The sequence below is a fragment of the Saccopteryx bilineata genome, chromosome 7 (assembly GCF_036850765.1).
Source record: "Saccopteryx bilineata isolate mSacBil1 chromosome 7, mSacBil1_pri_phased_curated, whole genome shotgun sequence".
Taxonomy (NCBI): domain Eukaryota; kingdom Metazoa; phylum Chordata; class Mammalia; order Chiroptera; family Emballonuridae; genus Saccopteryx; species Saccopteryx bilineata.
In genome coordinates this window covers 90,019,380-90,304,157 of record NC_089496.1, presented here as the reverse complement: position 1 = coordinate 90,304,157, position 284,778 = coordinate 90,019,380, and the positions used below count along the sequence as shown (strand labels likewise).

The following is a 284,778-nucleotide window of genomic DNA, read 5'->3' as shown; positions in this document are numbered from 1 at the left end:
CTCTCCCTTCCTGTCAGTCAGGAAAAAAAAAATCCACAGTTCTGCCTCTATCTTGATTCTGCTTTCCTAAGTACTGCAAAAGGTGACAAGGTCTATTGCAATCTCAGTTCCTTGGAAACTCATCCACCCCACAATCAAACTTCCTAGGGGATAAAACTGAGTCTAAGAGCCTAATTATTTTCATACATAGGGTCTTAATCCTGGCATCAGAGTTATAAAGGCCATACAAAGGCCAGGTATCATCCTCATCATTAGGAAACCCCAGTGGTTTCAATTTAGCAAACACAGAGGATTTTGTCCCAACTTCCCTTTCTCACTTTACCCAGACAGGACAAACACATAACCTTGCACAGCCTGGATTAGCACTTCGCACACCAAGGCATTTTAGTCACTAACCAACTTTGTTCCACATCCCCCGGAGCCAAGTGAAAGAAAGAAGAGGCCTTAATGTTAGAAAATGGAGCTGAGAGCAGTTTGAGAGAATTTTTAAAAATTCCTCTGAACTGTAGCCACTACATACTTCAGACTTTTCCAAAGAGTAATTGTTTATGAAGAGAGGATGGAAGCCAGGAGGCTTAAGGAACTGGGAAGGGAAGGAAAAGGTTGGTTTTTGAAACATCAGTGTCAAACCAGTGCTGAGGTCCGGTAAGGTTTTTCTGATTTGCATTTGGAAATGGGCAAAGCTGAAGCCAAATCTCCAAAGAAAACTAACTCAAAGACAAGACCTTTCTGTTCAGACATCAACTAAAATCAAATTGTACAAGTTATAACATGAATGAAGTTTGAAAACATTATGCTAGGCCCTGGCCATTTTGCTCAGTGGATAGAGTATCCGCCAGCGGATGAATGACCCGGGTTTGACTCCCAGTCAGGGCACACAAGAGAAGAAACCATCTGCTTCTCTCTCCTTCCTTCTCCCCCTTCTCTCCCTCTTTCCCACCTAGCCAGTGGCTTGATTGGCCTGGGTGTCAGCCTCAGGTGCTAAAAATAGCTCGACTGATTCAAACATCAACCCCAAACAGGGGTTGCCGGGTGGATCCCATTCAGGGAGTCTGTCTCACTACCTCCCATCCTCTCACTTAAAAAAACCCAAAGAATGGCCTGACCTCTGGTGGCACAGTGGGTAAAGCGTCAACCTGGAAACGCTGAGGTTGCCGGTTCAAAGCTCTGGGCTTGCCTGGTCAAGGCACATATGGGAGTTGATGCTTCCAGCTCCTCCCCCTTCTCTCTGTCTCTCTATCCTCTCTAAAAATAAATAAAAAATAAAATAAAATAAAAAAAAACCCAAAGAACCCTGGCCGGTTGGCTCAGTGGTAGAGCGTCGGCCTGGCATGCAGGAGTCCCAGGTTCAATTCCCGGCCAGGGCACACAGGAGAAGTGCCCATCTGCTTCTCCACCCCTCCCCCTCTCCTTCCTCTCTGTCTCTCTCTTCCCCTCTCACAGCCAAGGCTCCATTGGAGCAAAGTGGGCCCAGGCGCTGAGGATGGCTCCATGGCCTCTGCCTCAGGCGCTAGAATGGCTCTGGTTGCAACAGAGCGACGCCCCAGATGGGCAGAGCATCGCCCCCTGGTGGGCATGCCGGGTGGATCCCGGTCGGGCGCATGCGGGAGTCTGTCTGACTGCCTCCCCGTTTCCAACTTCAGAAAAATACAAAATAAAAAAAACAAGAAACAAAAAATGAAAACATTATGATAAGCAAATAAAGCCACACACAAAAGGCTACATACTATGTGATTCCATTTATATGGTATGTCCAGAATAGGCAAAATTATAGAGACAAAAAGTACATAGATTAAGGATTGTGAGGGGCTGGAACTGAGGAATGAGAGGAATGACTGCTATTGAGCAATTTGGGGCGGGGGGTAATGAGATCATTCTTGGATTAGCCCTGGCTAGATAGAGCATTGACCCAAAACAGAGGTTACAGGTATGATCCCTAGTCAGGGTGTGTGCAGAAAGAGATGTGTTCCTCTCTCTCTCTCTCTCTCTCCAATCATTACATAAATTTTTTTTTCATTTTCTGGGATTAGATAGTGATGAGTGCACAACTTTGTTGAGTATACTAAAACCACTAAATTGTACACTTTAGAAAAATAAAATAAATAATAAATGGATGAATTTGTTATTTGAATTAAATTTTAATTTCTAGTAATAGGGGAACATGAAGTTGCAGCCAGTACTTTTACTGCAGGAAGGAGGCCCTTTCTCATCAGAGCAGTGGTCCTTCATGTGTGGTAATGTAGAATCATCATCACTGGAAAATTACCAGAAATGTCCATTCTCAGGTTCTGTCCCAGACCCACAGAATTAGAAATTCTGCGGGAGGGGGCCCTATAATGTCTGTGTGTGTGTATGTGTTTGAATTGATTTTAGAGAGGATGGTAGAGAGAGACAGAAACATCGATTTATTCCTGAATATGTCCTGACCGGGGATCAAACCGCAACCTTTGGGTACTGGGGTGACACTCTGAGCTATCCAGCCAGATGTTTTAACTAGCCCTCCGGATGATCCTGATGGGTGCTTTATTAGAGCTATTACTCCAGAGTAGAGGAAATTTCTTGTGTAAAGGGCCAGAGTAAATATTTTATGTTTTGCATACTACAAACACTGGGTCTATGTCACATACTGTTTTTTTCCCCTTTTTATAACCCTTTAAAAGTGTAAAAACTATTCTTAGTTTCCAGGCACATAAAAACAGCAGACTTGGGCCCTTGAGCCACAGTTTGCCAACTCCTGCTGGGGGCAACACAGCTCCCATTCTGGGAGACCTCTGGCACAGACAGGTGGATACTTCCTTTGTAATAAGGGAAATGAACAGTGGGCTCTGGGCTTCAGACAGATAGGTTCCCCTTAAAATTAGAATACCCTCCTCCGTGCCAAGGCCAAAGTAAGTCCAGATCCTAATTTCCATCCAAGGGTTATTAACTCAGCCTGCAGACAGTTCATTGTGCTCTTTTAAGAAATTTATTCAATTCACAGTGGTACCCTTGAAATGGTCAGAAAATTCTACTAGACAAAACTCATACAGACACTGACCCCAGGTGTGCCACAACCGTCCTCCAGGGTGGTGAGAAGTCACCTGCAGCAGCCAGGCTGGGAAGGGCAAGTGGCTGTGCTTCGCTGTGTGTCCTTTAAGGATCTTTGGTGCTGGCTGATTTTCTCTTACAGGCGTCCAAATAAAACTTCCCTTTCCTAGCCAATACACACCAGTCTTTCTTTGCTGTTTAACCAAATGGCCGAGGCAGGGAGGCAGCCAGGAAATTATACCCCTCATAATGTGTGGTTAATGCTTACATACGTGTTTTTACTCCCAGTTAGTGGAATTATCTTTTAAACACAGAAGTAAACTCAGACATGATTTTCGAGGAGAACAGAGTGTCAACAGACAGGACTTGCAGCACCACGGAACTCTGCTGGCTCATACAATGGGTTTTCCTAGCACCTAGAACTCCCAGGTGCCTGATAAACTCCAGGTCAGCAGCAGATAAGTCCCCTGCTTCCTGTGGGTAAAGGTTCCCTAGCTTGAGAGCCAGCGCGGAGGGAAGAGGAAAGAGGAAAAGGCGTTTCTCTTTGTCCCAGGGGCTCTTCCTCACTCCTGGCCAGATCCAGAATCCCAAAGTTTTCCTAATTTTTCCAATTGGTTTGCTGAGTGCTTCCCACAGGTCCCAGCAACTGCTCCCTGAGGGGGACTCACTTCCTAGTCTTCAGAGAATGGGAGTTAGGGGGAGCAGATAGAAGATTTGGTCTTTTTCTCCTTATTCAGTTTCATTCCCTGGAGCCCAATAAACCAAGTGTCTGGTAGAAGCATAAGACCTCCTTGCGTCCCCACCCCCCAAATCCACCCTGGCCTCAGGCCCTGTTGGCAAAGAGGAATGAGGGCACAGGCAGCTAAGGAGGAGCTGGTGATTACGGGTATCAGCTTGTCCTCGCTGGGGGGAGGGCAGTTAGAGACCTTTATTGAAACAGACGTAAGGCACAAGTTCTCCATACTTGGCCTTGATGGTGTCCTGGAGCTCTGGTTCCAGACAGGAAACTGGCAGTTCACTGAGAACAGAGAAGGGGGTTAGGAGTTGCCACCTGGACAGCAGCAAATGACCTTCAGATGAAGTCCAACTCCCATGCCACCTCTCTACGAAGCCCTTCCTGATTTCTCCTTCAGAATTAGTAATAGCCCCTGTATACCACACTATGTTGTTTTTACCTCTACTCAGGCCTGACTTCTTTCTCCCTGGTGCTCAACTTCCATCTTCTCCACAAGATTACAACACAGTACTGGGAACACAGATGTCTAACAGATGACTACTGAGCTAAGAGTACCAAGGGGAGATCGGCAACTTCTCAGTATATATTCCAGCTGCACCTGGTCTCCTAGAACTAGTCCTTCACAGCACCTGATGCTCCCCTTCCCTGACAGGCAAGGACAGTGAAGAGCTTCCGGTCATCTACCCTCTGGCAAACACGAGCCAGACTAAGTATCTGTTCCCTTGTTCAGTTTCAAAGACCAGATCCAGCAGGGGGGAGTTATCTAACAATCACATCAGCAGGACAGTCTCTCGTTCCCCCTCTTCCCACCAAGGCAGCCCTTGCTCCACGGGGAGGGAGCAATTCATCCCCTTGGAGCTGTGTTCTGGTTTACCATTCATGTGGGGTAAAGAGGCCCAGATTTAGGCTGGTAGGCACTCATCCCTGGACAAATGCTGCCCTGCCTGCCCCTCCCTCTCTCCTTTGGGACAGAAAGCAGGTCAGAGAGAGCAGGGACAGGACAGGTGGTAAAATAAAGAATGAATAGCTGATACCATGTCTGTGGGAAGAGCGCACACGCCACCGGCACCATGAAGATGAGGCTGGAGAAAAGAAGAAATGATGGTGTTAGAGACATTTCCCCACAGGACCTCCCACAGGCCATTTCTGAGCCCCCAAGATGGGGAGAGATGTCCCTTTACCTGGCCTACCTTCCCGGCTGGACCCCAGCTCCTCTCCCTCCTATCCCTCTCGTGGTCTCCTGATGCCAGGACAGTCATTCTGGCACGGAATAAAATAAGCCCTCCTCCACTCCCAACCCCTTCCCCCTATGACCCCCGTTGTTCAAGCACATGAAGTCACTGGAGTGCAAGCAGCAACCCTAAAGCCCACATGCACTGCGGATGTGTAGGGAAAGCAGTGAGGGCGTGAAGCCAAAGGCCTAATCCTTTATTCTGAACATCTGGACTGCTGAAGAACAGGAAAGGGCAGGGTTTCTCAAACTTCAACGCACATACAAATAACTCCAGGGGCTTACAGAAACGCAATGGTGACTCAGTGGGTCTGGGGAAGGACTTGCGAGTCTATTTCTGACAAGGTTTCGGATGGTGCAGGTCCAGGACCATGTCTTACAGGATCTGAGAGTCTAACAGACCTGGGTTCATATCACAGCTTTGACACGTAAAAGTTGTGCAATCGGGGGCATGTTACTCCTGAGCCCACAGAAGGGACAAGAGTGCCTACCTCGCAGGGTTGCTGTGAGCATTCAGTGCGGGAACCTGGCAGCCAGCCTGTGGGAACTGCCCACTCAGGAATAACTCAATAGCAGAAGTATAGCACATCTGCCTGGGACCAATCTCAGCTCCAACATGATCAGCTAGACACTCTCAGTGGACTGCCATCATCCAAGCCTCAGTTTCTTTTGTAAAAGATGACCGACAGTATCTATACTTCCAGGGCAGGGGGAATTACCGTATTTCCCATGTATAAGACGCACCTTTCCCCCCAAAATTTGTGGTCTAAAACTGGGTGCATCTTTTTTTGTGTGTGACAGGGACAGAGAGAGGGTCAGATAGGAACAGACAGACAGGAACAGACAGAGAAGCATCAGTTCTTTGTTGCAGCACTTTAGTTGTTCATTGATTGCTTTCTCATATGTGCCTTAACCATGAGGTTACAGCAGACCGAGTAACCCCTTGCTCGAGCCAGCAACCTTGGGTCCAAGCTGGTGAGCCTTGCTCAAACCAGATGAGCCCGCGTTCAAGCTGGCGACCTTGGGGTTTTGAACCTGGGTCCTCCGCATCCCAGTCCGACACTCTATACACTGCGCCACTGCCTGGTCAGGAAAACTGGATGCATCTTATACAGCGGTTGCGGCATTTTAAATGCCATAGATGGAGCTGAGGACAAGGCAATGTATGAAGACAGTGATGCGTCATCAGACACAGATGAGGACAAGCTAATGGATGAGAGTTTTGACAGTGCTGAGGGGTTATATGAATTTTATGATGAATAAAACTTGAGTTCAATAACTTTATGTAATACGTTATTTTTCAAATATCGGCCCCAAATTAAGGTGCGCCTTATACATGGGGAAATACGGTAAGTGAATTATAGCTGTGAAGCATCAGCACAGAGGGCACACACGCAATTCATGTCAGTTATTGTTGCTGTCATTAGCCCTGGAGCCCTGAGAAGCATGATTAATGGCAGGACATGTCCAGTCAGTGGCAGGCACCAAACAACGCTGCCATGACATGTGGTGGTTTCCTCCTGTGCATGGCTGGGACACCTGACAGCCCAAGGCTATCTTGTCATTTTTGTCTCTTTGTTTATTTTATCTATTTATTTATTTTTCATTGATTGCTTTCTCATATGTGCCTTGACCGCGGGCCTTCAGCAGACTGAGTAACCCACTGCTTGAGCCAGTGACCTTGGGTCCAACCTGGTGAGCTTTTTGATCAAGCCAGATGAGCCCGCGCTCAAGCTGGCAACCTCAGGGTCTCGAACCTGGGTCCTCTGCATCCCAGTCCGATGCTCTATCCACTGCGCCACCATCTGGTCTATTTATTTATTTTTATTGAGATATACTGACATATAACAATGTACAAGTTTGTGTCACATAGTTATCATTATCATTTCTTTTTCATGGTGGGACTGTCTCATGATTTTTGCCTCTTCTCCAGACTTAAGGTTGAGGGAAGACCCTGGGACACAAGCACTCTGCTTCCCATATGGACATGTGCACAGAGCCTAGGTAGCCTGTCCCTTCAAAAAGATGAGGAGAGAGTTCTCCAGATGGGTCGCTGGCACTTTGGAAGTCAGGTGAAGGACTTTATGTTCTCCAACACAGGTGACACGGGAAGGCAGACCTTGGGTGCCTCAGCCACCCCAAAACCCAAACCAAGAAAACACATTACTCACAAGCACCCACACAGCATAACCTGCAATGGCGCATGCAGGACCTTGACTTTCTGCACAAAAACACACAAAAGAAAGACTCACATGGGGCTCACATACCTTAAAGTGAACCCCACGCCTCCGCCACCACTCCGCCGGCTAGAGACCCACGGGCACGACCTGCTGGCCCTGGGGAGAGGAGGGGCTCTCTCTGTCCCTGTGGACAAGGCCAAGCCGCCGGGCACAGTGTCAAAAGCGGCGGCCAGTGGGGACAGGTATGGCTCTACTTGAGAGAGATGAAGCTTGGTAGCTGGCGGGAAGGATGAGAGAATCAGGAGCTCCCAGGCGCAGATGCGGTCGGAGGACTGTGGGCAGGGAAGAGACAGAGGGAACCCCACTCACCTGCATGAAACGCAGTTTCTCCAGCTGTTCCATGATGACCGGCAGGAAGACTGAAAGAAACCAGGGAGAAGCTGGGGACCTGCGAGGCTCCCCCTAAGACCCCTTCCCGAAGTCGGACCAGGCACTGAGTGGTTTCCCCTCCTTCTCCAGAAGTTCCAGAAAACACTTTTCACTTGGGAGAAGAATGGAAGACTGTGGGAATCTTTGAAGACCGAGGGCAACAGGTTTTCATGCGATTGTGCAGCATGTCCTGGTTCCCTGCTGGAAGTAACCAGGCAGGGTTGTTTCCTTCCCACCGTCCCCGGCACCCGCACTGTATCCACACCTGGAAGGTACTTAAGGAATGTGTGCTGAATGAAAAGAACTTGAAATGTCTGTTTCATTGATGTTCCAGGTAGTACAGTGTGGTTCTCCCATGGCTTTCAGCACTCAAACAAACCAGTAGGAGAAGCTCCCGCCTCCCGCCCAAAAGCTGAGTGGCGCCGAGGCCCCCATCATGTGTTCCAGGGACCCCCAGGAAGGGAAGGCTTTCCCATCTTACGCATGCCAGGGGCTGCCATGGTGATCCGAGAAATAACCACTTGGGTGATGCCTATCGCTGCAGCTCTCTGAGGGCAGAAAAGAGCAAGTAGTCAGGAATGACTTTATCCAGTATTCACGGCTGGGTCAGGGTCAGGGCCAAGGTCATAAGCAAGTCTGAACTAGTAAAGGGGTAGGGATGGACCCTCCAGGGGCTAAGTGACTTCACCCAATTCTCACCCACTCAGCCAGACTTTTATGGCTTCAAGACCAAAAACGATGGAGAAAGAACATGAGAAATATACTAAAGAGAAATAGAGGGAAAACTGAGGGGAATGAGAGTGGGGTCAGGGAGACCTTATATGGAGCCCAGGCCCACTGTGAGCACTAAGGACAGGACAGGATATGAAAGGGGTCCCCTCCTCCCATGCAAAGGGAGGTCTCTGCTCACCCGGGAATGTCCAATCTCATTGTGATTCTCGTCCTTCACACAGATGCCCTCGATGAGTTCCCTAAACACAGACAGAAGTTGCTGGTCTCGGGAAAGGGGTGCTGGAAGTCTGCCAGCAATGTGACACACCAGGGACCAAGGCTAGGGCACTCTAGCTCTAAGAAGCCCCCCTGCAGCCTGGCCCTGTGACCTTCCTTCTGTACTCCAGTGAGTGGTATCTCTGAAGTGATCTAGGGCAGTGACTAAGAGAGCTAGTCCTGAGCCTAGACTGCCTAGGTTGAATCCTGAAACCACAGAGTAAGTGTCTGATCATGAGCAACTTCTCTAATCCTTCTAAACTCAGTTATCCTCATCTGCAAAGTGAGGTGAGACTAAAACAGGACAATGCCTGCAAAGTGCTTAGTCCAGTGCCTGACAGAGTGACCACACCACAAACAGTAGCTGCTCTGACTCTTATTCTCAGGCCAGTTCTTGACAGCATTCAATGGGCAAGGGAAAGAGGAGAGAAATAATGTGTGTGCACAACTACTCAGGCAGTACGCTCTTTCAGCAAGGGGAATGTGATACATTTCCATTTACTAGTGGTTCCAAGAGAATGTGGCTTGCAGAAATTGGTGATGATGATGAAGGTGATGACAAGAGTAGCAGTAACAGCTAACACTTATTTAGCATTTGTTACACTCTAGGTGCTATTTTTGAGGGCTTGATGTACATTACATCACTCAATTTTATAACAGAGGAACATCTATGCTTTCTCTAGTCAAAAAGTAAGAACTATGAGACACACAGGTTTCTCCTTTTACCTTTCTGGCTGCAAAGCTTAGAGCCGGGTGCCTGGAAAACATCTATCTACTCCTCTGGCTTCCTTCAAAGCTTCTTGGCTCTGTTCTATCTTTGGACACCTCGCTCTGCTACATTTCATTCTGTAAGCCATCCCCCGGGCTTTGGAAGTAAGCAGAGTTCACAGCTTAAATACAGTTGCAGTTGAAAGGACATGATTGAGTATAAAACCCCACAGGCTCACCCCATTCCCTCATCCCACACCGTCCAAAACCTGACTGCTACACACTCATCACAGACTAAGCCTAAGTCACCCACCACTCCTGTGGCCATCACTGTCGGAGCAGTCAATCCTCAGGGGCCCTCAGAGGCACAGCCCAGCAGCCCCGCCACACCCACCCCGGCCCCAAGAAGCCACCCATCGCCTTGGTTTCTTGCCTTGGGTCCCCTGCTGACCTCATGGCTTGTAAGGGGGGGGAGGGACCCCTGTACTCACTGCTGTCGCATCATTGGGATGTTGACACAGTTAGCAGCAGCCACAGCAGCAAAGGGCACCCAGCGGCTCACCAAGGGTGGAGCTTTCTGTTGGGAGAAGGAACAATCGGAGCTGTTCAGGTTCACTACAAGATGGCAATGGAATTTGAAGAACTATAAAACAAGAAATCAGATCTCGCTATTGCCACACATCCAGACATCCATCTGGGAACCCAAACTCCTTCAAAGGCCAAAGAAAGACCAACCTGGGAACAGCCATGCTAAATTTCCCACTACTTGGCTGGGCTCTGGTTATATCTGAATTCACCCAGACTGGGGAAATGCCTACTTCTCCCTAGGACTCTGCTGCCCCCTAGTGGCCACCATGCCCACAGCAGCCCCAGACAGTACCTTTGTCAACATGTTCATGCTCACAGCAGTAGCCACGGCAGTGGTTGTGGCTGAGATGTAGGAAAGGGCCATCTGCCTAGTGGAGGAGAGAGATGCTTGGGAGTGGGGGAGTCCTTTGGGCTGAGGGCCAGACCATGGCTTGAGTGAGAAAGTCTGGAAATGAGATTTCATGCCTGAGAAGCTCATGGGATCTGTCCCCAGTGTCATCTTGAGATTGCTCCCCAATTCACCATGCTCCAGCCCCCTGGACCTCCTTTCTGTACTTTTTTTTTAATTCAACAAATATTTATTGAGTGCCTATTATGTGCTAGATATTGTTCCAGGTAGGTACTTCCTTTCTGTACTTTAAATATGGCAAGTTTTTTCCTACTTCAGGACCTCTGCACACTGCTGTCCCTCTCAGGGTCTTCTTCCCTGGGGTTTCATAGCTAAATCCTTATCCTCAGAGCTCAGCTGAACTGTCAGCTCTACAGGACTCTCCTGACCAGTGTATCTACAGACACCTCTCTGTTGTTCTCTATCTTGTCACCTGTGTATTTCCTTACCGGCAACAGTCACAATCTGAGACTGTTTTCTTTTTTTTTTTTTTTTTTTACAGAGGCAGAGATAGACAGGGACAGACAGACAGGAACGGAGAGAGATGAGAAGCATCAATCATCAGTTTCTCGTTGTGCGCGTTGTGACTTCTTAGTTGTCCATTGATTGCTTTCTCACATGTGCCTTGACCGTGGGCCTTCAGCAGACCGAGTAACCCCCTGCTGGAGCCAGCGACCTTGGGTCCAAGCTGGTGAGCTCTTTGCTCAAGCCAGATGAGCCCGCGCTCAAGCTGGCGACCTCGGGGTCTCGAACCTGGGTCCTTCCGCATCCCAGTCTGACACTCTATCCACTGCGCCACCACCTGGTCAGGCTGAGACTGTTTTCTTAGAGGACCTTAAGTTCCACAAGAAGAGGGACTACCCGTCTTACTTAAACATATATCCCCAGCACCTAGAACCATGCCAGGCATACAATACACACCCAAGAACGATTTTTAGAATGAATGTAGAAGAAATATATTTATTTTAATTATTATTATTATTATTTTTTTGTATTTTTCTGAAGCTGGAAACCGGGAGGCAGTCAGACAGACTCCCGCATGCGCCCCACCGGGATCCACCCGGCACGCCCACCAGAGGGCGACGCTCCGCCCATCGGGGAATCGCTCTGCGGCAACCAGAGCCATTCTAGTGCCTGAGGCAGAGGACACAGAGCCATCCCCAGCGCCTGGGCCATCTTTGCTCCAATGGAGCCCTGGCTGCAGGAGGGGAAGAGAGAGACAAGAGAGGAAGGAGAGGGGAAGGGGTGCAGAAGCAGATGGGCGCCTCTCCTGTGTGCCCTGGCCAGGAATCGAACCCGGGACTCCCGCACGCCAGGCCAACGCTCTACTATTTTAATTATTTTTATTGATTGATTTTAGAGAGAGAAACTAAGCAAGACTATTATTCTCAGGCCAGTTCTTGACAGCATTTAATGGGCAAGGGGGAGAAAGATGAAGGGGGAGGGGAGAGAGAAAGAAAGAAAAACATCGACCCATTGTTCTACCATCCATGCATTCACTGGCTAACCCTTGTATGTGCCCTGACCGGGGATCGAACCCACAACCTTGGCATATCAGGACAATGCTTCAACCAACTGGGCTACCCGGCCAGGGCTCTTTATTTTTATTTTAAAATTTTTTATTTATTGATTTGAGAGAAAGAGTGAGAGAAACACTGATTTGTTGTTCCACTTATTTTTGCATTCATTGGTTGACTCTTGTATGTGCCCTGACCAGAGATTGAACCGACAGCCTTGGCCTTTAAGGATGACACTGGAACCTACTGAGCTACCCAGCTAGGGCAGAAGAAATATCTCTAAAATGAACAAATTTTCAGCTGGTCGAGGAAGAAGACACTCTACTAATCAGCCTAAGAAAACACTTCCCAACCCTGAAAAGGGAGCGTTGGTCACCTGTCCAGTGTGAGCCCTGCCCAGGGAGGAATGACAGTATGAGAACCCTTTCAAAGGTAAAACCCTGGAGGCAAAAGGACAGCTCGCTCCTCCAGACCCGCGTGGACAGCCCGGGGTTCGGGTCTCCTACCTGACCGACATGGGGGAAGCCGCATTCCTGTTGGTGTAGTTGACTAAGGCATTGAAGGACTGGTTCACCCACTGCCAGAAGACGACCGCTCGCATGGTCCTACCAGTAAACAAGGCCCGGAGAGGAGAGCAGAGTGGATGCTAGGGTTCGGTACACACAGGTCAAACCACATTCCCAGCCGACCCCCCCTTTCCCATGTTTTATGCATCCTGGCTTTTGCAGTATCACCCCTCCTCCTGAAATACGAACACATACACACACACACACACACTCACACTCACACTCTGTTCCCTGTATGGCTAAATCCTGCCCTGTTGAAAAGTCACTTCCTCCTCGGAACCTTTTTGACCCTTCCTTTGCCTTCCTGAGATAGTCATTCCACGCTCCCAGCTCCTACAACCCCGCATTCTCTCCTCAACCAACACTTAGCAAGCTGGACTGCCAATGTTTTTTTCTTGGTCTCTTCAACAAAACTGGGAGCTCTTTGAGGGGAGGGACTAAAGTCTTTATATTTCTAACAGCTGGGGCCCAAGGCGCAGCTCAATAACTGGACGAAGAATGCATGGGGGGTGTGGGGAGAGGGAAGAGGAAAGAGAGGAGGAGCCATACACCCAGCGGCTACCAAGTTTATTCTCTCCTCAACCGAGCTGAAACGGTCTTCCTATTTGTTTTTCCTAGGACATTACATTATAAAAATGCATTAAATTATTATTGAACATAAGCACTTAAAATTTTTTTTTTATTCATTGATTTGAGAGAGAAAAAAAACACTGATTTGTTATTCCACTTATTTATGCACTCATTGGGGTTTTTTTTGTTGTTTTTTTGGTATTTTTCTGAAGTTGGAAACGGGGAGAGACAGTCAGACAGACTTCCGCATGCGCCTGACTGGGATCCACCCGGCACGCCCACCAGGGGGCGATGCTCTGCCCATCTGGGCTGTTGCTCTGTTGCAACCAGAGTCATTCTAGCACCTGAGGCAGAGGCCACAGAGCCATCCTCAGTGCCCGGGGCCAACTTTGCTCCAATGGAGCCTTGGCTGCGGGAGGGGAAGAGAGAGACAGAGAGGAAGGAGAGGGGGAGGGGTGGAGAAGCAGATGGGCGCTTCTCCTGTGTGCCCTGGCCGGGAATTGAACCCGGGACTCCTGCACGCCAGGCCAACGCTCTATCACTGAGCCAACCAGCCAGGGCCTCATTGGTTAATTCTTGTATGTGCCCTGACCATGATCAAACTGCAACACTGGTGCACTGGGCCAATGCTCTAACCAACTGAGCTACTCAGCCAGGCTATAAGCACTTTTTACTTATATATTTATTTACTTTTAATTAATTAGTTAATTTTAGAGAGAGTAGAAGGGAGAAAGAGACAGAAACATTGATCTGTTTCTGTATGTACCCTGACCGGGGATCGAACCTGTAACCCTTGCATATCAGGATGATGCTCCAACCAATGAAGCAAGCCATCCGGCCAGGGCTAGATGCACTTTTTAAAGAGGACATCAGGATATTTATCATTGAGAGCTCTAGAGAGACTGCCTCAGTTAAAATCCAGGTACCAATACTTCCTGGCTGTATGAACTTGGACAAGTTATATAACCTCTCTAGAACCTCAGTTCATGTATAAAATGGAGATGGTAATAGTGCCTCTCAGTAGGTCTGCTGAGAAAATTAAATGAGATAACATATAGAAAGAATTTAGCACATTGCCTAGTTTCAATAAAGATGGTTATTATTATTACAACATGGGTCCCTGCTTAACAGACCCGAATGGCTACCCCTCCCATTGCCTAGTTCCCGGGTCCCACCTGTAGAACTGGAGCATGAAGCCTGTGATGATCATGCCGCCAGGAACCTGGAAGGACATCCGTCCAATGACATTCATCTTCTCTCCAGTGTCAGGGTGGAAGGCTGAATCATACAGCTTCTTAGCATACAGCAGCTGCTCCACATGGGTGCCTGGGGGCACGACCCCCATCCTGTCACCCAGACAACAGGCAGAGTTACCTCCCTGGCGCCCCACCCCAAGTCATCCTGCTCTAATTTCTCCCTCCTTCCTGAGATCTCTGCCTATCCCCTCATCTTCAGTGTCCACCTCCTCCCTAGGGGACTCGTCGCTGTTGCCCCAGGGCCTCCAGCCACTTCCCCTAGCCCCTCACCTGCTCTTCTCCACCATCACTTTGGCCCAGTCCAGCTCCTGCTCCGATACCAGGATGGTGCGGGGGTCCGTGATATTAAAGAAGTGCTTCACCCGCCCCAGGAAAGTACTCTGGTCCCAACGAGGGGCATCTATGTCAAAGCCAGACTGGCCAGCCTCCATCTTGCTCACACACAAAACTGTGGACTTAAGGAATACAGGAAAAATGAGGACTCTCCCCCAAATCAAAGCTTGCCCCGAGGTCCTGAGCACCTCCCACTGTGGTAGAATGCCTGCCTTCACCAGCCACCACCATCATCTAACTCGGGAAGGCCTCAGAGAATAGTCACTAGACTGAGCAGCTGGGCACCAACACATGTTGGCCAGCCCCGTTCTTTTTCTTTTCTTTTTATTTATTGATTTTAATTTATTATGTTTACATAGATTCTAGTGTTGCCCCATGGCCAGCCCAGTTCTTGATCATGCTGCGGGGAGACTGGGAAAAGGGACAACACAGTGGCTGTTCCTGGGAAACTGAGTCTCACTGGGGCACAAGAGCCCACCGCTGGAAGGGTATATATAACATGCACGACAACAGTAACACAGGAGCTGATCAAAGGGGCTCCCCAGAACGGGTGGAAGGTGAGTGAGTCGATAGGTTTATCTGAAGGAGGCAGAAGGCACGGGATCACATTAAAGGCAGAAACTATTACAGATAGAAGTGGACATGAAGGTGTCCCGACCACTTCCATCATTTCAGAGTCTCTGTGTAGGCACGGGATCACATTAAAGGCAGAAACTATTACAGATAGAAGTGGACATGAAGGTGTCCCGACCACTTCCATCATTTCAGAGTCTCTGTGTGTGTGCACGTCGGCCCGGTGAGATTCTGGGCTGCAGCTGTGAGTGAGGCGCCATGCCTGCCCTCAAGGAATTTCAGAATAGGAGGAAACAGACAAGTAAATCAGCAAGGACAGCAGAGTGAACAATGCGGTTGACAGACCTGGGCGCAGTGGAAAGCCAGAGAAGAGGCCCCGAAGACTGAGATGACCATATTTCCCAGTTTGCCTGCGGCTGCTGGCCTGAGGTCATTATTAATAGCAGCCCCTTTAATCCCAAATATCCCAATTTGGGTGACAAATTATAGTCATCTTATCTAAAACAGATGAGGGATTCTGAACACACTTTGTTAGTATGAGAAATACACAATGTTTTGAAGGATGTGTAGAAGTTAAGATAGATGGGAGAGCAGTATTCCAGGCAAAAAGAAGAGCCAGCCTGACCTATGGTGGCGTAGTGGATAAAGTGTCAACCTGGAAATGCTGAGGTTGCCGGTTCAAAACCCTGGGCTTGCCTGGTCAAGGCACATGTGGGAGTTGATGCTTTCTGCTCCTCCCCCCTTCTCTCTCTCTCTCTCTCCCCTCTCTATAATGAATAAATAAAATCTTATAAAAAAAAAAAAAAAAAAAGAAGAGCCAGTATTCAGAGCACACGGTGTGTGTGTGTGTGTGTGTGTGGTGATGCTAACAGCTCATACTTACTGAGATCCTACTCTAGGCTAGACTCTTCGCTTAGTGCCTGACATGCATTTTCTGAATTCATCTTCACCATAACCTTGTAAGATAGATCCCCATTTTATGGATGAGAAAGCCAAGGCATAGATAAGTAACTTTACCAAGTCACATAAGCATTAGACAGTAGCAGAGTCAGGATTTTAATTCAGTTTGATTTACTCCAGAACTCTCGTCTATAAGGTTCTGTAATCCATGCCTTGAAATGCTCAGGCAGGTTTGAGATGTAAGGAGCTTGGACATTGTCGCTCCTGTGCTCACAACAAGGAAAAAAGCTGAACAAACTAAAAATCAACAACTCTCCTTAGACCCATCAAAGAATTGAGGTCACAGGGCAAACCACCCCCCACACACACCTGAAGAGACAAGCAGAAACAGAGAAACACCATTCATTGGGAGCAGAAGCCTACTGCTGGGGCAACTGCCATTGGAAAACCTAAACTATAATTGACAAACAGCTAGAAGCTCAGTGTGGACAAGTGTGGACTCACTCTTGGGAGGTGCGGGGTACACTTTTGTGAGTTTTACCTCCAAGAGCCCACTAGGTTCTAAAGGTGAACATCAAAAATATCCTCTAGTCCTTCTGGCAGGGACAGGGGAAAATAGCCACTTTTATTTATTTTATTTTTAATTTTTTCCCATTGATTTGAGAGCTGGGAAAGAAAAGAAAGAGAGTAATATCAACTCATTGTTCCACCCAATTGTTCCATCTAGTTGTGTACTCATTGATTGCCTCTTGTACATGCCCTGACTGGGGATTGAACTCTCAACGTCAGTGCACTGGAAGTTTTGTCCGCTGAGCCAACCAACCAGGGCAAAAATAGCCATTTTAAAGCACATCCAGAGCCCCTCTGTTTCCCTCTCCTTCCTTCCTTCCCTTCCTTCCCTTCCCTTCCCTCCTTCCCTCCTTCCTTCCTTCCTTCCTTTCTCCCTTCCTCCCTCCCTCCCTCCCTCCCTCCCTCCCTCCTTCCCTCCCTCGTTTCTTCCTTCCTTCCTTTCTCTCTCTCTTTCTCTTTTACCATCTTTCTTTATATTTTAGAGAAGGAGGGGACAGACAGGGACAGACAGACAGGAAGGGCAAGAGATGAGAAGCATCAACTCATAGTTGTGGCACCTTAGTTCTTCATTGATTGCTTTCTTATACGTGTCTTGACTGGGGGTTTGGAGGGTGCTACAGCTGAGCCAGTGACCCCTTGCTCAAGCCAGGGACCTTGGGTTCAAGCCAGCAACTTTGGGCTTCAAGCCAGCAACCTTTGGGCTTAAGCCAGTGATCATGGGTTCATGTCTATGATCCCATACTCAAGCCGGAGACAATGCGCTCAAGCTGGTGAACCACGCTCAAGCCGGATGAGCCCGCAACTCAAGCCGGCTACCTCAGAGTAGTTTCAAACCAGAGTCCTCAGCATCCCAAGACGATGCCCTATCCTACTACACCACCACCTGGTCAAGCCTTCTTTATTTATTTCTATTGATTGATTTTTAGAGAGAGAGAGGAAAGGACAGAGAAACACTGATTTGTTGTTCCATTTATCTATGTATTCATCGGCTGCTGCCTGTATGTGCCCTGACCAGAGATTGAACCCATAACCTAGGGACATCAGGTCGATGCTCCAAACAACTGAACCACCTGGCCAGAGTGCTCTGTTTTTCTTAACAAAGTTTGCCCTCAAAGGAAACTGTTCTACCAGAACCTAAGTGACTTGGGAGAAGGAAAATATCCAACCCCGGCCCCTTCTGGCCTTCCTAGCTCAACTTAAGGGAGTGAGGGGAGACTAAGAAGCACTTGTGAAGGCCCAGGGCTGCAGGCACACTCAGACGGAGACCCAAGCTTAGGTCTACAGAACTGCAAGTCTCAGACCTTGTTAAAGAAGACCTTCTAGAAACCCAAAAACAACAGGGGAGACTAAACCAAGGACTCCAGAGGAAATTGTAGCCTTTGACACCTCCAGCTTCAGGAGATAGGAAACACAACATAACTGCTTGCCGGATAAACACAAAACCTCATAAACCTCATAATGGCTTTCAGCAAAAAAAACTACAAAGCATATTAAAAGACACCCCTCCCCCCAAATAAAAACATAGTCTGTAAAAAACAGAACAAGCATCAGAAGCAGATGACAAAAGTTTGGGGAATTATTAGACTGGGAACTTCAAATAACTACAATTCATACGCTAAGGATTCTAATAGGGAAGTGGACTACATGCAGAAACAGATGGATAATGTAAGCAGAAGCATGGAAACTAAGAAAGAATCAAAAGGAAATGTTAAAAATCAAAAATACTGTAACAGAAATTAAGAATGCCTTTGATGTAGACTGGACATGGCTGAGAAAAGAATCAGTGAACTTGAAAAAGTGTCAGTAGCCTGACCAGGCGGTGGTGCAGTGGATGGAGCGTCGGACTGGGACGCAGAAGACCTGGGTTCGAGACCCCAAGGTCGCCAGCTTGAGCGTGGGCTCATCTGGTTTGAGCAAAAATTACCAGCTTGAGCCCAAGGTCGCTAGCCCAAGCAAGGGGTTGCTCGGTCTGCTGAAGGCCCATGGTCAAGGCACATATGAGAGAGCAATCAATGAACAACTAAGGTGTTGCAATGCACGACGAAAAACTAATGATTGATGCTTCTCGTCTCTCCGTTCCTGTCTGTCTGTCCCTGTCTATCCCTCACTCTGACTCTCTCTGTCTCTGTAAAAAAAAAAAAAAAAAAAGTGTCAGTAGAAAATTCCCAAACTGAAAACTAAAGAGAAATTTTTAAAAAGAATAGAATAGCCTGACCAGGCAGTGGCGCAGTGGATAGAACGTCGGCCTGGGATGCTGAGGACCCACGTTCAAAACCCCAAGGTTGCTGGCTTGAGCACAGGCTCACTAGCTTGAGCACAGTGTCACTGGCTTGAGCATGGGATACATGACCCCATGGTCGCTGGCTTGAGCAAGGGGTCTCTGGCTCGGTTGGAGCTCCAGGTCAAGGCATATATAAGAAAGCAATCAGTGAACAACTAAGGTGCTGAAGAACTGATGCTTCTCATCTCTCTCCCTTCCTGTCTGTGTCTATCCGTATCTGTCCCCACTCGCTAAATAAATAAAAGCAAATGCATTTCTAAGCCCTTAAAACTTCTTAAAAAAGGGAGAGAGAGAGAAATAAAGACTTTTGTGTGTGTGTGAGAGAGAGAGAGAGAGATAGATAGGGACAGACAGACAGGAAGGGAGAGAGATGGGAAGCATCAATTCTCTGTGCGTCACCTCAGTTCATTGATTGCTTTCTCATATGTGCCTTGACCGGGGGCTATAGCAGACCGAGTACCTTGCTAAAGCCAGCGACCTCGGGTTCAAGCTGGTGAGCTGTGCTCAAACCAGATGAGCCCATGCTCAAGCCAGCGACCTTGGGGTTTCAAATCTAGGTCCTCTGCGTCCCAGTCTGATGCTCCATCCACTGGGCCACCGCCTGGTCAGTCAGAAATAAACACTTTTTAAGACAAAATTGAAAGAATTTGTCACCAACACACCTGAGTTGCAAGATGTTAGTAGTTCAGAGAGAAAGAAAATGATATAGGAAATAAACTCTGACTTACATAAAGAGTGTCAGAGAAAGAATAAATAAAATCTTTATTTTTCTTATTCTCATTTTTTTTGTGACAGAGACAGAGAGAGGGGGACAGATAGGGACAGACAGACAGGAAGGGAGATGAGAAGAATCAGTTCTTTATTGTGGCACCTCAGTTATTCATTGATTGCTTCCTCATATGTGCTTTGATCAGAGGCCTTCAGCAGACCAAGTGACCCCTTGCTCAAGTTGGTGAGCCTTATTCAAACCAGATAAGCCTGTGCTCAAGCCAGCGACCTCTGGATTTCGAACCTGGGTCCTCCGCGTCCCAGTCCAATGCTCTATTTACTGCACCACTGCCTAGTCAGGCTTATTCTCATTCTTTTTTTTTTTTCTTATTCTCATTCTTAACAGTTAACAGATAACAGTTTATTCAAAATAATAATAGCAACAATATATTCCATGACTACAGCTGTGGATACCTGAAATGAATGATAGCAGTGATAAAATGGATGGAATGGAGGATCTGGAAATGCTCTGTTGTAAGGCACTTGCACTACCAGTGCAGTGGTATAAAGCTATTTGAAAATAGACTTGGATTAGTTGTAAATGCATATTGCATATTCTAGGGCAAGCACTTCAAAAGAAGTATAATCAATACCCTAAGAAAGGAAAGAGATTGGAATCATACAAAAAACTAAGGCTTTGGAACTTTTGCCTAAAAATTTCAGGAAGCCATTAAAAGATTTATAGGTGGCCCTGGCCGGTTGGCTCAGCGGTAGAGCGTTGGCCTGGCGTACTGGGGACCCGGGTTCGATTCCCAGCCAGGGCACATAGGAGAGGCGCCCATTTGCTTCTCCACTCCCCTCCCCTCCTTCCTCTCTGTCTTTCTCTTCCCCTCCCGCAGCCAAGGCTCCATTGGAGCAAGGATGGCCGGGGCGCTAGAGTGGCTCTAGTCACGGCAGAGCGAGGCCCAGGAGGGGCAGAGCATCACCCCCTGGTGGGCAGAGCGTAGCCCCTGGTGGGCGTGTCGGGTAGATCCCGGTCGGGCGCATGCGGGAGTCTGTCTGACTGTCTCTCCCCGTTTCCAGCTTCAAAAAAAAAAAAAAAAAAAAGATTTATAGGTGAGTGACAAGATCAGATGTGTAGTTTATAAAGATTGCTCTGGGCAATTATGTGAGATCAATATGGTGTAGGAGGGCCTCATGGGGGGCAAAGAAACCAACTAACTGCAAGGGAACCTGAATAACCCAGGCAAGAAGTGGGGCTCAAATGAATCCAGATACACTGAACAGGCAGGAGGGCCCAACAGGAGAGAACCTTTTAAAGCAGCAGAATCCAAGGATTTGCTAAGTGATTGGGTAAAGCAGAAATACTGTGAGTTGGGGGTAAACCAGAGAAGCAGAATCAGCAAGACATATATATAACATGGCATTGATAAAAAATTGACTTAGGTCCTGGCTGGTTGGCTCAGTGGTAGAGCGTCGGCCTGGTGTGCAGGAGTCCTGGGTTCGATTGCCGGCCAGGGCACACAGGAGAAGCGCCCATCTGCTTCTCCATCCCTCCCCCTCTCCTTCCTCTCTGTCTTTCTCTTCCCCTCCCGCAGCCGAGGCTCTATTGGAGCAAAAAGATGGCCCGGGCGCTGGGGATGGCTCCTTGGCCTCTGCCTCAGGCGCTAGAGTGGCTCTGGTCGCGACAGAGCGATGCCCCGGATGGGCAGCGCATCGCCCCCTGGTGGGCGTGCCAGGTGGATCCCGGTCGGGTGCATGCAGAAGTCTGTCTGACTGCCTCCCCGTTTCCAGCTTCAGAAAAAAAAAAAAAATTTTTGACTTAGTACAAGGAATTAACTAATTGGTTTATGTAATTGTGGGCGTTGACCAAGTAAGCATGAGGCCAACAGAGGAGGCAGACAGGAAGAGGAAAAGGGGAATAATGCAGGCCCAGCTGTGCCTAGCCCCCTTTTGAAAACCTATGTATGTATGTATGTATGTATTTTAAAGAAAGGGGAAGACAGAAGCATCAATTCGTTGTTCCATGTAGTTGTGCATCCACTGATTACTTCTCATCCATGCCTTGACCAGGGATTGAACCTGCAACCCTGGACTGGAGCCAGCAACCCCATCACTCCAGGTCAATGCTCTATCCACTGTACCACAACCAGTCAGACCCTCACCCTTTTTAAAAGGGATTCCATCTGATTAAGTCAGGCCACCCAGGATAATCTCCCTTTTGATTAACTCAAAGCCATTAGGGGCTTTAATTACATTTGCAAAATCCCTTCACCACAGTCCCTAAATTAGTGTCCCTGGAATAACTGGGAGGTGTGTGGCTGCTACAAAAAGGCTGCTTCTCCCTCATGGCCCACTGCAAACATGCCAGAGAGAGTGCGGGTCCTGGGGAGTTTTCTTTGGCTGAGTCAAGGTGCCTCATCACAAATATCTAGAGCAGGGGTTCCCAAACTACGGCCCACAGGGCTGCATGAGGCCCACTGAGGCCATATATCCGGCCCCCGCCACACTTCCAGAAGGGGCACCTCTTTCACTGGTGGTCAGTGAGAGGAGCAGAGTTCCCATTGAAATACAGGCCAGTTTGTTGATTTAAATTTACTTGTTCTTTATTTTAAATATTGTTTTTGTTCCTGTTTTGTTTTTTTACTTTAAAATAAGATGTGCAGTGTGCATAGGGATTTGTTCATAGTTTTTTTTATAGTCCGGCCCTCCAACGGTTTGAGGGACAGTGAACTGGCCCCCTGTGTAAAAAGTTTGGGGATCCCTGATCTAGAGTGACATCTAGAGTTTCTAATTCAAGCAATAATGTGCTGAGACAGAGAATATAGAAAAACATTGGAAAGTCCTCTGCCTGTCACAACAGAAGCTCTTCTACCATGAAGGGGTAATCATTTGCTAAATTATGCAAGGAGTTTTGCCTTCATTACTGAAGTCAGGATAGTAACTGGCCGGTCCTTGTCTTTTGTAAAAAATAAAGCTACCGCCCCCCAAAGTCTATGTCCAGAACATCTCCCTCACATCAATGCCCCCACAATGGGCACAGTTCTGTGACTACTTCAAGGCAAACTCAGCCCTTCTGTTCCATACTCCTATAGTATAATAAATATATAAACCAACACCATAGTCACCTATTATCAAGTATTATGTACTGTACATAATTGTATGGGCTATACGTTTTTTAAAGATTTTATTTATTTTAGAGAGAGAGAAGTGAAGGAGGAGCGGGAAGTATCAATTTATAGTAGTTGCTTCTCGTATGTACCTTGACTGGGCAAGCCCAGGGCTTCAAACCAGCGACCTCAGCATTCCAGATGGACGCTTTGTCCACTGTGCCACCACAGGTCAGGCATGTACATGCTATACTGTGTGTGTGTGTGTGTGTGTGTGTGTGTGTGTGTGTGTGTGTGACAGAGAGAGATACAGACAGACTGGAAGGGAAAGAAATGAGAAGCATCAGTTCTTTGTTGCAGCACCTTAGTTGTTCACTGATTGATTTCTCGTATGTGCCTTCACTGGGGGGCTACAGCAGACCGAGTGACCCCTTGCTCAAGCCAGAGACCTTGGGTCCAAGCCGATGAGCCTTGCTCAAACCAGATGAGCCCACACTCAAGCTGGCAACCTCAAGGTTTAGAACCTGGGTCCTCCGCGTTCCAGTACTACGCTCTATCCACTGCGCCACCGCCTAGTCAGGCTACATGCTATACTTTTACATGACTGGCAGCACAGTAGATTTGTTTACACCAGCATCACCACAAACATGAGAGTAATATTCTATGTTAGGACAGCTACAAGGTCACTAGGCAGTAGACATTTTTCAGCTTCATTATATATATATATTTTTTGGAGAGAGAGAGAGGACGGGAGAGAGAAGCATTCATTTGCTGTTCCACTTAGTTATGTAGTCATTAGTCGCTTCCCATATGTGCCCTGACCAGGAATCAAACCTGCAACCTTGGTGTTTTGAGGAACAACACTCGAATTGATTGAGCTAACCAGCCAGGGCCAACTTCATTATGTTTTTATGGGATCATTATCATGTATATGTTGAGTGATACTTAACATGACTACAATAACTGAGCCCTATATAGCACTTCCTAGGTGACAGGCTATGTTCTATAAACCTGACATATAATAATTCATATAATACTCACATTATAAGTCATATAATCCTTATCTAACCAGTGAGGTTGGTAAGAGGCACACACGCATGTGCAATCCAGGGGTACCAGCTCTGCCCACACCTATCAGCTCTTTAAAAGTTCTGGGTTTATATTGCAAATAAAGACCACGCTGTTCTCCCTACCTGGACAAAACAGTAATGTTTAAAAGCACTTACTAAAGAATCAGACAGAACTTGGTTCAAGTCCCCACTCTATATTGCCTAAAATAAATTTCTAGGGTTATGAGAATGAAATGAAGTCTTGTACAAAAAGCATTTCATTAGGAAAAATATGAATTCCAAGAGGGCATATTTTGTGCACTGCTGTGTCTCCAGAGTCTAGAATAGGACCTGGCTCCTTGTAGTAATAACTATTCTTTCTGTCCTCTGCAGGTGGAGGGGGTGGGAGGTAACATGTTCCAACTCACCCAGAATCCCTCTCGCTCTTACTTGCCTGTAAGTGCAGGGCCGTTTTTTGCCTCCTTGGTCAGAAGCCGTACCTCCCAGTCCAACGTAATTTACCAAAACCCTGCCATCCCAGAATGCCTTTCACCAGCGCTGTTCAGGACTCAGGGCTCAGAGCAAGCGCCTGGGCTGCTTCTTAACTGGGACAGGCAGCCTCCCTCCACTTGGACTCCTACATCCCAGATTTTATTTTACTTTATTTTATTTGTTGACTGATTTAAGAGAGAGAGAGAGAGAGAGAGAGAGAGAGGAAGGGAAAGAGGGAGGGGGAGCGTGAGAAAGAGGGAGAGATAAATTTGTTGTCTCATTTATGCCTCCATTGTTTGACTCTTGTATGTGCCCTGCCTGACCCGGGATCAAACCCGCAACATTGGCAAATCAGACCGATGCTCTACCAACTGAACCACCCGCCAGGGTTTCCATCCTGGGCGAGCCCCCATCCCTCAGACTTACAGAGGAGAGGTCCAGAGGCAGACCCTGGCCACTCCTCTCGCAACTTGGCTTCAACAGGTGGAAGCCCAGTCCGCGGCGCAGCCTTGGGCAGAGTCAGCACAGACATACAAGCTCCAACGGCCCCAGAGGGGCAGAGCATCGCCCCACAGGGGGCTTGCCAGGTGGATCCCAGTCGGGGCGCATGCGGGAGTCTGTCTCTCTGCCTCCTTGCCTCTCAATATAAAAAAAAAGAAAAGAAAGAAATACAAGCTCGATCCCAGAGCGTTAGAATTGGAGGTAGATGTGCCGGGCGGCTTCCTCCTAAGACCACTTACCTGGTCCTGGGAAGAGTGCACAGAGAAAAAAGCCAGGAGATGCAGCCCACGCTGAAAGCCTGGCCCGCTAGCACAGCAGGACTCCGCCCGGAACCTCCCCTCGCCCCGCCTCGACGCCCTCCTTTATGGCCAATCACAGGCTCAGTGGCCCGGCAGCCACGTGGGCGAGTCTTCATTCTTGATTCTCAACCTGCCAGCAGCTGCCCCCAGCGGCTCTAGCCTGCTGCCTGCGCAGTGGGCGGATACCTTGGCGCGCTTGCGCATTTGGGGGAAAGCGGAGCTGGTCCCCGCCCCGTTCTGCGGCTTAGCTCCTCCGCGGTGCGTGCCAGGAACGTCAGGGGCGGTGCCGCAGAAGTTGCCCCTGGTAACGGGGGGTGACAGAAGGAGGAGGAGTAAGAGGAGGAGGAGGGACTCGTTGGGAGGATGGTGAGTGTGGGGACCTTGAGCCCCTTCTGAGCCGGTCGGTTACCCCTCGGCTTGTCCCAAACCTAGGGCGGGGCACTGCGCTTAAAGCCAAAGAGGGAATGGGATGGTGCTCAACTTGCTGTCTGGATCCTGGATTGGTTTCGGGGGGCGTCGAGGAGCCCCGAGGGTGTGGGCCCTGGAGGGAGACCTGGGCCTTAGGAGGAAGGCGGAGCTCGCATTGGGTCCCGAGCAAGGGGAAGGGGCTGGAAGGGTGCGTGGATGTCTCCGGTGGGTGCCGGGGCTCCATTACTCTGGGGACAGGGATGAGGGCGGACCCGAGGCGCTGCGAGTAATAGTCTCCGCATGAAGGTTTAGATCTCCCCAGGAAATCGGCCTCCCCACGCCGCAAGAAAGTGGGGTCCGTCTTGGTCGGGGCGGAATCGGGTAGCAGGGCCAGCGTTACTGAGTTTGAGGTCGCCCTAGCGGTACGGCAGGAGATGGTAGCGCTCCTCTTCTTAGAGTTGTGTACGGGCGTCTGGGGGGGGGGGGGGATGTAAATCCCAGGATACAAAAGAGATGCCGCTTGAAATATATGCCTAGTGAATTTTACGCATCCTGAATGTGTGCGTGGAGAGCATGCTTCTGCAGTCCTGGGTTCTTTATTTGCAGAGTTTTATGCAAGGTGTGGTTGTAGGTGATGACCGATCTTCCATTCATTACTTAATCCATGTTAATGGAGGCAAACTTGCTGCCCGGTTCCTGGTGTTTTCTTCAGAACCTGTTGCAGCCTTCTTTTGCGTATGACTACAACAGAACCAAAAAGTCTTAATCTCAGTTTAGAGGCTCCAAACTAAAAATAATGGGAAATTAAAACTAGAAAGTGGGCATCCATTTCAGACAGTGCTTTTTCTCTGTCAGACCTAATTAAATCTTTCCAGAACTGTAAATTATGTGTGACAGATTTGATCGTTGACATTCTTTTCCTTTCCATTGACATTGATTTCTGTGAAGTTAATGGGAGACTAATAAAATGAAATTGAGTCGTTTTAGAGCGAGCAAAGAAAAATTGATTTTGAAGTGTTTAGAACAGGTTGGCTTACAACTGTAAAAGAACGAGCACTCAAACTTAGAGTTACTTCCCTACCCCAACCCCAGTCCCTTTTTGACTTTTAGAAGTATTGAACCACTTCTGTTAATTTAGAGGGAAAAGCTAGATGTCCACACGGAAAAAATATGTACCTTTGGTAAGATTATCCAATGAGAGTCAATTTTGATAGAAAAAAATCTCAATTGATTTTACATTGTCAGGTTGTTAAAGTAGAATTGTTTGATCTGAAGTTGCCAGTCACATTTCACACTTGCTGCATTGCTGTTTTATTAATCTCGGGCTAAACAGATTTTTACATGTTTTCTTTTTATTGTTTATGTATGAACTGTCCATTCAAAGGCTAAGTTTTTCTCAACAAATGAATATAAACATAAATACACAGAAAATAACAATAGAATTGAAATGAAAAAAGCAAGCCAAACCAATAGAGAATGAGATGTCATCATAAATGAGACATACATGAGAGGAGCCTAACTTTTCCCACTTTATCAATTAAGTGGATTATGTCATTTAATGATCATTTAATTTATAATTACAGGCCACAACAGATAACCACAGCTCATGTTTCCAGGTGCAAATTGACACTGTATACAACAAATTTACAGGGTATACAGCACTGGTATATATATACATAATGGTTCTATTCAGTGATCAAGACAGATTTCATTATTCTTTCTTTTTTCCTAAAATGAACAATAAGAAATTAGAACAAATTATTCTGGATTCTTTATCTATTTTCCAAAATACATTTTTTTCTATCTCCAAAACTGTGAGCTATTCTTAGAACTGAAAGTGGAACATGGAATTTAAGCGGTCAGTGGTGTGATTAAGTGTGTCACATTTATCCCATGGGCCCCCGTGTAACTGTACAACTGAACACTAAGTCCCAGGTTGTTGGGGGTTTTTTTAACCTTCAGCTATGACTAATACATACGTACTCTTTCTCTTTTTCTTTTTTTTTTAATTTGGAGAATACTGCCACAAAAACCTATTGGGGTTTCTCTGAACATTTAAGGTCAGCTCTTTTAACCCTGCCTTATGATTATAAGTTTTTGGTGAAATAGTAAGTTAGCAATAACTTTAGGGCATAACTATTGTTATTTAATAGATGACTCCTTCATTCAGGAATTACTTAGGGGCTACTTTCTATATATATGAAGATGGTTCCCAAAATTATGTTTTCTGGTCAGAAATGGTCAGTGAACAGTAAAAATAAATAATAATAATAATAATAAACAACACAACAATTGTTTTGAGTGTCTACTATGTGTCATGCTTTACACACATTACCTTATTTAATTTTCCTAACATTTTTCTTGTGATAGAAATATTGTTCTCGTTTTCTAGATCTAACTGTGCCTGGAGTTGCACATATAGAGACTAGAAAGCCCGGCGGTCATACGAAATGACCGCTGTTCTAGATATTATAAATTGTAATTAAAATGATTTGTGCAAAGGTGTCTGCTAATTCAAACTGAATTACCCAGGGCAGGCGCAAGGACGCCCCTTTGCTTACTGCCCCACGGGATTTCCCCCTTCTACTTGCTTAATTGCTTAAAGTAGAGTGCAATGAAGGAAACCACTGGCAGTACATTTCTTAAGAGCCACTGCTAGCTCAATAAATAAAGGTGATTTAAATAAAAAATGTTAATTCACATGTCAAAGATCTCTTTGTACACAACATTTCTTGTGTAGATCTTTCCATCATTTTTAAGCTCGCCTTGCAGAGGACCATCAATTATTTTTAATTTTACATCCGTTCTTTCACGAACTCTTGAACAGGCAACCTAAAGTTGACCGTGTCTAAATGCAGGCTCAGGTAAAAAAATGCCAACACGCTTAAGCGTTTGGCCCTGAGACTTATTGATGGTCATAGCAAAGGCAAGTTTTACAGGAAATTGTCTATGTCTCAATTGAAACTGCAACCCTGTTTGAGATGGAGCCAAATCAATTCTTGGAATGACATGTATTTCACCTTTAGAGGAGCCAGTCAAAGACTTAGCTATTATGACATTATTTTTCAATTGGAGAACCTCTAGTCTTGTACCATTGCAAAGACCCCTTCTGGTGTTAAGATTTCTTAACAGCATAATAATTGCTCCAATCTTTAACCTCAATTTGTGAGGTGGCATGCCAGAAGGTGGGACTATTTGAATGCCGTGGCAACTTCACCCCATTGGCTAGTACAGTTACGCAAGCAACCAATAAGCTATCGGCGACAAACAGACACTTAAGCCGCATATAATAAAGAAGTTGAACGCCAATTAATGAAACTCTAAAGCCTATAACGTTCTTTTCATGAGGACTCTGGTGAAGTGGGAACCCACAGCCTTTCTGAGGAAGTGGCCATATTTTGTTCCTCAAGAAACATGGTATTTATTTAGTAGAGAAGACAAAATTTGAGTGAGGTTCTCCCTATCAAGGCTATAGGAATTCCTGGGAATTAATAAGGTCTTACTGGGCAGCACCAGTTTTTTTTGTTAGTTTCAAAAAGAGGTGAGAATAAATTGAAGTCAGTTCCATTTAAGCTAGTTATGGGGAGTTCGTGTACTTGACAGTTGGCTTACTAATTTGAATATTTAAATTTTTAGCTGACCTCATAGCCACATATATTTTTCATATACCAGCAGATTCCTCTTTCCCCCTCCACCACACTAGTTTCTTTGAATGACCTAGTTTGTATCATTTTAGGTCAGTGCGCCATACCTCTGCCAGTAGTTGAGTTGAAGCCAATTTTGAGGCAGGAGAAATGTCTATAGTGAGTAGCACATCCATTCATGATTTGCCTGTAGAAAAGTTTGTTTAAATATTTTGTGGCCAAGTCAGACTGCTTTTGTCCACCAGGGTGCATAGAACTTGTATACATGCATGGTAGTAACACAATCTACAGTTAACTAAAGTTCTTGTTTCTCAAATTGCCTTTATTCAATGTCATGGGAGTACAAATCCTACATAGAGATCATATCTGTTTTGCTCACTATTGTACTTGGGGCACATTGTGGGTATTTAATGATGAATGAATGAATAAATGAATATTTTGACCAAAAATACACCTTGAAAATCTACTCCCATGTATTTATACTGCAAAACTTAGCTCCATAATAAAATTAACTTCTAATGGCAGCCTCCCTTCATTTGACATTTAAACTAAAGGATGGCCTGACCAGGCAGTGGCGCAGTGGATAGAACATCAGACTGGAATGTGGAGGACCCAGGGTTGAAACCCCAAGGTCGCCAGCTTGAGCACAGCTCATCTGGTTTGAGCAAGGCTCACCAGCTTGAGCCCAAGGTCACTGGCTCCATCAAGGGGTCACTCGGTCTGCTGTAGCAGTGAACAACTAAGGAACCGCAACAAAGAATTGATGTTTCTCATCTCTCTCCCTTCCTGTCTGTCTGTCCCTCTCTTCTACTCTCCCTGTCTCTGCCAATAAATAAATAAATAAATAAATAAATAAATAAACTAAAGGATGGGCATATCTGGACAGAAGCATGGAATAGAGTTATTCTGCTCTCTTTCCTCCAGCCTCTTTCTTTTTTTTTTTTTTTTTTTTACAGAGACAGAGAGAGAGAGAGGGACAGTCAGGGACAGACAGAGAGGAACAGAGAGATGAGAAGCATCAACCATCAGTTTTTCGTTGTGCATTGCAACACCTTAATTGTTCATTGATTGCCTTCTCATATGTGCCTTGACCGCAGGCTTTCAGCAGACCAAGTAACCCCTTGCTCGAGCCAGCGACCTTGAGCTCAAGCTGGTGAGCTTTTGCTCAAACCAGATGAGCCCTCACTCCACCGACTGGTCAGGCTCCTCCAGCCTCTTAAATCGGCTTACTTTGTACCTTTCAGGCAGAACCCTGATACCTATAAATATCTTCTTCCCTACTTAGCAACCCTGGTAATCCTGTGATCCCCTGTCTTCAGTAGTTGGGTTAACATGATGCTGTATTGTATTTGCATTTGTCTCATCTAGACCATGCTTGAGATATCATGTATCATTTTGCTAGAAGAAAATATTAGCTGAACTTTACATGTCTCTGTAATTTTGCTTAAAGGTAAAGCATGTGAAGTCATTGTTCCTTGATGAGGAAAATTAGCCATTAGAAATGTAGAAGTCTTGTTTTTTTCATACCATTAGGTTAATGAAGTTTAGTCTTAGTTAGAATGGTTTGTCATGTGTACTTTGCTTCTCTCCTTTGAAAATGAATAGAAATGAGTTTTCTTTTAATTATTCAATTACAAATACTATAGAATAAGTGTGTGTAAAAGGTCTCAGCCTGCACAATGCAGTATTTTTTTACATTTTTCAAAAAAAAGAGACAAACGCCTGACCTATGGTGGCATAGTGGGTAAAACATCAACCTGAAATGCTGAGGTTGCTGGTTTGAAGTCCTGGGCTTGCCCAGTCAAGGCACATATAAAAAGCAACTACTATGAGGTGATGCTTCCTGTTCCTCCCTGGCTTCTCTCTCTCCCTCTCCCCCCCCCTAAAATCAATAAATAAAATCTAAAAAAAAAATCTTTTTTAAAGAGACACATGAGGAAAAACCTAAAACATTCATTTTGAACCTTGAAAATATTTGAGAGAAAACATCTCCTTTCACAATTTCTACACTAGTAGATAATGCATAGGAAGACCTGTACCTGTACTGTTGTTTAATGTACTAAGGGGATAAACTCCAGTAGTTTTAGAATTTTATTGAAAAGGTAATGGGGATATCTAATCAGGAACTCAGAAGTAGTACAAGGTGTTTTCCCTGTTCTTAGCCTTTTTATATCACCAGTCCCCTGGGGATCTCAGAATTCTAATTTTAACTGTTCTGAAAGGTGGTATTATAAATGAGTGATTGCAATGTAGCTAAGAGAAGCCAGGGAGACTTCTCATAAATACAGTTTCAAAAGGGAATGGTGTTAAAGTATTCAAGCCAGAAAAGATGAAAATGAAAGAAATGTCATGCCTTTCAAAATAAAAAAGACCTGCCTATCTTTCTCGGTGTTTATTGGTTTCAGATCTATTCAGCCTTTCTCAAATCATTTTTTTCCTTCTTTTTTTTTTCTTTTTTTGTATTTTTCTGAAGTTGGAAACCGGGAGGCAGTCAGACAGACTCCCGCATGCGCCCAACTGGGATCCACCCGGCATGCCCACCAGGTGGCGATGCTCTGCCCATCTGGGGTCTGGGGTGTCGCTCTGTTGCAACCAGAGCCATTCTAGTGCCTGAGGCAGAGGCTACAGAGCCATCCTCAGCGCCCGGGCCAACTTTGCTCCAATGGAGCCTTGGCTGCAAGAGAGGAAGAGAGAGACAGAGAGGAAGGAGAAGGGGAGGGGTGGAGAAGCAGATGGGCGCTTCTCTGTGTGCCCTGGCCGAGAATCGAACCCGGGACTCCTGCACGCCAGGCCGATGCTCTACCACTAAGCCAACTGGCCAGGGCCTCTTTCTCAAATCTTTTGGTATGGAATTTGTCTTTTTGTCTTTAATCAAACCTTCCATTTTACATTTTATTGCCGGAAACATTTGAGGCATAGAGAGGTTAAAGTGATCCTTAGCAACATACTGCAAATACGGTACTAGAAGTGGGAAACAGAGTTTCTGGAGAGAAAGGCATTCTTAATAATTATACATATTTGCATATCATTATCCAAAGACTCGGTTGTTGAGAATTATTTTACAGAATTAGTTGATCTTAGTGAACAGACTGGTTGGAATTATTGCCTGGCGCAATGCAGATAAAAAATACAACCATTTTATATAATTCTAAGACTCAGTTTGAAGGAATTTCTGCTTGAGCTGGGGGATTATATGCCCTTTAAACTCTGGGATTCTTTGATTCTTGTTGTAACCATGCCTCATTGGAACAAGATTATCAGTTGCAGGACAAAACAAGTGACTATCTTCTAAGACTTTTCTTAATGTTCTTAGATAAAAAGCAACATGGTTTATTTTCACCCATAAAAATGAATAATAATAGCCTGACCAGGCGGTAGCGCAGTGGATAGAGCATCGGACTGGCATACAGAGGACCCAGGTTCAAAACCCCGAGCTCACCAGCTTGAGTCAGGGTTGCTGGCTTGAGCATGAGATCATAGACATGACCCCATGGTTGGCTGGCTTGAGCCCAAAGGTTGCTGCCTTGAAGCCCAAGGTTGCTGGCTTGAGCAAGGGGTCACTCGGTCTGCTGTAGCCCCCCAGTCAAGGCCTATATGAAAAAGCAGTCAATGAACAACTAAGGTGCTACAATGAAGGATTGATGCTTCTCATCTCTCCCTTCCTGTCTATCTGTCCCTATCTGTCCTTCTCTCTGACTCTGTCAAAAAAAAAATTAATAATACTAAAAAGAAGAAACAAATACTAGGTAGGTAACTAGTCAAAAATACTGTGGTTAAATTTTGTTTTTTTTTGTTTGTTTTTTTCATAAATGGCTTTTTTTTTTTTAAAGAGAGAAAGAGAGTTAGACCAGGACAGAGGCAGGAAGGGAGAGAGATGAGAAGTATCAACTTATAGTTGTGGTACCTTAATTGTTCATTAATTGCTTTCTCATATGTGCTTTGACCACCAGTGAGTGACCCCTTGCTGCCTTTAAGCCAGTGACCTTTGGGCTCAAGCCAGTGACCATGGGGTCATGTCTATAATTCCATGCTCAAGCCAGCGACCTGCACTCAAGCTAGGGAGCTCACACTGAAGCCTGATGAGCCCACGCTCAAGCCAGCACCCTCGAGGTCTCGAACCTGAGCCTCTGTGTCTGAGTCCGATGCTCTATCCACTGTGCCACCACCTGGTCAGGCCTGAAATAAAATCTTAAACAGAGAGCCCAGATACAATTTTATACAACATTTTTGCATTTTTTTAAAAAAAATTATTGATTGATTAATTTTAGAAAGAGAGGAAGGAGAGAGAGAAAAACATAAATTTGTTGTTCCACTTATTCATTCATTCATTGGTTGATTCTTGTATGTGTCGTGACTGGCGATTGAACCCACAACCTTGGTATATTGGGGCAACACTAACCAACTGAGCTATACCCGGCCTGGGCTGTATTTTTTTTGTATAGCACCTTTGCAAGTTTTTGTTTGTTTGTTTTGTGACAGAGACAGAGAGAAGGACAGATAGGGACAGGCGACAGGAAGGGAGAGAGATGAGAAGCATCAATTCTTTGTTGAGGCACCTTGACCATGGGGCTACAGCAGACTGAGTAACCCCTTGCTCAAGCCAGCGACCTTGGGCTCAAGCTGGTGAGCCTTGCTCAAACCAGATGAGTCCTCAAGCTGACGACCTCGGGGTTTCAAACTGGGTCCTTCGCATCCCAGTCTGATGCTCTATCCACTGCTCCACCACCTGTCAGGCTGCATAGCAACTTTAAATCTTGTGTTAACTTGGGTGGATAATTCTATTTAGTTTAACAACTATTATCTAGTATCTATCTAACAAGTGCCAGGCATGTGTAAAACAAGTTATATAGTCCTTACCCACAAGAAATTTCACTCTAGTCAAGAAAAATACAAAAGTCAGTTACCTATAGCCTGATATGATGAATGCAATACTCTAAGTTTCTATAAAGGGCTTTAGGAACACCAGCTGGATAGTAGTTCATACTTCTGGGAGTTTGGTGTGACTGCTAAGCTGGATTAATAGGAGCAGGAATAGCCATGCTCTTTATTAAGTTGCTGAATTTACTAACCTACTTCTGCCAAAACTTAGAAGGGGGAAGCAAATGAAATAAATGACATTAAAGTGGAAAATAATAATTAAGCGCTCCATTACCAATAACTTTTTTCAAGGAGGAGAAGATAGTCTTTTTGTTTTTGTTTTAGTGAGAGAGAGAGGAACAGAGAAAGAGAGAGAGAAAGAAAGGAAGGGAGATGAGAAGCATCAACCTTGACTTGGGGGGGCTCCAGCCGAGCCAGTGACCCCTTGCTCAAGCCAGCGACCTTGGGCTTCAAGCCAGTGACCTCTGGGCCAAGCCAGCGACCTTGGACTTCAATCCAGTGACCTTCGGGCTCAAGCCAGCAACCATGGCATTATGTCAATGATCCCACGCTCAAGCCAGTGACCTCACACTCAAGCTGATGAGCCTGCGCTCAAGCCAGTGACCGTGGGATTTCAAACCCGGACCTCAGTTGTCCCAGGTGGACACTCTAGCCACAGCACCACTACTGGTCAGGCTTTTTAAATATATTTTTAAGATCTTATTTATTGATTTTAGAGAGCTGGGGAGAGAGAGGAGGAGTGGGAAGCTCAACTTGTATTAGTTGCTTTTCATATGTTCCTTGATCAGGCAAGCCTGGGGTTTTGAACCAGCTACCTCAGCACTTTAACCACTGTACCACCACAGGTAAGGCTAAGGAGAAGAAGATATTCTGATGTTCAATAATATCAAAAGTAATCTTTCTTATGGTTGTTTAAGGGCTTACTCTCAATTTTGCGTAAATTGAAAAGTGCACCAGACCAGGAGGTGAGACTCCTTCTCCTGGGCTTGGATAATGCTGGCAAGACTACTCTTCTGAAGCAGCTTGCGTCTGAAGACATCAGCCACATCACACCTACACAGGTGAGCATTGCCTTGGCCCCAGATGCTGTGGGACACATGGAAGGTGATAATAGCAATATGAAAGACAAAATGGGAAATAAAGTTTTGTCTTCTTCTAAAAGTCTTGTTACTGATAAAAGTCTATACTGTTTAAAAATAATCTTAAGATTTCAAAAATATATATCAAGAGATTCCATTTGCCTGACCAGGCGGTGGCGCAGTGGATGGAGCATTGGACTGGGATGCGGAAGACCCAGGTTCGAGACCCCGAGGTCGCCAGCTTGAGTGTGGGCTCATCTGGTTTGAGCAAAAGCTCACCAGCTTGGACCCAAGGTTGCTGGCTTGAGCAAGGGGTTACTCGGCCTGCTGAAGGCCCGCGGTCAAGGCACATGTGAGAAAGCAATTAATGAACAACTAAGAGTCGCAACACGCAACGAAAACCTAATGATTGATGCTTCTCATCTCTCCGTTCCTGTCTGTCTGTCCCTGTCTGTCCCTCTCTCTGACTCTCTCTCTGTCTCTGAAAAAAAAAAGAGATTCCATTCATATGAGATACTTAAAGTATTCAAATACATAGAGACAGAAAGTAGAATAATGGTTACCAGAGGCTGAAGAGAGAGGGGGGAATTAGGAGTTGTTTAATGAGCACAGAGAGTGTTGTAAGATGAAATACATTCTGTAGACGGATGATGGAGATGGTTGCACAACAGTGTATAGGTACTTAATGCCACTGTACTGTACACTTTAAAAAGGTTAAAATGGTCACTTTTATTTTATATATACCTAATAATTTTTAAATAAATAATTCAAATATATATGTATACCTATGTCAAGACACAATCCCCTCAAAACTGTGATTCCTTTTTAAAAATAGCTTTACCTTCTGATTATGAAATTAATTAATGTAGAAGATACAGAGAAAGTATAAAGGAGAAAACCAAAGAGTACTGTGAAAAAAGCCACTGTTAATATATATTTTAATGTGAAGGCCTGACCTGTGGTGGCGCAATGGATAAAGTGTCGACCTTGGAACGCTGAGCTGAGGTCGCCAGTTCGAATCCCTGAGCTTGCCCAGTCAAGGCACATACAGGAAGCAACTACTATGAATAGATGTTTCCCGCTTCTCCCCCCCTCTTTCTCACTCTCCTTCTCTTTCTCTCACCTCTCTCCAAAAATCAATAAATCTAAAATATATGTATATATCTTAGTGTGTATTTTTCAGACTTAATAAATACAAATATGTATCAATTTTTAAAACAACTATAATTACCTATCTTTTTTTTTTTTTTTTGTATTTTTTCTGAAGCTGGAAACGGGGAGAGACAGTCAGGCTCCCGCATGCGCCTGACCGGGATCCACCTGGCACGCCCACCAGGGGGCGAGGCTCTGCCCCTGGGTGGGGGGGCGTCACTCTGCCTCAACCAGAGCCACTCTAGCGCCTAGGGCAGAGGCCAAGGAGCCATCCCCAGCTCCAGGGCCATCTTTGCTCCAATGGAGCCTTGGCTGCGGGAGGGGAAGAGAGAGACAGAGAGGAAGGAGGGGGTGGGTAGAGAAGCAAATGGGCGCTTCTCCTATGTACCCTGGCCGGGAATCGAACCCGGGTCCCCCGCACGCCAGGCCGATGCTCTACCGCTGAGCCAACCGCCCAGGGCCTAATTACCTATCTTTTTAATCCAGGCTCATCAACCCTCCTCCTTCCTAAGGCTAAGCCAGCAAAACACAAAGGATAAGGCACCGGTGGTGCTTGCTGAACTGAAGTTGAAAGACAAGCCCTGATTAGAAGAACTGAGTCAGCTTCTTTAAACCTCCTTTTCTGTAGGAAATTCTGAGAAAGCTTGACCTTTGGCCAAGCCTTCACGTTTTCTAACTAGGGACAGCCGTGTTGATCCTAGTCACTTTAAAGTGTTTGAGCAGTAGAGGAGTTAGGAAACCAGGGTTATGGAGCACATTGTGTCACCGTACTGTGAGAGAGCTTGGTGTCAGGTTTGAATGGCTGTGCTGGTGTGTGGACTTCAGGACCTGTGGTCTTACCAATTCAAAATACTAAGCAGAAAAGTAATTTCGACTGTTACCAAATGAGCAGTTTTATAGCTTCTGAACAAATATAACATACAGCCTAAGGAGGAGCAAATTACAGTAGTCTAGCCTAGAAGGGCTGAAAACATATATTAGTGTATGAGAATTTCTGCCAGAAAAAGAAGGGCTAAATGTTTTGGGGTAATTTTGTTTTTTATTCCTTTTTTTTTAACGTTTATTTATTGATTTTAGCAAGAGGAGAAGAGAGCGAGAGAGACAGGAACATTCATCTGCTCCTGTATGCGCCCCAGCCAGGGATCAAACCAGCAACCTCTGCGCTCCAGGACAGTGCACTAACCAACCAAGCTATCCAGCCAGAGCTTGCTTTATTTTTGTTTGTTTGGGTTTTTTTTTTTTTTAATTTTTTGTTGATTTATTTTAGCAAAAAAAGAAGGGAGAGAGAGAGAGAGAAACATGGATCTGTTCCTGTATGTGCCCTGAGCAGGGCTTGAACCTGGCAACCTCTGCACTTTTAGACAATTTCTGTCCAGTCAAGGCCAGGGCCATTCAAGGCCAGGGCTTGGTTTTGACTCCTTTTTTTTTTTTTCTTTTCAGAGAGAGGGACAGATAGAGACAGACATACAGGAAGGGAGAGAGATGAGAAACATCAATTCTTTGTTGCGGCCCCCTAGTTGTTCATTGATTGCTTTCTCATCTGTGCCTTGACGGGGGTAGGGGGTGGGGGTGGGGCTACAGCAGACCAAGTGACCCCTTGCTCGGGCCAGCAACCTTGGGCTCAAGCTGGTGAGCCTTGCTAAAACCAGATGAGCCTGCGCTCAAGCTAGTGACCGCGGGGAACTTGTGTCTTCCACATCTTAGTCCGATGCTCCATCCATTGCGCCACCGCCTGGTCAGGCTTGTTTTTGATTCTTAATAGGCTGTATCTCTTCAGAGCACTACTAAAATAGAATTTCCATGCTGCAAACATAGAAATGAATTCAAAGTTATGGACCCAAAGTTCCAATTCTAACTTTCTGGCTTTGTTTGATGTGTTGTAGATAACTTATTTTACAGGGGGGCAAAAGGAAGTTTACAGTTGTTCATATGGAAAATAATACAATAATTAGTACATAATAATACAAGGATAAATTGTTTCACATATTCACCACAGTAAACCTATTTTTGCCCCACCCTGAATTATGTCAAGGTTTCATATTTATTCCTTTTTTTTATTTTAAGATTTTATTTATTGAGCCTGACCTGTGGTGGCACAATGGATAAAATGTCAACTTAGAACACTGAAGTCGCGGGTCCAAAGCCCGGGCTTGCTGGTCAAGGCATGTATGGGAGTGGATGCTTCCTGCTCCTCCCCTTCTCTCTCTCTCTCCCTCTCTTTTCTCTGTCTCTGTCTCTCTCTTTCTCTCTCTCTCTCTCCTCTCTCTAAAATGAATAAAATCTTTAAAAGAGAGAGAAGAGAGAGGGAGGAGAGGGAGAGGGAAGAAGAACAGGAAGCATCCACTCTCATATGTGCCTTGACTGGGCAAGCCCAGCGTTTTTTTTTGTTTTGTTTTGTTTTGTATTTTTCTGAAGCTGGAAACGGGGAGAGACAGTCAGACAGACTCCCGCATGCGCCCGACTGGGATCCACCCGGCACGCCCACCAGGGGCGAAGCTCTGCCCACCAGGGGGCGATGCTCTGCCCCTCCGGGGCGTCGCTCTACCGAGACCAGAGCCACTCTAGCGCCTGGGGCTGAGGCCAAGGAGCCATCCCCAGCGCCCGGGCCATCTTTGCTCCAATGGAGGGGAAGAGAGAGACAGAGAGGAAGGGGGGGGTGGAGAAGCAAATCAGCGCTTCTCCTATGTGCCCTGGCTGGGAATTGAACCCAGGTCCCCCGCACGCCAGGCCGACGCTCTACCGCTGAGCCAACTGGCCAGGGCCAAGCCCAGCGTTTTAAATCAGCGACTTCAGCATTCCAGGGTGATGCTTTAGCCACTGCACCACCACAGGTCAGGTCATATTTATTCTTTTAAAGCAAAATTTGATTGTGTTTTTATATTATAAAAAGTAATAGATACTCATTATGGTAAATTTAGAAAGCATAAATAAGTAAAATTGAGAAACTAGAAATCACCTATAATGTTCATTCACACATAACCACTCTTAACATTTAGTGATATTCAGAAAAAAACAAGAACTGCAGGATTCCATACATTGGTGGGACATAAAAGCGAGACTAAGAGACATGGACAGGAGTGTGGTGGTTACGGGGGGTGGGGGGAGGGAGTGAGGGAGAGGGGGAGGGGTACAAAGAAAACTGGATAGAGGGTGATGGAGGACGATCTCTCTTTGGGTGATGGGTATGCAACAGAACTAAATGACAAGATAACCTGGAAATGTTTTCTTTGAATATATGTACGCTGATTTATTGATGTCACCCCATTAAAATAAAAATTTATTTATTAAAAAAAAACATTTAGTGATATAGTCATTCAGTTTTATTTCTATGCATATATATGATGGGTATATTTAAAATAAAAAGGCTTATAGAGAATATGCTATTTTGTATCATCTTATTTACTTAATATGTATGTTGAACATCTTTCTATGTTGTAAGTACTAATGCAATATACATCTCTAAATGTTTATACCCACTCATTATTTCCTTAGAATAATTTCTTAGTAGATTTATTGGATCTGATGGCTTAATAGAATTTTAAGGCAGTTGATACATATAGTTGAATTTCCAGGATTTACTCTTTATTTATTCTCTGCTTCATTTTAGAAGGATTTGCTGTTATTGGACTTGACATTTAATATTGTAGTTATGTATAGAATTTTTAAGCTCACAAAAATGGTTTTGTCAATGAGTCAGAATGAAGCAGCCTTTTATAATAGGCTTAAGCCACTTCCCTTTAGAGTTCTTAAACTTCTAATTTATTCAGTGGTCGGCGTTTTAAAGAAGCTGCAATCAGCACCGTCCCAGTTATTCGCTAGCGACTGTTTATCCTCAGGGGAAACTGGGTGGCAGTGTTCATGTACCCTCGCATTGTGCCTCCTCCTTCTGCGCTAAGCAGTAGTGTTGGCAAGCTGCCAGATGCAGGAGATGTTTATAGAGGCTTCCCCAGACACACTTAATTCCAGGTATTCTGGATGAAATCACACTTCAGTAGTAGCATACTGTAGATTGGGTTTTTCAAATCCCGATTTCACTATATCATTTTTTTTTTTTTTACAGGGACAGAGAGAGAGTCAGAGAGAGGGATAGACAGGGACAGACAGACAGGAACGGAGAGAGACAAGAAGCATCAATCATTAGTTTTTCGTTGCAACACCTTAGTTGTTCATTGATTGCTTTCTCATATGTGCCTTGTGCCTTGACTGCGGGCCTTCAGCAGACCAAGCAACCCCTTGCTGGATCCAGTGACCTTGGATCCCAGCTGGTGAGCTTTTTGCTCAAGCCAGATGAGCTCGCGCTCAAGCTGGCGACCTCGGGGTCTCGAACCTGGGTCCTCTGCATCCCAGTTCAACACTCTATCCACTGCGCCACCACCTAGTCAGGCACTATATCATTTTTGCAAGAAGATTTTAAAAAATATTTACAGTTGATTTTAGAGCGAGAGGAAGGGAGAGATAGAAACATCGATTTTTTTTTTTTTTTTTTTTTTTTTTTTTTTGCCTGACCAGGTGGTGGCATAGTGGATAGAGCGTCGGACTGGGTCGCTGAGGACCCAGGTTCAAAACCCCGAGGTCACCAGCTTGAGCGCGGGCTCATCTGATTTGAGCAAGGCTCACCAGCTTGAGCCCAAGGTCACTGGCTCGAGCAAGGGGTCACTTGGTGTGCTGTAGCATCCCGGTCAAGGCACTTACGAGAAAGCAATCAGTGAACAACTAAGGTGCCGCAACAAGGAATTGATGCTTCTCATCTCTCTCCCTTCCAGTCTGTCTGTCCCTATCTGTCCCTCTCTCTGTCTCTGTCACACACACAAAAAAACCCCACAAGAAATACCAATATTTTATTCTACTTATTTAGGCATTCATTGGTTGATTCTTGTATGTGCCCTGACCAGGGATTAAACCTGCAACCTTGGCTAATAGGGACAATATTCTAACCAACTGAGCTACTTGGCCAGGGCAAGTTTCTTTTTTTTTTAATTCTTGCTCATGAAATGCCTTTTCGCCAAACCCCAAAGTTCCTGTTGATTTGTTTCTCTGAATACTAATACCCAGCTCACAATTCTTTTTTTTTTTTTTTTTTTTTTTTGTGACAGAGACAGAGAGAGTCAGAGAGAGGGACAGATAGGGACAGACAGGAAGGGAGAGAGATGAGAAGCATCAGTTCTTCACTGCGGTAATTAGTTGTACATTGATTGTTTTCTCATATGTGCCTTGACTGAGGGGCTACAGCAGAGCGAGTGACCCCTTGCTCAAGCCAACGACGTTGGCCCCAAGCCAGCGACCTTGTGGTCAAGCTGGTGAGCTATGCTCAAACGAGATGAGCCCGCACTCAAGCCGGCGACCTTGGGGTTTCAAACCTGGGTCCTCCGCGTCCCAGTTCGACTCTCTATGCACTGCACCACTGCCTGGTCAGGCTCCCAAGTCTATCTACTTCTGATTTGCTCACCTTCCTCACGGTTCCACCTTGAGTAACTGTCCTGAAAACAAATGCTTGCTTTTCAAGTTCATCAGAGATACCCATTAAGGAACAGTTTCAAATGCCTGCTTATTGGTTTGTTTGTTTGTTTGTTTTCATCTGCCTGTAATTGAAGGCTCCACTCCAGAGTTTGAACATGCTTTTCCAGCACACCCTACCTTCCTCACTGAGCACATGTCCAGTTACTAACCAACCTCCCTCGTAGTGTCCTGAGTTCAGCTCCTTTTCAGCTGCTCCTAAAGAATTCCAGATTGCAGCTTTTGCCTCTTTATTTTTTATTTATTTTTTATTTATTTATTTTTTAGAGAGGAGAGGGAGAGAGAGAGAGAGAGAGAGAGAGGAGAGACAGAGAGAGAGAAGGGGGAGGAGCTGGAAGCATCAACTCCCATATGTGCCTTGACCAGGCAAGCCCAGGGTTTCGAACCGGCGACCTCAGCATTTCCAGGTCAACGCTTTATCCACTGCACCACCACAGGTCAGGCTATTTTTTATTTTTTAATTTTATTTTTTTTTTTTAAAATATGGAACGCTTCACGAATTTGCGTGTCATCCTTGCGCAGGGGCCATGCTAATCTTCTCTGTATCGTTCCAATTTTAGTATATGTGCTGCCGAAGTGAGCACGCTTTTGCCTCTTTAAATGTAGCGTTTTTCCTGGCCAATGATGGTGCAGTGGATAAAGTGTTGACCTTGAATGCTGAGGTTGCCAGTTCAAAATTCCAGACTTGGCCTGGCCTGCGGTGGCGCAGTGGATAAAGCACCAACTTGGAATGCTGAGGTTGTCAGTTCGAACCCTGGGCTTGCCTGGTCAAGGCACATATGGGAGTTGATGCTTCCTGCTCCTCCCCCTCCCTTCTTTCTCTCGCTCTTTCTCTCTCCTCTCTAAAATAAATAAAATGGTTTTTTTTCTTTTTTAATTTTTTTTTTAATTTATTCATTTTAGAGAGGAGAGAGAGAGAGAGAGAAACAGAGAGAGAGGAGAGAGAGAGACAGGGGAGAGGAGCTGGAAGCATCAACTCCCATATGTGCCTTGACCAGGCAAGCCCAGGGTTTCGAACCGGCGACCTCAGCATTTCCAGGTCGATGCTTTGTCCACTGTGCCACCACAGGTCAGGCCTAAATAAAATCTTTAGAACAAACAAAAAAAACCCAGACTTGTCTGGTCAAGGAATATATGAGAAGCAATTACTAATATTTGATGCTTCCCACTCCTCCCTCCTTCTTGCTCTCTCTCCCCTCTCTCTAAAATCAGTTTTTAAAAAAAGAAAAAACTTTTTAAAAATGTAGCATTTGTTCTGTTCTATTGAGTCTTCAAATTCAGCCTCAGGCCCTGGCCGGTTGGCTCAGCGGTAGAGCGTCGGCCTAGCGTGCGGAAGACCCAGGTTCGATTCCCGGCCAGGGCACACAGGAGAAGCGCCCATTTGCTTCTCCACCCCTCCGCCGCACTTTCCTCTCTGTCTCTCTCTTCCCCTCCCGCAGCCAAGGCTCCATTGGAGCAAAGATGGCCTGGGCGCTGGGGATGGCTCTGTGGCCTCTGCCTCAGGCGCTAGAGTGGCTCTGGTCGCAACATGGCGACGCCCAGGATGGGCAGAGCATCGCCCCCTGGTGGGCAGAGCGTCGCCCCTGGTGGGCGTGCCGGGTGGATCCCGGTCGGGCGCATGCGGGAGTCTGTCTGACTGTCTCTCCCTGTTTCCAGCTTCAGAAAAATGAAAAAATGAAAAAAAAAAAAAAATTCAGCCTCAGTGTTTTGTTAGTTACATGTAATGTCTTACATGTAATGTCCTGTTAAATTTTTCCATCCTGAGGGCTCATCAAGGGTGTGGTCTGTGTTTTCAAAACTATTCCCATACCAAGTTGTCCTCTGCAGTTGTGTGTGTGTGTGTACTCATTACAGGAAGCACATCATGTTATCCATGACATTAATCACAGACTCCACAACCTGAATGAAGTAAGCCTGTATAAATATATCTCTTTCTTCCCTATCACAGCAAACCGTTTTCAGTGTTACTAGTGTCAGATTTGCAGAACACCTCAGAGTTAGTCAAATGTAACTTTGTCAGAATCGTGATCTCAAAGCTTAATAAAACTTGATGTGTTTACCTTCCTCTATTACAGGGTTTTAACATCAAAAGTGTACAGTCACAAGGTTTTAAACTGAATGTATGGGACATTGGTGGACAGAGAAAAATCAGACCATATTGGAGGAATTATTTTGAAAACACTGATATTCTTGTAAGTACTCCTTCTGATGCATTAATTCATAGTCTCTTCTGCTATATTAGGAAGAACACTGTAATGTTCTTTCTTGTCAATAATTCTATTGCCATAACATTAATCATTGTGGATTTAGGGTTAGCAGAAGGCTCTAGATTGTGAGGTATAGAGCCTTTATGTAGCTTGTATAAGATGTTTTGCTATCGCTCAGTAACAATGTTGTACTTAGACCCACCTTGTCAAAAAGTATCTATTAATTAACCCTAGTGATTTGAACAGCAAAAGGGAAGTAAGAAGATTGTGCCACTAATCTGTTATCTCAAGGATATCAACAAATCAAGTGTATCCCAAACTGAGCAATCAAGACAGCCAGAGTCCTGGAAACAATGATGTATAAGGAGTGATTGAAAAACCTGATGATGCCCTTCCTGGAAAAGAAAACACTTGGAACTGCCTTCAGTTGCTTTAAGAACTACCTTAGGTCAGGGAGATTAGCCTCATTGTGACTATTTCTAAAGGACAAGGAGCAGTTTGGCGAGTATTAAGTGGTAGAGTTTAACTCAGAATAACGAAGAAGTTTCCTATAATTGTAACTGTCCAGAATTAGAAGAAGCTGCCTCATGCACTGGGGATTTCCTGGTTCAGGTGGCCTTTGTTTAGGCAGAGGCTGGGGTGAGCCCCCATCTCACTGTCACATTCTCTAGGACTGCTGTTTCAGAATTCTTAGAGAGATTTCACTAGCCACAAATACGATTTCTCCAGTTCCTGCTCCTCCCCTTTCAGTTCCTGCTCCTCTCCTCCAATGATCTTGTCATTCATCCTATTTTAACTACTCACTCTTGATCATACTCTAACACAGGGGATCTCATGAACTTGGATAGAAAAAAATTGCATATTATTTTTATTAACCTCTAACTGAAACTTTGCGTTAACTTCAGTTATGACCTTAGACAATAAACTGCAATAATATCAGCCATGTTGATGTCAGTGTCATTACCGGCAGGACTCACCTTGCATCTCAAATAGCTTCAGTCTGCTGCTGCTTCCTATGCGTCTCTTGCTACTGGATCATTCCTGTCAGCATACACACATTCTGTAGTTTCTCTTGTTTAAAAACAAAAAACAGCTTGACTGGGCAGTGGCGCACTGGATAGAGCATCAGACTGGGATGCGGAAAACCCAGGTTCGAGACTCCGAGGCCTCAGCTTGAGCAAAGGCTCATCTGGTTTGAGCAAAAAGCTCACCAGCTTGAGCCCAAGCTCACTGGCTTGAGCAAGGGGTTACTCGATCTGCTGAAGGCCTGCGGTCAAGGCACGTATGAGAAAGCAATCAATGAACAATTAAGGTGTTGCAACGTGCAACGAAAAACTAATGATTGATGCTCCTCATCTCTCCATTCCTGTCTGTCCGTCCCTGTCTATCCCTCTCTGACTTTCTCTCTCTGTAAAAAAAACAACAACAACAACACAAACCACAAAAATAAACACTCTTTTTTTTTTTTTTTCATTTTTTCGAAGCTGGAACTGGGAGTCAGTCAGACAGACTCCTGCATGCACCCGGCATGCCCACCAGGGGGCGATGTTCTGCCCCTCTGGGGCGTCACTGTTGCATCCAGAGCCATTCTAGCGCCTGAGGCAGAGGCCACAGAGCCATCCCCAGCGCCCGGGCCATCTTTGCTCCAATGGAGCCTTGGCTGCGGGAGGGGAAGAGAGAGACAGAGAGGAAGGAGAGGGGGAGGGGTGGAGAAGCAGATGGGCGCTTCTCCTGTGTGCCCTGGCCAGGAGTTGAACCCGAGACTCCTGCACGCCAGGCCGACGCTCTACCGCTGAGCCAACGGGCCAGGGCCAAAAATAAACACTCTTGTCTCAACTCTTTATTCCCCTCTAGATACTGTCCTATTCCTCAGTCTCTCTTTACAACAAAACTTCCTACAAGAATCTTTTTTACTCTGTCTTCACTTCCTCTCCTCCCAGTCACGTGGAACCTTCTATTCTGACTTGCGAGGAATTCCACGTTGTTAAGTCCCGTGTTCAGTTTTCAGTGCTCAGTGCTCATCTTACTTGACCTGTCAGCACATTTAACAAAATTGGTCATGCTGTCTCTGAAGCACTGTCTTTCCCTGGCTTCAACAATACCATTCTCTGTTGGTTTTTCTCCATCTCACTGGTTACTCCCCTTGGTTTCCATTGCTATATTTTTTCTTGTCTTCTAACCTCTGTATGTTGGAGTGCCCCAGAGTTCAGGCCTGTGCTTTTCTTCTCTAAGTCACTGTTTAGGTGACTGCATCCAGTTTCAAGGTGTTAATCACCACCTACACGCTGGTGAATCCCAAAACGTTAGCTCCAACCTGGAACTCAGTCTCATATAGCCAGCTACCTGTTTGACATCGCCATTTCAGTGGCCAATAAGTCCCTTCAACCTCAACATGTCCAAAACCAAATTCCTGTCTTCTTCCACCCTGCCCAAAATGACTCCTCCAGTCTTCTCAGTTAATGATAGAGCTATTCATCCAAGAGCATGAGAGTCATTCTTGGCTCCTTTTCCTCTCATTCCCCTCCTCTGACCCATCAGTCAATCCTATCAACTCTACCTTCACAGTATTTCCAGCATCTGACTTCTTCCCACCTCCACTGTTACCGTGCCCTGATTATTGCAGCAGCATCCTATCCAGTCTCCTTACTTCCGCCCTGCCACCCTAAACGCTTCTCAACATAGTAGCTATGGTGACCCTGTTAGGACATATGCTTCCTACCTCAGAATAAAGCCAAGGTCCTCAGAGAGGCCTACAAGGCCTCCTACCTTCTGGCTTTTCCTACCTGTCTGACTCAGCTTTCCCCAGTCTAACTCGAGGCCAGCCACACTGGCCTCCTTGCTGTTCCTGGAACACTGGCCTGCTCCCACAGTGGGATCTTTGTCATAGCCACTTCCAGTGTTAGAATTCTTTTTCCTTAGATAACCTCGTGGTTATTCCCTCACCTCCTTCATGTCTTTGCTCACGTGTCACCTTACCATGAGACCTTCCTTCTCTGATTACTATATTTAAAATTGGGAGATGAGGCCCTGGCCGGTTGGCTCAGCGGTAGAGCATCGGCCCGGCGTGCAGGAGTCCCGGGTTCGATTCCCGGCCAGGGCACACAGGAGAAGCGCCCATCTGCTTCTCCACCCCTCCCCCTCTCCTTCCTCTCTGTCTCTCTCTTCCCCTCCCGCAGCGAGACTCCATTGGAGCAAAGATGGCCCGGGCGCTGGGGATGGCTCTGTGGCCTCTGCCTCAGGCGCTAGAATGGCTCTGGATGCAACAGAGCGACGCCCCAGAGGGGCAAAGCATCGCCCCCTGGTGGGCATGCCGCGTGGATCCCGGTTGGGCGCATGCAGGAGTCTGTCTGACTGCCTCCCCGTTTCCAGCTTTGGAAAAATGAAAAAAAATAAATAAATAAATAAATAAATTGGGAGGTGAGGGGGAGGGGAGTAAAGAGGGAGAAATATACAGTGACAGAAAATGATTTGACTTTGGGTGATGGCCACACAACACAGTCAATAGTTCAGATACAATAGAGATGTTCACCTGAAACCTATGTACTCTTATTGATATCACCCCATTAAATTTAATTTCTAAATAAAAAAAATTATGACTCCATCTCCCTCTCTGTCACTATGACTTTGCTCTTTTTCTTTCTCCATCAGACTTATTAGTACCTATCACCTCAGACATATTTGTATTTACTACTTTCTCCCCCACTAGACTGTAAGCTCCATGAAGAGAGAGCTTTGCTTTTTGTTTTTAAAGATTTTATTTATTGCCAGCCCTGGCCGGTTGGCTCAGCGGTAGAGCGTCGGCCTAGCGTGCGGAGGACCCGGGTTCGATTCCCGGCCAGGGCACACAGGAGAAGCGCCCATTTGCTTCTCCACCCCTCCGCCGCGCTTTCCTCTCTGTCTCTCTCTTCTCCTCCCGCAGCCAAGGCTCCATAGGAGCAAAGATGGCCCGGGCGCTGGGGATGGCTCTGTGGCCTCTGCCCCAGGCGCTAGAGTGGCTCTGGTCGCAACATGGCGACGCCCAGGATGGGCAGAGCATCGCACCCTGGTGGGCAGAGCTTCGCCCCTGGTGGGCGTGCCGGGTGGATCCCGGTCGGGCGCATGCGGGAGTCTGTCTGACTGTCTCTCCCTATTTCCAGCTTCAGAAAAATGAAAAGAAAAAAAAAAAATTTTATTTATTGCCTGACCAGGCTGTGGCGCAGTGGATAGAGCGTCAGACTGGGATGTCGACGACCCAGGTTTGAGACCCCGAGGTCGCCAGCTTGAGTGCGGGCTCATCTGGTTTGAGCAAAAAGCTCACCAGCTTGGGCCCAAGGTCACTAGCTTGAGCAAGGGGTTACTCGGTTTGCTGAAGGCCCACGGTCAAGGCACATATGAGAAAGCAATCAATGAACAACAACCCAGGGGTGTCACAACGCGCAACGAGAAACTAATGATTGATGCTTCTCATCTCTCCATTCCTGTCTGTCTGTCCTTGTCTATGCCTCTCTCTGACTCTCTGTCCCTGTAAAAAAAAAAAAAAGAAAAGTCTTTCAAATCCTTCCCGACTAGTGGTGGCACAGTAGCTAGAGTGTTGACCTGGGATGTTGAGGTCCCAGGTTTGAAACCCCAAGGTCACCAGCTTGAGCACGGGCTCATCGGCTTGAGCACAGGATTACCAGCTTGAGTACAGGGTCGCCAGCTTGAGCATGGGATCCTAGACATGATCACATGGTCACTGGCTTGAGCCCAAAGATCACTGGCTTGAAGACCAAGGTTGCTGGCTTGAGCTAGAAGTCACTGGTTTGACTAGAGGCGCCCCTACCCCAAATTTGGCACATATGAGAAGTAATCAATGAACAACTCAAGTGACGTAACTACAAGTTGATGTTTCTCATCTCTCTCCCTTCCTCTCTCTCTCTCTCTCATGCTAAAATATATACATACATATAAATATATAAAAATATACATATAAATATATATAAATAAAAATATATATAAATATATATGAAAAAGGTTGAAAATCGCTACTATAGAACTTTAAAACATAACAGAATGAACCTACTGTGTCAATATGGGTTCGTTAATTGTAACAAATGTACCACACTAATGTAAAATATTACTAGGGGAAACTGGGGGTAGGAGTGAAGGTGGGTATATGGAACTCCCTGTGATATCTCTCCAACAATTCTATAAATCAAAAACTGCTGCCTGACCCGTGGTGGTGCAGTGGATAAAGCGTCGACCTGGAAATGCTGAGGTCGCCGGTTGGAAACCCTGGGCTTGCCTGGTCAAGGCACATATGGGAGTTGATGCTTCCTGCTCCTCTCCCCTGTCTCTCTCTCTCCTCTCTCTCTGTTTCTCTCTCTCTCTCTCTCTCCCTCTCTCTCTCCTCTCTAAAATTAATTAAAAAAATAAAATTAAATTTAAAAACTGCTAAAAAATTAGAGTAAATTAATTTTTAAAAAGCTACAAATTCAAGTTAAATCATATGGTTATACCTTACACAGTGCTATTGCCAGTTATATCTCAATAAAATTTGGGAGGGCTTTCAATTCTCTTTTGCTTTTTGAGTCAAGAGGAGGGGAAAAAGCAGGTGGTTCAGAGAAATAATTCTATCTGTTCATCCCCTGGATTAAGGTATTTGGAAAGAAATACTCAAATAAGAGCAGTTTATAAGGACATAAATGACTCTCGGGCTTTATAAGGAGGTCTTGGAAACTTTCTGGTTTACAGGTCAGGATAGTTTTAAATCATAAACTCTAGCACCTTGAGGGTAGACTGCAAGGTAGTTATAATCTGACCCTGGATTTCACACTTCTCATTTGCTTGGAGTGCCCAGGAATTATCGAGTAGTCCAGCAAAAATCAGTTTGGAGCCTGACCAGGCGGTTGCGCAGTGGATAGAGCATCAGACTGGGAGGTGGAGGACCCAGGTTGAAGACCCCGAGGTCGCCAGCTTGAGCGCGGGCTCATCTGGTTTGAGCAAAAGCTCACCAGCTTGAGCCCAAGGTCGCTGGCTCGAGCAAGGGGACACTCGGTCTGCTATAGCCCCCTAGTCAAGGCACATATGAGAAATCAATCAATGAACAACTAAAGCCACAATGAAGAATTGATGTTTCTCATCTCTCTCCCTTCCTGTCTGTCTGTCCCTGTCTGACTCTCTCTGTCACCAAAATAAATAAATAAATAAATAAATAAATCAGTTTGGAGCAATCCTACAGTAACCTTTACCAGCTACATTATGCTACCAGTACCAGACAATATTTTGGATTTGGTGTCCACATTCCATTATTTTCCTGTGCCATTTGAGATTAAACAAGGCTTGGGGAGCAGCTGAGTTCCCAGAGTTAGATTTTAAGGCTTTATGACTCTTAGTCCTCTCTGCCAGTTTTGTAGCAGCTTGGAGTGGCAGTGGTTGATGGGTTACATTAGTTTGTATTTCATAGTTTTCCATTGTTGGTTGAAAAGACCTATTACAGGAGACTCCACAGCAGTACTGAGGCTAACACAATTGCCCAGTTAACTCTTTTTAATTATCTCTAGAGTGCTGTAATAAATTTTTGCTTTAGAGCAGGTGTCAGCAAACCGATCCAGCCTGCCTCCTGTTCTTCTATAACCTGTGAGCTAAGAGTGGTTTATATATTTGGGGGGGGGAGGAGAAGGGAGAGAGAGACAGAGAGAAAGAAACATCAACTTGTTGTTCCACATAGTTGTGCACCACTGATTGCCTTTCATATGTGCCCCGATTGGGGCTTAAACCAGTGATCTCAGGGCCAACCCAGCACCCTTGGGATCAAGCCAGTAACCTTGGAATGGAGCCCTGATTGGGGCTCGAACCAGCAACCTTAGGAACAAGCTGGCAACCCGGCGACCTCGGTGCTCCAGGATGATGCTCTATCCACTGCACCACTGGCCAGGGCTAGTTTATATATTTTTTAAATGGTTGGGGAAAATCAAAAGAATAAAATTTCATCACATGAAAATGAAGTGAAATTCACATTTCAGTTTCCATAAGTAGTGTTCTTTTGTAACACAGACATATCCACTTGTTTATGTACAAAGGTGGGCAAAAGTAGGTTCACAGTGCTGAGTATGTGAAGCACAGTTTATTCTTATGTTATTGTTTATTAATTATTGTATTTTTTTGTATTACAACTGGATTTTGCAGAGGTGGCTAAGAAATAAAAATCTGAGGTATGATAGAAAGGAGGGGATAAAGTGTCTTCCCTTTCTTTTAGGCCAGGAAATACAGTAACAACCTTTTGATAGATAAAAATACATCATTTTCTTCAAAGTATATTCATATTATTACTAAACTCCACTTTACATTATTATCAGTTTTGTGTTTAAATGCAACATAATTTAAACAAAGTAACTTTGTCATCATTTCCATATCCAAAGTGTAGGACATCAAGTAAGATCTCAAGCAATTGTCCAGAGTATTATTTCTGTAATGTCACTCACACTTGAATATCGATACTACTAGAGCACACATAATTGAAAACCACAAGTTATCCAGAAACCGGATTTAATGAATTTCAACCTCCTTTTAGACTTTTGCTCAAACTATCAATAAAAAGCCGCGCATTTAAGTGTCATTTCTTCTTGTCTCTGCCTACCCCTCTGGGAGAGAGACACTTAGGAGCAATAAAATGGCCAAAAGGTGGCAGCAGGACGACCAGAAGCCAGGGGAGAAACAAAGAGCCCTCCATTCACACCCTGGATACTCAGTCTCCTGAGAATCCAGATGGGCTGAACTTCCATCCAAAAAAAACCCCAGAACCCTCCTCCTCTAGGTCTTCCAATTTCAAAGCGTTTTCCAAGGAAGATGTGAATTAGCTGTGCTTAAAGCATGATTCTGCCCTGGCCGGTTGGCTCAGCGGTAGAGCGTCGGCCTAGCGTGCGGAGGACCCGGGTTCGATTCCTGGCCAGGGCACACAGGAGAAGCGCCCATTTGCTTCTCCACCCCTCCGCCGCACTTTCCTCTCTGTCTCTCTCTTCCCCTCCCACAGCCAAGGCTCCATTGGAGCAAAGATGGCCCGGGCGCTGGGGATGGCTCTGTGGCCTCTGCCTCAGGCGCTAGAGTGGCTCTGGTCGCAACATGGCGACGCCCAGGATGGGCAGAGCATCGCCCCCTGGTGGGCAGAGCGTCGCCCCTGGTGGGCGTGCCGGGTGGATCCCGGTCAGGCGCATGCGGGAGTCTGTCTGACTGTCTCTCCCTGTTTCCAGCTTCAGAAAAATGGAAAAAAAAAAAAAAAAAAAGCATGATTCTGAGTGCCATGGATAACTTTATTTTAAAATAGGTTTATGAAACTTGATTTGGGGGGGGTTAGGTGAGAGGAGGGGAGATAGTGAAGTAGACTCCCACATGAACCCCACCAGGATCCACCCTGTAACCCTGTCTGGGGCCGATGCTTGAGTACCAAGCTATTTTTAGCACCTGAGGCTGATGCGCTCCAATGGAGCTGCCCTAAGTGCCTGGGGCTGACACTTGAACCAATCAAACCACTGGCTGCAGGAAGGGAAGAGGGAGAAAAGGGGAAGAGGGAGGGGGGAGAAGCAGATGGTCACTTCTCCTGTGTGCCCTGACCAGGAATTGAACATGGGACATCCATACTCCAGGCCGACGCTCTATCCACTGAGTCACTGGCCAGGGCCTCATTATGTTCAAAGATCAGTCAGAAGCACTGTAAATGTTTAACTTAATCTGATACTTTCTGAGTATTTTTATTGATTTTTAATTAATTTTGGATTAAAAAAATTTTTATGACTAGCTTAACAGCTATATTATTAAAAAAAAAAAAAGACAAGAGGTTATCCTTACCTTTGTCTGTTGACCAGAAGAAAACAGATACTGAGCACCACTGCAGGGGGAGCAACCAAGAGAAGCATATACCACTGCAGGAAAACAAACCAGTGTGTCACCAGACTAGCTTGTGCTTATGACTTTCATTTGGCTCATAATATAAATGGGGCAGTTGTTTTATAGACTTCTTCCTGGAACATTGTGTAGTAATTGTCAAATTTTATAAAAATGGTGCTAAATGATAGGAAGAATATATGTAGAGGTTAGGGAAAACCCTTTTTTTGAGTCTTTTAATGGAAGTATTTCCTGTGAAATTTTAGGTCCAAGCAGTAAGTAGCAAGTAATTATAAGTAAAAGGTGAGACTTTCTCATTGGTCTTCAGTCTCTGGGTTCTCTGGTATCATCTCTTTTGTCTTTAAAAATCTTTCTACTCTTATTATGCTTTCCTGACTGTCTATTTTTCATCATATCAAACAAAGATTTCTTTTTTTTTTTAATTTTTATTTATTTATTTTTTACAGGGACAGAGAGAGAGAGAGTCAGAGAGAGGGATAGATAGAGACAGACAGACAGGAACGGAGAGAGATGAGAATCATCAATCATCAGTTTCATTGCGACACCTTCGTTGTTCATTGATTGCTTTCCTATATGTGCCTTGACCGTGGGCCTTCAGCAGACTGAGTAACCCCTTGCTCAAGCTGGCAACCTCAGGGTCTCGAACCTGGGTCTTCCGCGTCCCAGTCCGACACTCTATCCACTGCGCCACCGCCTGCTCAGGCCAAACATAGATTTCTTAACTGTATGTTTGTGTTTTCAGCTTTGTATCAGCCTCCTCTTTCCCCCCCCTTAACTCGTTACTCATAGCCCTTGCTCCCAAGCACATTTTTTCCTGCTTTGTAATTCCTTCCTTGCCCAGTGACCTGCACACAGCCTCAGGAAGCCCTCCAAGCCCAAACCACCCTCCCAGTGATCACCTGACCCTCTTCCCTCCCACACAGTTTGGACTATTGCCTAAGTGAAGATAATCCTAATCCACTGTAGACTCCCAAATAATTCTAATTAGGTCTTTTATATTGAGGTCCACTCTCCCTTTACTTTCCTTCTTTCTACATCTATGTTTACACTGTATCTGCTACTTTAAAAATGTGAGCCTCACTGGTGGAAAACAGTATGGAATTTGGGTATCTGTGGCGTGCAGAACCCATTAATGTGTGTGCTGACATTGAGTCAAGAGTAACATTAATGACAACAATAATAATAAGGCTGCAAAAAAAAAAATACCTATACCAAATACATCCATTCTTGTTCCATTACAGTTCTCCACAAAAGAAACACAGGTAGAAACATAGGGTATTCCTCACAGGAAAGGCTGAACTGGGTCCCTGGTGTATTTAGCACCAGTGATTCTAAATGAGAGTGCATTAAACAAAAGGATTTTAGCTTTTTTCTTTCAAAAGAGAGCAAGTCCAGTAGCTCAGAATTTAAGCTGCATACAGAGATGTCTGTGTGCGTTATATCAGTTTATCTAATTTAAGGCATGTAAAAGTTGGTTGCTTTTTATTGTTTTTAAATGAATACAGCAGGTCCTCGAATAATGTCATTTTGTTCAACAGTGATTCATTAAGACATTGAGATGCTGTGGTCCCTCGTTCAAACCTTAAGTCCCCGGCTTGAGTGTAGGATCATCAACATGGTCCCAAGGTCACTGGCTTAAGCCCAAAGGTCGCTGGATTGAAGCCCAAGGTCACTGGCTTGAGCCCAAGGTCACTGGCTTGAGCCCAAGGTCTCTGGCTTGGTCAAAGGGTCACTGGCTCTGCTGGAGCCCCTGGTCAAGGCACATCTGAGAAGCAATCAATAAACAACTGAAGTGACGCAACTATGATTTAATGCTTCTCATCTCTCTCTCTTCCTGCCTCTCTAAAAAAATAAAATAAGTTCTGCAAAATTATATCTAATTTCCTCTTTAAATTTTCACATGAAGAATTAAAAGAGAATAGGCCCTAGCCGGTTGGCTCAGTGGATAGAGTGCATAAAGTGCCAGCCCAGCATGAAGACATCCCAGGTTCAATCCCTGCTCTGGGCACACAAAAGAAGTGACCATCTGCTTCTCTCCCCCTTCTCTCCCTCTTCCCCTCCTGCAGCCAGTGGCTCAGTTGGTTCAAACATCAGCCCCAGGTGCTGAGGATAGTTTGGTTGATTCAAACATTGGCCCTAGACGAGGATTGCCAGGTGGATCCCAGTCGAGGCACATGTCTCTCTATCTTCCCTCATCTTGCTTAAAAAAAAAAAAGAAATTAAAATAATATGTTTGGGTTCTATAACTGTAGGTGATTTTCTTTTTTGGTCTTTCTTTAGTTTCTTTATTGTTACAGGATGTTATTTATGCAATAAATAAAATTCAGTGATGGGATGCCTGACCTGTGGTGGTGCAGTGGACAAAGCGTTAACCTGGAATGCTGAGGTTGCCGGTTTGAAACCCTGGGCTTGCCCGGTCAAGGCACATATGAGAAGCAACTATGAGATAATGCTTCTCATTCATTCCCCCTGTTTCTCTCTCTTTCTCCTCATTCTAAAAATCAATAAAACCTTTAAAAATAATAAAAAATAAATAAAATGCACTGATGGAAGAGAAAGCTTGAGATTTGTAATTTACAGTGAATCTCAAGACTTTTCTTACTCTGGCAAAATATGTCCCTTGATGTTTCCAGTGTTTCCTTATAACCTTCGAGCATTCATGAAAATAGGAATGGGATGGAGATCACTGGGTCTCCTGCCTCAATATGAAGTCAGCGCATAGTTACTACTGTAAATGATACTTTCAGAGTGATGTTGTTCGAAGACTAGAATTTGTAGACATCTCAAAACACCATCCCTTCCAGACAATTTGAAATGCAGTAATAGCAATGTTTAAGAGCAACTCTGGGCTTTACTGTCAGGTATTCTTGAGTTTGAATCTCAATTTTGTCAAGTACCTGATGTAACTTGAGTTTATGTTTATTTATGTATAAATTGGGAAAATAATTCTGGCCAAATAGCTTGGTTGGTTAGAGTGTCATCCTGAAGCGCAGAGGTTACTGGTTCAATCCCTGGTCAGGGCACATGCAGCTAACAGATTGATGTGCCTGTTTCTCTCTTTCTCTCTCCTCCTTCCTCCCTCACTAAAATCAATAAGTACATATATTTTTTAAATTTTTTAAAATGGGAAGATAATGAAGATTATGTCATAGAGTTTTTATTTCTTTGCAAGGAGAGAGAAAGAGAGAGACAGAGACAGAAGGACAGACAGAAAGGGAGAAAGATGAGAAGTATTAACTCATAGCTGCAGCACCTTAGTTATTCATTGATTGCTCTCTCATATGTGCCTTGCTGGTGGTAGAGGGGAGGCTCCAGCTGAGCCAGTGACCCCTTGCTCAAGCCATTGACCTTGGGCTCACACCAGCAACCTTGGACTCAAGCCAGTGACCTTGGGCTCAAGCCAGTGACCTTGGGCTTCAAGCCAGTGACCTTTGGGCCCAAGCCAGCAACCATGGGGTCATGTCTATGGGGTCATGTCTATGGTTGAGCCAGCAACCCCACGCTCAAGCTAGTAAGTCTGTGCTCAAGCCAGATGAGCCCACACTCAAGCTGGAGACCTCAGGGTTTCAAACCTGGGTCCTCTGCATCCCAATCCAATGCTCTATCCACTACACCACTGCCTGGTCAGGCTAATTAATTTATTTATTTTGCATTCATAGATGACGTAAGAGTTACCAGCTCAATTTCTATGTGCTTTGCTAATGTGAAAATGGCTGATGGGATCATCTGCTCCTTCCGAAGCAGGTACCCTGGCTTTTCACTATCTGCTTATTGAAATAACATTCTCCTTTTACTCTACAGATATATGTAATTGACAGTGCAGACAGAAGAAGATTTGAAGAGACGGGTCAGGTAAATAATTCTTCTGTTGAGCTATTTCCCAAATAACTGGGTATTCATTAATCTGCCTTGTACAGGTATGAGAGTGAGAGAGGTTTTTTGTTTAGTTTAACCTTTGCAGTTTAAACAAGACTCATTCTGGCAAACAGGCAAAAATACCAGTTGCTTAAAAAGAAATTAGTTCGCCCTGGCCGGTTGGCTCAGTGGTAGAGCGTCAGCCTGGCGTGCAGGAGTCCCGGGTTCGATTCCCGGCCAGGGTACACAGGAGAAGCGCCCATCTGCTTCTCCACCCCTCCCCCTCTCCTTCCTCTCTGTCTCTCTCTTCCCCTCCCGCAGCCGAGGCTCCATTGGAGCAAAGTTGGCCCCTGCGCTGGGGATGGCTCTGTGGCCTCTGCCTCAGGTGCTAGAATAGCTCTGGTTGCAACAGAGCCACGCCCCAGATGGGCAGAGCATCGCCCCCTGGTGGGTGTGCCGGGTGGATCCTGGTTGGGCGCATGCGGGAGTCTGTCTGACTGCCTCCCCATTTCTGGCTTCAGAAAAATACAAAAAAAAAAAAGAAAGAAAAAAAAAGAAGAAAAAGAAATTAGTTCAGAATCCTTTAAACTGTTTTTGTTTTTTTATTAATGCCTTTCAGTTTTAGCTAAATCGAATAAACAAGTTGTAAGCAAATGGACTTACCGCCATGCCCCAAAGCTCTTCAGGTTCCTTCCCAGTCACATAGAAATGAACCCAGAGGGATAATTCACTTCTTATTTCTATGTATGTTTTTCTTTTTCTTTTCTTTTATTTTATTTTATCTTTTTGTATTTTTCTGAAGCTGGAAACGGGGAGGCAGTCAGACAGACTCCTGCATGCGCCCGACCGGGATCCACCTGGCACGCCCACCAGGGGGCGATGCTCTGCCCATCTGGGGCGTTGCTCTGTCGCGACCAGAGCCACTCTAGCGCCTGGGGCAGAGGCCAAGGAGCCATCCCCAGCGCCCGGGCCATCTTTTGCTCCAATGGAGCCTCAGCTGCGGGAGGGGAAGAGAGAGAAAGAGAAGAAGGAGAGGGGGAGGGGTGGAGAAGCAGATGGGCGCTTCTCCTGTGTGCCCTGGCTGGGAATCGAACCCTGGACTTCCGCACACCAGGCCGCTGCTCTTCTATGTATGTTTTTCAATATCAACTTAATTGATCTGAGAGTAACTTTAACAAATTCGAAGGGATGGGAAGAAATGTGCAACCCAAGACTAAGCTGCTCTTGTTTCTAAGCCAAGAGATAGGTGTACTTTGAACCCAAATATGGCCTCAAATGCAGAGTACATGTCAACATGATTACACAGTGCAGTTTATGAGTTTATGTACACAGTTGTTATTTTTTTTACTTTTTTATTTTTTAAAAATGTATTTATCTTAGTGAAGGGAGAGAGAAGAGGGGAGGAACAGGAAGCATCAACTCCCATATGTGCCTTGACCAGGCAAACCCAGGGTTTTGAACCGGACACCTCAGCATTCCAGGTCGACACTCTGTCCACTGTACACCACAGGTCAGACTGTGTACACAGTTTCAAACAGAGAAGCAGTGGGCATAGACCATTTTACTGAGTACGCTGATAGGAAGCAAGGAGTAGAGTGGACCTCTTTGGAGAAGCATGATTACATTTGATTGCAGAGTCCTTGGCTTGTGTCCTAAAACTACCACAGGTGGCATTCCAAAGGTAGCAGCCCTATGTTTATATTCCTTTTCCCTGGAACTTAGTTTGAGAACTCTACAGACTTTTGAAGATAACCCTTCAATACCTTGATGATTTCTGAATCATCACTCATGTGAACTAATGCCAAACATGACCTTGAAGGTGAAGGGCATCATAGAATGATCTGCCTCTTGAACCATCAAGTTCTCTTTGATAGCCCAGCTGTCTTAAGTAGAGTTAAAATGTGGGTTTAATAGAGAGGTGGGTCCTTGTACCTAGGTAAATATACACCCTCTCCTATACTTAGAGTAGACAAAATCAATATACAGTTTAGACCCCAAACAATAGCCTAAAAATCAGAGACCTTGCCAGACACATACAGTTATTTCAGGATATGGGTTTGATGAAGTGTAACACACGTACATGTTTTGGTGATAAAGATTGATGCAGGGGTATGCAACATAATTTAATGACAAGATAACCTAGACATGTTTTCTTTGAATATATGTACCCTGAATTATTAATGTCATCCCATCAACATTAATAAAAATTTATAAAATAAATAAATAAATAAAAATTTAAAAAAAAGATTGATGCAAAGTCTTTAAAGCAATTGTCATTTTCAGTTTATATTTGAAAATATGTGTGTGTGTGTATTGCATTGCAAGTTATTTGCGATAACAACCTTGGCTAAGTTCTAAGTTTCTAACCACAACTTGTGTCCTCCCTTGAACAGTGTTCCTCAGAGTATGATCTATGAGTCAGTCCCTCTATAGCAGGACTACTGTGGGGGTGGCTAGTTAAAAATGCAAATTCGTGGGCCCTTACTCAGACTTTCCAAAGTCAGCGTCTCCTGGGCAGGCCCCGTGACCTGCCAGGCGCTCTTCCACTGGCTCAAGTTTGAGAACCGCTGCCCTGGAAAGTGGCTAGTTGATAAGCTTAATTGTTTGTTTGTATGTTCTTTCTAATTCGAAGTGAGTGGTTAAATATTCAATTCTCATTATTCCCTTCCCATCCGTTCTCCAAATGACCCAGGAACTAGCGGAATTACTGGAGGAGGAAAAGCTAAATTGTGTTCCAGTGCTCATCTTTGCTAATAAGCAGGATTTGCTCACGGCAGCCCCTGCCTCGGAAATTGCGGAAGGACTGAACCTGCACACCATCCGCGACCGAGTCTGGCAGATCCAGTCCTGCTCAGCTCTCACAGGGGAGGGCATTCAGGTGAGATTACTGGAAGCCTTGGTCACCTGGCAATATGACAGCTAACCAAGGTAGTCTGTCTCATTGGTCAGGCCAATCTACATAGAAAAAGTATGAGACAAGTAGCCTTTGATTGGCAGGTGAACAATCCAGGATGTTAAGGGCATGGAGAGTTTAGTTCTTTTCTACTTAGCAACCAGTGTGACACCATCAACTGTTCTAGGAAAGACGAGCCACCCACACAAGCAAAAACTACCCCATTAGGTAGGAGGTCGGAACAGAAGACTCCAACGATGTTTTAGGAGTTGTTGATGATTGGGTTGGGGGCTTTGTGGGTGTCTCATATTGTGGAAACTAAATGCATGTACTCCCAAGATACCTGAGCCATCAACACTTATACACTAGTTATCCTATTGTCAAGTGTTTTGTTTTTTCTCTTGACTATCTCCATCGCTTTCAGAGTTGGTGTCTGTTTCATACTGAGAAACTGTATACTGGAAGAGCAGGTTTCCCCTCATTTGACATTAATTTAGGGCAGAAAATGATTATATCTGAGACAACTGAGAGGCTATATCCTCAAAGAATGATGAACAGGTTCAGCTTTGAGGCTGCCTACCAAGCAGACGCAAAGCAGGTGACACTTGGAGCCAGCCCACTAGGACTACTTGAAGAAGCCCCAGCATGCTGCACATGCCTCATTTCAAACATCTGGTGGGCCTGCCAGGGAAGTGATGCCAGCTGTGAGGATCGGACAGTGTTGCTCTGGGATGCCATGGGGGATTAACCGCATCTAAGGAACTGGTGTCTTCCCTCGTTGCCATGCGGCATGTGTCTCGAGTGGCATGACCAGTTGGCTTTTCTTTGAACTTGGTGTGTTTGAGTCCAAGCCTGCGATTCAGTTCTCAATCGTCCTGAAGCCTCTTTCCATTTCCTTCCTAATACTCTCCTCTCCTCGCTGCGCAGACATTTGACATTGATTTGTCTTAAAACTGCCTGACTGCTTTTATTTCAAGAAAATAGTCACGTCCTAGAATTATCTCACTCGTTCCATCTGTTTGCTGCCTAGTTTTTTTTCTTTTTGCCATACAAACAGCCAGAACCTGTTTCTGAGCTTGGCCTTTGGATCTGAGAGCAGACCAGTCAGCGCAAGACAAGCACCCCCTCTTGACGGTCCTCAGTACCACTCTCTTCGAAGCTCTCTGCGCATGTGAAGCTCTCTGTGCCTGTGTGTGTGTGCGTGCGTGTGCGTGTGTGTGTGCGTGCGTGTGTGCGTGCGCGCGTGCGTGCGTGCGTGTGTGTGCGTGCGTGTGTGTGTGTGTAGCAGTGGCTGCCAAATCGCTAGATGTGACCTCAGCTCCCTCCCCAACATGGATGCCAGCGCTGTGTGGGTCCCTCTGTGAGGTTTCTGTGTAGGGAGGGGGCAGGTATTAAATCTTATTTATTTCCTTCCTTCCTAGACTCTGGTTATAAAAGTAACATAGTTTCATTGTTAATCATCTAAAAGCATATAAAATTTAAAACTATAAAGTTCTTTCCCCAAATCCCACTTGACGAAGGGACTATCATTAATAGTTTTATTCTTCTTAAGTCTCCTCTATAAAATTATAGTCACAAATGTGATTATAGATCTATTAGGTTCCAATTAACTGCATGTTTTCAGCTTAATTTAAGCGACTTCAATAAATATACCACAACCCAGAATGTCTTTGGTAGGTAAACTCCAATCATTTTATTTAGCTTCTCACTTTTTTTTTTTTTTTTTCTGAAGCTGGAAACGGGGAGAGACAGTCAGACAGACTCCCGCATGCGCCCGACCGGGATCCACCCGGCACACCCACCAGGGGCTACGCTCTGCCCATCAGGGGGCGATGCTCTGCCCCTCTGGGGTATCGCTCTGCCGCAACCAGAGCCACTCTAGCACCTGGGGCAGAGGCCAAGGAGCCATCCCCAGCGCCTGGGCCATCTTTGCTCCAATGGAGCCTTGGCTGCGGGAGGGGAAGAGAGAGACAGAGAGGAAGGAGGTGGGGGGGGGGTAGAGAAGCAAATGGGCGCTTCTCCTATGTGCCCTGGCCGGGAATCGAACCCGGGTCCCCCGCACGCCGGGCCGACGCTCTACCTCTGAGCCAACCGGCCAGGGCCTCACTTTTTTTTTTTAAATCAAGTTTTGCCTAAGGTATTTCCCTCGATTGTGCATGAGATGGCCTTTATGAAGCCTAAGGTTATTTTGGTGTGGATGAAGCCTTGTATTTGTACAAACCACTTCAGCAAGCAAACTGTCTAAATGGCTTAGAATACAAATATAAAGAGTAGAGAAGATCTTGAAGTTGGGGACTCGAAAGGCGGGCTAAAGAAAATAAACACATTTTGTGTGCCTATGTCTAAGAAAGTGGGAGTCAGCAGCTCCGTAATCTTTTTCGCTTGGCCAGAGTGTTGAAAGGGAGAAAAAGCAAAGCTGGAATTAACAGAGAGGTCCTTGTTTCTTCAGCTAGCCTTATGGATGTAAAAAGCAGGGACTAGGGTTATCTAAAATCAGTATTTTGAGTAGTGGCATTCAAGTCAAGGGTACTTCTTCATCGGAGCCTGGAGGCTGGGAGGGAGCTCTAGTCATTGTCTTCCCAGCCCCCAGCCCGCCCTGTCTTGTCAGGGGGAGGTTACAGGGATAGAGTTCTTTGTTCCTGGCTGTGTAACCACCGTAGAAGTGGAGTTCCCTTTAAGTCACAGGATCTTTAGACCAAAAAAGAGGCAGTAAGCTATCAGACAGTTACAGAGTGGGGGAGAGCTTAAAAATCAATCAGTTTAAATCAAGTGAGACAACCATGTATAGTTTGATTTTTGTTCAAGTTCTTCTTAGATCGGGGACCTTCAGCAACCAGATTCACAGGAAATTATATCAAGAGAGAGCTAACAAAGACCGTGATAAAAAAAAAAATCATTTTTCTGAAAGCTAGAAACAGAGAGAGACAGTCAGACAGACTCTCACATGCACCCGACCGGGATCCACCCGGCACGCCCACCAGGGGGCGACGCTCTGCCCACCAGGGGGTGATGCTCTGCCCCTCCGGGGCGTCGCTCTGTTGCTACCAGAGCCACTCTAGTGCCTGGGGCAGAGGCCAAGGAGCCATCCCCAGCACCCGGGCCATCTTTGCTCCAATGGAGCCTTGGCTGCGGGAGGGGAAGAGAGAGACAGAGAGGAAGGAGGGGGGGAGGGGGGGAGAAGCAGATGGGCACTTCTCCTGTGTGCCCTGACCGGGAATCGAACCCGGGACCCCTGCACGCCAGGCCGATGCTCTACCACTGAGCCAACCGGCCAGGGCAAAAAAAAAAAGATTTTATATGGAGGAGAAATAGTTTGAAGGTCACTTAATTAGTTTAGCAGATAGTACCATGGTGTATAGAATTGGGTAGTTAAGACTGGGATTTCAAGGTTAATGAGATTAGATTATGGTTAATAGAATGATATAAATTTAGAGAATTTAACCATTATTGGAAATGTGTTATTTAATAAAAATGTTAATTAGGAAGGGAATCTGCTGTCTATTGTCCTTTAATGGTAACCTTTGGGGACTGGAGAAAGGTCGTGTCGTTTTCTGTGGAAACACTTCATTGTGAGGCACTGACTGAGTGATCATGTCCCTTCTTCAGGTGATGCCTCTGATTGAAATGCCTGTCCACTCAGCCGGTGTCTTGGTTTTTACTCTAAAAAGAGTCACTTAGGAGAAATTATTTTTCCTGCATTGCCTAGTTCAAGTGCAGGCCTTTAATGATGCTTATTAATTCAGGTTTTAAGTATTCCTAAAATGAAAGACTTCACTAGAAAAATGTCCATAAGGTCACTTTCAGGTGTGGATACTATGTAATAATTTCTGAAATTCCCTAAATTATCTTTTTTTTCTGCTTCTTTTCTACCCTCCCCACGCACTGCCCCATGAGAGCTGGTCAATATGGGCAGAGCTACTAAAGTGACTGGACATTAAATTGGTCAAATAGCATCTGGCACCACAGCTCTTAATGATTCTGAAAGAAAAACATACAAAGGTTAAAAAAAAAAAAAAAAAGACTTAGGCCTGACCAGGCAGTGGTGCAGTGGATAGAGCGTTGGACTGGGATGCGGAGGACCCAGGTTCAAGACCCTGAGGTCGCCAGCTTGAGCACAGGCTCATCTAGTTTGAGCAAAGCTCACCAGCTTGAACCCAAGGTCGCTGGCTCGAGCAAGGGGTTACTTGGTCTGCTGTAGCCCCATGGTTAAGGCACGTATGAGAAAGCAACCAATGAACAACTAAGGTGCCACAACGAAAAACTAATGATTGTTGCTTTTCATCTCTCTCCGTTCCTATCTGTCTGTCCCTGTCTATCCCTCTCTCTGACTCTCTGTCTCTGTAAAAAAAAAAAAAAAGACTTAGGATTTCCATTAGTTTCAGGTGTTTGAAGACAGTGTCTCTGTTTATACAGTGTTTGTGTGCACGTATTTAATTAGAGTGTTTGCGGGACCGGCCTTACACAGATGAATAACACCCTGGAGTGAGCGAGCCTGGGGAGTAGCCACAGAGCCGCTACATGCTGAGCTTCTCTCTCGGGACTCATTGGGCAGGTGTATCACATCTCCTTAGCTGAGCAGCTTAAGCACATGATTTAAGGTGATGGAAGTTAGTGATTCCTGGGATGGATTTCACGTTCTTGATCTACCTGATGTCCTGAAGACAAATACGTGCAGTCTTTACAAGGACAGGCCGTCCCATATGTTGTTCAACAGCCCTGTTCTGGGTGTGGAAATTGACATTGGAGGGCTTCAAGAGAGTTCAGGACAAGTGTTTTTTTCCCCCTGATTGATGGTGACCAGGAGGCCAGCCCATCATGTAATGAAAGCAGGTTTTCATGGGAAACTGTCAAGAGCAGAGCATGGGTAAAGGGCACTGGGAGCTGAAGGAGAACATCAATCTTGGTAACCCTGGCCTGCTGAGAAGCCCAGAGTCCAGAGGAGCGATCAGGAGAGACCCAGTTATGTCAAGCAGATGAAGGCAGGAGGAGAAACTGAAAAATGTCTGGGAGGGAGAACCAGCCTCTTAGCCAGACTGCCTTACAGACTGGAGGCAGCCTTCCTCTGTGCCCTTGGGGCTTGGCCAGGGTTGCTAGGGCCTCTGCCAGTGTATAACATCTAGCCATGGGACTCTCTTTTTTTTCCCTGGGTGTCTGGAAAATAGCGAACAACAGATCTGGCTTAAAGCCAGAGAAAGGTAGCGAGAAATCAATCTCTCTTCTACCGATAGACCTGAATTTGAGCCCCAGACCAGCTGTCCTTTGCTGTTATAGTATCAGGTGTTTGAAGACATTTTTCTCTCTAAAACATCACACATGCATGCTAGTGGGTGTGCGCACACATGTGTGTGTTTAATTAAAATTGTGCTGGAACACAGTTTCTTTTCAGTGCAGAGAATGTCCGTTTGAACCTGGTCTCTAGCCTTACTCATAGTAAAGACCTGCCTACGCCAATAGCTCCGAACTAGCAGAAAGTTCTCCTGGGTGTTCCTCTCCGTGCCCCCACCTCATGCTCCTCTTTCCTTTTCACATCTCCCGCATTCCCTGTCTTCCAACAGAGGAAGGACCCCTAGCCTCCGGGGCCCAGGGTTATGAGCTGCATGTCAGAGTGTGCCTTGCACATGGACACTAAACATTTGCTAGCCCTGCTTTTTGTTTCTGTTCCTTTTTCCTTGGTCTAAGGGGGATTTTCCCCTAAAATACCAACAGAATTTCAGTATTTTTAAAAATGACATTTACCACTTCTTTCTAGGCCCCGGCATCAGTTATTGTTGACTCCAGGTGTACCTGGAACTGCTTATCTGCAAGTCAGACCTCAGGTTTATTTTAAATTTTCAAACCTTTCTATCAACTAAGAAAGCAAGCTTGGGACATGCAATTTTGCTACCTCTCTGGTGCATGCCCTTTGTCACCAGAAAAAAATATTAATAGCAAGCAATATTTTATGTATGCTGCATCCAGCTGCTCCTTGACCCTGGGGGCCTGGGGGCACAATGGGATAGGCTGCATCACTCAGCGAGGGCCTGAGCTCCTCCTGTCTTAAAGCGATTATTGCTGTGACGTACAGTCCTCGTGGCGTTAAAGGGCAGGCCCACCCAGCCATGGCTGCCACTGCTTCCTTCCAGCCATCGAGCAGTGATGGATGCGTTGCAGAGTGATCAAATTAAAAGGAGCGGGGCTATGCTCGCTTCGGCAGCACATATACTAAAAAGGAGCGGGGCCATCAGAGACCACTCTTTTCATAGAAAGGGGCATTGTGCCTTTAATCCTGGACCACTGAGATCTGTGGTGAGTAGGTCTCCACCCCTGTGATTAAGGGCAGCCTCATATTTTTCCCAGTGGTCATATTCGGGGATAATATGACATGGTAAAATGTATTTCCTCCCCACAAGGCCAAACAAAGCTCAGTTTTTGAGGTTCAGCATCTCTCTTTAGTCTTTATTATTGCATTAAAGCTAATCAATTTAGATCTTGTTTCAGCAAGGTTGGGCAGGGGCTGCGGCAGAGGGAGAAAGGGGAGGGCTCTGCCATAATGTTGTCCCCGTGACAAAGATGAAATGTGCAGACATTTGGTCAAACCAGTTTTTAACAAAGGTCCAACCATTAAACAAACCTAGGAGTTGATTTCCTTCTTTAGAGGCAGAGCAGTGACCTCCTTCAAGTAGCTGCTCACCATCTCTCAGTCATCTGTTTTAAGAAACAAAGCCTTGCCAAGTTAAGGCAAGAGTGATGTGGAGCACTAATTTCACCCTGAGAAGCAGAAGGTCCGACTCTTGCTATGATGATGTCTCTGATGTTGGGTTTCCGCTGGAGGTGGCAGTCTTGGTGGAGAGTTAATACGCTAGGTAGGACCTATAGTGAGGTAATTGCTCAGCTTCCATGTGTAGAGGTAGCTGGCAGCCCATGAACCTTGAGGTCTCAGTGGCCAAAAACAGCCTCTGGACCTTTCAGAGCTGCATCATGGGCTCTCCCAGTCTCGTGCCCCTGCAGTCAGTTGGGAGTCCTAAGTTGATAGAGACAACCAGCATGGCTCTCTTCCCCACCTTCAGGGCAATTCCCAGCATCTCTCCTGGCTTGCTGCCGTCCCTCCAGCACTTGCCCATCCATTGAGAAATGGCACAGGTTAAAGAGCCTGGGTGCGGGCTAAACTGCCTGGCGGCACAGCCTGCCTCCGCCACACTATTCTGTGCTCCCATTTCACGTGCAGTGTGGAACTTATAGTACCTGCTTCCTAGAGTTGTTACAAGGATTAATTTAAAAGGTATAAATTAAGTGCCTGCTGTAGGCCAGACACCATGCTGGGTTCCGTAAACACAACCTCAGGCCAGTCTGACATGGACCCTCCCCTCAGGAATCTTGGACAGCACTATTATCTTTCCTTTCCCATGGGCAGCTTGGCGCAGCTTGTCCCTGCTTCGACTGGAGAGGTATTGTCCCCATTGACTACCGCCCCTCCGATTGCCCCTCACCTCCAGCTCAGGTAGGTAAAAGCAGGAAAGGTACAACTTCAGATCAGGGCACAGCAGCCGCAGGGCTTGGCCCCTATTAAATCTCCCTGTGCTTCCCACACTCCCTCCCTCGGGCTGCCGGAGGCAGCTGCAGAGGCGCAGGGCCCGGCAGGTGGGTGCCGACCTCCCAGCGCCCTCTGTTGGCAGGACTGTGGCTGGAAGGGCTTTGCCTCCCCAGGCCCTCACAGACATCTGGAGAACATGGCTCCTCAGCAGGGCTCCCGTTTAAATCTCTTCTGCCTCCATAACAGATACCCAGGAGAAAGCTACCCCTCACCCTCCACGTTCTGCTTCGGGTTCCTGCAGCTGAGTAAATATTTTTCCTATCTCTTTGAGTGCGTTCATGTTCAGTGAGTTACATATAATAAAAGAACCACCCCCCTGCCATAATCAGCCATAAAACAAGGAGGAAAAGTGGTATTCCTATAGTGTGGGAACACTGTTCTTGATTTTTCTGAGATGACTTGATAAAATATTGCAAGTGTCTACAGAGGAGAAAATACTGAGGTGCGCACCTCTGATTGTGCGTGTGCGGGTTCCTGAAAACGGACGTGCCACAGAAGTGCCGAGCTATTCGGCTTTGAAGGCAAAGAGGAGATCGTTATCTTATTCATCCCTCTTTTATTTGTAAAATCTTTTTTTGTCTCCTGGCAGGTGATCATTTTTTTTCCTGGAAACCAAGTAGCTACTAAAATTAAACATGCTTCTCTTTAAAATAATCCTTTTCATAAAAGGGTCTTAAAATTGGTCTCGGCTTCTCAAGTCAGTCGCTGACCCAGTTGAAACTGGAGATGTATTTGGAGGCCACCGTTCTCCCACCTCGGCGTTCCTCCCCCTTCGTCCCCACTGCCACCAGATGCTGTCCACCTTTGGGCTTTCGGCCACGGCCAGCCTTGTCTTGGCAAATGCCCTGAGGTCCACTCTGGAACAGCCGTCAGATTACCTGGTTCTCCTGCCCAAGTGTTCTGATGGCAACTGGTGGAGTTTTAATCACTGTAAATTCAGGTTATGGTCAGATTAGCCAGGAGATAGGATGCCTGCTGGTTGTTTCGCAGTGATGTATTGTTTATGGGATTAATGCTCCGAATGGCCAAGAGTGTCAGCTGATATTTATTACTTTAAGCTGGCTCAGCTGTTCAGGTTCAACCACTAGCTCCATGGTCACAGGAAATGCAGGGTTCTTCATGTCTTTTTATGCCCTGAGATGTGCAAATGTGCCTGGGACCTCAGCAAGCATGTGTTACAGGTGCAAGGAAAAGGGATTTGTTGCAGGATCCTTCTTTGATTTTGTTCTGGGCTTCCAAGGGAACTCTGCGCACCCCTGAAGGTCTGAGAGACTCCAGGGAAAGGGAGAGTGTTCGGGGTGGCTCCAAAGGGGGTTGAAAAAGAGGTCATCTCTGGCAGGCCTGGCATCCAGGAGAAATCATGCCACCTGCCAAGTAAGTGTCTGTAGGCATTGTATGGTTTTTATGTCTGTCCTTCTCCAGCCTCCTAAGAGAGGACACTTTCAAGGTCACTGTGCCTTTAAGGGAAGCTTCTCCCCAGTCCCTCTGCTTGATAGTGCTTAAAGCTTCAAGAATCAGGCCAGGCCCTTTTTAAATCTATCTGTAGTGCTGCACGAAGAAAAATAAATGTGCATTGCCTTAGTTTGTGTCTAGTAACACACACTGCAGTTGGTTTGTTTTTCCAAAAAGAAATTTAATTTAACCCAAGTGTACACTGCCACACTGTAAACACACCGGGGCACCAGAGGGTGACTTATTGAATTTAATGCCCTAGCAAAGGTCAGCTTTTAGAAAAAGCCAAAAATGGCTGGAATCTTTCCTGATAGCTCCTCAATCAGACCTTGGATCCAGGCAGATGTGTTTATTTTTCCAGAGGGAGTTCCTGAGGACCCATCTCAAGTTCAGACACTGGGCACTCCCCTCCCGCCTCCCTCCTCTGCTCTCTAGGGCCTCGCTCCTCCTCCCCAGAGGTCACTGTCCCTGGTCATTCAGGTGGGCCCCTGGGTTCCTGTTGCAGTTTCCTAGGACAAGGAAACTCCCTGGAGCTGCTGGTTAGAGAAGGAAGAGCCCAGGTACCCACACCCCGCTCCCGGACTGGAGTGGGTAGTGCCTGTCATTACTAACACTGCCTTTCTCTGCCCCTTTCCCTCAAAGGACGGCATGAACTGGGTATGCAAAAATGTCATTGTGAAGAAGAAATAAAATCTGGACGAATGGAGACGCAAGCTTCGGGAGCTGAATTCGGTCCTGAAAAACACTAATTTGCTGCTTTCTGACCAAATGTTTTTCCATCTGTGTACAGCTACAGCTGTTTGAAGCGGGGGAACAACACAGTTTAAAAAGAATCCCCATTCCAGCAGTAGATTTAACTGATCTCTTAGGTTCAGTATCATTTTTCAAATAAAGGAATTATATTATTTCCTCTGCATAATTGAAATAGTATTAAATGTCTCAAAGCACATGATTAGAAAATGAGATCTTTTAAATGAGCAAGAGATTGCATTGCAGTTCAGACAATTCCAGTGGGCTTTTTTCCTTTCAAAAAGAGAAAGGAAAAGAGGAAGAAGCAGCTTATGCTGCGTTCATTTATTTACTGACCTGTCCCTTGCATTCTCCCCATGGTTTTGAAAACACAGACAGTGTTTGCTGGTGCTGGTCAGTGTTTTTTGCCATCACCAACTGAGCCAGGGCTGCATTCTGTCCTCTGGAGGGAAGCTGCTGGGGGGTGGGGGAGGAACAGCAGATGATTAAACCATCTTGTCATGCAGGTAGGAGACTGTGTATGTAATCCTCACCCTTTAGAGAGGGAAAAAAAATCCTTTCTTGCAAACAAGTCACCACATAAACATAACCCATCCCCACCCCCAGCCAACCACACAGGGAAGCAAATTCTTATGACTTTTTGACTGTAATGACATCTGGAATGTAAGGAGAGGTGGGAGGTTTAATTCCAGAAAAATTACAAGGTCCTTAGAAAGCTCTCACATCGAGGGCTCAGGCTAGCGTAAACAGGCTTTCTCCAGTTCAGTGGAGCAGGGAGCGGCCGACTCTGAGATTAGCTGGCTTCTCCATGGCAGTCCTATAGAAGGGATTTCTAAAGCTCAAAGAATTCTGTGTTTAAATGATCACAATAGACCGCTGCTATCAGATTTTTTAAATAAATGCAACTTTACCATGAACCTGCTCCACTGAGAAAAGGCAGGCAGATCGATTTTTAGAGATCAATTTTTACAGTGCTGGCAACTTGGTGTGGGATGCTCACAGCGGAGAGGGCGTGCTGCGGGGAGAAGAGGGGGGCGGGGTGATTGCGGGGGGCCATTCCCAGGGAAGCCAGAGTGCCCCCATGGCTGGTCTAACCTGCCTCTCTCCGGCAAAATGTGTCCTCTGTTGATTGATTAGAGAGGACTGGCAGGAGACTTCTCCTGCCCCGTGTTGCAAAACGAGCTTGTTTGCCTGAGTCTTAAGAAATCCAGAGCTTCAAACATGGGAAAGCCAGCCAGAGAGCATCACTGGCTTCTGAATTAGAACTCTGTTCTGGTGCCTGAGCCGAGGGGTTTTCAGAGGATGAATAAGAGACTGTCCAGTGGCCGGCTTGGTGGGCCTCAGGAGACCAGCTGCCCTCTCATCCCAGGCGGTGGCCCTTCCCAAACCCACCAAGGCATGTGAGCAGACCCGAGGGGCCACTCCAGCCCCTGACACTGTGCCCGGCTGTTCCGGACTAAGTTGTGCAGGTGAGGCTGAAGCACACACAGCCGCGAAGGCGTCCCAGGGTGAGAGCCATTAATGCAGACGAGTGCCCCAGGGTTGCTGTTTACAGACCTGTAAGAACTTGTAAAACAAAGGAAGGTGAGGTTTTCAAAAACCACTGAGCTAGCTGCTCCCTGCTCCCTCTGTCTTACCCAACGGCCTCTCTCACTTCGAACAGAGGCACACAGTATTACAAGGAACCAAAACCCCCTCTGTCAGGCCAGGAAAGTGGGTGGCTCTAGCGCTTGAGATGGGGTTTCCCTCCAAAGAGTGCACCCGGGATGCGGGTTGAGGGGCTAAGTGCGTGCACTGAGGTCTGACGTTCTGGAACAAAGTGCTATGCAACTTTGACTCTGGCCGGGGACGGTCTGTAAAATACTTTTATTCTTTCCCCACCAACTTAGGGAACTGTTTGGAAGAGCCCTCCTCAGGCCTCCTCTGATAACAGCCTCTGTGAATGTTCAGATTTGCTCTTCCACTAAATACACAGTGACATGGTGGATGTCACAAGCTTTCATCTTCCGTTTGAGCCCTGCTGAACCCCCTTGGGGGTTGGGGGTGGCTTATGGGGTAGATGCAAGAAGCCTGAAAAATGCAAACTTTGAAAGCTCCCATTTGTAAAAACAAAATTCTTCTAAAACCCCCTTTCCTCTCCCAGCCCCACCTCCACCCCCTGTGGCCAGGACCAGAAGACAGAATATGAAGCTGGAAAGGGGATACCCGGTTTCCCATCCTCCCACCCCTGTGAGTCCGGGTCGGACTTGCTCCGTGCACGGCGGCATCTGAATATGATGGGGAGAGGCTGGGGGTCCAGGGCGGGCAGGGCCCAGGACAGGGGCCCCAGGATGTGCGCTCTAACCAGTTGTGAGAAAAACTTCCCTCCCCTCCTCCCGACCTTCCCCGTGCGGCTCCTGCTGGCTGGATCCCGCGCCCAGTGCAGCACACCCTTTCCCCTTCGCTCTCCCTTGGTTACTATGGAAACAAGGGTGTCATTGATGTGGGCTGAGCTGGGGAACATGTCGGCGCACAGCTGAAAGTCAGCGATTATGCCAGTGGGTAGAAATGTGCCGAGGTGAAAGAAGTCCGCAGCTACTGAAACTGCTGGAAGGACACAGCCCTGCCCCTCCCTTCCTCCCGCTCCACTTCTCCCTCTCCTGGCTTTTGACAAATTTCTTTATTCCCCTCTGGGCTAAAGCGGTGGCTATTTTTGTGCCACTCTGTGCCCCACCCCCACTGTCAGCCGCTCCTTATCCGGGCCTGGCCTGGAGGGTGACACCATGTCACCCTCGCCAAGACTCGTCCCTTGATTCCCATCAGAGTTTGCTTTGATTTCTCTTTCCTTCTCAGAGGCCAGTTCGGACTTCCTTTTTTTAGCTCTGCACTCCATGTGGTTTCAGGGTTCAATCTGATTCATCGAAAGTTTCTCTCTTTTTTTTTATAGTCCCTTTTGAAAATGATAATCAAAGAAAGGGACATGGTATTTGGTCATGTGGAAAATTCAATGTATAATTTAGACGTCTGTCAAAAATCCGACAAATAAAATTTAGCTGCAATGAAAGCAGCCTGGAATGTGCTGTGTTCTCTGCTGTAGCTCACAGAGGGCCTGCAATCTGCTTATTTCAGAGGTTAGCATTCCTCAAGGTACTTGTCTTTATGGAAGGATATACTATTAACACCACCGATAACAAAAATAAAAATAACTCTTTAGTAAGCTCCTCCCATCCACCAGGCACTCTCCATACATCATGGGGCAGCATTAGTCTTACTTTATTTACAGTTGAGGAAACTGAAGCCCTTGCCTGGGTTAAGGATTTTGCCCAAGATCACAGAGCCAGTAGTGCAGGAGTGGCCTGGAACCTGGATCAGAATGCCACAGCAAGCTGCCAGCGCCGGGGAGAAGACAATAATAGCCCATTTCCCCGTAGTCTGAGCCCCTAAACTTCCAAGTCCACACCATGGGTCTCCTCCACCAGCACTGTTCCCCTGGGGTTTTCTGTCCTAGGTGTTGGTCCCCTTTGTCTTCACGGCAGTCCAACTGTATCCTTTGCACAGATGGGGGGGGGGGGCATTAGGAGAGTTAGATCTGATGAGGATATTTGCAATTACTTAGTGCCTGGTACTGGGCCTTCTTTTTAGAGACAATTCAGAGAGGGGAATAGACTTACTCAAAGTCACACAGTAGGTGGCAGAGGGGGCACTGGTCCAGGGTTCTGCTCTCTGGTGCAGTAAACCTTATCTTCCCCTTTGGCAGCCTCACCTCCTTGGTCTGGAGACACAACACATGACTGGCACAAGGGCCACCATTAAAAGCAAGCTGCTGGCGGCCCTGGCCAGTTGGTTCAGTGGTAGAGCGTCGGCCTGGCGTGCGGAAATCCAGGATTCGATTCCCGGCCAGGGCACACAGGAGAAGCGCCCATCTGCTTCTCCACCTCTCCCCCTCTCCTTCCTCTCTGTCTCTCTCTTCCCCTCCCGCAGCCAAGGCTGCATTGGAGCAAAGATGGCCCGGGTGCTGGGGATGGCTCCATGGCCTCTGCCTCAGGCGCTAGAATGGCTCTCGTTGCAACAGAGCTACGCCCAGATGGGCAGACCATCGCCCCCTGGTGGGCGTGCCGGGTGGATCCCGGTCAGGCGCATGCAGTAGTCTGACTGCCTCCCTGTTTCCAGCTTCAGAAAAATACAAAAAAAAAAAGCAAGCTGCTGGCAAAATTCAGGGAGCTTGAAGCAGGAGGAGGAAGAAGGAAGAAGATATATAAGGTCTACCGGAAAGTTCTGTCCGTTTCTATCACAACAAGTTTCGACACGTAAGCACATGTTTATTTGGCGCATGTGTGTCTCTCTATTTTTATCACTTAATGTATACATACTGACGTAGCAAATTAACTAAAACAAAGTTGATTCACATTAGTCTTATGTGTGAAGTGATAGTGTACCCATGGCTACTGATAAAGTTCATTTATGCCACTGTAATTTTTACGAATTTCAACAAGGAAGAAATGCTACAGAAGCATGTCTGTCGCATCCACCATATTCCCCGGACTTAGCACCCTCCGACTATCACTTGTTTTTGTCCTTATAAAATTTTTTGAAGGGCAAAAAATTCAAAAATGAAGAAGATATCTAACAAGTACTGGTTCAATTTTTCGCATCAAAAGATAAAACATTTTTCAAAAATGGGATATACAAATTGCCCTCACGCTGGCAAGAAATCATTAATAATAATGGCAATTATATTATTTAATAAAGCCTGACCTGTGGTGGCGCAGTGGATAAAGCGTCGACCTGGAAATGCTGAGGTCGCCGGTTCGAAACCCTGGGCTTGCCTGGTCAAGGCACATATGGGAGTTGATGCTTCCAGCTCCTCCCCCCTTCTCTCTCTCTCTCTGTCTCTCCTCTCTCTCTCTCTCTCTCTCTCTGTCTCTCCCTCTCCTCTCTAAAAAAATGAATTAAAAAAAATCAATAAATAAAAAAATAAAAATAAAAATAAAATATATTATTTAATAAAGTTTATTGACAGTAAGAAAAATTTGTATATTGTTTTATTCCAAAAATGGACAGAACTTTCTGGTAGACCTTATAGTATTGCCAGATAAATGGCAGGGCATTCAGTCAAACTTAAATTTCAAATAAACAAGGAATCATTTTTAATATAAATATATCCCATGCAATATTTGGGACATACTTATAATACTAAAAAAAAGTCATTATTTATCTGAAATTCAAATTTAATTAGCCATTCAGTTTGTTTTGTTTTTATTGTTTTGCTAAATCTGGTAACTATCAGAATGCCCGGCTCTGGTACAATTTAAAAGTATGTGCTTGGCCCTGGCTGGTTGGCTCAGCGGTAGAGTGTTGGCCTGGCGTGCGGGGGACCCGGGTTCGATTCCCGGCCAGGGCACATAGGAGAAGCGCCCATTTGCTTCTCCACCCCCACCCCTCCTTCCTCTCTGTCTCTCTCTTCCCCTCCCGCAGCCAAGGCTCCATTGGAGCAAAGATGGCCCGGGCGCTGGGGATGGCTCCTTGGCCTCTGCCCAAGGCGCTAGAGTGGCTCTGGTTGGGACAGAGCGACGCCCCGGAGGGGCAGAGCATCACCCCCTGGTGGGTAGAGCGTCGCCCCTGGTGGGCGTGCCGGGTGGATCCCGGTCGGTCGGGCGCATGCGAGAGTCTGTCTGATTGTCTCTCCCCGTTTCCAGCTTCAGAAAAGAAAAAAAGTAAAAAAAAAAAAAAAAAGAAGTAAAAGTGTGTGCTTGCCAGGGCTGGATAGCTCAGTTGGTTAGCACGTCATTCCAATAAGCAAAGGTTGCGGGTTCAATCCCTGGTCAGGGCACATACAGAAACAGATTGATGTTTCTGTCTGTCTGTCTCTCTCCCTACCTCTCTTTCTAAAAATCAATAAATAAATTTTTAAAAAAGGAAATGCTTATCTTTACATAAATAAAAATAATAAATAAATAAATAAATAAATAAAACTGTGCTTCTTGAAGTCGGAGAGACTCGGGACTCAGCCCTCGCTCACCTATTGATATAAATCATCTCTGTGATCTTGGGCAAGTTGGTTACTCTCTTAGAGTCTTGCTTTGTCATCTGTGGAATGGGACTAAAGTGGTAGGGAGATTGAAAAGAGATATAATGCAAATAAAATACCTTGACCAAAGGAAATAGCTAGTGTGTAGCAGGAACACACTGTGCCTCCGTTTCTTACCTGTAAAATAGGGTCCTAGTCACCTACCTCCTGGCATTCCCCAGAGGATTAGATGAAGTGTGGGTGTCCGTGCATAGTAGGTGCTGAATCATTGGTAGCTATTATAACTGGAAGAAATTCTGGAGTTCAGGCCTTCCCAGACCCCCACGACTTCTACCCTGCCACCTCTCCTCCCACTTGGCTAGCTTGCCAGGCAACAAACTAGGGCCAGCAGCCTTCCTGGAGGTGCTGGCAGCCTCCTCCCCTGCCGGCTCCCAAGGCCACCCCAGCCACTCCTCCTGCAATTAGAGCTGTAAGTGGGAACACACTCTTGTCAGAGGCTTCTGATTGGTTCTGGGCAAAAACACAGTTTAGCGCTCAAACTGCATTTTAGGGCCTCTCTCTCTTTCTCTTTCCCCCTTTTTCCCCCTTAATTGCAATCTGTTCAGTAATTTCCTCTTCCAACACTGCAGAGCACAGAGAAGCTTCAGCACCAGGAGCTGGGCAGGGAGGAGGGAAAGAGAGCTCCTGCTCCCTGCTGTGTCTGCTGGTCCAGCACTGTATCAGAACGCACATGCGTGCACGCACGTGTGTGTGTGTGTGTGTGTGTGTGTGTGTGTGTGTGTGTCCAGCACCAGCCACACACAGGCATGTGGAATGTGGAGCTATGGCCAACCCCTCGGGGTCAGTCAGACCAGGGCAAATTGTTAACGGGGCACCCACTTATGGCAGGTACTTCACAATTATCATTTAATCCTTGCAACCCTGATAACTGCAGGTGTTATCAATCACACAGTTTAGAGACAGGGCTCTCAGAAATTTGACTCACTTGCTCAAGATCACACAGGAAGGACAAAGCAGAGACCAAATTTGAACCCAGGCCCATTTGAATGCTGGGCCCTAAGTTCACATTATGATACATTTTTTCCCTTTAGGCTTCGAAGCCCAGACAAGGATCTAAGGAATCCTCTTGCACAAAGAAACATAGGGAGGTTTCTGTTCCCAGAGTGAATAGCAGTGTCCCACAGACAAAAAGCCTTTGCTAAAAAAGTGAATTCTTTTTTTTTTTTTTTGTATTTTTCTGATGCTGGAAACAGGAGATAGACAGACACCCACACGCGCCCGACCGGGATCCACCCGGCACGCCCACCAGGGGGCGATGCTCTGCCCACCAGGGGGCGATGCTCTGCCCCTCCAGGGCGTCACTCTGCCACGACCAGAGCCACTCTAGTGCCTGGGGCAGAGGCCAAGGAGCCATCCCCAGCGCCCCGGCCATCTTTTGCTCCAATGGAGCCTGGGCTGCGGGAGGGGAAGAGAGAGACAGTGAGGAAGGAGAGGGGGAGGAATGGAGAAGCAGATGGGCGCCTCTCCTGTGTTCCCTGGACAGGAATTGAACCTGGGACTTCCGCACGCCAGGCCGACGCTCTACCACTGAGCAAACCGGCCAGGGCTAAAAAAGTGAATTCTTAATAGCAGAATTGCAGTGAGCAAGCTGAGTCAAGGAGGAGCGGGGTTCATAGGAAAACTTGCTTGGATACCTGAAGCTGAAAGCTAGAAGGTTCGGGGGCAGGACTGCCACTTAGCTAGCAAGCCGCTACTCCTCTTAGCCATTCGCTGGTTTGATCCCTGATTGGCCTTACAAATAACCATTCCTATTGCCATTGCCCAGCTGAGGAAACCAAGGCTCTCCGAGGTTAAGTCACTTGCCTAGAATCACACAGAAAATGCCTTGGCTGGGATTGCTGCCGACTTGAGAGCCTGGATGGGTGTTCTTCAGAATGCCGTCCTGACTGAGCTGGGAGAGGGGCTCCAGGAAAGAGGGAGGCGGGTGGGCGAGAGGCCCACCTCTATCTGTACCACGTCTCTCGGCAGGACCCTCAAGACCTTCCCGCAGAGTCCCAGAGGTGACTGCTGCTCTGGAGGCCACCAGCAGAGGGGGCAGGGGGCCTGGGCCCCACCCTGACAACAAAGGAAAGAGGCTGGATGGCTGCTTCTCTTTGGGCCCTGACCTGGCAGTAGCTGCCTCCATTCTCACCCAGGGCTCAGCAGCCCCCATCCAGCTCACAGACCCACTGAGACTCCTAGAGGGGAAGGAGAAAGGGCCCACTACAGACAGATGCATGAGGCCACTGCCCACCCGCAGTCTTTCTTTGCCTTGTTAATGGAATTCATGTTCTTGAGACTAGACAGGCCTGTCACCAGGGACACCGCTGCCCCATATGGGAGAGAATGCCCCACCAGGATGCGGGGTTTGGCACTAGCTGAGGACCCCTCAGCAGCGTCCTTGTGTAGGACCAAAGCTGCACAGCCATACTTGGTGGCTCTGCCTATTATACCAACCAGACCCCATCCTGGGCCGGTTCTGAACACTCACCCTTCCCAAGCTAGTCCTCACTCCCACCTGGATGGCCTGTTCTGGGGGTTGGAGCCCAGCAATCATTGCCAAGAGGTCAGAATCACATGAAATCATGCTGGCGCTGAAACTCATGCCCTTGGAATCTCTTGGGGGCACAGATCTGATCTAAGGCTTTTAAACATGAATGGGGCCTCCCTGGAGCCTTCAGATGAGGAGAACACAGCGTTTTTCCTGCCTGGACGCTACAGATGGCTTTTGGAGAGAAGGGGATAAGGAGCGTTGGTTTGTAAGCTACAGACCCATCCTGGGGCCAAAGGGTGCAATCTGGCCCAACTCTCTCTTCAACTCCCTCAGCTCTTGTGGGGATTCAGCCAAATTCCTGGGCCCCTTTCCCACTCTGAGACCCCCAGATGTGCCAGAGTAGTGAGCTGGGAGGAATAAAAAGAAGGAAGAAGGACGCTGAGGGGCTGAGATGCTGATCCAGGCAGGGGGAGCTGGCTGCACAGCTGCAGGGAGGCCCCTACCCCAGTCTATGAATGGGCGCATCGCCCCCTCCCACCCGCCTGCCACGGCTCCTGAAACAGTTGGTCCTAATGAACGCAAAGCAGGCAGGGCAGCTGTGTGCATTATCCATATGCATGGCGAGGTGTATATTTATCCTCACGTCCCACCCCACCCTGCAGCTGCTGCCATCCCCTCTGCCAGGAGGGTGAGTGGGCATGAGCACCCAGGCTGCTCCCAGCCCTGGGCCTCCTCTCCTGCCAGCCCTCCCTCCCCAGCCCACGCCCACAGCCTTCACTTGACCCACTTTGGAGGCAGAAGTTTGTATGTGTGTTTGAGACAGAAAGAGAGAGTGCACACTTCATTTCCCCAGTTGGTGCTTTTGATTTCCTCTGAAGTATCTTGATTGCGGACATACAATGGCATCTCGCTGCCAGTGCTCCCTCAGCAGCTTCTGGTTCGGAGCCGCCTCCTCCCCAGGGCTGGAGTTTTCTGCTGACTCCAGGGCCCACGGCTGGCTGGCAGCGATGGAGAAGGCCTGATCTGGGCTTCCATACCTTGGCCTGAGCAACAGGACTTGCCACGGTCCTTCCTGGTCCTTGGGCTAGGACCAGGCTGCCCCCTGCACCCCGACCTCCTCCTTCACTTGGACATGCTGCTGCCTCCTAGCTGGCCACCTTGTCCCGCGTCCTGCCTGGCCACTCATCCCCTTTGTTCTGAAATGCAGTTCTCTGGACACTCAAGACCAAACTGTTTATCCTGTCATTCATGGCTCCTCTGATCTGACCCCAAATCTTTTTTATAGACCTGTCAATCCTGGATTCTCACACATGCCTTGATCTTCAGATGAACTCTCCTCACTGTCCCCCAACCTCACTCTACAATTTTATATACTCACCTGTGCTCATAGCCACCTCTTCCCTGGGGCATCTAACTCCTCTTTTGTGCTATTCTTACCCTTTCTCAGGCCATGATTCCACGTCCTGTCTCCCTAGGAAGACAGCTTGGTACCTTCTGGCTCACAGGGCTCCCTGTGAAACTCCCAGAGCCCTGACAGCCTAAGCAGGTGGCTTTCATTGATTGTTCATTCATTCATTCACTCATTCATTCAGCAAATATCTCTTGAGCGGAGGCACAGCACTTACAATGCCTCATGTCCTGGCCCTGTTCCCTCATGCCTTTTTGACATCATTAGTCACTGCTCTGCCTCTCACTCACCCTTTCCAACCACACTCACCCTCTTGCTGTTCTTGAAACAAGCATCATCTGCCTCAGGCCACACTTGTTCCCTCTTCCTGAAACACTCTTGCTCCAGAGAGCCCCAACCCTTGCTTCCTCACATTCTGGAGTCTCTGCTCAATGTCAACTTCCTTGACCACCTCCCTATATAAAAACTGCTCTGCCCTGGGCCCCGGCCAGGCATGCTCATGTTATCTCAGGCAGTTAGAGCATTGTCCTGAGACACCAAGGTTGCAGTTTTGAGCCCCTGTCAGGGCACATACAAGAAGCAACCAATGAATGCACAACTAAGTGAAACAATAAATGAATGTTTTTCTCTTTCACTCTCTCGATCAAGCAATCAACAAAAAAACTGCCATGCCGCCTCTCTCCTACTGACATGACCTATCCCCTCACCTTGCTTTCCTTTCATTCATAATACTTCTCACCAACTCACGTTTATTGATTTATTTGTCACCTGTCTCTTTCTCATTAAATTATTAGCTCCAAGAAGGCAGAGAGTTTGTATGTTTTGTTCACCAAAGTATCCCCAACTTTGGAACAGTGACCAACATTAAAAGGACCTCAATAATGATTTGTTGAATGAATAACTGAGTGAATGAATGAAACAGGCACTATGCTGGGCTCTGAAAAATCAAAGGTGACTAATATTTCATGTCCTCCAAAAACACACAGCCTAGTTGGACATGTAAGCTATGCAGCTTATAATCAGTTAGTTAAAATATCAAGTAACGACCCTGGCCAGTTGGCTCAGTGGTAAAGCATCAGCCTGGCGTGCAGGAGTCCCGGATTCGATTCCCGGCCAGGGCACACAGGAGAAGCGCCCATCTGCTTCTCCACCCCTCCCTCTCTCCTTCCTCTCTGTCTCTCTCTTCCCTTCCCGCAGCCAAGGCTCCATTGGAGCAAACTTGGCCCCGGGCACTGAGGATGGCTCTATGGCTTCTGCCTCAGGCGCTAGAATGGCTCTGATTGAAGCAGAGCGACGCCCTAGATGGGCAGAGCATCGCCCCCTGGTGGACGTGCCAGGTGGATCCCGGTCGGGCACATGCGGGAGTCTGTCTGACTGCCTCCCCGTTTCCAACTTCAGAAAAATACAAAAAAAAAAAAAAAAGATCGGCCCTGGCCGGTTGGCTCAGCGGTAGAGCGTCGGCCTGGCGTGCGGGGGACCCGGGTTCGATTCCCGGCCAGGGTACATAGGAGAAGCGCCCGTTTGCTTCTCCACCCCCACCCCCTCCTTCCTCTCTGTCTCTCTCTTCCCCTCCCGCAGCCAAGGCTCCATTGGAGCAAAGATGGCCCGGGCGCTGGGGATGGCTCCTTGGCCTCTGCCCCAGGCGCTAGAGTGGCTCTGGTCACAGCAGAGCGACGCCCCGGAGGGGCAGAGCATCGCCCCCTGGTGGGCAGAGCATCGCCCCTGGTGGGCGTGCCGGGTGGATCCCAGTCGGGCGCATGCGGGAGTCTGTCTGACTGTCTCTCCTCGTTTCCAGCTTCAGAAAAATACAAAAAAAAAAAAAATCAAGTAACAGTGTTAAGTGCAAGGGAGTGTGGTAGGCTCAAAAGAACATAAACATTGTGATCACTACCATCATCTGAAAGTGGACCATGCCAGCACCAGACCTGTCATGTTACATTGTAGGAATGTGCTGTGAAGAATTAGAGACAGAGAGGCGTCCTAGGGTAAAAGCCCTGGGCTGACGAGAGTCCAGGGGCCTCTCTGACCCATACTGGAAAACAGTGCGTGCTGGAAACAGCAAAACAGCAGGATAAGATTCAGCAACACAGAATATGTTTAGGCTCTCAGAACAGAGACTAGGAGTCAGCATGTTCCTTGTCCTTTACTTCATCCCATGAAAACTACTGCTGTCTGCTTCCTTGAGTTATTTGTATTGACTAATAAATATCTGAGTAAGGCTGGGGACGGGGCTTCAGTCCTTCAGTCTGCTGACCGGGGCTGTTGCCTCCCCTTGGCCTTTCAAAGCGTGTCATCTAGTCTCTGAGTAGTTTGTTGTCACCACAGCATTACATGCATCATTTCACTACTCTTCCTTCTGGAGAGGGTGGAGAGGGGTGCACAGAGGAGGTGAGACTCTGAGTGCAGGTAGACAATTAGGCAGGGGAATCAGAAGAGCCACTGGTGCCTGGAACCACATGGGCTGCTGAAGGACTGACTCTAAGCATAAGATTTTGATGGGTGGAGCTCATGAGCTGCAGCTGGTAGGGATGGCATTTGGTGTGGCTGGAGAGTCCCTGTTAGGCCTTGAGCTGCCCATTTGCACCCATGCCACCCTCCATCCTCAGTGTCCTGTAACATGGAGAGTGTCTGATGTCAACACCCAATTCACAACCAGGCATCCATGTGTCAAAGGACTCACTGCCATTTTTTCCAGGTAGACCAGAAATCTACACCACCCTTAAAACACAATTCTTGGAAGCCTGCTCCTTTATTCCACTTTTTTTTTTTTTTTTACAGAGACAGAAAGAGAGTCAGAGAGAGGGATAGATAGGGACAGACAGATAGGAACGGAGAGAGATGAGAAGCATCAATCATCAGTTTTTCGTTGTGGCACTTTAGTTGTTCATTAATTGCTTTCTCATATGCCTTGACCGTGGGGCTACAGCAGACTGAGTAAGCCATTGCTCAAGCCAGCGACCTTGGGTCCAAGTTGGTGAGCTTTGCTCAAACCAGATGAGCCTGCACTCAAGCTGGCAGCCTTGGGGTCTCGAACCTGGGTCCTCCACATCCCAGTCCGACGCCCTATCCACTGCGCCACTGCCTGGTCAGGCTATTCCACTTCTGACCTGTGGTTCTGAGATGTTGCCTGTGCCACCTTTAACCCGCTATCCTACAAGCTGTTGAAAACTATACCACTCACCACTTCTTGCCTGAATACAAATAATAAAAAAATAACTTAAGGCACTGGGTTCTCTCACAAGAACTATCCAATTATTAAAGTTCTAGCGCAAAGAGAAATAAATATCCCAGTTTGCTGCAGTTAAGAAGAATTAACCACAGAGAAATTTTAAAAAAATTAGTCACCCCTGAAAGAAACATTCAGACTCTGGGTTAAGTCCATTAGTCCATTGCCAAGTCCCTGCACCATAAATGCCAGGGACAGGGAATTTTAAGGAAGAAGCTCTGGGCTCTTGAAGGCTTCCCTCACTCAGGGGTATGATTCCCATCCATCACAGAGAATTAATGTAGAGGCAAAAGCTCTATCCATTGATTTCTGTTATTTGTAAAAACTTTCACTGTAGAGAGAGCATCTTGAAGTTGTAAATTCTCTATCACCAGAGGAATAAAGCCAAGGGTGAATGCATCCTCCCCTGGAAGGGAGGAAAGACTTTGGGGTGCGGGTGGAAAAAGTGGAGTGTTGGGAGAAGAGAGAAGCTGAAGGAAGAGGCTGTTGTTTCGAAGGCCAGCCCCCTGCCTGTGCAGGTCTCTAACCTCTCTCCGTGAGCCTCCCAACCCTAACTGCCTCTGCCCCACTCTGATTCCTCCCATTCTCTCAGCCTCCAGGGGAGTGGCTGGGATTTTAGCCTGAATCCCAGGTCCTTGCCTCAGCACTTCTACACAGAGTAGGGAAGGGGCTATCCGAGAGTGGCCTCAATTTCATTCCTTGTCCCTTTAACTCATAGAAACAAGCATCATCTGCCTCTAGAACCAGTATCAGGACCCCAGGTTCTAGTGGTCACTGTTCCTAAGCACCTTTAAGAGTTTTCCAAAATCATACAGGGAGACTCACTTCAGAGGAGGGGCTAAAAGGTGCTGGGTCTGTCCACGGCTACCCTGGCATCACTGTCCTCTTCCCTTTATCCCACAGCCCCAGTAAGAGTAATGTCCCTTCTGTTTTGTAGACCTAGAGCTAGGTTGATGAAAGACTTGACCTAGACCCCTCCACACAACCACTGGGAATTTACAAGCTGAAGAGGTGGGGTAGGGAATCCCCCAGGGAGTCAGGTCTGGTCCTGAAAGTGTTCGTGGGTTCTTCACCACCCTCAGATGGGAGAAAATGAAGGTGTCTGAAGAAAGGGCATGGTGATAATGATAGGAGCTGAGTGGGTGGGTGTGAACAGGGTCTGGAAGAACCCAGAAGTGAGGCTAGAACTAGGGTCTCACTTAGAGAGGGGCCTGGAGCACTGACTCAGCGGCTTGACTGCTCAGGGTGTTCCCGACTGCCCTACCCGACTCCTCCACCCCCGGTGCCTTTTGAAGCCAGGAGGGTGCTTTGATCTGGGGTCTGCCGGGTTCTCAGCTGGCCCCGCCAGATGCGCTGGGGGAAGGGTGGAGGAGCCTACCAGCCTCAGGCCTTGCCTTCCACTGGCTCCCTGTACCCCATCGTGGGCACGGAGACTGTTTCCGGCTGTTGCAAGGGACACCCGAGTGCCCCCCGCCCACCGCCTTGCAGCTGTTCCCCAGCTGCCCAGCCCCACCCCAAAGACAGCTGGGAAAGAGGCTGGGGGCGGGGAGCGGGGCGCAGCTGCTCGGCTCTGGGCTGGGACGGGGGAGGGCAGCGACATGAAAGAGCTGGGGCCGGTGGGGTGGCGGGCTCAGGAAACCCCTCGGTGGTGGCTTCCCCGCGGCCCCCCCCCCCGCACATCTGGGCCACAGGAGCCACCGCCATCCCCCCACCCCCACCCCCGTCGATGGGGTTGGGCAGGCACGCCCCGAACACCCAGCTCTTCCCGGAAAGGCGGGAGGGCACCGCCGGGGGTGTGAAAGCCGGTATCTGAGTCGTTAGGGGAGTGAGTCCCGTGGGTGCAGAGGTGCCTGAGCGCGCACACCAGTGCAGGGTGTGGAAGGCCCCTCTCCCACACACACACCTCCAGCAGGCCGTGTCCTGGGGCAGCTCCAGTTCTTTCTAGGCCTCCTCTACCCTTGACCCTTTTGGGAAGTGGTTGACAGCTGCTCCTACAAAGCCAGGGACAGCTGGGTAGCTGGGGACAGCTGGATGGGGTTAGTGTCTCCCTGCTTCCCTGGCTGCCCAGGCACCCCCAGGCCAAGCTCCAGGCAGCTGGCTGTTCTGCCTACTGTCTGAGTGTGTAATTGACCAGGGTAGGCTGTCAGAGCGGAGATCTGGGTGGGGGCGCAAGCCATCCCACCACCACCTGAGTCTTCTTCCATATCCTAATCTGATTGATGTACCTCGAGAAAGGACCCCTCCCATCAGCTAACACAAAACTAGGCCAAGTGGGAAAAAAATTGGGCAGCTTTCTGCCTTGGCTCTCAACTCTTGGCACAGAAGATGTCCCAGGGATCCTGGCAACTAGAGAAAGGGAGACAGGAACAGATGTGAGTGGAGTTAAATCTTTATCTGTTGACCACCACCTGCCCCAGGCATCCTTCCACCCTGGGCTGGAGGGGTACTGTGTTCCAGCCATCTGCCCCCTCTCTTTAGCCCTAAACAGGTGCAGGGTTAGAGAAGGGGGCAGGCCAGCTGTCCTCATCCTGCTCCTGATTCTGGCTCTCTGCCAAAGTAGGAAGGGGGGGGGGCAATGAAACAAGGGCCCACCCACCTCACTGAATCTCCACTTGCACAGGACAGAGCAGAGGTACTTAGCAGGACCAAGACTCTGGTTTGGTCTGGCCAACCCAATTAGTCTGACCATGTCCTCCAATTTGGGTCCTATTTTCCTGAGAAGAGGGGTGACTAGGGGTTGGTGAGGCTTAGATCCTTGGCACCGGATTACACACAGCTTGTTCTAGGGTTCCTGGCTGGGGGTGAGGGAGCACACTCAGGCCTTCATTCCGCCCTGAAAGGTACTGTATGGAAAGGTACAGACTGCTTTACAACATAAGCATGTCTACACAGTATTAGGCAACAAACCAGCGATGCTTTTTGAAGAGGTCAGCTCCCCTGCAAAGGATGAAGGCCTTTGGTGTGCCCTATTTCCTCCTTCCACCTAGGGGGTCCCTGTCACAAACAGGACCCTGGACAGTCCCTCATGGATGCACTTCTGAAACCCCAGGATGTCAGAATTACTGGGGAGTTAAAGGCACAGATTCCTGGGATCTCGAAGATTTCCAAGTGGGGATCCAGGTATCAGCCCTTTTAATAAGCTCTCAAGACATGCTAGAGACTTTGAGAAGCTCTGCCAAAGGGGATAGGTAGTATTTCTCACTTTACTACCCTACTTCCATGCCTCTCAGAGCCAGAGATTTTCCTGCCTGCTCTCCTTCCATGCTCAAGGGCCCAAGCCACTAAAGGAAGCATGGAGCTGAGTGGCCCCACCCTCCCAATGAGGGTGGTAAGGCCAGTTAAAATAAATTCCGAGACAGTCCTGCTAGGCTTCTACGCAGTGCCTAGCACTGGGCATGTACTCAATAAATATTTGTGGACTGAAGGAGGTAAACGTTGCAGGATTCATAGGAAGGTATTTCTTCCTTTGTCCTAGGCTAAGAGCATGTTAGCAGAACCTCAAAGAGATGCCAGGGCTCATGCAGCAAGGGGCTGGGCCTGGGAGACCCACAGCAAGTATTTCCCAAATGAACCCAAGGCCAAGAGTATTTGTAGTTAGTGCCTTGAGGGTTGACATTCACAGGCCTGGAAGAGGCTAGACCAAGAGAACCAAGGCAAGGAGGGCAGGGTCTTCCATTCCTAGAGGGCCCCTCCCCACACCAATGCCTGAAGACCTCAGGCCTGAGGGAGTTGGGGGTAAGAGGCGAGGCAGGGAGCGGGACTGCGCCATTATGTTTATTAGAAGGTCGGATTTCGGTGTGTGCTCTAGACAGATTACAGAATAAATACCTGTGCCTTGAGAACAGGAAGTCCACGATTCATACAAAGTGCTCACTACAGGAAGTTGCTGTGTCAAAATCCAGGCAAGGACCCAACTCAGGGCATCCCCTCCTCCCCCCACTGACCTCAACAAGGGCTGTGCTATAGTCTTTTATTTAATTATTTCTTTATTATTATTAATATTATTATTTGCTTTTGCTGTGGTCACTATCATTGGCAAAGTTCCTTTTTCCCTTTCCTGGACGTGGGATTCCTGTCTGTAAGATTCCACTCTGAGGCTGAAGGTGCCAAAAGCTGCTTGAGAAGTGGCCTTTGAACTCCATCTGGGAGGATGGTAAGAAGGAAGCAGGAGAAATCATTCTTGGTCTTAAAAAAAATTAAAAAACAAAAACCCCACAATCTATAGGTCATTCCTTACTCAGTCAGTGATCAAACTGCCCAAAAGAAAAACAAGAGAAGCAGGCCAGTGGGCACCGGACCTTCCTCCAAAGGCTGGGTGAGGAGGGCTGCCCCCCACCCCTCAAGGCTCTAGGGAAGGCTGAGGCTCCTTCCAGCCATGGGGATAGGAAGAAGGAATAGAAGAAAAAAAGGAGACAGAGAGAGAGCTCAGCGCCTTGAGGTAGACGCTTTCCCAACCCCTGGGCCACCCGTGGTCCCAGCCTAGGCCAGCTCCCACTATCACCTCTGCGTCCAGGAGATTCATAATAAAAAAAAAAAATCAAAAACAAAGTCCCAAACAAAACAAAATCCAAAAGGACAAGACTCAGGGGAATGAAGGAGGAAGGGAGGGAGGACAGAAAGGTAGAAGGGCAGGTCTCTGGATGCATAATTCCCGAGCCACTGGGGGCTGGGGGGGAAGATTCCCCAGCGCCCGCCGCCCTCGTGGCGTTAGCTCGTCACGTAGTGTTTGGTGGACGGCTGCCCATACACCCTGTAGAAATCCTGGTGGCCAGGCTGCTGGGAGGCGTCGAGCCAGTCTCTGACTGCCAGGCCAGGAAGGGACTGGGGGACGGAGGGTGTGGGTGGGAGTGGGTGTGAGTACTCTTGCGAGGGCACTGTCCAGGGGAAATGGCCGGAGCGGGGGTAGGGCTGGTGGCCGCCATGGTTGGCCATGGAAGAACAGTAACAGTTGTCCACAGAACAGACGAGAATCTTGCGGCCGCCATACTGGGGGAGCATGGGCTGCTGGGCGGCGGAGCCATTGGGATACTGCGATGGGGGGAACACAGGACTTGAGTGCACTGGTTGGGCGCCGCCTGGCAGGGCCACCAAGTGCTGCGTGGAGCTGCAGGGCCCCAGGGGCTGCCCTGACTGGCCCTCGCCGCTGGCCGCGCCTGCTGCCCCATATTGGCTGCCCACAGGGCCCGATGACGTCTCTAGGAAACTGGCCTCAGGGAAGGCCATTGAGTGCTTTCGTTTTTCCGCCCCAGAGCTGTTCACGCCACAAGGGTACAGGGGGACGCTTTGCAAGAAGGGCACCGGTGTGCTGAAGGGGCCTGTGAAGAGTTTGGGACAAAAGACACTGAAGTTCACATCCCAAACAACCCAGGCCTCCTCTCCCCTGGGGACCCTTCTCATCTGTAGGACCAAGCACTCTACATCATGCATCACCTTGCTCCATTAGCAGGGAGATACTATTATTATTCCCATTTCACAGCTGAAGAAACTGAGGCTAAGGGAGTTAATACGGCTTGCCCAAAGTCCCACAGCTAGAAGTGGCAAAGCCAGGACATGAAGGTAGGTCTACCTGACTAGGCCATGCTGCTTCTCCGAGGGAAGGTTCTGGCACATCCCCCTCTCAAAGGGTTCTCTCCCTTCCATTGAGGACCCTACCCTCACCTTCTAGCATCTTCCGTAGCTGCTTCTCCTTCTTGGCCACCTCGTTCAGGAAGAGCTTGGAGTTCAGGTGGCCAATCTTAGGGGGAGAAAGGCTGCTGCCCGTGCAGGTCTGGGTCCTGGGGGCAGCGGACGGGGTATCTGCTGTGAGGAGGTATTACCGGTGAGCCCGCCCTACCACCCCCCCCACTGGGGGCCTGGCCCTCCCTGCCCTCCTCTGAGGGCCAGTGACCATCTGCTCACCTGTCCATTAGGATTTTCACCGACTTGGTATTCTAGGGAGAAGAAAAAGGTCTTATTAGTGGACAAGGCAACACGGGAAAGGGGAAAAGATGCCCCCCCCCCCCAGGAGGGTTGACCTTCTGATTCTGGCTGGAGTATGGCTGGGTAATAGAGGGATGATAGTGGTGTCTCCATTTTTAGAAGAATAGCTAACATCTGGGGGAGGGGGCAAAGAGGGGGAAATGGGGGTAGAAAGAGACTTGGCATGGGGAGCACAATGCAGTGTGGAGAGGATGGCATATTGATTGGGACACTTAAAATCATGTCAACACAATAAATTAAAAAAAAAAAAGCACTGGCCCTGGCCGGTTGGCTCAGTGGTAGAGCGTTGGCCTGACGTGCAGAGGTCCCAGGTTCGATTCCCAGCCAGGGCACACAGGGGAAGTGCCCATCTGCTTCTCCACCCCCCTCTCCTTCCTCTGTCTCTCTCTTCCCCTCCCGCAGCCGAGGCTCCATTGGAGCAAAGATGGCCAGGTGCTGGGGATGGCTCTGTGGCCTCTGCCCCAGGCGCTAGAGTGGCTCTGGTCGTGACAGAGCGACGCCCCGGAGGGGCAGAGCATCGCCCCCTGGTGGGCAGAGCGTCGCCCCCTGGTGGGCAGAGCATCGCCCCCTGGTGGGCGTGCCAGGTGGATCCCGGTCGGGCGCATGTAGGAGTCTGTCTGTCTCTCCCCATTTCTAGCTTCAGAAAAAAAAAAAAAAAAGGCACTAATATTTATCCAGCACTTACTATGTGACAGACAACAATGTAAGTGCTTTTTATACACCTATTTTTTTTAAGTGAGAGGAGGAGAGATAGACAGACTTCCACATGCACCCTGACCGGTGCATGGAAACCCCCGTCTGGGGCCAATGCTTGAATCAATCGAGTTATCCCCAGCACCTGACTCTGGTGCTTGGACCAATCAAGCTACTCTGAGCCCGAGGCTGACCCTCAAACCAATCAAGCCACTGACTGTGGGAGAGGAAGAGAGAAGTGGGAGAGGGAGGGGGAGAGAAGCAGATGGTCACTTCTCATCTGTGTCCTGACTGGGGACAAACCCAGGACATCCTCATGCCGGGCTGACACTATTCACTCAGCCAACCGGCCAGGGCCTCTATACATCTATCATTTTATACACACAACTACCCTAGAAGATTCTGTAGGTGCTCAATCCTCTACTGATATCTTTGAGGCCAGATGTGTTTTGGAATGTGGATTTGGATTTCAGAAGAGAAATACGGTGCCTGTAGTATTTATTACATATCATGCCAGTAGGCATCATAATCCCATACATCAATGTTTCTTTCTTTTTTTAAAATTGATTTTAGAAAGTGCAGGAGAGGAGAGAGAAAGAAGCACCAACTCATAGTAGTTGCTTCTTGTATGCGCCTTGACCAGGCAAGCCTAGGGTTTTGAACCAGCAACCTCAGTGTTCCAGGTCGAAGCTCTATCCACTGCATTACCACAGGTCAGGTACATCAATGTTTCTGTAGCAAAATGTGTGAGCATTTGTACCAATAAGATAAATAAAGACTATAAATTGCCAACATCAGTTCAGGTCAATTTTTGCTGTTAAATGAGTTGCCAGAATTTTTTCTTTTCCAAGTGAGAGGACGGGAGATAGTGAGATAGATTCCCACATGTGCCCTGACTGGGATCCACCCAGCAACCCCATATAGGGCCATTGCTTGAATCAACGAAGTTATTTTTAGTGCCTGAGGCTGCTGCTTGGACCAACCAAGCTATCCTCAGCGCCCAGGGCTGATGCTTGAACTAATGAAGCCACTGGTTGTGGGAGAAGAGAGAGAGAAGGGGGAGAGGGGGAGAGAAGCAGATGGTCACTTCTCCTGTGTGCCCTGACCAGGAATTGAATCCAGGATGTCCATATGCTGGGCTGATGCTCTATCCACTGAGCCATCGCCCAGGCCCAATTTTTTTTCTTTGAGTTAGCAGAGGTTTTTAAAATTTGGAATTGAGGATAAATAGTTGTAGATCTGTATTATCAACCCCATTTTATAAGTGAGGGAACTGAGGCAGAGGGAACACGTATGACTTGCCCGAGGTCACAAAGCTAGAAAGAACAGGAGCGCTCCAGAGGCCTGTCAGCACCCTATTGGGGGAACTGGTTGGAGAGTAAAGAAACGCGGGCTCCAGTTAAGGAATGCCCCTGGGTCCCACCAGCCGGTCCTGAGCCCAGCCCACCTTCATGAAGCTGACATCCTCTGTCTTGTCAAAGAGCAGCTGCAGGGAGCCCAGCAGCTTCTTGGCCTCCTGCATACGCTCCCCGAGGTGCAGCGCCTGCGCTGCGTTCTCGCTGCAGAACTTGGCCTGGGCCTTGTCCAGAACCTCCACCGTCTGCCCCAGGTCCTCATCCAGTAGCTGGTGCAGCTTCTCGTACTGCAGCCGCACTTCTTCCTTCAGTTGGCTCACCTTCTCCTACAGGCACAGAGGGAAGAACGGGCAGGCAGGTGAGCACTGGGACCTCTGGCTGCCACTTCTGCCTGTCTCAAACCCTGGACGGTGGAGTCTGAAACCCCAAACTCCCAGGCTGCCCAGGGTTCCTCTGGGCAAGAGGAACCTGACCTGCTGGTAGCACAGGGTTTCTGTGCCAGCTCCCCCTGGCACCAGCAGGGCTCACCCACTAACAGTTCAGTGAATGACCAAGGGGTTCTGGCACAAAGCTGACCACGCAGTAGGTCCTAGCCCAAGTAAGGAACTAGCCCAAGGCCCTACACCCAAGCCGCTTCCACCCCGTACCATGACCTTGGGCTTAACTACCTCCACCAGGCGCTTGTCTGACTCGAGTTTGTACAGCTGGTCCTCAATGTCCTGCTCTCGCTCCTCCAGCCGGTCCTGCTGCTTCATCAGCATCTTCTGCAGGGACAGTTGAGGCAGGGGCATCAGAGGGGGCTGCAGCTCTACCCCTTACCCAGGACGGGTGAGCTCCAACCTTCCCTCTATAGAATAGACTCATCCTATAGAGCCTTTGACCCAGATGACCGAAATTTCTGCCATCCAGCCTCTCTGGCCCTCATGCAAGCCCAGAGGCCTGGTTAGTGACAGCCGTCTGGCCAACCTGTTCCCAGGAACAGAAAGCCTAGAATAGCTTCTCACACATATCTAAACCATGAGCTTTCTGAGGGCGGGGTCAGGCCAGCCTCTGTTCTAAGCACCCCTGCCCCCCACACTCCAACCTCAGATCAATCTAATCATCCCAACACTGCTATGAGATAAATACTATTATTATTATTATTATTATTTTAGATAAACACTATTATTATTCTCATTTCAGGGAAGAGGAAACCGGAGAGGTTAAGTAATGTATCCAAAGTGTACTGCTAGTAAGTGGCAGAGCTATGGTATAGACCTAGGTGATCTGGCAATAGGGTCTGTTCTTATCCAAGTCATGCTGGCTCTCTCTGGGATCCCTATCTTAGAGATGAGTACCCTAGGATGCAGAGGGTCATATAACCATATACTGAGGAGCCAGCCCCCCACCCCTGTTCCTGATGCTGACAGCTATGCCTCTGAAGATCTTGCTAGCTCCCTCAGCCTCTCACATGGACACAGGTGAAAAGGAAACTCTGGTTCTAAGACTTGAGGCCAGTCAAGTGGAAGGTGCTGAACCAAGCTGCCCATCTGAGTCGTTAGTCTCCCGTCTCCATAACCTATCTGCTCCCAGTCCTGCGGTCCCGGCTGCTCAGTCCATCAGCCCCCTCCCCAGACACACCTCTTCAAGCAGGGTCTTACCTCTGCTCAAGAACCCTCCTTCCAAATATTTTAGCATGGCAACAAAGCTGTCCTAAGGCCTGAGCGTATCCTGTCCCCAACGCTGTGCATATCTGAATGCCCTGCACCTCGCTGATGGTTTTCTGCAGGCCACAGTGCCTCTTCCTGCTCCCTGTCTATCCTCAATTCAAGGTCCCACTCCTCTAGGAAACTTATCACGGCCGCTGCTCAGACTCTGTGTGGGTCCCTCCCTGTCCTGGCCAGGCGGTGGGGCTCTCCTGTTCTGCCCCCCCATTAGAGCTGCACTGTCCAATACAGTAACTGCTAGTCATAACTATTTAAATTTAATTTAAAAGAAGTTAAATTAGCCTGACCAGGCGGTGGCGCAGTGGATAGAGCATTGGACTGGGATGCAGAGGACCCAGGTTCAGGACCCTGAGGTCGCCAGATTGAGCACGGGCTCGTCTGGTTTGAGCAAAAAAAAAAAAAGCTCACCAGCTTGAACCCAAGGTTGCTGGCTCCAGCAAGGGGTTACTCGGTCTGCTGAAGGTCCGCGGTCAAGGCACATATGAGAAAGCAATCAATGAACAACTAAGGTGTTGCAACGCACAATGAAAAACTAATGATTGTTGCTTCTCATCTCTCTCCGTTCCTGTCTGTCTGTCCCTGTCTATCCCTCTCTCTCTCTCTGAAAAAAAAAAAAAAAATTAAAAAAAAAAAAAAAGAAGTTAAATTAGGCCTGACCAGTGGTGGAGCAGTGGACGGAGCTCAACCTGGGATACTGGGGTCTCAGGTTTGAAACCTTGAGGTCGTTGGCTTGAGTAAGGGGTCACTGGCTTGGCTGGAGCACCTCCCGTCAAGGCACATATGAGAGAACAATCAATGAACAGCTAGGGTGCCTCAACTACAAGTTGATGCTTCTCATCTTTCTCCCTTCCTATCTCTATCTCTCTCTAAAAAGAAAAAAAAAAAAAGTTAAAATTAAACATCTGTTCTTCAGTTGCACCAGGCTCAGTTTAAATGCTCAATAGCCTGACCTGTGGTGGCGCAGTGGATAAAGCGTCAATCTGGAAATGCTGAGGTCGCCGGTTCAAAACCCTGGGCTTGCCTGGTCAAGGCACATATGGGAGTTGATGCTTCCAGCTCCTCCCTCCCTTCTCTCTCTCTCTCCCCTCTCTATAATGAATAAATAAAATCTTTGAAAAAAAATTAAAAAAAAAAAGCTCAATAGCTGGCCTGGCCTGCAGTGGCACAGTGGATAAAGCATCAACCTGGAACACTGAGGTCACCAGTTTGAAACCCCAGGCTTGTGTGATTAAGGTACATATGAAAGTTGATGCTTCCTGCTCCTCCCCCCCTTCTCTCTTTCTCTCTCCCGTCTCTAAAATGAAAATAAATAAATAAATAAATGCACAGTAGCCACATGTAGCTAATGCCTAGTGTATCCAACGTTAAAGATAAAAACATACCATCACCCGAGAGCTACAGGACGCATTATTCTGTATTTAGTCTCACAAACCATGGTTTGCTCTCCCTACAAAACTCAAGACCTCTTGAAAATAGGTCTTTGCTACTATCTTTTCCCACCTCCCTTCTGAGCCAGGCCACACAGAGGCCCCAGCACCCTATGGATGCATAACACGTTCACTGAATAAACCTATGGATTGTACACATAAAATAAGGTTTGCACAGCAAAACGCACAGAGACTAGCTCACAGTGTCCACTCAACAAGGAATGATTCTTTTTCCTTCTCTGTGTGGGCCAAGGTGTGACCACAAGCCTGACCCCAGGACTCCCACCCCACCCCCACCCAGCTAGCTTTCCAAGCCCCCACCAATCTCTTTCTCACTCCTCCAGCCCATTTTACATGAGAAAAACAAGGCCAGTGAGGGGTTCAGTGACCCCTTTTTGTGTTGGTGGCTAAAGAAACAAACAAACTAACTAACTAACACAGGACCCTGAGGAGAATAGGACATGGGGGTGATGCTCTCAGCTAAACTGGGGGAACCTGGGGCAGTCTACTTAATAACTTGACCTTTCAAGACCCAGGACAGAACCTCTAAGAACCAGTTCCCAGGAAACCTTGCCCTGCCCCCAGCAGGCGCCCACCCCAGCCCAACATGCACAGGGATCTGTTGCCAATCTGAGAGTCAGCACCTGTTTAGAAACATTGCTGGGTCGGGGGCAGGAACAGAGGGAGGTAGTCCTGGTTCCTCCCTGCTGTGGAGCGGCCCACAGTTGTGTGGAGAGGGCAGCACCTCGCACGTTGCCTAGATACATGCATACAACCGCACAGACGCAAGCACAGGCTGCCACCGGGGCCTTAGGGATACCTCCCGCACGGGGCCATACACAGCTGCACAGACACTTGCATCCAACTCCCTGCAGGGTGAAGGCTGAACCTCCTGAGGGCCCCAGACAATTGAGGGAGGCCTGCCATAAAGGCAAGGCAGCCAGGACACCCTTTCAGGAAAATTATGCCTTTTTACCTCCCCTGTAACAACTGGCACACTCAGGAGGACAGCCCCCCGCCCACGCATCTCGGACTCCAGGCTTTCCAATGCCCCACATATCTGAAAGTCCAGGTCCCATCATCTCCCTACACCTATGCACCATGGACTCCCTGCTCAAACCCACAGTATCCAATTAGGGGTGCACCTGAGGCTGAGTCTCAACCGGAGGGCAAAAGAGGGCAGCTCCAGGTAGGTTCCCAGCCCAGTTTCCCTCAGAGGGTAGGAAAGGGAAAGTGGGGCTCTCCACTCTGACCCTCCAGACCAGAGGGAGGCCCCTCTCCGGCTCCCCTCAAACCACTTAGAGAATTCATTGCTGACCCCCCTCAAGGCAAAGCTAAGGGACGCACCTCCTGTCCAGCCCGTTCCTTCCTCTTCTGGCCTTCTCCCAGAGCCCCTCCTGGTGGCACTTCTACTCTGGGACCCTGCGATGTCCTTCCTCAACTTCACCAAACCCAGGTGCGGGTTCCTGCCTGCCCACAGCACTGAGGTGGGAGCCCAGCCCAGGCCTAGCCAACAGTGCTACACTCTGTAGTAGGTGGCGGGGGTTTTCACTTCTCCTCCCCCAGCTCAGAGGCGCTTGGGCTCCTGCCTCTGCTGAGGGAAGGGGCGGGGGCCCACGCTGGCCAGCTAACCCTTGCAGGGATTGCCCTCCCTGAGGCCAGCTGATCTTAATCCTGCCAGACAACACCTGGAGGAAGCAGGGGTTGAGGGGCCCACTGCTGCCTCAGGTACTGAGAAATTGGGGGGATGAAGAAAAATATCCACTCGCTGCTCCTTCATTACCCCTCACCTCCGCTACACCAAGTGACCCAATCAGGCCGCTGAGAAGCTGGAAGACGGGAGCAGAGGTGGCAAGGCCTGGACCCCTCTCCACTCCCAGCAGCCTCCTTTCCATCCCAGCCCCCAGGGAACTGCTGAGAGCTGAGGCCCTACTTCCCACCTTGATTCAGAGCTAGAGCTCTCAATGTTGGGTGGGGGGGCTCTTTAGAAGCTGCTCGAGCCCACAGTAAATCGCCTGGACTGGAGCACACTTCAAATGCACAGGAGCCGAGCCAAGCGGGGAACCACGGTCTAAACGGTCTAGATGGGGAGCACTGAGGGGCCAGGCCTCCAGCAGAGGGAGGGGCAATGTTAGGCCCAGATGAGACCTGCTCACTCCTGTCCCTGTCCCTTAGAACCTAAGGCCTTCCATGGTCTGCTCCTGGGGCTGGGAGGGCAAAAGCATCAAGAAGGCCTGAGGAGGAGGTGGAGGAAGAAGGCTTGAGGGCGCTTCATTCCCCTTTTTCCAAGGTCCCAGAACATGCTTCTCCTCACACCTGTCACCCAGTATTCTAGACTGTGACGCCCCTCCCAAGCAGAGAGGAGGAAATTCTAAGCCCCTTGCATTCCTGCCCTGGGAAAGTTCACGTCCCTAGAGCCTGACTGGCCAGGCCCAGCTGGCATTTCTGACACCAGACTGGACTGGGCAGACAGGTGAGGCCATGGGGACTCAAGGCTGTATAAAAGTTAATAAATAATAATAAAACCCACAAGTCAACCTTGAAAAGAAGCAAGGTTAAGAGGAAACAGGGCCTCAGGAGCTGGGCCAGAGGCAGGCCCCAGGTTCTCAGACAAGGCCAGGGCGGGATCCAGCAGTGCCCATGGTGGGAGGGTCAGGGGGCAGGAAGAGGGCTCCAAGCTGCTCAGACCCCTGCCCAGAGGACTCTCACGCCAGCTCCAGCTCTGGCTGCATCCCTGCTCCAGAGCTACCCTATCCTAACCTTCTCCTCAGCTGCCAAACCCACCCCCCACTCTCCCACTGAAAACCTCATCCCAAGAACAGTCAGCCTCCCCTCCCCGGGCTACCACACTCCTGCGCTGTCTCAGAGCAGCGTGGGCCTGCCCTACATGCCCCTCTGGGCCTCAGCTCCTGCCCCGGGCTACCCTGTGAACCCCAGGCTGAGGCAACCTCAAACCCAGAAAGAAGAGGTTCCAGGCAGGAGCCAGGGCAAGGAGAGAGGCAAGTCCTGCAGACCCCAGAGAGGGTTTCCCAGCTGCAGCATCAAATTAGCTTTTGCCTTGCAGAGAGCAGCGCTCTGGGGCAGCAGAACAAAGAGGCGGGAGAGAAAGCCCCCCTTTGTCTGGGTGTGAATGCCAGGCTAGTTGGGGAAGAAGGCTTCCCAGAGCTAGGATGTGGCCGAGCAGGCCTGCCCGCTCAGTCCAGGGCAGGGCCTCAGCTGGGCTCACCCGCTTCCTGTGCCCACTGGCCTGCCCCCAACACAGCCTCAGCCTCGCAGGGTCCATGCAGGCTGCCACCTCCGATACTGCCATAGGCCGCAAGCTCACCCAAGGTGAATCCCATCTTCCCAGCCCGCCCCAATTCCCACCCCTCTAGGTGACAAAGTCGCACAGGACTCCCAACCGCCAACCACAGCCCGAGCAGGCAGGCACAGCACCGTCATGCCCACAGCCACGCACGCACACTGAACTTCACCTCGCAGGTGTGCAGCACGCTTGCTCTCTCACCAACACAGATGCACATCTTTCTGACCAAACACCACATGTACATAATTAGACAACTACGTAACTCAGTAACTCACATTATATCCTCTCAGAGATACAAACATGAGACACAAAAAATTCACCACATGAGAGCTACACAACCAGACGTGTCAGCTACACACACACCTGCAGTCCGACGTGCACGCACAGCCATCCAGAGCTGCGGTAGGCACAGGAATCAATAGGGCATGCATGACAGGCGCCCAGCTGGGCTGCGTCAGCACTATCTGGGTTGGAGGTGTGCAGGGGGCCTCTGCCTGAGGCCGCAGCCTGGGGCCCATGGAGGAAGGCCAAACTAGGCTCCCTTCTGTGCAAACTCAGGACGGTCAAGGAAGGGGCAGCTAAAATAGCCCCACACCCTGAATACACACAGCCTCACCACGCCAACTCCCACCCTGCCACAGGATACGGCTCCGCACTGCCTGAGGGCGCTCACGTAGGGCAGCCCTCGCTCCTCCAGCCCACCTGACACAGACACAGGGAGTGGAAACCCAGGATCCCCCTCCAGGGCCCCACCCAACTCCTCCAGCCGGGGACAGTGTGAGCAGCGGGGTAACCTCACCCCCTGCAGCTGCAAACCTCCAAATGGCCCAACCAGTGGATGCCCTCCTAAAAGAACATCTCAACTCTAAATCTCTGAGAATGCAAGGAACATTTCCAGCCTTGATCTGGGATCCCAGGAATAACAGAGGCACACTTTGACTTGAAAACACACACACACACACCCTGCATAGCTGCTTCACACACATAACGAGGCTGTCTCTTGAGTTGCTTTTCCATGGTGAGGGGGTAATAACATAGGGGCCCTACCAGCTCACACCAGTCCCCTGCTGCTTAGATGAACCCCTAAATCCAGGGGATAGAAGAGAGTTTGAACACCTAGGGCTGCCAGGTCTGAACCCACCTAAATGTCCTAATCTTAGGTCCTTAGTCTCTGTAGCCCCAACAGAAAACATATTTAGGGTCTAGACATGTCCCAGAGAATGGTCTATCGGGCCCATTCAGTGGGCCTCAGGGCAATGTCATCTTTGCACTGGCTTCCCAAGGGCAGATTGGGGCCATAGACTTCACAGGCCTGACAGCGAGACCCCCCCAGCAAGTCTCCCCCACAATGAATGGAGGTCCTGCTTGCCTTTCTGCTGGGTCCCTGCTCCAGGCCACTGGCCCCATGCAAATGTGAATGCTTTTGAGTAAGTAAGTAGGGGCCACCAGGGAGAGGTGGATCAGGGTTTTCTATTTCTGGCCAAAAGGGCATTTCAGCAGCCCCCTCTCCTCTCCCTGAAGGACAGAAGAGGAAGCACAGGACACAGAGCTTCATTTTAAGGCCTATGCCAGGTCTCCTGTATCGGAGAATTCTGTTGCCCTCAACTATACTACCTTTAGGACAGATTCCCAAGGGAAAAGAAGCCCAGGAAAAGGCCCCTCCCATTGGCTAGCCCAGAGAGCATGGACAGCAAAATGGGTCCTTCCATTTCGGGTCCCTGAAGCTCACCTCCTCCTCACTGAGTGGTGCTGGGCCAAAGAAGGGTCTCAACCCTATAGCCTGGGGCACCAGAGAGAATCCTGAGGGCCTGCAATGAGGGAGCTGGAGGGGATGAGACTCAGGCTAGAGGGCACAGATGCTGAGCTAACAGAATTACACATCTGGCCCTGATGCAACTCACTACTTGTGAGCCTGCCCACGCCAGGAACAGGAGAAACGTGTAAACACACACACACACACACACACATACACACACACAGGCATGCAGCTGCTGACAAAGTTCAGGGCCTGCTCCCACCTAGATCCTCCCATGAGCCAAGGACGAGGGACCTGCTGGTGGGAACCCCAGCATGTACCCCTTCCACACCCCAACCACACAACCTGGAGACAAGTGCATTTGAGGGCAAGGCAGAGTCTCAAAGACGCTCGCAAACACAGACACACATCTAAAGATACCCTCCTACTACCAGGTTAAGTACAATTATGTTTTCTCCTCCACCCAAATGAAAGACAGCCCTAGCACTCAGATGCAGCTGAGCAAAACAGTGAGTGCGAGTACACATACACTCATCACCCTGGGTGCTGCCCCCTCTCTCTTCCTTCCAGCCACATCTCCGTCTTTCCCTTCCTCTCACTTTCCACTGCCAATCCCAGGACTGAGAACTGGACGGCCCTTTTCTCCTGCCTCTGCCCTTTCCCAGCCTCCTCCCCCAAGCCCTTCCAGCTTTATTAATAGCAGCAGCTTCCCAATACAGGGGAAAGTCTGGGCTCTGTCTGCCCTGGGGCTCATCTGCTTCCCTTAGGCTTCTGCCTTTTCTAACCCTAGTGGAGAAGGAGGGGGAAATGGCTCCTGTCTCTACCTCCAACACTTCCTTTAAGAAACCAGAGGCCCTGTCCTGGCACAAAACCCCAGACCTAGCCCATTGGATTGGAAACTAATTATACAGCAAATTTTATTTGCTGTCCCTGCCCTCGGCCTGTGGCAGCCCTCCTGCCTTTTGTTAGTTGTCTGTGTACATTTTTTAATTGCTAAACAGTGACTCATTCTGACTGTCCCTCCAAAGGAAACAGCCCCCCATCCCTGCTCACTGCTTCCTCATACCCAAACTCCCCACTGTCCTTCACTAGCCTCCAGGGGCCCCCACCCAGAAACACTCCCACTCCTACCAATGCCCAACCTCACCCCCAGGCCCCAAGCTGGAGCTTCTGAAATGGCTCAGACAGTCTCAGGCCAAACCTCTTCCTTCTCGTATGACTCAACCCTGAAAGCCAGGGGACCAGGGAGGGACCTAAGAGGAGCCCCCCTCCACAGAAGGGGACGGAAGTATTGCCTCAGTCCAGCTCCAAAGCCAGGCCCAGAGGCCTGAGGGGGAAGGCGGTTTTGACATTGGCGCTGCTACAGGGTGTATACAATGGGAGGGGATGTGGTTCCGTAATCACTCAGCCGGCAGCCCAGGGGAGCCAGCTGCCTGAAACCAGATTGTAAGGCAGCTCAACCTTAAACCCACAGGATTCTTTTTCCGTCTTCCACTTCCCCTCCCCAAGTGTGGGAGGGCTGTGATAGAGGGCTGGGCTGGGAGCAAAGGGCTCAGGGTGATGAAGACACATACTTTAAGGTTTGTTCATGTAGGCGCGTTCAACAAACACACAGAGCAGTGATTCTCACACATGAAGAGTAGACTATCTGGAATAACCCAAACAGTTGAAACACTGTCCGGTGATACTGCTGGCTGTCCAGGCCTTCCTTGTCCACACAGATACCCGGAGATCTGCTCTCCCTCCGGAAGCTCCCATCACCTCCCAATGTGGTTCCAGTAGGGCTTGAAACTAACATGGCTGCTTTTGTTTACTTCCTCATTGGTATGCCAACATCATGGATCATGTCAGCCACAGCAGCGGCACCAGGACACTCATTACATAAACAGCAGCTGGAGAAGCAGAACCTGGGTCACTGCCTTGGTGACTTCCCGTAGGGCCTACAGAAACAAGGCTGGGGGAGGGAGCTGTGCGAAAAACGGAAAAGCAACACCCAAACTCTAGCCCTGACAGCCCCACACCTCAGTTCTATAAATGACTCACAAGATGGGCTCTCTGAGCACAGGTGCAAGAATGTATTAAGTAGCCATGCAGGGCCCTTCTTCCCAGAACCCTGCCTCTAAACTTTCAGAGTATTAGAGTTTGGAAGGGAGCCTCTGGCCTGATGTCACAAGATTCAGCCTGTCCGAATGGGTGGTCCCCAGGCGGTAGGGAGTGTATAAGCGAGTGTGTGTCTATGTGTGTATACGGTACTTGCCCGGATCTCATTCCTCCGGATCTCTACGTCGCACACCGAGTGTCCCTGATGCGCACCGCTGTAGTAGCAGCAGTACTGGCACACGGCCACCTGCTCGGCCTCGCAGTGGTAGAGACGGTAGGCGTTGTGCTGCGGGCAGCTCCAGGCCCGCACGTCGTCCGCCTCCACCAGGAGGTGCCCGCGGGCGGTGGAGGGCTGCTGCAGGTGCGTCTGCACGTGGGACTGGCAGCAGGGCGCCTCGCAGCGCAGGCAGACCTTCTGTGCCGGCAGCGGGGGGCCGCGGCGGCAGAACACGCAGTGCAGCGCCGTGGGCGGCTTCTCCACGTGCAGAGCGTTGAACTTCTCCACGATGTTGGTGAGCTTCAGATTCTTCTCCAGGCCCGGCTTCTGGTTGTAGGCCTGGTTGCACTCCGGACAGCGCACCAGGCCACTGTCCTTGGCCCACGCCTCGCCGATGCATCCCCGGCAGAAGTTGTGTTTGCATGGCAATTGCACCGGCTCTACGAAGACGTGCAGGCAGATGGGGCAGATGAGTTCCTCCTCGAAACAGTTCTTCCAATTCTCCGCCATGGCGGCAGTGGGCAGGGGGCTCGGGCAGGCCTTCCCAACTCCCCAGCCCTGGGGGTCTGGCGGGTACAGCTGTAGGCACACCAAGCCCCAAGCTCCGGCCCCAGGAGGCCCGGACAGTCGCTCAGTCACCAGCGTCTTCCGCGCGCCCGCCCCCCAGAGGGAGCCTCGGTCCTCACGCCGCGCGCGCAGCCAGTTGCGTCTCCTCCTCCTCCCGAGCGCCTAGCGGGAGGTGGCGGACTGCGCCAGGGCCGCAGCCGGGGCACCAGCCCTGGAGGGGAGCGCCGGAGTCCAAATTCCATATAAAAGGCCGCCTCCCCGTCGGCACGGCTAGGGCAGCAACGGCCCGCGGCCTGCGTTTGGCCCCGCGGCTGACATTGGGGCGCGCCCCACGGCGGACAGAGACCAGGAACCGCACACTTCCTCTAGCGACGACGGCGGCGGCAATGGTGGCTCCCGCCCGGCTCGCTGGCGCTGCGCCTCCCTTAGCTCGTCCAGGGTCCGAGGGACGGGGAAACAAGTGCGGCCGCGCCGAAGGCTGCTAGATCCGGACTGGGCAGGCGAGGCGAGCCGGCGGTCCCCGGACGGTGGCGCGGGCGCCCCCCGGCTTGCCAGCCGTCTGCGGGTGCGGGCTGCAGGGCGCAGGCGGGCCGACTCCGGGGCGCTGCGTGCGCGCAGGGGCAGTCATTCAGATGAAATTCCAGTCCCCGGCCAGAGACACCAGCCCGCCTCTGCCTTCCTCCTCCCTTCACAAATAGAAACGGAAGGGGGAGGGAGAGAAGTGGGGGGAAAAAAAGCCAACCAGAAAGGGAGGGAGGAGAAGCCCCGGCGGTGCTCCGGCCTGACCTCCTAAGTCGCTACTTCAGCGCTCCCCCGAGGCCCGGTGCCGGGCGCCCCCGCCGCGGAAAGACCCCGCTCTACGTCTCCGCGCTGGGCGGGCGCCTCGGCTCTGCCTAGGAAAACAAGGATTGATCAAACTAGAAAGGAATTTTTCTCAACTGCTAATGAACAGGAGGCTAGGCTCCCGTCCCTCCCCTCCCCCCGGCCCGGCCCTCCCCCTTCGCCACCCCAGCTCCCCCCACCCCCACTTTTCTTTTCTTCTCGGCCTCTGCTCTGGCCTGGAAGGCTCCGGGCTGCGGTCGGAGCCAGCCCGCGGCGGCGGGGCCGGGCTGAGCCAGCCGGGCCGGGATGCCTCCCTCAGCGCCCAGCCATCTTGGGCTCCTGAGGCCGCGGTGGTGGCGGCGGCCGGGGGTCCGGGCGCGCTCGCTCGAGGGTCCTGTAGCGTTCTTTTTATCTTTCTCTTTCTTTTAAGGGGAGAGCTGGCGGCCTCCTTCAAATTAGGAGAGAGAAGGGAGAAAATGCCAAGTCCCGATTTCTCTCCACCTCTGCTCCACCCACCCCGGTCCTTTCCAAAAAATAAAAAAAGATTAGAATTGGAAGAAGTCGGCAGAAAGGCGAGCGCCGTCGGCCCACGGTTGCTGCCCAGGCGACGCGTCCGGGGCGGGCCCGCGCCAGTCGCTCCGTCCGTGGGTTCGTTTGTCCGCCCGCAGCTTCTCAACTGAGGGGAGGGCAGTCCGGGCAGGGTCTTCGCAGCGGCTGTCGCTTCAGAGCTTTATCCTCAGATCAAAAAAAAAAAAAAAAAAAAAGGAAGAAAAAAAAAGAACCCAACACTCTCATCACAGCCACCTTCAGCCATCTTGCGCGTATTATTATTTTAGAAATAATTTGTTTAATAAAAATAGCTGAGTCTCTAGCCCCCTCCCCCGCATTCTGGGCTCCCCACCCCCTCTTAATAATAATCTCGATAATAAAAATGATCTGGGGGCCGGGCAGTCCACGGCAGCTTTTTCCTGCCTCGGCTCGCTCGGGCTCCGGCTCTCCTTCCCCCAGGAAGGGGGCGCGGTGAGGGGATTCGCCGCTGGGGCTCGGGAAGGGGTGCGTCCTTGTTGCCCGCCAGTTGGCCTCCTTCTCCGTTGGGAAGGAAGGGCGCCCAGGCTGCTACCGCGCTGTTGCGAGGAGGGCGGGAGAGGGAGGGGCCCTGGCTCGCGGGACCCGCTGGAGGGGCGCCCAGGGGTCCCGGATCTTCCCACCACGGCCCGGCCTCGGAGTTTGCTGGATAGGGGCTGGGGGGCGGATACAATGGGCTCCCCAGAGCAAAGTGCGGCCGGCAGGGTGGGGACGCAGGCGGGCAGGGGGCTGCGGTGAGCCGGACTACTGAGCTAGGGCGGAGAGAGGCGGAGGGTGGTGTTTCTACATCACCGCCGGTCCCGCTACTCGGGAAGGGGGCGGGGAGACAGCGAGGGAAGGTGAGGAGAAAGCGGCAGCGCAACCGCGGCGCCTTTAATCAGCACCGGCTGGTTCGGCCCACCCGGCACTGGAGACATAAATGGACAGGGGAGGGGAGGCGGAGGCGGGGCGTTTTGTCCGGAAGTGCTGTACAGCTGCAAAGGCGCCCGGCTCCTCCCCTTTTCCCTGTCTGGAGTTGGGGCTATTTTGGAGGTTGCTCCTGCTATTGGGCCCCAAGCTTAGGCCCCGCCTCTTTAAGGCGGGGCAAAACAGATATCCTCACGTGACTTGTACTAACTTGGGTACATTAAACATATTTTTGGGGGTTGCATTAAACATTGGCATGGGAGGAGCGTTCCGCGCTCCTTAAAAGGGCGACGGTGCCTCTGTATAGTGGGACCACATCTTCCTGGGCTTCTTCACCCGTAGCTCATTTTACCTGAGAGGGAAAGGAGAGCTTTTAATCAGCTCAGCTGTCTGATGGAACTGAACAGGGAATTGCAAAGGTTCACTATGGAGCAAAAAATTTTACTATATCCTCATTACTTTACACCCCCCCCCATTTCTGATGCTTAAAACTACCAAGCAAGATAGAAATTATTATCTCTCTAATAGTAATTTAAAAATGGAGGCTTAAAGAACTGAAGTAATCTACTGGAGGTTGATCAGTCAGTCAACAAATATTTAACAAAAGCCTTTAACTGCCAGGCATTTTTCTAGGCCCTCGAGATTCCTCAGAGAACATGTACAAAAAATTCTTTTTAAATCAAATATGTAAGATAATTTCTGTGATAGGGGCTCATAAAGGGCTCTCCAAAAAAATGACATTTGAACTGAAACCTACATATTCAGGAGTTAGGCAAGTGATAACCTGGGGGAAGAGTGCTTTAGTCAAAGGAAAAACAAATGCAAAAGCAATAGATTAGGCATATTCCAAGGCAGAAGGAATCCTGTGGTGAGGGAGAAGACAGGCAGGGGCTAGAACACACAGGGCCTTCCTCCTAGGTCATGCATGGTAAGGAGTTTTAACTTGAAACTGGTTGTGAGAAACTGTCAGATTTGGGATATATTTTGGAAGTAGAGCCTAGTTAAGGATTAGATATGGGGTAGAGAGAAATCAACACATAATAATAATAAAAACTAAACAAAGCAAAATGAACACACAATAATGGGGTAGGAATGGGATCAAGATGTGCTTATCACTGTATATAGTATATCCTTCTGAACTTTAAAAACATTCTTGGTAGGCCTGACCTGTGGTGGCGCAGTGGATAAAGCATCGACCTGGAATGCTGAGGTTGCTGGTTCAAGACCCTGGGCTTGCCTGGTCAAGGCACATATGGGAGTTGAAGCTTCCTGCTCCTCCCCCTTCTCTCTCTCTCTCTCTCTTCTAAAATGAAAATGAATAAATAAAAAAAATAATTTAAAAAAATTCTTGGTATACATATATTAAAAGCATATGTGAGATATATAAGTGTGTACGTGTGTGTATTCCCCAAAAAATGTTTAAAATAATTCCTAGGATTTGGTTTCAACAAGAGGCTGAATAGTGGTGCCATTTATCAAGAAGGAAAGAATTAAAGAGGGTTAGGTAGGTTTGGGTGGGAAGATTTTTAGTAGTGTGGTCAAAGTGAAATTGAAATTGGCTCAGGTCTCCCAGTGGAAATGCGGAGAAGGCAAGGGTACATACAAACTCAGGTGGAAGGTTTGTGCTGGAGATTCTGGATTTCTTTCTTTCTTTTTTTCTTTCTTTCTTTCTTTTCTCTTTCTTTCTTTCTTTCTTTCTTTCTTTCTTTCTTTCTTTCTTTCTTTCTTTCTTTCTTTCTTTCTTTCTTTCTTCTTTCAGATTATAGGTTTCAAAGTCACCAGCAATTACATTCTAAATGGTCGAACAAATTCAAATCCAGTTCAGTATGACCTGTGGGTTGCTGACCCCACCATAAAACCAGAAGGAATCTCTGCTCTTAAACCTCCATCTCCTTCTTTCTGCGATGTGGGAGCTAATGTGGGTCCTTCAAGGACAGAGCTGTCTTTAGCACTTTGCATCTCCTCACATGCTGAACAAATGACAAGTGAATGCATGCATGTCTGAATGAACAAAAGGGGAAGATGGTTTTCAAGCCCTAAAGATGGTGCAGAGAAACAACAAGAGCTAGCTTGGAGCATAGGGTCCTTTTGTGGGCTTCTCACCAATGACCTCCAGGATAATAAATCTAAAGGATTCCTCTCATTTCTCACCTTTCTAGACTGCTCCCCTTGATTTGTAAAACAGACTTCTCAGCCCTGGCCAGTTGGCTCAGTGGTAGAGCGGTCAGCCTGGCGTGCAGAGGTCCCAGGTTCAATTCCCGGCCAGGGCACACAGGAGAAGCACCCATCTGCTTCTCCACCCCTCCCCCTCTCCTTCCTCTCTCTCTCTCTTCCCCTCCCGCAGCGAGGCTCCATTGAAGCAAAGATGGCCCGGGCGCTGGGGATGGCTCCTTGGCCTCTGCCCTAGGCGCTAGAGTGGCTCTGGTCGCAACAGAGCGACGCCCCGGAGGGGCAGAGCATCACCCCCTGGTGGGCGTGCCGGGTGGATCCCGGTCGGGTGCATGCGGGAGTCTGTCTGTCTGTCTCTCCCCGTTTCCAGCTTCAGAAAAATACAAAAACAAAAACAAAAACAAAAAAACAAAAAAGACTTCTCTAATTTCCATCTCAAAAATGCCAGTGATCCTCAGAATCCTACCCTCCATTTTCTCCTTTCACTAATATTTGGTGCTCTCTGGGATATCTCATTTACTCCTAGGCTTTATTATTGTCTATATACTGATGACTCTCAGGGAGTATCTCCAGCCCAGATCCTCAATGTCCATGTAGCCAACTACGCTTTCCACTCAGGTGTCTGACAGGCACCTTGAATTCAACGTATTGGAAACTAAACTCTTCATCCTTTTCACATTCCAGCCTGTTCCTTCTCCACTTGATCCCCATCTCAGTGGACATGTCAGCCACTTAGTTACTAAACTAAGGATTAGGGAGGCCACCTTGACATCTCCTTCTCACCTCTCTTATCATTCAGTCTGCAGACCCTGTAGATCTTACTCTTGAATATATTTCTGATCATTTATTTGTGTACTGGTTGCTTACTTACCATCTTCACTTGAAGGTACAACAAATATCCCAAACTCAACATATCCAGAATTATACTAATTTCTGCTCCCCCAAATCTGTTCCTGCAGCCATCTTCTTCTTCTCAGTGAACACTCATAGCCAACCTTTCAGCAAATCTTCACTACTTAACATTTCTTACTTTAGTATAATCTCTAGCCTAGATTATTTCAGTAGGTCCTAACTAGTTTTTCTGCTTCTGCCCTTACCTCCTGAAGTCAATTCTCAACAGAAAGGCTAGAGTCATTCTTTTAAAATATAAATCAGATTATGTAAAACTCTCTGCTCAAAATCTTCCAATGGCTTCCCACTTCAACCAGAATAAAAACCAAAGGTTTATAATCACGGGCAAGGTCTTACACAATCCAGCTTCTGTATAAGTAATCTCCTATCATCCCCCTTCTCTCATTCCGTCCCAGCCACATTGGCTTCCCTGTTGTTCCTCAGATATTCCTGGTGTGTCTCCCCTACCCCACAGGGTCTTTGTAGTTGCTCTTAGCTTTGCTTGGGCCATTCCTTCCCCAGGTATTCCTACTGCACACTTCTTTGTCATTGAGAGTCTTCATTCAAAAGTCACCTATGCACTAAGGCCTTCCTTAACCTCTGCATTTAAAAATGCATCCCTCTTTCAATCCCTCCCTATCTCTCCTTCTCTGCTTTTTTCCCCCCTCCATAGCACATATCCCCCTGTACTCTGTATTCTACTTTAAAAAATATTATCCATCTCCCATCACTAAAATAGAAGACCTGTGAAAGGAGAGATGTTCTTTATGCGGCATTGCCACTGTCTAGAATGGAAGTTAGCACATAGTAAGTACTCAATAAATATTTGTTGACTCAATGAATGAATCTTATTTTCTCCACCCATACTACTGCTACCTTAATCCAGGCTTGACTGGTCACCTTGCCTCCGATCTCACTCTCTTTCAAAACGTTCTCCAACTAGCAGGAAGGAGGATGGTTCTAAAATGAAAGTTTGATCATCCTTGCGACTTTTCCTAACCACAGCAACTGGGGAGGGGGCAATAAAATGAAGCTTGATGCCTCACAGGCTTACACCATATACTCTAGGCATTTTGGATTCTACAGTTCCCAAGAAGAGCTTTGGGGCTTTTGCCCTTGTTGTTCAGCCTGCCTGGATTTTTTTTTTTCTTTCTTTCTTTCATTTTTCTGAAGCTGGAAACAGGGAGAGACAGTCAGACAGACTCCCGCATGCGCCCGACCGGGATCCACCCGGCACGCCCACCAGGGGCGACGCTCTGCCCACCAGGGGGCGATGCTCTGCCCATCCTGGGCGTCGCCATGTTGCGACCAGAGCCACTCTAGCGCCTGAGGCAGAGGCCACAGAGCCATCCCCAGCGCCCGGGTCATCTTTGCTCCAATGGAGCCTTGGCTGCGGGAGGGGAAGAGAGAGACAGAGAGGAAAGCGCGGCGGAGGGGTGGAGAAGCAAATGGGCGCTTCTCCTGTGTGCCCTGGCCGGGAATCGAACCTGGGTCCTCCGCACGCTAGGCCGACGCAGCCTGCCTGGATTTTGAAAGTAAAGCCCTTTTTCTTTTACTCAGTTCATCCTTAAGCATCCTTCAGGTTTTTTTGTTTTTTTTTAAAGATTTTATTTATTCAATTTTCAGAGAGGAGAGAGAGAGAGAGAGAGAGAGAGAGAGAGAGAGAGAGAGAGAAAGGGGAGGAGCAGGAAGCATCAACTCCCATATGTGCCTTGACCAGGCAAGCCCAGGGTATTGAACAGGCGACCTCAGCGTTCCAGGTCGATGCTTTATCCCCCTGCGCCACCACAGGTCAGGCAATCCTTCAGGTTTTGACATAAATGTCATTTCTTTCTAGAAACCTTTAAAAAATCTCCTAGATTGGGTGGGGGCACCTTTTCTGTGCATACACCCTAGCATAGCCCTTTAATAAAGGGTTAACACTAATTGAGCAATTACTATGTGCCAGGCATTTTGTATGTATTCATATAATCCTTACAAAAACTCTAAACCAAGTATCCATTTGCAGATGAAGAAACTGAAGTACAAGTTAGTTAGCCTGACTTAGTCACACTAATAATAATTGGTGAGGCTGGGGTAGGGCAAAAAGCACCCTACTCCTTCCTCTTTTTTTTTTAACATATTTTTTTTGAGAGAGAGACGGGGGGAGGAGCAGGAAGCATCAACTCCCATATGTGCCTTGACCAGGCAAGCCCAGGGTTTCGAACCGGTGACCTCAGCATTTCCAGGTCGACGCTTTATCCACTGCGCCACCACAGGTCAGGCATCCTTCCTCTTTTTTTAAAAAATTCTTTTTTACTTTTCCATTAATTTGAGAGAAGAAAAGAGAACTAGAGAGAGAGAGAGAAGCATCAACTCCCTGTTCCACTTAGCTTTGCACTCATTGATTATCTCTCCTACATGCCTAACCAGGGATCGAACTTGCGACTCCGGTATGCCAGGACAACGGTCTATCCACTGAGTCACCCAGCCAGGGCACTTCTTCCTCTTTTATTCTTCTTCCTTATAACTGTTCCTTGTCTGTTTTCCCTCATGCACTATGAGCTCCTTAAGGCCAGATCTGTGTCCAGCCTCCCAGCATATAGCAGACTGCCTGTTACAGGTGTGTTGAAAGAACAGGTGAATGAACATATTTTCCAATTCTTACCCTTCCCACAATGGTATTGTCAACACTGTCAACAATGGACAGGTGGCCTTCCTCTGTCTTAAAAGGGCTGTGACCTAGCAGGCTCATTCTTCTTCCTTTCAAGGCTCGCAATCCTGATAGGGTATGAACTGGCAGTGGTGAGATTAAAAAAACAAAGGAACAGGGGTGCGTCCCTCAGTTCTCTGGTCCCAGTAAGCCCACTTCTCGCATCACGACCCTCTCAAAGTCTCCCTTGCCCCTCAAGTTACTCAGAGAGCTATGTCACACAAGGCATGGACACCCACCAGCCTCATTTGCTCCTTCCTCCATCCTGCCCTTAACTTTCTCCCAAAGGCTTCCCTCTATAGCAGTGGTCCCCAACCCCCGGGCCGCGGACCGGTACTGGTCCGTTGGCCATTTGGTACCGGTCCGCAGAGGAAGAATAAATAACTTACATTATTTCCATTTTATTTATATTTAAGTCTGAAAGATGTTTTATTTTTAAAAAATGACCAGATTCCCTCTATTACATCCGTCTAAGACTCACTCTTGACGCTTGTCTCGGTCACGTGATACATTTATCCATCCCACTCTAAAGGCTGGTCCTTGAAAATATTTTCTGACATTAAACCAGTCCGTGGCCCAAAAAAGGTTGGGGACCACTGATCTATAGAAGGGGCCTGGAGATGGTTGCTTTTCCCAGACCACATCATGACCTACCCCTGCCATCTTGGGGCACATCTCATACCCAGCAAATCACCCCTGCACCCCTCCCTGGCCTCCCCTCTGCTCCCCCTCCGCAGCCTGCAGCTGCCTCAGTGTGTCAGGCTGGGCTGAGTCACTTCCAGCATGCATTCTCCTTCTGGTCAGGCCAGTTAGGCAAATCTCTCAAGCTCCCCTGGCCCTAGAGCCTATGCCCCCCCCAAGGGCTCCAATTCCCCTCCCCTAGGAGCCCTTGTCTTTCCAGAGCCTACCCCAGCTTAGTCTGTCTCCCAGAGTCACCTAAGTACAAGATCTTGTTATTCTGGACTCTTTGGAGCAAGAATCTCAGCCTGACCCTTGGTCCTTCTAGACTAGTCAAATGAGGAGGATTAGCTAAGCACCCCCACTCCCAGTCTCCAAGGAGAAAGGGGAAGGGGTACGGCCTGGGCCATCGGGGGTTGTTAGCCTGGCTCCAGATCCTCCCAGTTCCTGTGCTCTGATTGTCACAGGGACGGAGGGCCCTAGACAGGACCTGCTCCACTGCTCCAGGGGCCAGTCACAGTTCCTGAGGAGGTCACAGGCCACAGGAGCAGTACTGACCTCCTCCTGGGTAAGGTCCCCAGATCTGGCTAGTTCTCCCAGAAAACAGGGAAGGGCCCTAACAGTCCCTTCACAGGAGCAACATTCTTCCTCCCCTCTTGTGATGCCCCCAGGACCTCTGCCACCTGCCGCAGCAGAACCTCCTGGATACTACCGCTCCATTCCATCCCGACGACCAGGAGAAAAGCCCCTACTACTGCTCAGGACAACTAGGCCTAGCAGGAAGGGAAAGAATACGTGAGGACCCACAGCAGTCCTGCAGGTTTCAGGAAGCCTGTCTCAGTGCAGACCCCTCCTGCCTGTCTGTAAGTTCCCAGGCTGCTGCTCTCTCCCCACTGGGCATTGAACTTTGTTTTTCCATACCATGCCCTGGAGAGACACGAGCTGGGCCATTCAGGGAAGAGCCACCCATGTTCTCACCCACCCAGACAAGGCCAAGAAAAGTTGATAGGAAAGGAGGGCTGGACTTAGTGTCACCCAGTGGGTGTGCTGGTTCTGAGGTTGTTCCTCCATCAACCCAGGCTCCAGGTTAGGAAGCTGAATTTCGTTTAGAAGCCTGGTGAGGGGAGTGGCTGTCTCTGGCGCCACCTGAAAGTAGGAGCAAGGACTCCAAACCGGAGGTGAGGAAGGCCCACCTTCCCAAAGGGAATGGGTTTTTTTGGTGAGAGGAAGGTAGAAAAGGAATCAAGGGTCTTTAACCACCCATTCATCTCTCCAGACTGTGTCCCATGCTCCTAGCCTCTTGACCTTAGAGGAATTCAAAACGAGTAAAAGAGAGCCTGTCCCTGAAGTCATTTCTGCACGACTGGAGTCACCAGCTGCATGACCCTGTTCCTCGGCACCCCTGCACTCCCGACGAGTCTTCAGGACCTTTCCCCACCCTAGCTTCTTCTCAATGGCCGAGTCCGATCCACCCCCTCTGCCCGGGCTCCTGGCTTCCCGCTTCCCTACTCCAGGCAGCCAGAAAGCACAGGACCCAGCACTTCTGCAAACATGTTTAATGCACTTAGATTACACAGAGGAAGAGGGGGCAAGAAGGAAATGACATCTAAGTGAGTCACCCAAATTCTTACAAAAGTTCCTGGCTGGCTGCAGCCCCTAGGAACGGAGTTGCCATTGACATTAGAAACTAATAACAGTTTTACAAAAGTTTGCTCATGGCAGCATTCAGGTACTTGTACAAAAGGAGGGCTCTCTACAGGGCTCCTGATTTGTAACAGGGACCCAGGTACTTCCCCTGGCACGGAGGACCTGAAGCCAGGGAGCAAAGACGATCAGATAAAAAAAATAGTCAAGAGCTTTCTTTACTGGTCTGCCCCATAGGGGCACCAACTTTCAAATTTCTTTCCCTGCTCTCAACCCAATCTCAAAACCCAGTCCCAAGACCGTGTTTATTTTTAAAAACGCTCCAGCCCTTTTAGACTCTCCCCAAGAGTCCCCACCCTGGAGCCTGGCCTTTGCAAGAAGAAGGAAGGGCAGGAAAAAAGACCAGCTCCCAGCCAGACCTGAGACCTGGCAGGAGTCTCTTCACCTTCTCCGAACGGCAGTTGGGCTGTGGCCCTCCTGCAGCTCATACTGGACCTAAGGAGCCACAGGAGTCTGCCGTATGTACCAGGCAAAGAGCATGGGGGAGCCCCTTCCTAGCACCAGGGACTTGGAGGGAGGGGTAAGACCAGACAAACCTCAAGGAAGCCTGTGGAAGTTGCAGGGAGGGAAAGAAGGGATACATTTAGTAAGCACCTGCTATGTTTCAGGTGCTGTAGAGGGCATAGGATATGGTCAGCCTTGCTTGTTCCTCAGTGAGAGTCCCTCTTACCAACCAGCCAGCTCAACGGAGAGCCGCACTCAGAAAAACCTCTGGGAAAGCACCACCCCTCAAGGGGAAGGAAGGCTGGTCAGAGACAGCGGGTGTCATGCCCCTGCCCCAGAATGACCTGGGAGGTTCCTGACATGCTGAGGCAGGAAGGGGCCACAGGCTCCATGGACTCCTGTCTCAGCTCATTTGCTCCCCTCACTACCTGACTTCCTATACTGATGACAAAGCTTACTCAGAAAATACCCCCTTCCCACCCACCAAACCAGGCAGGGGGAGCAGGGCCCCAGAAATAAAGCACTGGCGGAGGCAGGTCAAGGGTCAAGGAGAGGAGGAAAGTTGATGGATGGCACTTCTCTGGCCATGAAACATCAGAAGACAAGAGGTCCAGAGGCGGAGTGCCGTGGTGGGCGAAGGCCAGGAAATGTCCTCTGAAAAAGTTCTCAGAGAAGGCACAGTTGTTGCCAACAACAGGCCCAAAGAGTTCTACCCGGGCTTCTGGGAGCCTGGAGTCCGTCTCACCCAATTCTTCAGGCTGATCTGCCTTGAAGCTCTGAGTCTGACGAAGTTAACAAGGTAGCCCTGAGGGAGTGTGCAGAGAAGGGGCCAGGCCCCCAGGAAGTCCCAACTGTTGTTCTCTGGACGGCCTGCTCACTGCCTTTATAGCCTCTGGAAGCAGTTCTTTGGCTTGGTTTCTCCTTAGAGGATTCGGCACCCATGGGCCTCCTGTGGCACTCCTGGCGGTGCCCTTGTGTGTGATGGTGCAGACAGGGGCAGAGAATGGTCCTGTGTGGGCCCTGGCAGAAAAATGTTTTGCTTAGCACAGGCCTAAAGTGTGATCTTGCAATAGTCCCTAGAGTCAGGGGTAAGAGGGCATGCATGAAAGGCGCTTGATTCCAGGGCAGCAGTGGGAGATAACCCACGAGGAACTCCACAACCACAGGGCAGAGAGAGGCTGGCTTTTGGGAGGAAGACCAGGAGAACTATAGTATTGGGGCAAGGGACCAAGGACCACAAGAGGCCCAGATGCAGGACAGGAATGGAGAATGAAAGATGAGAAATGAATAGATGCAGGGAGGACGGGAGAGCAGTGGAGTGCAGTGTTTGCAAAATCAAAATGAAAGACATGTTGAGAGGTTAATTATTCCATTTTTAATAAGCCAGAGCCCTGCAGCCTAGAGGCTGGGAGGCACGGGGATGAGGAATGGGGCAGGAATGGTCAAAGAGCCGGAAACCCAGGCTCTGAGTGGCAGGTGGGGATGATGTGTTGAGGTCCCAGGCTAGTTGGAAGATGAGGCTGAGGCCACCAAGCCTCTGAGACCCTGATGGTCCTTGAACTTTGTGGGGCCTAGTCCACTCGGGGCCCAGCAGCATCCCAGCAGCCCTTCTTGGCCCCAGCTACACTGGGCTCAAGGCTGCATGGGGGAGTGTGTCTCAGCTCTCCCCTGCCCCAGGTTCCACCAGGCCCATCTGGGAAGAAAGGCCCCTCTCTGAAGCTGGCTCCTCTGGGCCCCGGCTGGCAGGCAAACACCGGCACCTTCTCTGGTGGCGGCTCTAGGGGTGACGTCCCCAGGCCCCTGTCTGAGAGAACGCAAAAGTTCATCTGGGAATAAAAGTTCTGTTTAAAAAACATTATATACACAGCTTCTGGACATCTTTGAAGAGCAATAAAATATCAGTTTCTACAAAATAAAATAGAGGAAGAAAACCAAACAGGATCAGAGGAATTGTTCCACGGCGAGAGGAGCTTGACTACCCAAGCTTCCCAGAGCTGAGCTGGGCAGTGAACCCACAGGGCCACTCTACCTCCTTCCTGCTGGGCTGCGTGGCAAGCGGTAGGTAAGGAGGAAGCCTGAGACCGAGGGGCACATCAAAGGTCCAGAGTCACTTCTCGACACGCTGTGGCGGCAGCAGGAAGGGAAGATTTGCATTTGCCTCCTCAGGGCCCAGTGGGAGCAGGGCCTGGTCATGTGGGCTTGATGCTCAGGTGAGGTGGGGTCAGCTGCCCATGCCTGGCATCCCACCAGGCTGCAGTAGGTGCGTGGCTGCTCGGACATCCTCACATTTGTCCTTTTATTGGTAGGGTTCTTACATGGTGGTTACATGGAAGTCATCGGGGAGCAGCTGGGCTCTCCTCTGGCCCCTGCAGGGCCCAGCCCAGGCTAGTGCAGTGGACTGTCAAATACCACATCGGGTAGGATGGAGACTTTCAGCTTCTTTTCAGGCCAGCTGTACTCTTTGGGAAGTTTGAACTGCGGAGGGAGCAAGCACAGAGCCGATGCACACATTAGCAGAACCCACCACCTTCTTCCCTGACTGCCTTGAGTGGCCAGGGCCCTCACCCAGGCCTGTCCTTGGGTGCCAGGGCAAGACAGGCCACTGGTTGTCTGGCTTCAATCTCAAATGCTAGACCCAGGTGGGTGGCTGAAGTCAAGCTCTTGAAGTTTGGTGACTCCTTCATTCCCCCCACCCCAGGACAATAATTAACCTGGAGTTGGAAGAGGCATGCTTTCTAACTCTTTCTGGACTATACTGACCTTCCTCCAGCTCACTCCCTTGGTTCTGCCTCTGGCCACAAGCATGTAGGGAATCTGTTCCCTGAGGCCCCGGGGCTACAGAATGGAGGGCAGGGGGAGGGTGCGGATGCTACAGGGAAGTAGCTTAAGGTTTAAAACTGCGGACCTCTCTGTGCCATGCTTCTTTCTAAGGCTGATCAGACGGATTCTGACACCTGCCCTCTGAATCCTTTGCCAGAGTCCAAGGAAAGGAGGTCCTGATTTGGCCTCCGAGGGAACAGAGGTACAGAATGAGTCTGGCGGGAGTGATTTCTTGGGTCTGGTGCATCCTCAGGAGGGTGCACCTCCACCCTACTTCCCCGTGTTCATTCTCATCTGCTTCCCAGGGTTACCAGCCTGAGAATGGTCCCAGGGGGGCCAAGGAGAATCCAAGGTCTTCCTGCCCCAACCTGGGAATCCCTGATTTGCTTACAGTTTTGTTCTAGAGCTTCTGGTGGGGGTAGGGAGAAGAGGCTGACATATCTTATTCCTTCTGTATTCTCGAACCCTGAATGTGGTCTGGGACACAGCTAATGTGCAATAGATGTGGTCTGACTTGGAAACAGGGTCCACCTTTCAAGACTCCCACTGTCCTAGGAGTAGGTAAGAAGTCAGGCCAGGCTGGAAAGGAGGGAAGAGCAGGTCCTCAGCTGCCTAGAGCTCGGGCTGGAAATGAACAGGCCTGCCTGATACTTTCTGCAGGCTCCCTCTCCTTTCATCTGATGGGGGACTGTTCAAGCCAGGACTACAGTGGAGAATGGGGCAGGGTGTGGGGACAGTCTGTGGACAGCAAAGAAAAAAAAGTCATTTTTAGTGACCTACTTTCCTAAGCTTCCCCTGGCTCCTGTCCCTCCTGCCCTGACTGTCCCCCTCCCACTCCCTCAACACCCAAGCTCAAAGCAGCAGTCTGGCCCAGAGCCATCCCAGAGCTATGGCCTCTCCGGAAGCGCTTCTGGGCAGCTGGCTCTGGTCTGCCTGAATGGGAGCTGGGCCTCAGGGACCGGTGGCTTGTGGGGGTTGATTGGCTGGCACAGACTGGGTGCCTGGTGGCTTCTGAATGTATAAATGAGTTAATTTATCAAGCTGTGTCCCAGAGGATAGAGAAGACACTATCCTATTGGGGTGTCCTCAGACTCAGAAGAGTTCCTGTTCATCTGGAGACCTGGACAGGACAGTCCTGCCCTGCCACTCTCCTCCACCCTGTGGACGCTGGAGGCCACCGTGCCCAGTCTGATGTGGTCCTGGGAGCCCTGGCAGCCAGGAGTTCTAGCCCTGGCTGAGAGCTAGCTCCTGCCCGGCCTCTCTCTGGCGTGAAAGCTTGGCCCTTGGGAGGTGAAGGAGCTCTCCCCCAAACATAGTTCCCGGCAGAAAGGGTGAGAAAAGGGCCTGTCTCTGCCACAGGCAGGGTAGGGCCCAGAAGAACTCTCCAGAGGCTAGAGGCCAGCTTGCTAATGTTCTACTAACCTATCAAGGCCAGGAGGGCTCTGATCCCACTGGGGTGCTGCTTAGTAGGAGGCCGGGGGAGGGGAAGGGACTTTCCAGGATGAGGTAAGTCCCTGCAAGTGAGGATGCCGGGAACAAGGAAGAAAAACAAAGGGGATTAGGGCGCCAGTCCTGCACCCCAGAGGAGTAGCCAAGGAAAGCACAAGCCCCCACCTGGCCTGCCAGCTCCTCAGGCTCTGGCTAGGGTTGCGAGAGGTAGACCAAGAGGGGAGAGCGCATGGCTGGAGCCGAGAGTTGGAGAGTGGCTCCTGGGTGGCCTGAGGCGAGAGCAGGAGTCCCTTGCTGCCCACCAGAACTCCCCAGTGGAATGTTCTCTGGCAGCAGGCATGAGCAATTCTGTTCAGAACCTGCCAGGGAACAGCAGGGGCTGGGGAGAACTCGTCCTAGCCTGAAGGCTCTGGCTGCCTCTTCAATGAGGTCCTCAGAAGCCGGCAATTCAGTTTGCTGAGTGTCCTTATGGGGGCTGGGGGGGGGGAAGACAGAGAGAAATTCAGCCATTTAACATTTCCAGGGTCTCCTTTCTAACCTATCCTGACACCTGAGGGACAGAAGGGAGGGATGGAGGGAGAGAAAGGGAGAGATACAAAGAGAGAAAGGAAGACATGCGTGCTCCTGGAGACCAAAGCCCTCTGTCAGAAAGAATCAACTAGGCTTACGTCCTCTGGAGAAGTCAAATCTTCTAAGTCCTCCAACATTTTCTCTACAAACTCTTCAGTCAACAGAATCTGGGAAGAAAGCAAAAGATAGGCTTTTATTTTTTTTAAATATGTGGTCTTTTTTGCCAGTTGCCACGCTATTCTTCTGGCCACGGAGGAGACGGGCCGTGGTGATCCCGATTGTCACTTGCCCCCACCACCTGCCTGCAGTATCAGAGGAACTGGGGTAGAGAAGGACGGGCAGCAGAAGACAATGGGGAAGCAAGGTGGGCACATCTGGAGGAACAGTAGCACTGGTCCCAGCAGGGATATGGAAACGGGTGGGAGAACACCGTTCCTGGCAGTTGGCGCCTCCTGCATGTTTCAGTGCGGCAGAGGGGAAACAAAAGCCAAGGGGCAGAGAGAGTGACTGCCAACATCCTTCTTGCCCAACAAGTCACATGTTCCCCCTCACCCTCACTTGGTAGGACAAAAAGAATCTGTCTGGATTTGGAATACAAGCCCTGTCTGGAATCTGGAAATGCCCCGGAAGGTACATTCAAGAATGTCTGTGCCGGGGAATTTAGAGACTGTGTACCAATCTCTCGTTTTACAAATGGGAAAGGGCCTCTCAGTTTCCATTTCCATGTGCAGTATCCACATTCTCTCCGGCCGGAAGCTACCAAACTCTTGTCCCGCCAGCCCCATTCAACCACTGAGTTCTTCACCACTTCCTCTGAGAAACCTCTTCTCCAGGTCGCCTCCCAGCTGCCCCCCTTTGCTGCTCCGGTCTGACGCCTTGTCACTACATGCCTTCATATTCTAGGACAGCATGGCCTCACTATTCAGGTGGCACAACCACCACCCTCGCCCCTTATGAAAGTCCACAAGCTATGGGAATGTCCAAGGGCACTCAGGCCTCCCTGAAGCAAACGGGCCACTTTCCCAGCCAGCTCCTCTGCTCTGGCGGGCTCCGCAGAGCCAGGCCGAGCTCACCCAGGCCGCACCACACCAGCTGCAGGCTGAGGGTATCTTTCCTCTCCCACGCTGACCCCTTTCTCCACCCCTCTTTTCCCTGTGCTGGCCCATGGGGCCTCCTGGCCTCTGCACCAGACCCCTCTGCATGCCCCCACCACCTGCCTCTGCTTTGCCCCTTTCAGCAAATTTTTTTTTTAAGGATTTTTTTTTTTTTGTATTCTTCCGAAGCTGGAAACAGGGAGAGACAGTCAGACAGACTCCCACATGCGCCCGACCGGGATCCACTCGGCACGCCCACCAGGGGCGACGCTCTGCCCACCAGGGGGCGATGCTCTGCCCCTCCGGGGCGTCGCTCTGCCGCGACCAGAGCCACTCCAGCGCCCGGGGCAGAGGCCAAGGAGCCATCCCCAGCGCCCGGGCCATCCCCGCTCCAATGGAGCCCCGGCTGTGGGAGGGGAAAGAGAGAGACAGAGAGGAAGGAGGGGGGGTGTGGAGAAGCAGATGGGCGCCTCTCTTATGTGCCCTGGCCGGGAATCGAACCCGGGTCCCCCGCATGCCAGGCCGACGCTCCACCACTGAGCCAACCGGCCAGGGCCCCTTTCAGCAAATTTTGAATGCCCTGGGGAGAGGGGGCAGGAGGAAGACTGACATCGATGAAGACCAAGGTGAAGGGGAAAGCCCTTCCCCAAGAATTTGATGGGGACCAAGAATTCGAGAATATATCCATCAGGTTTCCCCTAAGCGTTATACTCTGATAAGAACAGAAGCTTCAATGTCTAGACTGTAGTCAGCTGGAAAGATGAAGTAGAATGGCGGCAAAAAGCAGGTCGCTAGGGACATCACAGGATGGAGGGCTCCAAAGGAAGGAAGTGGATGGGGTGGAGGTAAGAGCAATGAATGAGAGAAAACCCCAAGTGACCACCCAGCCACCATACACCAGGCACCCTGCTAAATGCTCCTAATGGTATCTCCTCAGTCTCCTTACAGATGAGAAACTTGAGGCACAGATAAATTATGTACTTTGCCCCCAACACGACACAGCTTGTTAGTGGCTAGGACAAGACCAGATCCCAGTCCCACCTGGGCTCTGAAGTTAGTGCCTGAAGTAGTGCTTCCAAATCCTGAATTCTTACCCACGGCTGCATATGTTTGTCCTTTCTTCCTTTCCTCTGCCCAGCAATCTCCTCGGTTCCACAGTACTCCCTGGGTGCCTCTGCTAGGCCCAGCCCTGGGTGGAGCCCAGGGACAGAGGAATGAAGACACTCCATTCCCCACCTGAACGCGCCTCCACCCTTGGTTGACAGGGAGCCGAAGGATGTCTCCTTCTCAAGCTGCAAGACCACGGTCAGGAACCAAACAGCTCCGACCAAAGGCCCACATCTCCTCACTAGAGTTCCTGTCTGAGGAGGTCAGGCCTCAAGTGAGGACAGAGACAAGGTTCAGACAAGCAAAGCTGGTCCAGGGAAATGCCCACCCAAGCTGCCCCACCCCACCCCACCCCCTGCCATTCTTCCTCCAAGTTCCCCACTATGGGACTGGCTGACTTCCTCTCACGGACTACAGTGACCAGTTCCCAATCACACACTGGTCCTCCCACAGGGTTTTGCTCCTTGCTCCTCTTAACCCAGGGGTCCCCCGCCTCCCCAGTCCCGAGATTCTCTACCAGTTATCACTAGTCTGCTTCAGTAGTACAAAAGTCACATTCATATTTTTGGCATTTCTGGGACTTGTTGTCATCTCTTCAAATTCTAGCACAAACACAAGCATACTTAAAATCCAATTATATTACAATGGCTCCAGTCTGGGCCAGGCTGGACTGATTTCTAACCCACAAATAACTTGGAGGGAGAGATTTTTCTGCCAAAGAGGTAAATAGGTTTGGGACTGTACCTAGTTCTGGGGGTGAGGTGAGCAGGGGGAGGGCTCACAGGACTGTAGCCACCCAGGGAGACTCCTAAGAGCTGTTTTTCAACAACAGTCAAGATAGCCCCACCAACACTGAATTCAGTCCTAGACTAGTTCCTTTGATAAAAGTCTGGAATTGGTGGAGGAGAGAGGGTGAGTTATGATGGCTTTTAGTAGAAATAATACCAAGGGTGTAGGGTACCATCTGTGTGTAGTACTCAGATGGGGGAGGGGATGACAGGACCAAAAAACAGGACAAACCCTAATTGCTGCTCAATTTTCACTTTTGGTGATTTGCTGGTTCCTGCTGGAAACGTCATATTATTTTAAAGAAACTAAACGGGGTAAAATTATACATGAGATACGCATGATATTAAGGGTGACATTCCCTGCAAAGAAACACGACAGACTGTCATAGCTCCAGGCACCTAATTTAATTTCCTTTGGGAGTTAAACCTTAGACGCTTGAATTCAATAAACAGGCCCTGTTCTTTGTATATTTCAGACCTGGAGCTGAGAATGTTAACAGATCTTATCAACAGGACACTGGAGATAGACAGCTATGATGGAGCGGCTCCTAGGCGCTCTCACCAGTAACAGACTCCCTGTTGTGATACAACTGTGGGAAAAGCCTGTGCAATTCTGGGCTTGGGGTTCTTGAAGCTCACTGGGTCCCCAAGGAGCTGCCTGGCTCTGCCACAAATAATAACAGGAATGGTTATGACAATGACAGCAGTAATGCTAACACCACCAATAGCAGGAGCAGTGCCTCCTGTGTGTGCCAGGCACTGGGCTTAGTGCTTGATCTGTATCGTTCACTGAATCTTTATGGTGGTCCTGCAAGGAAGGAAATTATCACCTCCATTTTGTAGACAAGCAGGTGTCAAGAGAAGACAAGTCCCTTGGACTGTAAAAAATAGTGATATGACCTCACAGTAGTAGAGGATGCTCTTTTTCTCTCTGGGGAAGGTACCCCAATTCTAGAAGCCTTGCATACTCAGTGCAGACTTCTTTCTCTCCTCTGACTGGGGAGATGAAGATGACTATGGCTTTGACCAATGGCCTGAAAAACCAACAATCCCAACCCCAACCAGCCACATAGCTCCTGGCCAGTTGCTCTGCTCAAAAGGGCTAGAATCCTGTGGGTCATATACATACATGCATACATATCTGGGTTGCTCAAAAACCAGGTTGGGCAATTGAAAAGGAAGGCAAATTGCACCCAAAGATGGTTTCCAAGTGGGGGCAGCAGGGCAAATTTCCAGGCCAGCTGGAGAATGAATACATAAGGCAACAGTTTCTCTAGTTCAGAAAACAGTAGTAGAGCCTGACCAGGTGGTGCGCAGTGGATAGAGCATCAGACTAGGATGCGGAGGTCCCAGGTTTGAGACCCCGAGGTCGCCAGCTTGAGCATGGGCTCATCTGGTTTGAGCAAAGCTCATCAGCTTGGACCCAAGGTCGCTGGCTGAGCAAGAGGTTACTCGGTCGACTGAAGGCCCACGGTCAAGGCACATATGAGAAAGCAATCAATGAACTAAAGGTGTCACAAGGAAAAACTGATAATTGATGCTTCTCATCTCTCTCCATTTATGTCTGTCCCTATCCCTCTCTCTGACTCTCGCTCTGTCTCTGTGAAATAAATCCGCCCCAAAACAAAACAGCAGTAGAAATAATAGTAATAATAATAATGAAAATTATAATAGCACTCATTGATGTCTGCACTCACCAAGAGCTGGGCAAAAAATCCTTACATTTGCCTGACCAGGCGGTGGCGCAGTGGGTAGAGTGTTGGACTGGGATGCGGAAGGACCCAGGTTCGAGACCCCGAGGTCACCAGCTTGAGCGCGGGCTCATCTGGTTTGAGCAAAGCTCACCAGCTTGGACCCAAGGTTGCTGGCTCGAGCAAGGGGTTACTCAGTCTGCTGTAGGCCTGCGGTCAAGGCACATATGAGAAAGCAATCAATGAACAACTAAGGTGTTGCAACGTGCAACAAAAAACTAATGATTGATGCTTCTCATCTTTGCGTTCCTGTCTGTCTATTCCTGAATATTCCTCTCTCTCTCTTAAAAAAAATCCTTACATTTGTGCACAAATAGCCCTGGGAGAGAAAAGACTCTCTAGCGAGAGGGGAAAGCTCCCCAACCAAACTCCTTTGGGAAGTTTTTTGAAAATATGGAGACTAGGCCCTAGGTCTCATCCAAAACCTCCTAAATCTGAATATACTTGGCAAGGCCAAAGCATGTTCATTAAAAATTTTTTAAAATTTTGATTTTCAGAAGGGGGGAATGGAGGCAGACATTGATTTGTTGTTCCACTTATCCATGCATTCACTGGTTGATTCTTGTATGTGCCCTGATCAGGAATTGAACCTGCAACACTGGCATATCACGACAATGTTCTAACTGAGCCACCTGGCCAGGGTAAGGCATGTGCAATTTTATTTTATTTTTTAATTAAAAAAAATTTTTTTTCAGAGACAGAGAGAGAGTCAGAGAGAGGGATAGACAGGGACAGACAGACAGGAACAGAGAGAGATGAGAAGCATCAATCATTATCCTTTCACTGCACATTGTGACACCTTAGTTGTTCACTGACCGCTTTCTCACATGTGCCTTGACTGGGGGGCTACAGCAGACCGAGTAACCCCTTGCTCAAGCCAGCGACCTTGGGTCCAAGCTGGTGAACCTTGCTCAAACCAGATGAGCCTGTGCTCAAGGTGGCGACCTCGGGGTCTCAAACCTGGGTCCTCCGCATCCCAGTCCGATGCTCTATCCACTGCACCACCGCCTGGTCAGGCTCACAATATTTTTATATTTTCAAAACCAACCGAGCTATCCGCCACCCTGGCATTTTTTTCTTTTTTTTGAGAGAGATAAAGAGAGGGACAGCCAAGAACAGACAGGAAGGGAGAGAAATGAGAAGCATCAACTCATAGCTGCGGCACCTTAGTTGTTCATTGATTGCTTTCTCATATGTGTGACCTTGGGCTCAAGCCAGCAACCTTTGGGCTCCAGCTAGCAACCATGAGGTCATATCTATGATCCCATGCTCAAAAACCAGAGATAACACACTCAAGCTGGTGAGCCTTGCTCAAAGTGGATGAACCTGCGCTCAAGCCGGCAACCTCTGGGTTTCAAACCTGGGTCCTCAGCATCCCAGGCCGATGCTCTATCCACTGCATCGCTGCCTGGTCAGTCCTACTCCCACCTTTAATCAGGGAGGGGGCTTGGAATCTAGGCCAGCAACTTAGTCCAAGGTGCTCACACCAGGTGTCTTAGGACAACCTGGCTGGTTGGTGATGAGGGAGGATTGTCAACAACTGTTCAATTCCCCAGGCTCCAGCAAGTTCCCAAAGGAACTCAAAGTGATCTTTCCTCAGTTCCTGCCCTGGGCAGGCCTAGCTATGCTGCAGGCAGAAACCCAGATGCTGTAGATCCGATTCAAATGTCTGTGGTCGATGATATTTCTGAGTCTGCAAATACTGCTGACAATGCCCACTCCTTCTCCTTGGTACACAATCCATGCTTTGTCCAGGGCCTTGTTTGCATTTCGTGTTGACACATTGTTCTTGCTTCCCAACAAGTTTGGCTTTCTTTTTCTCTCCCTTTCCTCCTCTGAGGGAAGGAAGCGTGTTGTTTACAGGGTAGGGCCTGCCAAAGAGCTGCTCTGGCAACCCGGATGGCAGTGGAGAAGGCAGGGATGAGGAAGCTGTCCAGTTTGCATCCCCCTCATCCCCATAGGCCAGACACAAGCCAGAAAAGAGCCTGGAGATGCTCCAGGCTCAGGGCAGAGTGTGTGTGGCAGGTAGGGCTGCGGTGGTGGTAGGACAGTGAGCCTTACTCGTTTCCTGTTCCCGGCGGGTGGTGAGAGATGGCTTTGGGGGCCAGGCTCAGAATCCTGCTCTGGCTGTCGACTGGTGAGGGCACAGCGGGCCATCCAGTCCTTCCCCGAAAGGAAGGCTGATGTCCTTCCCCAGGCACAGTGCTGGGATTTAATTTTTCTTATTTATTTATTTTTTACAGAGACAGAGAGAGAGTCAGAGAGAGGGATAGACAGGGACAGACAGGAACGGAGGGAGATGAGAAGCATCAATCATTAGTTTTTCATTGCGTGTTGCAACACCTTAGTTGTTCATTGATTGCTTTCTCATATGTGCCTTGACCGTGGGCCTCCAGCAGACTGAGCAACCCCTTGCTGGAGCCAGCGACCTTGGGTTCAACCTGGTGGGCTCTTGCTCAAACCAGATGAGCCCGCGCTCAAGCTGGCGGCCTCAGGGTCTCGAACCTGGGTCCTCTGCATCCCAGTCTGACGCTCTATCCACTGCGCCACCGCCTGGTCAGGCCGGTGCTGGGATTTAAACCCTAACTGGTGCACCTCTGGACAACGGGATCAAACCATGACAGCCCAAGCAAAGGGTTCCAGGGAGAGCAGGCTCTGGCCAGGTTTAGCAGTAGACGGAGAAACAGTGGAGGCACCGAAGAGGAGCTGCCCAGGGTCTGGGCCAGGAATTACCAAGTGTCCTTCACACAATGTCCAAATTGGTGGAGAGGGCAGGGGCTTGTCCTGAGGACAGTGGTGAGTCCCCAGAGCTGGCCTGGAATGTACAACCCATTCAGGAAGCTGCTGGGTGTCTTCTCCCAAGCCAGGGCCTCCCATCAGGGCTGGTAGGAAATGGGGCACCATCTAGGTAAGCTGTCAGACACCACACAGCTGAGGAAGCACTGCACGGCTTAAAAAATATTCTCATATGTGGTGATGTGACCCCTATATAGCCTCTGGGGCTGACTTCTCTGCCTTCAGATCAATCTTGGCTGGGGACAGATGAGCAACTCAGCTCTGGGCTGGGCTCCCATTTGGAGCACTAACAGCATGGTGATGATAGACTCAACGGAGAGGGCTTGTTAAAGCCACTGGGAGGAGGAATGGTAGGGAAAGCTATGCAAGAAAGGATGTCGGCAGGCCTCCCCCAGGGTCTGAAGACCTGCCTCCAACTGGCTGATAGGCTTTACCATCTCAGTGAGGATGAAAACAGCAGACGGTATGGCAGAGGGCGGAGTCAAGGTGTTGACCTCTGGAAATTGAGAAGCATATGGAATTGGAGCAGGATTCCTGCCTCTCCAGCTCCTCCAGGAAGCAGGGAGCGTCCACTGCGCTCATTCAGGGGTTGCCCATAGGCCTGCCTTGCTGTGTGCCAGGGCCTTGCCTTTCCTGGGGCTGGAGAGACAGGTAGCAAAGAGGCAGGAGAACAGGTGCAGGCCCAGGAGTAGAGGAGTGTGGAGCCTGTCTGTGGACACTCCACGAGCTCCAGAAAGGGCCCAGATTCCCTCATCTCCTGCCGTTTTCTCTCAGCCTCTCCCTTGTCGCTCTCCCCCATGTGGGGTGTCTTTGCTGTGCCTTTTCCCCAAGAGATAACAGGTCTGGGCTAGGAGCCAGAACGAGGTGCCAAGGCTGGGAATGAGGGCTTCCAAGGCTGTGGAAGGCTGATGCAAGAGTCACCCCAGCCCCTCCTCATTCAGCTAAAACCAGCAGGGAGATTCAAGTAACAGCCAAGAAAACAGAGTCTGGGTCTCTGGCCCTCACTGGTGACAAGCCTACTCCCAGGCCTCTAGGAGGTCCTAAAGACTCCCAGGGAGAGAGCCGGCCCCAGAAGGAGACCTAGAGGCCCACAAGTAATTACAGGCCCTGGTTCCCACAAGCGAGGGAGCTGCCTGTGACCATACTGGCAAGACCCTAAGGGGAAAGCAGGCTGGCAGGCAGATGCAGAGAATGCTGCAGGCTTTGGGGGTGGGGAGGAGGGCTGCTGTGGGTGTTGGCTCCACAGTTAAAGACCAGCTGGGGGCAGGGCAGAGGGTTTCCCAGGACTTCTTGGAAAGGGCCTGAGAAACCCCTTGGTGAGTGAGGGTGTGTGCTTGGGGAGTGGGGCCCCAGCCAGCCTTCCTGGGAGCTCCCCTGTGAGTTGGCCCCTGTGGTGGACCACACTAATGAGCCCATAACACAGGCCTTTGATTAAGTAGCTCCCAGCACAGCAACTTTATTGAAACATGCTGAAGCCAGCGGCTGGTTCCCACCGCTCCCGGTTCCCCAGGCAACAGTGCATGGGAGGGGACCACGGACATGGGAGTCAGCAATGCCCCAGTGCCCAAGCTCACTGAGGGGCAGCTGGGGAGGCAAGAAGCAGTGGAGATGCACTGAAATGCCAGCAGCCAGAGATCAGAAGCTTGGCAAATGGGGTTGGGTCCAGACCTCTGAAGGGCAAAAACTACCAATAGCTAGGGCCCTGGGACATCTACTGAGTCCTCTAAGGGCCAAGGTCCCCAGGCTGTGGAGAAGTGGAAGTGCTGACCACCTCCCTCCTCTGGGCAAAAAGATGTTCCATGGGGCAGGTGAGACTCCACAAACAGGTTGAGGATGTAAAATGTAACTGGGAGGAATCTTTTCTTGAATTTTGGGAGACCCCAGTCCTTGCTTTCCCAAGAAAATGTGCTTAAACCTTCAATGCTCATAAATGTTATCTGAGGACACTTCTGCCCCACCTGTCAGCACTTGGTCATCTGCTGGGAATGATGACCTGTGAACTTGCACGGGCTAGGGTCTTCTGCATGGTTCCCACTTTCCCTCTGTACCAGCTCTGCCCAGCCAGGAGGCCTGCTCCCTACCTGCTGTCCACAGAAGCAGCCTGTGGCCTGGGACACCGCTGGGGTGGGTGAGGAGGCCCTTTCCAATTGTGCTGGGCTAATTTCAAATGTTACACTTCAGAGCTTATGCTACAGTAACTACCAACATCACATGGACCGAAATCTAATGTTACCAAGAGGGACTTTTAAAATGTATTTATAACTTTACAGTTCAAAGTAATTTTGTTATGAAACAATGTAATAACAACAGTGGAAAAAGGCAAGATAATTTATGGAACACAATATCTTCAAAGCACCGGCTTCCATTTCTACCTTGGCTGACTCTGGGGAGTGTGATTGGTGTCCTTTGTTTGCTGTTTGTTTTAATTAAGGGTTAGAATTTTCGAGGAGGGTAGGGGCAGGTTGTAGCCTACAGGAGAAACTCAGCTGCAAGGCAACACACTCAAGCAGACAAAAAACATGCCCACATTCACAGTATATATGCTTCACAGACTCCACCCACCCAGACCAGGTTAAACCCACGAAACCCACACAACTCTCTTCCCCCACTACTGTGATCTCCTGTCTCCTACCCATACACCATAAACAAGGCAGGTCACCTTTTGGATTAGGGTCAGATTCCCTTTCTTGATACTGAGAAAAGTAAGGTAGTGTCCTTCCTCCCGTACCCTCAACAAACAAACAGAAAAGGATGCTGGTCCTCTAATACACCTGGGAGTATGCTGGAGCAGGCCAAGTACCTATGAGCCTTGAAACTGGAAGGAGGCCTATGGCTTTCAGGACCCAGCACCCTGCTTGGCAGTGGCTCTGAAGCTGTGTTCCAGCCAGAAGAGCAGAACAAAGTGTTCTGGACAAACCAGCAGGTTTCTGTGCAGAGAAGCTGGGTTTCCATCAGGAGGAATGGGAGAGCCATGAGATGAGCAGAGGGGGAGGCTTTCCCTGCCCAGGCCTGCCCGTCCCAGTCCCAGATCCGTACGCAACTTTCTAGGAATTCTGGTGGGATTTCCTACTGGCACTTGAGAGTGGCTTCCTCGTGGCATCTTATTCTGCTTCACCCTCGGTTTCCTGTATCTCAGTTTCCCAAAGATGCAGAATGTGACACATCCCTCAAACCCGGATTTCCTTAACAAAAACTACCAATGGCTAGGGCCTAGAGAGTTATCACCAGTGTGTTAAGTGATAGGGGAGAGACCAGGAAGTACTCCTGCAGCCGATAGGATAGGCTGCAGCAGCCACACTCCACATGGCTTCCTGTAACCAGCCCCCAGGAAGGGAGCCACCAAGAGCTGCCAAGGAAACAGAGGGAGGGATGGGTGTGGGAAGAGCCCACGGAAAGGAGGTGGGGAGAGGAAAAAGAGCCTTCTCACTTGTAACCAGGGTCCATGGGCTGCGTAAGGGTGCTCCTCAGTGGCGAAGGCGCCTTCCACTCCCGTGGAGACGAATGTGATGGCCATGTCACCTGTGATACTTTTATACGTAAAGTGCCGTCCATGTAGGAGCCTGCCCCTGGGGGTGGGAACATGGAGACAGTGAGTAGCAGGCCAGGTCAAGGCTCAGGGATTGTGGGGGCTATGCCCCCTGGGACAGGATGTGTGGCAAGTGTCCTCCTGCCTGCCCACCAGTCTACTAACAGGGGACAGTAACTAAACATGTCATTTCAACACCTTCCAAGAGAAGCCTCTCACAAGTTCTCTCCTGGCATCCTTCCAAAGTGCTCAAAGCTAGCAGAGACTAGATCAGCATTCAAAGGGCCTGCAGGGGTAGTCAAGTCCACCTCCTTCATGTCCTGCTGAGGCCAGAGAAGGCAGTTAGCAATGTGCCCAAGGTTGTGCCCAGAGCTAAGGTTGGGGGGTGGTTTGTTTAGAGGATGGGGGTGAAGCGGTTCTAATTCCCATGCTCCTGGATGATGGTGGAGTGCGTTCACAGCCCTATGCCCAGAACCTTCCACCTGATCTAGCACCCTCCCACAAGATTTAATAACTAGCCCCAAGGCCACGAGCACATAGTTAGAAAATCAAAACAAAGCAAAAAAACACAGCTGAAGCCAAGTAGGGTCATTCTGAGGGAGCCACAAAAAGTTACTGTTAATCCCCAATCTGGAAATACACCTGGGGGAAGGGCAGGCAGAAGGACCAGTGGGACAGAGATGCCAATCAGCAAGGGAAGCAAAGCTGCTCTTTGCTTTCGCAGGCTGCCCCAGAGGAACGCTTCGCTGGTCTGGAGGCTGTGAGCCTGGCTCAGAGAGGGAGCTGGGCAGGAAATGGCTGGGGTCTGGGCGGGGGCTGCTGTGAGCCGCCATTCATCCTGACCACTAGCTACCTTTGCCCTGCTGACTAAGGTGGCTGGCCAAGGCTGGTCACCATCCAGGCTCCTTCCCCAGGCTCCAGGGACAGTGTGGAGGGTCCAAACCAGTGCAGATCTGGCTCTAAAGCCCACATCTGTGGCCAACACACTATATAAACGTTTATGTCACAAGTGACTTGTTCTTTCCTATGACAGCAGCAGGAGCTTCTGGGGGTCCTTCTTCCCCTGCTCTTTCTTCCTTGTCACTGTGGTCTGAGTTTTGAGTTATTCTGGTTGCCTCCCCTGCAATAAAGTGAGGGTGGAACCCCTGAGAGCTGTGGAAGGAGCAGCTGCAACCGACGGCTCAGTGCAGCATCCCCACGCAGATGGAAACCTGGCCACAGGGCTGGGTTTCTGGCACTGTGGACAGTAGCAGAAGGGACACAGCTGGGCTTCCTGGTCCCTCAAGGACTACGCTGGGCTGGCCACTGGGTTTGAAGAACTGAGTGTTTTGCATGGTAAAAATGGCAAGCAAGAGAAAGCAGAGCCCAATGCGCCAGAGCCCCTGCCCTACAATTCCAGTGCTGCAGGGTCTATGGGGACCCCGCCATCACCGACTCTGGGTCTGGAGGAGGGCAAGGGCCTCTAAGACTCCCCAGGTCACCCAACCTCCCCCTAAGGGAGCAGAGAGGAGGGACACTTCTCGGGACAAAGGGGAGCTCTGCAGCACAGTGGGGGCTGCCGGCCAGCTCAGAGTCCACAGTCGTGTCCCCAGGTTCCCAGGGAGCTGTCTGACTCGCTCTCCTCCCTCCCTGGGCCTCAGCCTCCAGCTCAGGGTGGGGGAGATGGCAAGCACAGGCAGGGTGGCTCACTGGGGCCAAGCTGGGTGCTGTGCGGCTCACCTGAGGCAAAGAGGAATGAGGGCTCCTGACTCTTGGTTGAATTTCAGATGCACACTCTCAAGCTGCCGTGTGCGGATCAGTTCATGGGGAATAATGGCCGTGGAGTTGTCGCTTTCCAGGCTGTCTTTGCGGCTCCTGGGAAGCAAGCACAGGAACAGGCCCTGACCACAGGGAGGAGCAAGATGGGAGTCTCCCAGGCTGGGCTCCTGAACAATGACAATGACAATGGCTGATAACAGCTACCATCACTGAGAACTTGCCAACAACTTCACAAGACCTCCATGAGGTGCACAGTATTACTATACGCCTTTCACAAATAAAGAACTTGTCCAGGTTGCAGAGCCACAGAGTGTGGAGCTGGGGCATGGTCACAGGGAGATCTGGTTCTAAAGCCCGTATCTTTGGCCCACACACTATATCAACTTTTATGTCACAGTGACTTGTTCTTCCTTATGAGAGCAGCAGGAGCTTCTAGGGGCCCTTCCTCCCCTGCCCTGGAGCCTCAGACTCCGAGCTCTCCACAGCTGGGGTACTAAAAAACCAGGAGACACAGCACCAAGGCCTTCCTTCCAGCTGATCCCGAAAAGCCTGTGGGATCAGAGTAGGCTCTAAGCTTGCATACTCCTGCTAGTGGCTGGGAGCTGCAGCGACACACACATCCTCCTTCTAACCAGGAAACGACACAATCCCCGGTGAGGGAGTGGAAACCAGGCTCTCAGGAGTCAGACCAGTGGGCTTGGATGGGGCGCAGCCCTGCACCCGAGTCTTTCTCACTGTGGTCTCATATTCCCTCCTGTCCTGCTTCCTACCAAGAGCCCGTCCCACAGCTAGGCCATAGGGTCCATTTGCCATCTAAGATTTGCTTTCAAGTTCAGCTGCCCCCACTGATACCTCTCAAATTTGCCTCAGCCAGAAAAGAGGGTTACCCACTGATCACATTCAAAAGGCTGGATCCTGATTTGGGCTGTGAATCCCAGAATAATTCCCCAGTGTCCATCAAAATACTGGGTGGAAAGCTCTGTTATTTTTAATTCAAGTGGCCAAAACCACCCAGGATGCCTGGGCCTGGCAGGCAAACAGCCAGTGAGGGGCAGGCCTGACCTCCTCACACATTGGAAGGCTGAGTGCTGGGGCCTATGGCCAGTGAGGCACCCTGAGCGGCAAAGAACCTTCCCCGAGGGAGGGTGTGAGGTAAGGAGGCAAGAGAATGGAGGGTGACATTGGGCAGTACAGGACCCACTGAAGCAGTGGTTTATATATAAAAGCCCCTGTGGTAATGCGGACCCTTCCCCCCAGCTGGGTGGGGCCACCCCCAGATATGTGTGGCTGCTCTTTCACAAAGCATTCCTCCTCTGTTTTCCCAAAACCAATTCGGAAACTGCCCTTTGCCCTAGCTTCTCCTTTGACAAACCCTTTCACAAGACCTGAGAAGGAGACAAATGCTCCAGCCAAGAGGGTCGGGGGTGGGGGTGGGGTGGGGGTGGTGGTGAACACACAATGTGGGGCACAGAGCTGTGTTGTAGAATTGGGCACCTGAAACCTGTATAATTATGTTAACCACTGTCATCCTGATAAATTCAATTAAAAAAAAGTCACAGAATTTCAGCACTAGAAGGAAACTCAGGTTGTTTAAGCTACCTCTTTCCTTCACAAAATAGATTCAGTAATGCATCTAAGAACACAGAGCTGGTCTGTGGCAGGCCAGTGCGGAGGCCAAGGAGCTCTGATCAGCTCTGTCCCTTATTCCTGGGCGCCAGGCCTCCTGCCTCCCTTCCCTGGAAAGGAGAGCACCTCTGCGCACCCCTCTCCGCGCGCCCAGGCCAGAGCAGCTCCCAGGTGGACAGCAGCTCCCCTCTGGTGAGCCCTGCTCTGCTCCAGTGAGGAGTCCACAGGCATTCGAGGAGTCCTCATGTCAAGCACCGTATGTAAAGTCTATGGTGAATCCTTTTTTTTACAGATGAGGGAACTGAGGCTCAGAGAGTTGAAGTGACAAGCCTGAGAGCCAGGGTGTGACTCTTACTTCCCTGGGCATCTCTGACAGCGGTCACACAGACATACATACCATCATGTTCCCGAAAGGAGCAGAGGCCTGGCTGCTAGGCAGGGCCTCTGAGCCTCCAGGGCCTGCTAGAGGGAGGATCCCCGCCTCTCTGGCACGGGCAAAAATGCTGATGAATACCAACTAGGGGTGGGGGTGGGGGTAGGGGTGGGGGGCTGGGAGAGAAGAATCAACAGCACACAGGGCTGGAGACATCTCAGGCTGGAGGGAAAAATAAATTGTTGAAAGTCAGCTAAAGTCACCTTGGTAACTGCTACAACACACTCACCCTGAACCAGGACATCAAACCCAACTGCAAACAGCTTTAAAGAAATGGAAAAGAACTTAATCATCTGAAGAATTAATGTGACAAGTGCCCACATTTACACCTCCCACCAACCTTCAATCATTTGAAAACACACTTTAATCTTTTAAGAGAAAAAAAAATTGCAAAATGCTGCATCTGCAGTCCCGGGGCTTGGGTATTTCCGGCATGCTGCTTCAATGGAAACGCGGCTGCTCCATCCACACGCAGGAGCCCAGCTTTTTGCTGATTTGTTTTTTCTGGACATTGATGCAGAAGCATGAATTATTTGTGTGGGCTGGGTGAGGTATAAAATCTGCAGCCGACACAGGTTTGCAATGTTTTGCATGGTTGTCAGCTTAATCTTAGTCATAAAAAAATAAGTAGTGTGCTCACCAACATGGCCTAATTTTTCAACTGGGCTGTTTTCTCCCCAAGTTCCCAGAGGAGGGGAAGGCAGAGGCTGGGGGTTGGAAGGGAGAAGGGCTCCCAGGAAGGCATCGTCCACACCCGCTAGGACTGCTAAGGATATAGGGCCAGGGGACGAAGGATGACCTACTGCCTCAAGAGGCAGAGTGGCTAATAGCATTGGTTCAGGCAAATGACTTAACCTCTCCCTAAGCTTCCGTATCCTCTTGATGGAAATAAATAATATCCTTTCCTTATAGGATTAAATGAGATGACCCAAGATGAGCATCTAACACTGCCTGGGATGTATTAGATGCTCAGAATATATCTGGAATGCATTAATGAGATGTTAGCCAGCTGCCTCTAGAAGTCTATCTACCTTCTGCAAGAATATTGACGGTTTACTACAGACTTGTTTGCCTTTGTCCTGAGCCCATAATCCAACTGCCTCTGCCAAGTCAGTCCCCTTTCTGAGCAAAGGTCCTTGCCCTGAGCTTGTGAGAGGGGACTTCTGAAATGGGGCTTGAAAGGGCTCCTGTCTGGGCAGACACTGTGAGCCCTGGTCAGTCGCTGGTGCTCTGGGAAGGCTCAACTACAGGCCAGTGAAAAACGTTGAGGCCTTTGCTCTGCTGAGGAAGGTGCAGAAAGGGCGATCTTCCTTCCATAGAGAATAATGGGTCTTCCTATAATTCTCATCTTCTGGTCCTCAAGTTACCCAGTACTTTAATCCAGCCTCCATGACAGCCTTTCAAATCCCCAAAGCTGCTCTCACTGTCCACCAAAATTTCTCTTCTCCAGAATTTGTTTTGTGGCCTCAATTTTCAATTAAATTTTTTTGAGAGAGAGAGAGAAGGGGAGAGAGATGAGAAGCATCAACTCGTAGTTGCAGCACCTTCTTTTTAGTTATTCACTGATTGCTTCTCATATGTGCCTTGACAAAGGCAGGGGGCTCTAGCTGAGCCAGTGACCCTCTGCTCAAGCCAGTGACCTTGGGCTCAAGCCAGCAACCATGGGATCATGTTGATGATCTCACACTTAAGCCTCAAGCCGATGACCCCCATGCTCAAGCTGGTGAGCCTACACTCAAGCTCATGATCCCAGCCTTTCGAACCTGGGTCCTCAGCATCCCAGGTCAATGCTCTATCCACTGTGCCACCACCAGCCAGGCTCAACTAATTTTTAAGACAAAGTTCTGGAATCTTCCATTCACCCACATCACTTCCCTAAGAATTTACTCTAGCTTGTAAAGTCAGAGTGTCATGTCCAGAAGTAAAGGGGCATGTATAGAAATAAATACACTACGTGGCCTAACCAATGCAGATCACAGAGGGACTTCCTCATAACCTTATTGCCCTACTGATTCAAACTGTACTCCCTCTGTTGACAAAGTCCCCCTCAGGTATTATCTAATGGGCTTCACTTAAATCCCTTAGCCCCCATCTTGTAGGTCCTGTGGAGTATTTGGAGCTAAGAGCAGACCTCTACATTATCTGGCTAGTGTTTTAAGCAGTCCAGATATTTCTGAAACCTGACTCTGGCATACATCATATCAACATTCCCTTCTGACTCCACATCACTGACAAAACTGATAAACTGCCATCGATGTTCTCATCCCAGACTCCGACTAAACAAGTGAGCAGGAAAGGGCCAGTCAAACAGGCTGACAGACTGACATCATTACTCTTTGGGTATGCTCACCCAACCAATTATAAATCAAATCAACCATCCCATTATCAAGCTCCTGACCCTCCTGGGTGCTCTGTGGACATTTCTCTGTCTTGCCAACAATGGATTATCTGAAGACAGTCTCAAAATGTCTTACTAAACTCTACTTAGAAAGGTCTATAGTATATCCTTTGTCTACCAGATAGAAATAGGTAACATTTCTAAAAAGACAGTGAGGATGGCCTGGCAGGTCTGACTGTTCATGAATCCATGCTGACTTTCAGGGCTGTTTCCCTTAAAGAGTGTTCACAGCCTACTTGCTGAATAATCTAACCTAGAACTTCCCTGAGAATTGATATCAAGCTCACTTGTCTAGAGTCAAGAGGTTTTTTGCATCTTGAAAGTTCTAAGTACTTTCAGCCTACCAACACTTTTCTTCCATTTCCTCAAAGATTTCTGACATCAGCCTCATGAATCTCATCTGCCCATTTGCCTGGGATTCCGGGGTACAATACACATGGGGCCAGGAGAGATGAAATCATGGCTTCAATCTTATGTCTGTGTGGTAACATTTCTGATATGACAACCATTCTCTCTGAGGTGGAAGCATATTAGAACTCAAGTAAAATTTGCTTTCTCTCTGCCACTGATCCTCTGTCTAAACTAGGGGGCCTAGGTTTTTCTTCTTGTTTCACACAGAAGTACAAAAACTATAGTCCTTTTTGTAGCTCAAAGCACTTTTTTGCAAGACTCAGTTCTTGAACTTCAGCTTTTCTTGACCCTGTTCCATAAAGTCTGTGCTGGTATAACATACTTCTCCTTCCAGCTTTTGCTCAAATTCTTCAAAAAATTTGAGTTATGTAAAGGATTCTCTACAGTGTGTAGACTCTCGAGTCTACACAACTATACTTATCCCTGGAGGTATTACACCTCCTTTTAATTTTCAAGTGACTATTTACAATAATAATACTAAGAGGTAGCTTTTATTTAGTATAGACTATGGTGCAGGTCCTATGCTAAACCCTTTACTTTGATTTCCATTACAGCCCTATTATTTTTCCCATTTTACAATGAACTGAAACTCAGGGGCTTAAATAACTAGCCCAAGGTCAGACAATAAGCAAATACAGGGCTGAGACAAAATCCCCAGGTCTTCCCGCCTCCGGCTAAAAATGTAACCACAGTGTTTGTCCGTAAGGACTTCTCATCCCTTTGAGTGGTCTTGCTTCCGGGGGTTTCAAGGTCATGAAGACATATCTTTTTTTTTTTCCCTGAACTCTTAAAGGAACTGCTTCCTAGAAGCCAGGGCAGGACTTCCCAAAGGGTATTTGATGGAATTTTAATTTAAGAGAAGCTTCTAGAAAAGCAGATGTGGCAAAGACTGAATGTAATATGCTGCATCTTAGATTAGAGACTCATAAAATGTTGGCATTTTGAAGACTCTGAGGAGGGCTATAGAAAGTAAACAAACTAGTTTCATTTTGTGTAAGTCAGCACCTTCTAGAACCCCCTTTTCACTTAATACCCAACAAAACCTCTTAAAAGGCTGTGGGGACCCTCCCTCTGGAGACCACTGGCCAGGCACTGCTCCTACAGGGCGCAGGGCTTTCCCTCCTGAATCCAGCTCTGCCCAAGATGCTCTCTCCCAAGACCCTATCGCTTCTCCACCAGCCTCTTTGTTGATCAGAATTACATGCACAGTCCTGGCTGGTGGCAGAGTGGATAGAGTCTTCCTGGAGTACTGAAGCTGCCAGCTTGAGCCCTGGTCAGGGCATGTATGAGAAACAATCAGTGAGTACACAGCTAAGTGGAACAACAGGTTGATGCTTCTCTCTCCTTTCCCGTCTCTTTCTCTCCAACTCATCATCATCATCATCATCATCATCATCATCATCATCATCAGGCGCACAGAGGAGTGGGCCTCATCATTTCCTTTACTTGAAGACAGACACTCTTAGGAGATCTGGTGGGTGGTTACATACTACCTACTTTCAGCTCATAGACCGATGCCACGGAATCTGAAGCTCATTTACATGATCAGGGCTTGACTTGGAACCAATTTTGTGATTTTTACCGGAAAAGTGTCATCCTCTCTTTTTCCTGGGTAAGGCAAGCTGTAACAGCTGCTATAATAGCCTTTCTTCGACTTTTCTTATTTCAATATTTAAAGAATAGTTCTATAAGGCTCATTATAATAGTTAGCAACCTTCCCACTATCCCTCCTCAGATATAAAACCACTTTCATCTCTGTTAAGTGATTCTTTTGGTATTTTCTTCAATTTTTCTACTTCCAGGCTTTACCTACTGACTTCCCACAATGGAATATAAGCTTTTAATACCCTTCTGCTCCCCCCGCACCTTCCCAAGATAAGTGTTTTATGAATTTGCTTGAATCATTATTGTTTACATTATTATACTATACCAATGCTATTTACAACTGATCCATGTAGTATACTATGGTTACTCTTCCATTCTGGTATAATTTTCTAGTTTCCTTGGATTTACTCTCTTGGTTTCTGATGTTTTTATCACTAATGCAATCCTAGTCTAAATATCAATAATGTATAGATTCTCCCAAGACATTCAAATTTCCTATTTCCCCAGGTATAAGACGCACCTTAATTTTGGGGCCTGAAATTTGGGGGAAAAAAAAGTATTATATAAAGTTATTGAACTCAAGTTTTATTCATCATAAAATTCATACAACTCCTCATCACTGTCTTCAACAATGAGGGCAGACCAGGTGGTGGCGCAGTGAATGGAGCGTTGGACTGGGATGCAGAAGACCCAGGTTCAAGACCCCGAGGTTGCCAGCTTGAGCGCCAGCTCATCTGGTTTGAGCAAAAGCTCACCAGCTTGGACTCAAGGTCGCTGGCTTGAGCAAGGAGTTAGTTGGTCTGCTGAAGGCCCACGGTCAGGGCACATATGAGAAAGCAATCAATGAACAACTAAGGTGTTGCAACGAAAAACTGATGACTGATGCTTCTCATCTCTCTCCGTTCCTGTCTGTCCCTATCTATTCCTCTCTGACTCTCTCTCTCTGTAAAACAAACAAACAAACAAAAAAAACAATGAGTGCAAAAATAAGTGTGAAAAGGTGGGAAATGCAAGTAAAAAAAGAACTACCACTATATAGACACACCCTGTTTTTAGACCCCAAATTTTTCAAAAAAAGGTGCGTCTTATAAATAGGGAAATACAGTACATTGAGTATTTATCAATATTATCTTATTAGCTTGGCCTGTGGTGGCGCAGTGGATAGAGTGTCAACCTGGAATGCCAAGGTTGCTGGTTCGAAACCCCGAGCTTGCCAGGTCAAGACACATATGAGAAACAATGAACAACTAAAGTGAAGCAACTATGAGTTGATACTTTTCATCCCTATCCGCCTTTCTCCTCTCTCTGTAAAATCAATAAATAAAATCTTAAAAACATCATATTATCTTCTTAGAGACATTTCTCCAGAGGATCCTTCCACACAACCCTAAACTGAGTTGGTTGCCTTCCGTTCCTGCTGCAGAGCTGTCATCATGGGATCACTCCTCACCTTCACCCTGGTGGTTCCTCTCATCTCTTTCTCATGTTGGATCCCATTTCCTGTAGCCCATATGTGTTCTCCACTCATTTTGATAGAGCATATATTCTGGCAGGTTTTACTTTAAAACATCAGGTTTACTCTGCATTGGTGTGTAGACTTTCGTGGCTTTCCTTCCAGTTATTTTTTCCTGGGAATTGGCAGGCACCTCCTCCACTTTTATCCTCTTTTACAGGCGGTATCCAGGGGTGGAGAGGCCTGGATCGGGAGTCCAACAACCCAAGGTTCAAATCTTGGCTTTGACACTTATTCCCAGTTTATTGACCGTAGATGAGTTATATAATATACCTAAGCCTCCCTGCTCTAATTTGTAAAATGGGGACAATAGAAGCCCACAATACAGGGCCTGACACATGGCAATGGTCAATAGAAACAGCCTGCTTGGGCTCTGGCTGGTTGGCTCAGCAGTGGAGTGTTGGTCTGAAGTGTGGAAGTCCTGGGTTCAACTCCTGGTCAGAGCACACAGAAGTGACCATCTGCTTCTCCATCCCTCCCACTTCTCTTTCTTCCTCTCCCCCTCCTGCAGCCACAGCTCAAGAGGCTTAAGCGAGCTGGCCCTGGGGGCTGAAGATGGCTCCATGGCCTTGGCCTCAGGCGCTAAAAAAAAAAATGGCTCAGATGCTAAGCAACAGAGCAACAGCCCCAGATGGGCAGAGCATCATCCCCTAGTGGGCTTGACGGCTGGATCCCGTTCAGGGCGCATGTGGGTATCTGTCTCTGCCTCCCTACCTCTCACATAATAAAAAAAACAAAAAACAAAACTGCCCTGTTGGCCACAAAAACCTGTCTAGCAGAGGATTCTGCCTATATTGGGAGAACCAAAGGGTGGTTTATGGGATAGCTTAGAGGCATACCTTGGCAATTCAGGAATTGATCTAAATCTTTCCTTTACCACCTGTCTACATAACACATTCTATATTTATACTTCCCACGGTATAAGGTGACGTTTTATGTATCCAAAAATATTCTCCTTCCGGTGTCAAAATGAACTCCTATTTTCTAGTACTGTATAGTTACACCAGTGTTTTTCAACCACCAGTCTGTGAACCAGTCTGCCAGAAATTTCTTTCTGGTCTGCAAGAGTTAACCACGCTGATGTTATAATGAAGATTATAGACCCAGCTTGACCTGTGGTGGCACAGTGGATAAAGCATCGACCTGGAACACTGAGATCTCCGGTCCGAAACCCTGCACTTGTCTGGTCAAGGCACATATGGTAGCTGATGCTTCCTGCTCCTCCCCCCTTCTCTCTCTCTGTCTCTCCTCTCTAAAATGGATAATAATAATAAAAAAAAGATTATACATCCACTGATCTTAGTCAATTCGCTTATGCTCAGGGTGATTTCTGCCTTAGTGGGCCCCAAAATACTTCTATTTTTATCAGTCTCAAGCGTAAAGAAGTTGAAAACACTGGTTTATATTACATGCCTGTTTACCCTACCAGCACTTCATAGCCTGACAGAATCTTAGCCATTTTCTTCTTCACTCTGGTCTCTTTAGATTGAAGTCTTAATTTCTCCATTTTAGCCCAAGGGTATTGATCATATTCTATCAATGGCAGCAGCGTGAAAAGAAGCCTAACCACCAAAACTCCTTTTAGCCACAATCCTAGTCCCGTGACAGTGGTGACGTATGCACTAGCCACATGATTTAGGACCTTCTCCTTGGGGACACCCAGGAGCAGGAACCAGGGCATCAGGGTTGGCAACTATTCAGAAATAAAGTTGGTTTGGCCTGCTGAGCCCAGCCCAACCTCTGGCTTCTGCCTCTAGTTGGAGAGATTATTCCTTTTGCTTTCTGATTGCTGACGAAAGCTCTGAACTTTCCAGAGAAAGAATCGCTTGCAAATCCACCTTCAGGGCGGGACTAGAACAGGGTATGGGTGGGGATGAGGACACCAGCTCACCTCCACAATTACTGTTAAGCAAAAGGCTCAGTCACCCTGTCATTCTGAGAAACTCTTTGATAAAGACAATATCAGGAGTAAAAGGCAGGGTGCTGGTCAACCAATAACCAAATGATTAAAAGCAGTATTTTCATTGCGAATATCCCAAGGATGGAATGAGATGATGGGATAGTGGGACAGAGTGTGGATGAAAAAGAATAAAACTTTACATTAAAGATTAAAGGATTCCTGTCATGGCAGGTTGGCTCAGTAGTAGAGTGTCAGCCCAGCGTGTGGAAGTCCCAGGTTTGATTCCTGGCCAGGGCACACAGGAGAAGCGCCCATCTGCTTCTCCACCCTTCCCCCTCTCCTTTCTCTCTATCTCTCTCTTCCCCTTCAACAGCTAAGGCTCCACCGGAGCAAAGGCCCGAGTGCTGAAGATGGCTCCATGGTCTCTGCCTCAAGCACTAGAATGGCTCCGGTTGCCATGGAGCAATGCCCCAGAGGGGCCGAGCATTACTCCCTACTGGGCTTGCAGGGTGGATCTTGATCGGATGCATGCGGGAATCCGTCTCTTGCCTTCCCACTTCTCACTTCAGAAAAATACAAAAAAAAAAAAAAATTAAGGGATTCCTTAACTAACAACTCCTCAGCACCAGAGACCTCTGTCCTCAGCCTGCAGTCTTGACTCGAGGGGTCAACTAAGACCCCTGCGTTCCTAAATGAACCCACTCTAGCTGAGGCCCTCGGCTTTGTTTTCTGAGACACTGATTTATTTTCTCTTGGCTCTCACCTTTGAGCCTTCCTTTTCCCTTCTTTGGAGAAATGTCTCACTGCTGAAGTGTTGGGTGACCATGAATATCAAGGATGGGTGATAAAAATACTCCTGATTGTGCAACTTGAGGATGAAGGGATGTATTTTGGATGGAGAATTCAACACGCTGGCCATGAACTCTGAGACTGGGGTGTTAACAATGGCCATGGCTTCTTCTTTTTGGAGAAGAGGAGCAGAGAATGGAGTTTAAACAAAAATTCCCTGAACGAGATTTGCTGTGGAGCCCCTTGCTTTGCCCTTTCAAATGTATATTTCTGAGAAAGGCACATCAAGGAAGGTACTCAGCACGATACATGTGGATCACAGAGGCCTGGGTCCCTCCTCCACGCTCCACGGAGCCTGGCTGCGGCCCTGAGAGCAGGCCTGTTTCTTCCTGGGTTTTCGCTCCAGTGACACCGTACTTTTCAGTGTGGGAGGGGCGAGGGGGTCAGTGTGCCATGCAGGCCCCGAGCTGGCCACTCTGCTGATACCACAGACCTCTAGAACAGGGCTACTGAAGATCACCCTGTGTGTGAGTGGCGATAGCAACAGCCCAGCTATTCTCCTAGATGGAAACTCCTTCCCTTCACCCAATTCACTGGATGCAAACTAGACATTTTCTTCTCCTAATTAATGCTCATGGCCTCAAGAATGAGCAAAACAAAACACAATTTCCACTACAGGATGACTCCCTAGCCAGGCCATAAGCTACTCATGATTCAAGCAGCAAAGTCACCCCATCCAAGAGGCCAAACAAATGGGAGCAGAGACACTCAAAAGTAGAGAGAAATTTGTGTGTGTGCACGTGTGCTGGAAAATCTATTTATTTATTTTTTTGTATTTTTCTGAAGTTGGAAACGGGGAGGCAGTCAGACTGACTCCCGCATGCGCCAGACCGGGATCCACCCGGCATGCCCACCAGGGGGCAATGCTCCGCCCATCTGAGGCACTGCTCTGTTGCAACCAGAGCCATTCTAGTGCCTGAGGCAGAGGCCACAGAGCCATCCTCAGCACCTGGGCCAACTTTGCTTCAATGGAACCTTGGCTGTGGAAGGGGAAGAGAGAGATAGAGAGGTAGGAGAGGGGGAGGGTTGGAGAAGCAGATGGGCGCCTCTCCTGTGTGCCCTGGCCGGGAATCGAACCCGGGACTCCTGCATGCCAGGCCAACACTCTACTACTGAGCCAACCGGCCAGGGAGTGTGCGCTGGGAAATTAAAACGAAAAGAAAACCTTAAAAGGTATTGGTATAATTACAGAAGACTGAGAAATTTGGATCAACAAGGATGGTTATTCTTTTTTTCTTTTTTAAAAGATTTTATTTACTGATTTTACAGAAAGAGAGGGAGGGGGTATGGATCAAGAAGTATCCACTAATAGTTGCTCAACTTTAGTTGTTCAGTGATTGCTTGTCATGTGTGCCTTGACCTGGCAAGCCTGGGGTTTCAAACCATCTAGGTGGATGCTTTATCTACTGTGCCACCATAGGCCATGCTAGCTTGCTTTTTTTTTTTCAACAGAGACAGAAAGAGAGACAGGAACAGACAGGAAAGGAGAGAGATGAGAAGCATCAAGTCTTCATTGCAGCACCTTAGTTGTTCACTGATTGCTTTCTCATATGTGCCTTGACCTGGGGCTACAGCAGACCAAGCGACCCCTTGTTCGAGCCAGCAACCTTGGGCTTCAAGCCAGTGACCTTTGGGCTCAAGTCAGTGACCATGCAGTCATGTCTATGATCCCATGCTCAAGCCAACGACCCTGTGCTCAAGCTGGTGAGCCCACGCTCAAGCAGGATGAGCCCTCACTCAAGCCAGCAACCTCAGGGTTTCAAACCTGGGTCCTCTGAATCACAGTCCAACACTCTAACCACTGCGTCATTGCCTGGTCAGGCTAGCTTGCTTTTTAAAGGCACCTCAACTACAAAAGAGCTTCTCCCACAGTCAGGAACCTTCCCTACCAACACGTGTATACACATGAATGTGAACCCTGCCCTCTCTGGAAGGGTATGCGACCCATAGAGCTCCCATAATGTCCCTCAACTCAGTCAGTGAGTCACTGGCAGAGGGAGAAGGAGGTCCTGTGACACTGCTGCAGGTTCCCAGCATCAGAGTAACGGTTTATAGAAATGCAATCCTCCCCATATGAAGCGCCCGACATTCACATCCTACGACTCACTGGGGACTGGTGAGCTAGGGCCAGACTCCGCAGAGCACTGTTTCACTAGGCAACCTCAGACAGAGAAGATGTCTAGTGACATTTCTCCCCAGGTCCCGACAAGTGTTGGCAGGCACAGTCTCTAAGCCAGGCTCTCCTCAGTGGCACAGACGAGCTGCTTCCCATGCTTCCCAAACTCAGCCAGGCAGGCGGTGGGAAAGAAGGCGCCAGCCAAGGCCAAGGAGGCTTTTCTCAACTGATCATCTTGGGAAAAGCCAGATATAAATTTCACAGCTGGAATGCGAGGGTTGTGAAATGTGGGAAGAAGCCCCAAAGAGGCCAAGGACTCTCCTTCCGGGAAGGCAGTGGGCGGAGGGCTGGCAAGGGCTAGTGGTAGAGAAACAGGTTGCCCAGAGGGGCCTGCCTTTCTGGGAAGCAGGAAGTAAAGCCTCAAGGAAGAAATTAATTCCCAACTGCTGAGGTGGGGGAGGGGCCAGAGATAGGGTTGGTTTTGTTTCTGAACATGAAGAAAACAAGGCTTTGCATCAAAAAGTAGTTCTGATATAAATGAGCCAATTATGACACAGCTCATTATTACTGGGATTTGGAAGCACGAGGCTGATGGCATGTCCTCTGTAGGGTTATATATGTACAGTAAGCTTAACACTGGGCTTTAGCTTTGTCCTGGATGTCATGTGAGTTCTCTATTCAAGCTCCAACTATATAGTTAGATGAGGCCCACCAGTGAGGGTTATTTCTACCTCAGGGACAGTCTTGTGTGTCCCTCACGGGGTCCCTGATCAAGGGGTAAGGAAGATCACATTGTGTTAATGGCTGATAAGTCTGCCATAAATAAGCTCCACCCTTTTCTAACATTAGGTAAGTTGCTTATTAGCCTTTGTACATCCGTTTTCTCATCTGTAAGATTACCTACTTCACAGAGTGACTATGAGGCTGAACTAAATTCATATGCTGTGAAGCAACTGGAACATCACTTGGCTCACATTAGGTACAATTTAAGTGTTAGGTGCTATTGAAGTATGAAGAAAAACAAGTATCTGATTCCCCAAGTAGGCTGGAGCCCAGCTGCTAATGTCCAGGCTCCATCAGCTCCTGGGAGCTGCAGCTTCTTCAGGTCACATTCAGACTCACGAAACCCGTGTCAGAGTGCCCCAGCCCAGAAAGCCTGACAAAAGGAAAACCAGGCACATAGACACAATAAGGCCCGCGCCGATTGTTCGCCCGCAAGGAGAAGAGCAAACACTGGAGCCAGCACATTCGGGTCGGCTTTCTCAGTCACGATTCATGTGGTTCATCTGAAATGGGGTCAAGGCCCAGCATGGGAAGCACAGATATTACAGCGGTGCTTGCTTATCTGAATTGAGTCCATCATCATTGATTCCTGAGATAATAGGGAGCTGGAGTCCTCAGAGACTTGAGGGGTATGCTGGGAAACGTTCTTCACAAAGGAGGATGAACCATTCATTTCTCAACCAATTGCTAACAAATTGGTTACCAGTACCAAGAACCTCAGAGGAAATGTTCTGATTCCCTCCAAACTGCAGATTCAGGCACTTGGGAGACCTGACTGGCTACTTGAGTACAGGGAAGGAAGATGCCCCAAGGGCTGGCACTTCTGGTCTATTCCCACCCATCTCTCTGTAGCTTAGCCAACTCAGGGCAAATGTGGAGGCTGTAGCCTCTGCCTGGCGTCTACAGACAGCCCTCGGACCAGATCTGGTGCCTACCACCCAGTCAGGAGGAGCCGAGTTTGGGCTGTATGTATGCATGCAGAAACCCCTTACAATGTCTGGAAGGCACAGCAGCTGGCAGTATGGCTAAGATAAGCAATGAGACCTCAGATCTATATCAGATACACAAGAGGGGCAAAAGGAGTATGTCTCTGTAGGAGTCCCTGCCCTTCTGTCTAGAATCCCGGGCTTTCCAGAGCTGGAAGGACCACCTGGACTGTCTAAGAGTTACAGGCAATCTACTTGAGCCTTTAAGCCTTCAAGTACCTCCTGGCCCATCACCATTGCCAACAGAGCCTAGAGGAAGCCAAGCTCAGGGCACAAGAAGGAGCATGGTCTGGGGACAGGGTCCAGATTCACAGGTGGAGAGGTTCCAGATGCCCCACGACCCAGCTTGGCCATCTGCTACTGCCAAGGGAATATCACGGTGCCTTAAGCCAGCACTTCAAGGTAACTGGCTGGAGAAACCCATTGGCTGGAGCTGAAAATTGCTCTGAGGCGGCAGTGGAGGCTTCTCTTGGCTCCTGCCTAAGAGCTCACTTCTCCTGGCTTCTGCATGGTGAGCCCTCTTGAGTTGGCCTCTCCCCAGAATAACTTCTGTCTCCACAATCTGCTCCCAGGTTGCATGAACTTTAACCAGTTAGGCCTCCATGTTCCATCCCTGTCAGCTCCTTCCCCTGCTTGGTAAAGTTCTAGGGTACTTTCAGGGTCCCTCCATGTTCTTCTTCCTCTGAGAAGCCCTCCATAACCACTCCTGATCATGCTGACTGGTTTCTCTGTGGGGTATTAAATCACTACCACTTCTGAGGCTGTGGATGAGCATCTGGGGCTAGAATGGAAAGAAATAGCTATTTCTAACAAACTGCATCTACAGCCAGATGCACACCAATTAATTATGTACTTAAATTGTGCTTGTGCTATCAAACAGCCTACACCCCAGATGGACCCCTGGGTCCTGAGCCTGCCATACTGCAAGTGTGTAATAAAGATGTTTTAGAAGAAGGACAAATCACCCTGGTCTTGCAGGAGTGAGCTGCTTCCCTTTTAGTCCAGAGCACAGCAACTTCCTCCCTGGCAGGCGAGGTTCCTGCTCTGCCCTGCCAGCTCCGGGTATCCCCTGCCAGCAGCTATTCCCTAGAGTTTCTCTGGGACTAAGAGCAGAGGGGGGTGCCCAGCTCCTGCCCTGCCCGCCATTTGTCCCCTATCAGAGGAAAAGAGGTCAGCAGGAAACGGATCTGACCTCTGGGGTGGCCATAGTCTCTCCCAAGGACCATGGAGGCCCTTGGACAGGCAGCAGAGGCCTGCAAGGGACTTCCCTGCCCTGCCCTGGGCCTCACAGAAAGAGGCAGGAAGAAGGGCCTCAGCAGCAGGCGTCCAGTGTGGGGCTGGCCAGACAGCGAGGCCCCTGGGGTTGCAGCTATCAGCCGGAGACCAGGCTCCAGGAAGGAAGGAAGGGCAACTCTGGTCGAGGCCGAGATAAGGAGGGGAGCTGTGCTCAGCACAATGGGCTCCCACGAGGCTGGGAGGCCCCAACTCAGATTTTGCCCCAACTTGGCCTCCCGTCTGCTCACACGGCCCATGTAAATATTTACTAATGTTTATATTCCTGCTCTGGTGGGTCCCTGAGGCCCTTTCCTATGATCCACAGATCTGTGGTCCCCAGACCCTGGGCCCATCCAGCAAGGGCTATTGGCACTGTTCTTTCTCATGTAAGCCACAGAAACAGGACCTTCAGGACGAAAACTGTCCCCTTATCCCAGCCCTGAAACAAGGCTGTCAGGAAGCTGTCCTAACCCCTTCTGCGGGCAGGAAACTTACGGGGCTCGGTCGTGGGTGAGGCCATTCTGCCGCTGAGGGTTGATTGGCGGAAGGACAGGTTTGCTGTTGATCTCAAGTCCTCTCCTCAGGGTCTCCCGGATCTGCTCCGTGTCTGCAACAACACCAGGAAGTTGCCCAGTGGCCATTGGGGCCCCTAGCATCCTCCACCCTCGGCCCTTGGAACCTGTTCTGCAGACGCATTGGGGGAAGGCCCTCATGAAGGCCCCCTGAGTCTGCTCTAGCTGTGAGATCTGAGTGAGTGCAGCATGAGGACACAGAGCTGATAAGGCATTGTGTTCTCAGACTGATCTAAAGAGACAGAGTAAAAGTGAAAAAGAGAGAGAGAGAGAGAGAGACAAGAAGGGAGAGGGATGCGAAGCACCAACTCGTAGCTGTGGCACTTCAGTTGTTTCTGGGTAACTTTTCATGTGTGCCTTGATCGAGGGGCTCCAGGTGAGCCAGTGACCCCTTGCTCAAGCCAGCGACCTTTGGGCTTAAGACAGCAAGCATACTATCTTGTCAACCCCACACTCAAGCTGGTGACCTCTGGGTTTTGAACCTGGGTCCTTTGCATTTCTGGTCGGTGCTCTATTCACTGCGCCACCACTAGTCAGGGTTTAAACAGTTCCATTCTTTGAGGGAAAAGGAGAGAGGGAAGGAGGGAGGGAGGGAGGGAGGGAGGGAGGAAGGGGGAGGAACAGGAAGCATCAACTCCCATAAATTCCTTGACCAGACATGTGCAGGGTTTTGAACCGGCAACCTCAGTGTTCCCAGGTCGACACCTTATCCACTGCGCCCCCAGAGGTCAGGCAACAGTTCCATTCTTATAGAGAGCAAAGGCTGGCCTCTGGACTTCAGAAGGGCACCCTCCAAGACAGGACTCTTCTCCACCGTCATTTCCCTTCCTGAATCACAGACCCCAGCTTTAACCTTAACATAGTTCCAGACAATGACTGCCAAGGCCTTTGTCAATGCCCAAGACTATCCACAGATTCTGCCCACTGAAATCAAGATGCCTGTAAGGGCTGCAAGTACCTTGCCATGAATGGTCAGCTGTCTCTTACACAAGTTTCTGGGTTCTGGGTGGCCAGCTGGTATATGCTCCTGCCACTCCACCCTGTGGGTTGGCTCAGGGAGATGCTGAAGTCATCTCCCCACCTTGGCCCAGGATACCCTGCCTCTCCACAGGTCCAGCAAGGGCCAGGAGATGAGAGTGGAGTCCCTGAGTGGGATCATTTCTTTATAGTGGGAGCTGGTCTTTGGGCAAGGCCTATTGGTCCGGTCCCTACGTTGAGATTTTTGTCTAAGACTTCCCTCTGCAAACACACACAAAAAAGCAAACTAATATTGGTTGCTCGAAGGATGGGCTCAGAGTGGATGACGGAGATGATTATTAGCTTTTCTAACTGTTTAACTTGTTGTAGTAGCATACTTTACTTTTGTAATTAAAAAATATCCAATAATAGTAACATTTCAGATGAGACTATGAATTCCTTCTTAAATTACCACTTTTGCCAAAAGCAACTGAATGATTCTAATAACTATATATGTTCTCTTGAAACCTCATATGGGCTTGGCACACCATTAGAACAAGCAGGAAAAAAGAAAGGGGTCAGATACTTGTGCTATGGGTGTAAGCTGTCCTTTATAGAAAGAAAAACCCTTTCATAAGTATGTTATTCAGGACTGTATCTTACTCTTCAGAAAATGAGAAGAGGTAGAGGAACAGAGAAAGGAAGCAGAAAAAGAAGCTGTAAACATACATATTTGTAAGTAGCTGCTTTTCCTTTACAGTTAGTTACGGATGCCCTTCGCTAAAAACCACAACTGTTTCTACAGCCAACACCAACACGATGAGCTTCCAGCAAGAGAGCCATATCCTATTTTCCAAGGCCTTACCCGGAATGCAATGGGTCCAGTGTCCCCTGCCCACAGTCCTAACACTGCATCTGCCACACTGTGGGGTGGGGTAGTTTGCAAGCTGGTCTCACACTCAGGTCTCTCTTGTCTAAGGCCTGGGAGGGCCTGAGGCCAGAGTGATCCTCGGGTCTGGCATGGCTTTCAGGCCAGAGCTGGGCCCGGTTTCAATTCTGTGGGTGGCCGATGCTTGTTCTCTTGTACTTGGGTGGACTGCGGCCTTTTCCTGTAACTGTTCTATGGCTTCCATTCACCTCCATGACCTCAGATTGCAAGGGATAAATCTAAAACACAATGGTCACTGCTGGCGGTGCATTTGAAATACACACAGGAAACACAGGAGAAATGGGTCAATAAAGCTCTCTTAATTCCACCCTGTGGAAGACTTCACATGCTGTTTAAATCCTGCCAGGAAAGAAACTCTGAATGGGCTGTTTCTGTTCGAGACCCATCCTATAGAGCCTGAAAACCAGGTCGGGAGCAAGGGAAAGAGGAAGGCCGGGCGAGGCCCCTACCTTTGCCGGAGAGCCGCCGGGACTGTGTGTTTAGGCAGATGCTCCGGCTGTCTTCATCGTCCTCAGGGGGCTGGCTCAGGTCATCCCAGGCACACTTGGCACTGACACCGCTTAGATTGGAGCCGTCTGTCTCTATGCCTTTGTCAACTCTCTCCTGCTTGGAAAGAACGAAAGAGCCAGAGTTCCCTCGGCGAACCAGTGGCCCAACATCAACACTACCTTTCCAGTATTTACTGAGCCCTTTTAGGTGCTGAGCATGGGACAAGTGCTAGAAGAGCAGGACCTCTGGTCTTGTTCTGCCCTGGTTACTAACGCATGCACGTCTGCCAGCCACCGCACTCCTCCGGGTGAACCAGGGACTAAGGGAAGCCAGGGAGAAGGAAAAGCCCGGGGGAAGCTTCTCCTCTATCATCAACCTTCCAGTAAAAAGACCTTCACACCTGTTTCGGAGCCTCAACTCTGCTCACTGCATTGGGCCTGAGTTGCTGATGTGACAGAGCCAGGAACTACTTCCCTGAGGAGAAGCGCGGTCCTTCCTCTCCTCCCATCATCCAGGGAGAATGCCCCAGTTGCTGCTACAGAGTACCGGGTGGAAGTTGGGCACACGTGGGAGAGGCCAGGACTCAGACCAACTTCTCCTAGGCTCCACATCTGCAGTTCCCTCTTCTAACAGCAGGGGGTGTGGTTGCACAGAGAAGCACCACTAGAGAGCAGAAGGGCAGGACTTCCTACATTGCTAACTTGTTTGGAGAAGGACTCTGGATGGAGTTTCTTTACCATTTCTTGGAATGAAATGGGGGCCTGGAGGGCTGTAACCATTTTCAGATCCCACCTAAGGCCCTGCTTTCGTGCCGCCCTTGGCACTGTTGAGTCCAAACACTCTCCAAATGGCCGTGAGGAAAAGCTGTACCCGAACTATGTTTCTGGTAAAACACAGTTGTGATGTTGGGCTTTGGATTAAAGGTCACCTTTAATCCAAATCCTTGCTCATAAACAACCACGTGGGCCAAATAAAGCTCTTGAGTGAGCACCTCAAAAAGAGCCTGCACGCCCCCTCCCAGCCTCCACGGGCCCCGAACTGGCAGCCGCTGGCCAGGGAGCCTAGCTGGGGAAGCACGGTAAGCTGTGGGTGGGCCTCACTTCCGGAGACCAGGCCTTGCCCAGGATGCCTCCTGCTCATCCACCACACTCTGCTTTCCAGTGCGACCATTAGCCTGGGCAAAGTTGGGACTGAGCAGAGACAGGGACAGGCTGAAGACAGCGAGCAGCTCTGCTCCAGGAAGGAGCCTGTGGGCCCTACTTTGCTCAGGACAGAGTCTGAACTTTTCCCTCTCTACAGGCCACCCTGAGGCTCCCACTGAAGCAAAGAGCTAAGGACACCTCTTGGCTTAACTAACTGAGCCCACTTCCTTTATAAGTAAAAGAGAAAGCGTGAAGACCCAGAAAAGTGAAGGGACTAGTTCAGGCACATAACTAGTCAGTGGCAGAGCTCGGAGCAAAGGGCCAGGAGCCAGCTCTGAAATGAACCCCTTGCCAGCAGGCCCCAGGCTGGCACATGCGAGCAGAGTTCCCACTTGGCGTACAGAGCCACCAGGAAAGAAAGCTGGACTTTCTCACCAAGGTCCGCCTGTTGCTTTTAAAGATTACTAGGTGCTCTTGGTCCTGCTGGCTGGTCTCAGGGGAGCCTAGAGATTAGGAAGAGAACTATTCTTGGCATGCAGAGAAAAGGCTGCTGACCCTACTAGTTCAAAGGACCAGGTTCTTTCTCAATTGTTGGCACTTATGTCAGGGGCAACACAACAGCCCACAGTGTCCCATGCTGGATCCCAGTGTGGCTGCAGAACAAGGGCTTAGGGCAACACACCCTTGGTGGCTCCTGGTTCTTGCCTAAACAGAAGCTACAAGGAAACCAAGTCTAAGGTGGAGATAACAAAGGATCCTGGCAGCACTTTGAACAACTTCCGTGTTAAAGGCAGCAGGAAAATAGAGGAGCATCATCTGTGAATGAGTAGGGTTTCTACCCAAGAACTCACAGGTCTTAAGTAGAGAACACAAGGACTGCTGGTTGTGTGTCTACCTGCTACGTCTTCCCTGCCACCTCTTCTCTCTCCTAGAGGACATGTAACTCCTGGCAATTGCCTGTGGCCTACCAGATTTTGAGGCATAAAAGGTTCAGAGACGGCAATGACCTGCAATTGGCAGGGGGAAAGTAGAGGCAGACATGTCAGACACATTATTAGCTGTCTGCTGCTCCTGCTTCATAAGTAGCCCATAAGAAAGGAAGGTATGCTTTATGTGGCTTTCAAAATTTGCCTGCATGCAAAAAGAGTCCTTCTTCTGAAAAAACCAGAGGACACTGAGACTCTATAAGCTGGGCCACATGAGTAGTCACCTGCAGGCCTGTGTATAGAAAGACTTCCTTTATACATGAAGAAATGCCAGCCAACCCAAGGAAGGAGCTTGGTGTCTGACTGCTCAAGATGGAAATGTATCTAAAAAGCAAGTAAGGTCATTAGACCAATTAGGGCTCCCCACTGCAGCTGGGCTGGTGGTCAATATCACCTATTTTGTCTGGTACAGTGGTGGGATAGCTCCCAAAAGAAAGTCTATGTTCTTTATCGAAGGGGGATATGGGAAGTTGAATACTTGGCAAGCAATATCCACTATATTGATTTAGTTGCTGGGGATCTTATTTTTTTAAGTCAAGTTTATTGATATGATTTGCATACAATGAAATTATTCTTTTTAAGTGCAAAAACATGTATGTGTCTGAAACCAATTTTCCAGGCCTGAAAGCTCTGCCCCCTTATGTGTTCTGCAGAATTCAGGGGACAAGTTCCAAACCATGCCATATTTCTACTCACAAATAAAACTCCTCTGTTTTCCCAGGATGAAAGCCAGTGTTATTTGGAAGAGGCCTAGGCAGAGTGTGCTAGAAAGGTTTTCCTCACTCAAGACATACTTGCAGGTGTGGATCGATCTCAAATATGGTCTCTCCCCTCCGCATGTCAGTTATCAGCCAGGGGCCGCCAGCGCTGTGGACAAAGAAAGGGGGCAGGAGGGTCTGGGCTGGGCCTACAGCCTGCCGTGCTTGCTGCCCCAGGCCCACACACAGGGATTGGTTAGTGTCAGGGGCCATCGGGGAGTGAGTTGTCAGGAAGCTCTGATGTGAAAAACCAGTGCCTGAACAGCAGTGGAAGGGAAAGGCCACAGGGGGGCAGGAGGTCCCACCCAGGCCTGTAAGCCAGGCACCCACCTCGTAGGGAGGGGTGTGTACTCACAGGGGCACCGTCCGCAGCAGCTCTAGGATGCCCTGCCCATTCCACTGCTGGGCTGCATGGAGCTCCTCAGTGCAGACACCAACGATCTGAAAGCCAGGGACAAGATGTCATTGTGCATTAATGGCCATTCCTTCCACCCATCCAGATGGTCAGCTATCCAGGCTGTCAGTGTCACCTCAAGTGATGGGACTATAGGCAGGATCTAGGATCAGGGCTAGTGCATCCAAGATGAGATGGTTCCCTTAGGAGGGAATGGTTACCTGGCCGGGATATGGACGAGTCCACAGAGGTGGCATTGAGGCCTGATTCTTGCCCTGCTGTGATAAGTCAAGTATCTGGTGACACAAAGTCTAGCCCCAGACTGTGGAAGAGAAAATCAGGGTCCTGCCAACTCAGGATGGGTCCTTAACCCATGTCCCTAGAAGCAGGGGAGGTCCAGGGAGATGTTCCCGCCTGGTCTAGGATCATGGTGAATGCGAACAGGAGCTTTTGAGACTCTAAGCTCGAAATGACAACCAAAGGGCCCTAGCAACTGAAGGAAAAGCTCCCATCCTTGTCAGGGCCTGAGCCATTAGTGAATCTCAAGAGATATAGCTGAATCTTCAAACAGACGCCATCAGGATCACAAAGAGGCCCTCTGCAGCTGGGGTGCATGCACACCCCAAAGCTGGGTTCTTGCTGGGAGTTCCTGGGCCTGTGGCTGCCTGGATCTTAACTTGGTCACAGAAATACCCTCCCTGTTACCCCCCTCGGCTACAACCACTCTCTCCTACCCAGACGCACCCTTCCCTTTCCCGCTTCTCCCATCCTAGCACGTTAGATCAGACCATCTGAATCATGCCCTCCTGTCTTCCCAGGGCTTTCTCACAGGCAAGGCTCAGGCCCCTGTCCAACCTGTGCCTCACCTGGAGGAAGGTCACTACTCCAAAGGGTGTCTGCACGGGTTGCATTTGCGGGTCCTCTGTCAGCAGCATGTGTTGAATTCTTGACTCACTGTTGTCCAAAGGGCTATGCCAAGACACATGGTCCCCACTGCAGAAGGTGTTCTCTGTGGGAGAGACAGGAGGGTCCTCGGTATTTGAGGCCCTGCATGAAGGCCTAGAACTCAACCTGGAATCTGAGCAGCCCAGGCTGGAGGCAGCCTGTGAAGGAAGGGCAACATTCACATAGATGACAGCAAAGAGTGTGGATATTTCCCCCAAACCAAATGCATTCCAGGGGCCAATTCTGCCAGCATTCAACAGAAAAGGACAGGCTGCTAGTGTGCGAGCTCGTGTGGCCTGGCAAGCCCAAAGCCTTCTGGCATCTGCTCCACTTCCCCAGCACCTTCGCTTATTTGGGGGAGGAGAGGAGCCATGATTGGGCCTACAAAGAAAGAATAAAGTGCTTTATTGTGGGGCCACCTGAACGGAAGTCCACAGGGAAACTGGAGGGCAGTAAAAGCCTTTCACCTTAGGAAAAACAGACCAGGGTTTATGTACTGCTAAAACTGTGCTCAAAAGAGAACACCTCACCTTGCAGGGCCCATGAGATCTGTCAGCAGTCTCCCCCAGGTAGAGAGGTAGGGAATGGTTCCTCAGGGAGGAACACTGGAGGCCTGAACTGAACGGAGGTCTGACCTGTGCCTCACACACCTTAGCAGAGACATTCAGCCTGGAGGGGAGGGCTGTTTCCATGAGGACACAGACACTGTGCCCAGGCTGCCTGACAGAAAAATGTGCAAACATGGCCACCTTAAAGCCTCACCATTGAATTCCACACAGGTATAGTACATAAAAAAAAAAAATTAACGTAACATAACAAGGAAAAAACCACCCACATGGTATGACATCTTCCACCACCTGACTCTTACCTTGGGTGCCCTTCCAAAGGAACACTGTATTGTATTTACCAGACTGTATGCATCTGTAGGTTCCATTTTTTTCTTCCATATATATGGCAACACACCATTTTGTACTTTTCATATATCTTGGAATCATTTCACATCAGCACATAAAAAACTACCTCATTATTTTTTTGTAACTATTAAAAATGTCTTTCTTTTTAGAGACAAGAGAAAGGCAGAGAGAGAGATGGGGGTGGGGGTGTAGAAAGCATTCACTTGTTGTTCCATTTAGTTGTGTATTCATTGGCTGCTTCTGGTATGTGCCCTGCCTGGGGGTCAAACCTACAACCTTGGTGTTTGGAAAGATGCTCTAACCAACTGAGCTAACTGGCCAGGGCTGCATGGAGCAGCTTTCTAAGGGGCATGCTTGCGCCTTTCCCTCTCCCTTACCCGCAGGCGTGTTTTCCCTGCCCTTCTCTTTCTCCTAAGTTCCAAGGGCCCTTCTTTTGCCTCTATAGCTGTTTCCTGAGCCCATTTCTTCTACAGCTCACTTCTTCTACATCTGTGACTTTGTGTGTGTGTGTGTGTGTGTGTGACTTTTTAAGTGAGAGGAAAGAAGATAGACAGACTCCTCCTGCATGTACCCATGTACCCAGACTGGGATCCACCCGGCAACCCCTATCTGGGGCTGATGCTAGAATCAATTCTAGCTTTTCTCAGCACATGAGGCTGTTACTCAGACCAACCCAGCTATCCTTAGTGCCCAGGGCAGACGCTTGGACCAACTGAGCGACTGGCTGTGTGAAGGGAAGAGGTAGAGAATGGGGAGACAGAAGTGAAGACAAGCAGATGGTTGCTTCTCTTGTGTGCTCTGACTGGGCATTGAACCCGGGACGTCCATACACAGGGATGATGCTCTATATACACTGCACCAACCTGCGAGGGCCCTCAGTGACGTTCTAAATAAACTTTCTCTTACAGTTTGAATCTTGACTCTTAATTCTTTCCTAGCCAGAACTCAAGTACTAAGATTGCTGAACCAAAGTGTAACGTCTGATCTCACAGGTCTAACACCTGGGATTTTTACTGTTCCCAACAGAAGGATATGAACACCAACAGATGAATCCTGGTATGATGTGGGAAAAAAAATGGGTATGAATACCAGGCTATATATACTGGGAGATATCTTGAAAGCATCACATTCTCACTTAACAGCATCCAAATAAGAATGAAAGAAAATGGGTGAAGAAAAGGGACTTTTTTCACATATTCTTTTATTAGGAAAAACAATATTGTTCAGAAATCATCCAACAAACTTCTACATCTTGCTGGCCTGAACAAAATAAAATGGCTACTCCAAAGTGCAAAGGAGCCTAGAAAAGTCAGTATAGAAAAATAAGTATCACTTGACCAGGTGGTGGTACAGTGGATAGAGCGTCGACCTGGGATGCTGAGGACCCAGGTTCAAAACCCCAAGGTTGCTGGCTTGAGCACAGGCTCACCAAGCTTGAGTACGAGCTCACCACCTTGAGTGTGGGATCATAGACACGACCCCACGGTTGCTGGCTTGAGCCCAAAGGTTGCTGGCTTGAGCAAGGAGTCACAGACTCATCTGAGGCCCTTAGTCAAGGCACATACAAGAAAGCAGTCAATGAACAGCTAAAGTGACACAACCATGAGATGATGTTTCTCATCTTTTTCCCTTCCTGTCTGTCTGTCCCTCTCTTCCTCTCTAAGAAAAAAAAAAAAAGAATTTGGCATTTTTAGCCTCAATCATGGGAAGAGGGCAGAAAGTAGATTCATTGACTTTTGCATAGACAATAGACAGTCTGTCACAAAAGTTAAATAAAAAGAAGGGTAAAGATATAAAAATTAATGATTACAGCTATAATTTAATTAAATTTTTTAATTTATTGATTGATTTTTAGAGAGGAGAGAGAGGGAGAGACAGAAGGAGAGAGAGGAGAAATGGGAAGCATCAACTCATAGTAGTTGCTCTTCTCATATATGCCTTGACCAGGCAAGCTCAGGGTTTTGAACTGGCAACCTCAGCATTCCAGGTCGACATTTTATCCACTGCGTCACCACAGGTGATGCTATACTTATATATATATAGAGATAGAGAGAGAGAGAGACAATGATACAGACAGAGAGAGAGGGACAGACAGACAGGAAGAGAGAGAGAGATGAGAAGCATCAATTCTTTGTTGCGTCACCTTAGTTGTTCATTGATTGTTTTCTCATATGTGCCTTGACCAGGAGGCTCTAGTTGAGCCAGTGACTGCTTGCTCAGGCCAGTGATTTTAGGCTCAAGCCAGCAACCATAGAGTCATTTCTATGATCCCACGTTCAGACCTGTGGTGGTGCAGTGGATAAAGCATCGACCTGGAAATGCTGAGGTCGCCGGTTCAAAACCCTGGGCTTGCCTGGTCAAGGCACATATGGGAGTTGATGCTTCCTGCTCCTCCCCCTTCTCTCTCTCTGTCTCTCTCTTCTCTCCCTCCCTCTCTTTCTAAAATGAATAAATTAAAAAAAAAATCATTCCTTTCTATGATCCCATGTTCAAGCCAGCAACCCCTCGCTGAAGCTGGTGACCTCAGTCAGGGTTTCGAACCTGGGTCCTATGCGTCCCAGAACGATGCTCTATCCACTGTTCCACCACTTGGTCAGGTACAACTCTACTTTTTGTTTTTTGTTTTTTTAAATTTTCTTTTATTTATTCATTTTTAGAGAGGAAAGAGAGAGGGAGAGGAGAGAGAGAGAAGGGGGGAGGAGCTGGAAGCATCAACTCCCATATGTGCCTTGACCAGGCAAGCCCAGGGTTTCGAACCGGCAACCTCAGCATTTCCAGGTCGATGCTTTATCCACTGCGCCACCACAGGTCAGGCTCAACTCTACTTTTTGAATATATATTCCTAAATTCCAGAAACTAAATGGTTCACCTAAAAAAAAAAAATGAATGTACGGTAATTCACTCTGGTCTATCACATAAGATCTGGGAATCTCAACAGCTGATGTCCCCTCACTTTTTTTTTTTTTTTTTTTACAGAGACAGAGAGAGAGTGAGAGAGAGGAATAGACAGGGACAGACAGGAACAGAGAGATGAGAAGCATCAATCACTAGTTTTTTGTTGCGCATTGCGACACCTTCGTTATTCATTGATTGCCCTCTCACACGTGCCTTGACTGTGGGCCTTCAGCAGACCGAGTGACCCCTTGCTCAAGCAAGCGACCCCGGGTCCAAGCTGGTGAGCCTTCTGCTCAAACCAGATGAGCCAACGCTCAAGCTGGCGACCCTGGGGTCTCGAACCTGGGTCCTCAGCATCCCAGTCCGATGCTCCATCCACTGCGCCACCGCCCGGTCAGGCTCCCTTCACTTTTTAATCAACATTTGAAGCAAGACAGAAGACACACACACACACACACACACACACACACACATTCTCTCCCTCTCTCTCTCTCTCTCTCTCTTTCACCTGAAGGCCTGAGAGAACTTTTGCTCTCACTTGTCTTGGTCTAAATATTAACTCCCTCCAGTGTCCGGTGAAGTTACGCACCACTTTTTCTAAGAGACAGACTTGGGTTATTGGCCCTAACATCAAAGCTTTTTATTCAGGAGGGAGAAGTGTCTTGCTTTGAGAGACATGGAATAATAAAGGAAAGAGAGGGCATGGCTCCAGACAGAGCCAACTAGAAAGCCCCAAATTTCCAAATTCCTGCTGTACCATTCTTTCCAGACTCTCTCTTTCACCTTTTACAGAAGTGCATGTCTACAAGTATGTAGGTTGCATTATCTACAAGTTAGAAACAATGCAATGAGTAAAAAGACTGAGTTAGTAATTAAAAGCTTCCTCCAGAATAAAAGATCCAGGCCCAGATGACTTCACTAGTAAATTCTACAAAACATTTAGAGAAGACTTACTCCCAATTCTTCACAAACTATTCTGAAAAATAAAAGAAGAGGTAACACTTCACAATTAACTCTATGAAGTCATTATTACCCTGATACCCAAATCAGACAAAGGCACTATAAGAAAAGAAAGCCATAAATATCTCTGATACATAGATACAAAAATACTCAACAAAATACAAGCAAACTGAACACAGCAACATACAAAAAGGGTTACACACAATGACCAAATGGAATTCAACCTAGAAATGCAAGGTTGGTGCAACATAAGAAAATCAATGTAATATACCATATAAATGGAATAAAGGTTTTTTTTTTCTTTTTTGTGACAGAGACAGAGAAAGGGACAGACAGACAGGAAGAGAGAGAGATGAGAAGCATCAATTCTTTGTTACTGCTCCTTAGTTGTTCACTGATTGCTTTCTCATATGTGGGGGGGAGGCTACAACAGAGCGAGTGATTCCTTGCGCTCAAGCCAGAGACCTTTGGGATCAAGCCAGCGACCATGGGGTCATCAAACCAGCAACCCCGCACTCAAGCTGGTGAGTCACACTTATGCCAGTGACCTCAGATTTTCGAACCTGGGTCCTCCGCATGCCAGTCCAACACTCTATCCACTGTGCCACCACCTGGTCAGGCTGGCATAAAGGTTTAAAACACACATAATCATCTTAATAGACACAGAAAAGCATTTGGCAAAATCCAATACTCTTTCATGATGAAAACAAACTAGGAATAGACAAGAACATCCTCAATCTGTTAAAGGGCTTCTAAAAAACACTTACAGCTAACATCATACTTAATGGTGAAAAGATGGAACTACTTCCCTCTAAGACTAGGAACAGGACAGAGATTCCCATGCTTACGACTTCTATTCAACGCTGTATTAGAGGTTCTAAGCAGGACAATTAGACAAGAAAAAGAAATTAAAATCTAGGTAACTAGGAAAGGAAATAAAACTATCTGTATTTGCAGAAGATATGATTTTCGATATAGGAAATCCTAAGGAATCTACTAAAAAACTATCAGGATAAACAAGTTCATTAAGGTTGCCAGGCACAAGAGCAATGTACAAAAATCACTTGTATGTCGATATACCAGCATAAACAATCTGAAAATAAAATTAAGAAAACTTTCACTTACAGTAGAATAAAAAAGAATACAGCCTGACCTGTGGTGGCGCAGTGGATAAAGCATCAACCCGGAAACACTGAGGTCGCCAGTTCGAGGCCCTGGGTTTCCCTGGTCAAGGCATATAACGGAGTTGATGCTTCCTGCTCCTACCCTTTTCTCTCTCTCTCTCTCCTTCTCTTTCTCCTCTCTAAAATTAATAAATAAAAAAATTTAAAAAAAAGAATACAATCCTTAGGAATAAATTTAACAGAAAAAGTGTAAAACTTGTACCTGAAAACTACAAAACATTACTGAAAGAAATCAGAGGTCCTAGTTGGGTACGATACATGAAAGTTGCAGGTTTGATCCCTGGTCAGGGCACATACAAGAATCAACCAATGAATGTATAAATAAGTGGAACAACAAATCAATCTCTCTCTCTCTCTCCCTTTAAAATCAATGAGTAAATAAAATTTAAAAAAAGTTATCAGAGAAGATCTACAATAAATGGAAAGTTATCCAATGTTCATGGGTCAAAAGACTTAATATTGGTAAGTGGCAACAGTGCCCAAAGTGATCAACAGATTCAATGCAATCCCTATAAAGATGCCAGATGTCTTTTTTTTTTCCCAGAAATTCACAAGATGATCCTAAAATTCATATGAAAATGTAAGGGACCCAAATAATGAAAATAATCTTGAAAAAGATGAACAGAGGTAAAAGACTTAATCTTCTCTATTTCAAAACCTGTTACAATTGTACAGTTATCAAGACAGTGTGGCAGCGGCACAAGGAGAAACATGCAATCAATGCAACAGAATTTAGAGTCCCAAAACAAAACCTTACATGTATGGCCAATTAATTTTCAACAAGAGCATCAAGACAATTCAATCTAGAAAAGAATCATTTTTCAGCAAATGGTGTAGAAACAACTGGACATCCATATACAAAAGAATCAAGTTGGAACCCTTCCTTGCATTATAAGCATAAATTAATTAAAAATGAATTGCAGGCATAACTGTAATAGCTAAAATTATATAACTCTTAGAAGAAACATAGGAATAAATTTTCTGACTTTAGATTAGTCAATATTTTCTTAGATATCAAAGGCACAAACAACAAAGAATAAATAAACTGGACTTCATTAAATTTGTAAAACCTTTTATTCTGCAAACATCACCATCAAGAAAATGAACAGAAATGCAAATCGAAACCACAATGAGATACCACTTTTACACCCACTGGGATGGCTATTATAAAACAAACAAACAAACACCCAGAAAATATTGATGAGAATGTAGGAAAATTGGAACCCTTGTGCCATGCTGGAGGGAATGTAAAATGGTGTGACCACTGTGGAAAACACTATGGTGGTTTCTTAAAGTTAAACACAGTTACCATATGATCTAGCAATTCTACTTCTGAGTATATACTTAAAAGAATTGAAAACAGACACTCAAACATATATTTTATACAGCCATGTTCACATCAGCATTATTCAAAATAGCCAACAAAGGAAAGCAATCCCCCATGTTCCTCATTGGATGAACGGATAAACAAAATGTGGTGTTTATTTTTCAGCCTTAAAAAGGAAGGACATTCTGACACATGCTACAAAATCAATGAATCCTGAAGACATCACACTATGTCAAATAAGCTAGTTACAGGAAAATAAATTTTGTGTGGTCCCATTTACATGTGGTACCTAGAGTAGTCACATTCATAGAGACAAAGTAGAATAGTAGCCCTGGATGGTTGGCTCAGTGCTAAATTGTCTACCTGGTGTGTAGAAGTCCCGGGTTCAATTCCTGGTTAGGGCACACAGTAGAAGCGCCCATCTGCTTCTCCACCCTTACCCCTCTCTCTTCTCTCTCTCTCTCTCTCTCTCTCTCTCTCTCCTCTGCCATGGCTCTGCTGGTTCGAGCACATGGGCTCTGGGCACTGAGGATGGCTCCGTGGAGCCTCTGCCACTGAAAATAGCTCAGTTGCAAGCATGGTCCCAGATGAGCAGAGCAACAGCCCCAGATGGCAGTTGCTGGGTAGATCCCAGCTGGGGTGCATGCAGGAATCTGTCTATCTTCCCTCCTCTATTTTTTTAAAAGAAAGTAGAATACTAGTTGCCAGGGGCTGGAGAAAGAGGGTAATGGGGCCGGGGTCGGGGGGAGTTAGTGTTTAATGGGTACAGATTTGCAATTGGGGAAGATTAAAAAGCTCTGCATATGGATGATGGTGTTGGTTATACAACTAACTATGTGAATGTACTTCATACCACAGAAATGAACACTTAGAAATGATTTAAATGGTAACTTTTGGTTATATATATTTAACCATAATTATTTTACAAAGTGATTAAAAAGGCAACCCTCTGAATGGAGAAAATATTTGCAAATCATATATCTGAAAGTTATCCAGAATATATAAAAAGACAAGTAATACAATTTTTAAATGCTCAAAGGATCTAAACAGTATTTCTCCACAGAAAATATGTAAATAGCCAATAAGTACATTAAAAGATACTCAACATGCTTAGCCATTAAGGGAGATGCAAATCAAAACCACAATCAGATACCATCACTTCATACCCACGAGGACAGCTAAAGTAAAAAAGGTAAGTGTTGGTGAGCGTGTGGAGAAATGGGAACTGACATACATTACTGATGGGAATGTAAAATAGAGCAGCTTTGAAAAAGTTTGGTAATTCCACAAAATGTTAAACAAAGAATTCCTGTATGACCCAGCAATTCCACTCCTAGGATAGACCCCAGAGATATGAAAACATGTCCATACAGACTTGTGCATGAATGCTCACAGCAACATTATTCATGAAAGCCCAAAGGTGAAAACAACCCAAATGCCCATCAACTAATGAACGGATGAATAAAATATAATGCATCCATACAACGGAATATTACTTGGCAATAAAAATGAAGTACTGATACAGTGCTTCATGAACCTTAAAAACATAACTGAAAGAACCCAGTCACAAAAGGCCATTACGTGATGATACCATTTATACGGAATTTCCGTAACAGGCAAATCTACAGAGACAGATAGATTAGTGTTTGCCTAGGGCAGAAATGGTTAGGGGGAGTATGAAGCAACTGGTATGAGTTTGCTTTTTGGGGTGATGAAAATGTTATAGGATTCACTGTGGTGATGGTTTCACAACTGCGAATAACACGGTGAATTATATCTCAATAAAGATGTTAAAAAGAAAGAAAGCAGGCAAAAGGGAGGAATCTGGGAGAGAGGCAAAATGTGTGATGTCCACCTCCTCTGTGTAAGCAGCCCAGCCTGGGAGGAGCCTGACTCATAATGCCCAGACAAGACAGCATATTAGAGGTCTACATGCCCTGGGTGATCCCCTAGTCCAACATTTTCATTTTCTACAAACGAAGAAAGACCTTGCCCTGGCCGGTTGGCTCGGTGGTAGAGAGTCGGCCTGGCGGGCGGAAGTCCGGGATTCGATTCCCGGCCAGGGCACACAGGAGAGGCGCCCATCTGCTTCTCTACCCCGCCCCTTCTCCTTCCTCTCTGTCTCTCTCTTCCCCTCCCGCAGCTGAGGCTCCATTGGAGCAAAAGATGGCCCGGGCGCTGGGAATGGCTCCTTGGCCTCTGCCCCAGGCGCTAGAGTGGCTCTGGTTACGACAGAGCGACGCCCCGGATGGGCAGAGCATTGCCCCCTGGTGGGCGTGCCGGGTGGATCCCGGTCTGGCGCATGAGGGAGTCTGTCTGACTGCCTCCCCATTTCCAGCTTCAGAAAAAAAAGAAAAAAAAAAGAAATACCTTGCCTCACGGTCACGGGGCAAGCCAGTGTAACATTTCCCAAAATTTTAAGTCACCCATCACACCAGCAGGACTTTTAACATATATCTGTGTACCACCTGTATATTACCTGTGCTTTCCTCCCTAAAACTGTCTCCTATCACAACACTAAATAGAGAAAATCAGTGTTGCTTACCATAAAGAAGGTAATTTGATAATTTCAGACTAACTGAATGAAAAAATATTTTAAATCTTTAGCAGATACTGCTGCTTATCTTACATTGTTAAAACTGAAATGATCAAGGGTTAAAGAACTGTTAAAGGTTTAAAGAGTGAGTCACATCAAACTGACACAATCAGCAGGACTGAGTCAGAGATCTGAAGAGGGAAGAGTCCTTACTATTCATGTTATTGAATTCCTTGTCCACTTGCCACCTAAATCTCCTGCTGGTTTTGGCGAATCGGGGTTAATTTTGCAGTTGGGAAAGCCCTGTTCCTATTTGCCTCTGCCCCTTATACGTTGTGATTCTGGGAAACCTGTACAACCACAACTTCTAAGCCTGTTTCTTATCTGTAAGCAGGAAACAGCGTGCCTACTAAGGGTGCTTGTCACTGCTGCACGTTACTACTCCCGTTCTGGAATACAGCATTGCTTACTCCCACCCAGGTCCTAATCCCTTCACGGGGAAACGGGACCAGCCACAGAGCCTGTAGCTGACAGCAACTGCCAGTAGGTGGCACCATCATTCCTGGTTTAAGAAAGAGCTGGGCGGGTTCCTGACATCTGGTTGGTAGAAACACATCCCAAACCTAGAAGGGAATTAGGCTGGAAACAGGGGAATGACTGAAACAGTTTGGAGCCATGACCTTTTATTACCCAGAACTGACATTTATTTTGAAATGAAGGGTGTGAAAAATAAATAAAGGATGTACAAACCTAAACTGTTTAAATGAAGAATGACCAAAAGGTACACTTAATTTGGGAAGGAGTGACAATTTAGGGCAGCTGGGAGGGGAGACCCTAAGGAAGGAAACCAACACACTTTCCTGAGTGTGTGTGATCAAGATCTGGCAAAAAGTGCGACTGAATTAAAAGGGGGCAGGTGAAGGGAAAGCGTAACTACCCACAGAAAGGTGTAGAGCAGGAGGCAAACTACCTTCCGGCCCAGGGCAGGGTTTTCTTCCCTAGCCCTGCCTGAAGGGAGAACTAGACTTCTTAGCTCTGCTGTGGCCAAGAAACAGTCTTTCTTAACAATGAAAGAGGTCTGGTCACAGTTCTCAAGCCTGGGACAAAGCTACAAAGGGCTCATTCTTGAGTCCAGTCTGGTCTTTATTTCTGGATGCTCGGCCCCATTCTGTGCAGAGCCACCACGAGTCTCGCACTCAGGCCCCAGTGCCCACCCCAGGAAGCTCTCAGCCCCCTTTGGAGGGTTTTCAGATGCTAATGAGGCCTCAGCCGAAGGCCCAGCTGTTCAGTCCAGTGGTTAGAGGAGCTCCTCCCTCTCCCTTCTTCTCTAGCTTCCTGAAGTATCCTAACCAAGAGATTAAGATGTAAATCTCTGGGACCCCTACCCGAATCACACAGCAGAGGGGCCCTTTGGGGGCTGAAGGCTGGCCATTACAGGTGAGGCCATTTCCCTCTTCCTCTGAGCTCTGCCTCCCAGTACCACAAGAAACCTCCCTCAGTGAAGGCCTGTTTGGCAAATTCGCCCAAGGGGAAATACCACTCCAGGGTGGCAAAAAGGGTCTGGAAACTGCTAGGTACAGTTCTGCTCTTGCTTAGCTGACAGAAAGGTTTCATTACTCTATATGTCTCTTTCCCCATTAACAACTCCCTGGCAAGAACTCTTAAAAGTTCGGGGGGGGGGGCAGAGGGAGGGTATGGGTGTACACATTCTAACTGGCCCCTCAAATTGACCCCACCCCCATCTCCCAAACATCTAGCTTTAGTCATGGTGGTATGAAGTCAGACTGTGCCAGATATAATAAGTTACCAAAATCTGGGGAAATGGGTTGCAGAAGAAAACAGCTATTGTTTGCAAAATAATTAGTGTTGCCTATGAAATACTAAGAGACAAATACATTCTTAAAGAGCTCTTAATTCATCCCAACTCTGGAGAATGACTGTCTCCTTTCCATGTGAACTTACAGTCCCAGTGATGTTCTACACAACTATTCAAAAAGCAATGCATCCCACCCCACTGACAATGCCCCATCCCAGTGTTCAAAATATGCTTCGTTCACGGAGAACAAGTTAATGTTTTTAGGAGCCCAAAAGAGTGGGTCTCTCATGGCCTAAACTGGGAGCCCACGAGTCAAAAGCCCTTTTGAGTGCTCTGAGATATTACCTGCTTTCTACGGACGGAGGGCAGGGGCAGGAAATCCTGCTGAATTGTGTCAGGTATCAAATACACGGCTGGTCTGCAAGAGCTGCTTTAGAAAGGCCAGGAAAATAAGAGGTGGTCAAAAGCAGGCTGGCAACTGGAATCTGTCAACTTTGAGGCCAAACTTCTGAACAATGGAATAGCTTTCACAATGTCTCAAGAAATAGCCTCCATCTTTCTAGACTTCTTGGTACTCAACAATTACTCTGACAACCAGGGCCCAAGTGTCCTATATGAAGACAGAGATGGTTGCTAGGAGGGCTTAGCAGTGCTTCTCTAAAATGCCAGGTGTGCCCAATACACCCTCAGCAACACAGACTGCTGGTAGGGAAGGTCAGAGAGCCTGCCCTCCTGTCTCTGAAAAGTTCCAGGACAAAACCAACACACATGGGGAAAATCTGGTCCAGGCCTAACTTCACCTTCCTTGCTGCAGCCACTGTGGGTTGCTTGGCAGAGCTGGGCCCAGAGAAGGCTTCCTCTAAGATTGGAAGAGAACCCCTTAATGTCAACTAAAGCCCATAAACTAATGTATATTCATGGGAGCAAAAACAGGTCTGCACAGGCCAAAGCAACCTCATGCCCCAGAGGGAGAGGAGGAGACAACCTAGAGGTTTTGCTAAATCAACCAGCTCTGGCTGAGGCAGTGGAGGACGTCTGTCCTGGTGGCCTCGGCCCAGCTCAGATGCTCCTAACCGGGGCCACTTAGCCCACTGCCCCCATGGACCCCTCACATGATCCTATTCTAATTTCTAAAACACAGGGGCTTTCTTGCTCTAAGTCAATCTGGAGGGAAGGGAGTGAGAATGTGCATGCCTAAACTATTAGTTTCTTAGTATGTTTCCAGGAATGAAGAGGTCATAGGCCTGATGTCCCTGACACAGATTACATTCATGAAGTTCTTAACACAACTAAGAGATGCTACACTCATTCTGAAGGGGTGGGGAGAGGTGACCCCAGTCACTACAAAGGGCACTGCCCTCACTGTTCGAGCACCCTAAGACCCAGAGCCTCCTGCAAGCCTCTATCTCCACCTGACAGCACCCACCAAAGGAAGGCCACAGACCCTCTTCTCGCTGGAGAAGATCAACACTCATCTCTTCCTGGTAACACCAACTCTCCTCCCTCCAGGGACCCAAATAAAGCCGAGTGAGCACTTTCCTGACTACCCACCCCTACTCCCCATCGCACTCCCAAGCCAAAGCTAAGTGCTCAGATCAGTGCCTCGCTGCAGCCGTGAGGCAAGGCCTGCCCGAGAAACTGATAGCAATTGCAAGCAAAGATATAAGCACACCTCATGGAAGCAAAATATAATTACGTCCTGGATAACTGTCCTTTAACGTTTGAGTGCTTCAACGATGAGGGTGGGATACTCTGGGGCTCAGAGGCTTCAACTGGTACACGCCAATGGCATCTGGCACCCCTGCTCTTCTCCACACACATGCCCAGCAGACAAGAGGCTCGCAGAGAAGCATAATTGCACAACAGCCCCGCTGCAGGGTTTCAAATCGAACTCCTCCCAAGAAAGGCCAACACAGAAGCCCTTCTTTAAGAAAGAGAAAATAACAATGAAACAAAAACCATGTATGGGAACAGGACAGAAACAGATTCTCTGTACATGAGTTAGGGGCTTTGGTGGCTAGCAAGCGAAGTTCTTCATAGCTGGATGGTGGCCAGCTGTCAAGTTTTTCCACCCTGGTTAGGTGGTAGAAGCAAAAATTAATCCCCCTCCTACCTTTTTAAAGGTCTGAATGCAGTTCTGTGACTTGAAAAGCTAATGTAAATGTTTGGTTAGAGAGCTTCCTTCAACTAATTCTGTCTGATATTAATTTGGCTAAATGTGGTTGCAAGACACTGTGTGGAAAATGGATGTGCTGTACCACTTGGTTAAATAAAAAAGAGCGAGAGGAGACATGTTTGTTCTCACAAAACTGAAAGAAAACATAAAAGATATTCCTTCTGGGTTTTGCCCAGAATCAAAGGAATCACCAAGGATTAGAAAGCTAGTCAGAGACTCAAAATTGTTTCCCTATGTATTTTCTCCAAACCTCTGGCTCTCCAGCTTCCTTGCTCTCCCTTAAAGCCACAATCATAAAGACAAACAGTGAAGTAGAAGGAAAATCCCTTTTGTAATGAGAGAAAGTCAGCAAACTGGAATCCAGTTACAGCAGAAAAGGTAGGAGGCTGGTGGGCTGCTGGAGCCCATGGGGACCTTCCCCAAAAGGGAGTCTCTGTGGCTGCACTCAGGACTGGCTCACTTCTCGGGCAATGGTATGGTGTCCCCAGAAGCAGACTGGTCCCAGACACTCGCCCTGTGCCTGCACATACAGGGCCATGGCAGCACAACCTCACTCTCCCGCAGGTGAGGGTGAGCGCCTGGGCTGCAAGCAGAGCTCAGCAGGGGTTTGCCCATCACAGCTTGTCGCTGTCACCAGTCAAATCCTATTCCTTCACCCACTGTGTACCATGCCCTTCTGTAAGGAACACAAGTCCCTGCTCACCATTTCAAGAGAGCCTTATGTACTAAGTTGGCAGGTGCTCTACCTTTTCTTTTAAAGCCGCTCCATCCGTTTAGACACCTGTCAGTACGGGGAGGAAAAGGCTTCCACCCAGAGGCTTGTAACTGGGCAAAACCTGCCCTTGCTCCTTACCCGGCAAAGAGGGCCACCACCTACACGCAGGTTGGATTCCAAGCCCCTTTGTTCTAAAGCCAAAGTGACTGAGGTTTTAAACTTGCAGTCCCCTTACACATTTCACCACCCCGCCTCTGGCCCCAAATGTCAGGAGATCCTTTGAAGCTTTAAAATCAAGCATATGCTTCTACTCCTTTCATCTTTTTCCTGAAGAGACTAGTTAGCTCTACAATGAAAATCCATGTAGTTGCCAGCCACACGTAAACTAGCAGTCACTTTGGAGGGTAATATGGCAGAATCCATTAACATAAAAGGTTCAATCCTTTTGACCGAATCATCCTACTTCCTAGTGTCCACTCTACAGCAAAACACGTTCACAAGGCAGAATAAACAAGGGTGCTCACAACATCTGTGCACTGTTGGCAATAGTGAAAACTGCATCACTAAGAAATATGGTTAGATAATGCCTTATCCATACTACAAAAGCATAAGCAGCAGCAAAAAGAATTAGATAAATCTTTATATACTGGCATGGAAAGACCTCTAAGACATACTGCAGGGGAGGTAGGAGGCTGGTGAGCTGCTGGAATGAATTTTAAAAATCCAACTGGGAAGAGCAGAACAGTTTCACTTACTTTTTTTTGTGTGTGTGTGACAGAGACAGAAAGAGAGAGTCAGAGAGGGACAGATAGGGACAGACAGACAGGAAGAGAGAGAAATGAGAAGCATCAATTCTTCATTGTGGCACCTTAGTTATTCATTGATTGCGTTCTCATATGTGCCTTGACCAGGGGGCTTCAGCAAACCGAGTGACCCCTTGCTCAAGCTAGTGACCTTGGGCTCAAGCCAGTGACCATGGGATCATGTCAATTATCCCACACTCAAGCTGGTGAGCCTGCACTCAAGTCAGCGACCTCAGGGTTTCAAACCTGGAACCTCAGCATCCTAGGTTGATGCTCTATCCACTGCACGCCACTGGCCAGGCAGCTTTTAAGTTCTTGAACAAATGCTCCACCTTCTCCTAAATTAACCAGACCAATGATGCTGGTCCTCTTGCCACAGACATTAAATTTTTCCTTTTTCTTTATTTTACTGCTCCTCTTGGTGGTTATGGTCAGTTACATAAAAACAATCCCTTTCCTACCCCTTGCAATTTTTGTTCTTAGTCCTATTCCTGTACACTGCACATTGTTTCTTACTAGCACTTGAAGTAATTTTACTGTTTTGCAGCTCAGGATTAACACTCCTTTACAATAACATCTATAATCTAAGATCAAAATGATAAACACATCTATGGACCAATTTGTTGGGGGATGGGGGACAGAGCCGATGCACTTTTGCTGTTGAGCAAAGCTGCACTTTTTATCTATGAACCTGTCAAGTCGAAAGCCTTCAGCATATCCCTTATTTTGACTAAATTCCAAAGAGGAAGAACATCTTGTCCCACAGAAGTCTGGAAATCAGGAGGGACACTAATTTGGAATAAACTCTAGTATTTTGCTTTGTTGTCATTTTCTGTTTATTTGGGTGAATGAAAAGAGTTGTATTCTTGGTACTTACAGGCTAGGGAGGTGCAGACAAAACAAGCATTTTTGTTTTTCCTTCAGGAGAGTGGATGATGAGGCCAGAATGTGGCTCTGGCCCTTCTCAGGAGAAGAACCTGGTTCTCCCCTGGTCCTATGTACATAAAGCATTTGGTTTCCAATTAATATGAAGAGAGAAACCTCTGGAACTAGGTTAAAGAATTAAGTAGACCAAAAAAGAAATTCTTGGCCCTGGCTGGTTGGCTCAGTGGTAGTGTCAGCCTAGGGTGTGCATGTCCTGGGTTTGATTCCTGGTCAGGGCACACAGGAGAAGCGAATATCTGCTTCTCCACCCTTCCTCCTCTCCTTCCTCTCTATTTCTTTCTCTCTTCTCCTCCTGCAGCCATGGCTCCACTGGAGCAAGTTAGCCCCAGGTGCTGAGGATGGCTCCATGACCTCCCCTCAGGTACTCAAATAGCTCGGATGCCAAGCAACAGAGCAATATACCAGATGGGCAGAGCATTGCCTGGTAGGGAGCTTGCCAGGTGTATCCTCGTTGGGGCATATGTGGGAGTCTGTTGCTCTGCTTCCCTGCTTCTTAAAAAAAAAAGTAGGAAATTCTTAGCTCAAGTGCTGTCCTCATTACAGAAAACATGTCTATCTCCATTCAGACTACAAGTTCAAGCATAACCAAGAGTGGAACTAGGACCACTGAATGGCAGGCCTGGTGTGGAACTCAGGGTTTCACCCCAGCATTCTCTGGAAGAAGCTACTGCTAAGTGAGTCACTAGATTCAGTATGGCAGCAGAGAAAACTGGATGAATCAATCAAACAAACCAAACCAACAGAACTCAATCTTTCTTCCCAACCACACTGAATGAGTCTGAGGAAGAAGGAAAGCACACAGTGTGGAGGGACCTGAGCACTGGAGAACCTGGTTTCCAAAGAAACTCTTTTCACTTAATCCACAGACCTTGGCCACCCCACCATACTGCACTGTACTTCAAACTTTTCCAAAGCACATTTTCTTAAAATAAAATATTTTCACTCCTTGTCTGAAGCTTAGGCTTCAGAAATAAACAAACAAAACAAATAACTTGTTACTGATGTATTTTAAACTAGAGTAAATAATACAATGAACTCCCATATAACCATCACTTGCCTTCAATAACCATCAACTCATGGACTATTCCTGAATCATCTATAATCACCACCACCCCAGCTTCCCAAATAGTCACTCCAAATATACAGAATGTGTCTGCCCTCAAGTCCAATGCAAAAATAGAGCCTCAAATGAAGAGTCTTCATGTAATGGCACTTCTCCTTCCTTGCTTTAGTCTCTGATGCATTTTCTTTTGCTTAACTGGATGTGTGACTTTAAAACAAATCACTTGCCTGACCAGGCGGTGGCGCAGTGAATACAGCGTTGGACTGGGATGCGGAAGGACCCAGGTTCGAGACCCCGAGGTTACCAGCTTGAGCACGGGCTCATCTGGTTTGAGCAAAAGCTCACCAGCTTGGACCCAAGGTCACTGGCTCCAGCAAAGGGTTACTCACTCTCCTGAAGGCCCACGGTCAAGGCACATATGAGAAAGCAATCAATGAACAACTAAGGTGTCGCAACGCGCAACGAAAAATTGATGATTGATGCTTCTCATCTCTCTCCTTTCCTGTCTGTCTGTCCCTGTCTATCCCTCTCTCTGACTCTCTCTCTGTCTCTGTAAAAATAAATAAATAAATAAAATTTAAAATATATATATTTAAAAAAACAAAACAAATCACTTGACTTCTCTTCATCTGTTTGTATCAAAACATTACTATGTGAGGATGCTACTGTCTACCTTGCAGGGTAGCTTTAGAATTAAAATATGTAAAAATCCCCTTGTGTGCTGAAATGAAAGTACTATACATATTAAGCAACTGTTACTTGAGAGATTCTACCACTGGAAAGCACAGCCACCCTTTACAGGGAAGAACAAAGACAGAATGGCACAGTGGGAGGTAAGACATACAAAGTCCACCCACAGTGGCAGAGCAGACAGCTTCCACAGGGAGCCAGGATTCTAATTTTTGGCTCAGGAAACTAAGCCCCTCTTCCTGCCTTAATTTACATCAAGAAACACAGTTACAGTATTTGTGGATGTTCTCAAAGATCACCCAGCTGAGTCAGACCCAGGACAGAGAGCAACAAGAAGGGGAAGCAGGCAGGCCAACTTCCCCTTTTGCAGGAAACCAAATGAGCCCAGCAGAAGTGGTTTTAAGCATGCTGCATTAGAAGAAAAATGAACATGTTTTAGGTTGCCTCTGGATTGAGTGGGCTGAGCTCCTCGATCACCAACCCCATCCCCAGCACTTAAAGCCTCTCTACATAAGCCTGGGCCAGCAGCTGCCCAGACTTTATTAGACCAACTTCAGAGATAGTGAGTGTATTGTCTTCTGAGGCCTATCCATGTTAAGAAGTGTTTCCACATTTCAAAGAATAGGTAACAGCTTTCTAGTTCTCTCCTCTGGGTAACAAAGAAAACGTCAAATTCCTCTTCCATATGGAAAGATCTCAAATATTTTTAAAACACCTGTTGTGAGTCATAGTTCACCACTCCTCACACCTCATCCCAAAGTCTTTTCTTCTTCAGACTAAAATGTTTCCAGTTTCCTCAGTTTTAAAGCCATTCCTTCGAGACCACAGTTAAGAACTTTAGCCAGCCTGAAAGCCACTCTTCTTAGGACATGCGCAGAGTTGTCTATGCCCCTCATAGAATGTGGTACCCAGGAGAGGGGCTGCCTGTTAGGTTGGAGATGGAACATAAAGTAGACACTTACTTCTGAGTGTAAGAATTGGAGAACTGATAGGTATGGAAAAATCCACACCTCTGACCACACAAGGGAGTAAAGTAGTAGAGAAACACAGTGCGCCTTCCTTTCACCATCATGCAATCAAAGTCTTACAACCATATTGCTTTTGATCTCTATTTACTTAGTTAGGAAGACTTACACGCCATGATGCTGGATGAAGAAAGCACGCTAACATGTACAATATTAAGTTAGTGAAATTGTCTAATTATTTTATGCACATGTCTGGAAGGATGGTAAACAAATGTTACCAGTGGCTGTCCCAGGGGCTGGGATTTAGATCATGTTTATTTTTCATTTTCAATTAGATATTTAAAATTCAGACAATAGACAAGCGTATAAAGCAAAAAATGAAACTTTTTCACATCAGCCCCATTTCTCAGATATAGCCTTTATTAATGTTTAACATTCATTCTCCAAGATTTTCTTGTAAGCTTATATAATCAAATTCATATTTTTCATTTTTTAAAGTAAAAGTGCAACCCACATCTCATTGTTCTGTTTTTTCATGTTTTCAATACATCTTGAATATTGTTTTAAGCATTTTTTCTTTTTCTTTTTTTCTTTTTGGACCCTAAAGAGATACTTATCAAGACCTCATTTTGTCATTAAAAAAAAAAATTTATTTTCTCTTTTTCTTTTTTTAAAGATTTTATTTATTCATTTTAGAGAAGGGGGGAGAGAGAGGAGGGGGAGGAGCAGGAAGCATCAACTCCCATATGTGCCTTGACTGGGCAAGCCCAGAGTTTCGAACCAGCGACCTCAGCGTTCCAGGTCGACGCTTTATCCACTGCGCCACCACAAGTCAGGCATCATCATTTTTTCTAAATTTATTTCAAAATTTCCTTTAATGAGGTAATACTGTTTTAGCAATTTTATAATTTATCCTTATGTATACTGCTCACAAAAATTAGGGGATCAGGGAACGTGCAGATACTTCAGTACTTGCAGTCTTTTGTACAGTGCATTTTCACCAATAAAATAAAAGTTGATTTTGCATCTCATTTGCATAACCAAGCAACTTTCTTTGACTTGTCGTTTGCTTTTCTGATGTTCTTGTTTAATAAAAAAAAATCAAATTTTTCTTTTCTCTATTCACTTCATATTCCTTTTGAAATATCCCCTAACTTTTGTGAGCAGTATCTATTAGTTTAATCAAGGGTCTTTTACATTATCAGAAATATAAATTTTTGTGGCAGGAATTAGTCAATTCCATTGATCCTATTTGTATCTAGGCAGAGCTTTTACAGACTAATCTGTAAACCCTTGAAAATTACTTGTCATGCCCTGGCCAGATAGCTCGGTTGGTTGGAACATCAGCCCAATAAGCAAAGATAGCGGGCTAGATTGCTGGTCAGGGCACGTACAGGAACAGATGGATGTTTCTGTCTGTCTGTCTCTCCCTCTCTATACAATAAATTAAAATTTAAAAAATACCCTTGCCCTGGCCAGTTGACTCAGTGGTAGAGTGTCGGCCTGGTGTGTAGAAGTCCCAGGTTTGATTCCCGGTCTGCTTCTCCACCTTTACCCCTCTCCTTCCTCTCTGTCTCTCTCTTCCACTCCTGCAGCCAAGGCTCCACTGGAGCAAAGATGGCCCGGGCGCTGGGGATGGCTCCATGGCCTCTGCCTCAGGCACTACAGTGGTTCCAGCCACAATGGAGAAACGCCCCAGATGGGCAGAGCATTGCCCCCTGGTGGAGTCTGTCTGACTGCCTCCCCATTTCTAACTTTGGAAAAATACCAAAAAATTAAAATAAAAAAAAAATAGCTTGACTAATCTGACCAGGCGGTGGCACAGTGGATAGAGTGTCGGACTGGGATGCCGAAGACCCAGGTTCGAGACCTTGAGGTCGCCAGCTTGAGTGTGGGCTCATCTGGTTTGAGCAAAACTCACCAGCTTGGACCCAAGGTCACTGGCTCCAGTAAGGGGTTACTGAGTAACCGTTACTCGGTCTGCTAAAGGCCCGTGGTCAAGGCACATATGAGAAAGCACTCAATGAACAACTAAGGTGTCACAACGAAAAACTGATGATTGATGCTTCTCATCTCTCTCTCTCTGTTCCTGTCTGTCCCTCTCTGACTCTCTGTCTGTCTCTGTAAAAAAAAAAAAATGGCTTGACTAGGCAGTGGCACAGTGGATAGAGCATTGGACTGGGATGCGGAGAACCCAGGTTCAAAACCCTGAGGTTGCTGGTTTGACTGCAAGCTTATCCAGTTTGAGCGCAGGCTCACCAGCTTGAGCGCAGGGACACTGGGTTAAGTGTGGGATCATAGACATGACCCCATGGTCGTTAGCTTGAGCCCAAGGATGCTGACTTGAGCAAGGGGTCACTCGCTCTGCTGTAGCCCCTGGGTCAAGGCACATATGAGAAAGCAGTCAATGAACAACTAAGGTGCTGCAATGAAGAATTAATGCTTCTCATCTTTCTTCTTGTCTGTCCCTATCTGTCCTTCTCTCTGTCTCTGTCATAAAAATTAATAAAATAAAATTACTTGTCATAAATTAAGAAATTTTTTAGAATATATGACACAGATTTAGTCAAGTCTTTCGGTTTCTCTGTATTGTAGAACTCCTCTCCATATGGCCACCTTTATAGACCATGTAGAGTGTTTATAGCTGTTCAGCCATAATATTCAAGTCCATTCTGTCGACTCTTCTGCAAAAACACCTCTCATGATGGTTTGCTCACGAATCTACAGTTTGGGCCATAAGCTTCATTTTTTTTTTTTAAAGGTTATTTTATTTTTATTTTATTTTTATTATTATTATTTTTAGAGAGGAGAGGGAGAGACAGACAGAGAGAGAGGAGAGACAGAGAGAGAGAAGGGGGGAGGAGCTGGAAGCATCAACTCCCATATGTGCCTTGACCAGGCAAGCCCAGGTTTTCGAACCGGCGACCTCAGCATTTCCAGGTCGACGCTTTATCCACTGCGCCACCACAGGTCAGGCCTAAGCTTCATTTTTTAAAAAACTGGTAAAACAACACTTATTTTTGTTTGGATGAATAAAAGTATTTCAGGGTAGAACACAATACATGTGTGATCTGAGTGGCCCAGTGAAGAGAGGCACAGGACAAAGGCTTCTTGTGTTGAGGTCATCATGCTGGTGGGGATTCGGACATCCCCAGCCAGTCCAGAGAGCTGGTAAGTGCTCTATTGTCCCTCAATCTTCAAACCCCAAAGAGGTACTGGCAGAGTTCAGCCAAGGGTTCAGGAAGGCTGGGACACCGGGCTGCAGCCTGAGCCAAAAATGCCTCTGTGTCCCACACAGTGGCCCAGGTATGCAGCTTCCACTGGGCCACGCAGGCCGAGTAAGGCAATCCTGCTGCTGCTTCGGAGGGGCCCTGCTACATGGCAGCAAAACCACCTCCCCCTGCCAGGGCCTGCTGCAATTCCTCTTGGAAAGCACCTGAGCTCCTTCTGTCCTTTCCTCTTCTGGTCTAGTTTCAACTGTCTTGGAGAAGGGGCTCTATGAAGAGCCCCACTGCTGGGGGAGCCGAATGGAGCTGTGTCTGGCTTAGGGGAGCCATTCATTTCCCATTTGAGAGCTACAGAGAAAGAGAGCAAGAAAGCAGGGCCCCTTGTACTGGGGCATCACTGCATGGCATTAACAGCTGTTCTAATAACCACACCAGAGAGCACACCTTGAGGGGGGGCTGTCCTGTGGTAATGGCCTATGGCTGCTTCTCAGTGCTCACAATCTTGTCCTCTGGGAAGTTTTCTGAAAAACTCAGTCATGGTTATTCCTTTGGTTTTCTTTCCTTACAATAACACCTGTGTTCTGTATAGGAAAAATTTTAATGGCAGTAAACTATCAAAATGAAAACAACAGCCTGGCCTGTGGAGGTGCAGTGGATAGAACATCGACCTGGAATGCTGAGGTCGCTGGTGTGAAACCCTGGACTTGCCCCATCAAGGCACATACAACAAAGAAGCAATGAACAACTAAAGTGAAGCAACTATGCGTTAATACTTCTCACTCCCTACTCTGTATAATCAATAAATAAAATCTTTAAAAAGAAAGATTTATTGATTTGAGAGAGTAGGAGCAGGAAGCATCAACTCATAGCAGTTGCTTCCTGTATGTGCCTTGACTGGGCAAGCCGAGGGTTTTGAACCGGTGGCCTCAGCATTCCAGTCAATGCTTTATCTACTGCACCACCACAGGTCAGACATAAAAATCTTTTAAAAAAATGAGGGGGGATCAATAATAACTCATAACCCCCACCCTAAGATGGCCTCTGTGAGTATCTTCATGTACCACTTTCAGTCTTCTCTGTGGAGGCATACGTATTGTTAACAGTATGAGGACCCAACTTTATAAAGTCTTGTAACATGCTTCTATTTTTTTTCTTTTGAGCCTGTTTCCTTTTTTTCTGCAATATGCTTCTTAACTTTGAGTAGTACAAAAGTTCATGCATGTCCTCGTGCCTCCTGACCATCCGGAGTATGATCGTACATGTACGATGGCAACATTAAAAAAAAGGCAAATGTATGTTCTTCTTGTTTCCATAAATTGGTTACCAAACAAACATGATTTTAAGTTAATAAAACTGTAACTGGAACTAATTTCATTTTTTGAATAAAAACTCCCAGGGGTCAGCGAACATGAAAAAAACTCACTACTCAAAGGGTTAAATGATAACAGAAATAGTATCAATTGCTTCCATGTATTGTGCCAGGTACTACACTAGGAGCATTAAATATATTACTAGTAGCCTGACCAGGTGGTGGCGCAGTGGATAGAGCATCGGACTAGGATGCGGAAGACCCAGGTTCGAGACCCCGAGGTCACCAGCTTGAGCGCAGGCTCATCTGGTTTTTAGCAGAGTTCACCAGCTTGGACCCAAGGTCGCTGGCTCGAGCAAGGGGTTACTCGGTTTGCTATAGCCCCATGGTCAAGGCACATATGAGAAAGCAATCAGTGAACAACTAAGGTGTCACAACGAAAAACTAATGATTGATGCCTCTCATCTCTCTCCGTTCCTGTCTGTCTGTCCCTGACCTATCCCTCTCTCTGGCTCTGTAAAAAATAAATAATAAAGAAAAATAAATACATTACTAGTAGATACTACTATTACTCCACTTCATAGAAAAAGTACCCAAGTCTTGGAGATGTTCCGTTCTGACCCTACATTACATTCCACAGACCCCCCATGGCCAAACTGGGATTTGAACCCAGGCAACCTGTTTCTTGGGCTCCTGCTCTCATCCACGCTGTATTCCTGCCCTCTTCAAGGTACTTTTTTTTTTTCTTTTATTTTTAAGCGATAAAGACAGACACAGTCAGACAGGAAGGGAGAGAGATGAGAAGCATCAACTCTTAGTTGCATCACTTTAGTTGTTCATTGATTGCTTCTCATATGTGTCTTGATTAGGAAGCTCTGGCTGAGCCAGTGACCCTTTGCTTATACCTGTGACCTTGGGCTTCAAGCCAGCCACCTTTGGGCTCAAACCAGCAACCATGGGATCATGCCTATGATCCAAAGCTTAAGCTGGCAACCCCGCACTCAAGCTTCTGAACCTGCACCCAAGCTGGTGACTTCGGAGTTTCAAATCTGGAACCTCAGTGTCCCAGGCTGACCCTCTATCCCAGGGGTAGTCAACCTTTTTATACCTACCGCTCACTTTTTTTTTTTTTTAATACTTTATTTATTGGTTTTTACAGAGACAGGAGAGAAAGGGGAGCATGGAATGGTAAGTATCAACTCATAGTTGCTTCATATTAGTTGTTCATTGCTTGCTTGTTGTATGTGCCTTGACCAGGGAAGCCCAGGGTTTCGAACTGGCAACCTTGGCATTCCAGGCCGAAGGTTTATCCACTGCGCCACCACAGGCCAGGCATACCGCCCACTTTTGTATCTCTGTTAGTAGTAAAATTTTCTAACCGCCCACCGGTTCCACAGTAATGGTGATTTATAAAGTAGGGAAGTAACTTCACTTTATAAAATTTATAAAGCAGAGTTACAGCAAGTTAAAGCATATCATAATAATTACTTACCAAGTATTTATGTCAGATTTTCGCTAAGTTTGGCAGAATAAATCTTTATAAAACAACTTACTATAGTTAAATCTATCTTTTTATTTCTACTTTGGTTGCTCCGCTACTGCCCATCATGAAAGCTGGAACGCCCACTAGTGGGTGGTAGGGATCAGGTTGACTACCACTGCTCTATTCACTGCACCACCATCAGCCAGGCAAGGTGCATCCTATCTTGAGCCATTACAGGTTGCCTAAGGGCTTTACCTCCTGCAGAGGTCTGCCCAGTCCTAGCTTTCCAGCTGTTCTGATAGGCCAGCCAAAGGCCTTCAATGAGCTTCTGCAGGGAGCATCCCTGAAATTCAGGTGTTAGAGACAGTCACTGAAAGAGCCAACCAATTATGACTCCACAGGACACCAGAGATGAGCAAACCAGCCTGAGGGTGAACTATCCTAGCTTAATGCCTTTATGGAATAGCCCCTTTCTCCTAAGAAGCTCTAAGCATTTCATACAGTAGTCTAAGATACAGACCCATGGAAGCAAAGGAATTTTGCTTCCAATCAAGCAGCAGCTCAGCAGGAGATGCCTTCGCTTGCCCCTCCAACAAACCTCTCACACTTAGATCCTTCCATCATGGGCCAGGCACAGGACCCTGCCAACACAATGCATTTTGCAAGACCTCTGGATATCTTACAGAGATTTAAAGATGGCCACCTCTCTACTTTATTCAGAAATGGAAAATACTCTCTAAGTCAGACTTTTTCAGTAAAAGACCAGATAGTAAATATTTAAGGCTTTGAGGGCTATATAATCTGTCATAACTACTCAACTGCACTGTTGTTGTACTAAAGAAACCACAGATAATAGTAATGGACATGACTACGTCCAATAAAATTTTATTTACAAAAACAGGTAGTCACCTGACCAGGCAGTGGCGCAGTGGGTGGAGTGTTGGACGGGATATGGAGGACCTAGGTTCGAGACCCCGAGGTCACCAGCTTGAGCACAGGCTCATCTGGTTTGAGCAAAGCTCACCAGCTTGGACCCAAGGGCGCTAGCTCAAGCAAGGGGTTACTCGGTCTGCTGAAGGCCCACGGTCAAGGCACATATGAGAAAGCAATCAATGAACAACTAAGGTGTCACAACGAAAAACTGATGATTGATGCTTCTCATTTCTCTCAGTTCCCGTCTGTCTGTCCCTATCTATCCCTCTCTCTCTCTCTGTCTCTGTAAAAAAACAAACAAAACTAGAAAACAGGTAGTCATTAGGATTTGGCCTGCAGGCTGTACTTTGCTAACCTCTGCTCTTAGGGTTGAAGTCTCCCCTAAAAATACCCAGATTTAGCCTGGCCCGCAGTGGCGCAGTAGATAGAGTATTGACCTGGAACGCTGAGGTTGCCAGCTTGAAACCTCAAGCTTGCCCGGTCAAGGCACATACAAGAAGCAATCAATGGCCTGACCTGTGGTGGCGCAGTGGATAAAGCATCAACCTGGAAATGCTGAGGTTGCCGGTTCGAAACCCTGGGCTTGCCTGGTCAAGGCACATATGGGAGTTGATGCTTCCTGCTCCTGCCCCCTCCTCTCTCTCTGTCTCCTCTCTCTCTCTCTCTGTCTCTCCCTCTTCTCTCTAAAAAAATGAATAAATTAAAAAAAAAAGGCAATCTGAACAGTGAAGCAACTATAATTTCGCTCTCTCTTCTCTCTAAAATCAATAAAATAAAATCTTAAAAAAAACAAAACAGAAAACCTCCCAGATTTAAATATCGGCTAGACTTTAATTTATATGCAAACCACTTTAGGACATACTCTCATTTCTGAGGGGTTGACCTGTTCTTCTTCAGTGGAGTGAGAACACAATCTTTCCACTATTAACCTAAAATCTTGGGAGAGTGCAGAGAAGTCAGGAATTGTTTTGCTTTATAGTTGTGGTCAGTATTACTAACAGATGAAAGGGAAAATATTTTACAGATCCACAGCAACCAGAAAAGAAGATAAATCAGGCTAAGGGAAAGAAAATGTCAAGAAAATCAAAAAGAGTATGAGGAAGAAAAATGATATTAATATAACCAGGCAGCTCCATTTGGATTCAGTTAGCTGATTGGAGCAATAGGCAGCTTATCCAAACCAGGAAATGGGAGAACTCGACAGCTCTCTTTGGAATGATGGAGCATCTCCCTTCAGAAAACTTGACTTGAGGCAAAGATATCATGATCACACACACTTGGGACATCTAGAGAAAAAAAGCCTGGTAAGCTCCTGATGAGAAGCTGAACTGCAGACTATCCATAACTCACACCTTGGGACATGCTCTAAGCCCCTTACTCAATCTTCTTGACTTCCTTCACTCACCTGCAGAGCAGTGATGAAGAAGCAAAACCCATTCTTCCTCCTGCACCGAGAAAGAGAGCCCTGTGGTGTGCTGCTGGAGGTATGCGGGGGCTAACACCCTCAAGAGAGAAGGAGACCCTGTCCAGACTGGAGAGCCTCAGGGGAGGCAGACTGGGGGCAGGACTGTGCTGAGCTATGGCCCCAAGGATTAGAACAAGAAGAGAAAAGTCCATGACTCTGATGGCTATGCTTCAAGTGCTGCAATAGCTCCTGCACCTTCTGGGGAAGAGCCACTCTTAAAATGCAGGGAGAAAGTCTCAACACCCCAAATCCAAGCACGTCTTTATATATATGTGATGCATATAAAAAAATGTATATACTTTTTTTTCTTAAAAGATGTTTTTTAGGCCCTGGCCGGTTGGCTCAGCGGTAGAGCGTCGGCCTGGTGTGCGGGGGACCCGGGTTCGATTCCCGGCCAGGGCACATAGGAGAAGCGCCCATTTGCTTCTCCCCCTCCCCTCCTTCCTCTCTGTCTCTCTCTTCCCCTCCCGCAGCCGAGGCTCCATTGGAGCAAAGATGGCCCGGGCGCTGGGGATGGCTCCTTGGCCTCTGCCCCAGGCACTAGAGTGGCTTTGGTTGCGGCAGAACAACGCCCCGGAGGGGCACAGCATCGCCCCTGATGGGATACCGGGTGGATCCCGGTCGGACGCATGCGGGAGTCTGTCAACTCTCTCTCCCCATTTCCAGCTTCAGAAAAATACAAAAAAAAAAAAAAAAAGATGTTTTTTACTCCCCAATCTGGTCATTTCACCATCCTCTTTAAAAGGCTTTCATGGCTTCCCACTGCCCTGAGAATGAAACCCAGGCTCTTCATCGTGACTTGGAGTTAAGTGCAAGGCCCAGCACCTTCCGAGGCCCACTAGGCGGCCAGCTTCCCCTGGGCTCTGCCCTCTCCCTCACCTCCCTGCAGGCACAGGAGCCTGCAGCCAGTTCCTTGGATCCCTCAAGCTCATCCCTCCTCAGGGGCCTCCATGTGCTGTTCCCTTTGTCAAAAAAATTCGTCTTTGTCTTTAGTCCTGTCCTTGCCTGACTGCACAGTCCAAAAATGGGTCTGCCACCTTATTATTTTGGAGTACCCTGACCTTTCCCATTTAGTGATCTATGGAAGCAAATATTTATTTGTCCGTGTTTTCAGTGTCTCCCTCCACTGTCTACAGCGGGGATCAGACCTATCTGACAGTCCTTAGCACGTAGCCAGGACGTAAATAAGAATTACAACTAATGAGCCTGACCGGGCACTGGCGCAGTGAATAGAAAATCGGACTGGGACGCGGAGGACCCAGGTTTGAAACCCTGAGGTTGCTGGCTTGAGCGTGGGCTCACCAGCTTAAGCATGGGGTTGCTGGCTTGAGTGTGGGATCACAGACATGACCCCATGGTTGCTGCCTTGAAGACCAAGGTGGCAGGTTTGAGCAAGGGGTCACTCGCTCTGCTGTACCCTCCGCATCAAGGCACATACGTGAAAACAATCAATGAACTAAGGTGCCGCAACAAAGAACAGATTCTTCTCATGTCTCTCCCTTCCTGTCTGTCTGTCCCTATCTGTCACTCTCTCTGATTCCCTGTCTCTGTTCAAAAAAAAAAAAAAAAAAATACAACTAATGAAAAGAGTTCCGCCTGCCCAGGCAGTGGTGCAATGGATAGAGTGTCGGACTGGGACACAGAGGACTCAGGTTCAAAACCCTGAGGTCGACAGCTTTAGCAAGGGCTCATCCAGCTCGAGTGAGGGCTCACCAGATTGAGCGTGGGGTCGCTGGCTTGGACATGAGATCATAGACATGATCCCATGGTCACTGGCTTGAGCCCAAGGTGGCTGGCTTGAGTCCAAGGTCGCTGGCTTGAGCAAGGGGTCACTTGTTCTGCTGCAGCACCCTGGTCAAGGCACATATGAGAAAGCAATCAATGAACAACTAAGGAGACTAAGGAGCCGCAACGAAGAATTGATGCTTCTCATCTCTCTCCCTTCCTGCCTGTCCACCCCCCCTCTCTCTGTCACAAAAAAAAGAAAAGAGTTCCTTTTCCCCAAGTCCTCTCTTCATATAAAATGGACCCTTAGAGGCTCAGAGCCTATAGCATGCAAACCATTGCTGGTTAGGGCATCAGGAGGCTCACTCCTGCCTCTCCCCAGCTGCAGGCCACCACCTCGCTGAGTCCATTTCCTCATCTGGAAACTGGCCATATCAGTATCTTCTTCATCAGGCTACCTAGTACACAGTTAAAATAAGAGAATGTAAGTGCCTACAACAGCTTGGTGGGTTTTTTTTTTAGTGATAGAGACAGAGAGAGAGACAATGAGAGGGACAGATAGGGACAGACAGCAGGAAGGGAGAAAGATGAGAAGCATCAATTATTTTTTGTTGTGGCTCCTTAGTTGTTCATTGATTGCTTTCTCATATGTGCTTTGACCAGCAAGCTACAGCAGAGCGAGTGACCCCTTGCTCAAGCCAGCGACCTTGGGCTCAAGCCAGAGACCTTGGGCTTCAAATCAGCAACCACGGGGTCATGTCTATGATCCCATGCTCAAGTCAGCAACCTCATGCTCAAGCTGGTGATCTTGGAGTTTTGAACCTGGGTTTTCTATGTTCCAGTCTGATGCTCTATCCACTGTGCCACTGCCTGGTCCAGCTCATTTACTTACTTTTAACTATAAAAAAAAAGCAACTTAAAGAGGCCTCAACAGAAAAGGATTAAATTTGCATATATAATTTCACTTTAGGAAAGGTAAGAGGAGGTAAAACTCAAGAAAACTCCATAATTCACTGAGATTCTTTATATAAAACTTGACCTGCTGTCAATATCTGGAAAAGTCTCTGAATTGAGGTGGTAGGCTGTGTCGCTCACCACTTCCAACTTCACAGACAGGAAACCTGATGGATGGGTTCCTGTGCTAAATCTAAATTGTATAAAGGCTTCCTGTCTTTCCTAATGCCAAATGTATGCCGTTTAACATGAATTAACAATCTCTCAGGCCAAGTAACCTAAGAAAGGGGCCCAATTCTCAAGGACTCAGGAGAAGACTTTGTTGCTATAAATATAATTTTAGATCACAATCATTCCGTTGTTTGTTAAAAACAATTATAGTATTTACTGAATGATTACAATAGTGTTATTATAATAACATAATCATTCATCTGCAATGGCTATTATTAACACCTAAAATGTTCATTTCCCTTAACCCAGAGATCCTATTTCTGGGACTCTATCCCACGGAAATACTGGGTGAGAGAGCAAAGACGCACACACACAAGGATGCTCAGTGCAGATCTGAGGCAAGAAAAAATCGAAATCACCCAAATGCCCAATAACAGAGGACTAGTTAAATCAGGGGTAGTCAACCTTTTTATATCTACCGCCCACTTCTGTATCTCTGTTAGTAGTAAAATTTTCTAACTGCCCACCGGTTCCACAGTAATGGTGATTTATAAAGTAGGGAAGTAACTTTACTTTATAAAATTTATAAAGCAGAGTTACAGCAAGTTAAAGCATATCATAATAATTACTTACCAAGTACTTTATGTCAGATTTTCGCTAAGTTTGGCAGAATAAATCTTTATAAAACAACTTACTGTAGTTAAATCTATCTTTTTATTTATACTTTGGTTGCTCCACTACCACCCACCATGAAAGCTGGAATGCCCACTAGTGGGCAGTAGGGACCAGATTGACCACCACTGAGTTAAATGAAGCACAGTATATCTTGATAATAAAAAAGTGTATGGTTAAAACATACTGACATAAGAAGGTATCCAAAATATACCAAGAAAAAAAGCAAGCTAACTGAAAAACAGCATGAAAAGTATGGTCCATTTTAATAAAACGTTAATTCTATATAGATATATGCATTAAAAAGAAAATCTAGAAATAGAAACACCAACCTTTTCCCAGTTGGAAATTCCCAAGGGGAATGAATTGTAAAGGATTTTCACTTTCTGGGTCATGTATTTCCATGTTTCAGTTTTTAAACTGAGCAAGTATTTCTTTTATAAGTGGGAAAAGGAAAGAAACTGTAAAATAAAATCTCTGTTGGTGTTAGTCTGTCAGTACCACCGAGTCAAATCGGCCACCAGCTTGGATGGCTCAGGATGCTCACGCAGCACCACCTCATCTCCCTTCTTGGGCCTGAATCACAAATTGAGCCAACTCAGCACATGTCATGAGGTTGCCATTAAACAGCAGCAAGCAGAGGCACTAGAATTTCCAGTGTCAGTTACAGGTTGGGGGCCATGTTTCTCTTAAAACTCCAGTGAAATTGCCTTGGAATTTGTGGTTAAGGCCTACCAATGGCAGAAGCGAGAGCAGACAACCTCTCCTGTAAGAGCACAGCTGAGAAATCAAGTCCTGCTGGGTTGGAAATGGTTTCTTTCTAATGAAACCCAGAGGGTGGGGGGCAGGGGAGCAGTCACTGGCAATCTGAGAAGAAAGAATAAACTGATCATAAAATCAAAAGGGAATGGGGAAGTAAGAGAAACTGACTGTAAGGTAGGAAGGAAAAAAGTTAGGTGCCTACTGATGAAGTTGCTGATATATTTACTGTAGAACTTTCCAAATGATTCATACTAGAAGCTGGATTTGGTTCTAAATCTGCTGTAGCAGGTGAAACGACAGCCACTCTGTACTCATGACTGGAACACTCTCTTTCCACATGACACTTTTGTACCGGCCCAGCGTCCTGATCAATATGCAGGGTTTCTCTGACCCCTGGTAGGGCTGGGGCTTCATGGGTGGAAGTGCAAATCCTGTTTTGCCAACCTGGTGGTCATTCCCCTCCCTATTAACAGAACCCAATTTCCTTCCTCTGCTTTTCGTTGGCTGTGACCTTCAGGGAACCAGGGCCCATTCCTAGCCCTAGGAAGTGGATACTGATGAGTAAACCAACCAGACTGTCTCACTTTCCTGACATACAGGTAAACTAGCCAATGAGATGCAAGGGGATATCAATGAAGGCAGTTCCGTGGAGGTCTTGATTGGTCTTTAAAAGAGACAAAGTACAGAGTGTCTCTTTTACTGCTGACACTTGGTCAAATGTGATCCCAGGACATGAGGGATTATGGCAGCCATCTCTGGAATATGAGGGAACCAGTTTAAAAAGACAAGCCAAACGGCTGAGGAAGTCAGAGCAAGAAGTTCGAAAGAACTCAGGACCTTAATAACACTGTTGAATAGATGACAACCAACCCTGGACCTGCCCCACCTCCAGATGACTTGCTGTGTAAGACAAGTGCCCTTATTGTTAGGCCATTTTAGTCAGGGTGTTATGTTACTTCAGAGCCAAAACCATCGCAGCATAAACAACGACACAGGACAAAACATGCCTGCTGTCTATGTGTCCTCTAATGACTCGACTTCCAAGCATACCTGCATGGCTGGATTACTGAGGGAATAGATTCCCCTCTGGCCCTGTGAGAGCAACTGATTTTGCCTACCCAGAACTAGATCTGTTCTTTCCCTGCCAGTGGTTACCCTTTGCTTTAGAGAGGACTTCTCTCCTACTCCATGTGGTCAGAAGTGAGGAGTGTGGGAGAACATAAATCCTGGTGTTCCATCTGGACCACCACCACCAACCAGGGTGGTCACATGGCCCGGCAGAACTAATCTGAGTCCTTCCCCAGGATTAACAAAGAGATGTTGGAAGAATAAAGCCTTCTGCCTGCTGGGACTACAAACTAGAGAACCAGAAACTCAAACTGGGGCGTTCATCTTTCCTGCATATGGGGAGAGTCAGTCTGGTACATGATCAACACATGTGTTAGAACCCTAAGGACAATGTTCAAATACAGACTAACCTGTGGCTGAAACCCTGAGTGTCCCAGTTACCTGAGCCAATAAAGCCTGTTATAAAGGTAGTTTGAGTTAGGTTTCTGTCATTTTCGTATAACTAGAAGTGTCTCAACTAAAATAAACACTTGATATCAACACTAACTCTCCCCACCCCCACTTCTTGAAACCATCACCTTCTCTGGACACCCTTCTTTCCCTGGCCTCTCTCATCTCTGCTTCCTTTTCTCTACAGCCCAGCTTCCCACCTCTGAGCAAACCAACAACAAAGTACCCGTCCTTGGGCAGGTTGGGGTACGTTCCTTCCAAGTCATTCCTCAGGGCAGTTTCACACAGCACCACAGCCGGTGAGGGCACCGCCACCCCCACGACACCCCCCAGAATCTCCTCGTCGTCCTTTTTCCCTTGCCTACCACTGCTCTGATGCTACTTCCAAGCCTGGGCAGGAAAGCTGTGGATGCCTCTTAGATCTGCAAGAGCACGTCTAAGCATTCCACTTACTTGATAACACTGCTTAGCATGTTCTCACATGAAAGTGGGAGGGCTCTCCACAAAGCCACTGGGTTGAAGGTGGGCAGCACAAGTGAGGCAAGACCATCAAACGGAACTCTGCCGCTAGCTACACATGTAGGTATATCTATGTACACATCAAACATAAAATACATGTTCTGTATAACAACATTGGTGTGAACCTTGCAGAGTGTAACCCACTGGGGGCAGAGCAATGCCTACACAACACAGGGCGGTTCTCTGCAGCATCAGGGTGTGTGCCCTGCTCTGAGAAAACCTGAAATGCTTAACCCCAGTCTTATAAAACAGTTACCATAAGGGGAAAATAGTCACACTATAAAATGATTCTTCACCTATAAAAGGATTTACTACAAGGTCCCACTAAACTGCCTGGGCTCCACTGCACTGAGAATAGGACTTGGTTTGTATGGGGCTTTATAGGTACTGTCAACTATATGAATCAAGAAGCCACAGTTGAATGGAATTTTTTTTGTTGTTGTATGATGTGATGAACAAAACAAGGTAAGTTTATCTGTATCACTAGTATTGATTTCTGTGTGGGATAAAAAATATAGTACCAAATGTCACTATGTCAGTTGAAGCAAGCATCCAATTCAGGGACAAGCAAGGCATTTCCTTCCTAACAGGGTTTTATTGTTAAATGGAGTATTTATTGTCACTGGAAAAAAAAAAAAGACCAAAGCACCCACATTTTTTTTTTAATTTTTAATTTTTTTATTTTTAGAGAGATGAGAGGGAGAGAGACAGAGAGGGAGAGAGAGACAGAGAGAGAGAGAGAAGGGGGGAGGAGCTGGAAGCATCAACTCCCATATGTGCCCTGACCAGGCAAGCCCAGGGTTTTGAACCGGCGACCTCAGCATTTTCAGGTCAACGCTTTATCCACTGCACCACCACAGGTCAGGCAGCACCCACCTTCTTAATCGATGTAAAATTTTAAAAGACTGAATAATAATAATAATTGTAGGTAATATTATGCTGTAATTTTTTTTAGCAGAAAGAGAGAGATACAGACAGGAAGGAGAGAGATGAAAAGAATCAATTCTTCATTGAGGCACCTTAGTTGTTCACTGATTGCTTTCTCATACATGTCTTGACCAGAGGGCTCCAGCAGAGCAAGTGACCCCTTGTTCAAGCCAGTGACCTTAAACTCAAGCCAGCGACCTTGGACTCAAGCCAGTGACCTTTGGATCAAGCCAGCAACCATAGGATCATGTCTATAATCCCACACTCAAGCCGGCGAACCTGCGCCCAAGCTGGTGAGTCTTTGCTTAAGCTGGTGAGCCCGCGCTCAAGCCAGCGACCTTGGGGTTTCAAACCTGGGTCCTCAGCATACTAGCCTGATGCTCTGTCCACTGCATCTGTTCAGGCTATGTTCTAAATTTTTGACAGGTATTAACTCATTTCATCCTCTAAGTAACCTCATGATCCCTGCTTTGTAGATAAGTAAAAAGGTTACATTGCCCAAGGTCAGAAGGCAGCAACTGCAGAGCTGAGATAAGAATGCAAGCAATCTCGATTCAGGGGCCAAGCTCTTAACCATCCATACTGCGCTGCCCTCTTGATCTGGAAGGCTCGTGCAGGATGGCAAACAGCACAGGGGGAGGTGTGGAAATGGAAGCTGCTTAGCCTATCGCCAACAAGTTCAGGGGTATGGTGCTGAGGATCTGTACTGGGCAGTAAAGTAGAAAGAGAAGAGATGATGATTAAAAGCTGGCACAGGGAGGTTTCGGGAAAACTAGCCTGTTTCTTGATTAGGGTGCAGGTCATATGAGTGTGTTCGGTTTGTTGAGAACTCATCAAGCTGTACTTTTTTTTTTCTAAGGTTTTATTTATTCATTTTAGAGAAGGGGGGGAGGAGCAGGAAGCATCAACTCCCATATGTGCCTTGACTGGGCAAGCCCAGGGTTTTGAACTGGCGACCTCAGCGTTCCAGGTCGACACTTTATCCACTGCGCCACCACAGGTCAGGCAAGCTGTACTTTTTTTTTTTTTTTACAGAGACAGAGAGTGAGTCAGAGAGAGGGATAGACAGGGACAGACAGACAGGTACGGAGAGAGATGAGAAGCATCAATCATTAGTTTTTCGTTGCGCGTTGCAACACCTTAGTTGTTCATTGATTGCTTTCTCATATGTGCCTTGACCGCGGGCCTTCAGCAGATCGAGTAGCCCCTTGCTGGAGCCAGCACCCTTGGGTTCAAATTGGTGGGCTTTTTTTTTTTTGCTCAAACCAGATGAGCCCGTGCTCAAGCTGGTGACCTTGGGGTCTCGAACCTGGGTTCTCTGCATACCAGTCCGATGCTCTATCCACTGCGCCACCGCCTGGTCAGGCTGTACTTTTTATACATAAATTTTCATGAGTAAAAAGTTAAAAAATGGAATGATGGATTTAAGAGCATTTTGATAATATTATGAAAGCCTTTTGTCCTCCTCTATTTTCCAAATGTCCCAGAATATCCAAGCAAGGCATCATAAAGTTCAGGGGCCATGGTTAAGAGAGCTTTACTGCCTGGAACTCTAACTCTGCCTTTTCACCTTCTAGATGTGTGATCTTAAATACAGTGCTCCACCTCTCAGCATTACCTTGCTTTCTGCAACTGCAAAGCTAGACATGTATAACACAGTGTCTAACTCCCAGGGCTTTCCTGCATATTAAACGAGCACTTACAACGGTCCCTGGCATGTAGAACACCACGATTAAACATTAGCTCCTGTCCTCACCATTCAGGCCCACAGCCATGGTCTCCTAGCTCACATCAGTTACTATATACTTATCTTTATCATTTCCCTATTATTGTGATAATTATTATTCCCTTCCATGTTCCAAAAAGAATTTAAGGTAGATTTGTTTTAGCTATTATTTAAGTCATACAACCATATTACAGAAAATCAAGTAGTATTCTTTTGGGAGGACAGTCATCTGCTGCTGCTGTGAAATGTTGGACATGATCTGCAGGCCAGAACCATGGCTGTCACACAAGAGCCACTATAAAAGGACCACTGGTGAAGAAGGGACTATAGAACACACAACAGTCAACAGATACTCGCAAAATGGCTACCACTTTTCATTTTGAAAATTGGATAGTACAGAGAATACCAATATGCTCTTCCCCTAGATTCACAGTTAACACTTGACCACATTTGCTTTCTCTCCTCTCTCTCTCCACACACTGACTTTATTTGCTGAATCATTGGAAAATTAAGTTGCAACCTGACCGGTGGTGGTGGTGCAATAGACAGAGCATCGACCCAGAACACTGAGGTCGCCAGTTTGAGCACAAGCTTGCCAGCCTGAGTGCAGGATCATCAACACAATCCCATGGTCATCAGCTTTAGCTCAAGTTTGCTGGTTTGAGCCCAAGGTCGCTGGTTTGAGCAAGGGGTCACTGGCTTGACTTGAATCCAAGGTCCCAGCCCAATCCCATGTCAAAGCATGTATAAGAAGTAATCAATGCACAACTAAAGTGAAGCAACAAGTTGATGCTTTTTACTCTCTCTCTCCCTCCCTCTCTCTCTGTCTTCCTTCCTTTCACTCTCTTGAAAAAAAAAGTGAATAAACATACTCTCAAAATCAAAACACTGGTCTGACCTGTGGTGGCGCAGTGGATAAAGCGTCGACCTAGAAATGCTGAGGTCGCCGGTTCGAAACCCTGGGCTTGCCTGGTCAAGGCACATATGGGAGTTGATGCTTTCAGCTCCTCCCCCCTTCTCTCTCTCTGTCTCTCTCCTCTCTAAAAATGAATAAATAAAATAAAAAAATTTTAAATCAAAACACTGCCTGACCAGGCAGTGGTGCACTGGATAGAGCGTCAGACTGGGATGCAGAGGACCCAGGTTCGAGACCCCAAGGTCGCCAGCTTGAGCGCGGGCTCATCTGATTTGAACAAAGCTCACCAGCTTGGACCCAAGGTCGCTGGCTCGAGCAAGGGGTTACTGGGTTTGCTGTAGCCCCACGGTCAAGGCACATATAAGAAAGCAATCAATGAACAACTAAGGTGTCGCAATGCGCAACGAAAAACTAATGATTGATGCTTCTCATCTCTCCGTTCCTGTCTGTCCCTGTCTATCCCTCTCTCTGTCTCAGTAAAAAAAAAAAAAAAATCAAAAAACTTTTTAAAAAAGAAAAAATTAAGTTGATGACATAATGTCATTGCATTCATAAATACTTCAGCTTTTATTGCCTAAGAACAAGGACATTATCCTATATAACTATACCATATGTATCATATTTAAGGAATTTCACAATTGCACAATACAATTATCTAATACATAGTCTATATTCATATTTTTCCAATTGCCCTAAAAATGATCTTATTTTTTTGCCTGACCTGTGGTGACGCAGTGGATAGAGCATCAACCTGGAATGCTGAAGTTGTCTGTTCTAAACCTTGCTTGCCTGGTCAAAGCACATGCGAGAAGCAACTAGGAGTGCATGCTTCCTGTTGCCCCCCCCTCCCCCATCGCCTTTCTCTCTCTCCTCTTACTAAAATTAATAAATAAAAATCTTTTTTAAAAAAGACCTTATTTTTTCAATTTAGGATCCAATCAAGGTTCATAAGTGCATTTAAACTGTCATATTTCCTTCAATTTAGGATAGCCCCCACCCCTAGCCTTTTTATATTTTCATAGCACTGACATTTTTTGAAGAGTCAATGCAGTTGTCTTATAAAATGTCTCACAATCTGGATTTTTGTTTGCTCTCTCTTTTTTTTTTTTTTTTTGTATTTTTCTGAAGCTGGAAATGGGGAGAGACAGTCAGACAGACTCCCGCATGCGCCTGACCGGGATCCACCCGGCACGCCCACCAGGGGCGACGCTCTGCCCACCAGGGGGCGATGCTCTGCCTCTCCGGGGCATCGCTCTGCCGGGACCAGAGCCACTCTAGCGTCTGGGGCAGAGGCCAAGGAGCCATCCCCAGCGCCCAGGCCATCTTTGCTCCAATGGAGCCTTGGCTGCAGGGGGGGGGGGACAGAGAGGAAGGAGGGGGGGGGGTGGAGAAGCAAATGGGCGCTTCTCCTATGTGCCCTGGCCGGGAATCGAACCCGGGTTCCCCGCACGCCAGGCTGACGCTCTACCGCTGAGCCAGGGCCGGATTTTTGTTTGCTCAAGATTCAATTCAGGTGAAATCTTTTGGAAAAGTGCTACATAGTTATGATTTTGTACTTCATACTGCAGCACACAAAGAGGTGCCTAATAGGATTTTTTTTTTTTTTTTTTTTTTTTTTTTTTTTTTTTTTTTTTAGCTCATGTCTGTACTGGGGAGAGAGAGAGAGAGAGAGAGAGAGAGAGATACGAAGCATCAACTCATAGTTGCGGCAGCTTAGTTGTTCATTGATTTTTTTCTCATATGTGTCTTGACCAGGGTGGGATGGGATGGGGTAGGGTAGGGGGAGCTCTAGCCAAGCCAGTGACCATGGGGTCATGTCTAGGATCCCATGCTCAAGCCAGCAAGCCTGCCCTCAAGCCAGATGAGTATGCACTCAAGCTGATGACCTCGGGGTTTGGAAGCTGGGACCTCAGTGTCCCAGGCCGACACTCTATCTACTGCACTACTACCTGGTCAGGCTAATAATTTGTTCCATTATTGGTGTTGCTACATTTGATCATTTGTTTAAAATGATGTTCACCTAAATCTTTTCATTGCAAAGGAATTCTTTTTCTCTTTGTAATAACCAAGTAATCTCTATTCTTTGAGTCCTTGTGAATATCTTGTTCTCCAACCATCTTTTCATCCAATGGTTATAGAATCTGTTGATAATCTACCTGAACTGATGATCACATTAATATTGCAAAATGGTCACTAGTGACATTTACAGTGTGGGTGAACTCTGGCAAATCAAATCTATTTTTTCACTCATGTACTTTATTATTTCATTATTATTTCTCTAATATCAGAACTATTTCAGAGGTTCATCTGCTTGACTCCACCTGACAGTGATTCACAACACCTTCCTGTCTTACATCTCTCTGATCTATCCGCCTGAGCAAGTACAGTAAGTAGAAACAAACATAAATGCACTGGCTTAAGCAGTGGGTAAAAAGATACCTGTCTACACAAGCCAGAGGTTGCCTAGTCGTTAGAACCCCCTTTCCTATAGCAGATCAAATTCTATTTTTCTAAAGACAGTTCTATAGCAAAGTTAGCATCAGGCATCCCAAGAAGGGAGAGAGGGGACACAAAGTGTTCAGTCAGTAGACTCCTGGCAGAATTTTAAAAGATTCTTCAAACCATACTAGGATAGTACAAAATCACACGTGCCAGCTGCTCCAGGCAGCCCGCTTCCCCTGACCCTGTGTTACTTCTTCTTGGTCAATAGTTCTCTACAGCCCAAACACCATCCCCAGACCAGCTGCATTAGAATCCCCTGGAAGCTGTTTAAGAAACAGATGCCTGGCCCTGGCCGGTAGGCTCAGTGGTAGAGCGTCGGCCTGGCGTGCAGGAGTCCCGGGTTCAATTCCCAGCCAGGGCATGCAGGAGAAGCGCCCATCTGCTTCTCCACCCCTCCCCCTCTCCTTCCTCTCTGTCTCTCTCTTCCCCTCCCGCAGCCAAGGCTCCACTGGAGCAAAGTTTGCCTGGGCGCTGAGGATGGCTCTGTGGCCTCTGCCTCAGGTGCTAGAATGGCTCTGATTATGGCAGAGCGACGCCCCAAGATGGGCAGAGCATCGCCCCTGGTGGGCATGCCGGGTGGATCCCGGTCGGGCACATGCGGGAGTCTGTCTGACTGCCTCCCCGTTTCCAACTTCGGAAAAAAATAAAAAATAAATAAATAAATAAAAGAAACAGATGCCTAATCTCACCCCCTTTTTTTAAAAAAAAGATTTAATTTAATGATTTTACAGAGAGAGAAGAGAGAAGAAGGGGAGGAGCAAGAAGTACCAACTCATAGTTGCTTTACTTTAGTTGTTCATTGATTGTTTCTTGTGCCTTGACCGGGCAAGCCCAGGGTTTCGAACTGGCATCCTCAGCATTCCAGGTCAACGCTTTATCCACTGGGCCACCATAAGTCAGGTGCCCAGTCCTACCTCCGACCAACTGAATCAGAGCTCTGCAGACGACTTTGGGAATAAATGTGTTCACAAGCTCCCCAGGGATCTCATGAGCAGCCAGGCTTGGGAACCCTTGCTTAGAGAAGACTCACTGCAGCCTCCAGGACGGGACTATGCTATAGAGCACACGACGGTAGATGGTAGGCAGTATCAGTCCCAATATGTGCTAGCCACCCTGCCAACAACTGACTCCCACAGGTCTGGAATGGGAGCACAGGAGTTCAACCCAGAGGCTCTACTACACCAATTTATAACCTACCAGAGGCTGGAAAAAAAAAAAAGGTCACTATACTTAAGAGAAGCTGCCAGATCTATAGTTCTCCAAATTTAGTCTCAACCAGAAGCATCTGGGAATATCACCCCCGAAGATCCTGAGCCAGAGGTCTATGGGGCCCAGGAATGTGTGTTTGGAACAATCTCTAGGTGCTCCTGATGCAGGGGGTCTGAGTGCCACACTTTGAGCAACCCTGGCTTCGATGCTGCTCTGTCCTTATCTGTAAGCAGTCCAAGAGCAAAAGAGTTGGATAAAATGTCTTGGCCTACACTGGGGCTACTTATTAAACCAGAGGCAAAATCTGAGGTCATATGGGAAATGTTTCTGAGCAATTAGCCACACAGAAAGGTTCAGATGACATGAAAATGTCCCTAAAAGGAACTAGATTTCACTCCAGCATTTCATCCCTCTGGAGGACTTTAGGCAGGCTGAGCCACGAGTGGGAGACCAAGGTTCCCAGCACAAAGCCCCACTTCAGGTTCCTCATTAGCAGTCTCCAGGGGGGCAACAGGAGCACAGGATCATTCCCTGGAGGCCACTTGAATAAAACAGTGACTATTAAGGCCCTGCCTGATTCCAGCTTCCCCTTCGCACTGTGGAAGGGCAGGCTCCTGGCAATTGTCTCTCTCTCTTTGCCCACCCTCTAATGTTAGCCCAAGTCTTAGTCAAGATTAACATGTGTGCTTGTGGCTCCAGAAACGTGTATGCTTGTGGCTCCAGAAACCAGAGATGGTTTAGACCACTGGCAGCAGGGAACAGGACTATGCTGATTACGGAAAATGGGGCAGACAGAGAAGAGCTAGCCAGTTCCCTGCCAAGGTGGCCTTGGGCTCACTGGGAATCAGAAGCATGGCTGGCAAACTGTAACAGGGCTCAGGGCGCCAGACCAGCAGCATGGAATCTCACTTGCTGCCAGAGGTCACAGTGAGATATATCCTTCCTTCCGGCCAGGTATAACTTCCACTCCAAAACATCAGGCAAAAAAGTCACCCTCATAGTACAAATGGGGTGCAGTACTCCCAGAACAGGTCACTCTGCAGTTATCAAAATATACCTGTAGGCCCTGGCCAGTTGGCTCAGTGGTAGAGCGTCGGCCTGGCGTGCAGAAGTCCCAGGTTCGATTCCCGGCCAGGGCACACAGAAGAAGCGCCCATCTGCTTCTCCACCCCTCCCCCTCTCCTTCCTCTCTGTCTCTCTCTTCCCCTCCCGCAGCGAGGCTCCATTGGAGCAGAGATGGCTCGGGTGCTGGGGATGGCTCCTTGGCCTCTGCCCCAGGCGCTAGAGTGGCTCTGGTCACAACAGAGTGATGCCCGGAGGGGCAGAGCATCGCCCCCTGGTGGGCAGAGCTTCGCCCCTGGTGGGCGTGCCGGGTGGATCCCAGTCGGGCGCATGCGGGAGTCTGTCTGACTGTTTCTCCCCGTTTCCAGCTTCAGAAAAATACAAAAAAAAAATACACACACACACACAATAAGTTCCCAAGCCAACGAAACTCATGATAATAAAACCACCACACCAGCCAGCTCTTGGGGCTCTTACCTGACTGGAACACGTATCTGGCCAAGCCCTGCATTAGCTCTGCTGGCCATGTTGGGGGAGCGGACTCCCCTGTTTCTCTCTTCAGGCGAAATGTCAACTCAAAGCCAAAACCACTAGGTCCATCTGTTCCTGTAAATCTGAAAGTAATAAAAAGCAAATGTTTTTAGTTCAACTACCTTAAGAAAAAGAAAAACAATGTTTTAAAAGTCTAATTAAAGTTCTCTCTCATTCTTGGTGGCCTTAGCATCTAAACCCCCTACTCAGAGGAATCTCCCAGCGTGTGAGCCTTGCAGGGAGACAGGACCTCAGTCAGCAGCCTGTGAGGGTCCAGATCTCCAGCCTCACCCTCCAGTCAGCTACAGGACTTCTGTATGATCTTGCCCAGCCAATCAAATTCCCCTGATGGCACTCTGAACTATGAGTTCCACATTTGGAGGCTCTGGGACATTCCTTTCTGTGTGATTGAGGGTCCACTACTGAAAAGCTTTCTTTTTTTTTTTTAATTGATTTTAAAATGAGAAAGGGAGAGAGCAGGAGAGAGACAGGACCATCTCTTCCTATATGTGTCCTAATCAGGGATCAAACCAGTAACCTCTGTGCTTCAGGACAACGTCCTAACCAACCAAACTATCTGGCTAGGGCTGAAACGCTTTCTTACACTCCATGTTCCTTTAAGTTGTTAATAAGCACCTACTAAGTTTGCTAAGATACAAGTCCAGCTGTATGCTCTGTGAGGATGAGACCCTTTCTCTACTCCCACCCCCACTGTGGCCCACAAGGGTGCAAGCCTTGGGCTGGGCTGGGCTGGTGGGCTGGCCTCCAAACTCAGCACTGGAGACAGGTCACAGACTCCCAATGCTGGGAGAGCCTGTATTCTCCTGAAGCCCAGCACCCCCGTGTATTTATCAGTCAGCACAGGTGGTTCCTGAAACCTAGCATCCTGTATGTACTCTTCAATCACTGGAACCTGAGGAAGCAAGGTTTGCCCTCACTTCCCACCCCCAGGTGGCCCAGAATGATCAGAGTAACTGCCTCTGTAGCCACACTCATCACAGTGATGATGAGGTAAGAATGACAAGAACTTGAAAATGCTCAGGAGCCCCAAGTCTCTGGGGAAGTCCCTAAAATGGACTTCTGCCAGAGGGCAACGAACGATATGGAGTAGAGAGCAAGGCCCGAGTGGGGGTTGACAGACCTCCCCAGGTGAAGGAAGTGTCAGGGAGAGTTCTTGATAGCTCAGGAGGCCTGCCAGCATGGGAAGGGTTAAAAGTTAAAATATGTTCATGATATAATTTTCAGTAATTATATCTTGTACAAACATGAGTCACAATGATCATACACGTGTAAGCTCCTCAGCATACAAATACAAACCATAAACTAAGATGACAGCCCACACCTCCTTGCCAACAAGCTACTGGAACAGGTGGTCAAAGGGGTTAATTCTGAAGGGACGGTGATACAGTCAATGCCCAACATGAAATTCCATGTGGTATCTTTCCTTCTTCTTCATCTTCTTCATTATCACCACCACCACCACCAACAACAACAACACCACCATCATCATCACTAACCCCAAGAGGCCAGGCCCAGAGACTAGACAGAGAGCTACTCAGTCTCAGAAGCTCTGACACCAGCCCTAGCCCTGCTGTGTGCCTGGGTGAATGCAGGCTTCCTGCACTTGCTGTGGTGGGGACATCGCCTCTCATAGCTACATTCTTTTTTTTTTTTTTTAAAGATTTTATTTATTCATTATAGAGAGGGGAGAGAGAGAGAGAGAAAGAAAGGGGGAGGAGCAGAAAGCATCAACTCCCATATGTGCCTTGACCAGGCAAGCCCAGCGTTTTGAACCGGCGACCTCAGCATTTCCAGGTTGACACTTTATCCACTGCGCCACCACAGGTCAAGCCTAGCTACATTCTTTAAGGGACTGAAAAGAAATCCATTCTTAAAGTCATCATGGTCATACCCAATTATATTCAAAGGAGGTGTTCACGGTTTGCATTTCCTCTGAGCACGTGACAATGTGGCAAACAAAATCCATTTTGAGGGTACACTCCTAGAATTTTGGAGACCACACTAGAGGATGCTTGGCAGGACACAGTGCAAGCTATTTTCTCTACTTGCTGAACTGCCGTGCATTGGGCAGTTCCATACAGGGAGGCGTAGGGACTAGCTAAGTGAACTATGGCCAGAAGAGCTGCCTCCCCAGGGCTGCAGGGATGACAGAAGTGTGAAAACCTGGGTCACGAGACTGACGGGAGTTAAAACTCTACAAAAGGAGATGGGTCACTAAGTCAAAGGGAAGATTTCAAGCAGCCTCCAAGTAAAGGCAGCTTTGTAAAATGTATTACAAAGCTTTTGTAATCTTGGGCCAGGGCTTTTCATCTTGGGCCAAGAGAAATACATAATCTCTAACCACAAAATCTTGAGAAACAGACTAAAAGAAAATTCTTCAAGACATGCAATGGGGGAACCCTTGGATGCAGAGAGAGAAGTCATATGCATTCAAGCAGCACCTAATACTCTCTAAGGAGGGCTGTGCACCCGCATGTATGGGTGTGCATGCACACACATGCACATGTATACCATCTGCCTCCACACAGGGCACTTTCTAAGCCAGCTCTGTGGTGGGCAGGCCAGATCTCATAGGACTGGCTGGAAGGGACAGGCCCAGCCAGATGGTCTCCACCTGTGTTTGATTACCACCCACCAGGCTGGCTGGACGCAACCTCTAAACTCTGAAACATGAGTTTGGAATGACCTGGCCTCAGGGTAAACAGAACCTGGAGCCTGTCAGGTCTCTTTTTAAAAGCAGACTGCCCAGGCAATAGCCAAGTGACAGGATCATCCAGTCTTTAAAGTCCCCTAGAGAGGCCTGGCTTGGTCTGGACTTCTTCAACATGAGAGCTTCTCCAGCTAAAGTGGTTTTGTCTGACCAGCAGATGAAGCCCCTCCCAGGGAGCACCTGGCTCTCACATCTTCCAAGAAAAAAAAACAAGAGAAGAAACTGGCATGTGTGGCAGAAGGTGGGATCTGGGTCAGAACAAAGAATTTTTCTAATGCAGAGGCTGCTAAAATACTGGCAGGAAGAAAAGGGGGCCACTGGGATTTTTTCCAATAGGAATTTTAAAAAATATATTACAGATTCTCCCAGTCTGGCAGGGAGCGGATGAGGGGTTCTAACTGTCTTATTGCAGAAGGATAAATGAGATGGCTTCTCAAAATTGTTTCCAGCTCAAGAACTTCTGATCCTGCTCAAGGAGGTGCCCAGGGAGAGGCTGGCTTTGTCCCAGTATTTGGTGAGTTTAGGAATGGCTGTGCCAGCCTGAAGAGTGGAACTGTTTATAATCTCTGGTCTAGACCATAAACCCCACAGGGCAGGATTATGCCTTGCTCACTACTGTGCCTGCAGGTCTAGCTGCCAGGCTTCTCACAGAATCTGTTGGCTGAGTGTACCTACTGGGTGGACACACAGGGTGTGACAAAAAAGGTCCGTGGTCACTGCTCCCTTTCTCTGGGGGGTGGTCTGAATACTTCCATTATTATCTGAAACAAAGAGTTCTGGGCCAGCTAAGGCTGCTGCTGACCTTGAAAAGGTGGTACCTCTAAAGTCAGGTCTAGGGATTGTGGCTGTCTCAAGCTTGATGCTGGTGTCAAAAGAAAAGGAAGAGGGGACCATTTGCCTCAGGAAACATATGGCTCAGGAGGCCAGGCAAGTCCAATTCCAGAACTAGGGGTGATGTCACTTCATTCTCTATAAAAACTGCTGTTGTTCCTTCTTCCCCTTCTTCCTTCCCAACTCCCGAGTCCTGGGCTAAATGGAGAGCTGGGCAGACCAGCTGTTTGTCCTGGGGTTGGTCTTCCCTTCCAACCAGCCCTTCTCCTTGGGAATTAGGCTTAGTTCCTGCCTTACTGGGTTGGATATTCTCTCCCAGGAAAATGGAGCCTCTAGGTCCTTTCCCAGGGGAACAGAGTCACAGATTTCTTGTCCTTCAGTGACCTCCCTCCAAGTGCACATCACATCCTTACATGTCTCTGATATGTGTAGGGCAAAGTCTAGCCTTAGCCCCCACTGGACCCACATATTACAGAGACCTACACTGAAAACCTCCAGCAGCTGTGGGGTTCTGCCCAGGAGGCTACCCTTCTGTTCTCCACCTCTGCAGCCCAGGCCAGTGCCAAGCAGTCCAAGGACCACTCGTCCAAATTTCAGCACAACTTGGGGCGCCAGCTGCCTTTCCTATCTGCACCAAGTTTCTTGAGAAGATCAGTATGTCCAAAGCCCTCAGAGCTGCTCCAAACCTGATGATACCCTGAGATTAGCCACTGCTCTGCCCCTTTCACTATGCAGAGAATAAAGAGCTCACTGACAAAGGGGGGGGGGGGTACCACTGGAAACCATTTCACTAGGAAAACAGAACATGAGCATTCCCCAGTGCATGGCCTCTGCGTGTCCCCTAAGGAACTTTCTAAGTAAAGAAAGAGGGACAAAAGTCAGCCCCACTTTCTTCAGGGCCCAATCCCTGTTACCTCCTTTCCACACACAGTCTCCCTAGGTAACCGCATAAAATGGAGTTAGGCACCGTGCCTCTGCTGAGGATTCCCAAATCTACCGCCAAACAAAGGACCAGACCAGACACCTCAAACTCATTATGCAAACCCTGGCTGATCGCTCAGTTAATGAGAGCATTATCCCCAAGCGCAAAGGTTGCAGGTTTGATCCCCAGTCAGGGTACATACAGGAACAGATCCATGTTTCTCTCTCTTTCTCCCCCGCTAAAGTAAATTATCTTATTTTTAGCAAAGGGTCACTGGTTGCTCAAGCCAGTGACCCTTTGCTCAAGCCAGAGACCTTGGGCTTCAAGCCATAGACCTTGGGCTTCCAGCCAGCAACCTTTGGGCTCAAGCCAGCAACATGATCTCACACTCAAGCAGTGACCCCACACTCAAGCTGGCAAGCCCACACTCAGGCCAGATAAGCCCGTGCTCAGCATCCCAGGTCAATACTCTATCCACAGCGCCACCACTGGTCAGGCATAAATAAAAACTCAGGCCTGACCAATGGTGGCACAGTGAATGAAGCATCAACTTGGAGTGCTGGGGTCACTGGTCCGAAACCCCAGGCTTGCCTGGTTGGGCACATACCAGAAGCATCTATTAAGAGTTGATGCTTCCCACTCGTCCCCCCTCCCTTTCTCTCTCTCACTCTCCTCTCTCTAAAATCAGTAAGTAAAATCTTAAAAAGAAAACCAAAACTCAGATTTTGCAAAGCTGAACTCAGTATCTTCTCAAACCTGATCCTTCTCCATCTTTTTTTTTTTTTTTAAGCAAGAGAGAAAGAGAGGGACGGACAGGGACAGACAGACAGGAAGGGAAAGAGATGAGAAGCATCAACTCATAGTTGTGGCACCTTAGTTGTTCATTGATTGCTTTCTCGTATGTGCCTTGACCAGGGAGTTACAGCAGAGGAAGTGACCCCTTGCTCAAGCCAGCAACCTTGGGCTCAAGCCAGAGACCTTAGGGTCATGTCTATGATCCCACACTCAAGCCAGTAACCCCCTGCTCAAGCTGGTGAGCCCGCAACCAAGTCAGCAACCTCTGGGTTTCGAACCTGGGTCCTCTGCGTCCCATTCGACACTCTATCCACCGCACCACCTAACTACATGCTCCATATTACTACATGAGTTCTTAAAAGTGGAAGAGAGGCCCTGGTCGGGTGGTTCAGAGAACAGAACGTTGTCCCGGTGCACCGAGTTCATGGGTTTGATCCCAGGTCAGGGCAAATATGAGAAGCAACCAATGAGTGTACAACTGGATGGATCGAGTTGATACTTCTCTCTCTAGCCCTTTCTCTCTCTCTTTCTCAAATCAATGGCAAATTTTTTAAAAAGTAAAAGAGTAGAAGACAGGTAGAAGAGTAGGTGAGAGGGTTGTAATATGAAGACTTGGCCCACCCTTGCTGGCTTTGAAGATGGAGGAAGAGGCATGAGCCAAGGAATGCGTGTAGCCCTGAGAAGCTGGAAAATGCAAGGAGATGGATTCTCCTTTAATCTTCAAAATACAACACAGCCTGGCTGACACCCTAACTTTAGCCCAATGAGACTCACTTCAGACTTCTGATCTCAGAACTGTAAGATACCATATTTCTCCACGTATAAAATGCTGCCATGAATAAGACCCACCTTAATTTTGGGGCCCGAAATTTGGGGGGAAAAATATTACACAAAGTTATTGAACTCAAGTTTTATTCATCATAAAATTTATACAACTCCTCATCGCTGTCAAAACTCCCATCCATTTAGCTTGTTCTCATCTGTGTCTGATGACAAATCACTGTCTTCATATATACTGTCTCGTCCTCAGTTCCATCTATAACATCTGAAATGCCACAACCACTGTATAAGATGTACCCAGTTTTTAGACCCAAAATTTTTCGGAAAAGGGTGCGTCTTATACATGGGGAAATAGGTAATAAAGGTGTGTTGTTTTAAGCCACTAAGTATGTGGTCATTTATTACAGCGGCAACAGAAAATGAACACAGCCACCACACCAGAATCCTGGGAGTTGGCCTCCAGTCCTGCCTCATGCCCTGGGCAGCCAAGCATCAGTCACCGAGTTGTCAATTCTTCCTCCTCCCTCAGCAGCTCTCAAATCTCACACCATGGGTTAGCCTTCTGCATCCTTCACTTGGATAGCCAACACTGATCCTTCCGCCTCTTGCCCTATTTGGCTTTTCATTCTGATGTTCCTCAAATGGAAAAATGATACACTCTCCCCTGCTTAAAAAACCTCCAAAGCCCACCCCCTTCAGGATCAAGTCCAGACCTCTCAGCAACTCTCACAACAAACTGGGTCCCACTCACCTCCTCTGCCTCAGGCTCTAAGCACAAGGTCAAATGAATGGCATTGTGGTTCTCAGGAGCGCTAATGACTTCCTCACGTTTGAGACTGCACAAGTTATTCACTTTTTCTTTGCCCTCTGCTAATCTTCAGGAAGGCTTAGGTGTTACCCTCTCTGAACTGGGTGCCTTTGCTGAGTATCCTCTCTGTGCCCTTCCTGATCCATCCTCATCATGGCAACAGATCCTGAGGTGGCCCTCATGACCTCTGCCTCCCGATGTTCATGCCTTTGTGGAATCTCCTCCCCTTGACTGAGGGCAGGACCAGTGACTTGCTTCAAACACCACCCTCGGTGATGGACTGTCACTCCTATGGTTATGTTACATTATATCTTGCAAGCAGTCTCTATCTTTGCTGCTTGCTTTGGAAAAGCTTCCTTCACCCCTCAGTTGTAAGGACAGGACTTCCGCCAACAACCTGGGAGTCAGTCTAGAAGCAGATCCTTCCCCAGCAGAGCCTCAGGTAAGAATACAGGCCAACTCACACTGTGATTACAGCCTTGTGAGACCCTGGGCAGAGGACCCGGCTAAGCTATGCCTGGATTCCTGCGCTAGGCTGCTAAGTTTAGTAACTTGTTATGCAGCCAGAGAAAACCAACACACCAACCTTGTTAACTACCCTGTAAGACTGACCTGTGAGGGGCTCCTGAGCCCTCTGGCTAACAACTGGGTTCAGCCAGCCGGGAGCTCTGACAGGAAATCAGGAGAGAGGCTGGGGCTCCCTCCCTATTGAGACTGCCTGGGGTTGACAGCCCCTACATGAAAGGTCATTGTGGAAGATCACTCTGGAGAAGGATAGCACACAACTTTTTCTTTCTAGATTCTCAAATCTCACTCCCTCCTCCGATCCCTTTAGCGCTGTGAGAGTGGCCACCAAGCCAAACCACCAAACCCATGTTACTGCACTATCATTATGGTGCTGTTCCTTCAGAAATAAACCCTTCTCCAGTTATTCTATTCTATTTTTAAGGCGCCAAACTTTCTTGTTGGGACTGTGACCAGTATATGTATGTGCCTACCATCTCTTCCTTACTCCTGTGCAAATCTCCACCACAGGACCCTCCTTGCTGTATTATAACTGCCTTTCTAGTTCTCCATTAAGGCTGCATTTGCCCATTTTTCTACCCCCAGTGCCTAGCACAGGAGCGTTCAGTGAGGACTTGCTGAACAAGGGGACGGGCACCAGTTCATGAGATGGGTGACCTGCTTGGTAAAGCCAGCTAGGACTATGAAGGCCAAGCAGGGGAGGTAATGAGTCTGTACCAGTGCCATGGTTTAGAGCAGCGGTTCTCAACCTGTGGGTCGCAACACACAGGTTGAGAACCGCTGGTTTAGAGGGTCTGACACTGACTACTGGTGTGCCTGACCTAGGTCAAGTCTCTAAAACAAATATTTTAAAACTGATCACGGCCTGGGCCAGTTGGCTTAGTGGAAAGAGCACACCCCAGTGTATGAATGTCCCATTCAATTCCCAGGCAGGGCACCCAGGAGAAGCGACCATCTGCTTCCCTCTCCTTCCTTCTCCCCTTTCTCTCTCTCTTCCCCTCCCACATCCAGTGACTCGAAAGGTTCAAGCATCAGCCCCAAGCACTGAGGATAGCTCGGCTGGTCTGAGCATCAGCCCCCAGGAGCTGAGGATAGTTTGGTTGGTCCAAGTGTCAGCCCTGGGTGCTAAAAATAGCTTGGATTCAAGCACAGGCCCCAAATGGGGGTTGCTAGGTAGATGGTCAAGCACATGCAGGAGTCTCTAACTACCATCTATTACAAAAATAAGAAAATTATATATGACTTTCTTGACCATTTTACTTGACCGTGCTTTTTTGTTGGACATCAGGTTGCTTCCAAAGTACACTCTTTTGTGCTCTGGCAAACATCTTTCTGCATATTGCTTTTTCTTACTTCTTTGTTTCCTCTAAATAATCATCCATACTTAGGAGTCCCATTTTTTTTTTTTTCAAATTTTTATTTATTCATTTTAGAGAGGGGAGGGAGAGAGAGAGAGAGAGAGAGAGAGAGAGGAGAGACAGAGAGAGAGAAGGGGGGAGGAGCTGGAAGCATCAACTCCCATATGTGCCTTGACCGGGCAAGCCCAGGGTTTTGAACCGGCAACCTCAGCATTTCCAGGTCGACGCTTTATCCACTGCGCCACCACAGGTCAGGCAGGAGTCCCATTTTTTAAGGAAATTTTAAAAGTTGGTTTGTGAACACTTAGGAAAGAAGGTATTATCACTATGCTCTAACTGCATCTGTGTGTGTGTGAATGTGTGTGATGGTATCATATGTCACTAACTTCATCCCTCTTTTTGGGTACGATCACCAAACTGGTAGGTCTGGAAAATGAGGCAGCATACCTGATACTGACCTGCCTTTCCACTCATAGGTCCCCCCACATCCACACCCACACCCACACTATTACCAGCCTTGTGCCCCAACTGACTCCCATTCCCCAAACATGTCCCCTACTCCATGCCATGACTTCTACTGGCTCCTGGTTTGTGGAGGAAAGACCCTTCTAGTCCAGTTTTATCTTCCCAAAGCCCTTCAAATCCCCATTTCTTTAGGTGAAAGTATGCTCTTTTTCCAACCATTTTCTCTCAAAGCACTGCTTTATCTCTGAAATGCAGTACTTCAGCTGGTCTCCCTTACATTTTATTTTATTTATTTATTTTTAGCAGAGGGGCGAATGATAAGCATCAATTCACAGTTGCATGACTTTAGTTGTTCATTGATTGCTTCTCATACGTGCCTTGACCAAGGGGGCTCAAGCCGAGCCAGTGACCCCTTGCTCAAGTCAGCAACCTTGGGCTACAACCCAATGACTTTTGGATCATGCTGATGATCCCGTGCTCAAGCTGGCAACCCCGTGCTCAAGCTAGCAACCCCATACTTAAGCTGGCAAGCCTGTGCTTGAGCTGGATGAGGTAGCGATCTGGGGTTTTGAACTTGGGACCTCAGCATCCCAGGTCAAGGCACTATTTACTGTGCCACCATCAGTCAGGTTCCCTTACATTTTAAGCAGGCTCTCTCACATTATACTGTCGACTCTGATCATTCTTCTTTGTAGTCCGCCAAAGTGATAAACACTGAACACAGAATAATGTGGAGTACTTAGTAGGTACTCAATAGCAATCAACTGACTGGCTATTGGTGACATGTACATACTGAGGCTAAATAAATGTTTACTAACTAGACTAAATCGGAGGATAAAAGCAAAGTTTTAACCTGACCAGGCGGTGGTGCAGTGGATAGAGCGTCAGACTGGGATGCGAAGGACCCACGTTCGAGACCCCAAGGTCGCCAGCTTGAGCGCTGGCTCATCTGGCTTGAGCAAAAAACTCACCAGCTTGGACTCAAGGTCGCTGGCTTGAGCAAGGGGTTACTCGGTCTGCTGAAGGCCCACGGTCAAGGCACATATGAGAGAGCAATCAATGAACAACTAGGGTTTCGCAACAAAAAACTGATGATTGATGCTTCTCATCTCTCTCCGTTCCTGTCTGTCTGCCCCTATCTATCCCTCTCTCTGTCCCTGTAAAAAAAAAAAAAAAAAAAAAAGCAAAGTTTTACAAGATTTAGAACAAGCCTGACCAGGCGGTGGCACAGAGGATAGAGCGTCGGACTGGGATGCGAAGGACCCAGGTTCGAGACCCCAAGGTCGCCAGCTTGAGTGTGGGCTCATCTGGCTTGAGCAAAAAGCTCACCAGCTTGGACCCAAGGTCGCTGGCTCGAGCAAGGGGTTACTCGGTCTGCTGAAAGCCCATGGTCAAGGCACATATGAGAAAGCAATCAATGAACTAAGGTGTCGCAATGAAAAACTGATAATTGATGCTTCTCATCTCTCTCCATTTCTGTCTGTCTGTCTGTCCCTATCTATCCCTCTCTCTGTCTCTGTAAAAAAAAAAAAAAAAAAAAGATTTAGAACGAGTAGTAAGGGGTAAGGAGGTAAATGGCTGCCCAAGGTTATGCTCTGAAGAGCTTAGGCAGAGTGGTAAACTTGCCAGTAGTGCAGGCAAGCAGTATTTGAGGGAGGTAGACATCAGAGATTCTTAGTCTTGGGCTCCTTAAATCCTTTGTAGGTCCCTAGGGTGGACTTAGAGTAGAAACTGCCTAAAATTAGAGGTGTCCAGCAACACTGGCAAGAACAGAGTGGAGGTCACTGGAGCTAACACAAATCCGAGCTCCACCACTCTCTAGCTGATCCTGAGCAAGTTAATAACTCCCACGTGCACCAGCTTCCCCACTTGTTAAACTGGGATAAGAACACTTACTTCACAGGGCAACTGGGAGGCTTTTAATGACACGGCAGTGTCTAGCACCTAGCAAGCACTCATACGTGGAAGTTAGTATTCATCTATTCTTTGTTTAGTTAATGCTCATAAAAGTAGTCCCTGCTCATCAATTCTCCCTGAAAACAATAGCAGATGCCTAGCTTCCCTACTTCTGGACTCTGGAGCTTAATCAGCCCCCTTCTTCAAGAGCTGCCCAGGTCTTCCAGCTCTGCCCAAGTTCCTGACCTTGGCTCCCTCCCAGAACCCTCAAACCAGGCCTGAGAGTCTTCCTGATTTCTACCACGCTTTGCGTATCAGTCATTACAACAGAATTCAATAAACAGTTACTAAATAAACATTTACAAAGATGATGTTTTCATTTTGACCAATTCACTATTACTGTTACTTCATTAGCTCTTTTGAAATTGTGTTTGGTAACTACAAAAGTATTATATACTAGGTGTATAAATTTGTAAAATTCTTTTTTTTTTTTTTTTTTTCAACAGAGAGAGAGACAGAGAGAGGGACAGATAGGAACAGAACAGACAGACAGGAAGGGCGAGAGATGAGATGCATCAAATCTTCATTGTGGCACTTTAGTTGTTCATTGATTGTTTTCTCATATGTGCCTTTGACCAGCAAGCTACAACAGAGCGAGCGACCCCTTGCTCAAGCCAGTGATCTTTGGGCTTAAGCCAGCAATCATGGGGTTATGGCTATGATCTCACGCTCAAGCCAGTGACCCTGCGCTCAACGTGGTAAGCCCATACTCAAGCCAGCAAGCCCATGCTCAAGCAGGCGACCTCGGGGTTTCGAACCTGGGTTTTTCAGTTACAAAATAGTCACAGGAATATAAAGTACAGCATAGGGAATATAGTCAATAATATTATAACAACTATGTATGTGTCAGGTAGGTTACCAAAGGGATCATTTTGTAAGTTTTATAAATATCTTACCACTATTCTGTGCACCTGAAACTAATTTAACATTAAATGTCAACTGTAATTAAAAAAATTTTTTTTAATTAAAAACAAGAAAGAAAAAGAAAACCCCATCACCGAGACTCTGCACCCTCCCCATGAGCTGGGAGTCTGGTGAGGCTACAGTGCAGGGCAAACACCTCTGAGTTTCAACTCTGTAGTAGATGCTCTTTCCACTACACACCATCCAACCAGATTTGGAGAAGGCATTTGCCTCACTCAAGTAGATGTTTCCTGAGATCCTTTGCTGGGAGCCAAGGACCACATTCCCACAGCATTCCTCAAGTTTAAAAATAGCAGTTCCCAGGACTGATTCAGCTGAGAATCCAGCCAAACTAACTTACCTGGCTCCTAACTCTAACAGTGAGCAAAGAGCTTCCCAGACTGAGACAGTGAATTGAACAAAAGTACCAGCCCACAGCAGCAGACCCTTTCTCTGAAAGGTGGTCAGAACTCATAGTTCATTCTCCCCCAGTGGAGACCCATAGTACCTTCCTCCCTCTACTCCCAACCACCACCAAAGAACTGAAAGGTCAGTCAGTCCCCTGGGAGATTCCAATCCAGCCTGCTGCTCTCCAGGAATTCTGGGCCAAGGAAGAGTCTGGTGCCTGGGTTTCCTGGTATCATTATGACAGATGCCACTTTTGGCTTTGGCTGAAAACAACATCTATACAAAGATTTTTTTTTTTAATTTTTCCATTGATTTGCAAGAGAAAGGGAGAACGAATGGGAGAGGGAGAGAGAGAGAGAGAAAGCATCAACTCATTGTTTCACTTAGTTGTTTATCTAGTTGAGTACTCACTGATTGTTTCTCCCGTGTGCTCTGATCAGAGGTCAAACCTGTGACCTCTGATGCACTGGGTCAACACTTTATCCACTGAACCACCTGGCCAGGGCTACAAAGATCTTTTTATTTTTTAAATAATTTTATTTAGAAAATTAAATTTAATGGGGTGACACTGATCAGTAAGAGTACACAGGTCTCAGGTAAACATTTGTATAGCATTTGAACTGTTGATTTTGTGTGCTTATCCAAAGTCAATTCATTTTGTTACCATATATTTGTCCCTTTTTACTCCCCTCTCTACCTTAACATCCTCCACTGATAACTTCACTTTTATCTATGTCCATGAGTCTCATTTTCATATCTCACCTATGTGTGAAATTACATAGTTCTTAGCTTTTTCTGATTCCCTTATTTAACTCAGTATAATGTTCTCAAGGTCCATCCATGTTGTCGTAAATGGCAAGATGTCATCATTTCTTATGGCTGAGTAGTATACAATTGTGTATATGTACTATATCTTCTTTATCCAACCTTCTATCAAGGGACACTTGGGTTGTTTCCATGTTTTGGCCACTGTGAATAATGCTGTGCTGAACATGGGGGTGTGTTTCCGAGGTTTTTGGGTATATACCCAGTAGAGGCACTGCTGGGTCATATGGTAGCGCTAATCTTAATTTTTTTGAGGAACCACCATACTGTCTTCCATAATGGCTGTACCAGTTTACGTTTCCATCAGCAGTGAATGAGAGTTCCTTTTTCTCCAAAGAGCTTTTTAATTAAAAAAAAAAAAAAAAGATAGGCTAAGCCAATGGCAGCAAGATCACGGTCTGATTTGGGAAATGAGGTGCCACCTGCACAAACGTGTAATGCTTGGGGGCTTTTAGCATACTCAAGAGCCTGGCATTCTGCCCCGGGGTCTTTGTCCACCCACATCCTCCAGGACTCTGGAAGCCAGCCACCCCAGAAGAGTAAGACATATGACTGAAAGTAATGGGAAAAAACAAATCTTTTCACCATCTCTGTTCCACAAAACTGTACTTTTGCATGTTCTATACATGGGTACATTATGTCACAGCTGAGCAAATACTAAATAGTAATAATATTCATTCTCATTGCCATTCAAAAAAATAATCAGGCTGAGACATTTCACAACAAGCAAGATAAGACTGTATTAAAAGGCAATGAGCTTTGCTCTCAGTCACTATCAAAGTCAGACTCAAATATCTTAATGGCATTTCCTTTGAGCCAATTTTGCTTCTGTTTCCTTTTCAAGGAAATAAAACCATCACCCAACTCTCTCTGAATCAGTGCTGAGGTCTCACATTCCTGCAAAAGTTTTCTAAAGCCCCATTTCTGCCCCCCACTGCATCATCCCTTTGCTTCCCTCCACAGTCACCAGATAACGTGTTAAGTCTCACATTCTTGTCTGACACAGTGGATAGAGCGTCGGACTGGGACACAGAGGACCCAGGTTCGAAACCCAGAGGTCACTAGCTTCAGCATGGGCTAATCCGGCTTGAGTGCGGGCTCACCAGGTTGAGTGCGGGGTTGCTGGCTTGAGCATGGGATCATAGGCATGACCCCATGGTAGCTGGCTTGAGCTCACAGGTCGCTAGGTTGAAGCCTAAGGTCGCTGGCTTGAGCTCAAGGTTGCTGGCTTGAGCCTAAAGTTGCTGGCTTGAGCAAGGGGTCACTTGCTCTGCTGGAGCCCCCCCCCCCACTGTCAAGGCACATATGAAAAAGCAATCAATGAACAACTAAGGTGCCACAACAAAGAACTGATGCTTCACATCTCTCTCCCTTGTCTGTCCCTATCTGTCCCTTGCTCTGTCTCTCTCTCTCACACACACACACACAAAGTCTCACATTCTTTACATTGCCTTCAAACTCTCCAGCCTCATCTTGCTCCACTGTCTCTTTTATCAAGCCCCCACACACATACACACACACACTGGTCTTCTTTCTGTTCCTTGGACTTATTCCTACCTCAGGGACTTTGCACTAGCTATTTTCACTAACTACAATCTTCACATGATTGAGTGGCCAGAGTACTGTACAACTTCAGGGGGCAGCAACTGCACAGAAAGCCACTGGATGGTTCAGAGCAGAGAGGTGACATGCATGAGATGTTGTGGACACTGCCCCTGGCCAGACATAGCACAGAACTAAGGGACCTACGTCAGCAATGCCTCTGCAAAGCTCTAACCCCAAAGGCTCCCTTCTCAGCTACTGCCTTCATTCTGGACCCCTTCTCTGAGCAAAACTTCTGGCTAAAGGAATAAGATATTGTCACACTAGTTTTAAGACAGCAGGAATCCAGCATGTCTGAGAGCCAATATATATTTCAGAGGTCGGGAACCTTTTTGGCTGAGAGAACCATGAACGCCACATATTTTAAAATGTAATTCTGTGAGAGCCATACAACGACCCTTGTACGTTATGCATTATCCAATAAAAATTTGGTGTTGTCCCGGAGGACAGCTGTGATTGGCTCCAGCCACCTGCAACCATGAACATGAGCGGTAGGGAATGAATGGATTGTAATACATGAGAATATTTTATATTTTTAACATTATTATTTTTTTATTAAATATTTGTCTGCAAGCCAGATGCAGCCATCAAAAGAGCCACATCTAGCCCTGGCCAGTTGGCTCAGTGGTAGAGCGTCGGCCTGGCGTGCAGAAGTCCCGGGTTCGACTCCCGACCAGAGCACACAGGATAAGCGCCCATCTGCTTCTCCACCCCTCCCCCTCTCCTTCCTCTCTGTCTCTCTCTTCTCCTCCAGCAGCGAGGCTCCATTGGAGCAAAGATGGCCCGGGCGCTGGGGATGGCTCCTTGGCCTCTGCCACAGGCGCTAGAGTGGCTCTGGTCGTAACAGAGCGACGCCCCGGAGGGGCAGAGCATCGCCCCCTGGTGGGCGTGCCGGGTGGATCCCGGTCAGGCGCATGCGGGAGTCTGTCTGTCTCTCCCCGTTTCCAGCTTCAGAAAAATACAAAAAAAAAAAAAAAAAAAAAGCCACATCTGACTTGCAAGCCATAGGTTCCCGAACCCTGATATATTGGAAAAGCTGGAGCAAGAAGAAGGTGTTAGGGCAAACAATGGTGTCATCTGTCAATTTCCATTATATTTTTTTCCTCTAACCACCAAGTTTTTCAGAAGCATTTAGGAGTCAAATCCATCACAGATGGAAAGCATAAGCAGCCGGCCTGACCCCTTGTGATCGGGAGCCTGGGCCCAACCCCGTTCTCTAGTATTTACTCCTCCCCACAGGCATGGCTCCTGAGTTCCTGACCTCATGCTGAAAAGCCTGAGATCAGAGTAAAGGAAACTGGTGGTCAGAGGCAGGGCTCCAAACGCCCTCAGGGTCAGCAATGGAAAAACAAAACATCTCCTTGCTTGGCCTTCTTGTGGCAAAGCTGGTCTATGACAAGGACTCAAGAAGCCTGAATAACAGGGAGGGAGTAGCAAGGTAAAGGATCTTTGAAAGCCATTAGCTTTTACTAACATGCTAGTAAAGGGCCTAGCGTCCATTGACCCACAACTCTCTGAGAAGCTACTATAAACCCAAATTCTCACTGACAATTTGGGCAACTGGCCAACTCCAAACATAGTCCTGACCACCGTCTGGTCCTAAGCCTCAGGACTTCTGCTCGCAAAGAGCCCTCCACCAGGCCTCAAGACATCAACTGCAAAAAAGGAGACAAGAGTTCTGCATGATGACCTAAAACTTTGAAGCTATATTAGGACCACCTTTCCACAATGTTTTTCAGCCAAAAAGAACGGAGGTTCCATGAAGCCCAGGACAGGAATATGCTGTTCGTTACTATATACCTCATACCCAGAACTGTACCAATGACCATCTCTGTAGTAAATGAATGGTTGACCTGCCAAACGAAGAGAGAGCCCAGTGATTAATGTTGGAAGGGAACCAAGTGTACCACCCAATATCCAGAAGACCCAGTGCCAGGAGAGGACAGTGGGCCACCCTTTTTCCTAGATCCACTGACCAGATCCTACGGTAAATATACAGTATTAGCACATTATTTGATTCCTATTTATGGCAGAACACTTAACAAGCCCTAAATGGTAGCCATTTATTTCAGGCAGTTGCCTGAAAGTTTCTCACCCATCTCTCGGCATTTGTGCTTACACCTGCGAACCTTCTGAACACCTAGCATGAGCCTGGGACACTCTGCAAACCCAGACCCTTATCTTCTGTATCCACACACCCAAGAAAGGGAGATAGCAGGAGGCTCATGGGGTTCACTTACAGGTGACAGTGACTACCAAATCTAAATACTGATCACCTTTCTTTCTTTCTTTTTTTCCTAGAGAGAGTTAAACAGGAAGGGAGAAAGATAAGAAGCATCAACTCATAGTTACGACATTTTAGTTGTTCACCGATTGCTTCTCATATGTGCCTTGACCAGGGGCACCAGCCAAGCCAGAGACCACAGGATCATGTCTATTATCCTATGCTCAAGCCAGTGACTCTGAGCTCAAGCCAGATGAGCCTGCGCTCAGGCTGGTGACCTCAGGGTTTTGAACCTGGGTTCTTAGCATCCCAGTGCACTCTATGCACTGTGCCACCACCAGTCAGGCTTGATCCCTAAGGGGAACAACAATAGGAACAACTCAGAAAACATGTTGAAAAGCCTAAGATCAGAATGAGGGAAACTGGAGGTCACTGGTGTCAGAGGCAGGGCTCCAAGCACCCTCAAGGTGATACCTCGGGACTATCACCACCAGGCATGGTGATTGTAAAGACTCAAGGTACTAACTGAGAGGCGGGCAGCCAGCACAGTCGCTACATATGCTACCTAAACTGCTCTTCACTTCTGTGAAAGTCAAGCAGAAGAACAATGCATATAGTTAATGCCATATGGCAATGGACAGAAGCCATCTTCCCAAACAAATGTGCTATTTTCAATATCTGGAAACCTTAGCAGCTGTATTTAGAAAACAGTGTTATCCAGGTAGTAGCGAAGCCTTGGAAGATGTTAAATCCCAACCTGAGGGGATTCACATAAGACAGAAGCCCCACATACCTGGGAAAGCATCACTTATGATTAATTGCTTACAGAAAACATCATGAGGATATATATAGATTCACAAACAAAAAGTGATGGGATTAGAAATTATTTTTTTCACCCTTCTCTTAATTCCCAACATTTTTGGTAAAATGGGTCAATGTTTTTTATAAATGAAAAAAGCAAATTTATAACTAAGAAGTGACAACAATAATGGATAAAACAGGAACATTGCAGGCCAGGAAAATTTTGGATTTTGGAAAATCCTCTAGATCTGGTTTAACCAAGACAGAGAATTTGAGGTCTGGCTGGGCCTCAAGGAGCCTGGTGTACTCATTTCTCATCTAAGCACTCACTAGAGACTGCAGTTGAAAGCACTCACTAGAGTCTGCAGTTGACAATTTGCATGCTAGCTTTCCTACAGTCTATAATAGAGAATGCAATCAGTAATGAACCTTGGGAATGAGGTTGTAGGCCCCAGTACCAGCTATAGACATTATGGAATATTCTATCGTAAAGGAAAAGAAGGTATAGAACTCATGAACCTGCCCTAGTCAAAACCAACAGAGACAGAAGAATTCAGACACGGACCTACCACCAACTCAGGAGAACTACCGTATTTTTCGCTCCATAAGACCCAAGGGCATTTCCCCAAAAGTGTGTCTTATGGAGCAAAAAATATAGTAACTCACTTAATGGCTTGTAAAGTAATCAAAAGGAAAATATGCCAGAAAACATAATTAGCTCTAGTGTCTGAACTCATGATGTGAGAAAAAGAAGTATATGTACTCAGGGATGGCATGGGTGTGTGAGGAGGAGAGAAACAAAAACATGTCACCAAAGAATAGATACAGGCAGCAGATAAGCATATGAAAAGATGTTCAACAACTTATGTTATTAGGGAACTACAAATTAGTGCAACAATAAAATACCACTCCACCCCTATGAGAATGGCTAAAATCCAAAACACTGACAATAGCTAGAGAGGACACAGAATGAGAGGAACTCATTCACTGCTGGTAGGAATGCAAAAGATGTAATGGTGGATACAAAATGAGCATTTGGGAGACAGTTTTGCAGTTTCTTATAAAGCTCAACATAGTTTTATCACATGATCCAGTAATTTAAAACTGATGAGTTGAAAACTTACATCCACACAAAAACCTATACATGGCCTGACCTGTGGTGGCACAGTGGATCAAGCATTGACTTGGAACGCTGAGGTCGCCTCGCCGGTTCAAAACCGTGGGCCTGTCTGGTCAAGGCATATATGGGAGTTGATGCTTCCTGCTCCTCCCCCCCTTCTCTCTCTCTCTCTCTCTCACCGTTTCTCTTCTCTAAAATAAATAAATAAATAAAAATAATTTTAAAAAAACCAAAACACCTATACATGAATGTTTATGACAGCTTTATTCAAAATTGCTGGCCCTGGCAGGTTGGCTCAGTGGTAGAGTGTCGGCCTGGTGTGCGGAAGTCCCAGGTTCGATTCCCGGCCAGGGCACACAGGAGAAGCGCCCATCTGCTTCTCCACCCCTCCCCTTCTCCTTTCTCTCTGTCTCTCTCTTCCCCTCCTGCAGCCAAGGCTCCATTGGAGCAAAGATGGCTCGGGCGCTGGGGATGGCTCCATGGCCTCTGCCTCAGGCGCTAGAGTGGCTCTGGTCGCGACAGAGCGACGCCCCAGATGGGCAAGCATCGCCCCCTGGTGGGCATGCCAGGTGGATCCCGGTCAGGCACATACGGTAGTCTGTCTGACTGCCTCCCCGTTTCCAGCTTCAGAAAAATACAAAAAAAAAAAAAAAAAAAAAAAAATTGCCAAAAACTGGAACCAATCAAGATGACCTCAACAAGTGAATGGGCCTGACCTGTGGTGGCGCAGTGGATAAAGCGTCGACCTGGAAATGCTGAGGTCACCAGTTCGAAACCCTGGGCTTGCCTGGTCGGGGCACATATGGGAGTTGATGCTTCCAGCTCCTCCCCCATTTCTATCTCTCTGTCTCTCCTCTCTCTCTCTCTCTCTCTCTCTGTCTCTCCCTCTCCACTCAAAAAAAAAAAACAAAAAAAAAAAACAAAAAACACCTCTCAACAAGTGAATGGATAAACTATGGTACAGACATACAATGGAGTATTATTCAGAAATGAGCTATCAAGTCCCAAAAAGACACAAAGAAATCTTAAACACACATGCCTAGTGAAAGAAGTCACTCTGCAAAGGCTACTTACTATATGATTCCAACTATATGATATTTTGGAAAAGGCAAAACTAATAAGACGGTAAAACACTCAGTGGTTGCCAGGGGTTTGGGAAGAGGGAAAAAGAGATAACAGACAAAAACAGGCAAAGCATAGGACTTTTTTTTTTTTTTTTTTACAGAGACAGAGTGAGAGTGAGAAAAAGGGATAAATCAGGACAGACAGGAACAGAGAGATGAGAAGCATCAATCATTAGTTTTTCGTTGCGACACCTTAGTTGTTCACTGATTGCTTTCTCATATGTGCCTTGACCGTGGGGCTATAGCAGACCGAGTGACCCCTTGCTCAAGCCAGCGAGCTTGGGTCCAAGCTGATGAGCTTTGCTCAAACCAGATGAGCCCACGCTCAAGCTGGCAACCTCGGGGTCTCGAACCTGGGTCCTCCGCATCCCAGTCCAACGCTCTATCCACCGCGCCACCGCCTGGTCAGGCAGCACAGGACATTTTTAGGGCAGTAAAACTATTCTGTATGACACTGTAATGGTGGATACAAAAATGAGTATTTGTCAAAACCCATTGAACTACGTATCACAAACACTGGACCCTAATATAGGGACATTAGTTAGGAAAAATGTATCAGTACTGGTTCATCAATTTTAACAAATGTACCATATTAATGCAAGATATTAGTAAGGGAAATTATAGGCCCTGGCCAAGTAGCTCAGTTGGTTAGAGTATTGTCCTGAAATGCCAAGGTTGGAGGTTCCATCCCTGGTCAGGACACATATAAGAATCAACCAATGAATGGATGAATAACTAGAACAACAAATCAATGTGGGATTATTTTCCCTCTCTCTCCCACTCTTTCTCTAAAATCAATCAATAAATTTTTTTTAAAAAATAAAATTATAAGCATAGCAGAGAAAGGGTATATGGGCACTCCTTATACTATCTGTACAATTTTCTGTAAACCTAAAACTGCTCTAAAAATAAAGTCTACTGCCCTGGCTGGAGAGCTCAGTTGGTTGGAGCGTCGTCCCAGAGCACAAATGTTGCCAGTTCAATTCCTCAGTCAGGGCACATACAGGAACAGCTCAATGTTCCTGTCTCTCTAAAAAAAAAAAAAAAAAAAAAAATCCTGAAAATAAAGTCTACTAATTTTAAAAACCATTATAGAAACTAAATTTTTTTTAAATTATAAGAAAATCTGCATTGATATAAAGACAGAGGGAAAAAATATCTTCTGCAGGGTGACAAGTCAACTTTTATCCTTCACAGACTGGCACTGCACACACCTCAGCTAGATGGTGTGGGTACTCTCTTCTAAGCATTCCTTAATTCTTCACCCTCTGCCCAGAGAGAATGATCAGGTACTTCACACATCCTGGTCAAGATACCCTCTTGGGGCTTCACAAGAAGTGCACTGACCACACAAGAAGCATGCTTATGTGAACTTGATGTCTAAGCAAGAAGCACCACCTTTGTTCTTGTAAAGGTTGCAGATCTTCCTGTCCTTGACTGAAGAGATGACACAGGATTTTGTCACCTACTCTTAAGTTCTACCCTCTTGCCATTACCCAGCAGGACTCTTCTCTACAAAGTTGCTTCAATATCCAGCTCAACATTTCCCCTACAAAGCACTTCCTGCTTAACTATTCACACTCCATTAACCCCAGATACCTTTGAACTTAGGGGTATAATGTAATAGCATCTCCAGCTCCACCCCCTTTTTTGCACACACAGAGGAGGGAAGGGTGAGGACTGCTGGAGCAGGACCACCTGGGTGTATAGCCCAGCCCCAGCATTCACTGGCTAGGTACACCATCTCCATGCCTCAGTTTCCCTATAAAATAAGATTAATAATCCCTATCCCATAGAGCTAATGTGAGGATTAAATGAATTTATATAAAGTACTTAGAATAGTGCTCGCACACAGTAAGAGCTATAAGTGTTTCCAAGTAATAACACATTTTTAAGTCTCTTGAAGCACTAAAGATCACAAGGGGAGAGGAAACAGCTTCAAAGCCGCAAAATTCACATAAAACCAAAAGCTGCCTGACCAGACCGTGGCACAGAGGATAGAGCGTCGGACTGGGATGCAGAGGACCCAGGTTCGAGACCCCGAGGTCGCCAGCTTGAGCACGGGCTCATTTGGTTTGAGCAAAGCTCACCAGCTTAGACCCAAGGTTGCTGGCTTAAGCAAGGGGTCACTCGGTCTGCTGAAGGCCTGCGGTCAAGGCACATATGAGAAAGCAATCAATGAACAACTAAGGTGTCGCAATGCACAACGAGAAACTAATGATTGATGCTTCTCATCTCTCCGTTCCTGTCTGTCTGTCCCTGTCTATCCCTCTCTCTGACTCTCTCTCTGTCTCTGTAAAAAACAAACAAACAAACAAAAAAACCCAAAAAACCCAAAAGCTATTCCCAGCCCCAATCCTCACTGCCTTCTTTTTCCAGGGACTTTGCCATTTCTTACAAAGCAGATGTTGGGTTTTTCAAGGGCAGGAGTTAGGTATGAGTTCTCACTGTCTCCCAACCTCAACACCTCACCTTCTCCAATGTTCTGCCTGTCCTGGGAACTCGCCCTAGCTTTGGTGGTGGGGTATGCCGCACGCCCAGTGCTCTGTGTAGGAGAGCTCAGCAGGCAGGTTAGTGAGCTGTAATGGTGTGGGCAGAGGTGAAAAGATCCTTCTAATGGGGCGCAGGTCAGAGATCACTCCACATGTTTTAGAATCAGACATCAGAACTAAGGCACTGAAACAAAAACATAGTTGAGTGGGGTGCCTCAGAAACAGGATAGAAGAATAAATTTAGGAGTCAAAGGCCAAAGTCCGGAGTCAGGACCTCTAAGTCAGAATGCTGGGCAAGCAAAGTGCTGGTAAAAGCACACCTAGAACATGGCAGGTGTGAGAACCACATTCAGTATGAAAAAGGCCCTGGTGTGCAGGCAATGGCAGTGGATAGAGCATCGAACTGGGATGCGGAGGACCCAGGTTCGTGACCCCAAAGTCGCCAGCTTGAGCACATGCTCATCTAGTTTGAGCAAAGCTCACCAGCTTGGACCCAAGGTCTCTGGCTCAAGCAAGGGGCTACTCAGTCTGCTATAGGCCCACGGTCAAGGCACATATGAGAAATCAATCAATGAACAACTAAGGTGTTGCAACGAAAAACTAATGATTGCTGCTCTCATCTCTCTCTGTTCCTGTCTGTCTGTCCCTATCTATCCCTCTCTCTGACTCTCTCTGTCTCTGTGGAAAAGAAAAAAAAAGGCTCTGGTGTGGAAGATGGGCGGAGCAGGAAAGAATCCTAGGACTGAGATCTGATCAAGTCAAACACAGAAAGGCTCCTGAGTCTCTGCCTCTGTCCGTAGGAAGAGAAGGAACTCGCCCAGTGCTGACCACCCAGGCCCAGGGCACTTCTCTGGCACAGCAGTCACTTCCCAATAGTCAGGCCTCTTGGACTGCTTTCTAAAAATCGTAACTGACATATAGTATTATATTAGTTTCAGAAGCAAGACAGTCTTGAAACATTTATATGCCTTACAAAGTAGTCACCACAATAAGTCCAGTAATCCTCTCCTTTTGGACTTTTTCAAAGTGAGTTTGGCTGGGCCAGATTAAGGAACCTCTTCCCAACTGTCGCTTTACTGCTGAGACTCTCTGAACTGGACAATTTGAAATTCCTAAACCATAGAGGAAGAGCTAATCCATGCTACAAATGAAATATTTTACAAAGAATGAAACCACATATCCTCATAGATCTGCTGGGAGCCCCACATGCCTTAGGGGTTCCTGTGGTTACAAAAGAAAAGAAATTTCAACATTTCAAAATTCAGAGATCTTAGGCCTGAGATCCAACCCATAGTGATGGTTTCAGCTTCAGGAACTGCTCTAGCACCACTGCTGGGCCCGACTCCCACCCTGGGCCAAAACCAAGGGTGTCCCCTTCCTCTAGGCAGCCCAGATCCTCTGCCCTTAGCAGACAGCAGTCACTATGTCACACCAACAGTCACCCTGAAAATAAACACCTCAGAAATGAAAGGCAGTGGGACCAAAGCTTCAGGGAGGCCCACCCTCCAGTGAGCCTACACAGCACCTCCTCTGCCTGCTGTGCCCAGTTGGGGGAAGGGCAAACACCTGCCATCTGTGTGTGGCTTACCAAGGTCTTCCAGTTGCTCTCCTCGTGAGAGCTTTGGGATGGAAAACACGCCGGACCAGAGGGACCAGGCTCCCAGGACAGGTGTGCTATGGTAAAAGCAGGATTTCCTCTGGAAACCCCAGGGTTGATAAAACGGCACAAAAAAATTCCTACAAACTAAACTTCAAGAGGGAAACTTAGCATTTCCAAACTGTAGGGGACCAAGACCACAAAAAACAAGTGGAAAAGTTAATCTGTATCCAGTGTTTTAATAAATAACTCATTTGGTGCAAAGCCGAGCTGAGAGGGACCTAAAGGGAAAAAGGAAGTTCTCCACCAACCCAGCAGAGGCAGCCACAGAAAACCAGTCACCAGCAGTTCCAGCTCCAAGAGGGGCAAGAACAACTCCAAACTCCACGGACATACCTGCCGAGAAGCCCGTGTTTGTACAGGACAGCCCACATTGACCATGGCGGTAGAGGTGGTGTGGGCTCTACCCTGTGCAACTGCCAGCCTTTAGGCCAACACCGCACACAGGCTGTCTTTGGGAGCAGCCGGACGTGTACAGCTGACAACCTGCCCAGTGGAATCTCATCAGGGAAGTCTGCCCGAGATCACAAACACTTACACCTAGACAGCTGCTCACATCACGGTTAGTGCCTCACTCGCTCTCCCCCTAGAATGGGCTGTCAGGGCTGCTGGCAGTACGAGGGGCAGCCCAAAGTCCTCACAGAGAGCCACCTCTTACACTGCCCCACAGATCCCTACATTCCAGTCCCCAGCTGCTGGGCCGCAAAGGGAAGAGCCGAGCAGCAGGCTTCCGACAGCACTTGGCAGCTGACGCTCAGCTGTCACACCCTTCCCCAGTCCAGGCAAGAGCCACAGGACAGCCTCAGCTGCTGCAGTCAGCTGGGGTGGCCTAAGGGCCCCTGGAAAAGCACGCCCTTCTCTCCGTGGCTTCCCCAAGCTGGAACTTGTTCCATCTCTCCAACTTCAGAAATAGCCTCTTAAGAACCTTTTAATCTAAACAAGTGCTCTCTTGTACTGTTTCCGTTCATGAATATAAACCGGGGGAAAATTTGGATGGAACTGGTCATCCTAGGACTCATCCATCAGTTTACTCTTCACTCTTTTTAGGGCTACCAGGATGGGACTCTCTCAGTCCCAAAAGTGAATGTTAGATCCTAAAGTGTCACCCAAGCCCCTTTTTAAGATTCCTCTCAAACTTCACCTCCTCCCTGGAGCTGCTTCTGGTCCAGGAGCCTGATTCCCAGTCACTCGCCTCCTCTGCTCCCAGAGCCTGCTCTACATCCATGGACTGGAGCATTTCATACTCAGTCCTATAACCACCTCTTGAAGTTTATTTTCCCTCAAGAACATGAGCTTGAGACAGAAATTATGTCTTGGCATTTTACTTCCAACACATCTATTAGGATGTTCTGTGTTTGGTACAAAACAGGACTTGATGAACGTATGCTGAATAAATAAACCAATGCTTCTGTCTTTTTTCACTGAATGAGAGGACAAAAGACAGTGGAAGAAGAAAGTTGCCAGAAATTCACTTCCCGTAATTCTAATTTAACACGTCTAAGCACTTATGCTGAAAGGTAGAATACTCACCTTTCTGACCTCAGCTTCCAGCACTAAATTAAATAAGAATCCATGAATCTGTTTCAAAGAGGTCTTGTCATATGAAATGTTTTTTCTTCAAGAAATTTATCAGAATTGAGAAGAGACTAGTCACACCAGCACAAGGCCAATTACAAAGGTACTTTTTAACTTCTGAAATATAGACCAGGAATGGGTAAATATCCAAAGGACATCTGGCCCATGTCCTTCTACTGCCAGGATATAATACCAGAAAACACTAGGCTGGAGTAGTGACATGAAAGCCCAATGAAGGTCTCATTACGGTATTGTCATAAATAACATGTATATCAAAGTGTTTTACATATACAGAAATGATAGATATGTACAAGGATACTGTTAAATGAGGAAAAACAGCAAGGAAAACTTCTTTCAAATTGAGGTTGCCCATTCCGAAATATGGAACTTTTCAATTATGTTCTTCATGAAATTTTGGGCCTTGGATCTCTACCTGATAAGCACATAGACTGTAAGAATCTTTAAGCCACATAGGAAATGGTATTCTTTTAACTATTATAAACCTGTTAACAAAAAGGTACAAGCTAATTGCACTAAATATCCTCTGCAGGATCTTATTAAGAGTATGAATTTAGGCTCGACCAGGCGGTGGCGCAGTGGATAGGGCGTCGGACTAGGATGCGGAAGGCCCAGGTTCGAGATCCCGAGGTTGCCAGCTTGAGCGCAGGCTCATCTGGTTTGAGCAAGGCTCACCGGCTTGGACCCAAGGTCGCTGGCTCGAGCAAGGGGTTACTGAAGGCCTGCAGTCAAGGCACATATGAGAAAGCAATCAATGAACAACTAAGGTGTCACAGCAAAAAACTAATAATTGATGCTTCTCAACTCTCCGTTCTCATCTGTCTGTCCCTGTCTGTCCCTCTCTCTGACTCTCTGTCTCTGTAAAAAAAAAAAAAAAAAAAGTATGAATTTAGCCCTGGCCAGGTAACTCAGCTGGTTAGAATGTTGCCCCAACATGCCAAGGTTGTAGGTTTGATCCCTGGTCAAGACACATACAAGAATCAACCAGCCTGACCAGGCGGTGACGCAGTGGATAGAGCATCGGACTGGCACACAAAGGACCCAGGTCCGAAACCCCGTGGTCACTGACTTGAGCATGGGCTCATCCGGCTTGAGCATGGGCTCATGAGCTTGAGCATGGGGTCGCTGGCTTGAGCAAAGGATCACAGACATGACTCCATGGTCACTGGCTTGAGCAAGGGGTCACTTGATGTGCTGTAGCCCCCCAGTCAAGGCACATATGACAAAGCAATCAATGAACTAAGGAGCCGCAATAAAGAACTGATGCTTCTCATCTTTCTCCATTCCTGTCTGTCTGTCCCTCTCTCTGTCACACACACAAAAAAATTAATAATGAATGCATAAATAAGTGGAACAACAAATCAATGTTTCTCTCTCCCTCTCTCTCCCTTCCTCTTTCTCCAAAATCAAAAATCAATCAATGTCTGACCTGTGGTGGCGCAGTAGATAAAGCATTGACCTGGAAAACTAAGGTCACTGGTTCAAATCCCTGAGCTGCCTGGTCAAGGCACATATGGGAATTGATGCTTCCTGCTTCTCCTCGCTTGTGTCTCCTTTCACTCTCTCTCTCCTCTTTCAAATGAATAAAATATTAAAAAATTAAAAATTAAAGAAAAGCAACCAATGAATGCATAAATAAGTAGACCAACAAATCAGTATCTCTTTCCCTCTCTCTCTCCCTTCCTCTATCTTTTGAAAATCAGTAAAAAAATTTTTTAAATCAATCAGTAAAATTTTAATAAAAAGAGAGTATAAATTTAAATCCAGCATAGTCCTCTCTCACTGCGTCTGTTTGCTACCCTATTTCCATTATTAATACTGAATGTAGGGTCCCTGTTCAGATAGGATTAATTCCCTGTTCCCAAAGCCTTCTGGTGACATCGCGATGGACCCATTTAGAAGGCTGCAAAAGCAGACCCTGGCACTGCTCCTGTGGCGTAATCAGTGAGGAGATGAGGCCTGAACCTCTGAGATTAACAAGAGAAAAAAGGAAGCTGCATTGGGCCTGTGATCAGAGAAGCGGTATAGCCCAATGGTTAAGAGCTCAGACTCTGGACTCAGAAAGTTCAATTCAATCATAACTTTTACAGCCTAGATTTGTGACTTTAGGCAATTCATTTAACCCCTCAAGGGACTCGACTTCTTCATCTATAAAATGGAGATAATAACAAAAAAAACCTGATAAAACTGTAAAACATTTGACACAATGATATAAAAGATAGTAACAAAAAATAAAAGACTTATCTTCTTCATAGTCATATCATCATTTCCAGAATCAGCCTCTTATGCTGAGGCAGGGCAGGAAGAGCCCTGCTATTCTTTCAACCTATACACACTAAGAGGTCACCACCAAGACACTAAAAAGATTGCGTAAGAGACAAAAAAAAAATTATGAAAAGCAAAAGAGGATATGATAATAGAAATAAAATCAGTTCTTGATTAACCATGCTAATAAGGGGGAAGACAACATTTAAATTGAAGGACTCCTCCCTCAAAAGAATATAGATGGAAACAAAATGTTTTTTTAAAATTACAGACAGTAGCTTTATAGAGTGGGTGCAATAATTATGTAGAGGCAGCCTGACCAGGTAGTGGTGCAGTGGATAGAGCATTAGCCTGAGATGCTAAAGACCCAGGTTTGAAATCCTGAGATAGCCAGCTTGAGTGCGGGCTCACAAGCTTGAGCACAGGGTTGCTACCTTAAGTGTGGGATCACTAGACATGACCCCCTGGTTGTTGGCTTGAGCCCACGGTCACTGGCTTGAGCCCACGGTCACTGGCTTGAGCAAGGGGTCACTGGCTCAGCTGTAGCCTCGCAGTCAAGGCACATACAAGAAAGCAATTAATGAACTGAGGTGCTGCAACAATGAGTTGATGCTTCTCACCCTCGCTCCCCTCTCTCTATAACTGTTTAAGAGGCAATAGAACACAGTCATAAGAGTACGGACTCAGGAGCCAGACTGCCTGCATTAGAATCCTGGTTCTGTCACTTCCAAGCTGTGTGACCTTAATCTCTTTGTGTCTCAGCTTCCTCATCTGTAAAATGGGAGAAATATTAATACCTATACCAGCATTACACAGTTGTGGTGAAAATAAAATTAGTTAATATAATATAAATATATACGCATATAAAGTGATTAGAAGGATGCCTGGCTCGTATCAATGCTTTAAAAATGTTAGCTTTTATTATTCAATTTTTTAATCACTTTTTTATTACTGTTATTTTAACTGATTTTTTTTTTTTTTAACAGAGAGAGAGTCAGAGAGAGGGATAGATAGGGATAGACAGACAGGAACGGAGAGAGATGAGAAGCATCAATCATTAGTTTTTCGCTGCGACACCTTGGTTGTTCATCGATTGCTTTCTCATATGTGCCTTGACCGTGGGGCTACAGCGACCTTGGGTCCAAGCTGGTGAGCTTTTGCTCAAACCAGATGAGCCCACACTCAAGCTGGTGACCTCGGGGTCTCGAACCTGGGTCCTCGGCATTCCAGTCCGACGCTCTATCCACTGTGCCACCACCTGGTCAGGCTATTTTAACTTATTTAATACTAAGTTGATTATGTTTAACTTAATATTAAAATTTGTTTAGCTCTAGCCAGATAGATCAACTGGTAAGAATGTCATCCTGATATGCAGAGGTTGCTGGTTCAATCCCCAGTCAGGGCACACACAAAAGCAAATCAATGTTTTGCTCCCTCTCTCTCTCTCTCTCTCTTCCTCCCTTCCTTCCCTCTCTCTAAAATCAATAGGAAAAAAGCTTAAAATGTGTTAATATGGTGATTATAGATGAAAACAGGGTAGACAAGTAACATTTAGAAGTATACAGGGTACCTTGGCCGGTTGGCTCGGTGGTAGGGCGTCGGCCTGGCGTGCAGGAGTCCCGGGTTCGATTCCCGGCCAGGGCACACAGGAGAAGCACCCATCTGCTTCTCCACCCCTCCCCCTCTCCTTCCTTTCTCTCTCTTCCCCTCCCGCAGCCGGGGCTCCATTGGAGCAGTTTGCCCGGGCGCTGAGGATGGCTCTGTGGCCTCTGCCTCAGGCGCTAGAATGGCTCTGATTGCAGCAGAGCGACGCCCCAAGATGGGCAGACCATCACCCCCTGGTGGGCGTGCCGGGTGGATCCTGGTCAGGCACATGTGGGAGTCTGTCTGACTGCCTCCCCGTTTCCAGCTTCGGAAAAATGCAAAAAAAAAAAAAGAAGTATACAGGGCAGTAAACAGAAGACGGACCAGGATAAAATATGTACTGTGGCTAATCTGGGCACAGATAACCACAAGTTAAGAGGAAGTAGGTAAGATGGACCGGGGGGGGGGGGGGGGGGGGGATACATTCATGATAAAGCAAGTGCAGGAAAAAAAGAAGTAGACTTAAAATCAGCAACACAAGTTCTAGGTCATAGCTATGCTGCCTGTCTTCTGAGCTCAAACACCAGAGCAAGCTTAGAAAAACCTGATAGTCTTAGAACTTCTGCTCATCATCAACACTTTCCTGCACCACATAAGAAGAGCTAGGTGCTGACCTGGACCACACTGGCACAAGTAGATACAGACAGAGGGCAGAAACCCAGAGCTTCCACCTGAGAAATGCCAACCCACAGGAGTACGACAGCATCACCGCTGCTCAGGAAAAACCTCAGGAAAAAAGGCACAGGCTAAGAAATGGGCAGGTGAAGGACGGGCCAGTGGCACACACTCACTCATGAACTCTGCTGTCACCATAGAGATCACTCAGGCCGAAGCTGATGTAGTGCCAGTGCTCAGGGATGTTGGCAGAAGGGCTCCCCAGGTTCCTGTACATGCTAACATAGTCCAAGGGGTCTGGGCCGCCCAACCTGCAAGAGACAAAACACAGGTGTCAGTATGAGCCTGGATGCAGACAGTGCGAGCTACGGGGCTCTGCCTTACAAACCTAAAAGGCCCCAAACTGCAAGAAAGTGGGGTGTAAGGTAACTACACAGAGGCCACAGCTCTCTCGGGTAAGACCAAGAGATGGGTGGCTCAGGCTGCCCAGTTCCACAAGCATGACAGACTGCTTTCTCCTGTCCCCAACAGGTAGGATCTCTTTTAGAAATAAAACAGACTGGAGGTTTGCCCCTTTTGTTCCTCCTGTTTCAAATGACCAATTCCAGATGGAACTGGCCAGAATTACCTCTCTTCCATGGTGCCTGTAAACACGTCATGCTTCAAGGCAAGAGGTGCACCAGTCAATCCAACTGGCCTCTGATGAAAGCATTCTGAGCAACTCCAACGGGCACTGTTCCTGGAAGCAGGGCCCAGCTCCACACTTGCCTCTTAGCTAATTCTTGCAAGACTATATTGTGCCCTGTGTTAATTACAGTTTGTTCTAAACAAACCAAATGCTTTTAAACCCATCCCAAACTCCACAGACAAAGCTGGTCTTTTACCACGCAGGTGACAAAGGCTAAACTTAGGTTTGCTCAGCTCTGTACAGATAAAGATAACTGAAGCAGAAGCCAGGCTGAGCCCTGTGAGCACCTGGATCTAGAAGATGATCCTAGGAGACTGCTGGCTCAAAGGCAGAGTTGGAACATTAAATTATTTGGGGCCTCTAAGGACCACATTAAACTTCCCTGATATTTCCAACATGAGGGAAATGAGGAAGAGAATCAGTCATTTTCTCAAACTAAGGATTTAATTCAATAAGGGTTCCCTTTAATAGAGTAATTAGTACTCTTTAAAAATAAAACCCTGCTTTACTTCAAGAATGGATAGGGAGGCCCTGGCCGGTTGGCTCAGCAGTAGAGCGTCGGCCTAGCGTGCAGAGGACCCGGGTTCGATTCCCGGCCAGGGCACATAGGAGAAGCGCCCATTTGCTTCTCCACCCCTCCGCCGCGCCTTCTTCTCTGTCTCTCTCTTCCCCTCCCGCAGCCAAGGCTCCATTGGAGCAAAAGATGGCCCGGGCGCTGGGGATGGCTCTGTGGCCTCTGCCCCAGGCGCTAGAGTGGCTCTGGTCGCAATATGGCGACACCCAGGAGGGTCGCAACATGGCGACGCCCAGGATGGGCAGAGCATCACCCCCTGGTGGGCATGCCGGGTGGATCCCGGTCGGGCGCATACGGGAGTCTGTCTGACTGTCTCTCCCTGTTTCCAGCTTCAGAAAAATGAAAAAAAAAAAAAAAAAAAAAAAAAAAAGAATGGATAGGGAAACTGGTAGACTTGAGAGAAACAGACAAAATGGAAACCATCCGCAGAAGGAAATAAGCATTTAGCCTACAAATACATTGCATATGAGCTGCCTTGGACATCTGAATGTTCCAGACTGCAAAAACTTTGCTGCTTCCGCGACACTGATGGAGTGTGCTTTGCAACTGGGGTGGTATGTTAAAGAAACACTAACAACCAAATAAAAGGCATGCTACCTGCGATCCCAGCACTATTTAAAACCAGTAGGTCAGTTTTCATTGTCTGTGTCAGGATATTATTTGCTTTCATAAAAATCCTTATTCTCTGCTAGGAAATGCTGTTATTACAGAATTTGTAAGAAAGTCGCCACAAATAGCTTAGAATCTCAACTGAGTAGATTAGGAAAAGTGACAGATCTCCATCTCTTTCCTTAACTCTGATTTTGCCAAATCATTTGACTAATTCTATAACCACTTGGATTTAGGAAAGTCTGTCAGGAGATGGAGGAAGGAAGAGGGTAGCTACTTCTGAAAGGACCCCATGATAGCTACAGAGCCAGGAACAGAGGTGGGTGACTATGGGCTCCATGTCTGCTCTAGTGTCCTGTTGCAAATTTCCAGTTCTGCCTCTCTTTCAGCCTTAGTCCACCCAGCAACAAGTAACAGAATTGCATCTACTGTTCCAAGCTACATCTGCCACTTCACTGCAGCCCTCTTTCTGGCAAGTCTCCCAGGAAGTACTACATTAAAGAGGGAGACTTTACCTTAAAAACTCCCAACTACAGGGGCCTGACCAGGCAGTGGTGCAGTGGATAGAGCGTCAAAGTGGCACTCAAGGGACCCAGGTTCGAAACCCCGAGGTTGCTGGCTTAAGTACAGGCTCATTCAGCTTGAGCACGGGCTCAACAGCTTGAGTGCGGGGTCACTGACTTCAGCATGGGATCATAGACATGACCCCATGGTCGCTGGCTTGAGCCCAAGGTCACTGGCTTGAGCAAGGGGTCACTTGCTCTGCTCTGTAGCCCCCCCCCCACCCGGGTCAAGGCACATGTGAGAAAGCATTCAGTAAACAACTAAGGAGGCTAAGGAGCCACAACGAAGAATTGATGTTTCTCATCTCTCTCCCTCCCTGTCTGTCCCTATCTGTCCCTCTGTCTGTCTCTCTCTGTCACACACAAAAAAGCCCTCCAACTGCAGGGGATGACCAAGAGTCAGACCAAATGAACCTCATCCCCAAGCACAGAGAGTTCTGTTATACTTACTCAGAGACCTGATGGCAAGCAAATAAGTATGTAGATAATTTTCCTATCTTGCACTTAGAAAAAGTTGTTATCCAAGGACCCAGAGCATCCCTCAGCTTAATTCCCTGAACACCTGACTTACTCTGCAGGGCAGCTGCAGGAGTGGGGTGGTCCCAGAGCACAGTCTCTGCCTCTCTGCTTCTCCTCCCTGCTCACTGAAGTTTCAGCTTTCAGCCAGGACATCCCTTTGAGCAGTCAAAGAGCTACCCTTGCGTCACAAGAAAAAGAGTCCCAAGGTACCTTGGGCCACAGCCAGACCCAGACAGCCTTAGTCAGTCATCCTGCTATGAGACCTGAAGAGGCCTTGTAGAATCACACACGTGAGAGATACTGGTGAATGAATTTCAGATTTTTAAAAAGATTTTATTTATTCATTTTTAGAGAGGAGAGAGAGAGAGAGAGAGAGAAGTGGGGAGGAGCAGAAAGCATCAACTCCCAGATGTGCCTTGTCTGGGCAAGCCCAGGGTTTCAAACCAGCAATCTCAGTGTTCCTGGTCGACGCTTTATCCACTGAGCCACCACAGGTCAGGCCTAATTTCAAGATCTTAATTATGCAAAATCCTCCAAATCTTCTCAAGAGCTAGTCACTGAACTGTTCCCTCTTATATTTTTCTGTATCTAGGTAGCATTTCTTTTTTATTCTTTTTTTCTTTTTCTTTTTTTCATTTTAGAGAGGAAAGGGAGAGACAGAGAGAGAGAAAGAGGAGAGACAGAGAGAGAGAAGGGGGGGGGAGGAGCTGGAAGCATCAACTCCCATATGTGCCTTGACCAGGCAAGCCCAGGGTTTCGAACCGGTGACCTCAGCACTTCCAGGTCGACACTTTATCCTACTGCGCCACCACAGGTCGGGCCTAGGTAGCATTTCTAATTTCACAGAGTTCTGTACAATCAACTCTATCATTACATGTTAGTCCATCTCTGAAAGTAAGTCCTGTCTGGTTAACAAGCTTGCAGCAGGAAGAAAAAAAAAAGTTGCCCAAACCAGTCTTCATCCTTTGCATGTGCTTCAATACCTTTTACACAGAACTCTATCCCTCATGGCCACTGGGTAACAAAAAGTTGCCCAAGTCTGTGTAGGAATTTCTCCCTATACTCAAATGAGGCTTGAACAAACAGCATGGCAGAGCCAGGCCCACTTTTCTCATGACACAATCCAACAGAACTCATCACAACACATATTTCTAAATGGAGAGGTGCAATTAGAATGGGGATTAAGTTATCAACAGCTGCTTTTCATTCAGAAGTTCTCTTCAAAAACTCCTCTCAAAGAACTTGCCAGAGAGAACTGTATCACTGGCCATACCTCCTCCTGGCTATCAGACAGAGGCAGGCTACTTCAGGGCCCTGGCTAAGGAGTAGGCGGCTGGTCCCCAGGCACTGCACACCCTCAGCCTCTTCACATACTCACATCCACACAGGGAAGCTGCTCTCAGTCTTAGGGAGAAAGCCTACCTAGCTTTTGGAGGAAGTAAGACATTGCCTTGGCAGACAGTCCTAAAGGGAGAGATAACCAGCAAAGGCATCCACTGACTTTCCCGTTCGGTCTACCTGCCCCTTTGTCCACCCCCCAAGCAGCTGCCTGAACAGTCTCTCAGGACTGACAGGAGCCATTAAAAACAGTGCCTGCAAAAATGTGGTTCTGGAGAGATCCAACCAATTCCTCAGTCAACTCCTGGTCCAGAAAGACCAAGAAGATAGGCTTTCTTTTCCACAGTCCTTTTGCCCAGAGGCTACAGGAAGAAACAGGTTGCAAACAGGAATGAGAAACGGAAAAAGACCATTCTTACCGACAGCAACCCATCTGTAAGCAAGTCTGATCCTTAACAAGCTACTTGAGAGCCACATTCAGCTTCCCGAGAAACTGCTGCCCAAAGCCTGAAGCTTAGGGCCAGGAAGCTCAACATCTAACTGCCTTCCCTCAGCCTGTCCAAGACCCAAGTCTTCAGCATTTACTGTTGGTCCCCTTCCATCCTCAGCCAAACCACGGAGCTCCCTGACCCTGCCTCTGTTCTTGCAAATGACTTAAAGCAAAGCAACTGCAGAGCTAGAGGAAACTCTGCATGAAGAGAACTGTGCAGAGCAAGCAGAAAGTTTATCTGGAAAAGTTGTTTCATGAAACTTCAACAAAAGCATTGTACAGATATGATGCCTAAGGTCGTTAGCAAAATATTAAAAAGGTGATCTCCTCATCTCTTCACAAGCACAACGCTCACAACTTGCTCCCCTCCTAACCTGTAGCGGAGCCCAGATCCCCAGACCCGCCCTACTCAGTGCAGTCCAGTGCCCTCGGAGCGGAGCTCCTCCAGCCGCGCTCCTCCGAAGCCCTCTCAAATGCTCCCCAGGCCCCGCCTCGCCTCCCCCATCACACTTCAGCCGCCCCCTCAGCTTCCCCTCGCCCACTAATGACCCCCTACAGGCGCCCCCTCCTTTCAATTCACCACGTTTACAGTTCCCCCTCTCCAATCGATCCCCGCTCGGCTCCTACACACACCCCCAATTCACTCAATTCTCCTAATCCCAGTTAACCCTTCAACCTCCCACCCTCGTTAACCCTTCGCTACTCACAGCCTCCGTTAACCCCTTTGTCCCCATTCCCAATTTGAGCCTTAACTCCTTCCCTTGCAGAAGGAAGCCCTCCTTCAAAGCGTTTTAACCATTCTCCTTCTCTTCCTCCCCCGCAAATTACTTCGCCCCCAGTGCTTAAACCCTTCCCAGCCTGCCGCGTCGGTCTCCCCGCGGCCCAGGACATACCAATACTTGACGATAGCTGTAACCTGGAGCGGATTCGGTTGGTCTGGGTAAAGGCGGCGGCACTCTCCGTAGATGGCGTGCAGTCCCGGAGGGAAGAGCGAAGCGAAGGCTGGCGGGGCAGCAGGGCCAGGGGCCGGGGGCGCGGTGGGGCCGGGGGCGCCGCTAGGCCGCAGCTCTGCCATCCCCGCGCGTAAGGCGCTGGGAAGATCCGGGAGGGCAGACGAGCCGAAGAGCACTGACGCGCCAGCGGACGGATCTCGTAGGTGCGACTCCCCGAGGCGATGGGGGCTGCAGCGAGGTCTAAGCTCCGCGCCTGCGCACGACGAACCGTTTGCCCAGGCCGTCGCCGCCGCAAAGCGGGCCAGAGGGTGCCTCGGCGGCCGCGGGGCGCTCAAGGGGGCGGGGCACCGGCGCGCCCTATCCCTGATTCCATTGGTTAATGTTTGTGTCAGTCACAGAGATATCGTGCCTTGGCAATAGGTCCCGCCTCCCTTTACTTGCTGAAGGCGTCCCAAGGCTCTTGGCCTCCCCCTAGTGTTAGGAGGAACCCAGGTTTAAATAGAGACGTGGAGGCATCCTTCTGAGGTGCTAGGGTCCCATGAAAGCCGACAAAGGACTTGTCATTGGTTTGCTAACAGGCTGCTAACAGGTATTTAAATATAAATCTGGCAATGGATTGATTCATTCGTCCATGTGGCGTTAGTTTTAATAGATTATAAATCTGAATTTCAGAGTCAAAGACGTTTACTTCATCTTTGAATGTCTATTGACCGTATTGACTGATTAACTGCAAAATTCAGGGCGTGTGTATCAAAATAACTATTTGGAGTTCTGTCAGAAAGTAACAAGAATTAAGTAAACTAGGATCACTTTTTAAAACTTAATAATTATTTGATAAATGTTTCTTAGCCATGACAATCTCTTCTTTGTTTTAGGCAGATGTATGCAGATTGCCTTGAAGAACACCAGTATTTATTATCTACTATGGATCTGCCCATCCCGATTACTTTGACTGTGTGTGTGTGTGTGAGAGAGAGAGAGAGAGAGAGAGAGAAAGAGAGAGACAGAGAGAGGTACAGACAGGAAGGAAGAGAGATGAGAGGCATCAATTCTTTGTTGCGGCACCTTAATTCACCTTGACTGCTTTCTCATATGTGCTTTGACCTGGGGGTCTACAGCAGAGCAAGTGACCCCTTGCTCAAGCCAGCGACCATGGGGTCATGTCTGTGATCGCAAGCTCAAGCTAGCAACCTCCAGGTTTCCAACGTGGGTTCTCCTCTGTCCTAGCCGGACGCTCTATTCTACTGCGCCACCACCTGGTCAGGCCTTGACCCTCTTAAATGGGAAAATTTTTAATTCCTTAGGCACCGGGTTGGGAATTATTTTCCTGTTCACATAACTTTTCAAAAAGGAATGTTTTCCACTCAGTAATCTTAAAGAAATTTCAAGAGACAGGGATGGAAGGGGGATCCTGACTATAAGTGCCGTTGACTAAAAGGGATCCTGCAACTTGAAGCCAGGAGGAAAGATCTAGAGAATCTGAGCTCATTTGAAATTAGTGACACATAATCTCTCTTCACCTCTATACTCTCACTTATCAATGTAAATTCTATACCAGTAGTTCCAAATGCCAGTCTTCAGACAAATGTTATAAAGTTTACACCTATCCAGGAAAAAATGTGAAAAGCAAAGATGTACCTTATTTTCCTAAAAGGCAAATTTTATGCAATTTAAATTATTTTCCTTTGCTCCGGGAATGTTTTCTTTCCCGTGTGTGTATTAAAACTTTTTATTAAAGTGTGATGGTGATAGGTTTATTTATTTTATTTTATTTTTTTTACAGAGACAGAGAGAGAGAGTCAGAGAGAGGGAGAGACAGGGACAGACAGACAGGAACGGAGAGATGAGAAGCATCAATCATTAGCTTTTCGTTGCGCGTTGCGACTTCTTAGTTGTTCATTGATTGCTTTCTGACATGTGCCTTGACCGCGGGCCTTCAGCAGACTGAGTAACCCCTCCAAGCCGGTGAGCTTTTGCCCAAGCCAGATGAGCCTGCGCTCAAGCTGGCGACCTCGGGGTCTCGAACCTGGGTCCTTCCACATCCCAGTCCAACGCTCTATCCACTGTGCCACCGCCTGGTCAGGCGGTGATAGGTTTATTCATTTCTTTGTTTTTTACTTTTCTATTGATTTGAGAGAGTGGAAGAAGTGGAGGGAAGGGAGAGAGAGATGCATCAACTCGTTGTTTCACTTAGTCGTTCCACTTAGTTGTGCTCTCACTGATTGCTTCCCCTAGGTGCCATCCACTGACACACCCAGCCATGGCCTAGTTATTTATTATTATTTTTTATTATTTTTTTACAGAGACAGAGAGAGAGAGTCAGAGAGAGGGACAGACAGGCAGGAATGGAGAGAGATGAGAAGCATCAATCATTAATCCTTCGTTGTGACACCTTAGTTGTTCATTGACTGCCCTCTCATATGTGCCTTGACCGTGGGGCTACAGCACGCCGAGCAACCCCTTGGGTCCAAGCTGGTGAGCTCTGCTCAAACCAGATGAGCCCGTGTTCAAACTGGAGACCTCAGGGGTCTCGAACCTGGGACCTCCACATCCCAGTCCGACGCTCCATCCACTGCGCCACCGCCCGGCCAGGCCTGTGGCCTAGTTATTAATATCTTTTTTTTTTTTTTTTTTAAACTTTATTTATTGATTTTACAGAGATAGGAGAGAAAGGGGAGCATGGATTGGGAAGTATCAACTCATAGGTGCTTCATGTTAGTTGTTCATTGCTCGCTTGTTGTATGTGCCTTGGCCAGGGCAGCCCAGGGTTTCGAACCGGCAACCTTGGCACTCCAGGCTGAAGGTTTATCCACTGCACCACCACAGGCCAGGCAGTTATTAATATCTTAATGGCCCAGATAAAAATATGGTAACCTTATTTGTCCAAAAGGGGTGGGGATTGGCAGGACTGATCTGTAAAATCCAAACATCCACAAATTCCAAAGCAACCATAGACAAGTACTTAAGCATGCACTGTGAATCTCTACAACAGACTACCGATCCAAGCATGCAATACAACCATTAATCTGCGTCCCCTTCTATTTCTATATGGAGACTACAAAACCAAAAGTACTGTGTGTCTGAAACGCTATGCCTCGTCTCTTAAAACTAGGCGGGGCTCCAAAAGTGGCTGGCTGTCTAACTGCAGGTACAAGGCATGCTGGGGGTTGTAGTTTTTACGAGACGAGGTCGTGCCACTCCCTGACCGTCCTGCACTGGCAGCTGGTCTGCGCATGCGTGTCAGTGGCGCTAGCCGCGAACCGGGCAGGCAGTTCTTTCCTCGGAGGGAGAGATTCCTCTGCCATGGAGTCCTACGATGTGATCGCCAACCAGCCTGTTGTGATCGACAACGTGAGTTGCGTCTTTCCCAGTTCTATAGGGACTTATGCTCTCCTCCTGATGGGATCGCTTCCCTGTTTCAGCCTGGGCCACCGGCTCTTTGTCACTGGCCTGGCCTGTCAGGCGGGTTCAGCCGCCGCTGCCTCCATCCTCCTCCCACCCGTAGTCTTTAAGCAGCTTTGCCAGCCGGCAACCATGGGATGGAGAGCTTTGGGGTGAATAAATGGAAGACTTGTAGTCAGAGCTGGGTCGTTGGGCCCGTGGCTCGAGGGGCCTTAACCGCTCTGTGAGCTCCCGGCACCCGCTCCGGCTCAGTTCCCGATAACTCTATTGGCTGCTTTGGCTGTCCATCTTGACGGTGACCCCGCCTCTGAGCCCTGCCGGATGAGGGCTGAACTCTGCGGTGATTGGCTTGCGTCCCTGCAATTCTTCCGGGCCGCCATACTGTTTTTCCTCGCTAAGGGGCGGAGTGGTGCACGAGGGCAGTGGTGATTGGCTTCCGGAGCTGTCAGTGGTGGGGCCTGATGGGCTAGGGCCCGCCCTTGGGTGGAGAAGAGCTAAGTTTCCTTTGGTCTGGAGCTGGCCCGCGGCTTGGCTGTGTATCTGTGTGGAGCCGGAGAATCTGGTTCCAGAACTAGCGATAGGATCTCATTCATTTCTGTGATTATATATTATAGCGTTAATACAGGTCGAGAGTAAAACAGAGTGACAAAGCAAGCAGGGACGCCTAGTTGCTGGTGAAAATAATTACAATATTCTCCAGGCTCTAGAGCTATGGAGGGGTTTCACATACGTTCGAGTTAGGTCCTCACAAAAACTAGGTGGATGGATAAGGCACAAAATTTGATTCTCGTTTTACAAATGAGAAAACTGAAGCGCGAAGAGGTCAGGTGAGCCCAAGGTCGCACAATAGAGATGCCCTAAATCCAGTGCTTTCTCCGTTATTTCTCTTTATAGTACCCCACGAAAAATGCATAAATAGTGACAAACGGAATCTAAATACTGCTGTTATTTGGAGTGGAGAGGGACAATTGGTTGATTGATTTTTTTTTTTCAGTGCCCCTTCTAAATCCCTTAAGGCAAAACTGGCAATTGCCTCTGTCCTAAGCTGTCAGATTCGTTCTGTTGATCCAGCCCTTGAGACTGGTCCTTTCATTTGCATCATCTCATTGAAGCTTCAGTTCTGGTAGGTAGATGGGAATTTACGCAGGAAAGTGAGGCCTGGTGAGGTTTAACAAATATTCAGACCACTGGGTTTGTGAGTTGAGGAACCAAGACTTGAGATCGGTTTCCAAATTCTTCATTTTTTTTTCAAGGAAAGGTGTTTAACTTTCCTTCTCACTGGGAGTATGGCTTCTGCCTTGGAAAGCAGAAGTTGAATTCAATGAGACACTTCCATTTGGGGAAGATTTGGGGGGTCGGGTTCTCACTCACTAGACTATTAAGCTCTTGTGGGAAAAGATGGTATTAATTTTTCATTACTCTCCCCTTCCCCACCTCCATCCACGCACAGAATACCTAGGGCCTGATACCACTTAGTACTCAATAAATGTTTTTTTCATTGCATTGATGAGTGGGTGGATGAATGACTGAATATCACAGTAACAAAGATATTCCTGAATAAAGGATGGAGGGGACCCCTAGTTAATTACTTCAAAGGGTTGAGTAGGACACCTTGTTCTCGATGTTGATTTTGAAAAAACACTACTAATCCTGTCTTCAGCCGGTTTGTGTATGCTTCATCTGCCTTCTTCATAGTTTTTAAATGGAAAAAATATATAAATTAGAATTTCCTTTTTTCACCAGCAGTGCTGAAAAATAGTCTGTCCATCCCACCAGATCCTTTGCTTTTTGAATTGTTAGGCAGAAGTTTCATCTCCAGCCATTTTTTTTTTAATTCATTTTTAGAGAGGAGAGAGAGAGACCGAGAGGGAGAGAGAGGAGAGAGAGACAGAGAGAGAGAAGGGGGGAGGAGCTGGAAGCATCAACTCCCATATGTGCCTTGACCGGGCAAGCCCAGGGTTTTTTTGTTTTTTTTTTTTGTTTGTTTGTTTTTTCATTTTTCTGAAGCTGGAAACAGGGAGAGACAGTCAGACTCCCGCATGCGCCCGACCGGGATCCACCCGGCACGCCCACCAGGGGCGGTGCTCTGCCCATCCTGGGCGTCGCCATATTGCGACCAGAGCCACTCTAGCGCCTGAGGCAGAGGCCACAGAGCCATGCCCAGCGCCCGGGCCATCCTTGCTCCAATGGAGCCTTGGCTGCGGGAGGGGAAGAGAGAGACAGAGAGGAAAGCGCGGCGGAGGGGTGGAGAAGCAAATGGGCGCTTCTCCTGTGTGCCCTGGCCGGGAATCGAACCCGGGTCCTCCGCACGCTAGGCCGACGCTCTACCGCTGAGCCAACCAGCCAGGGCCCAGGGTTTTGAACCGGCAACCTCAGCATTTCCAGGTCGACGCTTTATCCACTGCGCCACCACAGGTCAGGCCAGCCATTTTCTTTAATGCCACTAAACCTAATAAAACTTTTTAGTTTTTTCTTTTAATTGATAGTATATTTGAAATGCATCAAAGCAATGGTGCACTTTCCATTTTAAGATTTAAATAATTGACTTCTATTTTTATCTGGGAAAACATTTCCTTTATTATACCAATAATTATGCCAAATGGTGAAGTAGAATAAAAACTTAAGTAATTTGGCCCTGGCTGGTTGGCTCAGTGGTAGAGCGTTGGCCTGGCGTGCGGAAGTCCCGGGTTCGATTCCCGGCCAGGGCACACAGGAGAGGCGCCCATCTGCCTCTCCACCCCTCCCTCTCTCCTTCCTCTCTGTCTCTCTCTTCCTCTCCCGCAGCCGAAGCTCCACTGGAGCAAAGATGGCCTGGGCACTGGGGATGGCTCCTTGGCCTCTGCCCCAGGCGCTAGAGTGGCTGTGGTCTCGACAGAGCGACGCCCCGGATGGGCAGAGCATCGACCCCTGGTGGGCGTACCGGGTGGATCTCGGTTGGGCGCATGCGGGATTCTGTCTGACTGCCTCCCCCCCCCCCTGCTTCCAGCTTCAGAAAAATACCAAAAAAAACCCAAACAAAACAACTTAAGTAATTTCCCCATTAGGGCTTACAGAGCATCTGCCACGTTTTACTTATTTATTTATTTATAAGAGAGAGAAAGAGAAGCATCTTCATTGTTCCACTTAGTTGTGCCATTGATTGATTCTTATATGTTCCCTGACCAGGGTTTGAACCTGCTGGGCGCCCTCAGAGTTGAACCCGCCCCCAGCGACCCTCTGCACTCCAGGGCTGTGCTCTATCCCCACATTTTTTAATTTGGGTTCTCGGTAGTTCCTGCCGTTTAACATTTGGAGAGTTTTGTTTCACAGTGAAAGATGGATAGGAAACATCATTTGAAATATGTGAGACAACTTCATGAGAATAATGTGTCTCCAGCAGATTTAACAGCTCTGTAGCTTCACATGTTGCTACAGTTTTTTTTTCTGGGCCAAAAAGAGTGTAATTAAAAGAAAGTAGAAAAAAGAAAGCAGGGAAAAGAAGGAAGAGCCTCATTATTGGTTCCCAACCTTTCCCAGTATTAAGATAGTTGTTAACCACTCTTTCCATCCTATTCTGGCACCAAACCAATTCATCAGAATTTAATGAGGAAAATGGGGGTGGGGGGAGTGTCACAAGCCTGTACTTTAATGACAAAAATAAGTGATAGCTATTTTTAAAAACTAAACAAGTTATTCTTCCTAAAGGCATTCAGTAAAGTAGTAATAAAAGAGGAAGGCAGCTCCCAGGCAACATTTAAGTACAATATATAATGAGCACCCATGTAGCATGTATCCACCACCCATATTTAATAAATATTGACATTTGCCATATTTGCTTCACATTTTGTTTTAAGACTTAAACTACAGATATAATTGAAAGCTCTTTGTACCCCTTTACAATCCTATCCTTTCTTTCTGTTCCAGAACTGAAGAAGCAACCATAATCATTAAATTGATGTGTTCCTTTCCATCCATGATTTTATATTGTGTGTGTGTGTGTGTAGTTTGTGTTTTGAATTTTCACTTAAGCGCTAGCATCTTAATTGCTAGCTCTTCTTTTTATTATATAAAATCTCAAACATAAATAAAAGGGAAAATATTTTAAAATCCACATACTTATCACCTAACTGTAACAGTTATCAACTCTTTTTTATTTTTTTTGACAGGGTCAGAGAGAGGGGTACAGATAGGGACAGAGAGGAAGGGAGAGAGATGAGAAGCATCAGTTCATTGCAGCACCTTAGTTGTTCAATGATTGCTCTCTCACATGTGCCTTGACCTGGGAGTTACACCAGAGTAAGTGACCCCTTGCTCAAGCCAGCAACCATGGGGTCATGTGTATGATCCTATGCCCACACCAGTGACCCTGCACTTAAGCTGGTGAGCCTGTGCTCAAGCTGGCGACCTCAAGGTTTTGAGCCTGGGTCCTCAGTGTCCCAGTCCAACATTCTAGTCACTGTGCCACCGCCTGGTCAGGCAACTCTTGACTTTTCTTTTGAACTACATTCCCACCCACTTCCCTCTCTTGTACTCGTTTTTTTTTTTTTCCAAGTGGGAGGAAGGAGATAGAGACACAGATTCTCACATGAGCCCTGGACAGGATCCACCCAGCAACCCTGTCTGGGGCTGATGCTCTGCCCATCTGGGGCCATTCTCACAACTGAGCTATTATTTTCTCTTTTAAAAAACATAATTGAGGCCTGACCTGTGGTGGCGCAGTGGATAGAGCGTCAACCTGGAAACACAGAGGTCCCCGGTTTGAATTCCTGGGCTTGCCTGGTCGAGGCACATGTTGGAGTTGATGCTTCCTGCTCCTCCCCCTTCCTCTCTCTCTCTCTCTCCTCTCTAAAATAAATAAATAAATAAATATTTAAAAAACATAAGTGAAAGGCCTGACCTGTGGTGGCGCAGTGGATAAAGCATCAATCTGGAAACGCTGAGGTTGCCGGTTCAAAACCCTGGCTTGCCTGGTCAAGGCACATATGGGAGTTGATGCTTCCTGCTCCCCCCACCTTCTCTCTCTCTCTCTCTCTCTCTCTCCCCTCTCTATAATGAATAAATAAAATCTTTAAAAAAATAAAAAATAAATAAGTGAAATACTACACTGCTCACAAAAATTAGGGGGTCAGGAAACATGCAGATACTCCAGTACTTTTAGCCTTTTGTATAGTGCATTTTCACCAATGAAATAAAAGTTGGTTTTGCATCTCATTTGCATAATTGAACTTTCTTTGACTTGTCATTTGCTTTTCTGATATTCTTGTTTAATAAAAAAAAATCAAATGCTTCTTTTTAATCACTTTATATTCATTTTGAAATATCCCCTAGTTTTTGTGAGCAGTATATTTTCAAACCTAATAAATTAACAATCATTCTTTAATATCATCAAATATATAGTCAATGTTCTCATTTTACTATTATCTCTTCTTTTTTTTTTACATCCACTGTCAGCTCTTAAGATCTGCTGGTTCACTTAAGTTTAAGGGACACTAGAAGTAGCTGAGGAGATGAAGACAGTGGATTTATTTAACATGGGCACTTGCAGTGTGACATTAAGGCTGCCAGTTATACAACTTCAGCAAGCATCTATCTCTAGCTTGATCAAAATGGTGAAAAGGAGGAGACTTGTAGAGATATTTCACTGTTGGGTTATATGTATTTTGACAACTGAGGAATGGCTTCACACCAAGCTAGGTGCTCTGAGGGTATGAAAGATATGATGTAGAAAGAGAAATATCATGAATTAGTTGCTGGAAATACCTAGAATAGAGGTCTTAAACTCAATGCCTACAGAGGCCAAGCAGTAACATTAAAAAGGGAGAAGAAGGCCTGACCTGTGGTGGCGCAGTGGATAAAGCGTTGACCTGGAATGCTGAGGTTGCCGGTTTGAGGCCCTGGTCTTGCCTGGTCAAGGCACGTGTGGGAGTTGATGCTTCCAGCTCCTCCCTCTTCTCTCTCTCTGTCTCTCTCTCCTCTCTGTCTCTCTCTTCTCTCTAAAAATGAATAAATAAATAAAAAAAGGGAGAAGAAGAGGGTAGCCTTAAAGATGGGGTGAGGACAGGTAGCTCAGTTGGTTAGAACAGTGTCCTGACATGGTGAGGTTGCGGGTTCTATTCCTGGTCAGGGCACATACAAGAATCAACCAATTGCCCTGGCCGGTTGGCTCAGCGGTAGAGCGTCGGCCTAGCGTGCAGAGGACCCGGGTTTGATTCCCAGCCAGGGCACACAGGAGAAGCGCCCATTTGCTTCTCCACCCCTCCGCCGCGCTTTCCTCTCTGTCTCTCTCTTCCCCTCCCGCAGCCAAGGCTCCATTGGAGCAAAGATGGCCCGGGCGCTGGGGATGGCTCCTTGGCCTCTGCCTCAGGCGCTAAAGTGGCTCTGGTCACAACATGGCGATGCCCAGGATGGGCAGAGCATCGCCCCCTGGTAGGCAGAGCGTCGCCCCATGGTGGGCGTGCCAGGTGGATCCCGGTCGGGCGCATGCGGGAGTCTGTCTGACTGTCTCTCCCTGTTTCCAGCTTCAGAAAAATGCAAAAGTAAGTAAATAAATAAATAAATAAAGAAAGAAAGAAAGAATCAACCAATGGCCCTGGCGGGATAGCTTGGCTGGTTGGAGCCTCATCCCGGAGCACAGAGTTTGCCGGTTTGATTCCCCAGTCAGGACACATAAGAGCAGCACGATGTTCCTGCCTCTTTTTCTCTCTCCCTGCCTCTCTTTCTCAAAAAAAGAATCAATCAATGACGACATGAGTGAGTGGGAAAAGTCAATGTCTCTCTCTTTCAAAAAAAAAAAAAAATAACAAAAGGAAAGAAAGATGGGGTGAGGAATCTGGAAGGTGTATTGAGCATGCCTGACTAAAGGGCCAACTGCTTCTCAATCCCAGCCAGTTGCCCTCGTGCAGGAATGTAGGCCCAATGTTGCTAGGTCTAACTTTTTTCTTTAATTTTTTTTTTTTTTTATGGATTGATTTTAGAGAAAAGGGGAGAGAGAGAGAGATACCAATCTGTTTCCGTATGTGCCCTGACCTGGGATTGAACTGGCAACTTTTTCATATTGGGACGATGCTCTAACCCAGCTGAGCCATCCACCAGGATGCCAGATCTGATTTTTCAAGAGAAATCAGAATTTTAAATTTCATATGCATTTTCAAATTTTTAACTGTCAGAAGTTAATGTAAAAGTAGTTTAGCTTCCTTCTCAGCATGTCCAGGATAATCAGGAGAGCTTAAGATAAAAGTCGCCCAAGCCATAAAGGCCTATAGCCAGCAGGTACTGGGAGAGCCATGTGAAGGGATTTGCTATTTGTTTTCCTGCACCAGCAAGAGAAGGAATGGTCAGCAGTGGCTGGCAGCAGATTTGAGTCCTCAAAACTCAAATATTTGCCTGGCCAGGTGGTGGCGCAGTGAATAGAGCGTCGGACTGGGATGCAGAAGGCCCCAGGTTCGAGACCCCGAGGTTGCCAGCTTGAGTGCGGGCTCATCTGGCTTGAGCTAAAAAAAAAAGCTCACCAGCTTGGACCCAAGGTCGCTGGCTCGAGCAAGGGGTTACTCGGTCTGCTGAAGGCCCGCGGTCAAGGCACATATGAGAAAGCAATCAATGAACAACTAAGGAGTCCCAACGAAAAACTGATGATTGATGCTTCTCATCTCTCTCCGTTCCTGTCTGTCTGTCCCTATCTATCCCTCTCTCTGTCTCTCTCTCTGTCCCTGTAAAAAAATAATAAATAAAAATTAAAAAAAAAAACACCTCAAATATTTAATGAGACTTTTTCACGAAACCTCTACAAGGCATTTGTTTACTGGTTTTGCCCGAGTGAAAAACAATGAGAGTGGCAGCCCATTTGCCAAGTACACAGTTCCTAGTTATAAATATGGTTAAAGAAATTGACATTACCTTTTTATACGATCTCGTATGGCTTGAGCAGACTAGAGTGACGGGCCATCCTGGTGCCTGACTGGCAACACAGAGGGAGGAAACCACCTCCTGCGTCCCCACCCATTCTTCACACAACTGCTGATCTGGCAGGCCAGCTCCTGGGGCTGTAGGGACAAGCTGAGTCTGGTTCCTGGGTCTTGTACATCATTCCCATCGCTGCCTTGGCCTTTTCTACACCACCTCTGCCTGGGGCTTCTGGCATTCCAGCTGCTCATTCAGACTCCATATATTAGACATCACTTGCCAATCATTTGAGCTTGATTTTCATTTTAGTCAGCCAGCATCTATTTGAGTATCCTGCAAATGTGAGGTACTACTGACATATAAAGTCTCTGATCTCAAGGAACTTGGGCTCAAAAGAGACAAAAATGGGTAAAGTCAAGCCCTGGCCAGGCAGCTTAGTTGGTCGTCCTCAATCAACAAAGTTGTGGGTGCAATCTCTTGTTAAGGCACATACAAGAATCAACCAATGAATGCATGAAAAAGTAGAACAATGAATCAATGTTTCTCTCTCTCCCCCTTCCTCTCTCCCTAAAATCAATCAATTAAAAAAATTTTAAAGAAGCTATGAAGTCAGATAGGAAGCAGAATGAAATGCATGCTACTTCATGGTATAGGTAATGGAGATTTTGTGAGATAACAGGAGGAAGATAATTAGTTCTACCTGGGTTCTGTTCTTCAGGAGGAAGCAGTAATAGTTGAACTGGGTCTGTTATAGTCTTGCTAGGAAGGACAGAGAAGAAAAAATGAACTGAATATCTTAATCTGCCTTGTCACTCAGACTCTAGTCCTGTTGCTAGTAAACTCAAAATCAAATATCCAGGAAAATCATCTCTTAAAAATATTTAGAGTCTGAAGGACAGGTCTCATCGTTACTCTTCTTGTTTTCAACCTCTGTCAGGACAGCTAATGAGTCTGTTGGCATCACCACACCCAGATGAAAGCAGTGAGCAATAAGGAAGCTTGAGCTAACAAGCTCCTGGAGTTCTCTTGTGCAGCGCCTTTCTCACCAGCCATGCCGCTGTCCCAGAGCTGTTGGGTTTGCAGTCAGAGGGTTCTCCCTTCTTCCTAGGCTTTCAGCTCAGTGTCTAGCTGCACCTTTTCCAGGCTTCTTGTGCTTCAGCCCAGGCCAATGAGTTTGTACTTATCTCCTACTTTCTCTCCCTCCTGCTGTCTTACAGAACTGGCTTTCCCCGCTCAACTTACTGCTTTCCCTGTCCTTCCACCACTTCTGTCTTCCCTCTGCTGTTGCCAGAGTTAGGCACTAGGATGGCCCGTCTCAACCTCTTCTCCCATAAAAGAGCAGGGAAAAGAGAAAGGGAGGGAGGAAACTGGGGGGGGCGGGTGTTGCTGGGAGTTCTTTGGTTCCAAGATAACCTTTGCTCTTTAGTGTCTCCTGATGTGTTTACCACTTGCTGTGTGGGTTCTGGAAATAGCCCACTCCGCCCCAGGAGAAGTGGTTGAGGGGCAGCAGGAAAAGGCTTGCCCCAATTAGCTGCAAACTGTATTGTATCCATCCGCAAGCAATATCAAATCTCTGACAGCTGCCCTGCATGGAGTTTGTATCTGCGTATAGAGTCAATGTTTATTTAGGTTGGGCCTAGGGTGGTATTAGAGATGCTAGTGGGAGAAGTCAGATTCTTTCCTGGACATGCCACCCAACATACCACGGATTGGAGCAGCAGGATTGTTAGGTCTACTCTTAGAGCTAGGGCTTCCCTGCTCTTTTATCATCAGGAGACTGTAAGGACCAAGAGAAGATCAGAAAATAAGCAGGGCAGTAATGGAACAGGGAACTTAAGGGTTACAGGCAGGTCCTGCTCCTGTTCTGTTAGGAATAACATGCCCAAGGTCGTTCAAGAAGCAGAGACAGATAGGGACTCTGGGAGGCTGAGAGAGAAGAAAAAAGAAAAAAGAAAAAGAGACAAACGTTTGCATTCTATTGGTTAAAATACCCTTATCAGAAGTTTAGGTTTGGAATTCGCCAATGAGCTAGACCCCAGCCCCTGTTGCTATGCTATGTGCAACCCCCTTAGCAAATAGGTTACTGCCACATCTGCTTCTGTATTAGGCTTGCTTGCTTAGCTTATAAAAAGATTTAGCTGTGAGCGCTAGGTGTGATTCCCATCTGCAGCTCCTTGTGAGCACAGTGTCTCTGGACACCTCAGGAATTTGCCCCTGCGCAGGTAAAACTGGCCAATAAAGTTACATCTATACTCCTGAAAGTCTCCGACGTTTGTTCTTGTACCCGGTGGATGCTACATAGACCAACAAATAAAACCAAGCATAGTAAAAAAAAAACAAGGCCCTGACCGGTTGGCTCAGCGGTAGAGCGTCGGCCTGGCGTGCGGGGGACCCGGGTTCGATTCCCGGCCAGGGCACACAGGAGAAGCGCCCATTTGCTTCTCCACCCCTCCCCCTCTCCTTCCTCTCTGTCTCTCTCTTCCCCTCCCGCAGCCGAGGCTCCATTGGAGCAAAGATGGCCCGGGCACTGGGGATGGCTCTTTGGCCTCTGCCCCAGGCGCTAGAGTGGCTCTGGTCGTGGCAGAGCATCGCCCCCTGGTGGGCAGAGTGTCGCCCCTGGTGGGCGTGCTGGGTGGATCCCGGTCGGGCGCATGCGGGAGTCTGTCTGACTGTCTCTCCCCGTTTCCAGCTTCAGAAAAATACAAAAAAAAACAAAACAAAACAATAATCACAACCCTCTACAAAGCAGAGTGGTGTGCCCCTGCAGTAAGAACCAGACAATGTGGCCTGACCAGGCGGTGGCGCAGTGGATAGAGCGTCGGACTGGGATGCGGAAGTACCCAGGTTCGAGACTCCGAGGTCCCGCACGGGCTCATCTGGCTTGAGCAAAGAGCTCGCCAGCTTGGACCCAAGGTCGCTGGCTCCAGCAAGGGGTTACTCGGTCTGCTGAAGGCCCACGGTCAAGGCACATGTGAGAAAGCAATCAATGAACAACTAAGAAGTCGCAACGCACAACGAGAAACTGATGATTGATGCTTCTCATCTCTCTCTGTTCCTGTCTGTCTGTCCCTGTCTATCTCTGCCTCTGTAAAAAAAAAAAAAAAAAAAAAAAGAAAGAGAACCAGACAATGTGTGTTCCATGGCAGTGCTCACGGTGGCGTCTGTCATACACACCCTGGAGGGCAGGGAGAGTTCAGCCCCTTTGGTAATAACAGAAAGAATCATGCACTCTTCCCACCTTGGTTGTGTTCCTGAACTTGGCTGCTTTGGTGTTTCTAACTACTTTCTTCTTCTCTCCTCAGGTTTTCTCTTTTTCTTCCCTTTATTAATATTTTTCCATTGATTTGAGAGAGAAAGTAAGGGAGAGAGAGTGAGAGAGAGAGAGAAAAGCATCAACTCATTGTTCCACTTAGTTGTTCCATTTAGTTGTGCACTCATTGATTGCTTCTTATATGTGCCCTGACCAGGGGTCGAACCTGCAACCTCGGTGTACCAGGTCGATGCTTGTTCCACTGAACCACCCAGCTAGGGCCTATTAATGTTATTTTTTATTTTTTTTATTATTTATTTATTTATTTATTTATTTATTTTAGAGAGGAGAGGGAGAGACAGAGTGAGAGAGAGAGGAGAGACAGAGTGAGAGAACGGGGGGGGGGAGCTATTAATGTTATTTTTAATGCCAAAAATAAAACATGCTCAATATAAAAAAGTCAGAGAATACAGAAAAATCAAATAATACTTTGCATGTACAGGGAAGTTCTCCTCACCCTCCTCAGTCCTACCTCCTTCCCTTTGGTATGCATTCACTATACCAATGCTTATATAAACAGACATATACAACTAGAAGTTCTCTCTTTTTAAAATAATAATGGAAGCATATACATATTGTATGATTTACATTTTCTCTTGTTTTTGAGATACTTCTGACTTGCCTTTCTCCTCTTTCCTCAGGGATCCGGTGTGATCAAAGCTGGTTTTGCTGGTGATCAGATCCCCAAATACTGCTTTCCAAACTAGTAAGTCATTCTGTAACTTAGTCAGAAGCTTGGGAAACTTGGCAGCTTTGGGGTCAGCCCTCCATCTTTTAAGGAGAAGGGATCTGTCATTCAGGTCAGCCTTGGTACTCAAAACAATAAGCAAAGGAAGCAGCTGCCTATGTGGTACAATTTGAGAGTTGCTGGCAAGACCTCTTTTTTTAAATTTGATTTTATCTGATGCCAAAAAATGTTCTCATCAGTGACTCATTGTTTTGAATGAGTACCTCTTCATGGAGCCCTTTTTCAAAAATTCTCCTATCACCCAGGATGGGGTTTAACCATTAAGCCACACCTACCATCTCAGTGAGAATGAGTTCTCAGTACTTTCCTCCAAAGGCAGAGATACTGCAGGTAGGAGAAGGGCACAGGCACCTGGGGAAGGGCCTTAAAGTGGGAGAAAAGGAAGAAGGCCATTTGTCACAGTTACAGCAGCGGTTTTGCTTAGTAAAGTCCTGGGCAAGGAGCTAAGAAGACTAAAATTGTTTTTGTTTTTAGTGAGAGAGATAGATGAGAGAGAGATAAGAAGCATCAATTCTTTGTTGCAGCACCTTAGTTGTTCATTGATTGATTGCTTTCTCATATGTGCCTTGCCCGGGAAGGAGGGGAGCCTCCAGCAGAGAGAGTGACCCCTTCCTCAAGCCACTGACCTTTGGGTTCAAGCCAGCAACTATGGGGGGTCATGTCTATGATCCCACGCTCAAGCCAGCAATCCTGCACTCAAGCTGGTGAGCCTGTGCTCAGTCCGGAGACCTCAGGGTTTCGAACCTGGTTCCTCTGCGTCCCAGGCCAGTGCTCTATCCACTGCACCTCTGCCTGGCCAGGCAAACACTAAAATCTTTTGAGTTAACCATTCACTTGGAAATTGTTGTTTTGGCCTGATCTGTGGTGGCGCAGTGGATAAAGTGTCAACCTGGAACACTGAGGTCACCAGTTCAAAACCCTGGGTTTGCCTGGTCAAGGCACATACGGGAGTTGTCTATCTTGGTCTGCATATCCATTGGGGAAAGGAACTGGAAATCCTCTAAAATTTTTATTAAGAACATAAAATTATATAACATAATAATATTTATATATGAATAACTTAATATATGTTCACTGTAGAAATTGTGGGAAATGCAGAAAAGCAGAAAAAAGAAAATCAAAACTATAACCTTGGCCCTGGTCGGTTGGCTCAGCGGTAGAGTGTCGGTCGGCGTGCAGGAGTCCCGGGTTCAATTCCCAGCCAGGGCACACAGGACAGGCGCCCATTTGCTTCTCCACCCCTCCCCCTCTCCTTCCTCTCTGTCTCTCTCTTCCCCTCCCGCAGCGAGGCTCCATTGGAGCAAAACAAACAAACAAAAAAAAACAACTGTAACCTCACTCCTTAAAGATAATCACCGTAGAATTAAGTGTGTTCCTTCCTAAGTATGTGCCTCTGTACATCCTTCCTGTGTTCTGTCATATGTTCTGTTGTGAAATGAAAAGTGATGGTGTTTCCACTCTCTTTTGTAGTGTGGGCAGACCCAAACACGTTCGTGTCATGGCAGGAGCCCTCGAAGGTGACATCTTCATTGGCCCCAAAGCTGAGGTAATTCCCAGTCCTCAAGCCTACAGAAGACCTTTTTTTTTTCTTTATGATTTTACTTATTGATTTTATGGGGGTTGGGGAGATGAGAAATATCAACTCATAGTTGCTTCACTTTAATTGTTCATTGATTGCTTCTTGGATGTGCCTTGACCGAGCAAGCCCAGGGTTTCAAACCAGTGATCTCAGCATTCCAGGTTGCTGCTTTATCCTCTGCGCCACCACAGGTCAGGCAGAGGACCTTTATTCCCCATGTGGACAGTGCCCCAGCAGTGGGACATAGCCATGAGTAAAAGGAGTGATTCTCTCTTAAAGTCTCCCCTTTGGTTCCCTCACCCTAGTCCTCATCAGTTTATTTCTCCCAGGAGCAGCTTCTGGTTTTGCAAAGAAAATATCACACCCTGATCTGGGGAACAGAGAGCAGTTTAGAAAACGGGGCTTCTTCCTTCTTTCTGTATTCTGTCACTACCTTGCCAATGATCAAATAGACTGACTGGCTTGGTGGTTTTTTGTGTTGTTTTTGTTTGTTTGTTTTTTTGTATTTTTCTGAAGCTGGAAACAGGGAGGCAGTCAGACAGACTCCCGCATGCGCCTGACCGGGATCCACCCGGCACGCCCACCAGGGGGCAATGCTCTGCCCATCCGGGGCGTCGCTCTGTTGCGACCAGAGCCACTCTAGCGCCTGGGGCCGAGGCCAAGGAGCCATCCCCAGCGCCCGGGCCATCTTTGCTCCAATGGAGCCTTGGCTGCGGGAGGGGAAGAGAGACAGAGAGGAAGGAGAGGAGGAGGGGTGGAGAAGCAGATGGGCACCTCTTCTGTGTGCCCTGGCCGGGAATCGAACCCGGGACTTCCGCACGCCAGGCCGACGCTCTACCACTGAGCCAACCGGCCAGGGCCCTGGTGGTTTTTTTGACAAAAAGGATTGCAAGTAGATCCTGGCTGGGGTACCCTGGTGACGAGTTATTTAGCACAGTTTGGCAGAGCCCTCAGGAAGCCTCTAGAAGCAGAAAAACAGAATCATAGTTGCCAGCTTTGGCTCCAAGTGCTGAGGCCCAAAGGTGGGAGCCAGAGATTAGGTCCTGGGATTAGACAATGAAGAGGGTATCTCCTGTCACCTGTCCCTTGCCCTAGGGGTATCCAGGGGCCAGTGGAAATGGCAGGGGCCAGTGGAAATGCAGAAACCCTCTGCTTTGCCCACTGATTGGGCAATGAGAGCAGTTCGCAGCCATACAGTTGGAGACTTGGAGAATGAATGGGTTCCCGTTCTTGCCCCTGGGTGAGGACTGCAGAGTGGCGACTCCCAGTTCTAGAAGAGCAAGGTCCACCAGCCAGCTCAGCTGAGAGACTGGCTGCCGCTCTACGTCCTGCTCTCTGCCCCCAGGAGCACCGAGGGCTGCTCTCCATCCGGTATCCCATGGAGCATGGCATCGTCAAGGATTGGAACGACATGGAGCGCATCTGGCAATACGTCTATTCGAAGGACCAGCTGCAGACTTTCTCAGAGGAGGTGGGTGTCCTGTGTGGGGGGCAGCCCTGCAGGGTTTGCAGAGCTGGTTAGAACCCCTACCCAGAGATGAGGAGGAGGATGGAGATGATGAGAAGTATCAAGAGTATTTGAGTCTTAACTATGTCCCAGGCATCAGACATGCTTTTTAGACATGTTCGTATTTAATCTTCACATTCCTGTGTGATGTAGGGAGTATTATCTCTAGTTCACAAACAAGGGAACAAGTTCCGAGAAGCCAAGTCGTTTCCAAGGTCACCCAGTGAATAAAGTAAAGCTGGGATTCAAACCCATGTCTTTCACCCTTCAGAGCCTATACTCTATAACTTCTAAGGAGTAACTCTACTCTGAAACACCTACGAACGGGCATGCTAGATGTATCAGAAGTTTCACGGGAGGAGTAGGTTCAGTTTTGGTTTGTTTGGTTATTTTTTATTAAGCGAGAGGCAGGTTGGCAGAGAGACAGACTCCCGCATGCGCCCTGACCAGGATCCACCCAGCAAGCCTGTGGGACAGTGCTCTGCCCATCTGGGGCCTTTGCTCCATTGCTTGGCAACCGATCTATTTTAGTGCCTAAGGCGAGGCCATGGTGTCATCCTCAGCGCCCAGGGCCAACTTGCTCAAATGAGCAATGGCTGCAGGAGGGGAAGAGAGAGAGAGAGAGAGAAGGGAGAAGGGTGGAGAAGCAGAGGTCACTTCTCCTGTGTGCCCTAACTGGGAATTGAACCCAGGACTTCCACACACTGGGTTGACGCTCTACCACTGAGCCAACGGGCCAGGGTGGTTCTGGGTTGTTTTTTGTTGTTGTTGTTGTTTTAATTTTATTTATTTATTTATTTTTTACAGAGACAGAGAGTGAGTCAGAGAGAGGGATAGATAGGGACAGACAGACAGGAACAGAGAGAGATGAGAAGCATCAATCATTAGTTTTTCATTGCGCGTTGCAACACCTTAGTTGTTCATTGATTGCTTTCTCCTACGTGCCTTGACCGTGGGCCTTCAGCAGACCGAGTGACCCCTTGCTTGAGCCAGCGACCTTGGGTCCAAACTGGTGGGCTTTTGCTCAAACCAGATGAGCCCGCGCTCAAGCTGGCGACCTCAGGGCCTTGAACCTGGGTCCTCTGCATCCCAGTCTGACGCTCCATCCACTGCGCCACCGCCTGGTCAGGCTGGTTCTGTTTTTAAAAGTACATTCAATACTGAAATTTAACTTTCTATTTTGAAAAAAAAATTTTAACTTATTTTTATCATAATTTCAAGAGTTTATTAGCAAAATCTTCCTGATAATTAGAAATATATAGTAGCTACAGGGGGCTACGTAAGAATCTTGAAAGAAGAATAGGTATAGGTGAGGACCGAATGAGACTTTAAAGGGGACATGATTTTGGAAACTGACTAGGGCAGAAGTAAATGATAGGCCCAGCTTGCCCGTTTTTGGAGGGAGGCTGACCCAGGTCCCCTGGCCAGCCGTGCGGCTTCTCCCCAGTACTAATGAGAGGTGGGAATCTGGCCTCGCCCTGATTGCTGTCTGGGCATCTTTCCCAGCATCCTGTGCTCCTGACAGAGGCGCCTTTAAACCCACGGAAAAACCGAGAACGAGCTGCTGAAGTTTTCTTTGAGACCTTCAACGTGCCAGCCCTTTTCATCTCCATGCAAGCTGTGCTCAGCCTGTGAGTAGCTGCCTGGGTGGCAAGCCTGTCCCCTTGAGCAGAGAGCAGTCCTTGGCATTCCTAGAGGGCAAAGTACCAGCTAAAGTAGCAGCTGCCATTTTAGAGTTTGCTGGTTTGACTTCACCGTAGTTCGCACCATTCCTTGTCCCCCCAACATGAAGGCACAGTGAGGTTTTCCCCTCCTGTCACAGAAATACATGTCTGTCCCTTTGTCTCTACCGAAAGATAAAACACCAAGGACAGACCTAGAGAGCCATGGGGAAAAGCAGGTTTTCTTTTGTGGAAGTGAAGATATTCTTATTTTCCTTTAGTCATTTACTTTTCCTACTTAGGCCCTGTAGGCATCTGTGTTTTTTGCTCTTGTCTAGTGAGTAAAAACTGCCCCTCAGAACAGGCCCCTGAAGTGGTTGAAGGCCAGGTCCTTTCGACATTGGAGAGCATGCTCTTCTGGGAGTGGGGAGGGAGCTTCGAGAGACCCGGCTCCTTTCTTCCAGGTCTTTCTAGGCTTGCTTCCGTGCGCAGGCGTGCTCAGTACTCAGTCCAGTCTGAGGCCCCTGGAGAAAGGCAGGCCCAGCTTAAGTTTAGCTGATGCTGAACTCTGAAAGAAGTGACTTTTTCCCCAGAGTGAGGAGGCAGGGTGAGTGATGGTTTGCCGTCTTTGCTTCAGTTACGCCACAGGCAGGACCACAGGCGTGGTGCTGGATTCTGGGGACGGCGTCACCCATGCCGTGCCCATTTATGAGGGCTTTGCCATGCCGCACTCAATCATGCGCATTGACATCGCTGGCCGAGACGTGTCTCGCTTCCTTCGCCTCTACCTGCGTAAGGAGGGCTATGATTTCCACTCATCCTCGGAATTTGAGATTGTCAAGGCCATAAAAGAAGTGAGTTCTGCCCCATGGGCCCATGGATGAGATGGGGAATGGGAACAGAGAATCCGGGACCCCCAGGACCTGGAGTGAAAAGAGGTGAAGCCAGGGGTCTGGGTCAGACTCTGCTGTCCCCAGCCAGGCCTCCTGACAGCTGGGAGGTCTGCAGCCAGGCCCCACACTGAGACTCGCCTTCCCGGAGGCTACCATCTTCCAGGGGAAAGGGAGCTGCTTCTATTTCTTAAACTGGGTGATGAATGCACTGATGATTGCTATGTTTTTCATACCTATATACAAATTACATACGTTCTTTCACATTCTTGAGGGATTCAGAATACATTTTTTTTTAATTATTTTATTTTTTTTCTGAAGCTGGAAACGGGGAGAGACAGTCAGACAGACTCCCGCATGCGCCCGACCGGGATCCACCCGGCACGCCCACCATGGGACGACGCTCTGCCCACCAGGGGGTGATAATCTGCCCATCCTGGGCGTCGCCATGTTGCGACCAGAGCCACTCTAGCGCCTGAGGCAGAGGCCACAGAGCCATCCCCAGCGCCCGGGCCATCTTTGCTCCAATGGAGCCTTGGCTGCGGGAGGGGAAGAGAGAGACAGAGAGGAAAGCGCGGCAGAGGGGTGGAGAAGCAAATGGGCGCTTCTCCTGTGTGCCCTGGCTGGGAATCGAACCCGGGTCCTCCGCACGCTAGGCCGACGCTCTACCGCTGAGCCAACCGGCCAGGGCCAGAATACATTTTTTTTTTAAAGTAAACTGAAGCCTCCCACCACCTGCAGCTGTAGAGTAACCTCTTAGCTGGGTATTGGGACTCAGAATTATATGAGCAGAAGAAAGATGGCTGAATCTGGACTAAAACTAGGTTGTGCTCTCAGACCAAGATCTAGAGAGCCAAGTTTGCACACTTGGCCACCAGGAAGGTGGACTAGGTGGGAACTCACATCTTAAGTGCCATCCAGTGAACGCCAACAGAAGTCTCCCTGCTTCTGCTGTAGGGCAGCAGCTCTAACGACCTTTAGGCGACCACTGCGATAGGCAGCCTTCTGCAGCAGCATGCCAGTCCCCAGGACTTTGACCGGGCGGGTGCCAGGTTTCCTGTCTGCCTGACTCATGCTTGCTTCTGCAGAGAGCCTGCTACCTTTCCATAAACCCCCAGAAGGACGAGACACTAGAGACGGAGAAGGCTCAGTACTACCTGCCCGATGGCAGCACCATTGAGGTAGGCAACTGGACCTCGCTCCTCAATGCCCTCTGGCCCTTATAAGCTCTGGGCCCAACAGAACACCCTGTGGGGAGGCTCACGTCAGGTGTACCTGTCCTTTTTCAGCCCCTGCCTGAAACAGTGGCACTCTTGAGCAGCGCTATCTGCTGCCCAGCAAGACATACCAGGGACTTGGCTTCTCCTGTGGAGAGGAGAGGAGATACCAGACGCATTTTCCTAGATCAGATCAGGACAGGGTTAGGAACAGGGGTGGTTAATGCTCTCCTTAACCACTGGGTACAGCAGGGGCTGAGCTGCCTCTTCCTGGACCTCCACTGATAGAAGAAGTTTCCATGAATGAATAATGAATGAATCCACGTATTAATGCCAAAGGTCTCTTTTTTTTTTTTTTTTGTATTTTTCCAAAGCTGGAAATGGGGAGGCAGTCAGACAGACTCCCGCATGCGCCCGACCGGGATCCACCCCACCAGGGGGCGATGCTCTGCCCATCTGGGGCGTCGCTCTGCCGCAATCAGAGCCACTCTAGCGCCTGAGGCAGAGGCCACAGAGCCATCCTCAGCGCCCGGGCAAACCTTTCTCCAATGGAGCCTTGGCTGCGGGAGGGGAAGAGAGACAGAGAGGAAGGAGAGGGGGAGGGGTGGAGAAGCAGATGGGTGCCTCTCCTGTGTGCCTTGGCCGGGGATCGAACCCAGGACGCCCTCACGCCAGGCCAATGCTCTACCACTGAGCCAACCAGCCAGGGCCCACATTTCATTTTTGCCATTAATCAGTGAGTCTCGATTCAGAGCTTATAGGAGTAATGGGGTAGACGCTCTACCACTGAGCCCACATTTCATTTTTGCCATTAATCAGTGAGTCTCGATTTAGAGCTTATAGGAGTAATGCGGCAGACGCTCTACCACTGAGCCAACCTGCCAAGGCCGCCAAAGGTCTCTTGACTGGGAAATGGCAGAGCTAGGATTAAACATGGGAGCTTCCTCTCTCTAGTTTCCCGGGAGCCCTGTTTGTGCCTTTTTCCCCCAGTTTGTTCCAAGGAGCCCCTTTGTTTCTTGAGGCCCTTCACATCCAAGTTCTTCCCTAAACCTGGCCTTCATATCCGCCTGGTTACTAAGAGGTGGGCTCAGGGGCCTCTTCCATCCCCATTCCCAAAGGGACCTTAGCCCCATCCCAGCCTCTGAAGTTTGCCCTCTACCCTGCAGATTGGTCCTTCCCGATTCCGGGCACCTGAGCTTCTGTTCAGGCCAGACCTGATTGGCGAGGAGAGTGAGGGCATCCATGAGGTGCTGGTGTTTGCCATCCAGAAGTCTGACATGGACCTGAGGCGCACGCTTTTCTCTAACATTGTCCTCTCAGGAGGCTCCACCCTGTTCAAAGGTTAGTCTTCGCACTCGGGGCCCTTCCCCAGGAAGCTTCCAGACCCTGCTGGGCCTAGATGCCCAGAGGATTGATTTGAGATTCTCCTTTCCTGCCCATTCAGGTTTTGGTGACAGGCTACTGAGTGAAGTGAAGAAACTGGCTCCAAAAGATGTGAAGATCAGGGTAGGGGCATGGTGCGGGCAGGGGCGGGCAGAACTGGGCCTCCGGGGGTCTGGGGTGCCACATGTGGCGGCTTCCTTTCCAGCTCTGCCCAGGCTTCTCAGGAAGCAAAGGCTAAACAGGTGCCACCAGATGGCTCCCGCTTCCAGACTGACTCTGTGGTCTGACAGCACGGAGGACCCATTCTCACTCTCCATATCCACAGATGGGGACAGTTCCAATGCCCAGATGTGGCAGGGTGCTGAGGTCTTTCAGGGAAACTGTAACACTGATAAGAGATTGGCTTTTGCTACTCCCCTGTGACACAATCCAATATCTTAATAATTGCCGAGGGAAGCTGGCCTGCCTGAGGAAGAGGGCATTCCAATGAAGGGTTGTGGTTCTTACTATGCAGCCTGCTTCCCACTGACCCCCAACAGAGCCGAACCTTGTCCCCAGATAGCCCCAGCCTTTCTGGGAGTTGTACTTGGGGCTGCTGGCAGCCTGTTTCTCCACTTATTTATGTGTTCATTGCTTGATTCTTGTATGTGCCCTGACCAGAGATTGAACCCACAACCTTGGTGTATTGGGACAATGCTCTAACCAACTGAGCTACCTGACCAGGTAGAATGCTGTTTCTCAAGATTAGTGTGGGGCTAGCCACACTACTAGTGTAGGGCTGGCAGAGGGCCCCACAATACCCCAGAGAGGCAACAAGGTCTAGCAGGGACAGAGCTTCGTATGCTGAGTGAAATGCATCCACTGCCTCGGGTGCTGAGAATTGGCCCTAAAGAGGAAAGTTGGAAGGGAAAGTGAGAGGAAAGGATGAGTGTCTCAGTTTCCTCTTTCCACCCACCCTTGCAGATATCTGCACCTCAGGAGAGATTGTATTCCACATGGATTGGGTGAGTAATTCTGGGAATAAGAGTGGAACCGGCAGCAAATACCACACTCTCTTTCTCACAATGTTCCTTCGGATTCCCTCCACCCCAGGGGCTCTATCCTCGCCTCCCTAGACACCTTTAAGAAGATGTGGGTCTCCAAAAAGGAATACGAGGAAGATGGCACCCGATCCATCCACAGGAAAACCTTCTAACGTTGGGACATCATCTGCACCTTTCTCTGAAGTTAACTCCACTTTAAAACTCGCTTTCTTGAGTTGGAGTGTTTGCAAGGAACTGCCTGTGTGTTTGAGTGTGTGTGAGCGGGTGTGTGAGTGTGAGTATGTGCACTTATGTGAGTGCCCTGTGGCCCAGGGATCCCAAGGCCCAGAAAGGACGATGGACTACCCTCAATGGTGATGGCCTGAGGCCTGGGGTTGACCACTAATTGGCCCTTGACAGGGAAGAATGCTGGCAGAGGGCCCCACTCCTTCGTCTGCTGGGCCTTTGTCTGGCTGTGTGGGACTATGTTTACTACCATTGGGACACGGAGGGAGGGAGATAGACCTAAACCCCAGAAGACCTTGCTGCTGCCCATCGTAGGCTGGACGAGACCCACCCTGCCCCACCCCGCCCCCAGGGTGTCTTGAGGCCCAAGGCAGCTGCTGCCTCCCTTGCACATCATTCTGTTCTTGATGCCTCCGGATCATGGACTGAGGACTGGAACTGGGATTAAGTTCTGTGTGGTTTGCAGTTTGGGTTTGGGAGGCTGGAAAGGTTATTACTGAGACTCCTGGGTGAGGAGAGGACCAGATGCCCTTAACTTTCCGTGGGGGCCAGGACCACACTAGGCACTTGAGGAAAGCAAGAATAGTGCTACTTCTGATTGGCGGCCGAGTTAATGTTCCAACACCAAACCCCCATCCGGGGGTCTTGGGAGAGTTTAAGGAGCTTGTTGACTCCAGGCCCTGTTACTTGCTTTTCATCCGTCCTTGAGCAATGCCATCTTCAAACAATTTTATTTATTGAAGTGTTTGTTCAGTATGGGGACTGGAGAGAAGGACCTCACGGCCTCCTGCTCACCAGTCTCCCTGTTCGCACTAATGTTTACAGCACCTAAGCTTAGCTTGGCCTCCAGGGTCCCATCACTCCGAACTAAGGGTAAACTGACCGTCTCCATTTGGGATCTGAGGCTACAAAGACTCCCGCCAGCTTCTTTCTCCCTCTTCCACTCACTCACTGGCTGGTTGCTGGTTGGGTTTTCTGAAGTAGGAGGTAGAATCACTCTTTGGTAGAGGCCCTAGCAAAGGAGGAGTGTTGGGAATCCAGCCCCCTTAGGGTTGGAGAAAGCTGCAGTTAACCAAGTTGCCTTTTCCCACGTAGCTGGCCCGGGAGGCTAGGTTGTGGAGGAGAGAAGGCCTCCTCAGGGCTGATTCTGTGCCATTCTTGACCTTGGATTTGTTCGTTTAGGTAAGGAGGCCAGGGGCTGGGGGCTCAGGCTCAGCTCTGGTCTAGTGCAGCCAGGCACCTGCCCCTGGACTGGGCTGGCCTAGCAGTGGTCCAAAGGCCCCTCAGCCCAGGTGGTACAAAGCTGGGGCTAGCAAATGTTCACTGGCACTCCCTTATGTCACGAAGACCTGCCCCAGTCCCAGATTCCGGCAGTATTCTCCCCATGCCATCCAACGACCAAAGGCCCTGCTAGGTGTGGGCCACAGCAGCAGGTGTGTGTGAAAGCGATGTGGCGACCCACGGACTGCAGTGTGCTTAACCAGCTCACCTCCCTTCTTTTAGCCCAAGCCTGTCCCTTGCACAGCCTCACACAAACCACGTTGCCTGGTGGGGCCCAGTGTACTTAAATAAAGTCCTTCCAATAGACATGTCAGCTGGACCTCTTGTCTGCAGATGGTGTTGGGTGGGCAGAGGGAGGCTCAGTGGGCCCTCCATCCTCTAGAGGGCACTGATGGACCAGCCAGACCTCCACTCAAATGAGGGGAGCAGCATTTGACATCCCTGAAGTCTTAGGCTCTCAAAACTTCATGTATATAAGAAACTCAAGAGCTTATTAAAATGCAGTTCCTGGAGTTCACGCTCAGATATTCTTTTTTATTTTTTATTTATTTATTTATTTATTTATTTATTTTTACAGAGACAGAGAGTGAGTCAGAGAGAGGGATAGACAGGGACAGACAGACAGGAACGGAGAGAGATGAGAAGCATCAATCATTAGTTTTTCATTGCGCACTGCAACACCCTAGCTGTTCATTGCTCTCTCATATGTGCCTTGACCGTGGGCCTCCAGCAGACCGAGCAACCCCTTGCTGGAGCCAGTGACATTGGGTTCAAGCTGGTGGGCTCTTGCTCAAACCAGATGAGCCAATGCTCAAGCTGGCGACCTCAGGGTCTCGAACCTGGGTCCTCTGCATCCCAGTCCGATGCTCTATCCACTGCGCCACCACCTGGTCAGGCTCTTTTTTATTTTTTAATTTTATTTTTTTACAGAGACAGTCAGAGTGAGGGGTAGACAGGAACAGACAGGAACGGAGAGATGAGAAGCATCAATCATTAGTTTTTCGTTGCGCATTGCAACACCTTAGTTGTTCATTGATTGCTTTCTCATATGTGCCTTGAACGTGGGCCTTCAGCAGACCGAGTTATCCCTTGCTTGAGCCAGCGACCTTGGGTCCAAGCTGGTGAATTTTTGTTCAAACCAGATGAGCCCACGCTCAAGCTGGCGACCTCAGGGTCTCGAACCTGGGACTTCCGCATCCCAGTCCAACGCTCTATCCACTGCACCACCGCCTGGTCAGGCACGCTCAGATATTCTGATTATTTCTCCATTTTAAACCTATATACTTGGGGGAAATTGCCAGGCACTTTATAAATGTTAGCCCATATACCTGACCAGGCGGTGACTGTCTGCTGAAGGCCCGCAGTCAAGGCACATACGAGAAAGCAATCAATGAACAACTAGGGTGTTGCAACGAAAAACTGATGATTGATGCTTCTCATCTCTTCGTTCCTGTCTGTCCCTGTCTATCCCTCTCTCTGACTCTCTCTCTGTCCCTGTAAAAAAAAACACAAATGTTAGCCCATTTGATCCAGTGACCCTACATAATGTATTTTCTTTTTTCTTTTATGTTGTGCCTACATAGAAATATTTTTCTATAGCATACTATTTTTACAATTTTTTTAAAGATTCATTTTTAGAGAGAGGAGAGAGAAGGGGGGAAGAGTAGGAAGCATCAACTCCCAATATGTGTCTTGACCAGGTAAACCCAGGGTTTTGAACTGGCGACCTCAGCGTTCGAGGTCAATGCTTTATCCAATGCACCACCACAGGTCAGGCCATAATGTATTTTGATCATTCACTTTACAGATAAAGACAGTGAGCCACAGAGAGATCAGATAATACCCCAGACTCTGCCCTTTATTAACTAGGATTTGAACCCAGGCAATGTAGCCCTAGAGCCTACATTCTTAGAAACTATGCAGACCCTCAACAAACCACAGGCTGAAAACAGTGGTTTACAATCAAGGTCAGTTCTGCACCCGCCTTTCAATGGTTGTCACAACTTGGGGGGAGGGAGGTGCTACTGGCATCTAAGCAGAGGCCAGGGAGATGCCAAGGCTGAGAAACACTGGCCTAGAGCAGAGATAAATCACAGCTTTCCAAAACTCCAGTGCCCATGTCATACCCCAAACCCATGAAAGCAGAATCCTGGTAAGAGCTCAGAATTGACCATTTTTGAAAGCTCCCTGGTGTCTCCAATGGTGAGGACCTCTGGCCTAAGAGTAGCCACTCTTCCTTGACCACCATGTCCAGCAGTGGTACGTGGAAGTGCACTGGGGCTACAACCGCAGGGCTCCTGCTCCCAAGTACCCATGCAGTTAGTGGCCCACATGTTCTTCCTCTGTGAATCTGATGTGGGTGGCCCCCAAAAGCACCTTTGGTAAAATGCTCTGAGTGCTTTTCATATTAAATGAGGAATCTTATTCCCCAACCCCACCATCCCACCACCCCCACAACACAGCACAGACCTCAGGAATGGGAAGAGAATGACTTTAATTCATCTGTGACAAGCCAACCCTCTTTAGAGGCCAGGTGGAGGTGGGAAGCCCTGCAGCAGCGAGGGCATGCTACTTCAGGCACAGCTGAAGCGCAGAACCCAGGGAAACCGCTGGAAGGGTGGAGGAGGGCGAGTGGGACTTACACTCTGCTTCCCCTGACTGGATGGAAGGGAGCAGTTACAGTATCAAAAGTGGTCCCTGAGCCCATATGAAATGCCAGCCCCAGCCAGGTAGTGGGGCAGGCTGTGCCCTGTGACAACCCCATGGACCACAGGGCATCCCATCCCTTCTTGGTCCTTTTATTACTCCTGCCCCAGGAGGGAAGCAGGTCCCTGAGCAAATTTGGCCCAGCTGTTGCCCAAGCTGGACTGGATAGCCAAGCAGGGTTTTAGACCCAGTGACACTCCTGGCTCAGTCCCAGGAGCTCCCATTCCGCCATCTGTCCTCCAGGCTGCACCCAAAGAAGGCACAGGCGCCGGACACCAGACTGGAAAAAGTGGCTCCTGCCCAGACCTGTGGGAAGTGTCATCAGGGTGGCCTTGCTGCATGCACTTCTCACACTGTCTTAATGTCCAGCATTTGGGCTCGTGACAGATTCTGGCGCTGGGCTTTGACCATGTGCAGGCGTCTCCCATGTAGCGTGAACCTGGACCAGGTGAACAGCTGCAGCAGAGCACAGGTGATGGGCACCAGCACCAGCAGGTAGAAGCAGCCCTGGCGGAGCGTCGGGGCCTGGGCCGGGGGTGGGGCTGGGGGCTCTGGCCAGGGCTGGGCGCTCCCCACAGGGGTCAGTGGGGGCTGCTGGAAGAGATCATGACCTAGGACAAGAGTGTGTGGAAAGAACGAGGTCAGCCCAGAGTCCACAGTGCCACATCTCAAATGTTACACATATACAACTCTTGCTTCCTCCCCCAACCTTGCTTCTCCCGTTCTTCACTTCCCCATCCAGTCGATGAATGGGGCCCAAAACTGTAGTCTTACTAGATTCTTAACTTTAGCAGTCCTCAACAGCACAACCTAACTCCAGAACACATCCCAAACCCAAATACATCTTCCAGCCCCCCAGCACTACCCTGGTCCAAGCCTCTATCGCCTTTGCCACAGCCTCCCTCCAATCCATTCTCCATATGGTAGCCAGAGCCAGCTCTTAAAAACATAAACCAGTCCTGGCCAGCTAGCTCAGTGGCACATCCCCCTCCTCCCAGACTAGAATATAAGCTTCATGATGGCAAAGAGCTTGTATGTCTTATTGTTCTCTCTCTAGTATCCTGATCTAGTATCCTGAGTAGCACCTGGCAAAGATGGTATTCTATACATATTTGTTGAGTCAATGAATGAAATATTGAAAGAACGGAAGAATCAGAGATCCAGTTTTTGTGGGGAGAGGGCAGAGAAGATCAGCAGCCCAGGGTGACCCAGACTCAGCCTGTGTCAGCCAGTTGCCTTCTCTCCCTCACGGACCTAGAGCCAGGCTTGTCCATTGGTACACCAGGTAAGCTGTGCCACCTGGAGCCTTGAGAGCCCCTCGCCAGCCCCGGGGCCTCACCTGTATAGAAGCACAGCAGCCAGGTGCCCAGCAGTGGGGCGAAGGTTTGGCCTGGCTTGGTCACCAGGGCCACCATGCCAAAAAGGAGCGCAGAGGCCGCCTGCCTGCGGTGATTCAGCACCAGGTCCTCATCCACCAGGTCAGTGACCACCAAGGTCAACAGTTTACAGGTGCCCTCAGTGAAGACACGGTTGCTGCCGGCAGAGAGAGAAAGCAGGCCAGCGTGAAGGGGTGGGCCGAGGTGTGGGCCGAGGGAGGGCAGGCATACCTGGCAATGAAGAGGCAGAGCAGGCCTGGGCGGTCGGGGCCAGCCAGAAGCAGGAGCAGGCTCAGGCCCAGCTTAAGCAGGAAGAGCCCCCGCACCACAGTGTAGACGCCCCAGCGCCGGCACAGGGGCAGGAAGTAGAGGTTGTTGAGATGGGGAGCGACATAGGAGATGCCTGAGGAGAAGGGTGCAGCCTTGTCGGGACACTGTGGCAGTTTCCACAATTTTCCACATTTTAACAGTTAGAATCAGGGTTTGCATAACAACCATTGCCAGGCTCTGTGCTGAGAGCTAATTTACATCCTTTTAATCCTCACAGCCTTTTAGAGTAAGTACTGTTATTATTCCTACTTTGCAAATGAGAAATGGAGGCTCAAAGAGAGTAAATAAAACAGATCCAAGGCCGAAGAGTAAATAAGCAGGTCAAGATGCACAGCCAGGCCAGGCACACCGTAATCCTTGCTGCCAGCCGGCCTGTGTGCCACGTCGCCTCTGGGTGGCGCCATTACCAAGAGGACCACGAAGAGAGCAGCCTACCCCTCACCCACCACAGGCTTCCGCCCTTCCTTGAGAAAACAGCTGTTGTGGTGCAACCCCACAGGTTCTGCCCTCCACCCCCCAGGCCCCCACTGGGGAGGTGGCTGTGCCTGCAGCCAGGCGAGGGGGGGTGGGGCAAGCCTCAGTCCTCACAGCCTGCCTGAGACACCCACTCACCCAGCAGGAAGGAGCCCGTGGAGAGGGAGATGTGGTCTGACAACAGGTGCTCCAGGAAGAGGGGGAAGAAGTTGCTGTTGAAGTGGCAGTGAAAGACCTGCAACAGACAGGGACAATGAGAGGGGGCAGGGAGGGGGGAGCAGACAGGCAGTGAGGGGGGGGGAGCAGACAGGCAGTGAGGGGGTGGGGGACAGACGGGGCAGTGAGAGGGGGTGGCGAGGGGGGGAGCAGACAGGCAGTGAGGGGGTGGGGGGGCAGACGGGGCAGTGAGAGGGGGTGGCGAGGGGGGAGCAGACAGGCAGTGAGGGGGTGGGGGGCAGACGGGGCAGTGAGAGGGGGTGGCGAGGGGGGGAGCAGACAGGCAGTGAGGGGGTGGGGGGGCAGACGGGGCAGTGAGAGGGGGTGGCGAGGGGGGAGCAGACAGGCAGTGAGGGGGTGGGGGGGCAGACGGGGCAGTGAGAGGGGGTGGCGAGGGGGGAGCAGACAGGCAGTGAGGGGGTGGGGGGGCAGACGGGGCAGTGAGAGGGGGTGGCGAGGGGGGAGCAGACAGGCAGTGAGGGGGTGGGGGGACAGACGGGGCAGTGAGAGGGGGTGGCGAGGGGGGAGCAGACAGGCAGTGAGGGGGTGGGGGAACAGACGGGGCAGTGAGAGGGGGTGGCGAGGGGGGAGCAGACAGGCAGTGAGGGGGTGGGGGGACAGACGGGGCAGTGAGAGGGGGTGGCGAGGGGGGAGCAGACAGGCAGTGAGGGGGTGGGGGGGCAGACGGGGCAGTGAGAGGGGGTGGCGAGGGGGGAGCAGACAGGCAGTGAGGGGGTGGGGGGACAGACGGGGCAGTGAGAGGGGGTGGCGAGGGGGGAGCAGACAGGCAGTGAGGGGGTGGGGGGACAGACGGGGCAGTGAGAGGGGGTGGCGAGGGGGGAGCAGACAGGCAGTGAGGGGGTGGGGGGCAGACGGGGCAGTGAGAGGGGGTGGCGAGGGGGGAGCAGACAGGCAGTGAGGGGGTGGGGGGACAGACGGGGCAGTGAGAGGGGGTGGGGAGGGGGGAGCAGACAGGCAGTGAGGGGGTGGGGGGGAGCAGACGGGGCAGTGAGGGGGTGGGGGGGCAGACGGGGCAGTGAGAGGGGGTGGCAAGGGGGGAGCAGACAGGCAGTGAGAGGGGGTGGCGAGGGGGGAGCAGACAGGCAGTGAGAGGGGGTGGCGAGGGGGGAGCAGACAGGGCAGTGAGAGGGGGTGGGGGGCAGACGGGGCAGTGAGAGGGGGTGGCGAGGGGGGAGCAGACAGGCAGTGAGGGGGTGGGGGGGCAGACAGGGCAGTGAGAGGGGGTGGCGAGGGGGGAGCAGACAGGCAGTGAGGGGGTGGGGGGACAGACGGGGCAGTGAGAGGGGGTGGCGAGGGGGGAGCAGACAGGCAGTGAGGGGGTGGGGGGGCAGACGGGGCAGTGAGAGGGGGTGGCCAGGGGGGAGAGGGGGAGCAGACAGACAGGGCGATGAGAGGGAGGGGCGCAGACAGGGGCAGGGTGGGGGGAGGGCAGAGGGGGGAGCGGAACAGTGAGAGCAAGTGCAGCCTTTATGCCCATGTCCCTCAACGTGGAACAAAGCCTAAAACCAATTCCTGTTGCTTATCTAATTTTGCTAAGTAGAAGGAATGATAAAATTGTCATCAGAACAATTACAAGTTCTTTTTAATTAAAATCACCTTAGGAAAACAAGCTCAATGACATAAAAGCCTTTTTTTTTCAAAGACAGAGAGAGTCAGAGAGGACAGACAGGAAGGGAGAGAGATGAGAAGCATCAATTCTTTATTGCAGCACCTTAGTTGTTCAATGATTGCTTTCTCATATGTGCCTTGAGGGGGGTGGGGGCTACAGCAGAGCAAGTAACCCCTTGCTCAAGCCAGCAACCTTGGGCTCAAGCCAGCGACCATGGTGTCATCTCTATGACCCGGCGCTCAAGCTGGTGAGCCCACACTCCAGCTGGTGAGCCCACACTCAAGCCGGTGCCCTCGGGGATTTGAACCTGTGTCCTCTGCATCCCTGTCTGACACTCTATCCACTGTACCACCGCCTGGTCAGGCAAAAATATTTCTAAATTTGGCTAGCTTACATACTATATGGGTTTTAAGCATGGTACTTGGTGGTTTAAGATAAAGAATCCCCAAAGGGGTGCCTCTTTTTCATATCCTCACTTTGCAGGACACTGCTGCCCGAGAGGCTGAGACTTACCTAAGATCACACAAGGAGTTAGCTCAGATAGTGCTAGAACCCAGATCTTCTAACTACCCAACCTGCTCCTGCCTTCGAATTACCCTGTAGTCATCACATGAGGCCCAGAACTGATTTCCCAGCTTTTGAGAAGCTTGTTCCCTTGAATGAGACATACCCTAGTCATCCTGGGTGGGGGGAATACTCCCATACCTGCACCAAGTCCATGGCCACGAACCACAGGAAGTTTCGGTGATGTGCCAGCTGCTGGAGGTACTGGCCCAAGGTGATGCTGCCTGCCTCCTGGCTGCCCACAAGCAGCTCCTCTCCACACGGGCTATTGGGCAGAGGGCAATCAAGAACAGCCTAGGGCTGGGCCAGAGCCACACCCCACCTCAGGGCAGCCACCCATCAGACAGGGGATCTGGCCCTGAAATCAGACTCAGAACAGTGCTGGCCACTCACCCGCTATCCATAGCCAGGTCTGGACACCCTGGCTCCCTACCAGCCGCCTCAACCCGCCTCCTCAGCAGCCGTGTGGCCCCTACAAAGCCGAGCCCAGAGCCAGCAGCCAGTGCCACGCAGAAGGCGCGGAAGGAAGAGAAGTCCTCCTTGTTCCAGAAGGCGTAGGAGGCAAAGACGGAGAGGGAGCCGGCTGCACTGAAGAGGGAGCAGTAGAAGTTGAGGTGGGTACGGTCATGGGCTGAGAGGGCCAGGTCAGCCAGCAAGGCATGATGGTGCAGGTCCACCAGTGTCAGGAAGCCGTCGTAGAGGCACAGGCACAGCAAGAACTGCAGGCCGGCCGGGGCCCAGGGCACCCAGAACGCCAGGAACGACAGCGCCAGCAGCGGCCCATGCCAGCCAAGTGCCTGCACCCGTGTAAGCACCACGGTCCTTGAGGAGAGCCCAGTGCCCGACCTGCCAGGGAGAGGAGGGCTGTTGGGAGATGCCCTTGCAGCCTTGGGCCCCAGTTCCCCCTGCCCAGGCCCCAGAAGAGAGACAGGCTCAAAATGTGGGACGTACCCCCAGGTGGTCCCACTGAGCTCTGAGTCCTCAGCTTCTGCTTTGAGAAGCACAACTTACCAGTGGGTGCACTCTCCTCTGCTCCCGGCCAGCCTGCCAGGGCTGAGGGCCAAAGAGGGCTGTGATACCCACTTTTTCAGGATTGAGGGCAGTGATGGGCTGAAGCAGGGACAGGGCAGGTGAATCTGCCAGGAGCAGCAGTGTTTGGGAGCAGGGCCCAGTTCTGAGGCTGGATGGCTAGGCCAGGGTCAATCTGTCCCCCAGGTCAAGGCCGACAGTTAGCCAGGGCCACTTCTCCATCCCAGACAGAGTCTGCCCTCACACCGGAAAAGGGAGGAAGCCTGGACAACTGAAAATGGGTTCTTTTCCTCCCCCACCCCAAACAGGCAGGGGCCCTCCAGTCCTCGGGGAAAGGGGGAGAAGAGGGCCGTTCCAAGCCTTCCCCAAGACACAAACCGGGGCCGGGAGCCGAGGAACTGCCGGTCACTCAGCCAGCCGAAGAGGGGGTCGTTGAGGCTGTTCCACAGAAGAAACACCGTCTGCAGGCAGAGGGGACAAGGGGCGGGAGTGCTCCAGGCAGCTGCCCACCAGGCTTTCCCTGCCCAGCCTGCTCGCCATCCCTCAGAGACGACCCCAGCCTTCCTGCCTGCAAACCTGCGCTCAGGTCAGTCCCTCTGGTAAAGCCCCTCCACAGGCCACTGCCTCCATCAAACCCCCACCTCTCCAGGGCCCTGCTGATAAGTTAATCTGTGTGAATATATTATATATGAGAATACATAGAACAGTCCCTGGCTCATTGGACAGTGGCCAGAGATGCTGTAATCCCCACGGAGAAGTCATCAAGGCCTCCAGCTCACCTCACTGAGTCTCAGTGGGCAAGCGGGCCTGCCCCACGCTCTCAGCTGGGTGGGACACAGCGCTGCAATCGGCCCGTTCCCACCCCAGCACTGGCCTACCTCTCCGACCCAGAAGGCAGCTTTGCTGATCTTGTACACTGAGACAAAGGTGTCCACATAGTAAAGCAGGAACACGTTGTGCAGAACGGAGATGAAGAGGGCCAGGGAGCCATAGACCACGGCTGTGGGCAAACCCAACAGCCAGGCCTGGGGCCCACCCAGCCCCATGGCTGCCAGCCCAGCCTCAACCTAGGAGCACCCAGACGTGCTCGTAGCCACAGGCAGTCTGGCCATCCTCGTCCCTGGGGAAGAAGGAGCCAGTTAGCTGCAAAAATCAGAGCCAGCTCTGCTCCAAACCCCAGACCTGTGAGTCATTTAAAAACTCATTTCCAAAAAAAACTTATTTCCAACTGGGAGAAAGTTTGCATGTAAAATAAAGCTAGGGAATCGTTAATGACATACAGCGGAAACAATGCTGGGCTAGCTACCATACCTAGGAGTAACCCGAGGAAACTGATAAAGGTGTGGGAAGCAAAGGCAGGCGTCCAGCTAGTGCTGGGCCAGGTCCAGCCATGCTTGGGCTGTGTGCTCAGTATCTTCTTTCACCTGCGCTACCTGACCTTAATGGTAGACCTTACCGCCTTGGGCTTGGGCACACAGTGTCCCTACACTGCAACTGCAAGCTGCTTAACCCAAGTCTCAGTTTCCTCTTCTGTAAAAGAGAAAAGGAGATGACCATGCCCACTCTGCAGAGAAACTTAAAGATTAAATGACATAACTCAGAGAAAGTGCTCAATAAATGGATGTCGGTGATGTCATTACTACCTTTATAAAATCCCTACACAGCGTATAGCACTATTACAATGTTATAGAACAATGCCATGCTCGGAGACATTAAGGAATTTGCCCAATGTCACACAACAAAAATGTAGCATATTTGAACCCTGACCTGTTTGGTTCCAAAGCCTTATCTGCTCTTGACCTCCCAAATCAGGTTCCTATGCTCTGTTCACAGAATGGAGAAACCCCGCTGTGATGTCAAGTTCTATAGATATAGAAGAGTGATATGAGCTTACAACTGCCATGCACTTTGATTTCAGAAATTCCACCTCAAGGAACGAGCCCCAAAGGAATGTGTATAGAGATGTTCATTGCAGCAATATTTATAAAAAGCCAAAAAGTTAGCCACAGTCCAATAAAGCAACAAAGGGACCCACTCAGCAAGCCAATGCTCTCCAGGAAGTGGAAGCACACGGGCAAATTGGACACAGAAAGAAACTCAAGAACGGGGTCCATGAAAAGAGAAAACAAGGGACAGTGGGGGTGCCTGGCTTCCAAGCAGGCCGGCTTGTGCAGAGACTGGCAGGCTGGACTGGCCATGATGGGTGGGAAAGCAAGTAAGTCGGGTTTTTTTTGTTTGTTTGTTTGTTTTTTCTTTTCATTTTTCTGAAGCTGGAAATAGGAAGAGACAGTCAGACAGACTCCCGCATGCGCCCGACCGGGATCCACCCGGCACGCCCACCAGGGGCGAAGCTCTGCCCACCAGGGGGCGATGCTCTGCCCATCCTGGGCGTCGCCATGTTGCGACCAGAGCCACTCTAGCGCCTGGGGCAGAGGCCACAGAGCCATCCCCAGCGCCCGGGCCATCTTTGCTCCTATGGAGCCTTGGCTGCGGGAGGGGACGAGAGAGACAGAGAGGAAAGCGCGGCGGAGGGGTGGAGAAGCAAATGGGCGCTTCTCCTGTGTGCCCTGGCCGGGAATCGAACCCGGGTCCTCCGCACGCTAGGCCGACGCTCTACCGCTGAGCCAACCGGCCAGGGCCTAGTAAGTCGGGTTTTTAACAGAGCACTGCTTCTCAAACTGGCGTGCACTTTCAGGTCACCTGAGGACTTTGTGAAAATATAGATTTTTTTTTTTTTGCATTTTTCTGAAGCTGGAAACAGGGAGAGACAGTCAGACAGACTCCCGCATGCGCCCGACCGGGATCCACCGGGCATGCCCACCAGGGGGCGACGCTCTGCCCACCAGGGGGCGTCGCCATGTTGCGACCAGAGCCACTCTAGCGCCTGAGGCAGAGGCCACAGAGCCATCCCCAGCGCCCGGGCCATCTTTGCTCCAATGGAGCCTTGGCTGCGGGAGGGGAAGAGAGAGACAGAGAGGAAGGAGCGGCGGAGGGGTGGAGAAGCAAATGGGCGCTTCTCCTGTGTGCCCTGGCCGGGAATCAAACCCGGGTCCTCTGCACGCTAGGGAAAATATAGATTTTGATTCAGTAAGTCTGGAGAGAAGCCTGAGAATGCATTTTAACAGGCTTCCAGGTGACTGTCCATGACCACACTTAAAACAGTGAGACATTAGTCTGTTTTTTAAGGCTCAAAGCAGCTGTTCTCTTTTCAGAAAAAGAATCCCCAATGTGCTTGCCTGACCCCAGCAGGAAGCTCTGGGGGTTTCCTTCTCTCAAACCCCCTGTTGTACATTAAATTGCATCCCAAAAAAGATATGGTTATGTGACTTGAGTAACCTCCAGTACCTGTGTGACCGTATTTGGAAATAGGGTCTTTGCAGATGTAATCAAGTTAAAATGAGGTCATACTTAATTAGAGTGGGCCCTAATCCCACTCATGATCAGTATCCATAAAAGGAGATGGGACTTTGGCTACAGAGACGGACACACAGAGGAGAGATGCTTGGTGAAGACGAAGGCAGAAACAGAGTCACGGCAACTACAAGTCAAGGAATGCCAAGGATTGTGGGCAACTGCCAGAAGCTGAAAGAGGCAAGAAACGATTCCTCGAGATCAGTGGCTTTCAACCTTTTTACACTTGGGGACCAGTGAAAACAGAAGAGTTCAGGAACCACTAAAGCAGAAAGCACTCTGAGCATAAGCAACTTCAACTAAGAACACTGAGTCTATAATCTTCATACATCAGGGTGGCTAACTCTTCTGCTGACTAGCACAAGATCTCTAGCAGACTGGTCCTTGGACTGATGGTTAGAAAACACTGCCGATCCTCCTTCCAGAAGGCACAGGGTCCTGCTGATACCTTGATTGTGAATTTCTACCCTTCAGAACCAAGAAAAAAGTTTTGGTTGTTTTAGCCACAGTTTGGGGCAACTTGTTACAGCAGCCCTAGAAGACTTCCACCCCCCCTTCAGGGGCTGATCCTCTGTGAGTCCTTATGACCCGAGCCTACCCATGCGCCTCGTCTGTATATCCTTGCACATGTGCGCATGCACACACACACACACACAGACGCGCACACACTCACCCATACAGAGCTAAAACTCATTTCCCAGCAGGGTCAGGTCCCGGAAAGCCGACTTCAGCCCCAGTCCAACAGTAACAACCCCATAAGACCTATCCTTCCGCCATTACCTACCATGGTTCCCTCTCCCTGCCCAGCCTTCAAGGGCCTCTGCTGGCTAGCCTCTCCTAGCCTCTCCACCTTGGTCTCTCTTGAATCTTTAAACCACCTCTCCTCTGGCCAGGCCTTTGTTCTCGCTGGAGCCTCCTACCAGAAGCACCCTCCCCATCTGCCCTTCCCCCATCCTTCAGGAGCCAGCACCATGTCCAGGAGACCTTCTCCAAGTCCTCAGGCCCTCACTGAGGACTGCCCCCACTGCAGCCCGACTGGGGGGTTTCAAAGACAAGGCCTGTCTTCTCCCTCTATCTCCCTCTCAGGGAGAATGGGCTAGGCTCACCACTCTGGATCTGGGACTGACTGTTAGAGACTCTGATGGGAGAACAGGAGGAAATCTCACTGGAGTCACTCTCACACTCATTGGAAGCCGAGTGGCAATCGCTCAAGAGACCCGTATGCACCCCCAACCCCGTGCCAACCTGGTGCCAGTCTATGCCTAGTGGTGGAGGAGTGTGGAGAGCAGCAGCCAAAACTACCTGAAACCAGCCACTAAGCCCGAGAATCTCTCCCAGGCCACAGCTGTCCTACCTTGCTCCAGAGCAGAACAGCCAGAGGCCTCTCCCTGGAACCTTGAGCCCCTGAAGGAACGGTTGGTGGGAAACACTTTTTTCTTTTCCACAGCTTTATTGAGATATCATTGACATACAATAATCTACACATACTCAAAGTGTACAGTCTGATCAGTGTTAACATGTATGCACTTATGCAACCATCACAACTGAGATCATGACATATTTGTCATCCTACAAGTTACCTCAGGGCTTTTGAGGTAACACAGCTAAAAGAAGACACACTGGAGGTCTCTGAAGTCCTGACTCTACTATTTGGTACCTGTGTGCCCTGGAGCAATTTACTTAACCTCTCTTTGCCAGTTTCTTGACCCACAACATGGGGCCAACCTTCCTAAGGCTATTGTTAGTGGTCTAAGACTCTACACAGCACTTAACTTGGTGTGCTGAGCACTTGAGAGATTATTACTATTGAACCTCTCAAGCCTTCCCTCCCCACCACACAAGGATGGGGCGGGGATTAATTTAAAGGTGCTTTGGGCTATAAAGCACAATGTACACCTGTTCCTAACCTTAACCCGAGTCACTTTCTCTGATTCCCATGGAAACTGGAACTCCCCCTACCTGACCCCAAAGCCTTCTTCCAAAGGAATGGAAGGAAGCTCTGCTTTTCCACCCAAATATCCAGTGACCTGCCCCAGTTGCTAAAGGAGGTGAACCTTGAAGGCAAGGTCCCAAGTGCTAGGCTCCCATACTGGGGTAACAGTAGAAGAAAACCTCTAAGAGAGTGAGATGGAAAGGGTATGACTGTGCCATCAGAAAGGCCTGGCTTTAATGGCCACTGCACTTCCTACTGAGAGTATAACCTCAGGCCAGTAACATAGCCAGTGTCTGAGTCTTGGTTTTCTCACCTGTAAAATGGGTTAATAATGCCTATCTTTATAGGAATGCAGGAAAGGTTAAATTAATGCCCAGGAAGCCCTGGCCAGATAGCTTGGTTGGCTAGAGCTCCATCCTGAAGCACAGGGGTTGCCAGTTCAATCCCTGGTCTGGGCACATACAGGAGCAAATTGATGTTCCTGCCTGCCTGCCCGCCTCTCTCTTCCTCCTTTCCTCTCTAAAACCAATTAAAAAAAATTAATGCCCAGGAAGCTTCAAGCACCACCCTAGTGACATGAAAGATGCTCAGAAACTGGCTTTCTCTTGGGCTCACTTATAACAGATCACAGTAGCAGCAGGGGATTAGCCTGGTAATCCATCCTCTTCCAATGGTGGTAAGAGTTGGAGAGATCTAAAACAGTCAGAAGAGGAGGGCCTGCAATGAGAAGGAACACATACAATATTGGGGAATGTCAGAGACAAACCCGCACCACAGGGCAGAGCTGAAGGCAAAGCAGCCTGTCCAGGCCTGACCAGACAGTGGCGCAGTGGATAGAGCGTCGGACTGGGATGCGGAGGACCCAGGTTCGAGACCCCGAGGTCACCAGCTCGAGCGCGGGCTCATCTAGTTCGAGCAAAGCTCACCAGCTTGGACCCAAGGTTACTGGCTGGAGGAAGGGGTTACCTAGTCTGCTGAAGGCCCGCGGTCAAGGCACATATGAGAAAGCAATCAATGAACAACTAAGAGGTCCCAACGAAAAACTGATGATTGATGCTTCTCATCTCTCTCCGTTCCTGTCTGTCCCTATCTATCCCTCTCTCTGACTCTCTCAGTCTCTGTAAAAAAAAAAAAAAAAAAAAAAAAGGCAGCCTGTCCAGGTAGGCCCATACCCAGTAGCAGAAGTTGAGAGGGGAGTATGCAGGGTGACTAAAGGCGTTTCTCTTCCAGATTCTGCTCCCCATCAGGAAATATCTTCCCCTACTAGCCCTAGTCCACCCCAGCAGAGAACAGCACCCCCCCCCTCAGGAGGAACAGCAGGAGTCCACACCAGCCTATAGCATAACCTGGGTGAAATATCCTGCAACCAACTCCACCCCCCCACCCCCGCTTGGCACACTGTGGTAGAGCTGGCCGGAGGCCCTCTGTTGGAAGAAAGCCCAAGCACCTAATGATTTTGTTCCCATCCTGAGGAAGTGAAGATTGACACCAAGCATACACAACTGAAGGCAGTCGCGTCCAGAGAAGGCTCAAGGACACAGTGCTTGGCCCTGTTGGAGCTTTCTGCGGGTCAGGAATCAGACAACAGATGGTGTGGTGTTATGTCTCAAAAAGGGCAAGAGCAATCTAATCAGTTTTGCAAAACTAAATAATAAAATTGTACAGTTTTCTGCTTGTTAGTTTCTCATGCGTGATATCATGTTTCTGCTTAATAAATTGGAGAGCTGATCTCTCCAAGGCACCTCAGTCCCGGAGAGATTGGGGTCCTCCACTTGCAGTGTTGTTGCTGCCTCAATCCTCTGCGGCTCCTCTTCATGAGACCCTGAATACTAACAGCCCCCCTCGCCCAACCCTATCCCTTGCTGGTTTGGTCCTACTTGTGTGGTCTTCAGCCAGACACTCCCTCTCACTGGGCCTCAGACTCATCTATAAAGTGAGAATGATAAAGCCAACCTCTTAAATAGCTACGGGCTGAAATGCAAAAGGTATACCAAGAAGTGTCTGGCACATAAAAGACCTTCAATAAACAGTAGCTATTATTACTTTTTTCATGTTTCTTAAGTTTGGTTTCCTGATCTTTAATGATTTTGTCAGAGTCCCTTCTGCCAAACTCATGATGGAAGTTGTCTTTCCAGCACCCAACTGTGATGCTTCTTGTTGCCTGGTTTATACTGCCATCCCTCAAAGTTTTTTAAATGCCACTTTGACACCCTTTGTCATGCTGTTTCTTCCACCTCCCCACCTGAGCTGTAGCTTTTTTTTTTAATTCTTTTTTTTTTACAGGGACACAGAGAGAGTCAGATAGAGGGATAGATAGGGACAGACAGACAGGAATGGAGAGAGATGAGAAGCATCAATCATCATTTTTTGTTGCGACACCGTAGTTGTTCATTGATTGCTTCCTCATATGTGCCATGACCTCGGGCCTTCAGCAGACTGAGTAACCCCCCACTTGAGCCAGCGACCTTGGGTCCATGCTAGTGAGCTTTTTGCTCAAGCCAGATGAGCCCGCGCTCAAGCTGGCAATCCCGGGGTCTTGAACCTGGGTCCTTCCGCATCCCAGTCCGACACTCTATCCACTGCGCCACTGCCTGGTCAGGCTGAGCTGTAGCTTTATACCATTTCTCAGGTGTATAGAATTTGCCTGGCTTTTGTATCTATTAACATGAATCCTTACAACTCTGGTTACTATCTCCATCCTTATTTTACCGATGAAGAAATCAAGGCTCAGAAGGTTAAATGTCAAAAATCACAAAGGTATTGAGTGCTGGAGCCAAGATTCAAAACAGGTGGAGTTTTTTTGTTTGTTTAAATTTTTTAACGTTTCTTTTATTGATTTTAGAGAGAGAAGGGAGAGAGACAGGAACATCAATCTGTTCCTGAATGTGCCCTCACATGGGATCGAACTAGCCACCTGTGCTTCAGGACGATGCTCTACCAACTGAACTCTCCAGCCAGGGCAAAACAGGTGTTTTGGTTTTTTTTACTAAAATATCTCAGCATTTATTTTATTGATTTTAGAGAGGAAGGGGGGGGAGAGGGAGACAGAGAGAGAGAACGAGAGAGAGAGAGAGACATCAATTTGTGTCCACCTATTTATGCATTCACTGGTTGACTTTTTTTTTTTTTACTACAGAGACAGAGAAAGTCAGAGAGAAGGATAGATAGGGACACACAGACAAGAATGGAGAGAGATGAGAAACATCAATCATTACTTTTTCATTGCGACACCTTAGTTCAGGGGATCAGGAACCTATGGTTCACAAGCCAGATGTGGCTCTTTTGATGGCTGCATCTGGCTCATAGACAAATCTTTTTTTTTTTTTTTTTTGTACTTTTCTGAAGCTGGAACCGGGGAGAGACAGTCAGACAGACTCCCGCATGCACCCGACCGGGATTCACCCGGCACACCCACCAGGGGCGACGCTCTGCCCTTCCGGGGCATCGCTCTGCCACGACCAGAGCCACTCCAGCGCCTGGGGCAGAGGCCAAGGAGCCATCCCCAGCGCTCGGGCCATCTTTGCTCCAATGGAGCCTTGGCTGCGGGAGGGGAAGAGAGAGACAGAGAGGAAGGAGGGGGTGGGGGTGGAGAAGCAAATGGGCGCTTCTCCTATGTGCCCTGGCCGGGAATCGAACCCGGGTCCCCCACACGCCAGGCCAACGCTCTACCGCTGAGCCAACCGGCCAGGGCCTAGACAAATCTTTAATAAAAAAAATGTTAAAAAAAATGTTAAAAATATAAAACATTCTAAAAATATATATATATAAAACATTCTCATGTATTACAATCCATTCATTTCCTCTCGCTCATGTTCATGGTTGCAGGTGGCTGGAGCCAATCACAGCTGTCCTCCGGGACAACACCAAATTTTTATTGGATAATGCCTAACATTCATTGGTCATTGTATGGCTCTCACGGAATTACATCATCTTTATTATATACGGCTTAAGTGTCTGTTTGTCGCCGATAGCTTATTGGTTGCTTGCGTAACTGTACTAGCCAATGGGGTGAAGTTGCCACGGCTGAACGCAAATTGAGCGGGTCAGGGGGAAGGTGAACATTTGTTTGCATTGGCAATCATCTGCTTTTGAAACAATTTAAGGCTGAATGCAAATTGAGCATGTCAGGGGGGGGAAGGTGAACATTTGTTTGCATTGGCAATCATCTGTTTTACATAAAAACTACGTCTTAACGTAATTTCTTTTAAGAATGTCTCCTAGAAAATACAGCACTGAAGAGGAGAGAAAGGGAGCTAAAACTGCACAAAAACGGCTTTCTCGACAAAAAGAAACCACTGAACAGAGAAAGACAAGGCTTGCTTCAGTCGCAGAGCAAATGCGTCTTTCTCGGCAAAATGAGACTGATGAGCATAGAGAAACAAGGCTTGCCTCAGATGCAAGACAAAAAAGCCTGTCTCGACAAAATGAGTCCCTTGAACAAAGGCAGGAGAGAAATGCAAAAAAATGACAGAGTAATGCTGGCTGAAACGCAAAAAGGATTAAAACAGTTTCAAATGGAGAAACTTTAATTTTTGAGCATTCCTCTGGTGACATGAATATTAAATGTGAACACTGTCAGTCCTTAAACTTCAAGTTAGAAACTAATCAATTTGACCTTGGCAAGAAAGGATTTTCTCAATGTTGCAAGTACGGAAACATTGTAGTTCCACTAATTGAGAATTATCCACCACTCTTAAATAAATTATTGACTAATCAGCATCCACATGTTGGCATTTTTTTTACCTGCGCCTGCATTTGGACACGGTCAACTTTATGTTGCCTGTTCAAGAGTTCGTGAAAGAACGGACGTAAAATTAAAAATAATTGATGGTCCTCTGCAAGGCGAGCTTAAAAATGATGGAAAGATCTACACAAGAAATGTTGTGTACAAAGAGGTCTTTGACATGTAAATTAACATTTTATTATTTAAATCACCTTTATTTATTGAGCTAGCGGTGGCTCTCAAGAAATGTACCGCCAGTGGTTTCCTTCATTGCACTCTACTTTAAGCAATTAAGCAAATAGAAGGGGGAAACCCCGTGGGGCAGTAAGCAAAGGGGCGTCCTTGCTGCCTGCCCTGGGTAATTCAGTTTGAATTAGCAGACCCCTTTGCAGAAATCATTTTAATTACAATTTATAATATCTAGAACAGCGGTCATTTTGTATGACCACTGGGCTTTCTAGTTTTAAAATATGTGGCATTCATGGCTTTCTCAGCCAAAAAGGTTCCCGACCCCTGCCTTAGTTGTTCATTGATTGTTTTCTCATATGTGCCTTGACCTTGGGGCTACAGCAGACCGAGTAACCCCTTGCTCGAGCCAGCGACCTTGGGTCCAAGCTGGTGAGCTTTGCTCATACCAGATGAGTCAGCGCTCAAGCTGGTGACCTCGGGGTCTCAAACCTGGGTCCTCCACATCCCAGTCTGACACTCTATCCACTGTGCCACCGCCTGGTCAGGCTGATTGACTTTTTAAAAATAATATTTTTATTTGTATTTTTTTGCAAGAGAGAGACAGACAGGAAGGAAAAGAGATGAGAAGTATCAACTCGTATTTGTACAACTTTAGTTGTTTGTTGATTGCCTCTCATACATGCCTTGACTGGGGGGCTCCAGCCAAGCCAGCAACCGTGGGACCATGCTGATGATCCCACACTCAAGCTGGATGAGCCCACACTCAAGCCTGAGATCTCAGGATTTTGAACCTGGGACCTCTGCATCCCGGGTTAATGCTCTGCCCACTGCGCCACCACCAGTCAGGCTCATTGGTTGATTATTGTACGTGCCCTGACCAGGGATCGGACCCACAACCTTGGCATATCAGGGCTATGTTCTAATCAACTGAGCTACCCAGCCAGGGCCACATCTCAGCATCACTTGGGTAACAACGCCCACTTCCCACACCATCTTATCAAAGCCTGATACGGTGCCTAGGTCAGTGCCCAGCATTCCCAAGGACACCTAGTCAGATTCTCTCCCCTTTTCAAATCCCTCAGCTCCTGTATCAGGATCCAAATGCCTCCCTTATCCTCCTCCAGCCTCCAAGCTCTTTAAGGGCAGGGTCAGGTCAGACTCACCTCTGATTTTTGCTCCCTGTCTCTACCAGCCTCCTTTACCACACACAGTAAGTGCTCAACTAATACATGCTGGGTCAGTTTGTCTTGAAAAGGCCAATATGCACACTCCCCAGCCCTAGGGAAAAGCAGCACCCATAGGGGGAGTGTCACCCCAGATCCCAATGTGCCCCTCCGCTCTGCCTTCTGCTTGGCTGTAGGGAGTCAGAAATTGACAACCTTGGGAATCCATCAAGGTTATGATGTATCCTGCTGAGTAAAACAGGTATAGCAAGGCAACATGTGCACAAAGGACTAGTGATAATAAAGTAGTATTAATTAGCTTTTATCATGTGCCCAGCACTGTGCTAAGAAAAACAAAAATATTTATAATATGTGAAGAGAGCTCAGAGCAGGGAGGCAGAAAGTCACTAGATCAGGGTGTAGTAAACCACACACAAGATTGTAATCTTGAGGACAGTGGGACTGGGGGCACTGAGGAGGGGGGGATAGTGACAGAATCAGATCTGTTTGAAAAGACCCTCCTCCCTGGAATGCCAAATGTAAAACTCTCCCCTCTTCACTGTATCAGGCTTCTGGGAGATAAAGAACTAGAAAAGGATGAAAACAGTAACATCTCCTTGGTTGGGTGAGTACTGGAGCTGACGGATTTGATGGAGGAAACCAAGGATGCCGGCCTGGGCCCCTGGAGTAAGAGGTACCAGAAGGAAGGTGTTTCTGATACCCTTCAGAATTAGACTGTATGAGAAGCAGTTAGTGCAGAGGGGAAAGCTAGTAATAAGCAAAATTTGAAGTTGGGAGCCCTAGATCAGTTCTGAATGTTATGATTATGTAGCTACCTGATTTTGTTCCTACATCTATGAAGCAGGAGAAACAAATCCTTTTCCAGCCTTGCCTCAGCCCTATCAAATGAAACTGAAAGATATAACGCCCTATGCAAATATTAGGTGTGTCCTTTTCTCAACAAGCAGCTGACTCGGAATTGACTGCTGTGTTTCCTGTTTCACAGCCCAGAGGCTTGTCTTCCTGTCCAGTCTCCCCACAGCAAGATCCATCAGGTCAGAGCTGTTGGAGGAACCCACACGGATGGGCCTGCTGTCCTCCTCAGGCTGGAAATGAAATCTCACCTTATTGGGGCAGTGACCTTCACCCTCCCCTTCCCCCGCAGGTTACTACAGCAGCACTGGAAGGTCAGCAACTTCACGCTAGGGCTACCCAAGCCACTGAGGGGTCTGGTATCAACCCAGGAACTCTGCTCAGAGGTGGCGCTGAACACGTGGTGGTTCTCCTGCTTGTCTGCAAGTTAAAATCACCTGCTGGATAACACCCAGGCCCAGGCCTCATCTCTGACCAATTAACTCGGAATCTCTAGGTATGGGGTCCAGCATGGTTTTCTTTTAGAGCTCCCCAAGTGGTTCTACTTCACCTGGGTTAAGAGCCTTTGTGTTAACGAAATGGATCCGAACCCGAAGCATGCGGCGACGCCAGCCCCAGGGAGCCCTAGTATAAGGATTCCACCCTCACGGCTGAGCCCAAGTTTTTCCCACGCTGACCCAATGGCTTTCCCAATCCACAACCCGATCACCTCGGGGACCCCCGCAGACAGCCCCTGGGACTCCCAGAGTGAACCTCATTCCAGTCCCTCTCAGTCTCTCCTTTGTGTTTGATCGGTCCCAGTTCCTGCCCCTGAGCCCCGCCGTGGTTAACCCCTCACCGCAATGGTGGCAGCCAAAGCCTAATCCCGGCTGCCCGGAACCAGGTGCGAGCCAGTGTTCCTGCGCGCCCAGAGCTGCTTCAGCCTCTGTCTCCGCCCCCGCCCAGCGATTGGTTCTGCGCAGCTCCAGGATCGCCGCCTGGCAGGTAGATTCCCGCGCCCGAGGCTGCCGCAGCCATATTTGTCGTGGGCGCTTGCCCTTAAGGGCCAAAAGAGAAAAGGTGTGGGGTGTACTAGCAAGAAGGGGGCAGGTTGCCTGGATTCCTGACCTGCTCGTCCCCTCCTCAAAACTTAATGTCATTTCAGTTTGAGGAAAGAGTGAAGAAATAAAATAGAGTCACACTGTAGTCAAACTGCTAAATTACTGAAATCAGTGTAAGCTGAGGCATGAGGAAATAAATGATTCTTCTTGCTTTAACTAGCCTGGAAACTTAAACTTTTGAACTTTTCAGCTGTGCCTCAATGACTGGACATATATGTGTAAATCTGTAGATAATCCCCTGAAGATTTTAGGAAAGAATGTTCAGTGTTCAGATCACTTGACATCTAGAAGAATACCATCTTGGACCAATCCAGAGACTGAATGCAGGACTGATTCTTCTCAAAAATTTACTTTTCACTAAGAACTCTCAGCGTTGTTTTTTTTTAAACCCAGATCATTTATGGAACATATTTATATAGAGAGTGAATATTATACAGAGTACTTCTTTGGTAATTTTATTATTATTATTTTAATATTTTATTTATTGATTTTTTAGAGAGAAAGAGAAAGAGAAGGGGGAGGAGCAGGAAGTATCAACTCCCATATGTGTCTTGACCAGGCAAGCCCAAGGTTTCGAACCGGCAACCTCAGTGTTCCAGGTCGATGCTTTATCCCACTGCACCACCACAGGTCAGGCACTCTCAGCTTTTCTATTCTTCTTCAGGACACTCTGCGTATTGCCTAGTTGTAGTTCCATTTGCAAATCCAAAGACCCTCAAATAAATGTTTATAATTTATTTCCAGCCAAAGCCTCCTGATTCATTTGCACTCAGCTGACAAGTTTAAAACAAGCTTTTTCGGATACCTACTCTCCTCTCCCCTGTCCTTCATTAGTATTAAGTCAGAGAATGAAGAGAACTCAGGACCTTCCTTCAAGTCTTGTCTGACTGGATTCACAGCTGAGACAGATAAGGAGATAGCAGTGGCGTGACCTAGGACTCCCTGATGCTGGACTGGGAGCCCCTCAAGGGCAGACAGACCCAGCTTGAGCTGTGGGCACAAGTGCCAGGCCTTATGAGAGTTACTATAACCTGACCAGGCAGTGGTGCAGTGGATAGAGCATCAGACTGGAACGCAGAGATCCCAGGTTTGAAACCCGGAGGTCGCCGGCTTGAGCGTGGGATTGTAGATGTGACCCCATGGTTGCTAGCTTGAGCCTGAAGGTCACTGGCTTGAAGCCCAAGGTTGCTGGCTTGAGCCCAAAGTCACTGGCTTGAGCAAAGGGTCACTCTGCTGTAGCCCCCCATGTCAAGACACATATGAGAAAGCAATCAGTGAATATCTAGGGTGCCACAATAAAGAACTGATGCTTCTCATCTCTCTCCCTTCCTGTCTATCTGTCCTTATCTGTCCCTCTCTCTGATTCTCTCTGTCTCTATCAAAAAAAAAAAAGTTACCATGCAGCCCAACCTCCTATTAATAATAGTAATAATAAAATATAAGGAGTAATTGCCTGACCAGGCAGTGGCGCAGTGGATAGAGCATCGGACTGGGATGCGGAAGACCCAGGTTGGAGATCCTGAGGTCACCAGCTTGAGTGCAGGCTCATCTGGCTTGAGCAAAAAGCTCACCAGCGCCCTGGCCGGTTGGCTCAGCGGTAGAGCGTCGGCCTAGCGTGCGGAGGACCCGGGTTCGATTCCCGGCCAGGGCACACAGGAGAAGCGCCCATTTGCTTCTCCACCCCTCCGCCGCACTTTCCTCTCTGTCTCTCTCTTCCCCTCCCGCAGCCAAGGCTCCATTGGAGCAAAGATGGCCCGGGCGCTGGGGATGGCTCTGTGGCCTCTGCCTCAGGCGCTAGAGTGGCTCTAGTCGCAACATGGCGACGCCCAGGATGGGCAGAGCATCGCCCCCTGGTGGGCAGAGCCTCGCCCCATGGTGGGCGTGCCGGGTGGATCCTGGTCGGGCGCATGCGGGAGTCTGTCTGACTGTCTCTCCCTGTTTCCAGCTTCAGAAAAATGAAAAAAAAAAAAAAAAAAAAAGCTCACCAGCTTGGACCCCAAGATCGCTGGCTCAAACAAGGGGTTACTCGGTCTGCTGAAGGCCCGCCGTCAAGGCACATATGAGAAAGCAATCAGAACAACTAAGGTGTCACTACGAAAAACTGATGATTGATGCTTCTCATCTCTCTCCATTCCTGACTGTCTGTCCCTATCTATCCCTCTCTCTGACTCTCTCTCTCTGTCCCTGTAAAATAAATAAATAAATAAACAAATAATTTAAAAAACAATATAAGGAATAATTAGCTCTCACTCTGTGCCCTGTACTGTCAAGAACTCTATGTGCATTCTCTTGTTAAGTCCTCACATCATTCTTTGGGGATAGGTGCTATTATTCCCATTATACAGATGAAGAAACAGAGGTTCAAGGAGATTCAATTATATTCACACAACAAGCAAGAGGTCCAGACAAGCTCTCCTGATCCCATAATAGGAGTCTTTCCTATTCTTACTCCTGCAGGCCCTCAAAGTTTTGTTTTGCTTAGTCTAGTCTGGTGAGGATGTCCCATGTCTTCTCCCAACAGTCCTGTAAGCCTGGTTAGGTTTTCAGGCAATCAAACAACACACTCACAACCTGCTGTTTCTCTACCCTGGGAGATAGGGCAATGAGTATGACCTTTATCTTCTAGGGCAGTGGTTCTCAACCTGTGGGTCGTGACATCGGATTTTCCGATGGCTTTAGGCCGCCGCTGTGTTTTGGTCGTTTGACCCCCGCCGGGGTCACGACCCACAGGTTGAGAACCGCTGTTCTAGGAGACTTGGGACTTAGTCCTCTAGCTCCACCACTTCTCTGTTATGGGACCCTCCTTTTCTGAGCCTATATATTATGCTTTATGAGGATTTTGTGGGCATTAAATTAGAAACAGGGACATAAGAGTCTTGTAAACTTTTGGTCCTTTATGCCTTTGTTGATTGTTGTCAACAGAAATATCATTTCTTTCTCCTTACTGACAACCTGGTAAAGGGTCTATCAACAAAACATGGTCCAACACAAGAGCCCTGGTGTCCAGGGGATAGAGTATGTTCAGCCAGTTCTTGGGGAGACCCCAGGGGTCCCAGGAACCTTGCCCTCAACATTCATCTCCCACCAGTCTGTCTCATTTCCCTCCTCCCCAATTTGCCCTTTTAGTCCCTCATTTTACTTCCTGTTTCTCCTAAGCCACACACACACACACACACACACACGTCTCTTTCCTAGACTTCAAGCAATCGTAGCAACGCCTCCTGCTCTAGAAAGCCCTTATGACTAGAAGGAAAGTGACCATTTCTCCCCAGCCCTACCCTTACCCTCATCTATGCATTCCTCACTATGAGAATAGAGAGTATAATCCCAACATTCAGCCCAGAGCCTGGCACAGTACGGCCCCTGCAAATTGACTAAAGGAGTGCCCCTGCCTTTCTATCTTTGGCCAGCATGTGCTTTTATTTCAAAGCAAACCCTGAGTCTTGACTTAGCCTTCCCTGGGTGTCCAGTTGGGGAACAGGAATGGAGAGGACTGCCAAAGGGCCAGAACTAAATGTGAAACAATAGGAAAGACTTTGGTCCCTATGTTACATTTAATGCCCCGTGGTCACACTCTGAGGCTCCTCAGCCCTCTGGTTTTACAGGCAATGTAACCAGTTATCCTTCTGTGTTGTCACCAGGGCTGGACCTTGTGATTTTCTCTGATTTCCCTTCCTGGTTGCCAAGCGCAGAGCTAACTGGGAGAGGACATGGGTGTGACTGAAGGTCATATCGCCTGCCTGACTTCTTGAGTGGTATCAGAGTCCCTGGATCCTGGGACAGATAGATACACAAGCACTCTCACTCTCCTTGAAATTCTCTTCTTCCTGGCTTCCGACCTGTCTGATCTAGATTCCAACATGTTCTCCTACCTAACCACTTCTCTTAGGCCCCTTCACTTTTTCCCAGGGCTTTCTAAAGGCAGAGGGAGGGTCCTCCAGTTTCCATTTTCAATACTCTTTTCATTTGTTCACTTCCACTTTGTGAGGCCATTGGTTATATGGGGTAAAATGGACTTCAGAAACAAGATTGCTGCCCTGAAAAGGCAAAAGGGCAATCCAATAAATCGGCAGCTGTGATGACACCATGTGATGCAGGCCAGAGTAGCAGCTGATCTGGTAACTTCACCTACTCCTTTTCCCTTCATGACCATCCCACCTCCGACATCTAGCCCAAATATAAAACTGCCTGAGGAGCCCTGGCCAGGTGACTCCGCTGGTTAGAGCATCGTCCCGTTATGTCAAGGTTGCAGGTTCAATCCCTGGTCAGGGCACATATAAGAATCAACCGATGAGTCCATAAATAAGTGGAAAAGTTGCCTGACCAGGCGGTGGTGCAGTGGACAGAGCGGCGGACTGGGATGCGAAAGACCCAGGTTCAAGACCCCAAGGTCGCCAGCTTGAGTGTGGGCTCATCTGTTTTGAGCAAAAGCTCACCAGCTTGAGCCCAAGGTCGCTGGCTCGAGCAAGGGGTCACTCAGTCTGCTGTAGCCATCCCACCCCCCACCCCTGGTCAAGGCACATATGAGAAAGCAATCAATGAACAATTAAGGTGCCGCAACAAAGAATTGATGCTTCTCATCTTTCTCCTTTCCTGTCTGTCCCTCTCTAACTCTCTCTGTCACTATGACTAAATAAATAAATAAAATAAAATAAAAATAAGTGGAGCCTGACCTATGGTGGCGCAGTGGATAAAGTGTCAACCTGGAAACACTGAGGTTGCCGGTTCAAAACCCTGGGCTTGCCTGGTCAAGGCACATATGGGAGTTGATGCTTCCTGCTCCTCCCCCTTCTCTCTCTCTCTCTCTCTCTCTCTCTCTCACTCTCTGTCTCTCCCTCCCTCCTCTCTAAAATGAATAAATAAAAAAAATTTAAAAAAATAAGTGGAAAAGCAAATAGATATTTCCCTCTCCTGTCCTCTCATTCCAAAAATCAATAAATAAAAAATTGTTTTAATTTGCCTGCTTGACAACTCCCCGAATGTC

The 284,778-nt window shown here is 48.1% G+C and overlaps 6 protein-coding genes and 1 non-coding gene across 8 annotated transcripts; 2 read left to right on the top strand and 5 right to left on the bottom strand.

Moving 5' to 3' along the window:
* Positions 1-2,946: 2,946 nt before the first annotated feature.
* SFXN2 (sideroflexin 2) lies at positions 2,947-25,033 on the bottom strand. Its single transcript, XM_066240299.1, has 12 exons — positions 24,940-25,033; positions 14,454-14,638; positions 14,103-14,273; positions 12,298-12,396; positions 10,179-10,254; positions 9,790-9,875; positions 8,514-8,574; positions 8,085-8,151; positions 7,544-7,593; positions 7,166-7,215; positions 4,798-4,845; positions 2,947-4,045 (listed from the first exon to the last, which is right to left on the bottom strand). Exons 2-12 carry the CDS (start codon positions 14,612-14,614, stop codon positions 3,946-3,948), a joined length of 969 nt encoding a protein of 322 aa, XP_066096396.1. The 5' UTR covers positions 14,615-14,638; positions 24,940-25,033; the 3' UTR covers positions 2,947-3,945.
* Positions 25,034-25,199: 166 nt separating this feature from the next.
* On the top strand, positions 25,200-69,238 carry ARL3 (ADP ribosylation factor like GTPase 3). The gene is made up of 6 exons (XM_066240026.1): positions 25,200-25,365; positions 34,847-34,990; positions 43,750-43,866; positions 56,542-56,592; positions 59,288-59,473; positions 69,153-69,238. Exons 1-6 carry the CDS (start codon positions 25,363-25,365, stop codon positions 69,198-69,200), a joined length of 549 nt encoding a protein of 182 aa, XP_066096123.1. The 5' UTR covers positions 25,200-25,362; the 3' UTR covers positions 69,201-69,238.
* On the bottom strand, positions 42,152-42,258 carry LOC136311312 (U6 spliceosomal RNA). Its single transcript, XR_010726715.1, has one exon. It is a non-coding gene; the product is annotated as a U6 spliceosomal RNA (small nuclear RNA).
* Positions 69,239-86,189: 16,951 nt separating the features above from the next.
* On the bottom strand, positions 86,190-102,521 carry TRIM8 (tripartite motif containing 8). The gene is made up of 6 exons (XM_066238634.1): positions 100,912-102,521; positions 91,130-91,225; positions 90,554-90,787; positions 88,333-88,364; positions 88,093-88,208; positions 86,190-87,749 (listed from the first exon to the last, which is right to left on the bottom strand). The coding sequence occupies exons 1-6, from the start codon at positions 101,479-101,481 to the stop codon at positions 87,142-87,144; spliced, it is 1,656 nt and encodes a 551-aa protein (XP_066094731.1). The 5' UTR covers positions 101,482-102,521; the 3' UTR covers positions 86,190-87,141.
* An 11,260-nt stretch (positions 102,522-113,781) lies between these two features.
* SUFU (SUFU negative regulator of hedgehog signaling) lies at positions 113,782-232,261 on the bottom strand. 2 transcript variants are annotated; one of them, XM_066239330.1, is made up of 12 exons: positions 231,894-232,261; positions 226,396-226,530; positions 195,722-195,858; positions 153,097-153,239; positions 152,192-152,277; positions 151,873-151,945; positions 148,911-149,067; positions 146,479-146,590; positions 130,050-130,184; positions 128,232-128,370; positions 117,367-117,435; positions 113,782-114,904 (listed from the first exon to the last, which is right to left on the bottom strand). In XM_066239330.1, the coding sequence occupies exons 1-12, from the start codon at positions 232,073-232,075 to the stop codon at positions 114,815-114,817; spliced, it is 1,458 nt and encodes a 485-aa protein (XP_066095427.1). In that variant the 5' UTR covers positions 232,076-232,261; the 3' UTR covers positions 113,782-114,814. The 2 variants fall into 2 exon arrangements, with proteins under 2 accessions (XP_066095427.1, XP_066095428.1); XM_066239331.1 differs by having other exon boundaries at positions 148,911-149,064.
* A 2,913-nt stretch (positions 232,262-235,174) lies between these two features.
* ACTR1A (actin related protein 1A) lies at positions 235,175-258,383 on the top strand. The gene is made up of 11 exons (XM_066238883.1): positions 235,175-235,304; positions 247,185-247,249; positions 248,762-248,837; positions 250,216-250,341; positions 251,884-252,008; positions 252,676-252,892; positions 254,017-254,109; positions 255,312-255,486; positions 255,590-255,651; positions 256,492-256,532; positions 256,621-258,383. The coding sequence occupies exons 1-11, from the start codon at positions 235,257-235,259 to the stop codon at positions 256,721-256,723; spliced, it is 1,131 nt and encodes a 376-aa protein (XP_066094980.1). The 5' UTR covers positions 235,175-235,256; the 3' UTR covers positions 256,724-258,383.
* A 2,177-nt stretch (positions 258,384-260,560) lies between these two features.
* Positions 260,561-267,448, bottom strand: MFSD13A (major facilitator superfamily domain containing 13A). The gene is made up of 8 exons (XM_066239903.1): positions 267,281-267,448; positions 266,781-266,863; positions 265,767-266,219; positions 265,515-265,638; positions 263,102-263,198; positions 262,391-262,562; positions 262,123-262,316; positions 260,561-261,394 (listed from the first exon to the last, which is right to left on the bottom strand). The coding sequence occupies exons 1-8, from the start codon at positions 267,446-267,448 to the stop codon at positions 261,132-261,134; spliced, it is 1,554 nt and encodes a 517-aa protein (XP_066096000.1). The 3' UTR covers positions 260,561-261,131.
* Positions 267,449-284,778: the final 17,330 nt, after the last annotated feature.

What these genes read in the sequence shown, in the direction of transcription:
- SFXN2 (XM_066240299.1), bottom strand. Translation starts at nt 14,614, where the DNA reads ATGGAGGCTGGCCAGTCTGGCTTTGACATAGATGCCCCTCGTTGGGAC. An exon ending in ATCCCAATGATGCGACAGCA is followed by an intron (nt 8,575 to 9,789) that starts GTGAGTACAGGG and finishes GTCTGTGTTTAG; the next exon opens with GGAACTCATCGAGGGCATCT. An exon ending in CATGGCAGCCCCTGGCATGC is followed by an intron (nt 7,594 to 8,084) that starts GTAAGATGGGAA and finishes GGTTTCTTTCAG; the next exon opens with TCTTCCTGCCGGTCATCATG.
- ARL3 (XM_066240026.1), top strand. An exon ending in GATTTGAAGAGACGGGTCAG is followed by an intron (nt 56,593 to 59,287) that starts GTAAATAATTCT and finishes CAAATGACCCAG; the next exon opens with GAACTAGCGGAATTACTGGA. An exon ending in TCACAGGGGAGGGCATTCAG is followed by an intron (nt 59,474 to 69,152) that starts GTGAGATTACTG and finishes TTTCCCTCAAAG; the next exon opens with GACGGCATGAACTGGGTATG.
- TRIM8 (XM_066238634.1), bottom strand. Translation starts at nt 101,481, where the DNA reads ATGGCGGAGAATTGGAAGAACTGTTTCGAGGAGGAACTCATCTGCCCC. An exon ending in CAGACAAGCGCCTGGTGGAG is followed by an intron (nt 90,788 to 91,129) that starts GTAGTTAAGCCC and finishes CTGTGCCTGTAG; the next exon opens with GAGAAGGTGAGCCAACTGAA. An exon ending in GCTACGGAAGATGCTAGAAG is followed by an intron (nt 87,750 to 88,092) that starts GTGAGGGTAGGG and finishes AACTCTTCACAG; the next exon opens with GCCCCTTCAGCACACCGGTG.
- SUFU (XM_066239330.1), bottom strand. Translation starts at nt 232,075, where the DNA reads ATGGCAGAGCTGCGGCCTAGCGGCGCCCCCGGCCCCACCGCGCCCCCG. An exon ending in CAGATACGTGTTCCAGTCAG is followed by an intron (nt 153,240 to 195,721) that starts GTAAGAGCCCCA and finishes TCTCTCCCACAG; the next exon opens with AGAACACCTTCTGCAGTGGG. An exon ending in CTCATTCCTCTTTGCCTCAG is followed by an intron (nt 128,371 to 130,049) that starts GTGAGCCGCACA and finishes TCCCACCCCCAG; the next exon opens with GGGCAGGCTCCTACATGGAC.
- ACTR1A (XM_066238883.1), top strand. Translation starts at nt 235,257, where the DNA reads ATGGAGTCCTACGATGTGATCGCCAACCAGCCTGTTGTGATCGACAAC. An exon ending in TCATTGGCCCCAAAGCTGAG is followed by an intron (nt 248,838 to 250,215) that starts GTAATTCCCAGT and finishes CTCTGCCCCCAG; the next exon opens with GAGCACCGAGGGCTGCTCTC. An exon ending in TGCAGACTTTCTCAGAGGAG is followed by an intron (nt 250,342 to 251,883) that starts GTGGGTGTCCTG and finishes CATCTTTCCCAG; the next exon opens with CATCCTGTGCTCCTGACAGA.
- MFSD13A (XM_066239903.1), bottom strand. Translation starts at nt 267,448, where the DNA reads ATGGGGCTGGGTGGGCCCCAGGCCTGGCTGTTGGGTTTGCCCACAGCC. An exon ending in GACCTGGCTATGGATAGCGG is followed by an intron (nt 265,639 to 265,766) that starts GTGAGTGGCCAG and finishes TCTGCCCAATAG; the next exon opens with CCCGTGTGGAGAGGAGCTGC. An exon ending in GCTGCTGTGCTTCTATACAG is followed by an intron (nt 261,395 to 262,122) that starts GTGAGGCCCCGG and finishes CTCTTGTCCTAG; the next exon opens with GTCATGATCTCTTCCAGCAG.